This window comes from Canis lupus, chromosome 3 (genome assembly GCF_003254725.2).
Source record: "Canis lupus dingo isolate Sandy chromosome 3, ASM325472v2, whole genome shotgun sequence".
In the NCBI taxonomy this organism is placed as follows: Eukaryota; Metazoa; Chordata; class Mammalia; order Carnivora; family Canidae; genus Canis; species Canis lupus.
Window position 1 is genome coordinate 47046449 of NC_064245.1, and position 288358 is coordinate 47334806.

The 288358-nt window shown below is 44.0% G+C and overlaps 2 protein-coding genes and 2 long non-coding RNA genes across 10 annotated transcripts; 1 reads left to right on the plus strand and 3 right to left on the minus strand.

The window, feature by feature from the left end:
* Window positions 1-5552: 5552 nt before the first annotated feature.
* LOC112653382 (uncharacterized) lies at window positions 5553-15209 on the minus strand. Its single transcript, XR_003132123.1, has 3 exons — window positions 15062-15209; window positions 12698-12989; window positions 5553-9391 (listed from the first exon to the last, which is right to left on the minus strand). It is a non-coding gene; the product is annotated as an uncharacterized LOC112653382 (long non-coding RNA).
* Window positions 15210-53829: 38620 nt separating this feature from the next.
* Window positions 53830-99459, plus strand: RGMA (repulsive guidance molecule BMP co-receptor a). Of its 2 annotated transcripts, none has more exons than XM_025437069.3 (4): window positions 53830-53978; window positions 71446-71561; window positions 88852-89366; window positions 97160-99459. In XM_025437069.3, exons 1-4 carry the CDS (start codon window positions 53965-53967, stop codon window positions 97829-97831), a joined length of 1317 nt encoding a protein of 438 aa, XP_025292854.1. In that variant the 5' UTR covers window positions 53830-53964; the 3' UTR covers window positions 97832-99459. The 2 variants fall into 2 exon arrangements, with proteins under 2 accessions (XP_025292854.1, XP_048964400.1); XM_049108443.1 differs by lacking the exon at window positions 53830-53978 and adding an exon at window positions 69160-70716 and having other exon boundaries at window positions 71450-71561.
* On the minus strand, window positions 54298-59827 carry LOC118354351 (uncharacterized). Its single transcript, XR_004814760.2, has 3 exons — window positions 59528-59827; window positions 57591-57653; window positions 54298-55840 (listed from the first exon to the last, which is right to left on the minus strand). It is a non-coding gene; the product is annotated as an uncharacterized LOC118354351 (long non-coding RNA).
* An 11873-nt stretch (window positions 99460-111332) lies between the features above and the next one.
* CHD2 (chromodomain helicase DNA binding protein 2) lies at window positions 111333-234707 on the minus strand. 6 transcript variants are annotated; one of them, XM_025436936.3, is made up of 39 exons: window positions 231967-234707; window positions 231492-231624; window positions 209031-209262; window positions 204905-204991; window positions 203149-203210; window positions 196293-196400; window positions 194130-194270; window positions 192762-192895; window positions 190512-190737; window positions 188740-188840; window positions 187729-187773; window positions 187186-187364; window positions 185119-185243; window positions 182348-182564; window positions 180383-180472; window positions 179375-179565; window positions 168874-169062; window positions 163538-163700; window positions 163075-163227; window positions 160880-160951; window positions 157364-157513; window positions 156478-156626; window positions 154005-154101; window positions 153490-153582; window positions 150345-150515; window positions 149346-149521; window positions 145980-146021; window positions 144499-144638; window positions 140567-140705; window positions 140221-140371; window positions 138967-139089; window positions 137531-137659; window positions 136457-136597; window positions 134540-134674; window positions 129307-129485; window positions 127325-127424; window positions 124946-125159; window positions 118938-119181; window positions 111333-114950 (listed from the first exon to the last, which is right to left on the minus strand). In XM_025436936.3, the coding sequence occupies exons 2-39, from the start codon at window positions 231551-231553 to the stop codon at window positions 114617-114619; spliced, it is 5484 nt and encodes a 1827-aa protein (XP_025292721.1). In that variant the 5' UTR covers window positions 231554-231624; window positions 231967-234707; the 3' UTR covers window positions 111333-114616. The 6 variants fall into 6 exon arrangements, with proteins under 6 accessions (XP_025292721.1, XP_025292720.1, XP_025292723.1 ...); XM_025436935.3 differs by lacking the exons at window positions 231492-231624; window positions 231967-234707 and adding an exon at window positions 227726-228606; XM_025436938.3 differs by lacking the exons at window positions 196293-196400; window positions 231492-231624; window positions 231967-234707 and adding an exon at window positions 227726-228606.
* Between the last annotated feature and the right edge of the window lie 53651 nt (window positions 234708-288358).

Here is a 288358-nt window from a genome sequence, read left to right on the forward strand (position 1 = left end):
GGGGTCAATAGCTGCTGTTTGCTGAAGTCTACTGTGTAGGGGCTCTGGCCTCCAGATTGGCATGTGGGCAGCAGGCCACCTGAAGAGGTGCAGTATGGTGCTGGTATTCATCTGGCCTGGAACAGGTAGGGGACACTAGGTTAGAGCACTGATGTGATGGCCACACAGGCTGGGGTTCACACCCCGGACATCTGGCCCCAGTCTCTTGCTTCTTCTGTTCAGAGACATTATCTGATGTCATGGAGCAGCTGGGCAGCCAAGCAAAAAGGGCAGTTCCCTGGATAGTGACACTTTTGTGGATGACGAGGAGGGTCAAATAATTTTATTAAAGAAATCTGTGATCTATTTTTTTTTAAAAAAGATTTTATTTATATATTCATGAGAGACACACAGAGAGAAGCAGAGACATAGGCAGAGGGAGAAGTAGGCTCCCTGCAGGGAACCCAATGCAGAACTTAATCCCAGGACCCTGGGATCATTCCCTGAGCTGAAGGCAGATACTCAACCACTGAGCCACTCAGGCGTGTGATCTATTTCTAAGAAGCTTCCAGGAAAAGCTGTTCTTGTCAGGGGACCATGCTTCAGGAAGTGAGGGGACAGGCCAAAGCATGCATTTAACTGTATGGCCCTGGCAAAATTCACTTACCTCTCTGGGCCTTTCTTTCCTTGCTTGTCAGTTGGATGACAGTAATATCCTTGGGAGGGATCATGTTGTAGCTATTCCAAATGAACAGTGGCTCTCTTGTGCCCTAAATCTTTGGTTTTCAACCCTGGCTGCACACTCGGATCCTCTGTGGAAATCCAGAAACTACTGAGGCCTGGATCCCTCCTCCTAAAGACATTCTGATATAACTGTGCAAGGTGGTGTGAGCATGGAGATGGTTGAAGCTCCTTGGCGATTTCTCTCTCTCTCTCTCTCTTTTTAAAGATTTTATTTATTTATTCATGAGAGACACACAGAGAGGCAGAGACACAGGCAGAGGGAGAAGCAGGCTCCATGCAGGGAGCCTGATGTGGGACTCGATCCCGGGACCCCAGGATCACACCCTGAGCCAAAGGCAGATGCTCAATTGCTGAGCCACCCAGGTATCCCTCCTTGGTGATTTCTTTTTTTTATTTTATTTTTATATTTATTTATTTATTTATTTATTTATTTATTTATTTATTTATTTGATTTATTTATTCATGAGAGAGACACACAGAGAGAGGCAGAGACACAGGCAGAGGGAGAAGCAGGCTCCATGCAGGGAGCCTGATGTGGGACTCGAACCTGGGACCCCAGGATCACACCCTGAGCCAAAGGCAGACGCTCAACTGCTGAGCCACCCAGGTATCACTCCTTGGTGATTTCTATGTGCAGTTGAGAACCGCAGTTCCTAAGGCAGGTCTGGGGAAAGACATGGCAAAAATCCTCATCATTTTTGAAGGTTGGTTCTCCTCTAACCATGGCCTATGGATCTGTGCTGCTTGCAAGCTACTTGTAATTGGTTGGCAAGAGAACTGCAGACACTAAGTGTTAGGAGCTCCTGTGGCCTCTCCATACCTCCACGCCATAAATTCTTAGGACTTAGCCCCAGCCTTTTGGAGCCAGAATCATTTGAATAAGATTTCCGGTGACTCATCTGCACATTAATGTTTGAAAAGTGCTGCTCTAAGTCATTTTCCTGACGAATTAATTTAAATGGAGCCACCAGACAAATTATTTATTTATTTTTAAAGATTTATTTATTTATTTATTTATTTATTTATTTATTTATTTATTTTAGAGAGAGAGAGACAGAAGGCAAGGGTGGGGAGGGGCAGAGGGAGAGGGAGAGAGTCCTCAAGCAGATTCCCTGCTGAGTGCAGAAGCTGATGTGGGGCTCAATCCCAGGACCCTGCGATCATGACCTGAGCTGAAATCAAGAGTCAGGTGCTTAACTGACTGAGCCACCTGGGCACCCAGACAGATTTATATTTAAAGACTTCTGTTGACATAGGAATCTATACGTGTCCTACTTTAGGTTAAGGTTGGTGACCCTTCAAAACCTTGCTCAGTTATCTCCCTCTTGTTTGCCCCTCTCCTGATCCTCCCAGATAATCACTCTTTCCTCTTTGCTACTTCATCACAAACAAACTTCTTTTCTTTTTCATCACGTACAAACTTCTAATATTGCCTTATAAGCATCCGCTTACAGGCTAGTCTCCTTGATGGCAGAACTGCGTGGTCACCGTCTTGAACCACCTGCACCTGGTTCTCTGCCTGGTACAGTTAAGTCCTCAGAAAGTTTGTTGAGCTGAACTGATAGGTAGGGGAAAAAAAAACAAGCTTCATTTTTGCTTCTCTCATGGCCACAATGGGAGAAGCATAGAGAACATGTTGGCATGCTTTATTATTTTCAGAAGCTCATAATCTGGGTCCTAGCGTAGCTGAATATTTGTTCATTTGCTGAGAGGGACATTCCTTTTTACCAGTCAGTGCTGGCTTTATACTCTTTCCGAGGGATAGCAGCCAATTCTCCCCACCTGCTTCCGTGCTATGGGAACTCCTCTCCCAGTTATCACACGGAATGTGCATGCCTGTTCTCCCCACTTTTCTGTGCAAAGAACCAGTGGGTACTCTGGGCTGCTCACCCTAGCGTGAAAGCCATCTTGGGGTATACCTAATTCTAATGCAGATGAAAAACAGCTTCAAATTTTCATGGAAAATGTGAGGCAAGAATAAAATTTAGGTATTTCTTTTAACCCTCAAAAATATGTTTTTGTCTTCTTTTTTCTCTCTTGCTGTCTTTCTTTCTTTCTTTCTTTCCTCTGTGGGAGGTGTGCCAGATAGCATCTCTAACATTGACTAGAGTCTCTGCCACATTTGCAGGTTTAGAGGCCACTTCCTGTCGGGCTTTTGGACTAAAGGGTCAAGATTGAGGAGGAGACAGAGCTCTGGAGTAAAGAATATTGTTGTGTCTATGGAAACAACTCATTTTTCTTTCTTTCTCAGATGTTTTCATTCATCAACTATTACGGATTTCTGTGAATATTTATTAAACAATTATTATGTACCTGCTCGAGGGGTCAATTAGAAGGGGCTTCACACAGGGATACCGCAGTGGCGGCTTCAGTCGGGACCACAAGTTCACCAGGTGGAGGACTGGAAGGAAAGAGTTCCCAGCAGGGAGAACAGCTATGCGAAGCCTCAGAGGCATGAAATCCTATGGTTGTTGTACCAGATTTACGTTTAGCTGTCTAAAAGAGAAAACCAAGTAAGTGGCTTCAATTAAATGAAGGCTTACTTCTCTCTCATAAAGAAGCCCCAAAGCAGGCAGTTTAGGGGTGATCTGGAGGCAACTTCTCGATCTCTGCTTTGGCCATCCTTGGCATGTGACTTCTATCCTCAAGGTCACAAGAAGGCTGCTGGAGCTCCAGCCAGGATGTCTATGTTCTAAGTGGAGAGAAAAGGAAGGGGAGAGGGGCAAAACTTATTCCTTCCATCTGAATCAGCCCCTTAGAGAAAGACTTCTCAGTCTCTGCCTAGAATCAAAGGAGGCAGTAGAATATAGTCTTTTCACTGAGCACATTGCAGCCTTGAATAAATCCCAAAGTCTGTTATTACAGAGGAAGAAGCAAATGGGTACTGGGTAGGCTGCCATGGTATGCCTGGAGGGACGTCAAGTTCTTGGTTCTTGATATTGCCAGAGCCTACGGTGCAGAGGGCATGTGGTGAGAGGAACATGGTGCTAGCTTGTCGGGCAGCAGGAGGTCGGGGCAATGGAAGGCACTGGCAAATCCTCATGGCTGAAGTGGGAAGAGAAAGTTCAGGGAAGTGACAGCTCTTGGACTGAGCCTGAAATGTGAACTTGCCTGGCACAGTCCATGGGACTGGAGTGCCCCAGTGTCCTCCCTCCCTCCATTCCCATCCCTGGCTGCCTCCTTTCCTCCCTCCTTCTTTCTCTTCTCTCTGCCATTCCCCACTTCACATTGCCTTCTTTCTTACCCCAGTCATGACTAAGAAGCCGGGTAAGAAGGAGGCCACTGTCTCAGCTGCTGGCACCAGGGCCACCTCACACCCCACTCGGGCTCCCAGGCACCTGCTAGACCCTGGGACCTCTGCTGCGGCTATCATTGAAAGCCCAACACCTCCACGATGAGGAAGAAGCAAGTGCAAACACAGCCCACGCATCATGCTGTCAACCTCTCCTTCCACATCTCATGGGATGCATCCATTAGCCAGAGCCAAGCTGCAAGGAGTCCACGTGAATACAGAGCCTACAGCTCAGCAGCCTCCCAGGAGGGATGCAGGAGTGCTATCTGCAGGAGCTGCCCCACCCCACTTACCACTTATGTATCTAGGAACCCACAGAAAAGCAAACAAGCCAACAAAATATCCAGAAACCATAGCACCACTAAGAGCCTGGAATGCACAGCAGACCTGCTACTAAAATCTTGAAAGAAGTGTGTGTTGGGGGTGTCTTGGGGACCCAATCGGTGGCAGGCAGAGGACTTTGTCCTGCACTAGAAGCAGTTTGTGGATTAAGATAAGGTAAGGAGATCTTTCCTAGGGATCAGAAAACAGAACAACAATCTTGGATTCTGGGGTGCTGTTTTCAAAGATAACCAAAATACTGTGTTTTTACCCCCAAAACCCTCCCTCCGGCCCACCTGCAAATCAACAGCACAAAGTCTAATAGCATAAGCTCTAGAAGAGGCAGACAGCCTGAGTTTAAATTCTGACCTCCCCACTTATAGCTGTGTGACCTTGGACAATTAACCTCTCTGTGCTTCTGTGTCCTTTAAAAACAGGAAAAAAAAAAAAAGGAAGAAAAGAAAGGAAATGCAGAGAAAAGAAAATTGTAACCATCTGCTTAAGTGACTTAATACATATAAAGCTCCAAGAAGCATGGTAAATTGTGAGCTGTTGCTGTGAGAGATTATATACCCATTCAAGACTGAACCTCACAGTCCCAGAAAGGCAGCGACGAGAGTAGGATCAGTATGCAGGGGTGGCAGCAACAATCAAACAACACACACTAGCACCATGTGGTGCAGATATCACATGGGGTTCTTTGAGGGGAATTTAGGAACAGGAGAAGTGGTGGAGCACAGGGGATCCCACAAACTGTCTCCCCAGCCTGGGTCAATCAAGGGAAGACTGCATGTCCCAAGACCACAGCTCCAGGAGGAAAGAAACCCCTCCCACATGCTCCCCATATTCATGGGGCCATGGGCAGCTACAGGTAGGTACTTTGGGAACTATGTGGCAAGAGAAAGCAGACAGTACCCGAAATTCAGAGGCTGGCTCCAGCGCTTCTGCCATTGCTAAAGCAAGCGGGCTATGCAGCCAAAAGGGAAATGAGGAAATGAGTCTCCCGCTGTGCAGACATGTCTCCCTTCTGTCCACTCCTGGGCTTTTGGAGATTTATTAACTACATGCTCCTCCATAGGCTCTGGCTGACACCCGGATTAGTGGCTTCTTTAGTAATGTCAGACGGAGGGTGGACATAGCCATACTCATGAGCAGATGGCATTGAGTCTTTGCCTGGGGCAAAGCCATTTGGGGCAGTGCATATCCATGCCTGGAAAACAAGAATTATTCATAGATCCCCATTAGCCCTTCACACAATTCCCCAGGACAATATGCTCATATCTTTCTAATCAAGTTCTCTCCTCCTTAGCTCAGGGGATGAGCCAGACAGTTTCTCCTTTCTTCCTAGTGATAAAGTCTATAAGGATCCAGGTGCCACCTTTTGTCATAGTAAGTGATCTTAGGGACTGGGGAGGGGACTGCAGAATCACCCAAGGCAAAGTCAGTTTCAAGTTCATGTCTATTCGGATGTCCTGAATCTGAGCAATATGAACCCTCAGATGACATAACATAAATTACCATCTATCTCCTGAGGCCAAAGTAGGTAAAGAAAGTAAAGCGAAAAGGGCATGGTTCTTCTTTAAATGTGTCCTGTTTGAAAGAAAGGGGGTGTATGCAGTTGCCAGAGTCAGTCGGACAAGCAGGCTCTTGGAAGTTGTCACTAGAGATGCTGGCAAAGTTGACATATAAGCCACCTCTGTGGGGAACACTGGCCTCTCCTTCAGCATCCCAGTCCATGATGAGGGCTCTGTTCCCCCAGTGGATTCCAGCATGGATCCAGGGGGCTAGAGTAGAGGCGGTAGTCTCACATGCTGAAGCTCTGGGTACAGTTAGTTGTTTCACATACCTGAGTAACATGTGTAATGTGTACATGAGTAACATAAAGATAAAGTTTGTGATCAGTTCCTTGCATTCATTTCCATAGGCAATTGCCTCCATTGGGTGATGATCGTAATGGTCTAATCCCAGATGTCTGGGTGCCTGGTCATATAGTTAGGTCATTAGCAACAGTCTGTGCAATGGTTAAAGCCAGGCTGGGGCATTAATTGGAAATGCTATTTCCATCTCACAATGGGATTTTCTAGAGAGTGTGCCACCTTCTGAGAATTTAGTTCCACCCAGTATTGCTACAGAATCCGGGACAGTGAAAGTGAAAGTATGCTCCTTGCAGGAGGAGCCAACTGGAGAAGTAGAGGCAGCAGAGGCAGTTCACGTACACCCAAGGCCACCTACCAGGTGCCGCAGTAGCCACCCAAAGCTGGTCATTAAAGTGATGCAGATTCAAGAGTGAGGGCCTGCTGGTAGTCTGGGAAGGGGGAATGGCTTAGCTGAGTCTGGGGAAAATCTACAAGACTGTGCAAGCTTTGCGGCTGAAAGCCAGGGACAATTGAAAGGAACAAGATTGTAGTCAGAATAAAGCCACAGATTTCAATGTTTCCATTAATTAAAATAATACAGAAACTTAACATTCAATTTGAGAACTTCTAAGTCCAAGGAGAGTAGATGAGAGGGTATGATAAAGATAAAGCAGAAATCAAGGAAATTAACAGCCAGCAGAAATGATTAAAAATTCTAAGACCAGCTTTTACAAACATGCATTTCAATAGAGAAATGTCTGAAAACCTTAATACAGATTGAAAAAGAAAGAAAAGAGTGAGAGAGATCATACACAAAACAGGGGACTGGGAAATACGATGTCATAACAGATATGAAGGAAGGTTTTTTTGGCTGTAAGAGAATACAGTGGTACAACTTCGTGCTAATGTATTTGAAAGTCTCTTAAGTAAAATGAATCATTTTCTGAGAAAACACAAATTACTAAATTTGTCTCAAAAAGAAGTTTTAAAAAAATCTGCAATGACCAAAAAGCATGGAAGAAACCAAATCAATTTCAAAGAAACTGCCTCCCCCTAAAAGGCTTTGGGGTCAGACTTTTGTCACAGGGTGTTCTTTCAAATGCTCATGGAACAGATAATTCTCACGTTATGTAAAGGGTTCCAAAGTACAGAAAAAGATGGAAAACAATCCAATTTATTTTATAAGTCTAGCACAGCCTTAAGAACAAAACCTTTAAAAAAAGAAAAGGGATATAGCGGCAAAGTGAATGGATTAATTTCAGTAAGAAATAAAGACACAAAGACTCTAATTAAACCCTAATTCAATATTAGCACGTTGAATTCAACCGTACAACAAAAGACAGTGGCAGCTCCTGGGGAGACACGGTAGGGTGCACACACTCTTCCATTTGCCACAACAAGGACACAGGCACCTCCTGCACCCCGAGAGGGCAGGGGCTCCCCAGGCTCCCCCAGAATAACTCCTCTGTGTGCCCAAGATTCTCATGCCTGCCAGAGAGGGAGCGCTGACAGCCAGGTGGAAAAAGAGACACAGGGACTAAAATGACAGAAGGAAGATTGCTGTCTTCTCTCTGCTCCTCATCCCAATGCACTGAACGAGCTGCCTCGAAATGGAGGGGACACTGGGGGAGAGTAGTAGGTCCAAGAGCCAGAGGTCCCCAGTGGAGTCTGTCCCGAAGAAGGCAAAGCAGCAGGATTTAAACTGAATTTGAAATTAAAGTATGAAACCAGGCTGACTATCGGTAACTCAGAGGGACCTGAAGGCCACTGCGGGTCCAGACAATCCCAGAGTCTGCCTGAAAGAAGTGCCCAACAAACTGGTCCTATTTTTTCTTTTCTTTTTTCTTTTTCTTTTTTTTATTGTCTGTGTTTTCCTAATTTCCGTTATGAGCATACATCACTTTTATAAACAGAACATTTTGAGATGAAAACTGACTCTGCGGTTCGTATAGAAAGGAAACGTTTGCCATTTAAGGAATGTGTGGAGGAAGCTGTGATGTTTCACCCAGGGAAGACTTACTTAGGCCCTTAGCACATATGTACAGAGGTATCCTTCATAACCATCGACTCCATACCAATGTAAGCTATAAATGATAATAGTAATGATGGAAGAAAGGATGGACTTGTTCTGGGATTTCTCAGATGCCACAACAAGAGTCACTGATTTCTAACCTCAGGGAGACAGATTTCAGTTCCATTTGAGAACATTTTCTACCCACTGGGGCAGCCCAGCACAGATCAGCTGTCAGTCCATTGTCTTATACTAAGCCATATTACCTGCTTCCAAAGAATGGATGGCCTCAGTGGTCTGTCCAACACCAGTGTTCCAGGATTCCTGCCTACCAGGCTGGCCTACAGCTGGCTGTTGAATGCTAAATCCAGCTGAGGAGGGCAAGGCCATAGCTGGCATCATCAGCAAATAGTGGGGGCTTCAGATCACCTCAAACTCACATACCTGAGGCGGTGTATTTAAAATATTCACTCTGATATGCTTGTAGGATATGGTATCCCAAAAAAGCTCGCTTGGGGTCACGGGGATAGATGGCGCATGGTGGGGGCAAGGGGAAGGCAGTGGAAGCCTTTGGAAAAGTTTGGGAGGCAAACTTGCCCTCCTCCCCAGAGATGGGCAGCAGGGCCACCCAGTATGCCCATGCCTGGACAGGAGCCCAAACCCAGTGGTGCTGGGAACACTCCTCTGTGAAGTGAAGCTAGGGTCACCATGCCCTGCTGAGTAGCCCCTGGGCCACATCAGAAGCTTGACCCGGAGAGGCCCAGGGGCCCCCTTCCTTTATCAGCACATGGGAAAATAAGAGCCCCAGGCCAGGCCTCAAAGCCTTCAACAAACAACTCTCCACCAGACCCTGGCCACCTTCCAGCACAAAAGGAAGAGACTCTGCTTGGCCCTGAAGACCTCCTCCCCGCAGGCCCCTCAGGCTTCTCCAGGCAGGGTAACATGCGCCCAGGTGACACTCGATTGCAAAGGACCCGAGGAAGATCGGCACAACTTTGTCTCTCTCTGTTCTTCACAGTAGAACGGTGAGATCGTTCAGGAAGCTGAAGCAGCTGGGAGGAAGCTGGACTTTGCGTGTGCCTGGGAAGTGATGGCTCTGGTTAGTGGCCACGGAGCCTGACTTTGCAGGGACACTTCGGTGCACAGGCTGCCATTGGTCCTATGGGTCATCAGCAACTCAGACTTCCCCTAAAGTAATGAAAGGATCATGCCCAGAATTAGGAGGAATCAAGCCACCAGAGTTCCCAAGACAATGGTGATGGTGCCCTGCAGGATCCTTTACAGTCAGAGACTCTGAGCTAGCGCCTGGCTACCCGTCCACTCTCAGCAAGTCCAGCCTCCCTTCCTCCAGCCCCCAGCACCCGGCTTTCTGCAGCAACCCCTCAATCAGCCTTTCGGTCTTTCTGGCCATCTCCTTGCCTGCTCAAGATGCATTTTGTTGCTACCTCCACATTCTCTGCTAGTGACTTGGGCATGCCTCTCTCAAAGCCTTGATGACACTTTGCTCCCACTCCTGTGGGCCCCCAAGGGTAGGACCTCTGTTGTCTCCTCAACTCTGCACCAGGCCTGGCACTCCGCAAGCCAGGCTGACTGATGGAAAAGGAACCACACCTCCCAGCGTAGATGTGTCCCTTTTGTAAATCCATGCAGCCACTGGTATTCTAAAGCCAAAGTGACTGCATTTGGTAATGCTTAAAATCCTGATGGCCCACCATCCCTTCCATAACTCTCTAAAGCACACTCTCTGCCCTGTAAATCAATCTAGGTGGACACAATTATTGTGCACTTTGGTTAATTGCAAACCCAATCAGCTCCCATAAAAAGCTGGCGTTTTACACAGAGCTGAAACGGGCCACTGGTTTTGGAAGTGCAGGTGATGCGGTTTCCTGATGGGCAGAGGAACTTCAGGGAAATATTTATCGTGTTCATGAATGACATTCGAGCTATTGTCCATGTTCCTTTTTATGGCATCGTAAAGATTACTTTTTACGGTCAGGCAGGCTGAGATCTTCATCAAATGCCCTAATGTGGGCACTCACCGAAGGATCGTTTGTACCAATGAGTAATGTTCAGCAACATTCAACAAAGGCTTATTGAGTGCCTGCTATGAGCAGGGCACTGAAGAACGAGATCTGTCTCCCAAGCTTTCAAATCCACTAAAAATATTCTCAATTTCACCAGCAGTGAGGACAAATATATGTATGTGTTTATGTATATAGTCTGCTCCGGTCTCCCTGCTGGAGCTCACTGGTTGAAAATGCACCTAGAGTGGCCTAGGGAAATAAAACCTCTGTTCACGGACCTTCCATGCCTCCTGCAAGGTTTTGTCCCCAGCTGGCTCTGGAGAACTCGGTGTGGCACTCCTTGTGGAAGCCCTGTTTCTAAGCAGTGGAGCAATGCCTCAGCCCCAGGAACTCGCTAGTCCAGTCCCAGAGATGGGGCAGCGGGGACACTGGCCCCTCCTTTTCTCCCCCACCCCTGTCACAGTTCAAAGACACCTTCAAAGCAGAGGGAACCACATGGTTACTTAACCCCTGAGTCCCCAGCCTTACCTCCTGGGAAGGTTATGAAAATTAAACATAATATACTTAAACCACCTAGCATAGTGCGAGGCATCAAGTAGGTACCCATAAAAGGTTCATCTCTTTGCATTTTCTTGGGTCATGCAATGGCTAGACAAGATCCCCCACCAACCCCTCCCCACAGGCCAGCTACCATGCAGAAGTGGTAGAGAAGACACAGAAGAGAGGACCAACCAGGGAGGAACCTGTCAGAAGAAGACTTGGGGACACACCAGGCATGGGAGGGGAGAGGGAGGGTTGACAATCATGCCAAGACTTCTAGCCCAGTGACTGTGTGGATGGTGACACCGTGGACACAGGAAGGGCAGAGCTGCATTTGCTTTGAAAGCTCCTGGCTCTGGCTCTTTTTCACTCATCAAGCTCTGCTCCCCCACCCACCCACTCCTTATAGCTGCAGTGCCACCTCCAGGAAGCCCTCCTTCACACTAGAAAAGGAAACAAATCTCTCTCTCCTTTAGGATTGCGTTTGTCACAGCATCCCAAGATCATTGGTTCCGATCCCTCTGTTAGAGGGGAGTGATGTATCTGGGTGCCTGGGATAAGAAGACAAGTAATCCTGAAAAAAAAATCAGGAATGAACAAACTGCACTTCATCAGCACTTCAGCAGAAAACAGAATCCAACTCGGTAGATCAGATCAAGAGACTACTGAGGGAGGTTTTCAGAGATGCTGCTAGGGTTTAGGGAAGAAACTGGGGATGCTGAGGCACCCAGAGGCAAATACCAATGACAGGCTGAGGGGCGCTCTTATCATCTGTGGGCTGGGGGGGGGGCAGAGGAGGAAGAGAAACTCCCTTTGCCCATTGGGTGCAAGTGCAGAAGGGGAGGAGAGCAGGCTGGGCCCCTCCTGCTCCCTCAGTTCTCAGCCCATGGCTCCTATTGGCTACTGCTGGGGGCTGAGTTGTACCCTACCCCCCTCTCCCACAAAATTTATATGTAAAATCTTAACCCGCACCACCGCAGAATGGACTGTGTCTGGAGATGGGCCAAAAGAGGTAATTAAGGTAACTGGGTTCATTAGGGTGGGCCCTAGTGCAATAGGACTGGCGTCCTGATAGCAAGAGGAGATTTGTACACAGGAATACAAGTGGGGCTGGGGGCGGGGCCATGTGAAGACAAGAGAAGACAGAGGCAGCATCTGTAGGCCAACAAGAGACACTGTGTAGATGCCCACTCAGTGGACACCTGGATCTCAGATCTCCAGCCTCCAGAACTGTGGGAGAAAATCACTCCATGGTCTAAGCCTTCTGGTCTGGGTGGGTCGTTAACAGCGGCCTGAGCAAGCACAAACAGCTACCCAGCTGGAATCCAGTAGGCAAAACGACATGGCTAGATGGTCCTTAGGGGTCAGCCTCCTGGATGCCAGAGCAGAGGAGAAGAGGACAGGGCACAAATAGGGGCTCAGGACAGGGGGAAAAGGAAGATTAGCCACAAATCATCAGTTCATCCTGGATACTGAGTGTGAGGCTCAGAGGAGTCCTTTCTGTGCTCAGAACTCAGCATGAGGGGCACCTGGGTGGCTCAGCAGTTGAGCATCTGCCTTTGGCTCAGGTTGTGATCCTGGGGTCCTGGGATGGAGTGCCACATCAGGCTCCTCTCAGGACGCCTGCTTCTCCCTCTGCCTATGTCTCTGCCTCTCTGTGTGTATGTGTGTGTGTGTGTGTGTGTGTCTCATGAATAATAAAATAAAATCTTAAAAAAAAAAAAAAGGACTCAGCATGACTTTGGAAGTTGGAGCTGTGTCGGAGGGAAAAGCCTCTGCTTATGAGCCAGGTAGTGCCCCAGCAGAGGGGAAACCCAGGGTTCAGAGACCCTCGGCAGACAGGAATACAGAGATCACACTGAATCACACCTGGGGAAGCAACATGCATAAGTGGTTTACCCCGCAAGTCCAGGACACAAATGGTACCTACCGGCAGGTCTACTCCACAGACTCTGTGAGCTGGTGTTTCCAGGAGCCGTGCACACTGCAAGCACCATGACCAGCATGGAGGTGCTGCCATCACGTAGTACCTTCCACACGTCCGACTGCGCGGGCGCTGCATTTCATGCACGTTATCTCATTTCATGATCCCAAGATGTCCGAGCAAGAATTGAGCTCTAATTTGCAGGGAAGGAGACTGAACGATGCTCCAGAGAGAGTCTTGGATGTGCCGAGAGAGAATCTTGACTTTGTTCTTGGCACTGGACCCCAAACCAGTGAACCTAAGAAGCACCAGAGGAGCGCATTCAAAATGCAAATTCCGGGACACCTGGGTGGCTCCGGGGCGAAGTATCTGCTTTGAGCTCAGGGCATGATCCTGGGGTCCTGGGATCGAGTCCCACCTTAGCCTCCAGAGAAGGGCCTACTCCTCCGCCTCTCTCTGTGTCTCTCATGAATAAATAAATAAAAGCTTTTTAAAAAATGCAGATTCCAGGTGCCCTCCTCCTAGATAGACCCGCTCCGCCAGCACTTAGAGCCGCGCGGCCCGCCGACGAGCGACTAGGCCCTGCCCCTAACGTGACCTGCTTTGGTCAATCGCGTGTCAGCAAGCAGCCCCGGAGCCACCTGTCCCACCTGCCTGTGCTGGACTGGCTGGAGGAAGGAAGGGAAGCACGATCCTTCTTTCCTCTTCCCCTTGTCCAGCCTTTCCCTCCTCCTCCGGGTCCTGTCTGGTTGGTGACCCTCCTGGCCAAGGCCTGTTAGGGGAGAAGGGCCTAGTCACGTTGTCTGGGCACTGCTGTCCAGCTGCCATCACTCCTGCACCCCACAATTCCAGGGACGGGACTCAGAACTCAGTCCTCAGTGTCCTCAGATCCAGGGGAGAATGAACTTTCCACCCGTCTCTCTGAGGTCTGCCCTTTCCAGTCAGGCTTGAGACAGGGAGAGCTCCGTCCTCCCATACCTCTTCTTGACCCTCTTCAAGGAGACCCACCTCACAAGCCCTCCCCTTAGGACTCTGCATCTTCCTACATCCTCCAGGAGGTCATGGAGGGGCTCAGGAGTCTGCAAGCATTCCCAAATGCCTGCTTGGAAAAATCAGTGATGCAGCTGAGCACTTCCCTTTGCTATGGAACATCCATGGGAGCTGAAGTCTCTGTAGAGTTGACAATCGTAATACCCTGTTGATCACACTTGAGTGACTTCAATAACACTAACCCTCTGTTTGCTCCTCTGTCTTTTCGGTTTTGAAGGCATTTATTTATTGCACATCCTTCCTGACCATCTCTGGAATCTAGGACCCACTTCCCCCTATTGAAAGACCAGTCTTCATTATCTATCAACCCATGACTTGTCTCTGCTTCCAGGCCAACACTCTCTGCCCAAGTCCCTCCTCCTGCCACCAGACAACCTATTCTCTACCAGTCAGTTCTACTCCTTGGCTTCAAGACCTTCAGTGGCTCCCCACTGTCTGAGAAAGAAAGTGAAGGAAGGACTTCAGGAGGAAGTCCTGACTTGTAAGCATTTTACAAGTGAGCCTCAGCCTCTTCCCTCCAAAGCCTGGCAGAGGGACTCAGGCTCTCTGGTGAGGTTTGCCTCCTGGGGCCTCAGCCATTTTGCACTGCTATTCCCTAAACCCAGGAGGCTCTTTCCTACCCCCATTCCTTCCAGCTAGCCTGAACTCAAATGTGATGCTTTTTGCAAGTCTTCACGTTGTAAGATGGGTTCGCTTGGTAAACTCCCAGGATAGGGTGGTTTTTTAAATGTATTTATTTAAATTCAATTAGCCAACATCTAGTACATCATTGTTTCAGATGTAGTGTTCAGTAATTTATTAATTGCATATGACACCCAGTGCTCATCACATCATATGCCCTCCTTGATGCCCATCACCCAGTTACCCCATTCCCCCACTCACCGCCTCTCCAGCAACCCTCAGTTTTTAAACCCCATCATCACTGTCTTTATCTTACCACACAGCAACTGTTTGTTAACACGTTGGTCTCCCCTCTGGGTGGTGGAGGGTCAGGCTTGGGGGCCCAAATATGTCATCGCTATGTGCCCAAGACCTAGCCTGGTGGTAAACACACTTGAAATGGAGGGGTAGCTGGATGGATAAATGGATATACAAATGGATGGATCGTTTTTCAGAGTCACCTCTGATGTTTTTAAAATAGATAAATAAAGGTAAGATAACAATATAACAACGACAATAATTAAAAAAAAAAAACAGCTATTGGACAAGCATCTTCTGTGCCATGGGGTTGGGGTCCCAATTTCTAACTCCCTCCCTGACCTTCCTGGCTCAAAATCACCATTCTTGTCAAATCCTCTGCAATTAGGAGAGGCCACCTACAGCATTTGTTCTCCAACATGTGTATCCGGGAGCACAGAGGACACCAACACAGGCACACAGCCATGCACCATCACTCCCGCTGCTAGGGACACTCCTTAGATGGCAGCAGCCCCTGTTCATCTCTCAGGCGTCTTACTTCTCAGCTGGTTACTCCTTCAGGAGCTATCCCACAGCCTGAGCCTGTCATTATGACAGTGATATGACACCACTTCTGTGAGGTAGGCAGGCCTGGGTCTGGCGTCTGAGAGGCAGATTTCCTACTACCCTTGTCCAATAGATTTTTCTGAGACTTTTAGGACAACAAAATCCTTTTTTTAAATGAGAGCCTCTCAGGCAGCCCTGGTGGTGCGGCGGTTTAGCGCTGCCTGCAGCCGGGGGGTATGATCCTGGAGAACTGGGATCAAGTCCTGCATGGGGCTCCCTGCATGGAGCCTGCTTCTCCCTCTGCCTGTGTCTCTGTCTCTCTCTCTGTGTCTCTATGAATAAATAAATAAAATCCTTTTCTTTAAAGTATATTCTTTAAAAAAAAATAAAATAAAATAAACGAGAGCCTCTCAGCTGTGTAGGGACCCTCTTCCACTCCCGTGCGCATTGAACGAGGGCTGCTCCTCCTCATCCCCTCGCCCTTCAGCATTTTCATGGATATGAATGTAAGATATGTAAATATATAAACCTGAGGCTTTAACAACTGTAATACAACCTTTTGAATTAGTTACGTGTATAGATAATTAAATTCGTCATATCAAAGTTTAAAAAATAAAAAATAAAAATAAATGAGAGCCTCTTATGAAGCTGGGTACAGTTGCCAGATCCACCCCCCTTCCCACTGAGCAGCCACTCCTACCCTGAGATGTCACCAAGCCAAGCCACAGGGTTCTGTGGCAGCAAGTTTAAAATCCACTGCCTTTGTCCTGAGTCTGGGCTTGAGACTTGACCTCCTCCTACCCACTGAAGGTGCACAGGCATCCTTCGGGCTATCACAGGCTCTTCTAAAACCAGTGTCCTGACTGAACCCCAGGAACCTAGCTGGGCCCCAGAGGCCCCACCTGCCCCAGGCAGTCTCCTCTTCTCATCATACTAGGCCCCTACCATGAATGGAGAGATTGCCCAGAATTATAATGCGACCCAAAACTTCTGTTGCCGAGCTCTACCTCATTGCAAGACTCCTATTGTTTTGTTTTACGGATTCAACTGGTTCAGAATATTTCTTGGAGGAACATTCTCCCCCCATCACCACCACCACCACCATTTCCATTCCCATTCCATATCATTGGGATAGGGCTGTCTCCATCTCTCCCTATCTCAACATGGAGACACCCTACCCAAGCCAGATCAATCAGAGCATCCAGCCCTCTAACCCAAATGAGATTCAGTTCTGGGATGTCAACCAGTACTTTTTTCCAACTGATATTGCTAGGTTGCATGAAAGAAACCACAACTGCTGGTGGCCACTGCATAAGTAAAGCCTGTCCCACAAGGGGGGTCACACAAAGGAAAGAGAAAAGAGATGACGGGAGACATCTCAGTACATTGGAGCATCTGTATCCCATCACGCCTGATGCTGGCCTGCCCCCGGGCTTCTCAGTAATAGGAGCCAATAACGTTACTTTCCTTCCCTTAAACCAGTTTGAGTTGGCAATGAATCCAATCCTCCTAGCAGCTGGACTCTCCCTGACCTTGCTTAGAAGTCATATGCCCCTTAGAGGGGAATAAGTGTCCTTCTTTACCCAAGCAGCTTCCCAGCTCTTTGTCCCCAGCACCTTACCTCCGAGGCTATTGTGGATTGGGGGGATCCTCCAGGGGCTGTTGTCACAAGGTGCCTGGGGCCCTCATCCAGCCACGCTCCTCTTACGATCCACATTGCCACTTCTTCCAGCCCTCCAACTCAGTCTTCCTGGACTCTGATGGCTGACAGGATGAAACAATCACTCAAAAACAAACAGGAACATTTTTTCAATGTGGTTTTTTTTTTTTCCATGACTGCTGCATGCACAGCCCTGTTTGCCCACTACACCTGTCACTCCCAGCAGAGGCATCTGAGGCAGAGTCGATGAGGGACATTTAACTTGTGAGAAAAACTATTGATTGTTGACACACTGCTGGATCCCAGCATATCAATAGCTCATCAGTGCCTCTTCCTGAGTATTGAGGAACTTACCCCCTTCCCTGCTCCAAGAGAACAGGGGCAGTTCCCACCCTGGGAAAGAAACAGGAGTTGGCTACGTGGCACATAAAACAGATTTTCCTTGTTTTAAATGCTTTGTTTCAGGGATGCCTGGGTAGCAAGGTGGTTGAGCATCTCTGCCTTTGCCTCAGGGTGTGATCCCAGGGTCCTGGGATCAAGTCCCACATCACGGTCCCTGCAGGAAGCCTCCTTTTCCCTCTGCCTATGTCTCTGCCTCTCTGTGTGTGTGTCTTTCATGAATTAATAGATAAATAAATAAAATATTTTTTAAATGCTTTGTTTCAAATTATCTGCATCCCACGGGCTCGAGCCACCACAATCTCCCAGCTTAGGTATTCATTGAACCCACAAACAGCCACTCTGATACTAAACACACCAAATTCAGACCCTGAGCCATCTACGCAGAAACCATGGCCCAATTTACACAGGCATCTTACCCCATAGCAAAGTTTCCATGCAAGTCCAGGGGCTGACCCTTACTGACACTGAGACAGCTTCTCTCCCCGGTACAAGGGATGCTGCTGCCTCTTTCAACACCATAAGGGCAATGTGTGTGAGAAATGTTAAATGCAAATGCTATTGTCCAATGAGGCTCCATGTCCATTGATCTGTAACCTCCCTGACAATCTCATCCACCATGGATTCCATTTCTGCTCTGAAGCTCTGTTCCCAGGTCTGAATGTCTCTGATGTAACAATATCTTTGAACCCCAAACTTCAGGTCCCTACCTTCAGAGCATTTTCAGATAACCTGAAGACACCTCAGACTCGGTCTGTGCAAAACCAAACTCAGTATCTTCCCCACAAACCTGATCATCAATCCATGTCTCCTGTTTCAGTCTACTGAACCACACGTGAGCTCAAGGCATATTCATGAAAATCATTCTCAACTCTTCCTTTGACCAACTGCCATCGCCAGAGCCTGTGTGTGCTCGATGCTTGACATCTCTCTGCCACTCACTTTTCTCCATCCCGACAGCTGGGCTAGAACCACAGCCTTCCAACTTATCCCTCATTTCCCCTCCAACCCACCTTTTGCCCTCTAGCCAGTGTGATCTTCTCTAAAATGCAAATCTAGCCCCAGTCTGCCCAGTGCTGACCTGCTAGCATAAACAATACTTCCAAACCTGGTGGTCCAGTCGGATAGATATACCTGCAGTTCCCCAAGACATTTCATGCTTGCAGCCCTCATTCAGGCTGTCTGCTCCTCCAGAAAGCCCTTCTCTGGGCCACCTTCCCTGACACTTGTCCTCACCTTCAGTGTTGGTCACTCCACCCTCTGGGTCCCCCATTACTCAAGCCTTCCTCTAACATGGCATACACTGCTGTGTGCCTTGTGGTCCTTCACTTCTGGGTCACTCTCACTCATTAGGAATGTGAGCTCTGTGCTTTACCCCTGGGTGGATCTCCAGCATCTAAGCAACATTCAGAAAATCCCTTCCAACTAAGGATCAGAAGGAGAGTTTCTGCTTTATCAGTAATGCTGCCCTTCTTAGGATGGCTCTGAAATGGCCTAAAATGCCTCCAGTCTTTAGGTCCCCAGACTTGCATAGACCCTGTGAACAAGAACTCCTGGGGCAATTCAGATTGCCGGGCTGAAGGAAGGTGCCCCAAAAGCTTACAGCAGGGGAGCCTGCCCTTTAGGGGAAGAGAATATGATGCAAGCCCCCAGCAAGCCCAGTATACCCCCCAGAAAACTCCTCCCATCCCCATTCATTCTCTCTGGTCACCTAGAAACCCTGCTCAGTATTTATGAGTGCAGGGAATGCTACTATTAAGGTCTTTTTCCTTCTATTCTATTGTCCAGAAACATGATTTAATGCTTGCTGTTCTTCTCAAATGCAGAAATGTTAATGGCTACTTACCCTGAAGACCTGACTTCATTCCTAGAGGATCACTTCACCTGGAAGTAATCTACAGAATGGCCTGTTCAAGAGCCCCAGCCTGACCTCTGGAAAAGCCACCAGGATGTGGCCTTCAAACCCCAGAAGCCCCAGCTCACAAGACAGCTTCGTCCCCAGATGAAAATGAAGGAAGAGAAGAAGAGCAAGAATCCATGCTTCTCAACAGATTCCAAAACACCAAGTGATACCTCATCCATATCATCCTTTATGATGATAAAGCACACATACTTTTTTTTTTCCTACTTCCCATCTATTGATAATATTCAAAATAACAAAAGTAATAATATTCATGGCTAGAAAATTGACAAACCAGAAAAGAACAACATGATAGAATGCAGTTCTTCCCAAAAAATTATGCTTATTAACATACATTATTTATATAGATTTTTTGTTTGTTTGTTTTAAAAGTTAACACAAGGAGCACCTGGGTGGCTGAGTGGCTGAGTGTCTGCCTTTTGCTCATGTCATGATCCCAAGGTCCCGGGATAGAGTCCCACATCAGGCTCCCTGCAGCAAGCCTGCTTCTCCCTCTGCCTATGTCTCTGCCTCTCTCTTGAATAAATAAATAAAATCTTAAAAAAAAAAAGTTAACATAAAATGAATCATTATTCCACATATTGATTTTTTACTTAGTAGAATGCCTTGATCTTTCTATACAAATATATATAAAGTTATATGTTCTTTTTTGCTTTTTAAAGAAGTCATAATATTCCATAAAATATATCATATATAAGTACCTTTATTATATATGGAATACAGTGTATATAACCACAAGCATTTACATCCTCTAATATGCCTTTAGTATTCCTTTAATGACAATCACTTAGGTTTTTTTCCCTATGTTTTGCTTCTATAAGCATTGCCCACAAAAAAACATCCTTGTCCATATATCCTTGTGTGTTCGTGTGAATATTATTGTTTTATAGATTTCTAGATTTGGGATTCTGACTTAAGGCATATGAGCACTTAAAATTTTGCAGACTACTATTTACCTTCCCTTCCAAAAATCTATACCAGTTTACACTTCTTCCTTTTTTTTTTTTTTTTAACAGAGGGAGAGTGGAGAGGGGCAGAGAGAATTAAGCAGGCTCCACACCCAATGCAGAGCCAGAGGTAGGGCTGAACTAAAGCACACATACTTTAAAATGATATTCTCAAATAAGTGCATTCATTACAGAAGTCACCACATGCCACCAGCCTTTGCTCAAAACACTGGAAACCCAAGGCCTTCAGTGAATTTAGAATCAGATGGTCAGAGAGAGCAGCAGGGAGGCTGAGGCAGGAGTAGAACCAGCCGATCAATCAGTCAACCAATAGCTACTAAGCTCCTACTACATGCAGGCCCTGGAGGCTCAGAGCCTCATGGGTCAAAAGAGTCCCTGCTTTGATTCTACTGAGTGGTGGCAGACAGTGGACAAAACTAGGAGGTGCCTAAAGCCGAGAGGAATATAGATTTCATTCTAGGGGCAACCAGAGGTCATCAGGGGCTCTTAAGCTAGAAAGTGACTTTCTCTGGTTTATACTTTTTTTTTTATTTATTTCATTTACTTATTTGAGAGAGAGAGAGAGAGAGATCACGTGTGGGGAAAGGGGCAGAGGGAGAGGGAGAACCAGACTTCCCCCTAAGCTGGGAGCCCAACTCAGGACCCCATCCCAAGACCTTGAGACCTGACCTGAGCCAAAGGTAGACATTTAACCTGCTGAGCCACCCAGGAGTCCCCTAGTTTATACTTTGAATATGCCACCAGGCAGTTAGGGAAAGAATGGGTTGTTGGAGGACAATAGTAGATGCAAGAGTTACTGTAGATCCAGCAACTAAGGAAGTTAGTCTGGGGGCGGCTCTGGAGATGCACAGCTTGGGAAGGAACTTCAGGTGCACCTTTGGGGAATGCCAGTGAACGCAGTGCGGGATGTGAGAGGAGGACAAGCATCAGGTGCAAGAGGAAGTGTTGTCCAATCGCTATGTTGTACACCTAAAGCTAGGTAATAAGGTAATATTGTATGTCAGCTATACTTCAACAATAAGTTTTTTAAAAGCATCAGAAATGCCTCCTCACTTGAGCAGCAAGGGGAACAGTGGTGCTATGTATAAGATGGACAGAACGAGTGCAGGGAGGAATGGTTTTGGGGAAGGGGTCCATCAGAGTCTTCTGTTAGTCATGTCTGAAGTTTGAGATGTCAGCATAACTGTGTCAAGGAAGCAGTCGGTTCACACGAGCCTGCGGCTTGTGGGCTATGATCTGTGTTGTAGGCAAGGCCACCACGAAGTCCACCAGCGGGGGAGGGTTTAAAAAAATTACCTAGTAAATCCTGATTCCTTAAGCTCAGAGCCTGGCATAAGATCCAAAGGGCTCAATAATCACTCAATGTAAGAGTCTGGTCCCCACAGTGGGGGAGGAGGCAGGAGAGAGGGAAGGGGCGGGATGAAGGGGAGAAGGTGCTGTTGCTAAAACTAATGATAAATATTGATTCTTTCAAAAATAAAATAAATGTATGCATGCGCACGTCTGGAACTGAACTCCAAGTCAACGAGTGACAAGGCGAGGATGAGGGAGTAGCGGAGTAGAACTGGCTGAGATTCGGCCACCACGAGGAATGAAGGCTGATGCCTGCTCCCCCTGCCCCATGGACGTTATGCAAAGCGTAACAAGCAGCTACAGAAGACCAGATACTACATAAGCCCATTTACGTGAAATAATTGAAATGTTACAATAGCTAAATCCACAGAGACAGAAGGTGGATTCGTGGCTACCTGGGGCTGTGGGGGAGAGGGGAATTGGAGGGGGCGGTGGGGAGAATGATGAAAGGGTCCAGGGTGTGCTTTGAGGGGAATGAAAATGTTCTAGAATTGACGGTGGTGATAGCTGCGCAACTTTGGGAATATACTAAAAAAAAAAAAAAAAAAAAAAATCATTGAATTGTCTACTTTAAGGGTAAATAGCATGTTATGTGAATTACATCTCACAAAAGCAGTCATATATTTTTTAAGTGCGCTGAGGCTCTTGTTCTTGTTCTATTGGCAGGGTGGGGATGGGGAGGGGTATAGATCCGGATTAGTTCTAAGTGATTATAGATGAAATGCCAACTATTAATTCAATTACTGAAGAGCCACTCCTCTGTCACAGGAAGGCAGAGGCTAATCAAGAAATATTGCTTTCAAAACCTACTTGCTGAACACATTCTATTCCTAGATTTATCTGGAGGGGGAGAGGAATGTCACAGCTGGTTGTTGGGGAGATGGGATAAAATGAAATCCATGTTTTATAATAAATGTCACTTCTGTCAATTCTGGCAGTTGCAATGTGTGCGAGACCAGAACTCTCCCCACAGGGTGTGAAAGAGACGCCGTGCTCTGTGGGCTGGGGGGCAGAGGCAGGGAGAGGTGGCCTCCCCTGGTGGAGATGGCACTGGACACACAGGGAGCAGGTGCAGGCAAGGCTTGCTGGCTGTAGGAGGAAAAGATGGGTGCCTTGCCACCCATAATTCTGGGGGCCAGGAGAAAGTAGACTTGCTGGCTATTAAAACTGAATTCTACTTACACTTTCTGCTCTTAACACCTAGTTTTCCCCTCATCCAGTGGGTTCTCAAATGTGAGCATGCATCAGAATCATCCAGAGGGTTTATTAGGACACAGCTTCCTGGGCCCCATCCTAGAGTTCCTAACTCAGTACTTCTGGGGTGGGGCCCCAGGATTTACATCTGGCCTCACAAGGGCCAGATGATACTGATGCTAAAATGGAATCAACTGATCTGTGGACCGCACTGAGTAGCATGATGAAAGGAACCTGCCAAATGCATCCCAGTGCTGGACAGGAAGACACTAGGCCTCTTCAACAGGCACTTGGTAAGACCACTTTGGAGATGTTCCAGGAGCAGAAAGGGTTAAGAGAGAGGCGTTGTGTCCCTAGATGACCAGCTGGGGCCCTCATGCAGTTGAGATTGGATTCTAGGCTTCTTGCTTATTGATTGTCATCAATCAAGGTACCCCTGTAACAAATTGCCTTAAATTATTGAAATGGTAATAGGCGCAGCTGGGTAAATAATGCACAGGATGGTGCAAGCCTATATTCATTAAGAGGTTGCCCACACTGCATGGATCCCACTGAGTCTGACTCAAACTGATTTGTTCCCACCAACCTGATATTTCTTGGTGCTTTGCCCATCTGAAAACTTGCCATTTGAGGAGATTGAAATCCCTCGTGGATTTCTTGCCAGTCACTGAACACAGGTTTCAAGGTTTTGATGCATAGATCCGTGCAGCAGTCACACAGACACACATCCCCAGTGTCATCAAGCTGCTTCACAGCATGGATGCTAAGTGTTTACTATCTCCTGATGATAACACCAGCTCACAACCAGAAACAAGTTACTCTCAACTATGGGATGCATTAGAGAGAGGCAAATCAGTGAATTTGAACCCAACAGATCTCTGCTTCCAAAGTACAATTTTTTTTTCCCAGCTTCATGGAGATATAATTGACACATGGAATGATATAAAGTTAAACGTGATGATTTGACACACATTTGGATCGTGAAATGATCACCACAGTAAAGTCAGTTAACACATCCATCACCTCAAATAGTTGGCATCGTGTATACGTATGTGTGTGTGTGTGTGTGTGTGTTGAGAGCATTTAATATCTACTCTCTAAGCAAATTTCAAATATATGTAGTACAAAATTGTTAACTCTAGTTATTATGCAGTACTTTGGGATTTTTGCCCTGGTGGAAGAAGCATTAGGAATTACATTGTTTTCTTAAGGAAACTTTCCCTGTAATGAGATACGGTGGAGACTAGTCTCTATAGGGCTGACGAGATTAAGATAGGCTCCTTAGAAAGCATCATGAGACAGAATGTGCAAATCACCATGGAAACCAAGCCATGTTTTCATTGTATAATAGGTTTGCTAATTATCCTAAAAAGGTAAGAAAGCCCACTGGCCCGGGGGAGATCGGGGTGAGTAGTAAGGAGTACTATGCCCAGCAAAAGGATGAACAGGGCAACTAGAAGTGCCCATCTCTCCCAGACCTGCCAAGCAGGGGTGATATGTGGGGCTGGGCAATAGAGTGTCTCACTGTCCCATTGGAAGCAGGGACAGGGGGCTCAGCTGTGGACTAATGCCCAGTTCCCCCAGCCTCTGAGGCTGGTTGTTGTCTCTGATGTTTCTGGTACCCAGACAGCCCATGGGGGAGCAGACCAGTGGAAGCAGCTCTGTTGCTGCTGTGCGAGCCGGGGAAGTGAGCCTGGCCCCAATGCAGGTGCCCTACAGGTGAGAGGCTGCAGAACACAAAGTCAGAAAAGGAGGGTCCAGAACCACCCTAGGTGCCTGCCCTGGGAACTTTCACCCACCTTAGCTCATTGAATGCTCTCTTAAAGCCTGGTCCAGACAAAACTTATCACTTGCTCAAGACCACTGATATGCCACATTGACCCCTTTACTTTTTAATTTCTGAGCATAAAGGGATATGAAGTAAGACATCAGGCAACCTTCTAGATAGACACAGGCTAGATTTAACATATATAGACTGGTCACATTTAATTCAGACCTCTTTATCTTTTTTTAAGATTTTATTTATTCATTAGAGACACAGAGAGAGGCAGAGACACAGGCAGAGGGAGAAGCGGGCTCCCTGAAGGGAGCCTGATGGCAGGACCCAATCCCAGGACCCTGGGATCACGACCTGAGCCAAAGGCAGATGCTCAACCACTGAGCCCTCCAGGTGCCCCAGACTTTTTATCTTCTAAACACACATCTCTGATATAATTTGGTAACTTCTGAAACACTAACCTATAGTTGGGTAAATCCTTCCATTTCTCCATGCTTTTGCTCTTCTAAATTTCCTTTAAAAAAACAAACACACACACACAAAAAAATAAATAAATAAATAAATAAATAAAAAATAATAAAATAAAAAAACAATACTGTGTTTTAGATTTTACATAACTGGTATCAAGTTGTATTTCTATTCTGTCCCTTCACTTTCTCATTTGACATTGAGTATTCAAGAACTGTGGGTATTGACAGTGTAGATCAATAAGCGAGTTCGGCAACATTGCTGAGTTTATGCCATGAATACAAGGAATACAAGGCTGTTGCAAGGAATACAGTCAGTACAATATGTATTTTTAAGGCTTGAGGTTTTGAGACCTAGAATACCATCAGTCCACGGAAATGTCTCATGTGGGCCCAAGAACATGCATTGTCTCTGTTTATGGAGTCCTGTCTTATGCTTATTAGATGGAGCACGTAAGTGGCATACACTTACTACTGTGTGTCTATTTAATCTAGTTTCTAAGGAAAACTGAAATAATTGAAATCGTATTGTGCTTAATATTATAGTAATTGGACTTGATCTGTGTCAGTTATTTGCTTATCCTAACTCTTTAGAAACATATATGATAGGAGTCTTGGAGATGAAGAAACATGAAGCTCAACGCCGGGAAGTAACAGACTCCGGATTGGAAACTATTTGCTTTCAAAGGCAAGCATTCCTCCAGGAGTTGATGTCCACAACTGAAGAAAAGCTCTAGCCACCTATGCAAAGAGAGGCCACTGGGCCTACATTTAAATCCAGGCCAGTGAGGCCCTGGATTTAAATAACTCTGGACCTCTAAACCATTGTACAAAATCTAGCCAACAAAAGTCTGGCCTCTCTGAACAACATCCTGCTCTTCTGCACTTGGCCTTTTAGTTGACCTTGTTGGCTGACATGGGACTGGTCCCCTTGACTTTCCCCAGTATGGACTACCTCCCGTGGATGTCCCTAGAAGTACTAGACTCTCCAGGCCTCATGCCCACCCTCTCACACCTGTCAGGGCTCCCCTGGACTGACAGTGGGCTAGCAAGGACAGGTTCATAAGTCAATAACCAAAGCCCAATCCCAAGTGTCTTCCAATTATATCTGCATTTCCTCCCTATTAGAATGGAAATTGAAAAGGCAGATTCACCGTGACATTAACATGGTTTAGGCATACGGCCCCTCCCATACAAGGGGCCCCTGTACTTAATTCTGTATTCATAATTAATTTGTTTTCTCAAAAAGAACTCCAAAAATTGTTAGAACTCCAGGCCACCCAAAACCTGGACCCTCCGCTGTAGAAATAACTTCTCTTAGAGATCTCCTAGTCAAGTGGTGAGGCATTCTTGGGGAATTTACAGGTCATAATCTCAGGATTAAAGTTTAGATCAGAGGCACAGGCTGAGGCCTCCCTGTGCCCAGCCTCCTTCCACTTGTGTGTCAGGCTGGGTGCCCTCTCCAAGCCTGCTGGTCACACTGGCCTTGGTCAGCCCTGTGGCCGTCAAGCCAAGAGAAGGCCACAGCTCCCAGTTTAGCAATCCGCCTGGGCCCCGCCCTGCTCCAGCTGTGTCCACTGGGCTCTTGGGGAAGGGCCAGCCCAAACCAGATGATCTGACATGATGAAAAGGGAAATTCTCAGCATTCCTTCTACAGAAGACATTTGCCAAATGCAATGCAGTGAGGAGAAGCAGGCTGGGGTTTTCTTGGGCAGCCAAATGCATCTTCAACCCCAACAGAGTTCAATGTAGCAAAAACTGGGTCACATCTAATTAAGTTGAGTTTCAGGGGGAACTAGTGTCTGCTGTGGACAGAGCAGGGGGCCACGGAAGGGAGGATGCAGGACAAAGCATCGAGATACTCTCCCAATGCACACGGACTTCCAGTGTTGGAAAAATGTCTTCATATTCCCAGAAATGACCCAATGGAACAATCAGATTACATTATTTTCTCCAGCCATCAATGCACAGTGATGGTTCCAGTTGGAAGAGGTCAGAATCCTGTTTTTAACTCTGTCTTGACTCTCATACCAACCAATTGCCTGAAGTTTCTCATAAAGGCACTTTCTCCCAGATGCTCATTTTCCTTTCTCACCAAGAACAAAGGAGGTTTGGTGGGGGAAATGTCAGTCTATCAGTTTGAACCTTCCAAGCCAGCTTCAGCTGGTCAGCTTCTACCAGGATATCTGAGGGGGGTTCTCCAGAAAGTTGACCAGAGCTCTCCTATGCCCACAGCTAGTGGGCAGTCTGTGGCTCTGGAATTGCTTCCTAATCGTCCCTCTTAGAAGCTTGTGCATTGTAGTTATTAGAAGCGTTAGATGACCTGGTCTCATGTTGGCAAAGCCAAATATTCCTTTCAAGATTCAGCTGATCACCTCCTCCATGAAGCCCTATCTGACTGCCTCTCACCTTGAAGCTAAATCATCTCCTCCCCCCACGCCCTGCCATGAACATCTCTATGATAGCAGTTATGATTTTATATGCCTATCTGCCTCAGTCCCACCTTCCTCACCAGCCTAGAGGCACCATATACAGAGGCTTTCTATACCCCCAGCACCCTCTAGAGTTCACAAAGATCTGTCACTTACCACCTGGTTAGTCATGATGATAAGCCTCCACTTTACAAACAAGGAAGCTGAGACTTGGAAAGATGGTATCTGCCCAGTGCTGGTAAGGGTCAACACCTATACACACACCCAGATCTTCGGAGTCTGGTGTCCCTTTCACTGTGCCATGGCTGCAGGTAACAAGGCTTTAAGGAAATGAAGATATTAGGAAGGCAAAAATCTAGAACATAGCTTCCTTGCCCTCAAACAGAAGATTAGATGATAAGTTATGGGCAGAGGTGCCCCAAACTCAACATAGTCACAAATTAAAATGCCTACAGAGGCCAAGCAGGGCCTGTGAGCCACCTAGGAAGGCATGCCCACTTAAAGGGCTCATCCTTCCTTCAGAGCTGACAGATTGCTACTACACAGGAACACAGCCCCAGAATTACTAATTTTATTTTTCTAGTTAGAAATCTCAACTTTAATATAAAATCTCCAGTGTTTTTAATGTTGGCAGCCAATAAACATTTAAATGTTTAAAAAAAACCTGAGGGCCAAATACATCTGGAGGCTGAATGTGGCCAACAGTTCACCAGTTTACCTCTGATCCGGACCCACTCCCCAGACATCAGATCAACCAATGCAAATGAATCTAATTCCATCCCAGCACCATTCACATGGCACCATCTTGCCATGGAGAAAATGGGGTGAAACACAAGGTTTCCTAGCGTGCTGCCTGCATCTCTTGGATGGCTATCTCTCTTGGAGAACCAGAGTTTCTGAGGATTCAAACACACAAATGGGGACCTTTGGCAACCAAGCTCCCTACTTCAACTTATCCTCTTGACCCCCCACAATATCTGTGTCCTCAAGCTCACAGTCGAATAACCTCATGATTGTGATCAACCAGTGGGCCTATAGATCAGTCAGATGGACTGATTTGTCCCAGAAGGAGACTGTTTCCTTAGTTTGAGTCTGATTTGGCATTTCTTTTTTTTTTTTTTTAAGATTTATTTATTTATTTATTTGACAGAGAGAGCACAAGCAGGGGGAGCAGCAGGCAGGCAGGGGAGAGAGAAGCAGGCTCCCCGTAGAGCAGAGAAATGGATGTGGAGCTCATTCCAAGGACCCCGGGATTATGACCTGAGCTGAAGACAAACGCTTAACCAACTGAGCCACCCAGACACCCCAGATTTGGCCTTTCTTTTGCTTCCATCAGTCTACAACTTTTTTATAGAATCCTTTTCAAATGGTTCTTCAAGTGCCCTACAGAACCTCACGCAGTATTTACTCAATGGCAAATACTCCATAAGTGAAATGAAAGAACAAATGGCTTCCCAAACCTTCAGTGCACTCCCTTCTCCTTGCCTCTCTGCAGGGATTTTCATCTTAGGCCAGCTGTAAGTTCAGGTTTCCACAGGCCAATCGGGCTTCTGCTACTCCTACCATCACCAAGCACCTGCCACGCCCTAGGGCCTAATCCTCATAGAATCTTCCCAACAATCCTCTAAGACAGGCCCCAGCCTGTCCTCTCCTATAGATGGGATGAACAAGGCCCAGAGAAGGAGAAAATAAACAGTAAAGCTAAGAGTTGCACCCAAGTCAAAGCAATCCCAGAATCCACCCCCAATGACACCAGTTGTACAATCTCCATGGGTGCTATGATTATCCCCATGTTACAGATGGCAAAAGAGGTCAGAGAGGTTACAGATTTCCTAAACATCACACCCAACCTGCAAAAAAGCAGAGTTCACGATTACATCAGGTCAACAATAAACTCAGACCCAAGGAGCAGTTCTCCATCCACTTCTAAATTTTAACACAGGCTTAGCTGAAATGAAAAAAAAAAAAAGGACTACAATAAACAGAAGAAAAAAGTTTAATGCTGGCTTTGCTCTAATCCCTACTAATCATGCCTTTAATTAAAAAGCTACAAAAAGGTACACATGAGCTTAACATGTTGGCTCTTTCCCTTCATTGGTGAGTCTGATTTCTTCTCTCTTTACAAGTATGCTCTTGCCTCAACGCCTCTTGCTACTCAATGTGTGGTCCATGGACCAGCAATAGCAGCAGCTGGGGGTTTCCCAGGAATGTGGGGTCTTAGGCCTCAGCCAGACTCACTGCATCAGAGTCTGCACGTTAACAAAATTGCCAAGTGATTTCTGTGCACCTGGAAAGTTTGAGAACTGGGCTATATGACCCCAAGAAATGTCAAATGTCAGCTATTTTTGTGAATAATTCTCTTCCATGTATCTAAAGATGACATTGAAGAGGCGCCTGGGTGGCTCAGTTAAGCGCCCAACTCTTGGTTTTGGCTCAAGGCATGATCTCAGGGTGGTGAGATCAACCCCCACATAGAGCTCCACACTCAATGTGGAGTCTGCTTGAGGATTCTCTCCTTCTCCCTCCACTGCCACTCTTTCTGTCTCTCAAATAAATAAAGAAAATCTAAAAAAAAAAAAAAAAAAAAAAGCATTCACTAGTCAATGTCATCCATTTTTTAAAGATTTATTTATCCAGGTTTTAAAAAAGATTTTATTTACTTATTTGAGAGAGAGAGCACAAGCAGGGGGGATAGGGAGAACCAGACTCCCTGCTGAGCAGGGAGCCCGACACACATCTCGATCCCAGGACTCTGGAATCATGACCTGAGCCAAAGGCAGACACTTAACCAACTGAGTCACCCAACTGCCTCAAAAATGCTAGTTTTTAAATACAAAAAAAAAAAAAAAAAAAAATCTACCCACTGACACAGCTCCCAAGCAAGAACAGCCTGAGGACATCACAATGAAATCTCTTAGAAATCTCAGTTTACAGGTGAGTGAGTGCACTTTTGGGGGCCCCAAATTAAACCTGAGCCCTCAATTGCCCTGCACCCAGCCCTTAGCATCATCTCCCACAGCTACTCTGCCTCAAACCTTTACCCAACACACCCAACACACCCATCAAACCTTCGGCAAGTGCTCTGAGTCTGTTTTTCATAGAGCTGCAGGGTGTCATGGCTTTCAGACTCCTTGCTGAACAACTAGAGAAAAACTGATCTTTTGCCACATGGAAAAATGCACCCAAAAATGAAGTAATAGGGGAATATCCATGAACCTTAGGGGCTGTCCATAAAGCAAGCCTAGGATGGGTTTGAGAATGTCCTTATAAAGCCATATGGTGATTCCTTGGTGGCCGAGCTGTGGGTGGTATGGGGCTGAGACCAGAATCATGGAATCCTGGGTTATAGGAAGGTCGGAACTACTTTGGTCACCAGCCAAATCTACAATTAGTCCTTGGGGGAGATGCACGGGGAAGGGACCCTTGGCTAGAAGAAGGACCCAAACCTGGGAAAGCCAGAAACCTTCCCCAGAAGGCAGTGCTCAGCTTTTCCTGGGGCCTGCTGGAATTTCATTATCCTGTTCACACTGTACAGATGGGAATTTAATAATTAATTAGGGAATAACTCACCCCAGAGCCCGGGCAGGGGGATTATACAAATCAACTGAGATGTGGCAAGGGGCTGAATATTTCATAGTGTGTTTAATTTGCAAATACTGCCCACTGAGAAGGCTTAGGCAGGAAACCTATCGACATAATTATTATTACTCCTGCAAAACGACTTGAATTTCCATCAGACCTCCTTCCTTTCGATTGTTTTTTGCCAAAGCTTCTTCCAAGAAATGTAATATTTTTTAAAAGCGGGGGGGGGGGGCGGGGCGGAAATGTAAAAGAACATTTATTAGGAATGAAATGAACCTGTTCAGATAAAATAAAAACTAACCCTAGACCTACTACATCTGCTCAGCCTGCAACTCTAACGTGCAAATAGTTCCATCCCGATCATTTCCTCTCCTCCCCTGTGTATTCTGAGAACCAACTGAGTGAGGGAATTGGACACCAAAAGAAAGCAAGGCATTATTTCTCCTGTGTTCCATGTGACTTTATGTATCAATTAAGCCACCCACCGATTCTGAGCACCCCTGATATCCTTCCTATAAACTCTCCTCCCCTTACCTAAGCCAGAGTAATTCTCTACTGTCTCTGCAACAAGAACCCTAACTGCCCTAGCTCACATTGATAATGGGAGCTAGAGAATCACACATCCATGGGCTTCTAGCTACTTCCATCTGTTCTACCACCACTATCATCACAGGTTGAAAACCCAATCATTTAGCACAGGGTAAGCAAACTTTTCCTATAAAAGGATAAATAATAAATAGTTTAGGCTTTGCAGTCCATATGGTCTCTGTTGGAACTTCTCAACCCTGCTATCTTAGGATAAAGCTGCCACAGGCAGTATGTAAACAAATGAACATGGCTGTGTTTCAATAAAACTTTATTTACAAAAACAGATAACAGGCCAGATTTGACTGCCATCCAAATTTTCTAGTACTTGAGGTTCTTCTATTGCATTTCTTAAGACTTCATCCAATTTTATTCTTTAAAAAAAAGAGAGAGGGAGAGAGAGGCTCTGGGAGAGACTGTAGTGGCCTATGTAGTTTCCATGGGGACTGAAGATGGCACCAGGAGGTGAGTTTCCAGAGGGAAATGGCTGGTGTTCACCCCCACCACTCGAAATCCTGTTCTTTCTGAACAGGTGGTATTATGCTACCCCATTTCTTGCTGGAATTCTTCATATTTCTGTATAAAGCTCTCCTGCTACTATATCCAACGGCCAATATAGTACGAGGTGTGGTGATGCTTCTTTACCTTGGAATTGAAGTATTTCGACTATCTTTTGATACAAAGGGAAATGGCTGCCAATTAAAGATGCCACTTGGTGTTAGCATGGCCTTGACCTTCCCATCGGCCATAATGGCCTCCTATTATCTGCTGCTGCAAACCAAGTGCTCTGCCTGGAAGCCATTCTGAACAGCATCTCGCTCTTCTGTGTTTCAGAGCTGCTGCTTGAGGTGCTCACCCTGACTACTCTTTCCAGTATGGACAGGACTAGAAGTACAAAAATTTCAACCAGTAGCCCTCAGTGGGCTGAGACCACAGATACTTCTGGCCTTTATCCACACCAGAGAGAATTGATGGGTCAAGTTGTCCTGAAAGTTTGCAGCTTTTCCTTAGCACAGACATTTGGGCAACAAACTGAGCATGACACCACCAGGCATCATCTTCTTAACCGGGACCATCAGTCTAAGAGACTGTTCACTCCAGTGTCAGGGAGGAGCAAGGCTGTCCTATCCCGGCCCTTGTCAGAACCAGTTCCCTACGGTCCTCAAGTTCTCTTTGATCCTCAAGGCCAGAGCATCTTGTGTGGACCATGGAGGCTCCCCATATGCTCTGCTCCTGAAGTGACACAAAAGCCTCTCACCTCAGTCCTCAGAGAGCAAGCTCTGAAACCTTTTTGGAGCTCACACTTTTATTGTTCTACTCTTATCATGGAATAAACATTATTTTATAATAAATGTGCATTTACTGTCCAAAAAACCAAACAAACAATGAAGGATTTTCTCTATGACTCTGAGTGTGTGTCTAAGTAGACCAAAGTCTATTCGATTAAACCAGTGGTTCTCGAATTTGACAATGTCTGGAGACCAGGGTTAGCCTCGTGGGTGAATATGTTGCACAGTCGAATGGGGTACCATAAATAGAAGGGCCCCAGCCCCACACTTGACTTAATGCTCTGCTGTCACTATCTTGAAATTCTCAATAGTTTTTATGCAAGAGGCCCCACATTTCTGTTTTGCACCAGGCCCCACAGATTGTGTGGCCAGTCCTGCAGGAGACATAGAAAACATCAAAGATTGTCACACATGGGGAGGTGCGGCCAGCATCCTAGCGAGTCAAGGCCAGGGACGCCACTCAACATCCTAGAACTCATAGGACAACCCCCACGAAATGGTATTGAAATGTCAGCAATGCCAAGATTGAGAAATCCTGGATGTGACCACGTGAAATCACCGATATTCTGCTATCTTTGACCTACAGGTAAAGTCATTTGATATGGTGCAGCATTATGGAACTATGCTTTACGTCTTTGAAACTCTTATTTTATCAAAACATATACAGACCAGGGGGGAAAAAAAAAACCTGTTTAAATCTGCCCCCAATTCGTGTCCTTGTGTGTTTATTTTTCTGTTTCCTGGCTTTTGCAGGAAGTAATAAATGCAAGTGGCACAAATATTTAAGATTCTGAAACATTCTAGGTAAAAGTGTATCTCCTGCCTGTCCTGTCTCCAGTCCCTGCTGCCCTTTTCAGTGCAACCCCGTTTATCATTTTTTCACCTGTCCCCGCAGACATTCTATAAATGGGGCATTCTGCACATGCAGTTCTGCTCCTCTTTTCCTTAGGATGTCCCTTATCGGTGCACCTAAAATGTTCATCAGTGATCCCCTGTGCCTGGTCCCAGCCTGCTTTGTTTCCCATTTTTCTGGGGCCACATACTTCAGTAACAAGGACCCCAAACATTCCAGAGTCTTCTCCAGCCACTCTTCTTCCTGGTACCAGCTTATTAGATTCCCTTACTCCCTCATCTTTTGAAGTCCTGGCTGAATAAAAAAATAACATTCCATCTTCCGTTTCCTAATTTCTCTCCCTCGGTGCTCTTTGTCACAGAATGTATGATTGCTCTATTTAAAGTCTGCTGGGACCCAGCGCCTGTCAACGTTGCTGAACAGAATAAAAAGCTCTTGAGCTTGATTCAGGCCAAACCTATACATAGACTTGACCCTCCTTTCTGTTCCAAGAAGAGCAGGAAAGAGCTGGATGTTGGAGGCTCTAACTTCCCTTGTATTGATTTTGACACGCAGAGTAAAGGGGGGCCTCCTCTCCCTCCGCGTGACAGCATGAGTGTATGTGACCACACGTTCGCTCATAAATTATTAATACCACCTTTGAATCAAAAAGGAAAAAGACAAGCAAAAGCAACCAGAAAAGCAGAAGTAGGCAGAGAACACCAGCTCAAGAGAACTATGAATTATTTAGAGGTATTTAACCACTGTGTTGATGCAAGGGCAACATTTCTAGTTGGGAGAAGTGAGAAGCCTGTAGGACAATGGGGCTGCAGCCCCAACCAGCAGCGTGTGGCTGCTGAGAGGACAGCAAGTCCCTGGGAACCTGTCCTACCTTTTCTTCTCAACCTTCCATCTCTCACGGCCACCATACTTTGTCTCCCAGAAGGAAGGCTGCAAACTCTGGTTTCCTCTGGTCCTCCAAGGAGGTGACAATGGGGCGCCCCAGGAATGGTCATCTCGACTGCCTGATGATGGAGGTGGCAGAGAGAAGGCCGGGCCCCACCTATGCTGATGGGGAAGTGTGGTCTTAGAAACCCAAGCAGGTCTGGCGATCACCTCCCCCAGGCACTACTTGTGATCCTGCCCCAGACAGGATCTGGGGCTCTGGGGCTTGAAGGAGGCCTTCCACCAGCTCTCCTGACTTACCTTTTCCATCTTCCAGCACTTTTTTGTCCTTCTGGGCACCATTGGGTTTGTCCTAGTCATGGCCACATTCCTGTCTAAATGAATGTCTTGAGATGGTGATGTTGGGGAGACAGGTGCAAGGTAAGCTAGGGTGAAAGAATGGAAAGTAAGCTTTTGGGATGGTGAAGTAGTCTCAATGTTAAGTTCCCAGATTCGTTGCCCTAGAAAACGAATTTGGGGAGGGGGTTGGTAATAAAATACATATAACATACAATTTACCATTTTTACCTAATTTATCAACTTTAGCCATTTCAAAGCATACAGTCCAGTGGCATTAAGTGTGTTCACACTGTTGTGCAAACTTCACCACCATCTGTCTCCAGAACTTTCTCATCCTCCCAAACTGCTCCCCACTCTCCCTTCCCCCACCCCCTGGCATCTGGCATCCTTTCTCCCTCTGTTGTATTTGGCTACTCCAGGTACCTCATGCACATGGAATCATACAGTATTTGTCCTTTTGCGACTGGTTGATTTCACTTAGCGTAGTGGCCATCTATGTGTCCATCTATGCTGGGTCAGGATATCATTTTTGGAACATTCTGCTCAACATCTCATCTTCTAACCATGAGGAGCATAGACTCTGGAGTTCCTAGAAAGGGGGACTTTGTCTAACCAAACCTGCAGTATGTCTCCCAGCTTGTATAATACTTATTTCGTTATTGCTTCATGAGATTCTACAGGGCATTTTTAGGGAACCATCCTGTAAGGGTCTGTGATATTTTACAAATCATGCCCAGTGCCCTTCAGAATGCTACATACGTATATTATTACTGCCTAGATGAATCGATGAGTGGATGCGTGCTCCTCATATGTCTTGAGCTGACCTGTTTGAGTGCTGCAATAGTCACGGTCCTCCAGAGAAATGAAACCGGATATATACAAGCAGAGATTTATTTTAAGAAATTGGCTCACATGATTGTGAGGGCTAGCAAAAAATTTTACCAGGCAGGCCAACAGGCTGGAAACTCAAGCAGGGTTTCTCTGTTTCAGTATTGAGGCAAAGCTTCTTATCCCTAAACCATCTTTCCTCTCGATGAAAGGAAAGGAGGTCGGATGAGGTCCACTCACATCACGGAAGACACATTCTTTAAAGTCAACTGAATGCAAATGTTAAGCATATCTAAAAAATACCTTCGCAACAACATCTAGACTAGTGTTCGGCCAAACTGGACACCATAACCTAGCCAAGAGGACACACAAAATTAGCTATCATAAACACATACCTCCCAAATCAAGAAATTTGTAAAAATGCAAGTTACTATGGATACTCCTAAAAGGGAGGGAAATAAGGATATTAAAGACTGACAACTATTAAAAATAAGATTACTATGAACTTGTAATCACAACGTCTGGAGTTGGGATGTTGTTGCTATTTATATCGTGCTCACTTACAGAAAATATTTGAAGAATCAGAGTCAAGAGCAAAAATCCAGAAATTGTCAAGAGAACTAAAATTGAGCTTCACCGAATATTCACTCTAGTGAGTAATAAAATCACATATTATTTTATGTTTACTAACCCACAGGATTTGGGGAGCTAGGAAGATTTGATTTGGAAACCACTCTTTCATATCATCAAAATCCAGGACTAGAGAGAGAAATTTACTGAAGATCATACCATGTGAAGCCATGGGCCTCAGCTGCTCTGCAACCAATCCACACAGTCAAGGCCCCCCGACCTTTACTGAGCACCTACTGCATGCCAGGTTTTCTGCCAAATACCTTGCTAGGTACTGGCAACATGTGCCAGGCTTTTTAAAATCACTACAGTCACAATGCTACTTTCAGGAATGTAACTATTGCCCCTGGTTTCCAGAAGAAAATAGTAAGCTGTAGAACATAGGGGATTTGCCTGAGGTCACAAAGCTATCAGGCCAGCTGTTGGAATTTGAACCCAGGCAGCAAGGGCCTGAGTATATGTTCTTGTCCATCATATGATACTGTTTGTAGTAGGGAAAATAAAAGCACATACAAAGGCTTTCAGGTTGTGCTTTAATAATGTGTTAGGAGGGACAATATGAGACAGGAGTCTTAGAACGTGCCTGGCAGTTATGCAGCTAAGACACATGAGCAGAGAAGTTGGGCGTGGGTAAATTCAGATTTTGTGAGACCTGACACTAATGTAATCTGGGGAGTGTCCTTTAAAATACAAAGTTAGGAACACAAATATAGGTGCCAAAATGAATATTCACTTAGCACAAGAAAACACCACACCGTAAATTTTTAAAAGTTGATCAACTACTACAAACATTACACTATCAAGAAAGAAAGAAAGAAAGAAAGAAAGAAAGAGAGAGAGAGAGAGAGAGAGAGAGAAAGAAAGAAAGAAAGAAAGAAAGAGAAAGAAAGAGAAAGAAAAGAAAGAAAGAAAGAAAGAAAGAAAGAAAGAAAGAAAGAAAGAAAGAAAGAAAGAGAGAAAGAGAGAAAGAAAGAGAGAAAGAAAGAAAGAGAATTACTTCTTTCATAATTTTTCGGATCCACTTCTACAATACTTTTATCCCTATATATTTGTCCTGCCCACTCTTTGGCTGCCTCATCCTATGACAATGCAATTATTTTTATTTTTTTACAGAGAAAATGGATAATGTAGTCCTTCTTCTGACATGGATGATCGAAATTTTATTTTTATTCTTAACAGTTTAGAACAAATTCTTTGCACTTCCCGCTAATTTCTGGTGTGGTCATGTAGATTTCAGGATTTTTGTCAAAACTGAGAAAACCTCTAAAAGTTTATATATGAGCTGTGAGATTTCAGGATATTTCAAGTATTCTTAGGCAGTGACTAATCTTGCAGTCCTCAAATTCTCTGAATTGATGAAAGTTATTAACCAGTTTGTTGTTGATTCCCTCATTACAATGTGTTGTAAGTTTAAATTACATTGTTGATGTCAGTATTTTGAGGCAAATCAGCAAGAAACTTAAATCTTTTCCCAGTGTGTTCAAATGATTAACTCCTCTTATTAACTGGATTATTAAAAAAATCTGAGGATTTAGTCATCACTTCCATTAAAAACAGAATATCTTTCTCTTAATGAATTTCTGCCTTTGACATATCTTTTTTAAAGTTTTACAAATTTTTAATGTCAGGATGATTTCTATTGATTTCATTTTTTTAATCATATTTTGTATATAATCCATTAAGTTTACCTGAATTTGCTCTCAGTTCTTTTTTGGCTTGGTTTTGCATTTTCATTTTTTATTTGTTCATTTGAGTAGAGTTGATACATGATGTTACATTAGTTTCGGGTGTGCAGCATAAGGATCCAGTTTCTCTATACTTTTGTTGCTCCCAGTTCTTTAATAAATATAAAGATGACACAATACATTTACTTTTTTTAACTTTTTTTTAATTTTTATTTATTTATGATAGTCACAGAGAAAGAGAGAGAGAGGCAGAGACATAGGCAGAGGGAGAAGCAGGCTCCATGCACCAGGAGCCCGACGTGGGATTCGATCCCAGGTCTCCAGGATCGCGCCCTGGGCCAAAGGCAGGCGCCAAACCGCTGCGCCACCCAGGGATCCCTACATTTACTTTCATCCAAATTAGTAGAAGTCTGTGATTTCTCACTTTTATTGAAGTGTTCCAAAGCATCTTTCCAAATTCTAAGAAAAATGCATATTGAAGGTTTGTCAATGTTTTGAGAAAGCTTTGTGCCCTTCGTTTATGTTCAATCTCCTTTTCCAAGTCTTCAAAAATATATTTTTAGGGCTCTTGACACATCCTATACTGCAAAGCTCGAACAGCTTCATCGTGGGCAGACATTCTCATGACACTTAAACTCCTGAAAGAGAAACCCAAACTTGGCCAATCCGAAAAGAAGACATGTAACAGAGACATCTGGGTGGCTCAGTGGTTGAGTGTCTGCCTTTGGGTGAGGTCATAATCCCAGGGTCCTGGGATCGAGTCCCGTATCGGGTTTCCCGCAGGGAGCCTGTTTCTCCCTCTATGTCTCTGACTCTTTCTCTGTGACTCTTATGAATAAATAAATAACATCTTTAAAAAAAAAAAAAGAGGAAGAAGAAGAAGACATGTAACAGATTCAACAAAGGAAGTAGTCAACAACTTTAGGCATGTCAAGGGCAGCAGGGAACATGGACAAGAAATGCCCAAGACTCCTGATTGCAGTGAAAAAAAATTATTTTTTGCAAATTTACAAAAATCTATGACTATGTGAACATATTGGTCTCCCCCCGGTCCTTAAAAGGACCCTGAAACAGAATCTGCAAGGTGGAGAGGAGGTATCCCAACAAGGATGGGATGAGGCAAGACAGGGTTCAAAGGACTGTGGACAGATCGAGGACACTGACAAAGCTTGTTCTGTGGGTGATGAGATGCTCAAGAGGGTTTGGTGTTTTTCTCAAATGTATGGCGGAAGGGAGAATGGGAGATGAGTATTTAATAGGCACAGAGTATGAGTTAGGGAAGATGAAAAAACTCTGGAGATTTACAGTGGTGATGGTTACACAACAACATGAAGGTACTCAATGCCCCAGGACTGAACATTTTTGAACTGCTACAGTGATAAGTTTCATGTTATGTATATTTCACCACACCAAAATAAATTTTAATATCAGTACATTTTCAAATTTTAACAATTTTTTAATTGAGATCATTATGGATTCACAGTTATAAGAAATAATATGGAAAATTTTCTGGGGCACCTGGCTGGCTCCAGTCAGTAGAGCATACAACTCTTGATCTCCGTTGTGAGTTCGAGCCCCACATTAGGTGTAGAGATTACTTAAAAATTAAAAAAAAAAAATCTTATACTTTACCAAGTTTCTCCTCTGGTAATTTTTTGCAAGACTCTAGTACAATATCATAGTCAGAATATTAACACTAATAAAATCAACGTACTTGGATTCACCAGTTTTACTTGTGTGTGTGTTTGTGTATGTGTGTATGTGTTCGTCTATGCAATCTTATCACCTATGTAGGTTCTGGTATCCACCCCCGCAGTCAAGCTATGCAACAATCTCAATGCTACAGGGACCCTTCATGCTGCCCTTTTGTGATCATGCCCACACCCCTCCAACCCTGCTCTCCATCCCAAACCCCAGTCCTCCATTTATAAAATGTTATCATTTCAAGAATGGTATGTAAATGGAATTGTTACCTTCATCTCATTCATACACAGCTTCTTGGCTTGGCCTTTTACACTCAGCTAAATTTCCTGGAGATGTGCATCCAATCTGGTAAACGTCTAAGTGGTTGGCTCCTTACTATTCCTGGGTGGTGCTCCATGGCACAGATGTGTCCCAGTTTTTTTAACCACCTTTTGAAGGACACCTGGGCTATGGAAGGACAATTTGGGGCTATTACAAATAAAGCTGTTCTCGACGTTTGTTTATAGGTTTCTGAGTGAACGTGAGTTTTTATTCTTCTAGGGTAAATGCTCAGAAGTGCATTTGCTGGGCTTTCTGGTAAGTGCACGTTTGTTTATTTGTTTACTAAAGATTTTATTTATTTATTTGAGAGAGAGAGAGAGAGAGAGCACAAGCAGAGGGGAGGGGGCCGAAGGATGGGGAGAAGCAGGCTCCCCAGTGAGCCAGGAGCCCAATGCAGGGCTTGATCCCAGGATTCTGGGATCATGACCTGAGCTGAAGGCAGACATTTAACTCACTGAGCCACCCTGGCCCCCCGCCCCCCAGCATGTTTGGTTTGTTAAGAGACTACCCAAATATTTCCCAGAGGGTTTTCCAGAGTGTGTTTTTCAGAACTGGTCCATTCTACATTCCCCAACGCGACGTATGAGCGATCCAGCTTGGCTGCATTCTCACCAGCATTTGGTGATGTCACCATTTTTATGTTACCCATCCTGATAGGTGTGTAGTGGTGTCTTGTGATTCCGATGTGCATTTCCCAAATGACCACGGAGGTTGACCATCTTTTCATGGGGTAGGGTGTTAAGCACAGGAGTAGGGTGGCAAATGGGCACTTCCGAAAGGTTGCTCTTGGAAGGGATTCCAATAGTCCCTGATAATGGCCACTGGGGGCCTGAGCCAGTACATGACAGCCAAAGGACAGAGAAAGGTGGGCATGGGGGATTCCAAAAAGGCTTTCAGAAGTAAAATGGGCCAAACGTACTGACCAGGACAGGGGGAGGTGACTTCCTGTTGAGGAAGAGGAAGAAATCCAGAATAGAATTTGGTCTGGAAATGTTGAGCTTTGCCTCCAAAATATCCATGTAGCTCAGAGCATTTGGATGTAAGTGTTCAAAATCAGGACTGAATCTGGGCTGAAGACAAGGATTTGTAAGCTCCTCGATTTCCATCACTGAACCCAGCAGGGGAGGGGCCTGATGTCTTTGAATTTCGAGTCTACTGGTTGCCCTGGTAGGCAGGCGGTGGGCCCCGGGTATCTGGGGACAGAGGCAGAGGACCCACACACACACACCAAGCATTCCCCAGAGCACATGACACACCTCACACACCTAAGTGCTATTTTTCAGTTATATGTAGATTGGGTTATACTTTCACAAATCATTTTAAGAATTTAATTTTAGAGTTTTTCATTATGACTATTTTTTGGATATTAAAAGCACTCAAACTACAAAAGTGTGCAGAATGTTTAATCAGCTGAAGCGGCCGTGACTTCGGGATAGTTCGTCTTCCCAGACACCGGGGGTCTCCACGGCTCTGAAGCACTCCCATGTCCCCTGGATATTCTTTCACTGAAGGCAATCTTCCACCTGCTTTCCTGGAAGACTCCCTGCCCTTCACCTGCCCCCCAGGCTTTCCTGTTCCTCTGCAGGGAACAGGTGGCTGCAGACCTTCCTGTTGGACTTGAGAATCTCCCTCCCCAGTCTACCCCTTGCAGAACTCCACCTGCCCCAGGGCTGACCCCTCTGAGTTGTGCCTGGACGCCCCTCTGCGAGGCATGCACTGCCAGCCCCCAGCCCTCTGGGAAAGATGCTGCCAGCCACGCATCCCAGGAGCTTTCTGCACTGCTGTGAGGTCTCCTTTGTTACCTTTACGAAGACTGTAACATTACCTTCTGATCTCCAAAATATACCTGCCCCCCACACCTACCTTCACCCCCAGCTCTGTAGTATGAAAACCAGCAAAGCCACCAAGATGGGCAGAAAAGCAAACCATGGGGTCTCCATAGGATTCAGCGCCACGGAGCACCAGGCGGTGCCTATCAATGTATAACACAGAAAACGGGGAAGTTGGCTGAAACACAGTAACTGTGGATTCCAGCCTTGCCTCACGTATCTCCTAAGATTAAATATAATTCCAAAGAAATTGAGGTTATCTTTGAGAGGGAAGGAGGGAGGGAGGGAGGGAGGGAGGGAGGGAGGGAGGGAGGGAGGGAGGGAAGAAAAAATGGGCTTGACCTGTTCTATTACTGAATTGCAATCACTGATCCTTTGTGACACAGAAGCCATAGGTCACATCCAAGATCTTACTGCAGACCCAAGGGGATTGTTCTCCCAGGAATATGAGACCGGCCTCTTATCTCGTAATAACACCCCTAACGTCTCCGCGCTGAGAATTAGCAAGGATGATGACATGGAGAGCGACAAGGGGACCCCTGTCTGCCATCGTTCTGCATCCATTTAACTGGTTCTGCATGTTTTCCAGCTGACTCCGACAGCTCTGTCATGCTTTTCCAACGACGGGAAAAATCGGGAAGATTCGATTTACTTATATTTATTTTTTTGCCTTATTTTCAGCGTTTTCTAAAATTAAAAATCCAATGTCCAGACCCCGGTTATTTAAAAACAGGCCAGTTAACTTCCGCTGCCTAAAATTTCCCTGGAGGCCCTGAGATTCCTAAAATGAAGCCATCTGAGGAAGCTGGGAGGTAGGGAAGGAAAGAAAGAGAAACAGTCATTGAGGAGATTCTGCTCTTACTTTGCGTACTTGGTTTTCCTTCTGGAATCTTCTCAGGCCTGGGATCAGAGAACCTCACACCACCATCCCCCACACCCTGTGCTACCTCCCATAGCTGTGTCAGCCCAGGAGCCAAGAGGAGGCCCACCAGAAGTGGGGAGCACTGCTGCCTCCTCAGAGTGATTCCACAGGAGGCCTCGCTCCCACTGTGGGTGAGGAAAAGACCTTCTTGGCAACTGAAATGAGTTGATGTCATCCTTTTGGGGCTCACTGCAAAAAGTCCCCTGGGCTCCCCATTAAAACAGATCATCATAGGCATGATTACATGGAGAGCCTATCCATGAAATCAGTAGATCCAATGATTTAATTTGGAAGCCCACAGATCTTTTGAGAAAAAAAAAAAAAAAAAGGAAAAATACACATTCACTAACTCTTCATTGTGCCAAGAAAGGATATTTTTGAAACAACTACTTTCTACTAGCACATTTTTAAAGAAAGAGTGCTTTAACTCAGGCACATACGTGCATGCACACACATGGAGAAAGAGAAACCCTCCAGAGTAAAGCACAGCCCGTGAGTTGACAATGAACCTCAAGCTTTCTGAAAAGCCAACCACTGTTCCAGAAGCCTTGGTTTGGGGTAGAAGCTTCGGGTCTCCCCTCCCTTGGCTGTGTGTGGGGACCTAGCCTATCTCTCCATCATCTCTCAGCGAAGATTAGACAGTTTGAGGGTCCCAGTGTTTTCTTGTGAACTTCTCTGGGAAATGTCCATGAGAAGGAATCAACTCCTCTGAAAGCCGTCCCCTCCCTGGAGAAAAAGCAGACAAATGAAAGACTGAGGACCAAAATGTTGTGGCCATTACTCATCCGTTGTTGGGCACCGCTTCAGTGTGGGTTTCCCAGACCGGTGTACGCCTGAAGCTTTAACTTCCATGGGGACAGAGGCCTGGCCATAGCACTGTGGTGTGGCTGGCTCGGGTGTCAGCCGTGGAAGGAAGGCCTCCTGCTTTCATCTTACCATAAGGCCTAAGTTGCTCCAAATGCCCCGCAAAGACCCAGCACGGCATCTCAAGACTTCAACCAGTCTGCAAAACTTCAGTGCTCAATGGATACCCCTCGGATTGCAGTGTAGTTGGCTCGACACAGATCTACAGAATGGAGAAATGGATGCCTTCTTTCTGATGAAGATCCTGATGCTCCAACTCTGTGCTAGGCAGGCGGTGAAGGGCTCTGTCATCCCAAAGCAATTTGTAAGGGATTGGAAGCCTTTGAAAGGGGAACGTGCCTGTGACCAGAGTTGTATCACACTGGCCTCTTAGTCACAGTTGAATTTCTTCACAAATGCACGTTTCTAGCATGGGCCCTGACCAATTTAAATTCTAATGGGAGGAAGGATGAGGCCTCTTGGGAGCCTGGCATGCAAGGCGAGAATCAATTTCCTTCCTTCCTGCCAATATTCTCTCACCTGAATATGTGCCTCTGAGGATGAAAGAGGAAACTGACCACCAAGAAATAACATATGGAGGTGAAGCTCATTTTGAAAAGGGGACAAGGGGGTGGACAGGCCATCAAACAGACAAAAGACATAAATACAAAGGTCCAGCAAATAGATCTAAAATATTTAGCACCGTTGGTAACTTTTTATTTATTTATTTTTAAATTTTATTTATTTATGATAGGCACACAGTGAGAGAGAGAGGCAGAGACATAGGCAGAGGGAGAAGCAGGCTTCATGCACCAGGAGCCTGACGTGGGATTCGATCCTGGGTCTCCAGGATTGCGCCCTGGGCAAAAGGCAGGCGCTAAACCGCTGCGCCACCCAGGGATCCCAGTAACTTTTTAAAAATGTGAATTGACACAGTGAGATTTGGTGAGTGATACAGTGAGTGCACTTTTAGTGCATCCAATTGGCAAAATAATGTTACAATAGATTTTGCTTCCTAAGTTCTGAGGAAACCCACCCCTTAGGAGAAACAGAAACAATGGCTGTTTTTCTGGAAGCCAGTTTTAATTTACAGGGCAAACCTCAGGAACCCGCATATCCTCCAATACTTCACCTGCATAAATGTATTCTAGGAAATAATGAAAAATGTCATATAAAAAAAAGAAAAATGTTCAGAGATATCTTTATGTAAGGATGGTCTCTAAATATCCCAACAGCAGGAGTTGATTAAATCTGCTTTGGTATACCTAAGTGATCGAACAGGGGAAGCTTACATGATATGGTAGCTGTTCATTTGTTGAAAAGGAAAGCAGTTTAAAATATACTGTTAAGTTATAAAAGAGTTTCAAGCATAGGAAGTGTTGGGGCACCTGGGTGGCTCAGTCGTTTGAGCATCCGATTCTTGATTTCAGCTCAGGGTGGTGAGATCAGCCCCGCGTCTGGCTCTATTCTCAGCATGGAATCTATTTGTCCCTCTCCTTCTGCTCCTCCTCCCATTTGTGATCTCTGTCTCATATAAATAATCTTTTAAAGAAAGAATAGTAAATGTACATTCTTTTGTGTTAACTCATCATTTCAATCAATAAATATTACTAAGCAAGAAGAATGCATCAAAGATCAAGATGGATCATTTCCTACTCTTATAAAGATTGCATTTACTCGGATGATGGGGACTGAGGATTGGATAACAATAAATAAGTTGGTGAGACAATTATAATGTGAGAACTGCTATGCAAGGAATTAAAGTAGCTGACATACTAATGATGTTTCCTAATTTTAAACTGAAATCTGAATAAGAGAAGGATAAAGTAGAGTGGTCCAGGCATAGAAAACAGCTCGTGCAAAGGTCCCGAGGCAGGACTAAGCTTTAGATGACATGTTTAGATCTAGCCAGACCATGTAGGTAAAGCTAAGTGAGAGAGAGGCAGAGTGGTCAAAGAGGCCAGAGAGGGGGTAGGGGCTGGATCATGTGGGGTTTAGTAAACCAGAGTAAGGAACTGGGATGTCATTCTAGGTGCTATGGAAAGAAATCCAGGTCTCAAACAGGAAGTATGATTGCATCAATGTTACTAAACTTCACTCTGGCCACTGTGAGAAAGAATAGATTTAAAAGCACAAGAATGGGGGATCCCTGGGTGGTTCAGCAGTTTAGCGCCTGCCTTTGGCCCAGGGCCTGATCCTGGAGACCCGGGATCAAGTCCCACGTCAGGCTCCCTGCATGGAGCCTGCTTCTCCCTCTGCCTGTGTCTCTGCCTCTCTCTCTGTATGTGTGTCTCTCATGAATGAATAAATAAAATCTTTTAAAAAAATAAATAATAAATAAATAAAAGCACAAGAATGGAGGCAGGGAAACCAGTCACTGGGGCAGCTGTAATCATCCACACCAGGCTTAAGAGTGGCTTGGACCAGGATAGCAGATGGCAATGGAGAGAAATGAACACAATTAGAATTTATTCTGGAGTTAGTACCAACAGTATTTGCTAATGGATGGATGATTCTGAAGACTTCACCTTCATTCTTCTGGTTCCCCTCAGATGCCTCCAGCTCCACTTCCAGTCCTTTCCTGCCAAGGTTCATCTGTACCTCCTGCCTCTGGGTTCTGTGGGATGACTGGCACTGTAAACTAAATCTCCTTTCCTCAAACTACCTACCTAGTTTTCATTCCTTGCTAGCTCAACTGAGGCCATCAAGCACCTGCTGTGTTACAATCCTCCCGCAGCCCTTCAGGATGGCACAGCAGTTGAAACAAGCAAAGCTCAGAGGGATGAGGTAGCCCGCCCAGTTCAGAGTGGCAGAGACTCAAGCCCAGGTCTTCGGGGTCCAGAGTCAGTATGCCCTCCTCTCTGCCATGCTGGATTACCAACATATACCCAAATGCTAGTTGAGTAACAAATATGGCTAGGTAAGCCCCGAAATTTCAGCTCCTTTGTAACACAGAAGGAGCACAATGGCTGCCTAACCACATTAATTTCCCAGCTTCCCTTGCAGCTAGGTGTGGACATACAACTTTCTCCAGTGGAACATTAGAAGCAATGATGATGCAAGCAGAAGCCGTGGCTCCTCTGCACTCTTTCCCCTTCCTACAGGCTGCAAGCCAGGCTTGGCAGTAAGCCAGCTTCAATTATGCCGATCACAATAAGGCTTTGGAGAGATTGTGGAACAATGACTCAGAAGGAACCTGAATCTCTGAATGACCACGTGGTGCTAAGTCTGCAAAGCTCACCTGGCCTAGGTATGTGAGAGAGAAAAAATATCAACTTTAATCTTCAAGTCATACTGTTGTCAGGTCCCTTTGTACAGCAGTGCAGCCTTGCTTTAACTAATACATCACCTCAACATGATTCATATATTTTATTTTATTTTTTCTTTTTTTTTTAAATTTTTATTTATTTATGATAGTCAGAGAGAGACGGAGAGAGGCAGAGACATAGGCAGAGGGAGAAGCAGGCTCCATGCACCGGGAGCCCGACGTGGGATTCGATCCCGGGTCTCCAGGATCGCGCCCTGGGCCAAAGGCAGGCGCTAAACCACTGCGCCACCTAGGGATCCCTGATTCATATATTTTAAATACCAGTGGCTTCTTTTGTTAAATAATAATTAAGCCCCTCAAACAGTACCTCCAAACAATACATAGATGCTTGAGTTTCCCCACTCTGTTCCATGGTCGAATTTGTGTAGTCTGTGGACTAGAGTCAATACCTTCAAAACCCAGTTTAGGGGTGCCTGGGTAGCTCAGTCGATTGGGCATCTGATTCTTAACTTTGGCTCAGATCATGATCTCAGGGTCATGAGATCAAGCCCCATGTTGGGCTCCAGGCTCATCAGGGAGTCTGCTTGAGATTCTCTCTGTCCGTCATCCCCATTTGCACACACACTCTCTCTCTCTCTCTAAAATAAATCTTTAAAAAAATTCAAAATTAAGGGAGTATCTGGGTAGCTCAATGGTTGAGCATCTGCCTTTGGCTCAGATTGTGACCCTACGGTCCTGGGATCAAGTCCCACATTGGGCTTCCCACAGGGAGCCTGCTTCTCCCTCTGCCTATGTCTCTACCTCTCTGCCTCTCTCTCTCTCATGAATAAATAAAATATTTTTTAAAAAATTAAAATTAAAAATTAGGGATGCCTGGGTGTCTCGGTGGTTGGGCATCTGCCTTCGGCTCAGGGTGTGATCCCACGGTCCCAGGATCGAGTCCCGCATCGGGTTCCCTGTGTGGAGCCTGCTTCTCCCTCTGCCTATGTCTCTGCCTGCCTCTCTCTCTCTGTGTCTCCCATGAATAAATAAATAAAATCTTTAAAAAAAAATTAAAACTGAGTTTAAGTTGAAAACCAAAATCAACAAGACTGTAACCATGCGTGAAAGATTTTGTTTTACATGCCATTATTTATAAAAATATTTTAAGTTTTATATTCTTTCTTTTAAATGTTTAACAATTGATAGAGCAAAATTTTAAAATCATGCACTCTAATATTAAATCTGCTGGGAAAAGATTTTTTTTTTGGGGGGGGGGAGTTAATTATTGAATTGAGTTTGTTCCAGAGAGGCCAGTCTGTGGGATCTGGCTCTCATATGTTAATGAATCAATTACTTTTTAAATGTGGTGGGTTAGTCAGGGAGCAAGCCAAAAACCCTAGTTGATTACTATTAGAATTTGTTTATATCAGCCTGTGAGCTTACTTCCCAAAAGGTCCAAATTTGGAGACCAATTTTAAGATCCCCAGAAATATGTATGACTCAGTTACTTCATAGTAAGTTCCACTGAATACTGAAATAAGCCCAGGACCTCCCTACACTTCTCCGTGGTTCGCAAAACTGACAAAGCTCTCCAAGTCCACTAGGAGAACAATCTGTGGACACTGGGTGCATTTCGCTGAAGGTGACCATACATTCATACTCCACCAGCTTTGACAGCGCTATAGGTAGTGGAGCACAAGCTTGTTCCCCAGAGTGGCAAGTGTAGGCATTTCTGGCATAAGCCCATCAGGAAAGGTAGGGAAAGGACAGTAAGTAAAAGGGGGCCACTTGTTTAGTGGGAAATGCACTGGGTTTGGGATTCAGATGGATGCGGATTCCAATCCTGACTCTACTATACACTCATCAACTCGCTTAACTTTTTTGAACCTCAGTTCCCTATAAAATATGGATACTTATACCCACCCCATAGAGTGTTATGAGGACTGAGGAAGCACCTAAAACACATAGAGAATGTTCTGGCAGGCTTGGCACTCAGTCAATGACTGCAAAACAAAACCCAGGCCGATCCTGCCTCGAGATAAAGAAGTCAGCAAGCCTGCCCTCTTCACCAAGTCACCATGAAGGAACACAGCATGCCAGCTGGCCTCAAGGTTTCTAAATTGTCAAGGACAGGCTTCTGTGGGTGCTGTTGTGGGGCGGGTAGATATGCTCGCTGACCACATTCCAGCTGTTCTCCTGCAACTGCGGCTGTCTAAACCTTCCAACTATTCTCATGGCTAAAGCAGCCAGCAAAGCACAGTCAAGGCCTCATGGAAAAGTCTGCTTTCCAGTCACCTTCTTCTGTTGTCCAAATTCATAAATGACTGTGAAGGACTACCTTATTTGCTTTTTATTCCTGAGGCTAATAATTCACTTCTTTAACAAAAATTCAAAAATTAAACCAAAAAAAAGCAAAAAACAAAACAAAACAAAAAAAACCTTCATTTGCGTTGATTATGACCATTACCATTAGACAGCAAATGACTGGCCTAGAGGAAAGAAGGCCAGTGAATTAATTAGGCCTTCTTTTTATGATGGGCACAGGCACTGTGTTTTTAGCTTCAACACATGGACATAATATCAAACGGAAAATCAAGTAATGTTTTCATTTTTGAGGCTCCCTCCCATGCTGAGACTATGATGGTTGGTCCAACGTTCATCCACCCCTACTCCTTCCAAGCTTCTCCTCATGACCTCCTGGTCTCTGTAATGAGCACTTACTCCCTCTGACACTTTGATACCCCTCTGTCTCCCAATGAAGCATCTGGGTCTTCCATCAGTCCCTACTTTCCCATATCCCCTTAGCATCTTAAGTTAACACTCTCGATAACATTGTGCCAAGATTATTAGGGTCTTCTGCTGGCCTCACACCTCCTATTTTTCCAAACCATCTTCTATTGACCTACCAAAAGTGCAGCTTTAGCTGAATCATTCTGCATCTGCTCAATAACCTTCGCTGGCTCCCTATTGCTCATTCTGCAACCAAAGTCCTCCACAGTATGGCCCTAAACTCCCTTCTCTATCACGTCTCTTCTCCAGTATCCACATTCCAACTAGATTTAATCACTCCTTATTGAACTTACCCACCTTTTGCCATCTCAATGCCTTTTTCATGTGATTCCTCTGCCTGGAATACTCACCTTCTTTCCCATTCACCCACACATGAAACTCAGATCCATCTATCAGAGACCATCTCAAGGGATACCTCTTCCACAAGGTATTCCTTCCAACTAGCAATCAACCTAACTCCTAAATCTCATGACCTTGTATTTGCACTTACTTTCTTTTTGTTTCTTGTTCCCCTCTACCTTGCAGTGTCGACTCCTACATGTCCATGCTCAGGCACACACAACAACCCCCCTCGCCCATGCCATGCAGCCCTCCCACCGGACTGCAAATGCCTGAAGGGTGGAGGCTATGTTCCTTAAGTAAATGCCTGCTACAGGGTCCAGCACAACACCGGCTGTGGAGGAGCTTCTTGACACCAAGCGTGCCGGATTTGTAAGAGTAGACAATGCCTCTGGGAGCCTTCCAGCCTGAGCAGCTTCTTTCTGTCTGTGCAAAACAAGCAAGTCTCCAGCACCCATTCCCTTGTGGCATCTCACTGAGGCCAAGTGTGGGACATAAGACAGCCCCTCCTTCTTTAACAGGCTACTCTGAGACCTTCTGACCTGCTTCTCCTTTAAGCTGTCTTTTACTTTTGAACCTGCACTTACCCAGGAAAACATAATGGGGTGATCCCCCTCCCCCAATCCAAAGGGACAGCCCCACTGCTAGCCCTAAGTGAAGAGTTCTGCCAATTGGTTTCTCATTGTGCCATCTGCTGGGAGAATTCCTCAAACAGTTCCACCAGGAATCCACCTTCTGAGGGTGCATGCCTGGCCAGCAGGCACCACCCCTCATCTGAAGAAGCCAGAGACAGCAAACTGCCCCATACCCTGGTAGTACCGGCTCCCTCTGCACTGGGTGTGATGCCTCCTCCTACAGCTCGAGCCCAGCAGCCCCACTGACCCTGCGCCCTTCTCTCCAGGCGAAAGCTCGCCCCATAATGTAAGGACTTCCAGAAGGGGTGTGGAGAGGGATCCAGCCACTGCACATATTCCTGACAAAAAAACAGAAACAGAGAGAGAGAGAAAAGGAAAGAGTGGCCAAGACAGGGTGGAAGCCCCAGCTCTCCCATTTTCCTATACAAATGTGAGGCCAGATTGTAACCTTTCCCTTGGCAAGTCTGTGCACAGGACAATAGAGAAACTAATAGGAACATGGCTCTTGCACTGCGTTAGGCATTCGTTCCCTCACCCCTTTTTTCTCAATGGCCTTACTTTTTTTTTACACTTGAACCCAGGTTAGTCTATTTCCTGTTCCTATTTCTTTTTTTTTTTAAGATTTATTTATTTATTTTTATTTATGATAGACACAGAGAAAGAGAGAGAGAAAGAGAAAGAGGCAGAGACACAGGAGGAGGGAGAAGCAGGCTCCATGCCGGGAGCCCGACGTGGGACTCGATCCCAGGACTCCAGGATCGCACGCTGGGCCAAAGGCAGGCGCCAAACCGCTGAGCCACCCAGGGATCCACTCCTGTTCCTATTTGTAAAGAATTCAGGCCCTCTGCAGTAAAGAAAGACAAGCATTCCCCAGAGCTTTATATTAGGAATGCTGCTAGATTGTTGGTTGAAAGCATGTACATTTGTTAATTTGTACCCTAAACACACCCCATGGTCTCATTTACCTCTGAGCACTCATGTGTGTATTGCAACTACCTATGCACGGTTCCAACTTAATCAAATACTTAATGAGCAGCATTAATATTCGTTGTCTTCTCCATAGGAGCCCACGCTCATCAAGGTAAATATTGGCTGCCTCTACTGCCTGTGGTTGAGTTAAGAATTGTCTGTCCTCATCGAGTCAGTGAACTGCTGGTCCCCCAACGTGGGAAAACCCTGCTGGGTGCTCTCCAAAGGCTTCATTTTAAAACAAGATATTTCCACTTAACAGATCTTTTGCCAACACCAAGCAATTTGGAAGAGCAATAAGAAATCCACCATCTGGGTGATAATCAGAGATTCTTGTAGATGCTATTACATGCCAGACGCTGGGGATGCAATGAGGACCTGCCCTCACGGTGCTTATAGTCTGGTGGGAGAGGCCTACACTTATGGAAAGGTCAGCCTAAGGAATACATTACTGAGAAGTGAGATCAGTGTTTGGCAGGAAAAGCATGGGGTGCTGGGAGAGCCATTCCCTAAAGAAGAGATATTGGAGTTGGGCTGAAATATGAATGTGGGGAGAGATTATTCACCCATTTTTAGGTCTAGAGCCCCCCCCCCATACACACACACACACACACACACCAGCTGGGGGTGCCGGCACATGCACACACATACACACTTAGTACAACTCCATTTATTCCTGAAGAACCTAAGGCCCAGCAGAGCTCCATGTCTTGCCCAAGGTCAGGGCTAATTATAGAAACCGGCCATCCCAATATCTAATCCCTTCCTGTTAAATCACATGGATTTTATTTACATCCCCACCATAGATTATTTCAATACATTTGGCCAATAAAACGCAGAATATTCAGTCAAAACCACATCCTTCTAGACCACAAGCATAAATAACGATCGTGTTTTAATGTGGATGATACCTCTTCATTTTGCAAATCCAAGTTCTCATCATATCAAAATCCAAGACAGTTTGTTTTCAGTAAGAACGGGAAGGTCATAACCCTGTCTAAAACGCACTGGCAAATCTCTCTAACCGTGCAATGCCAATTTGGGCGTGAGCTGTGTGTTTAGGCTGACTTCACGCCCCAGCTGGGGTTTCAGATTTGCACATGGCGATTGGGTGGCTTTTTACTGTTGCCCTGCGAGGATCTTTCCCTGGATGCCCGAAGCTTCTGAGGATTTACCGCTGTCCTCGCTGATGCCTGTGCCTGCGCTGCGCGGTGAAACATTCTTCTGAAAAGCCTTGAAAAGCCGGTGAGAATCCACTTGCAGTCTGTGCGCTTGCACGTAAAAGCAAGGACTCGCAAGAACCGCAGAGGATCACAGTCTGACCCAAGGCTACTCCGGGGAGCTGCTGCAATGGGGAGGGGATGTGATACGGTCTTCTTACTCTACACACGCCTGGGTTGTGTAGAATTGTACACAAGGACGTACTGGTGTATGACACATTCAATACACATATATATTTAATGCATATGTGTGCGTGTGTGTTATTTCCAAGAAAAATCATAAACAAAACTAACATCTCAACAGAACAAAGGTGCTTCTCCGCAGAGAGCAGAAGCGTTTGTTTCTTCTGGATGGAACTGTCCATTCCAGAAAGCTCAGAGTAACTCCAGATCGACCAGCCCAGAACTGAAGGTGGAAAACGTGCCCTCCGCAGCATCCCAGCGGGAAATTTGGAAAGTTGGAGGCGCCCCGAGGTCGCCGCGCTCGCGGTCCGCGCCCGCCTTGCCGGTGCATCTCGGCAGGTCCTGACTTTACCGCGCGTGAACCGCCGCCCAACCCGAGCGGGTGCGGGGGGTGCGGCCGCGGCGGGGCGGGGCCCCGAGAGCGCGGCCCCCACCCCCACCCCCGCCCCCGCCCCCGCCCCCCAGCCCCGCCCGCGCTCGCCCCCCGCCCGCGCCCGGGGCGCCCGGCCCGCCCCCTCCCCTCGCGCGCAAACGAAGCTCGCGACGCGCTCGGCGGCGGGCGGGGGCCGGGCGGGGGCCGGGCGGGGGCCGGGCGAGGGAGGGGGCTGGCCCGAGCTGCCCGGCTCCGCAGTTGTCTCCCGAGCGCGGGCTGTGCCGCCCGAGCCTCTGGGCTGCGGAAGCGCGGGCCGTTGGCTCCCGGGCCGGCTCCTCCAGGCGCTCGCAGGCATGCAGCCCGGGAGCAGGCGGCGCGCCCCGGGCCGCTGCTGAGCCGGCCGGGGCGCGGGGAGCGGGGAGCAGCGCCGGCCCAGCCCCTCCCACCTCGCCCCGGGGCCCACGAGCGGCGCCCCCGCACCCCCTCTCCGCGCGCAGCCCCGCCAGCGCCACCCCCCGCGGGCCGCAGGGGCCCATGCAGCCGCCAAGGTAAGCGCGGGCCGGGAGCTGGGCGGACCCGGCTCCGCCGTCCCCGAGGCGCCCCGGCACCCGCGGGGCCACGGCAGTGCTGAGCCGCCAGCCCCGCGCCGCGTCTCGCTCCCGCCTTGCGCCCGCCTTGCCCAGACTCGGAGCTTTGCTGCGCCCCGATCGCTCTAGCTCTTGGCAGCAGTAAAGTTTCTGTGGTTTAATATTTGCTCTTTCTTCCTGCGATGCTCTCCGCGGGCCGCCGGCAGCGCGTGCTTGGGCCGAGCCGGCGAGCGTCTCCTGGGCCGCGTGCGGGCGGGGAGCCCCGGTCCTGCGGCGCGTCTGCTCCTCTCCGCCGCGGGACGGAGCGGGCGGAGGGCCGACCGCCGTGCACCCCCATTGGCCCGGCTGCCCCGGGTCCCCTCCTCCTGCTCCCGCCTGGCTGCCTGCCCCCGCGGCACGGTCGCGAGACGAGCGCCTGCTCCCGGGGCCCTGGGCGCTGCTTGGTCGGGACTCGGGTCCGAGCGGTCCCTAGAACCGGGCGCACCGGAGCGCGGGAGGGTCCGGGACTTGGGTCTGTGCTCGCGGATCGGAGCCCCGAGGGTGTGGCGGGCGGGGCGCGGACACGGTTCCACGCCCGGCTCGCGCCGTGGCTCCCCCAGGGAACCGGCCGAAGCCGGGGTACAGGTGTACTTAGGGGGAGGGCCCACGGGAGGGCAGGGACGCTAGGTTGCAATTCTTGGTTGCATCCCGTTAATGAAATTGCATTAGATTTGCTCGGAGGCACAATCCGTTCCCCCAGATTGAGATTTTTAATAGGAGCCTGCGAGTTGCTATTATGTGGTGTGGCTTCGGAAGGCGTTGAATTGTGTTTATTTAATAAATCGGGTGCCTCGCGGACGGAGCAGGGGAAATCGCGCCATCTAGCGGGGATGGCGAGCCGCGCGTCCCTTTTAGGCAACGAAGTTGTGTGTTCTCAAAGTGAGGAGGCTCCAGCCCCAGGTAGAGAGGCGGGATGCGCGCCTCCTGGGAAGAGTCGTCCTGAGGGTCTCCACAGTCTGGTTGAGCGGGAGCGGCCCGACACCCCCAGCGCAGCGCGCCAAGCTCAAGGGACAGCACTGCAGGTTGTACCGCGGGGCAGGAGATCCATCACCTTCTCCATCTGGCTTTAGGGTCCACTAGCAAAAACATGAAATGTTACCTGCCAGCTAAGTGGATCCCCGTCGTTTGACCATCTATTGTAGAAACAAAACAAAACAAAAAAACAGAAACGATGCATCGACCTCTTTCTCTTCTCCAGTGCATCACAGAGGGGTGATTTTTCAGGCAGATCTTGAGCCATGACCCCTAGGAAAGAGATCTGCGGTGAAGGGCAGCTGAAGGACGAGTTGGGAAAGGACCTCCTGCCAATCTGTGCAGGGACAGGATAGTACACCAAAATGAAAAATTTTAAACACATATAAAGGGTCTCCTGATGTACCACTGCCATAGCAGGTGCCAGGCAAGCCCCCTCTATGAGGGCTGGGGGTCCCCAGTAAAAGATGAGGGGGGATGACTTTGCTGGGTGACAAGCAGAGCGGACAAAGGCTCTGGGTGGGGCACCCACCCATCCAGGCGGACTCCACAGTCTCCATGGCTGGTTTTTGCTGCCACCTTCCAGGCAGGATGATATTAGCAATGAGGGGATTCTCCCAGTACTAAGGGGTACGCTGGTTCCTTGGAGAGCAGCATGGTGGTCCCCTTGTGGTGAAGACCATTGCCCCCTTGCAGTCCTCTTTGCTGTGGTGGTGGTGGTGGTGGTGGTGGTGAGGGAGGTCCCAGATTCCTTTTAACAATAGCCTCACGCCTACCGTTTCCCTCCCAGGTGATAGACAGCTCCTGGGTATCTGTGGATATAGACATGTGGAATGGTGGGTGGCGGATCTGCCTCCCCCGTTGCTGTCTCTACCCCTGCAAGTGTCTATTTAATAACCAGATTTGTAACAAAAAGGGTCTTGCGGTAACCTGGCATCTTATTCAAGGATGACTTATTCTCTGACCTTTGCTTAGAAACCCCTTACAAGGCATGACTGCTTTCCCCCCAGGGTGTGTCATAACACAGAATGGAGCCAGGAACAGCTCCTATTTGATAGGACCCTTTGGCCACCCTGGGATGGGCCAAATACAGGAATTCTTAGATGAGAAGATGCAAAGTAAAATGAATAGGTACTCAACATCCCTAACATTGGGACAGGAAGTTTTTTCAAGCCACTGTCACACTGCTGCTCACCAGAACAGGTGCTGGCATTTCCATTTCTCTAAAGACACTCATGTCCAGAGCAGGATAGCTCAGGTTCTGCAAGTTGAAAGTGCCTTTTCCCCTTTGACCTTGCTACCAAATGAATTAAACTCAAAGCACTTGGGCAGCCCAGGTGGCTCAGCGGTTTAGCGCCGCCTTCAGCCCAGGGCGTGATCCTGGAGTCCCAGGATGAGTCCCACGTCAGGCTCCCTGCATGGAGCCTGCTTCTCCCTCTGCCTGTGTCTCTGCCTCTCTCTCTGTCTCTCTCTGTGTCTCTCATGAATAAATAAATACAATCTTTAATAAATAAAAAATAAACTCAAAGCACTTGTTGTTACCAAGTGTGGCCCCCAAATGTGGTCATGCCTTAGGTGGTAGGATCACCAATCTCTTGAGAAGTCTACCATCCAGGGAAAAGAGACGGGGATGTACCCAAGTGAAACTGAGCATAAACGATCTGGGATCACTGGAAACCAGTGCAGGCTCATTTGAATCTCTTGGTTCTATGAAAACAAGGCACCACTCCATAAAGATCATTGTTCTAGAACCTGACTTATAATATCCCAGAGGTAATTTCAAATAACTTTTAAGCGACTCTGGGTGTTTCTGTGGCTCTTTAAGGAGAATGGTGTTGCCTTTCAAACAACAGCCATTGTTTATTCATTCGAAGGACATAACATAAATTTGCCCCGAAGAAGGGAGGCTCCAGGCTCCCCCACCTGTCTGGTATCCAGCCCTATGCAAAGGACAGACTCCTTTTTGACCAAATGACAGTGTAATTTCAGCCTCCGATCCTTTCATAGCAATAGAGGTAGGAAGGAGCAATGAACAGGACAGTGGAAAAACTAAGGACTGCCTTACTCGATTGTGCATACAAGGTCAGGCCGAAGTCAGTTTCCTTGGTGATGAATAAACGTGTTTTAAAAGGATGCCCAGGGATCCCTGGGTGGCTCAGTGGTTTAGTGCCTGCCTTTGGCCCAGGACGTGATCCTGGAGTCCCAGGATCGAGTCCCACATCGGGCTCCCTGCATGGAGCCTGCTTCTCCCTCTGCCTCTCTCTCTCTCTCATGAATAAATAAAATAAAATAAAATAAAATAAAATAAAATAAAAAGGATGCCCAGTTTCTTAGCTAGGTGTGACCCTATGAGTAGAGCCGAGGGGTCTTGAGGCAAGAATGCCTGCTGACATGTGAAACTTTTTCTAATTCTAAGGGCAGTGAGAAGGCATTTTGAAACTGGGGCAGAAATTAACAAAGCAAATGCAAATACCTTTCATAGCCTCATTTAAAAAATTTAAAGTCACTTTAAATTTTACTTTAAACTACTTTGACGAATATAAAAATGCCCTCTGTACTTACTTGTCTTATAAAATTATTATCACGTCCAGAGTAGGAGGGTGAAGAATTAAAGTGTAGCAAACCCTGTTTATGCAGGAAAAAAAAAAAAAAACACAAAGAGTCCAGTGAGTTTATTTCTTGTTTATCAATTGTCTGTTTAAAGCAGCGCTGCAAGATGAAGAACTTTCTAGAATCGGGATACTAGATTTGCCAGAGTCTGAAAAATCTGGCAAAAACTTGGAAACAAAAGATTCCGTCGCCTGTCGGGTACATCAAGGCCAGTTCCTATAGATTCTGCAGCCTCCACAGGGCAGAGCAGAGATCAGCAGGTAGGAGTAAAAATGCCCTAAAACGTATTGATTTGTATCTGGGAGGCATTGTTTAGGGGTTACCAGCCCCCAGGCCTGCAACTTGGGTTTTATTTTTCCATCCTCGGGAACTCTCCTACTCAAGGTCTTTGCAGCAGCTTGCCTGGCTGATAGCAGCAATTTGTCCTCTTTCCTGATAATGCTCAGCTCTTCTGCCCTCCTGAGCACAGAGATCCTGGCCACATCCTCAAGAAACATCTCAGTACCATTTATTCTTTATTCTCAGCACACCATTCTTCTGAAGATGGGCCCAAACAATTTTTTCACCCTCTTTTGGCACGGTGAGGACTTTTGTCTTGCTTGGTGACTTTTTGAAAGGAGCTCAGGTGGAAGCACACCAGCATACAAAGGCTCACCATTATGGCCCCCTAAACATTCATGTCAGAGGCGGCGTCGGCCACAGGGCAGGCACTCTACTTTTATACATTTGGCTCATCTGTGCCATGGTGTGTCTCTGCCCAGCCAGTTAGCTATTTAAAAACCACGATGCCTCATTGTGCCAGGTGCTTCCACAAAGTTCTATGCTCTCTCTCAAAGTCTAATCCTCTTTTGCGATCACAAGGTGTTGCTGGTTACCTCCTGACGGGATGGATGCCATATTACTTGGCAATCTGGGAGGCTTGCTGGGAAAACACCTGCTGGGCAAAAGGGACTTTGAGATTTGCTGCCAGTGTGCATTTTCAGCTCCTAATGCTGGCATCCTGGAGAAGAGACTGCTCTCACAGGAACGTCTCCCTTGAGCTGCTGAGAGCTTAAGCTACACCATGGTGTTGCTACCTCTGCAGCCTTTTTTGGGGGGCGGATTTTAAATTGATCATAGCCCCTTGGTCAAGTGCATGCCCTAGACAGCGGCCACAGAGTCCCAAGCAAATATAAGTCCTAATGACTTCTACAATGGCCTTTGTGATAAAGCGTCTCCCCTGACTCCCAGGGCTGTCCCTTGATGCACCTCTTAAAAAAGACCCTCATGGGGCTCACCAAAAACCCACTCTTTTGTTTTGAATTGACCAATCTGGCCTTAGCACAGAAACCCTCAAACGCTCTACCCGTGGACCCTAATAAAGGCTTGAGCCCCGGTCCTGCCTCTCTCTGCACTCTCCCTTGACCCCGACTCCATGGGGTCCCTCCAAGTGTGTGCCATGCTCTTCCTTTAGGATCTGTTAATAATAAACTTCTCTATTTCAGTTTCTCCTGTAGTCTACCCTTGAACCATGGCTCACCATCCAGCACCCTGTGCTCTCCTTAACAAGTGATAATTTGACAGAGTCTCATAACAGAAAAACACATGGAAATGCATATCTCTTTCACAGAATCATAAACACTGTAGGGTTTCCTCAAAACAATTGGTACTTTGGAAACAATAAGAATTAATGTTTGTTTGAAAGTGTGGGCATATAATATGCTTTCACTTAAATTTAATTTAATGTCCATTATGGAAAGAGGTAGAGTATAAATATAATTTATTATATTTATTATAATTTATTATATTTATAATAATAATAAATAAATATTACATTTTCTCAGATTGGCTTCCATTTATGCAAGAGAGGCAAAGCAACAAGAAAGGTAGAGTTTAGAGACCAGTCTTACCTGTAGGCACTATGAGGTTCACAATGGCCTCCCCTCAGCGGGTCCGGACCTGCCAGTAACCCCTCACTGTTACGTTTGGCAGGTCATTTTGTTCCAGAACAAGGGATTCCTGGGACATTAATTATTTATGTTGCTTCACATCCTTCAGTGCAGCCAAACAGTTTGATATTCACATTTCAGAATACTGAGTTCAAAATGTGTCTTTAAGTATCTCAAGAGCATATGGTAAGGTAAAGCCAGCTGCCACCCTTTCCTCGGCTGTGAGGGTTTCAGCTTGCTTTTATTTTTCTCTGCTGCGATCTCTAAGCTCCCAAGTGTCTGATTTCTTTATGAGTAAATGGATGCTATTGGCAGAATCTACTTCAGGCCTAGTTAGAAATCTATTACCTTTCCTGAGCCTGGGTCAGGAGTCAACGAGGATAAAGCACACCCAAGCCTTCCCTTTCTGAGGCAATGACCAATCTCTAGGGGCAGAAGCACACTAGTTTTGAATTTGAGACAGGGTTCGAAAGGCTTGTGGTTTGAAAGGACAACAATGAATTAATAACTCCAGATAGTTTTACCTAAACATCTTGTTGTGTAATATTTACTTCATCATTCAGAGGCTATATCCAAGTAAACATTCTATGAAAACTTGACCTAAAAATACCATTTAATACCCCAAAGAAAGAAGAGGAATTCTATAACTATTCCAACTGCCTAAATCTTAAAGGGGCTGGAGGAGATTGTTCAGGGAAGTTGTTCTTTTCTTAAAACATTTTTAAATTTGTGTTTATTTCTGGAAAACAGCTATCTCCAAATACATCCTCATTTCTTGCATTCTTTTTTGGTTTTTGAGGTAGGCCACACTCCAACGTGGGGCTCAACGTCACAGCCGTGAGATCAAGAGTCACATACTGTACCAACTGAGCCAGCAGGTGCACATTCCCCACGCCTATATTCTCATTTCAAACACAAAACCAGCTATTCTACAAGTGGGAAATATTATTTGATTAACAGAAAAAAGTAAACCCCAGATGAAGATGAGAAGCAGCTGTGGTTTGGTGGGGAAAAACACTAAACTCAGCATCATAAGGCCAGGGTGTGAGGCTCTCCCTGCCCTTGGTTTTTTGTTCTTGTTTTTGTTTTTGGTTTTTTTAGTGACCTTGAACAAGTCACTTAATCTCCCAGAGTTTCAATGTCCTCCTTTATGAAATGAAGACAGCTGTTCCCATGACACAATTGAGACAACTCAACAGTTATATGGGAGTCTGCCGCATAGTGGCCACTCAAGAGAACTTGAGTGTCACTGGTAATGCAATTAGAACCCATGCAGGAGTCAGGGGTATCCAGGAGTCCCTGGAGAATTCTGCAGATTTCCCCTCTGTGCCCACACAGACAAAGGCTCCAGCAGAATCTGGTGCACAATAGACACTATGTTCTAATCCAAACACCAATTCTTGCCCGTGATGTAAAACTAATATTGTCAGCTACTTACCAGCACTCACTCTATGCCAAGTATGTGTTCTCAAAAGTGTGGGCATATAATAACTCATCTAATCCTCCTAGTAATACTTGGAGGGAGCTAAAGCATATCACCACTTTACAGATGAGATAACTGAGATTTAAGGAGAGCCGGTGTTCAGACTGCGTGTTCTTAGCCGGCATGCTGTGTTGACTCTCTCGTGTCCAAGTGAAGCCTCTGACAGATTTAAAAGAGAAAACAATGCGGGGGGGGGAAGGATGTCCCATAAAGCGACACATTTGTTCATGTTTCTACACTGGCATTTTTCCCCACCTCCCATCAGCCAGCGATCCTCTTTATTTCAGCTTTGCATTAGCCATTCTAAACAGTTTTGAATTTGATGAATAACTTGGTTATCTGTTTCTATTGCTAAATGTCTATGGTATTTGTGCTTGGCACCAAATTGTTCATTAATCCAAATCCTCCAGCCTTCTGCTGGTTGAGAGAGACAGACTCACTGTCAGTTCAAACAGTTGCCATTTGGTGGATAAATGGTTCCAAGCTGGTTCTTCTCCCCAGTACTTACTGGAATGGGGAGAAGTAAACACTGGGTGGTCTGTTCTCCATTACAGGAACCTGGTGTGTCTTGGTATGGGTACCCAAAAGTTTCTTTAAAACAAGAAGGTACTGGGGCCCCTGGGTGGCTCAGTTGATTAAGCATCCAGCTCTTGATTTCAGCCCAGGTCATATTCTCGGGGTCGTGGGACTGAGTCCCATGTGCGTCTCTGCACTCAGCAGGGAGTCTGCTTGGGATTCTCTCCCTCCGTCCTTCCCCCCACTCTCTCTCTTTCTCTCAAATAAAATAAATATAGAAGAAGAAGAAGAAGAGAAGAAGAAGAAGAAGAAGAAGAAGAAGAAGAAGAAGAAGAAGAAAGAAAGAAAGAAAGAAAGAAAGAAAGAAAGAAAGAAAGAAAGAAAGAAAGAAAGAAAGAAAGAAAGAAAGAAAGAAAGAAAAGGTTATTAAATGTTTTTAAGCCATGGTTTCAGGTGTACAGTGGTACTGCTCGAGGATCCTTGCTGAAGAATTTCATGGTGACACTAAAACATAAAAGTGTCACTCTTCAAATAACATTTCCTACTAGCTTGGCCACATTTTTACCTGGAAAACCCAGAAATGTTCCAGATGAGGCCTCAGAATGGCTCCTTGGAGTCAGGTGTGAGCAAAGCCAGTTAGTGACAGAGCCAACAGGGGTTCCCGGGACCCCGGGGGCAGCTGGGCCATGATTCTGCCACGTGCAGAGCTGAGGGTCCAGAGACAGGACAGAGCATGCAGAGGTGAAGCCGCCCCAAAGCCTGGGCCGCTTGCTTTCTCCAGATCCACCGCAATGTCTCAGAAGTCTCAGTCTGCACACTGACAATTAAGCAATGCACAGATGCTATCATTTTCATACTGGCTTTGTAGGCAGAAGAATTTGTGAGTCGTAGACCAGGTGGTAAGTATGCTCCAGAGTCACAGTCATGAGGCTCACAAGAAAAGTGAGGGGACACTTTAATATATGAAACTTCCAACTATACGCTAGTCTGTAATCCCCAGAGGGAGAGACGTGAGAAGCCTCAAAAGAAAAAAATGTAGGCTGCCTCAAGAGTTTACTGAGAAACTCAGAAGTCAAGAAGGGAGGTGAGACAAGGTGGGAGGGGGTGCTCAGATCCAAACACCATGGAAATGCGACCCCAGAAACTGTTAGCAGGTAAGCAGGAAGGAGGGCTCCAGCCCAGCCTCTGTAGGCAGGGATCACCAAGGGAGTCTGAGCAAGAGGATGAGCACAGGAGGGGAAGTAGGATTAGTTGAGGCAGAGGGAAGACCTGACATCTCTGTGCCTGGGAAGGAGTTGGTGAGCTCATCAGAGGTGGCGTGACCGCCAGGAGTCACCCGTACCCCACTCTGCCACCAAGCCGTCCAGGTGACCTCTGGCGGCTTACCGACCTTCTGTGGTGTAAGTGGGGGTGAACATAAGCGGTCTGACTTCCAAATGAGAGAGGATGGAATAAGCATCTTTCAAGAGGAATGGAAATCCAAGAAGAGGAAAGGATGAAATCTGTCCGTACATCTGTAAATCCCCTTTGTGAGCTCAATTCTCTGACTGCTTAGCTCCCACCATGATGGAAGAGTTCACAGGAATATTTAACAGAGAGGAAAAGTAAAATAGGAAATGCCTACTGGGAGGTTGCTAATCATTTTGGGTGAAATGATAGCTACGGAGGTAGATTGATTGCTTTTTTATATGTGACTATGTGCCCATGGAAATGTCTAGGGAGATGCACATGAAACTCTTAATAGTTATTACCTCCAGGGAGAGTCACCTAATTTCACTTGATGAGAAGTTGACTTTTTTTAACATGTGCATCTATTACTCTTTCCATTTTTAAGAAAGAAATTTGATGCTGGACCGAAGGACATGGAAAGTGCAGAAAATTGTTACTCTGGCATTTCCTTTAAAAAAACAAACAAACCCTTTTATATCTTCCCAGCACAGTGAATGTTTCCATGCCCACCATCAGGGGTGTGTTTCCTAGAGGTTCTGTGGGGGGTACTTCATACCGATGTCCCAAGCCCAGCCAGTTCACCAGGCTCTGAGAGTCAACAGCCTCTGTTCCTGGAAGTGGACTCATGAGCAGGAATGCTTACCCAGGCGGCAGTCTGATGTAGTATCCCGACAGGTGAAATTTTGATGGAAGGTGTTCCAGACAGTGTGAGGTTGACAGAATGTAGTTGTCACCAGTCTTCACCGTCAGTGGTCCCATTTGTCAAAGAAGTTACAGAGACTCCCCACCGCACCCCAACTCTGAGACACTCATCAATTTTGTAGAGTTCCAGGTTGATTTACAGTAACAACGATGGAGAGTAAATGTAGGGTTCCCGAGACACCACATAAACACGTACTGAGCATGTGGTGCGGAAGTCATTTGTCTCTATTGAGACAATAGACTCAATCTACATTGAGGGGTCAATCTACAGCAGACATCTGACTGCTCCCCTGAGCTGCCAGGGGGTGGCAGGTGGTGGAGGGGGGGGAGGACTGTCTGCTACTCATCTGAGAACCCCCCAAACCCCCAAAACCTCTGGAGCTGAGTGCTCCAGAACTCGGTGAGTGCTCGTTGAATGAGTAAAACAGAAATGCAGTAAATAAATGGAAAGAAATCTGTCTTCTGTGGGGCAAAACAATGGATTGATCTGATCACATACATTTAAAGCCATGTCAAGAGTAAATAAAATCAGCTAATGTGTCTTAAATCCATATGAAAGAATTCAAAGAAAAAGTGAGATAGTTCTTCAGTTTCTACAGAGAGCTATAGGAATGCCAGGGAAATCTGTGTTTCAAAACATCATTAAAATATTGGAATAAAATCTCACGTTTCAATTACTAAGAATAAGCATCCCTCACGGAATAGGGTGTACTCAGAGACAAAGGAAACCTTTGGCAAGAGCTAAGAGAACAACATAGGCCAAAAGAGGAGCACGTTAAGGCTTTCTGAAATCTACAGGGAAGGGGTTCTTTGTGCCACACTAAGGACAAGACTCATAAATGCTCTGGAAGAAGAGAAGCAGGGAGAGGCCCTCTCCCTCAATCTCATGGAAACAAACAGGTCAAGAAAACTCTACGGCCCCCTACCACCAGCCATCTGGAGGGAAGGGAGCAGGGGTAATTAGAGATGGCAGCCATGTCCTGGTGGCCAGAATGTGCACTGGCCTTCCACACCGGGCCTGCACCCAAGGGTATACACCCTGGGATCCTCTGCCACAAAGGGAGCCCAGCCATCTAGGAAGGGTTACTCTTCACAGCCCCTCTGTGGAATAGATACTAAAAAGTAATATCATCAAGCACATTCTGAAGTCCCAATTAACTGGACATAGCACAACACACTTTCTGAAAAGAGAACATGAAACCAGAGAAGTCTATTAGCATTCTTTGAGGAGGGAGAAACAGGCCTGGAGACGAGGGAGAAACCCAGGGCTGAATTATGTTTAGACTTTCAAAATTCCTCCTGACAAAGTTCCACCCCAAGGATCATTTGCAACAGTGAGTCGCTCTAGAATGTGCGGGGTAAATTGCCATGGATTGGAACTGTCCTTAGAGACAGGAAACAAAAGATAGCATAAACAGGTACTTTTCTGGATGAAGAATTATAAACAGTGGGGATCCCCAAGGATCACTGGTACTCCCAGACTTAGTTTAAATGTCCGTAGATCATCTGAAGGAGAGAATGCTCAGATGCTTCCAGGCCTGCGGTTGAAATGAAGGGTCTGGAGACAGATGGCAGACCAATGGTGGATAACTGGCAGGATAAGCTGATGAGTTAGCAAGGAAGGGCACACTGAAGCTTTAGCGGGGACAAGTCTCCGTCAGTGCATTTCGGAGAACATCGTGCAACTAGTAACAGAATGGACTCTGTCCAGCGTGTTTACAGCCCGGGACAGGATCTTGGGGTCTTTGCAAAGTGTTTGTTTGCTAACAGCCGTGCACAACCAAGTGTTCGGAAAGTGCTAAAAAGCCTTCAGAAACTGCATTGGAAGCTAAGCTAAAAATAGGATTCTCCCTGGGATCCACCCAAACCTGGCGGTGTTATGACTTGCCCCTAGGAAAATAACACCTTGGTACCATAGAAGGGTAAGTAAAGTAATCAGCCAGGTACAAGACTTTTCCTGGGATGCTGGACTGCTTTGTTCTTTTTATTATTATTATTTTATTTAAATTCAGTTTGCCGACACATAGTAGAACACCCAGTGCTCATCCCATCACTTGCCCTACTTAGTGCCCGTCATGCAGTTACCCCCATCCCCCGACCCCCCTCCCCTTCTGCAACCCTTTGGTTTTTTCCCAGAGTTAGGAGTCTCTCATGGTTTGTCTCCCTCTCTAATTTTTCCCCACCCAGCTTCCCCCCTTCCCTTATGGTCCCTTTCATTATTTCTTACATTCCACATATGAGTGAAACCATATGCTTTGTTCTTTAGAGTGGAAAGATGAAGCCAAAAAGATGATATGGTCAAAGTCTATAAAACCTTGCAAGTTACTATGATGAAGGGGCACCTGGGTGGTGGCTCAGGTGGTTGAGCATCTGCCTTCAGCTCAGGTCATGAGCTCAGGGTCCTCGGATGGGGCTCCTGCATCGGCTCCCTGCTCAGCGGGGAGTGTTCTTCTCCTTCTCCCTCTGCCCCTCCCCTCCCCTCTGCTCATGCTTTCTCTCTCTCTCTCAAATAAAATATATTTTTTTAAAAGTTAGTATGATGAGAAAAACAACTTTAGTTTTTCCAAGTTGCTGCCTGTGCATTTTACAGTGTGAGAACCCTGCTGGCACCCAGTGCCTGGACATTTAGATCAGGACTCAGGTTTAGGGTTCATTCCCTCCAGTAGCTCCTGCTTTTCTTTTCCCAGGATACCTTTTGAATTAACCCTTAGAGTTAAGCCCAAGAAAAGTTAGTGACCTCCACCCCCACTGCCTTACAAGTAGTAGGTGCTTGCTACCCCGCTCTCTGTCTCCTGCTCTTTCTTGACCTGGGATCCTGGGATGGAGGGCTGCCCCTCACCTAGCTCACTTCATGCCCCCCTTCTGAGATCTTTCTGAGATCTGTAAGTAAGAAGGCTTGTGACTCCAGTTCCCTTATGTGGGTTATCGAAACTGCGCCTTCAGTCAAAACCACCCTGTGGGTCTCGCTTGCCCAAAGTAGGAGCTTGGATGCTGAGGGAACCCCCTGCTGACCCCTTGTGGGGGGCTTGTGCCCCCTCATCGCACAGGTCATAATCTGCATATTCCTAATGCAATACACCTGCTCCGGCTTCTCAACACAGTTATGGAGAGAGTGAACAAGGCCTGGTTCATCAAATCTGAGACAGCCAAACCCACGGGAGCCCTTGAAGTTTGAAAGAGGAATTTGAAACTAAGTTTTATTTCGACTAAAGAGGATTGGGTCCCACCCTCAGTTGCAAATTGAAGCAAGTAAGTTCCTCAAAACATGGTACATAGGCAAAAATTTGGGGGTTAAGGTGATGAGAGTAAGTGCAAGCAATTTTACCAGTAAACGACTGATGGATTAGGAGCTGTTGGCAACATACCCCCGCACTCATGAGGTTGGTAAAAGTATTTCTTGGGACCAGTGTTGGACCGTTAGCTCCCTCCTTGTCAGGAGTCTGGGCACACATGTGAGAGAATCCTAAATCAAGCCAGTTTCAACAGAATAAGGAACTTTGTTGGCTCCCACAGCTGGAATGGGTACTCACAGAGCTCGGAGGAGGTGCAGGGAGCCCTGAAAATCTCCACCAGTCCCAGAAAAAGCTCACCAGATAAAATGCAATTTTAGTAAAACCAGTATGACCCTACCAACACAGCTTCCAGGTGCCAACACTCTCCCTCAGGTTGCTACCTGCAGACCTATCCTATGCAGGAACCAGAGACCAGGCCAGCCCCCCACCCCCCCCCCCCGCCCCCTGCAAGTCTCAGGACTTGATTGGTCCACTTGGGTCATGCACCAGTCACGGCTTTATCGGAAGTGCTTATTAAGTTATCTGTCTCACCTTGACTTTTAAGTCCAAGAGGATAAACTGACAGACTCAACCTGAGTCTTCACATGTACCCAGGATTGATGAAGCATGGCAGGACTTCTAAACCTAGCAAATCCCTACCTGTTAGTCACCTGGGAGAGCTAATGAAAAATGCTGATGCCCAGGCCCTACCCAGGGATTCAGATTCGGCCACTCCGGAATGGGTCCTGGGCAGTGTTCCTGCTAAACTTCCTCAGAATGATGTCCCCAAAGACTAAATCCCTCCTGTTCTTGAGATCTCTGGTTGGGCTCCCAGGTGCTAAGAATGGACACCCTAGCAGAGCACTGCTGGCCCTCCATGCACTTTCCCAAACTCCTGCTCTGTCTTCCTGTGGCCTGATCTCCAACAGCCACCCTCCTGCTTTCCCAGCTCCACAGGCAGGCCACACCTTGGGATGTGTTATACTCACTGCGCCTTCTGCCTGGAATCTTTGCCCTGCTCCTCCTCCCCCCTCCCCTGGCTCTCATCTCCCCCCCCCAACTCTTCCACACTGGGAACACTCCCCCTGCCTGTCCTGTGGGGAGTCTGGGCTGAAGGCCCCTGGCGCCTATGTTCTGATGTCTCCACTGTCAGAGTCTGTGTTCTGCTTTATTGAAAGCGATGGTCACCTGTCTAGCCTTGACTTAAAGCCCAGTGCAGACTTCAATCACTGGAATGAGTGGCCCCGGACTGCACATCAGGCATGTGCTTGGTGTGCTCAGCTCCAGTCTTGTCAGCCAGTCATTGGGTGAATCCTTAACTTTACTCAGCCTCAGTTTCGCATCTGTAAAATGGGGATGATCATAGAACCTACCTTAGCTTCAAGTTGTCTAAAAACATACTTAGCTAGCACTTGACATAATGTGAGAGCACATTGTAATATTCGCCATTATTACAGTCACTCTTACTGAAAAATGCATCCTTCAAAAGATCCTCAAGAGACATCCCACCTTTTCGGAAAAGCCTTCCCTGACCTTCCTCTAATCTCTGTTTCTACCGGCAGTTCAAAGCTAGGAGCTGTCTTATTTAGGTCTTTCGTCCTCCCAGAGACTACCATGCAATAGTCCTGATTATACGTTTATTGACTGATGACTCAGGCCCTGGATTTGGGAGCACCCTGTTTGTACCCAGAGGCAAGGAAAGCTAGAGTCTCTGACACCCCTCACCCCCTGGGAGGACTTCAGCCTTATATAGAACCTCGCCTTTCCGAAACCCCCTGCCCCTCTACCACACAGCCCCATTGCCTAAAGGGGGAGGGTCAGGGGGTAGGAGTAGGGGTAGGGGACCAAGGTTCAGTGCTGGGCCCAACAGCCAGGGTTGGGGGGAAGGGAGCTGGAACCATGCGAGAGAAGATCTCTAACCTGAGGCTCAGAGTACAGCCTGGAGGAGAACCCATAAGGGTCATCCTCTATAACGCGAACTGTTTATATGAAGTCAGCTACACCTTGAGTTAAGTGAGTTTCTTTGGCGAATGGACTGCTGAGTTCCATAGCCCAGTGTTCCAAGATTTCTTATTGCAAAGACCTGTGGAGTTGGAATAAGCTGGTTGGTTTGGCCCATATAGACAGATTGCTCAAGGCCAACACAACCCCATACTGCTTTTTTGCAGGGGCTGGATTTCTCTTGATAGTCTAAACTACAGAAAGGCCAAATCTCCACTTTTATGGTGTCCAAATTCAACCTCACACGTCTCTCCTCGTGAGTGAGAAAAAAAAAAAAAAAAAGCCTTCTGCGTCCTTTTCTTAAATCATTTCTTATGTCCTAAGAATTGGATCTCCTCACAAAATGGCACCCTATCCTGTAGCAGGAACTCTGGGGAATTCCCATGGCCCAGTCAATGCCCCTCCCAAATTGTACTGTTGCAGTCTTGCAGTGACAATATTATCAGTCTGCCCTTCCAGATGAAGAAATTGAGGTACAGAGGCTCCAAGTCCTGCTTCCAGAGGTCCACCTCCGGCAAGGACTGCATTGCAAAGGCCTGCTTTCAGGTCTTCAGAAGCCTCCATGGCTTCCCCACTGGGCCGCATTCCCCACTGGAGATGCCACAGCAGTGTCTGTGGTTGATTCATTGTTGGGGGCTGCTGAGGATCCTGATGAATCCCCTCTCTCTCATTAGTGAGAAGCTTCAGAACTAACTATGAAGGGCACAGTCCAGCAAATGGTGTGAATTGACGGATGGACCTCAAAGGTACCACTGTGCAGACTGGCTCCGTGCCTGCCTCAGCGGGCCAGGGCTGTTCTGGAGAATAAACCACTAGGTCTGGCCCAAGGATGGGGCCACGCTCCAGAGAAATACCAGTAGAGCCCTGGGCTAGCATTTTGCAAATCGGGGCTTAAAATGAACCCCAGTTTGGGGGAATGGTAATTACAGCCCATTGCACCCAGACCTAACTCTTTGGGGGAGATGTGGGGGTGCAACTTTACAGGCGAGCAGTTGCCTTCGTGGCATCTTGCCCCAAGGAAACAACAGCTTCCTTTTGCCCCATGGCACAGCTGGCTGAAACAGTGAGCTCCCTTTCTCACCTGTTTTTTTGCAGAAGCCAGATTGAGAAGTACGAGTGCCTGGGTTGTGAATTCACGGGAACTGGGGCTTTCTTCCCCTTGCCCAAAGCTTGCTCCTCCAGAGCAACACTCCCTCCTGGCAGGCGGAGTCCTGAGTGCAGGCACAGCCTCGCAGCCTGTGTGGCCTTTCGGCAAGTGAGGACTGCGATAGTGCTTAAGAGAAACATCAAAATTGGATAAAAATTCAGGTTTTTTTCCCAAAGAACCAGATGAGTCGGCTTGGAGGAGAGGTGAGGGGGGGCCAAGGGAGGAATTGGTTCGACTCAAAACACTTGCTCTGGCCTATTTGTGTTCCATCCAAAAGATGTTTCTTGGGGAAAGTTGCCAGTCTCTTAAATATCCCAACAGCGGCAGAAGAGCCCCAGGTCCTAGGCAACCTTGGGGAGGAGACCTTTTTCTCCTGGAAAAATAAGCGACCAAGTTAGGGGAAGTCACCACCCTGATGCCCTCCCAAGAGCGGCCTTGGTGGCCCTACCGTGGCAGCCCCAGGAGGCCGGCCCCGGCGCACCGAAGAGACCGCTGCGTCCACACCTCCTCCGGGGTGGCAGCCGTCCTGCCGCCTCCGTCAGGCTCACAGGCCGCCAACTCGGGAGTGCAGCCCGGGCAAGTACTGGGGAAGCAGCGAGGCGCTGGAAGGGGGTGCGGGAGGCTCGGAGCCCAGGCGGGGTGGGTGGCCTGGGGTGTCGGGGGAGGGAGCCGCGAGGTGCCTTGGCTGCTGCGATCCAGCGGGCCACCCCGACACCCCCGGGCATCTCCGAAGCGGCTTTTCCAGCCTCCTGCCTGGGGACACGTCCGAGCCAGGGCAGCGAACCCGGGGGCGGGGGTGGCGGCTTCGGGACGGCAGTCGGTGTGGAAAGGGGTCCCGGGGCCGGTCTCCGGGCGCAGTTTCTACTCGGGTTGGATGTTTACAGGTTGGATTCTGGGGGCCTCTGCAGGCCGTCCGGGGGGCGGGGGGCGCTGGGCCCCCTCCGCCTGGGCCGCCGCGGGGACCGGGGAGCCGGGGCGCGCCCTGCGCCCCTCCCCGGGCCCGGGCTCCCGAGTCCCCCGAGGCCCGCGTCGGAACCCCGCCGCCTCGGTCCCCGCCCAGCTGGGCCCCCCCACCCCCCGCGGGCCGCGCTGAAACCCGAGTGCGAGGGGGCGGGCCGCGCAGACATTGGAGGGGCCCCGGGAGGGAGGGGCGCGCGGGGAGGGGCGCGGGGAGGGGGGGCGCGCCGGGCGCCCGCGGCCGAGGGGGACCGAGCCTCCCGGCTCGCTGCTCCCGCCGGCGGAGCGAGGCTGCCCTTCCTCCGCAGCGTGATTTATTTTCCTCTTCTTTTCTTCTAAACTCTTCTTCCAGGGAGAGGCTAGTGGTCACAGGCCGAGCTGGATGGATGGGTATGGGGAGAGGGGCAGGACGTTCAGCCCTGGGATTCTGGCCGACCCTCGCCTTCCTTCTCTGCAGCCTCCCGGCAGGTAAGGCGCTGCCCGCGGCCCGGCCGCAGCCCCCGGCCCCGCGCGCGTCCACCTGGATCCGCCCGGGCCCCGGGCCCCCGGCCCCCGCCGCCCACGCCCACCGGTCTTTGTTTCTCCCGCGCCCCGCGGACGGCGCGACGGATGCCCGCGGGGACCCGGGGGGGGGGCGGGGGGCGAGGGGAAGGAGCCGGGGCGGGGGGCGTCGCAGGGGCCGGGCGCCCGGGGGTCCTGGGGACGCGCCCCTTAGGGGCCCCGAGGGAGGGGGGACTGGGGACGCGCCCGAGGAAGGGGGTCCTGGGGACGCGCCCCTTAGGGGCCCCGAGGGAGGGGGGACTCGCGGCGGGGGGCACTTCCCGGGCTACTCGCCCAGGGCCGTGCGGACCTGGGGTGCCCGGGGGTGGAGCCGCCCCCGCCCCCGCCCCCGCCGCGTCCCGCCCCCGCCCCCGCGGGGAAGCCCACGCACGCGGCTCACGCGAGCTCGGGTGCCTGTTTGATAACATTCCGCGTCGCCCCCTGTTTGTTTTTATTGTGTCAGAAAGGGAGAGAATTTCAGAATTAAAGCTGAAAAAGCCATCTGTTTCCAATGAATCCCCCATAGTTTTTCACAATGTTTTTGGCAGATCGCTGCTTTCAAATTCCTCCGAGCCCGGACCTCTTGTTTTTGTTGGGGGAAGGGAAACCAGCTCCACAGAGAAGCATTTGTTCCTTCCCAAACGCTCCAGTTTCTTTACTTTCCCCCCCTCCCTTTCGGGGGGAGGGGGGAGGCACGAAACTTAAATCCCCGGTCTGTTTTCTTTATAATGTTTCATAAAACTTTATTTTATTTTGGCCATATGCTACTCACAGCCTGGAAAGGCCAGTTAAACCCTTTATACCCATTTTTCTCTTGCTACGAGTACCAATAAAGCCAGTGTCACGGGCCGAACGGTCCCCGTGGCGAGGCGGGACCCGGGCCGGCCCGTGTGCTGCGGGGCGCGGAGGTGCCTCTGCAGAGGCGCGAGCTCCCCGGGCTGCGCGGCGGCGGGACGCGAATCCGCGGCCCCGCGCGCGCCGGCTCTCGGCCAGAAGGGAGCCCGGTCACACCGGGAGGGGGTTGGTTTGTTTTGCTTCGCAGCCAACTGGGTTTCGGGAACTGGCGGAACCGGGCAGCCCGGGGTTGGGCCTGGCCGGGAGCTGGCAGCGGCGGGCGGCCGGGGATCAGTTTCCCTTCTCGCCCCAGCCCCGCTCCCTCGGCAGCTGCGCGCCCTCGGGGCGTCCCGGAGAGCCGCGACCTGCTCCCGGCCCTGGAGTCCATCGGGGAGGCCCCGGCCGAGGGCAAGCCGGGGGTGTCAGCGACCCACCGAGCCCTCGGAGCCCCGTGCGCCCCGCGCCCCCCGCGCCCCCCGCGCCCCCGGCCTGTAATATGAACACCTCTAAACAGTGAGCCCCGCCGCAGGGTGGCCTACGCCTCCCACCACACACACACACACACACACACACACACACACACACACACACACCTTTTAAAAGGCGGTTTCCTCATCTACAGAACGAACGGTCCGCCCGAAAGGCTGATTTGATTCTCTTCCCAAAACTCAACAAAATAAAATGAAAATGTAAAAGACAGCCTTCCTTAAAAGGAAATCCACCTTTTGGAGAAGCAGGACTTTGCTCTGCGTGTGCGTCTCGGTTCGGTCTAGATAAAGATCCGGCCCATTGGAAGTTTTATCAGATGGGTTGATAAATAGCTTTTGTCCCTTGGCTGCCTTGGGGGATGTGATCTCAGCTCTGAGCTGAAATTGAGAAGGGGGGCTTAGAGGCCCTTAAAACAACACCTTCCCGCTCTTAAAGGGGCAGCACTTGTTAACTTCTTGAATTGGGGAGAGGAAAAGGAGGGCTGGCAGAGGGGCGGCTGCCAGCCCCTGGGGTGGTGGTGTTTTCTTTGTTGCTCATTTCATGTCTCCATCTGAAGAACTTTACTTTAAAGTATTCCCCCCGCTGTCCCAGGAAAGCTGGTGGGTTATATAATTCACAGGGCGAATTCCATCACTTTTGTTTCCTAGAAGCCCATTTCGTTTTTTGGCTTCAAGGCTGGTAACTAAAACCTGGCAGAGGGAATGGATAGCCGCCGGACTGTCATGCCAACTGGCTCGGGTTTCTTCTAGTATGAGGCCTTGACAGCTGCATTTAGTCAAAATTGCCCACCTTACTGAAAACTGAGCTTCCAGTCTCCCCAAACCAAATACCTCCAAAAGGGAGGAGCTCCAAAACCCTGCATGCTCAAGAGATCAGGGTCAAAAGACAGTTTCTTAAGGAAGAGATGAAGTGGGTTGTCTTCTTGCCACATAGAGATGGACTGTCCTCTTCTTAGACCCCAGTGGCAGAGAAGCGGCAGGGCTGATGGAGAGTGGGGAGCGCCAGGTGGGTGTTGGAGAAAACGCAGAGCATTGGCCAAGTGCAAGCTGTAGAGACCCCCAGGAGCCCTGCAAGGCCTCAGCCTCTCCCGCTGAAGACAAGTGGAATCTGGCTAGAGCAGCCCAGTGAAAGAATAGGTTTGTTCAGGGCTAGTTAACTTGAGTGGCTGCCAGGAGTAAACCCATAGGAGTGCAAATTAAGTTGGAACTGGTGATGTGAAGAAAGATGCCTTAACCTCTGTAGACTGAGAGGGTTTGTGTTTTTGGAGAGTGTTTACATGTACTCACTCAGTGCATATGGCACCCTGGCACACCTACTGTGTTCCTGACTCCGTGATGGGCATTCGGGGCCTTCCTCCCAGCTCGGCCAGCAGATCCCCAGCCTCTGAATGGGAAACGGCTCTGCAGTGTTCCCCAGACCGCAAGGGTGTGTGCTTGGACGATGCTGTGCCCACAGTGGATGTGGATGGACCAGTGGCCACGTCTAGCTGGTTTTGGGGGGTTGGGGAGGAGGCCTAAAAAGACTTCTTAGAGGAGTCTTCCACAAATAACATCTTGTTCAAAATACAATTAATAGGTACTTCTTCAACTTTGAAAGCATTGTGACTGAATAATAACAGATTGCTAAGAGAAACCCATCAAAGGGTTGTAGATACGCTGGCATGCCTCCCGTTAACATCATATGGATGCTGTGTTCTAGCAGTGGTTCTTAAAGTGTGGCCCCTGGACCCGCAGCGTCAGCCTCCCCTGGGAGCTGGCTAAACATACGTCCTGGGCTGAGGCCAGACCTACTGAAGCCCATGCTCTGGGGTGGGACCTGCAGTCCCTACTCCACGAGGCCCTCTAGGGGGTTCTGATGCATGCTTAGGTGGGAGGACCATTACTGCCTGTCTTTCCCCCCCACTCCTTTCTTTTGCTTTAACTTTGAAACTGCGCCTGTTACAGAAATGTTAGCCCTCAGGAGAGATGCTAAGGCTCGGGGAGACCAAGGCTCTCTGTGGTGTCCAAGCGCATCTGGGTCATTGCAGAGATGAGAAAAAGCTGGTATTTAGAAATGTGCAAGCCAGTTGGTTTGCTCACATTTTTGTCCTCCCCATGGCACTCGGTGTCCTAAAGGGAGAGAATGAAGTGATGTCTGGTCGCAAGAGCCAGGTGACAGCAGAGCCAGCTAGCATGTGGGTCTGCACGTGACACACCAAGGGGTCTGCAGGGCAGGGCCTTAGCTCCCAGGGAGGGCAGCGCATAAAGTCCTATGGACGGCTTGCCCCTTAGCCCGTGAGCAGAGAATAAGGAGAGGATCTCTGGCTTGTGGGTGAAGAAGGGAAACCTGTGTGTAAGGTTTAAGCAATTGCTAGCAGTCACCCCAGAGCTCAAAGGAGAAGTGGAGACAGGTGATCCATGGGCTCAGATGAGGATGCTCCGTGAGATGGGGAAGAGGAAGGGTGGTCCCAGGACCCTTTGGAGGTAAGAGGATGAGGTGGGGGCCAGTTTATATAATGGGGGTCATTCAGTTCCTACGAAAACTCTCTTCAGTGAAATATGCAAGGCCCTGCGCAGAACTGGGCAGAGAACCCCAACTTTATGTTTTCATTGAGTGGTTAGCTACTTTGCCGTTTTCCTGCTTGGCCCAATTCAACCTGCGGAAAACTGAAAGCACTGTTTCTTCTAGGGTGACCAATTCATCCTAGCATACCCCCAACTTTTCTAGTTTTAAAGCTGGAAAGTCTGGTGTCCTTGGAAACCCTCTCAGTCCTGGGCACACCAAGGTTGTTGCTCACCTTAGATTCTCCCCATCCTGGCCCCAGGACTAGGGGCCTGGTTTGAGTCTGTTAGGGACTGCCCAGAACCGTGAAGCCCTGAGCATGAGGCGGGCCTGTCCATTCAATCCAGCTGCTTGGGGCTGGGCTTCTTTCTTACACCCCTTCCTGTCTGTTCCCATTGTCTCCTGGCTACAAACAGTTGACCAGCCCTGGGACCCGCCTCTCAGTCCCCCAACCCCCGTGCACACCCCCAAATGAATTGTCCTAAAAGTCCTGCTCAGGAACCCATGCCTCCTCATAGTCCTCTTTGGAGCATCCAAAAGGGGAGGACCCTCTGACTTCTGCCCCCCACCCACTTTCCCCAGGCTTCTGGCACATGCCCAGGCTCCAAGTCAGTGCTGCCCCACCCCCAACTCTGCCACCACCCCACCACACCTTCCCTGTGGGCCACCTCCAGGCCTTCCTTGCTCGTGCCACTCCCTGGTTTGGAATGGGAATGCCCGCTTGATCAAAGCCTAGGTTCAGAGCCATTTGTGGGAGTCCAGTTCCATCCCTCCAATGACCTAGACACCTGTTCCCTTGGCTGCAGACACCTCTGCTTCCTCCCAGGTTCATTATTTTGTGGGTCTTGGGTTTTTGTCTTCTCCTCAATCACTAGTTCTGCTTATAAGGAAAGAGCCCATTTTCTGTTTCTTCATACCTTTCTCCTTGCTACACACCCTGAACACACCTGGCACAATCTGGAAATTGTAGGGCCCTTGGGCTTTTTGCATTTCTGTTTTGTTTTTTCTCAAGAGACAGGAGACCAAGGGGGTGGGGGGTTTCCCCAGTTGCCCCAATCTTTTTTCTAAACTTGCTTTTGGTTATAAAAGCAATACTCATTTTTTACATCTAAAACCCAAAAAGGATAAATAAGTAAATGAAAATAACTCAAATTCCCACCTCCCGTAGACAGCCATCACTACCTAATATTATGCACATCCTTTGAGACATAATACCTTATATCGTTCTCTCCAAAATCTGATCATTTGAAGGGGAACAATAATTTTGAAAGCTCTTTTCATTTATTGAGCAGACACAGTATACCAGGCGCTCTGCCAAATGCTTTAAATTCAACACCTCATGAGATCACCACACCTTCTTCACGAACATCATCACTCCCACTGCCCTGAAGAGGATACAGAGGGTCAAAGAGGTTCCCTGATGTTACAAAGCTAAGTAGTTACAGAGCCAGGGGGAGAACACAGGACCACCCCCTTTCCCATACACCGGATTTTGAGTAAACATCCTCATTAAGTTTGCTTTGTGGCATATGAGAGTTTGTGCTATGTGGCATATAAGGCTTTAAAGCGGGGAAAAAATAAAAAACAAGGAACAAAATTTGGAGAGATAGGAGATAGCAGAATGAAGAGTGACCACATTTTCTGCAGACAGAGCATGTTTGCCCCCATCCCAAAGGCCCTCTCTGCTCCCTATCCCTCCCTGGCTGAGCATTTCAAAGAAGAAGATGCCACCCAGCCATAGGTCAGGAAAACAAGTTGGCAGGGTTGTCATGGTGCAAATTTTCCCAAGTCAGATTTATGTCTTTTGGGTTTTGCTTATTTATTCATTTCATGCACCATTTCACCCAAGCAGTCGGAATACCGAGACGCCTATTAAAGTGATCCGTCTGCACCCAGGTCCTTGCAGAAAGGAGCCCATTATAGCTCCCCATGCTAAGGAATGTCCCATGAACACAGGCTCACACATGTGTGCGCCAGCCGGGCGTGTGCCCAGCTGGCGTGCGTTTGCCCTCCCACTGCATGAGGCAGGCGGCGAGGGGGGCCGGCCTGCGGATGGCGGTGAGGGAGAAAAAGCCACTTCAAATGAACTTGGACCTGGAGCGGCTGAGCAGATGAGCCCAGGGTTGCTGGAGGCAGAGCCAGGATGGAAAATTATCATTTCTAGAGCCAAGCCCTAGACTCAGGAAAAGGGGTTATGCCTCAAAGCACGGAGAACAAATTGCTCACCTGAAAGCTTTGTTTATATCAAAAAAGTGATGCCTTTGCCCATTACCACCCTCCTCGTGGACCTTGTGGAATCCGGGGTAGCTTAGTTCTGTACCCTAAGGCAAGATGCTCTTGGTATGGAATCTTGCTCCAGGCTCAGCCCTCGGCCGCATGGGTCCCTCTTCACCCACCGGACTGCCAGGCCTGCTAGGGGCCTGGGGCCCGAGGTGAACACAGGTGCCTTGTCAATGTCCTGTTTGCCACTGATTTGGCTCCGCATGGCTCCAGTGTGAGGGAGGGGGGGTGTCCAGTTTGGCAAGCCAAGGTGTGCCCTGTTTCTTGGCACTCGGCGGGGTTTCTTGCAGCAACTTGGCATGTGTGGCCAGGGCAGAGCAGCCCTGGCTGGGTGTGACGAGGGGGGCAGCGCCTCCTGCCTCAGCTCAGTGGGTGGCATCAGGCCACCTCTTTCCTCACTGGACAGTGGGTTCACCCCCCAGCTCCCCAGCCTACCCACCTCCCCTTCCTTGATCAGCTGAGAGTGTCTCTGTAACTTTTTCTTGCCCGGCTCTTTGTCCTGGAGGCTACCTCCTGGAGGAAGCTCCGAGAAAGGTCCCTGTGCCTTCAAGGGAAAGGCAGGCTAGGTGGGTTCCCTGGGATTGATCTTGGGCTGCACAGGGCAGGAGTGCTTTTTAGGAAAGATGATCACCTCTGGCCTCTTGCAGGTTAGGTAAGGTAGAGTCGGCTGCACCTGACCGAATATCCAGTCTCCCACCTGGAAAAGGTTGTGTGTTCCTACAGGCATCTGCTAACCTGGATGTTGACGCCAGGGTGATCTAGTGCAGTTCCTGCAGGACAGGCACAAACAGGCAGTTTCCGGGCAACTCCTAACTCAAGGAGACTCCGGGACCCTGCCCAGGCCAGGGTTTGCCACATACTGGCACCAGATCCATTGGCTGCCCTGTCCTTGATTCCGTGCTAGGGGACGGGGAGGGTGGGGAGTGGCCTGCTGTTCCTGCTGCTGCAGGGACAGGCTGACCCTCCGGCTTGGTGCTGCCTTCCCTACCTCCTTCAGAAGCCCCCCAATAGAGTTTTATGATGACAGGGAAGCCCCAGTGCCCCTGCTGCCCAGAATGGGTGCAGGACGGGAACAGGAGGTCTCAGGGCTTCAGTGGATGGATGCCTTTCCACAGAGACTGGGTAGTGACTGCTCTTTTAAGCCATTCTGCGTGTGCTCTCACTGCTTCCACCCGGACGAAAGCCACCGCCTCCTAAAAATAGGATTCTGCTCCTGCCATGCACTTACTGAAAAATTTTCCGGGGGCTCCCCATGATCAGCCACGTCTAGTCTGAAATCCTTAGGCTGGCACGGCAAGGTCCAGGCAAGAAAGCAAAACTGGCTGGGGTATTTCCACCAAGGGACTTTAATACAGGGGATTGTTGGGCGCTTTGGGGAGCACCGAAAAGTCCACAAGGGACCACAGAGGTACACAAACTGCAGGAAGCCCATTCCACCCTTGGGGCTTGGGGGACAGGGAAGAGGAGCTGGGGGGCGGGCAGGTGTCCGAGGAGGGTAACTTGGGCACCGTGATAGAAACAGCCTGGGGCCAGCGCCCCTTGTGGAGGAATCTAACAGAACTGGGGGACCAGAGGAAAGCCCCCAGGCCCCCCAAACACGCAGCATAGGAAAGCACTTGGGCGCTCCGTGACACTTGCTACCAACCAGCATGTCAGCTCCAGCCAACCTCCCGGTGTGCACCTGCCAAATCGCACTTGCCCTGAGACCCGGCAGAAAGGCTACGTCCCAAATCCCTTCTCTTGCCTCCATGCTTCTTTTTTTTTTAAGATTTTATTTATTCATTCACGAGAGACACAGAAAGAGGCCGAGACTTAGACGGGGTGAAGTAGGCTCGCCGCAGGGAGCCTGATGCAGAACTCGATCCCAGGACCCCGGGATCACGACCTGAGCCAAAGGCAGATGCTCCACCACTGAGCCACCCAGGCGGGCCTCCATGCTTCTATCTCTCTTGGGACTTGGGATTCCAATGAAACATGTTTGTTCTGCCTTCCAGAAGTCTGGTAGGTGACTCCACCTGAGCAGAGAAACCCACGGAGGCTGGTGGCAGAAGCAGCATGATTCCAGAACTTTCAGCAAGGAAATGATTTCAGGCAGTTACCCTGGTAGCCCCAGAGCTGGACCAAACCCACGCAGCCACGGGGGTTGGATTCAAAACGAGCCTTTACCCCTTTAAGAGAAGGCAGGTTTTCCCCTGTCCCGGCTCACCCCACCCCTCCCACACAGCCACTGAAACCCGATCTAATCCCTTTGCACGCGGGTAATTTATTGGTCTATTGGGCTTTTCTTGGTGGCAAATTGCATTGTCTTTATTCCTGGGCTCTGACTGTGGAGCAGCTCGCCGCATTCCTGAGACTCGTTTCTCAGGGCGATCCTTCACACCCCCTCTGCGCGATGTGAAATAAGTTTTATTGGGCTTCTTTGTTATGCAAACAGGGCGGTAATAATCAGGCTATTATTCCGAAAGATTGGGCTTGATTAACAGTTCAAAGGGGGTCCCTGAAAGCAGCTAACGCCGCGCTGGTGCATAAATATTTTCCTCCTGCCCGGGTGGGTACGGCTGATGCTCCGAGCTCCCTGCTCCCGGCTGGCTGTTTCCAAGAGGCACTGGGTTGCTATTGAAAGGAATTAAGTCAGGCAGGTTGTGAGGCTGTGATTTCTCTGGCGGGCACGTCTCAGCCCACAAAAGAGGCACTGCGAGCCCACCTCCCCACAAAAGTGCAATGTTGCATATGTGGGGGGCTGGGGCACCCAAAAGTCCCCAGAGACTTAGCAGAGCACTGGTTGGGGGGGCTTTAAAAAGGCATCAAATCTGCTAAGATGCTTTGAGCGTGGGGTGTGCAAGATGAGGGGCCCCAGCTCTGGGGATTTGCAGGCAGGAGGTGACCCCTCTGCCTGGGCGTCAGTGGAGGTCACAGACCTTTCAGGGAGGCCCACGGCAGCCAGAGGGAGAAGCTGAGGAAGGGGATCCACGGGAGCCGAGGGGTCATCTTCAGTATTTGCAGGGTGGTCACCTGTGAGATCTTTCTGTGTGGCTCTAGAGAAGAACCGATACCCCTGGGATATACCTGGAGCAGCAAGGGCCAGCCCTGCCTTGGCAGACTTCTGGTGGTGGTGGAGGCCGGATGCCCCCCAGTCTGGGATGTTATAGGGAGGTTTTCTGCCTTGGAGGCTAGCTGGAGGTGGAAACTGGTGACCAGTGACCCTTGGCGTCCCTCAGATCCCAAGTTCTAAAACTTGGGCGCGTCTTGAGAAGCCAAGATAGTTTGGTCACAAAGTGATTGTTAGATAAAGTGATCTTGATTAAGTAGATTGCACACAGAGGCCAAGAGTTCCGGCCCCAGTTGCAGGAGTCAGGAGCAGATGGGTCCAGTGTTTCCTGGGGTACCCCCACCTGAGCACCGAGGGCCCACCCCACCACCTAGGCATTGCCTATGTCCCACCCTTAAAGCCATCACCTACTTCATGGGTCATTTCGGTGACAGGGGCTTTCTGTCATGAGTCCCAGCTAGTCACCATCTTCGCCTCTGGATTCCCCTCTGTTTGTCCCCTGCTAGCTAATCCTGAAGTTCTAAGTCTCAGGAGGCCCGGGTCAAAACCAGACATAAATCATGTGCTTCTAAGAAACATAATTCTGTGAGGCACCTTTGCATTTCCCTGGATGTCTGAGGTGGGGCCCCAGGTACTGAGGCTTTCTTTAACAGAGGCTCAGAGCCACCCTGCCCAAGGACACAGTGGCTAGGATGGAAATGGAGCTCAGGAGAACTTACTTCCAATCAGGTTCCTGATCCCCTGGCTCTGGGCATATCCGCCAAAGGGCCGGAAGGGGCCACTTTGCCATCTTCAAGAACGAGGCAGGGAGGGGGCAGCTGTGCCCTTCTGTCACCCCGAAAGCACCAAGGGCAGCTCCCCCTGCATAAGTTGTAGTAAGATTTGTTTCAAACTCTTACCCCTTCCCTCTCCTTGCTTCCTTCCTTGGACGTTCACATCAGAAAAAGTCCAAGGTTTCCTGCCTGGAGTTAAAGTCTCGTGCTTTGCTTTTTTTTCTTTTCTTTTTTTTTTTTTTTTTTTTTAAGATACGGTACATAAAAATCAGCCCCTCTGTGGTTTCTTTGGCAGGTGACACCACAGCCAAGAGCCTTTCCTTTTGATGCTGGGCCAGGTTACATTCAGGTTCCTGACCTGGGGTGGCCTCCAGCCCATGATTTAGTGGAGTAGACATGGGGCGGCAGGATGACTCCAGCAGGGGGGGATCATGGGCCTCTTGGCTCTCCAGCTGTGGGGACTCTCCAGCTCTGGCATGCCCGAAGCCCTTCCTTGTGACCCCCAGGAAATGACAGCTCATGCGTGACCACTTTAGGCAGACAGGCCCAGGAGGTGGTGGGTTTTCCCCTCTCCTGGCTTTCTCTCCAGACTGCCTGGAGAGAAGACAAGGGGGGACGGGAGCCCTCAAGTCTGGTCCCAGCCGGTCACTGGCCTCCACCCCCCACGCACCCTGAGGTCTGGCTCATCCATCTGTGGTGGGAGGGCTTGGAGGGGAACCTTAAACTATCAGAGGATATGAAAGACTCCGGCTCCCTCAGGGGTTTGGGGCAAATCAGGGAGGGGTCATTTTGCAGTAGGACATGGCCCTGGTGGCTCCATGCAGGCCTTTCTGTAGAGAAGGGCTCATGGTCCATTTAGAGGATGGCCACTGCCCTGAGAAGAGAGGGGTGGTGATGGCCCCATGTCAGGACCTGGCATGGCCAGAGAAAACACATCTTGCTTTTGGGAATTTCAGGGCCTGGATCATCCTCAGCTGGTGTCCCAAGAAAGGTATGATACACGCACTTTGAAAGGCATAGAAAGAGCCTCAAAGCCTTGTTGGCTGTGGGAGCCAGACGTGTGTGCCCCTATCAGATGAAGACAAAAATTCTTGCCCACCCATTCAGAGTAGCAGTGAGGATTTGGCATTCAAGTAGTTTGCAGTCCACACAGGAAGTCCAAACGGAAGTAGGAGGTGAACGAGGACGGGTAAGCAGCCTGGAGCCTGAGAGCTGTAGTTTGCCTCCCCCCTCCATCAGAGCACATGGGGGGAGGGGCCTATGTAAGCCCACTAGGCCTCAGTTTGCCTGTCTGTTGAATGGGGGTAACAGATAGTCCCAGGGCTGTCATAGGGTTAATGGGGATACCCGTACAATGTGTTGCACATAGTAAGTGCTCTGCACACATTAGCTGATAGGTACAGCTTAGTCTGTCCCAGGAATCACTATTTAAGCAAACCTTGATAACACAAAATGGGTTTCCACTGAGCTTCCTTCCAATGTTCTCAGGGTTTTTTATTTTTTAAGATTTTTGCTTACTTATTCATGAGAAACACAGAGAGAGGGGCAGAGACATAGACAGAAGGAGAAGCAGGCTTCCTGCGGGGAGCCCGATGCGGGACTCAATCCCAGGATCCTGGGATTACGACCTGAGCCAAAGGCAGACGCTCAACCACTGAGCCACCCGGGTGCCTCTGTTCTCAGGGTTTGCTTGCATCACCTCTGCTGGTCCCTGAAGTACCGATGAAGGTACTGATGTGTCTCCGTGGCACAGAGAGCAACCCTGAGCTCAGAGGGGCCAGTGGATTTGCCCCGTACCCACACAGCTACTGAGCACCAGGGCTGGAATTGGACCTCGATCATCCACCCCCAGAGCACATACCGTTAAACCTTCCCTGTCAGCACTGCCTCCCAAAGTGAAGTCCCCCAGTTCCCGAGAATCTCCAGCATGCCATTGCCCGGTGACACAAAACCTGGCGCCAGCTGCCTTGTTGACACTGAATTCACCTGGTGTTCTCTCTGGGTGGGGAAATTGCAAGTGCTCTCATTTTTCTTTATAGCATGGAACCCAAGCTCTGTTCCTTTATTCGTTAGGAAGAGCAAAGGCGACCTTGTTGAAATTGTGCTTCGGTACCCAAAGTTTCTGATTCTACCATCTTCCCGGAAATGTGGATGGAAGAGGCTTGTGAGGGTGCCTGGGAAAGTAGGGAGGAAGGGGTGGCCGGAGGGAGAGACTGGGTCACACGGGCCGGCGTGTTGGAGGGGCACCGAGTAGGAGATCAGAGCTGGGTTCACCGCCTCCTTGATGCCCTCTCCCCACTCAAGAGCCCTGACAGTCGTCCCAGCCCGAGCCACCCCTCCGTGACCACAGGTCCTTTTAGGGAGAGGGCACAATGAAACAGGTGAAACAGTCCACCCAGTCTTCTGGCCCTTGGCCAAGTGAACCTGCAGTGATCTGGCTTCTGCAGGGGGTTTTGGGAGGGCCTGGGAGGGGGAAAAGAGATGGGGCAAGGCCTTTAGTTCCCGAGGCTGAAAGTGAGGGTGCCAGGATGGTTGGGCTCTGGTGACAGCTCTCTTCCTGGCTTGCACACAGTCGCCTTCTTGCTGTGTCCCCACGTGGCCGAGTGTGAGCCGGCGCTCTGGTGGCTCTTCCTAGAAGGACACTAATCCCATCACAGGGGATCCACCTCATGACCTCATCTGAACCTTATCTCCCAGAGCCTCCCCCACTTCCAAGGACCTTCACGCAAGGGTTGGGGCTTCAACACAGGGATTGTGTTCAGTCCACCAGTGTCCTCCCCGGTGAAAGACGGTGAGTGAGGTGGTGGGTGAGGTTATCCCGGGTGCCCTTGGGAAATGTGGTGCCAAGACAGTCATGGTCCTGGATCGATCCAGGTGCGCTGCAGGAGCGGGTGGTCGGTGCACTGAGGCAGCTGCACACACAGCACATCCCAGTCCAGTGCCCTTCCTGACCCTCCCCTGTCCCTGCCTGTGACTGCTAACCTCTTCTGTCATAGATGAGGGTGTTTATCGCCCTCAGATCTTTGTGAGGGCCCCCATTTGTTGAGCACCCGCTGTGTCCCAGGCAGACCACGTGCATCTTCTCATCCAATCCTTAGCAACTCTCTAAGGCAGGTGCTACGCCCAGTTCATAGATAAGGAAACTGAGGCAGAGCCAAGTTCACACAACTACTGGTAGGGGACAAGAAGGGGACTTTGAATCAGACACTCTCTCTCCAGGGCCCACTGCCTGTCACCCCATCTGACCCATGTCATCCTCACACCTGTCCAGTTCTATCCCTAGTTCTGGGTCATAGCATCAGGAACATTCTCCAGATGGCCAAGAAATGGGATCAGCAGGACTTCAGGGAAGTGAGGAGCTAGAGGAGTGCATCCCTCTCTGGACCCTGCCTGGGTGCAAGGGCAGCCCCAGAATGACCTCACTTGTCCCCTGGGGGTGAGGGACAGAGCTGCCATGTTCACTCTTGGGAGGCTGGGGCGGCGGGGGTGGGGGGGGGGAGCAGCGCAAGTAATGGATTCCCCTCGGAGTTTGAACTGAGAAATGAAAGGCCTAGTTCTCCAAGGGCTGAGGGCTGCTCAGGGTTGCAGCTGTGTCCCTGATGGGTTTGGTCCCTCTACAACCCTCCCACTACAGAGAAAATGCCCCATTCACGTACTCCACACTGGCTGGGCTCCAGCAGGTTCTAATTTGGCCCTTTTGTGACTATTGGAAAGAAAATGGCTCAACTCTACCAAGGCGTGGCTTGTGGAACCAGCAGCGTGGGCCTCCCTTGGGGGCCTAGAAATGCAGAGCCTCAGGCCTGCTGAGGCGGGTGACTCAGCCCAGGGGGTCGGTATGCACAATGACCTTTGAAGGGCCACTCCTGTGCTGGCAGATCCCACTTGATGACCTCAAAGCACGCAAGGGACCCCCTTTTTGGGGCAGCTCTGTAGGATTTTGGTTGTGAAGTCTAGACACACTGGAGAGCTCTGCTGCCAGGACACTGCTCTGAGCCACTTTTAAGGCTGTGAAGACATTAGATGCTTCTCACCACCTGGGGAGTCACCCATGGTTGGGGCTAGAGCCAAAAACGGGGGTCAGGAGCAAAACACCCTGCATACCCTCCACTGTCTGTGTGCAGGCTGGCCCTGCCCTAGGCCCCTTTCGTGACCCCTGCCTACCCTGAAAAGCAGCCCCTGGGCGCTGGTCTGCTGGGGGCCAGGCCCCGGAGAGCCCGGGGACCACAGGCCTCCCAGCTGGTGGGGAACTCTTGCAGCCAGGGTCCTCAGGGAGAGGCTGCAGGTCACTCAGTGGAGGTGAGGTGTGCCCTTGGACTTTTTTTCTTTTGAGAAGTTCCATGTTTACTTAAATGTGTATTCAGGAAAATAAAGCAAATTTGATATCAGAGTTACAGACTTCTCATTGTAATAGCTTTAAGTTGAAGAAGCGTGCTGACGTAAGCAGATGTGGTTAATCATAGGTAGTAATTGCCACAAAGAGAAACCCAGGGTGAATGTGGGAAGAGCACCAGGTGAGACCCCCGCAGGGTCTCCGTCCCACAGAGGCAGCCTCAGCAGCTGGCAGAAGCAATCGTGAATGTGCTCATTGTATAATGACGTGGAGCTGCCCACGGCGTGGACTCTTAGGTCTGACAGGCCAGGTGCAAATCCTGCTTCGGGTTCTTCACCAGACTTTGGGGAAGAAAAGCAGCCACGCCGAGCCTGGCTGTGCCCCGCAGGGAGTGGGAAGGCCAGTGGTGCCTGGCCCTGGGGCTGGCTCAACTGAGGCACCAGCCCGAGACGGAGCAAGGAGCTGGGACTTCGCTTTCTGCTGTCCCAGGTCAGCTTTGGCAGAGCCCAGGCCAGCACAGCTCCTGCGAGGGTGGCAGCGGTCTAGCTGTAAAGGGCCAGGTGGTGGCCTTTCGCCCCTTTGGGTACACCGAGCCTGGCTGCAGGCAGGGCTCCCGAGGCTGGTGGGCAGAGCCCAGGTAGCTGCCACTCCACCCAGGCCCGTGTCTGCACACCTTGCACCTGGAATTAGTGAGGCCGCCCAAGCGGCCTGGGGGCAGCGGCCTGGGGGCGGTGGGGGGGGGGCGGCAACCGACCAGAGAGGGGGAGTTGGTAGTCCCTGCCCCTCCCAGCCAGTGCCTTTGTACCTTGTTCCTCTGCACAGCACCCCGTCCACGCACACCTACCCTCTCACCTCACTTCACCTCACCCTGAGGGACTCCTCCTCCTTCTCCCACACGGGTCACATTAGCATTTTGCAACCCACAGGAGGGTTGGGCCTTGGGTGTCTTCTGTCGGTTGGTGAAATATGAACACAGAAGGGCCAGAGCATCTTTTAGTTGCTTTTCCAGGGACACCTGCCCCTAGAAGCACGCTTCTGTGGGAGGGAGACCATGCGGGCAGGGGGAGCGTCTCACCTAGTGCTCTTCCCACGTTCACCCCAGGTTTCTCTTTGTGGCAATTATCACCGATGACTAACCAGATCTGCTTATGTCAACACGCTTCTTCAACTTAAAATAAAGCTATTAAAATGGGAAGTCTGTAACTCTTCTATCAAATTTGCCTTATTTTTCCTAATACACATTTAAGCAAATACGTAATGTCTCAAAAGAAAAAAATGTCCACCCAGATTCCACCTGAAACAACCTGGTTTGCCAGCAGTGTGACAAATACAGGTGAAGTTAGGGGAGGAGCGTGAATTTTTGGACAAGTGCTGGCTCTCCCCCGTGCCCAGGTGTGTGACCTGGCAGGTCAGCTTCAGGTCCAGGCAGGTGTCTGTCGAGGAGGCAGATCTCTAAGAGACAGGCCATCCAGGTGTCCAGGCTCAGGGCAGCTGCTCCGATGTTTCTTCCCTCTGCCTGCCCTTTCTGTCCCTGGCTTTATTGGCAACTTGATTTTGTAAAACTCAAGGTAAAGGAGGCAGCACCAGAGAAGCAAACTGACTTTTCCAAGGGTTTGTGAGCCAGGCTGGCGGCCCAATCAGGAGTGCCTAGAGCAATAGCCCCATCCTCCTGTTGATGATTCCAGCATTGGGCTATGACCCCAGAGGCCAGGCCTCCCAGCTGGTTGGCCAGCCAGCCCCTTTGCTCCTGGAACCTGTGTAGAACCTTCCTTCCTGTTGCCCATCTGCATGCCTGGCCACTGAAGTCACTAGGAACGGTGCAAAAGAATCTAGGGAGCCAGGAAGGGGTAGGTTCCACGTGTCCAGGTACAAGATACAGGTGTGTCAGAGCCACAGTTTTCAGGCATGGTCATTTGTAGCTAATTGTCACTAATGTCTCAAAGCTTGTGAGTGACTTTAAAAAAAAAAAAAAAAACACGAATTAAGGCAGATCCAAGGTTATGGCTCTCAGTTGCTTCCCAGCATCCTCCCCTGAGCAGGACAGAGGAGGGATGGAGTGATGGTGACCAAAGGGGAAGCTGCCCTTGCTCTGCAGACAAGGAGACCAGAACCAGGCCTTCTGTGACCAAAGCTCATAGAGTAATCACACTAACCTGTGTGCACTGACCTTGTTCTCTACACCAGTACCATTCTTACTCCTTTATTTAAACACTTTGACCAACCTCATAAGGCCCATACTACTATTAGCCATTTTTTTTCTAAGATTTTATTTTTATTTATTCATGAGAAACAGAGAGAGAGAGAGAGGCAGAGATACAGGCAGAGGGAAAAGCAGGCTCCATGCAGGGAGCCCGATGTGAGACTCAATCCGGGGACCCCAAGATCATGCCGTGGACCGAAGGCAGGTGCTAAACCGCTGAGCCATTCAGGCGTCCCTATTACCCATTTTTTGAGGTAAATCTAATGAGGCACAGAGAAGTCTGGTGACTTGTACAAGGTCACCCAGTAGTGAGGCTTAACTCCCAGGCTGCTGCCTGTTGCTTTTGCCAAAACACTTGGGGAGAGCCGTCAAAGTGTCAGCAGATGTCAAAGACCCAAGGGTGGCTCCCCAGCTCCCAGAGTCCTGCTGCCCAGAAACACTGACCAGTCCTCTTTACAGGCTGGGAACTGTGGGCTGGGCCTCCCCTGGCCCTTGCAGCAGGTGGCTCTGCGTGCCCGACGCCGACTGGGGGGTCACCCTGAGCAGAAGGCTGGGAAGGGCAGGTGCAGCCCAGCCCTCCCACCTGCGGGGATTACGGGCCATCAGGGTGTGAATGTGCCACTCGGGGAGCTCCGCAGCGTGGGCCGAGATGTCCCCCGGGGGCAGGAGGCCTTGGGCTGCTGGCTGCCCTTGACAGCGTGTGTCCCTTCCTCTCCCCACAGCCACGTCCCCGTGCAAGATCCTCAAGTGCAACTCTGAGTTCTGGAGCGCCACAGCGGGCAGCCACTCCCCGGCCTCGGACGACGCCCCCGAGTTCTGCGCCGCTCTGCGCACCTACGCCCTGTGCACGCGGCGCACGGCCCGCACCTGCCGGGGCGACCTGGCCTACCACTCGGCCGTCCATGGCATAGAGGACCTCATGAGCCAGTACAACTGCTCCAAGGATGGCCCCACGTCGCAGCCGCGCCTGCGCACCCTCCCGCCGCCCAGCGACAGCCAGGAGCGCTCCGACAGCCCCGAGATCTGCCACTACGAGAAAAGCTTCCACAAGCACTCGGCGGCCCCCAACTACACGCACTGCGGCCTCTTCGGGGACCCGCACCTCAGGACTTTCACAGACCGCTTCCAGACCTGCAAGGTGCAGGGCGCCTGGCCGCTCATCGACAATAATTACCTGAACGTGCAGGTCACCAACACACCTGTGCTGCCTGGCTCGGCCGCCACCGCCACCAGCAAGGTAAGGGTGAGTTTGGGTTGTGTGCATGCGCGTATGTGTGCTTGCATCGCTGTGCGAATGCTGGGGCCAGGTGTAAAGTGGATTTCTTACTGGGACTATTGTCCGCAAATTTTAGAAACATTTGCCAGAGCACTCAGTTTCAAGCTTTTGGAATATTCTTTTCTTGCCTCCAAACTGTGTTTGGTAGAACTCCAGTATTAAAACTTGATAAAGGAGAAGCCTCTCTACAGGTACGCCTCCATCGTTCCCTCAGGGAGGGCGAACCCCATCCGCTGTGGACAAGTGGACTCGACAGCCCCTGCAGGGGACGGTCCTATCCAGGGGTTCTCACGTGGCTGTACGTTTACAAACTAAACAGATTTTATTTTTCTTTTTTAAAAGATTGTATTGATTTATTGAACAGAGAGAGCGAGCACGAGCAGGGGAAGTGGAGGCAGAAGGAGGAGAAGCAGGCTCCCTGCTGAGCAGGGAGCCCAATGTGGGGCTTGATCCCAGGGCCCCAGGATCATGACCTGAGCTGAAGGCAGATGCTTAACCATCTGAGCCACCCACACACCCCAAACTGAATAGATTTTAGAGGATAGTGATTCTGGGCCTCCCTACAGGCTGGTATAACACCAGGTCTCTGGGTGGGGTCAGCATGTGTTGATTTTTTTTTTTTTTTAAAGTTCCCAGTGATTCTGGCACATGGAGGGGTTAGGGACACCAGCTTAGATGCCAGGGCTGTAGGATGTTGAAGGGGCCAGCAAGGCTGCAGGGTACCATCCTGCCCTCTCTTTGCCTATACTGACAGGCTGCATGCAGCCCAAGGCAGGCGGGCTGTGGTGTCTGGGGGCAGAAGGAGATGGAGCAAGTGAGGATAGAGAAGCAGCTTACTGAGCCTCCGAGGGGCCACCCATGCAGCTTTTCCCTCCTTCCTTGGGCCAGCCCTGCTTGGCTGGGGCAGCTCCCTTTGACACATCCCAAAAGTGAGCTGTGCCTCTCCACCCAAAGTGCAGTGGGCTGGGAATGCTGAGCTAGCATTTGACCTGGGCTGGGTGGCTGTGGAGACGGGCATGTTCTCATTTGCCTTCTGGAGCCCCAGGGGCCACTGAGAGCCGGTCATCTTCTGACCCCAGAAGGCCTCAGTCTCTGGGTGGCAGGACTCAAATCCTGCTCGTGGGGCTATAGCCAGAGGCAGCCACGGATGTGGCCTGTGGCCCAGGCTCTTGGACATCCCCATCTTCCCCTCACCATCACTTACTTCCAGGAGGGTCTCCCTTGACCTCATACTCAGACTCAGCCAGAGGGTGCAGCCTCAAGCCCTGGAGGCCAGTGGGTTCTCAGGGTGCAGAGGATGGGGACGCATGGACCTCCTCGGGGTCTGGCCCACCAGATCCCCTGGGTTTCCGGGTTGGCAGTGCATCTGTTTTCCTAGGAAAAGCACGTTGCAAGGCAGCACATTGGGCAGCGCCACACTGGTCCACAAGGCTGTTTCTGTTCCTTCCTATCCCTCCACACCCCAGAGCAGGACAGTGAGGTGACCTGGCAGCCAGGAAAACCCCGCCATCTCCCTCTGCCCTGGTGGCCCTGCATGCCTCCAGAGGGTCTCTTTCTGGGCCCCACTGCAGGATAGGAAACAAATGGGTCTTGGCCCCATGGACGCCCTTACAGGCCCTTGGCACCAGGCCATGAAGCCTAGTGGGCAGCAGAATCATGGCCAGCACGCTCTCCACCCTGTCCGCCCTCCCAGCCCTCCGCAGAATGAGGGGGGCCCACGTCAAAGACCCAGCCGCCTTCCCTGGGGCCCTTAGCCTACCCGCCTCCCTCCTTCCCTAGAGCCAAGATAAATGAATGCCGGGAGCCTGAGGCTGCAGCTTCTAAATCCAGCAGCAAACATACTGCGGGAGGGGACCCCGCCTCCCTGTCCACCCTGGCAGGGGCACACAGACAAGTCTGAGGGTATGAGAGTGACATGGACTCTAGAAGCCCTGCCCCCTCTTCACCCAGGGTGCTGTGAGCAGCAGATGTGATAACAGAGCAGAGCACAGACTTGAGAGGTAGTGTGGCTTGTGACCAGCGGGGCTGGGCTGCTGCCCCCACTGACCAGGGGGAGAAGAGTACAGGGGTGATAGGGGGATCGAGCCTTTAGGCCCCATCCCATCTGGTCCTGCAGGCTGGGGCAACGTGCCTGGGCTTAGAACCCCTGGATACCAACCTCAGCTCTTCACTGGCATGCACTGGGACCCTGAGCCCAGCGACACTGTCCCAAAACCAAATGGGTTAATGATCCAGTCACTTGTCTGTGTTCTTCAAATGTCCACTCTGCTCCAGGCTCGCTGCTGGGCCACAGCCAGCAGAAGTGCCCACACAGGGATGAGAGCCCCTCTCATCCCATCCCAGCCTGGAGGTTCCAGAAAGCATGGGGCTCTGCTGCAGAGTTTGACCCACCCAGCCCCTTCCTGCCCAGCGGCCTTCGTTTACACCCCCATTGGCCAGGAGGCAGCACGGGGCTTGGACCCCGGAGACCCAGCAGCGACAGGGTGGGTCTGTCGCCAAGTCAGTCTCCGGCCTCAGGGCAGCCTGGGTTCCCCGGGTGAGAACCGCCAGTGGCTGGTTTCCAGAGCCCTTGGCCTGCCCACACCTGTTCTTTTAGGCCTCTGCTGCGCAGGTGTGTTGGTTTTGTTCATTCATTGATTCAACAAACATTTACGAAACACCTCTTTTGTGCCAGCCTCTGCGCTGGGTGCTTCCGCCCTCCTGGCAGCTCCCAGGCTGATAATGGGGAACGAAGGCAGGCAGAGGGGTGTGCTTGTGGTGGGTGCAGGATGCTCTGCCCAGAGCACTGGGGAGGGCTTCCTCCCAAGTCCTTGGGAGCAGAAGACCAGGGGAGAGACAGCAGAGCCAGGCCAGGCGTGGGGGGGCCGCCTGGAGCCTCGGGGGAAGCACGAGAAGCCAGGAGGCTGTTACCTCTGAGGGGCTTTCGTGCCTCCCCGCCAGAGCCCTCTGCCAGCCCCTTCTGGCCACTTGAACCCACTGCCCTGTGTACCCCCCTCCTCACCCGAGGGGGCCTCAGCTCCTTTTCCATGAAACCGGCATCATCCAGCCCAGCCCAGCCCTCTGTCCTCATAGATGAGCAAGATGTCGTGTTTTCCAGCCCAAGGTGAAACATTAGCCAGCTCCCCGCCGCCGTGGGCCTTCCTTCTTGCTCAGCCCCCACTCCACCACCCTCCTTCCAGCTGTACTGGGAGCACCCCATTGTACAGATCAGAAGACCGAGGCTCAGGGAGGAGAGGAATTCGTGTGTCTGCCGTCCCCTCCTCCACCTCCTTGCTGGTTCCGCCTAGAAATTACCACCCATCTGTTCACACCGCCTGACTCATCTCTTTGGTCTGTCACCCCCACTCCCGGAGTGTGAGCTCCTTGAGGACAAGGGTCTTGGACTCTGGCCCCCTTGTGTAGATACAGCCCCTGGTGCTGGGCCTCAGGCCGCTCTGGGCGGGGGGCGGGGGGCGGGGGGCGGCAAAGGCAGGAGTGGCAGCCGCACCCGTGGCCGTGCTGGCAGCCAGCCGCCCGGCTTTCGACAGGCCCCTTCATGCTGTTACTTGTGGTTGAGTCCCTGGCACTGGTGCCAAGAAGAGTCTAGCAGGCTGTCAGCCTTCCAGGAGCCTGTCTCCACGAGAGATGACGGTTAGAGGGAAACCAGCCTTTCCTGTTCCAGGAGACTGATGCACTTGGAAGGCAGTACCCCCCACCCCCAGCCCCGCTCCCCAGCTCGCCAGGCAGGGACACCAGAGCCCCTCGTCGCTCGCCCCCTCCCCAGTGGCAGGACCACCCACTGCCCAGACCACCCTGGCTGCACCCCCCCCCGCCCCCCGCAGGCAGCCTCCACATCAGGGCGGGAGCTGTGGGATGGAGAGAAGGGAGCAGCAGGAGGTGGAACTAATAAGTGGCCATTTCTGTAGGCCAGGGATGGCAGCGTCGCGGCAGGATGGAGGGGCTGCGGCCACCTGTGACATCCCACAGCAAACCAGAAGGGCCCGGCCGCCCGGGACCAGGCGGTGGCCCCAGAGGGAAGGATGGGGAAATGGAGTCCAGTGCCCAGGCTGCCCTGTGCAGCCCGGGCCTCCCGTGTAGCACCCCCAGGCTCCTGGCAGGATCCCCGGCTTCCAGCTTGGGAGCACCAGCTCCTCGTGTCCGGTGCGGACAGCAGAATGTGCCCCCGTCCATCCTGACCATTCACGCGGCCCCACGGGCACAGCACCAGGGACCCCAAGACTTCCAGGGAACCACGAAAAGACCTTAATTTGTTTTAAAGTCAGAAGGAAAAAATCAGCGTAATCCAACCTCGACTGTATTAGTCTTCGCACCAAAGCAATCAGCAAAATGTAGTTTTAATATTTTTGATGGAGAAAGGGGCCTGCAAAGGCCGAAGAGCCTGGAGTCCCCAAAAACCCAGCTGCAGCCTGTCTCTCATCCTCAGCTTTTTGAGTATCAGGGTGAGAAGGGGGAGTTTCTCCCTGAAGGTCCAGTCCCCTCATGCACCCCAACACTTTACCAGCATGGAGGGACCCGAGATCAGTGACGAGACAGCCCTGGACACCTGCAGCCAGGCCCTCGCTGACCTGTTGGTTTGCTCAGCCTAGAACTTCAGCTCCACGGTTGAGGCTCCAGGCTGAGGCTTCTTCCTGCCTGCTACCCCCTCGTCCTCCTGTCTGTGCCCCTGGCCACCCCTGCAGCCCCCTGAATTGCAGCTACACTGCCTGGCCTGTGGCCTGGCCATGCACCCCACCCTGGGCCCCAGCCTTTCTGGACCCTGGGCCTGAGCTGAGGTCCCTCACGGCTCTCCGGGCTCCCTTTGCCTGCAGGACCCACTTGCAGTCTCCAGCAGGCCTGGGCCTTGCCTTTGTCTTACCCTGTGCCTTTTGGCCAGAAACTCCTTTAGTGCTTGGTGGCACCGCCAGTCCTCTCTACCCCGAGGACTGTCCCAGGCCTTCATTGTACTGCTCCAACTGCCACATCACCCAGGGTGCCCAGGCACAAAATCCAGCCACAGCCAGGACATCTGGGACCTGCCTCAGGCTGCAGACTCTCTGAGGACGTGGGGTACCCTTCAGGGGTCCCATTAGACAGCTGGCTAGGCCTCTCCCCTCCTGGGGGCAGGGAGAAGTTCTAGGAATGGTGGCCCAGGGGGTGGGGGCAGTGCCAGGGAACCCAAAGGGCCTGGGCACCACTTGCCCCATGAGACAGCCTCCCTCCCTGGCTTTGGGCTGGAGTTCAGGTCCCAGCTGCCCTTGGCTCAGGGGGCAGGGACCTTAAAGCCACCAGTGGTAAAAAGCTGGTACCTGGGAAGAGGAATGAAGGAGGGTATTGTTTCTCTCCCAAATGTGACTCCTGTCTCCAGCCCATGCAGTCTTCCTAGTTATGATGATGGGGGGAGAAAGCAGCCTGGCACTTCACCCAGGATAACAAGGGGAAGCATGCTTACTCCCCAGGCTATTTGTCTCCCATCCTTCTCCCAGGCCTCCCACTCTGTGGGCTTGTGGCCAAGAAGCGCCCCGGGGCTGGAAACCAGGAGAATGAAACCCAGCTCTACCTCTTGCTGGCTGTGTGACCTTGGGCAAGTCACTTGGCCTCTCTGAGCCTAAATTTTCTCCACTCTAAATGGGAGGTAATGTCATCCTCCCCTGCCGCACCACACAGAACTAGAAGATGCAGGAACCGTGCCTGTGTCTGTGGTTCACAGGAGGATGGTTACTAGTGGAGCCGCCCAGCCATTTGCTTCTCCTCAAGCAGCTCACCCAGGCCCTCACCCCCGGCTGCAGCCACCAGCAGAAATAGGCCTCCCTGTTCCTGCCCTGGCCAGGGCTGCGTGCTCAGCCTGGAGCCCCCGCCATCTCCATCCCCTGTCTTCCTTTCTCTGACTGGTGCCTTTCTCCTCTCCTCCCCCCTGCGTCCCTCCAGGGCCTGGCCGGGTGACTCCTCAGGGCAGCCCTGCCACAGTGGCCTCTGCCTGCTTGTTCTTTCCTGGGGCACGAAATCTCCTCTTCCACCTGCTGTTACCTTTAGCCAATGGCTTACAGTCCTTTTGAAGGCATTTAGCTGTAAGTCCCATGTTAGATGGCTGTGGACCGGGATCCCTGGGTGGCGCAGCGGTTTGGCGTCTGCCTTTGGCCCAGGGCGTGATCCTGGAGACCTGGGATCGAATCCCACGTCGGCCTCCTGGTGCATGGAGCCTGCTTCTCCCTCTGCCTATGTCTCTGCCTCTCTCTCTCTCTCTCTGTGTGACTATCATAAATAAATAAAATTAAAAAAAAAAAAAAAGATGGCTGTGGACCGTATTAGTTTCCTGTTGCTCCTGTAACAAATACCACGAAGTCAGTGTTTCAAACAAGCAGAAATGTCTTCTCTTGTAGCTCTGGAGGTGAGAAATCTAAACTGTGTCTTTCAGGGCTAACATGAAGGTGTTAACAGGGTCAGTGCTTTTGGCTTCCAGGAGAGTATGTTCAGGGCTCTTCCAGCCTCTGGTGGTTGCCAGCATCCCTGGGCTATGGTCATACCCCTCCAGGCTCTGCCTCCATGGAAAGAGCCTTCCGTCTTTGATGGTCCAACCTCTCTCTGGCTCCATCTTAGGAGGACATGTGTGCTTGTATGCAGGGCCCACCCAAATAATCCAGGATAACTTCTCCATCTCAGTATCCTGAACCTAAACACATCTGCAGAGTCTCTTTTGCTTATAAGGTAACCTTCACAGGTTCCTGGCATTAGGGCCTGATATCTTGAAGGCCATTACTCAGCCTACTACAATAGATAATGAAGTTTTATTTTTAATTAGCTGTGCTTTTCTTTTTATGGTTCACCTCTATATATAGTAAATGAGCTGGTTTTCTATTTAGGGTAGTGATCTAAAGTTCCCCTCCTAAGTCAGTTTTCTCTTTTTTTTAAAAACAAGTTGGTTTTGTTTTAACTAAGTTTTTTAATTCCAGTATCGTTCCAACACGGTGTAATTTTTTTTAAACGATTTATTTATTTATTTATTTATTTATTTATTTATTTATTTATTTATTCATTCATTCATGAGAGACCCAGAGAGAGGGTCAGAGACATAGGCAGAGCGAGAAGCAGGCTCCCCACGGAGAGAAGGATGTGGGACTTGATCTTGGGATGCAGGATCACACCTGGAGCCAAAGGCAGATGCTCAACCCACTGAGCCACCCAGGCGCCCCCAACACGGTGTAATTTTAATCTCAGACGTGCAATACAGTGATTCGACAACTTTATACCACACTCGGTGCCCATCACAAGTATGATCTTCATCCCCTCCCCGTGTCCCCCCCATTCCCGCACCCCACTCCCGTCTGGTCGTCGTCAGTCTGCTCTCCGTAGTTCAGAGTCTGTTTCTTGGTCTGTTCTTCTCTCCTTTAACCCCCTTTGTCCTCTAGTAAAACACGTTGCTTTATTTATTTATTTTTTTTTTTATGATAGTCACAGAGAGAGAGAGAGAGAGAGAGAGGCAGAGGGAGAAGCAGGCTCCATGCACCGGGAGCCCGATGTGGGATTCGATCCCGGGTCTCCAGGATCGCGCCTTGGGCCAAAGGCAGGCGCTAAACCGCTGCGCCACCCAGGGATCCCAACACGTTGCTTTAAAGAAGGATGTTAAGTGCTTCATAATGCCGGTGGCACCAAAAGGTGACCGGGTCGGGCCGGCGGCTTGGGCTTGGGGCACGGCGGGGGCTCCTCGGTCCGGCGCCCCCGCACGCGCCCTGCGGCACCACTAACCCCGTCTCCGCCCCCCCCCCCCCCCCCCCCCCCAGCTCACCATCATCTTCAAGAACTTCCAGGAGTGTGTGGACCAGAAGGTGTACCAGGCCGAGATGGACGAGCTCCCGGCCGCCTTCGCCGACGGCTCCAAGAACGGCGGGGACAAGCACGGGGCCAACAGTCTGAAGATCACCGAGAAGGTGTCGGGCCAGCACGTGGAGATCCAGGCCAAGTACATCGGCACCACCATCGTGGTGCGCCAGGTGGGCCGCTACCTGACGTTCGCGGTGCGCATGCCCGAGGAGGTGGTGCACGCCGTGGAGGACCGCGACGGCCAGGGCCTCTACCTCTGCCTGCGGGGCTGCCCCCTCAACCAGCAGATCGACTTCCCGGGCCCCGGCGCCCGCAGCCCCGCGCCCGCCGCCGCGGACACCTTCCCCTACGAGGCGGCGGCGGCCAAGTGCAAGGAGAAGCTGCCGGTGGAGGACCTCTACTACCAGGCCTGCGTCTTCGACCTGCTCACCACCGGCGACGTCAACTTCACGCTGGCCGCCTACTACGCGCTGGAGGACGTCAAGATGCTGCACTCCGACAAGGACAGGCTGCACCTGTACGAGAGGACGCGGGAGCCGCCGGGCCGGGCCGCCGCGCCCCGGCCGCGCCTGGGCAGCCTCGCGCTCCTAGCCCTGCTCCCCGCCTTGCTGCGGGCCGTGGCCTCCGCCTAGGCCCGAGGGCGCGCTCCTGGCCCCAGCCCGGGGCGGCTGCGGGGGGCGGGGGGGGGGGGGGCGGCCGCAGGGGGCGGGGGCCGGGGGCGCCCTGCACGTCTGCGGAGCTCAGAGGCCGAGGGAGCCGCCGGCCGGCGGGCCGCGGAGCTGGGAGCTGGGAGCTGTGGACGGGGTGACCTCCCCAGCCCCCGCTCCCACCCCCTGCCTGGTGGGGGCCCCGGTGCGGTGCCGTCCGTGACAGTTGAGCTGTGCGAGGGGGGAGCCGCTCCCCTCCACCCGCCCCCAGTGTGAATGTGCAAAACAGCCCCTCAGGCCCGAGCCCCCCACGCCCGCCCCACCCCCGGAGACACTGGGAGACCCTGGGACCGATCAGAGTCGAGCTCCCCCCCACCCCAGCGATGCACTGAATCAGGCCCAGCTGACTGCTGCCCGCGCCCGCCACACGCACACACACACTCACACGAGCACACTCGCACACACTAGGCCGAGGTGCCCAGGCCTCCGCGAGGCTGGACCGCCCCCCCCCCCAACCCAGGCAGGGCCTCCTTTCCCCTCGGGCTTTGGGACGACTCCGGGAGTCGGGGCGGCGGCTGCTCGGCGCCTCCAGCGGGCTGTAACCCCTTTGACCAGCAGGTGGCGCCCGCCGGGGCCCGGAGAGCGGCCGCGCGCAGCCCGGCGGCCTGTGTCCGCGCGCGGGTCCCCGCTTAGGGCCCGGGCCGCAGGCTCCCCAGGGGCAGCGGTGCTGTCAGCACGAGGTCTGAGCGACGCCACTCGTGGCCCCGGACGGGCCTCCCCGGCCCCCCGTTGTCCACTGTGCTCGGGAGCTCACGTCCTCGTTTCTAGCCCTTGATCCCTGTTCCCTTCTCTCCAGCAGGTGGCAAGAGCCCTTGGGCAGGGAGCTGGGCCCGCAGGGCGCGGGCGGGAGACGCGGCGGACAGGGCCAGCTGGCCTGCCCTGATCCTCGCCCCTCCCCACCTGCCCGCCAAGCCCCGCCCCCCGCCCGGCCACCCACGTCCGCGCTGGGGAGGCGGAGGAGCAGGGTCTGCGAGCTTCTCCACCTTGAGCATCCCTGGAGGGTCCCGTCCCCCTAGTCCCCGCCCTCCAGCCCGTGGCCACACAGCCCGGAGACGCTTGCCACCCAGAGCCCTGGCCCCCATCCGAGGAGCCCTGAACCAGGCCCTGCCTCTGCTGCTGTTCCAGAGAGCCCAGGGGCCAAGGCCGGCTCGGGCTCCACTCCCAAAGGTCCAGGAGGGCGGTTCCCACAGCCCCACACCGACCTGGCCCCCCAGCCTGGCAGCCCTCCTGCTGTTCCCCAGGGACCTCTCATACACTGGCCCAGGAGGCTCCCTGCCTCCCCTCCAAGAGGTCCCCTCTCTGCCCCAGCAGGGGCCGGCAGGTGGGAGGCGCGGCCCCGCCCGCCCTGCTGGTTTTTAGATGGTCCCTATGTTGGAAGTAAAAAGTGAAGCACTTTATTTTGGTTGTGTTTGATCGCGTTCTGCTTGGAAGTGGGGACTCCTCACTGCGTCCTTGTGTCTGCGACCTGTGTCGAGTGTCACCGCATGTACATATTGTAAATTATTTATTAACGGCTAAATGCAAGTAAAGTTTGGGGTTTTTTTGTTTTGTTATTTTCTTTTGGAGTGCGTGTTGGAATTTGCTTTCTGATTAGACTGGCCCCTTTGGAAAGGTGGAGAATAGGCTTCGGTCGTGGGAGTCCACCTACAGTGTGTGCACCTGGATGCAACTCACGCACGCGTGCTCACGTGCCCGTGAAAAGGGGCGTCGCAGATGCTTGTGGAGGGTGAAGCCATTGAACACAAGCTTCCTACTTCTCCAGAACAGCTTTTTCTCCTTATGGGGCTTGAGGCCTCCCAAGTTTTCTTGCCTTGACTAAGCCGGAACAGTTTCAGGAACAGATGGCCATGTGGCAGAGGGACATGAACAGGGGTGTGGGGTGAGAGGTTGGGTGGACTGGACTCAGATCCAGGATGCTGCCATGTGGCTGCCCACCCTCCATGCAGGCCCCTTGCTCACACAGCCCAGGGCCACACTGATGGCTCTGCAAAGAGGACCAAGACTTGCGTGGCGCCAGGTTCACTGCTAGCTGTCCTCACATTTCATCGTTTAAAACCACCCAATGAGAGAGGAACAAATTCATGCCCATTTTACAGGCAAACAGACGCTTGGCGTGATGATCTGATTTGCCTAGGGTCCTTAGCAGGGCGGGGCTTAGCCGTACACCTGGGTGTGTTTCACCCTGTCTGTGCCTGTTCTTAACACCAGATGTCATGAAGCAGAACAGCAGCACCATTAATTAAGTCAGGCCGCATCCCGGGGGTCTCCCCTTCTCTAGCCCGGTGACCGTGGGCAGGTCACTTAATGTCTCTGAGCCTCTGATTCCTCCTCTATAAGGTGGGGAGTGCCTATCACATAGGATTGTTTGGAGATTCCATGAGTTTGTCTTATAAAGGGCTTGGAAAGGGGCCTGGCACACAGGGAGTGTCCGGGGCTGGTAGCCCTGTTTTCCCAGACCAGAAGGGGTTGAGTGAGCCAGTGGGCGGGATGAGGGGGGAGAGGGTCACACAGACTCTGGGAGCTTGGGAGGGAGGTAAGCGGAAAGGCCAGCCAGCGGAGGAATCCAGAGGGTGAGCATGTAACCAGTCTAAGCCAAAGGAGAAGGTTAAAGGCAGGAAGAGAGAACTTTCTAGAACCCAGCTCTTACACAGGCTCCCAGAGAGAGCATGGCATTGTGGGCATGGGGAGGAAGAACCAGACTGGAGGGGATGAAAGGAGTCAGAACATATGTACACATCTTATCCCATTTCCCAAACTGTCAGGATCGAGAGGCACCTCTCACTCTTGCTCTCATTCTCGCTCTCTTGCTCTCTCTCTCTGTAGCAGCCAGGATGGAATAACTCACAGGGGAGGCGCCATGGAGGCAGCACAGCCACTGGCACTTGGCCCTCGCAGAAGAACCGATTATTGAGAAGCCAGGGCGCACAGGATTGAAAATAAAAAAAATCCCATTTGCCATCAGATGAAAATGCTATGGCACTTGCCAAAAAATATTCTTGGTTTGGAATTTGTTCAGGACCCTAAATTTAACCAGCTGGAACTCTTTCCCAGTACCATGCTACTGGTTGCCCATGAACATGGAAATTTGCATTTCATCATGAATATGGAACACAGAGTCTTTAGCTAAAATGATCCCCAAGAAGTGGCTTCATCTTGCACCGCGGGCTGGGTTTGGAGCGGCCTCCTCTGCCAGCGAGATGGAGGCCAGGCGGCCCGGAGGTTAATGCACTAGCAGACGGGGGTGCGTCCCTCCTCACTGCACCCCTGCACACTGTGTGGCAAGAACTCTTGGAGATTTAGTGTGGAGAACCAAAATTCATAAGAGAGGAAGGGCAACCAGAAACAAATCAGGGAGGGTCATTTATAACGAAGGAGGCAAATTCTGGGGTGAAAACATCATGGGGACCTCTGGGAAGAGATGCCATCAAGCCAGGCATGACCGGGTCTCAGAGTGATGCCTGGGAGCCGCATAGAGCAGGATGGTGGCACTTGGTCTCGGGCCACAGGCCCGCTTGGCGTCCAACCTGGCTGGCTCTGCTTGTCACTAGTTGTGTGGTCTCCCTTGGATATTTGGAGGCTTAGATTTCTTTTTTGTAAAACAGAATTATGAGTACCTACCTCCCGAGGTCATTACAGAACTCCAATGAGCTAATGCTCATAAATGGCCTCGCACGGGGGCCCCCGAGCAGACAGGGAGGCCGCCAACAAGGATGAGTCCCCTCCCCTTGCAGTGGCGTGTCCTCACGTGTTCATTCGATAATTCTTTCGTGATCACTTGCGCTGGAGGCAGACAGCAGAGTCCTCAGACTGACCAGTCCATAGGCAGTGACACAATTGGATATCCCCTGGTGGCAAGCGCCACAGAGGAAAGGGAAGCAGATTCATCTGAGAGAGACCCACCTGAATGGGAGGCGGGTGGGGAGGAGCTTTCACAGGGGGCAGGGAGCAAGGGAGACCTCTGACCAGATCACCTGCATGGATTTGGGGGACGAGCTAGGCAAAGAGCTGGGGAGAGCCTTCTGTGCAGAGAGGGCAGTGAGCGCAAAGAGCCTGGCCCAACGGCAGCCCAGCTGGCGAGGCAGCAGAAAATCATGGGACAGGCCGCACTGGGTGGACCGCCCAGGGTCCAGGTGAGGCTGCAGAATGGCCGGAGGGAGCACTGCAGGCCCTCAACTAGGTGTGTAAGGCGAGACTTGCTGCTTTATTCTAGCTGCCAGAGGGAGCCATTTGCAGCTTTGACCAGGTGCAGAAAGTGTCCAGCTTGGGTTTTAAAGGCATTGTTCCAGGGCACCTGGGGGGCTCAGTGGTTGAGCATCTGCCTTCGGCTCAGGGTGTGATCCCAGGGTCCTGGGATCCAGTCCCACATCCGGCTCCCTGCAGGGAACCTGCTTCTCCCTCTGCCTGTGTCTCTGCTCCTTCCTGTGTGTCTCTCAAGAATAAATAGATAAAATATTTTTATAAATAAATAAATAAATAAATAAATAAATAAATAAATAAATAAAGGCATTGTTCCAGGCTTGGTGAGGTGAGGGAGAAAGGGAGTTGGGGGCTCCGCACGAAGCTAGTCAGACGTGGGGTGGTGGGGGCGGTGCTGGAGGTGCCATGAATGTCCCCCTTGGGGGTATAACACGAGGGGACTGCAGGCAGGGCTTGGCAAGCAGGAGACCTGGGTGTGAGTGCTCTGAGTGCTTTAGTGTATGTAAACAGTTTTCGATATGTATTGTCTAAATGCATTTAAATCTCTTTTACTCAAAAGCTACAGCAAAAATATTGGTATGTGACCACATAAGACTGTCAATGCCAACAAAGACAACACTAATCAGCATATCCTACAGTGGATTGCAGTGCTCTCCAAATTATTTGAAAAATGCATTACAGACAACTTGCCTGACTTTTAAATGAGCATAAAAGGCCCTCTAACCTATGCAGGTTTCCTCATTATGCAATTAGAAAATGCTAGTGTGTTTTTGCTCACTTCATATGTAACAGGTGCCCTTATGTTGTGCTGTATCCTGTGCTTTTTCTGTGGGACCATTCCCTTCAAGAACAGAGTACCATGATTCCAATATGTGTGTATTTACTAACCCTTACTGTGGCACCACTTAGCCACTGTTGGGGGGGCAGGTTTGGGACACCAAAATGAACATTTTACTTTGGGCCCCACTAGAAAACACATGCAGCTGAACTTTCATTTTTCTCTTAGGATTTCATTTATTTATTTCGAGGGTAGGGAGAGGCAGAGGCTGAGGCAGAGATGGAATCTCAGGAAGGCTCCCTGCAAAGAGCTAAGCCAGGAACCTGATGCAGAGCTTGAGCCCATGGCCCTGAGGTCACGACCTGAACCTAAACCAAAAGCTGCGTGCCCTTCAGACTGAGGCACCCAGGAGTCCCTGGATTGTCTTTAATTTTTAAATTAAATGATGTACACTTTCAAGGAGCGAATGTTTACAGAGCACAGTGCTCATAAAAGGAACTTCCAGAACAAAGGGAAGGTGTTCCCATTGAACAAGCTGGTCCCAATGCCGTGGTTGGTAAGATTGGCAGAAAATCTAGGGGCCGTCACTTGGTGGCTAGTCCCAAGGCCATGCTCCAGCACGGACTCTCAGGAGCCCCACAGGTCAGGGGCGGGGCAGGCCATAGGCTTAGGAAAAGACAGCTGGGCTTCCAGGATAGGACTTTACCACAAATACCAAAGTTCTGATCCTGATGATGAAAAGGGTGTTAAAACTGTAAAACAGAAAATTCAAAGAATAGCAAGGAACCCCGGCACAGCTACTAGTTGCAAGGAGGCCCAGCTCACTCCTGGACCTGCCACTTGCTGGCTGTGTGACTGGGAACTTCAGAATCCTTGTCCTTGTCCGTGCAGTGAAGGCGACAGCCCTCCTGCAGGGATGCCTGGGAAGACCGGGGCAAGAAATAGGGAGCATGCCCCTAGCAGGCCTGCACCCCAGCAAGCATCCACTCCCTTGTCCCTTCTCATCCGCCCCGGGTCACACCGCCTTTGTGGGCTCACTGCCTGGTCCAGCATCCGGGGGGAACCCCAGCACACCAGGCAGGCCGCTGCCCCTGCTTGCTCCCAGGCGGACTGAGATCTGGGGAGTCCCACCCGCTAGTCTCCCACACCTGTGTCTCCCATGACACCAAGGGTGGGGACCTGATTTTGTTCCATGTGTTCATCTCTTAGGTATGCTCCAGAAATCACATCTCTTGGGTCTGATGGGCCTTACTTGTCAAAATCTTGAAATAATTGAAGAGCTTGGGCTGGAGAAGCTTGGTGTCCTGGCCAGGGGTCAGTGGGAACCCCGCACACCCTCACCAGCCATCTAAGGACCTCTAATGCCATGGAGGCACCCGCTGTCCCCAAGGAACTGCCACCCCCTGAATCTGTGGGGCCACAATCCCAGACAGCCTAGATCCCAAGGCCAGGATCACCTGCCCAGAAGATCACTGGGATGGCTCACAGATTTTTCCACATTCGAACACATTCCTGCTCAGCTCATTCCTCCCTCCCCTGGGAACCAGAGCCCATGGCAGGCCTCATGTGTCTGCTTTGTCTAAAGTGGTGCTCAGACCTCCTGACCGCATGGCAGGGGTGAGATGCGGCCTCATTCTCAGCCCCAGCCACCTCAACCAGGAGGGAACAATGATACCACCTCCCCCACACCATCCTCCTGCAGAGCACCCACGTACACCAAACCTGACTTTGAGTCTCACAGATGCTTTGACAATTTCTGTGACACTTCTGAAAGTAGATGCTGTTGCTCATTTCAAGATGAACATCCACACCCATGTCACCTGCTTGTGCAGGTGGGGCTCTGTGGAGGCCATCAGGAGTTCTGGTCCTGGGTGAGCAGGGAGTGGAGCCAGACCCCTGCTGAGATGCTAGGTGGGCAGATGGACTTCACACCTGGACCCCAAAGAGAAGAAGGATGGGAGAGATCTGAAGTCGGAGAGGCTTAGGGCTTCAGAAGGAGATGACACCAGGGTGCCAGTGGGTTCTTGGCAGGCTCACCATGGTCTGGGGGTGGTCATCAGCTTCCCCAGGTGGGAGACAAGCCTTCTCAGCAATCCCAGACATGACCCAGCTGCTGCTACAGACTCCACTCCCATTTACATGGAGGCTGGAGTCACCCTAGCATGACAGCTACATTTTTTGGCCACCTGCCATGTGTCCGGCACCCTGCCAAGTATTTGATCCCCTTGCTGATTTATCATGGTGGTGCCCCCTTCCAATTCCTCCCTCCTGGAATTCAGGTTGCTTAAAGCCCAGGCCCCATCCACAAAAGAGCTCCTGGGTGGCCTTCAGGTCAAGGCTGCAGACCTGGACCACCAGATACCAAATGCCAAAGTAAGGGCCAGGACCCCTGTCCCCTGGGCATCACAGGACAACCACGGCATCCACCATGTTGACTTAACACACCTTTTTGTTCCTGCTAATGACGGGGGATGAATCCCTAAGGCCAGTGCCCACGGCCTCCTCCCTCTGGGTGTCCACTCTGATGGTCTAACACAGCAGCGAAGTCTTTCCTCCTTTCCTTTCTCCCCTCCCTTCCTTGCACAAACATTTTTAGGAGCATCCCCTATGTGTCCCACCACAGTCTGGGTTTGGGGAATCCGTTTATTTATTCTAGAGACCCTGGGAGGAGTCAGGCACTGACTCATTGTTGGGGAGAAAGCGGTGACCCCAGGAGATGACCGTGCCTGCCTCCCTGGGACCAACTTCTTGGAGTGAGAGGCAGACAGCGCCCAGGTTAGTTTGCTGTGAGCAGAGCAGGGGAAGGGAGGCAGAAGGACCTGGGGGATGGCATGCTGGCCGTCCCCACTTGCTGGTTCTCGGTCCTTGAGCCAGTCACACGCGGCTTCTGAGCCTGTTCATCCACAATGAGGGGAAGGATGAGAGTTTGTGGGAATAAGATGACTCTACTTGGGTGACAGCAGAGGAGCCATGGAAGGAGGCAGTGACAAGCTGGCCTTGAGAGGTGGGAGGAGCTGGGGTGGAGTGTGAGTCGCTCCACTCCCTAGATATGTGATCTCGGCTCGGCTCGTTACCTAAAGTATCGAGGCCTCACGATCCTCAACCGAGAAAGGGGATATATCCTACCTCCTGGCATTTTCATGAGGAGGAGATTATTACAATACAGTAAAGGCCCGGGCCCAGAGCCTGACACCCAGTAGCCGTCTGCACATGGTGGCCTCTGCTCACAGGCGCATCCCATGGGCGGCTTCATTTACTCTCAGGTCTCGGCCACAAATAGCTCAGAGTATCCAAACATACCTGACATACAGACCCCTCCCAGGGGCCAATATTTCTCCAGGCCCTCCCTCCATGGCTGGAGTTCTTATAATTCATGAGGCTAGGTATAAATTCTCAATTGTAATAAGTTGTAATTATAGCTCCTTTCAACTATGAAACCCAGACATGGTTACTAATTAAGGCCAAACAAAAACCACAAAACTGAGGGCACCTGGGTTGCTCAGTGGTTAAACATCTGCCTTCGGTTCAGGGCATGATCCTGGGGTCCTGGGATCGAATCCTGCATCAGGCTCCCCAAAGGGAGCCTGCTTCTCCCTCTGCCTGTGTCTCTGTGTCTCTCATAATTTTTTTTTTAATTAAAAAAAAAAAAAACCACAAAACTGTGTGATGAAAGGGGTTGTCCAGGCTCCTGTCACTGGTGCCAGGGAGTGATCCCGGTCCCCTTTACTTTTCACTCTTTGGACTCTGTGAAACCTGTCACCATGTGCCCCCCTGTCCACCTGGGTAAGAAGCACTGACCCCTTGGCACCTAGTAGACGACCTGAAAGCCCTGGGTTCTTTTCACCTTCTCACCATTCCAAATGATCCAGGATTTGCATAGGTTACTTCTTTAAAGTGTTCATAAAAATGAAAACAGAAAAATTTTAAATTCTTCCAGATATCTCTAAGACTTCTCCTCCCCATCATACATCTGTCGGCCTCAAGTTTGGGAAACATTGAGTGGTTTCCAGGGCACAGTCGAGTGGGAATTAGCTAATCTGATGACTATGTGCGCCCGCTGTCACAGCAGGCGTCAGAGAGGACGTGAGGGAAGCACCGAGCACTCTAGGGCTGTGAGGACATGGTGACATGTGGGATGGGGTTCAGAGGAGGCAAATGGGCCCTGTGGTGGGTGATGGAGCAGCATTCCACAACGTGGGAAGAGGTGGCCCCAGAAGGAGCCAAGGAGGCCCACAGAGGCTTCATCTCCAGGTTCTCCAGGGCAGGGAGGGTCAGGGTGGGGGCTTGACCTCAGCACAGGTCACCAGGCTTTGGCCTGGCCACAGCGAGGCCCAGTAGCCTTGAGCGGGCAGCCGCAGTACAGATGGCTCACCTGGCCTCATCGTTAGCATGTGCCCGGCCCTGCTCCCCCATTAGGTATGGGGGGGACTCTTTCCCTTCCGGAGGTTAACAAGTGGCCAGGTCCCAGCAGTCGGGGATGCACCCTGACTTGAAGGCAGACGGTCTTTCCAGAGCCCACGATCTCGGCCCAGCTGCTGTGAGAGCCCCGCGGCTCCTGCTGGGACTGAGGTCCCTCCTGCGTGAGCCCACTCGGCTCTATACCTGCCGCCACTGCCTCCACCCGTTCCTGCCTCCTCACCCTTGGGCCTGGTACAGGGAGTCCTGGGCCAGGGCCTGGGCTGAGGCAGCTGGGGCCGTGAAGCCAGCCACCGGCCCCGGCTCGGCTCCCCCAGACACCACCACCCTGGATAGTACCACAGGGGCTTGTGAGCTGCCTCTGCAGACCACCGTTCTTCCAGTCAGCTCCCCGCAGGCCCCTGGAGCTTCCCTGGATCCGGCCAACAAACGGTTATCATCTGGCATGCCAGGGAGCATTTGGGAAGCTGTTGGAGAGAGAATCGGCCTCTAAGGGCTTGAAACATCCCCCTGGGCAGGAAGCCCTGCCTGTTGTGACGTGAACTCTGGTCTCAGCCCCCAGGGCCCCTTCTCTGGGCATCTCACAGGACAGGGCTCTGAGCCCAGCACCCATATGCCCCAGGCTGTGGCCAGACTCATGGGAGGAGACAGCTGTGACAGCGTGGAGGCACCAGAGCACGCCTGGGCTCTCTCTGATGGCTACTGTGGGCACAGGGAAGGGACAGACGGGAATGGAAATGGGAACAGCAGAGGCCAAGAAGGCTACTCAGAGGAAACCAAGCTTGAATTGAATCTGGAAGATGAATGAGATCCATCGGGCAGCTGTAGGTGATGGAGGGGGTAGAGGGACAGCAGCCCGGAGGCCAGGCTCTGCCTCGACTATCTGCAAGAGGCTACGAGAGCAGTTTGGCTGGCTGCGGTTACAGAGGTCCAGAGACGGGGACGGTCCGAGTGGCCAGCAAGGGCAGGTCGTAGGGTGCTTCGGACCCAAACCAGGGAGGTTAGAGCAAAGGAGGGTGTCAGGGGGAGCAGCAGTGATCCCTGGGCCTTGTGACTCAGGAGAGGCGAGGGACGACAGGCTGCACCCGGGAGTGGGAGCCTGTGCCTCCCCGAAGGGCTGCTGGACGTGTCTGTGATGCAGGGGCTGCCTGTGTGGAGAGAGAGAGCCACCCAGCTGGCTAAGGCTCCTAAGAGGGCTGGGCCTCCCGGGCCTCGGCCTCCCGGGCCTCCTGCTAGTGGAGCAGGTGAGGCTGGCTTCTTCCTGCAGCCTCTCCTCTTCCCGATCCTGTCACACTTCCTGCAGGGATGAGGTGGCTCCTGATCTCTGGCTCCAGTGTGGACTCTGCAGCCAAGGAAGCCAGGGCAGAGGAAGGACTGAGAGCTTCCCAGGGGGGTTCTGTAAATTTAGGTGGTGGCGGCAAGGCAGGCCGTTTGTGGAAATCTGCTGCCCCCTGCAGGAAGATTCTAGAAGCACATTCACTCAGGATCCTCAAGTCAGGGAATGCATGGGATCTTGCTCCCTTTTCCAAGCACAAGGGCAGGCCCCAGCTCTGGTGACAGGGGTGGTCTCCAATGAGCCTTAGCGGGTCTTGACATGGCCCTCGGAGAGTGATGACAAGTGCCGAGCCCATCTCAGCCACCCTCAGTGACCTTACTCACTCCACCACAGCCGGGCAAACTCTCATTATCCCTCTTCTGCAATTGAGACTCAGAGGAGAGAATAGGCCTGAGGAGGCCAGCTGCTTCAAACCCAGCTCTGTCCACTTCCTAGACCCACACCTTCCCTGAACCCCACCCCCAGGGCTCGCCTACCAGCACCCCTGCTCCCCCCCATCACCTGGCTCTTTCCTCCCTGGCACTCAAGTGACATTTTGTCCTCTTGTGGTTGGTCCCCATGTGCCTTGCCAACCCTTGGCTCAGAGGGTGGGGGCCTGGTCACCTTGTGTGTTCACCTTGTGTGCAAGCCCAGCTTCTAGAACAGGGCCTGGCTCACAGGAAGTGCTCAAGATCTTGGTCAAGGGAAAAACTCTCCTGTGACTGTCTAGTCCCCATGGGACCGTGAGCTCCCTGCTGGGCCTTCCTACTGGGCTCTAATCTCTCCCTAGAGAGAGACCTCTTCCTGGGCCCCTCCAGTGAGCTGGGCCCCAAAGAGCAGCAGCCCTGCTGGTCAAGCAAGGTTCTGGGCTGAAGGCTGCTGTGGCAGAATGTTCGGCCAGCCGGCCCTCTAGCCTGGGCAAATGCCCTCCTTGGTGCTGTCCCCACCCCCACTCCCAGCAAGGACTGGTGAAGTCTCCCTCTGGGTAGGCTTTCAGGGTTTACAAACCTTTACTTCTCACTGGGCTCTCGCTATTTGAAACCTAGAGCTGCCTCCTCCGTGTGCAAATGAAGACGCCCTAGGCCCCCTGACACGCAGGGTGGAGCCAAATGGAGACAAGGCCCCGCCCCCCGGGGGCACCATGGGGCACATGGTCAGCAAGGACCGGGCTGTAGCAATGACAATCCCCTTGTGGGTCACGAAACATATTTAAAGAAAAGATACCAAGTGCGAACTGTCCAGGGGCCAGCTGGCCAGAGTAGATAATCTGCCTGTTTTGGAGGTATGGACTCACAGGGCCACAGAACTGACCTGGAGGCACGACACCCAGGCCCCAAGCCGAGGATAGGGACCCCCAGCACCACAAGGGGCCAGATTTCTTCAGGACGAAGAGTGATCTCCTTCCCAAGGCCGGGAACAGAACGCAGCACAGGCCGCTGGGCCCGGCCTCCAAGCGGGTGCAGGCAGGGCCCAGGGGAAGACGGGCCTCTACGGCAAACCGTCCTGCTCCTTTAAGAGCCACAGGTTGGAATCCGGAGCGCAGACGGGTCTGGCAAACCACGGGGCCTTGTTTCAATAAGTGACCTTTCTGTTGGTGCTAATTGAGGAGGACTTGCCTTGATTCCAGACATGCGAGGCCCTGCCAGGGAGCAGGGAGGGGGGGCCTGGGGCCTGCTCCTTCCAGTAAAAGGCAGGCTTCTTGGCAGCAGTCGGTTTAGAAGCCGCGTTGCTATTGTAAATCATAAGCTGATTATTGCAGCGCTTTAAAGTTTCCCAAAGAGGTTCCAGCCGAGCTGTGAGTTGCAACATGATTGTGAGTTGTTTATCGGCAGGAAGAACCCTCCACTAGAAGTCTTTGACTCAAGAGTTCTTCGCGCTAAAAATCCCAGCCTCTCCTTCCGGGGGGGCCCCCCCTGCAGCCAAGCCTCCTGGGTTGACAGCCATGGGAGTTAACTGAGCCAACATATGGGTTTATTTGGTATCAAGAATTAAGAGCTTCACGGAGATTGGAGGTGGATTTTGCAGTCCCCTAAGTATTAGCAAAACCCCTTGGGTCTGGCAAACTTCTCTAACTCCTACTCAGACGGATCTCCACCCGCAGGCTGTGCCACCCTTCCTCTGTCTGGGCCTCGCGAGCGCTGGGCCGGCCCCTGTGCCAAATTGCTAGAGTTAACATTTGTGTCAGTGTTTCCATTATAAAATGCCTTTTTCCCCCTTCATGAATATATAACCCAACTGTTAAATTACCCTCAAGGCTGTGGGCTGGCAGACAGTGTGTTTTCGCTTCCTCTGGATGGAGGGGGGGAGGTGCAGGATCCCCATCTGGACGACACAGGTCTCTCCACACGCACCTTCCTTGGCACGACCAGTGTGGGGAACTAGGCATAGCTCCGCTCAACCGGTGGTGGCAGCCCCTCCAGGTCACCCTGTCTGGCGCAGGGACAAGGGCTAAGGACTGCAGTGGCTCGGCCCGGGGCTGTTACCCTCACCAGTGGCTGCTCAAGGACAATCTCAGAAACCTGTGGTGGTTAAGGTTCTGGACCCAACACCACAACCGGTGCCGGTAGGAAAAACAGTGCAACTTTAAAAGGCTCCATTTCACAAGCACACAAGCGAGCGATCTGAACAACCCAGCCAGCAAGGGAAGGGAGGGAACCGGAGGTGTATCCAGTCAGAGTTCACGCCAACGCAACGTAACTGTGTTCAACCAATTCTAAAAATCCTTAGTGACACTTTTTAATATACAAGAATCAAAAGTACAGCAGTTTTACAATGTAGGAAAATTTAATACATACTATATAAACAACAGTATTTACATCAGAAATCACTAGGACAGTGGCATTTTTCACAAATATAAATTAATTACTGTTTAGTCAACAGGTTTTTAAAAGTCCACAATTTTACAATAAAGAAAAACCATCTGTCCCCAAACGCATGGGGTACGGATGGACTACAGCAGCCTGGACCCTTGGCCTGGCTCTCCTCGCCCCACACGGCAGCCCTCAGACAAGCCAGAAAACCACTGGTGCTCCGCCCAGGGCCACCGCTCCTGCTGACGAGTGGATTTTGGTCTGTAGGATTCCAGTGTCCCTGTGTGAATTTGTAACTGAATTGCATGTGCACCGCACATCCTGATGCAGCTCTCAGGCATCAGGCTAAAATGTCTGCGGCACGATGTGAGAAGTGTTCTGGTTTCCCGTGGAAGGGCTAAAGAAAGGAATGACTAGAAGGAGAGAGAGGGGGCCCAGGGGCCACCAGCTCGGGCTCTGCAGAGGGCCTGGCTTTTTCTCTCCAGCTGTCTCTGGAAAGACCGCAGGGCTGGACCTGGGCTTTCAGGCATCCTTTTCCAGGGCTGTGGTGTACCACGTTAATCCTTGTTTATATCCAGAGCTCAGGTGATGCTAACTCCCCTCTTCCTCAACCCTGCTGTTTCTACCCAATTATGAAATCCTTCAAAGCTAGGCTCCATGGAATACCACCCTTGCAGATTCCCGGGGCAGCTTATCCCATCCCCATGGGGAGAGAATACCTACCTGTGCAAATCCGTTTTTGACAAAAGCATACAGTATTTATACTGATTTAGGTCAATGAGGAAATGCCTCCTTTTCCCAACTCACTCTTCAAACATACTTCAACACTAAAATAGACGCTTTTATGGGGATACTGTAATTTTATAATCAATTTAACACTGATCTGGCTAATATTGCCTTTTGCTACATCATATGGCACTAAAAGTCCTGAATGTAAACAAAAGGAAGTTCCTTTTTCTTCATGATGAGACATCTTTGGGAATAACTCACACCTCCTATCAACTTCAGAGAAAACCACCCTGGCTGAGAACTGAAATTCAGGGCCTCCTGCCATGCCTCCCAGAAGACACGGCCTGACTTCCCACAGGGAGAGACATGCTATGCTGGGGGCACCTGCTTCCCTCTTCCCTCCCCTCCCAACCCAAAGGACAAGCAAATCAACCTAGCCTTCCTCTTTGGCCTGGGCAACAGAAACACAGGGTAGTCTCAGTACTGTCATCAAGAAGCTACTGGTGGTGGCCAAAGCAAATACACTCTTCTCTCACAGAACAGTCCCAATGGGATGACTGTGGCCACGGGATCCTATGCATTTCTTTGGGCTATGCTCCAGGGCATGCTGACCAGGTACGTACAAGCCCACGCTGAACTACCCAGTACCATGAGGAGATAGATCAGGAGGGGGCAGGCCCACTGAACTCCCAACACAAGCTGTGAGGACCCAGCCCCTCTAGAATGCACACCTGGCCGGCCCCAGGATACTGGGGACAGCAAGATGCAACGAACCACCAAAGCCACATCTGCTTCACTAGGGTGACAGGACTTGAGAATTCCTTAGTAAAGGCATTAATGGTGCTGCCCAGGGTCCTGGCAAGTAAGTGATGATCATTTTATGAAGTCCTCATGGGTTAGTTCAGAGAGCTGACCCTGGGCATGCCCAATGGGAAGGTTTTCACCTGCTCTGAGCCTGGACACATGAAGGCATGCTGTAGGTTCAAGTCCATTATCCCACCTAGAAAGGCCTTTGGATACTCAAACAATACTGGCAAGCTATATTTAAAATGAGTAAAATGGAAGGCCCAGGATCCGCAGAATGAAAGGAGCCTGATTAATTGGTATAACCAATCTGCCTTCCCACCACTGACTCGTTCAACCCCAGGACTCTTCCTGTTTGCAGCTCAATCCCCTGTCCTTGGAGGCATCCTAGTTTGGAAAAACTTTAACTTAGGTTTATACTTTGATCTCATCCTAAAAAAAAAATAATAATAATAATAAGCAGTTCAATTCTAATGTGTGGGTTCCCCATAGGTAATGGAGTTTCCACCTGTCCACCCGCCACACGGGGTCAGGAGATGTGTGCTGTGCGTCATCTACTTATTCACACTGTGCAAAGGGAACTAGAATTAACTACAAGGCAGCTGCAAACGCTGACCTGGCACAACACGAAAGCCCCCATTCCCTGGCACTCCTGAAGCCCCACCCCAGGAAACCTGCTTAACACCTGCACCCCCACCTGGGCCCCTGCCAGCAGCAAGCTTCTCCCTCCTTCCCAGGCTCTGAATTTAATACTTCCTATCACAGGATCAGAAATGCACCGAGGGACTCTGAGTCCCTGGCCACACTGCCCCTGCCCCTCTTTCAGCCCATGCCCAACAAAGGCAGACCCATGCCAACTCCAATGCTGCCTAGCTCACAGTGCTCAGAAGTCAGCCAGATGGACCCTACTCTCCCTGGCACCAGGGCAAAGGAGGCCCACTCAGAAGACCAAGCCTTTGAAATGTACAGATAGTGTGGGAAAAATTAGTGTTGGTCGGGAAGGGGCCACTGTGGAAGCTGTTTTCCTCTGTCTAGCCCCCCTGCACCACAGGTGTCATGCTGAGGCCCCAGCACGGTTTCTCCCAAGAACACATCCGAGGAGTGTACTGCTCCCCTTCAAGTCCCACGGGGCGAGACCCACGCCCCGCTCCCTGTCAGCAGCATCTGTCACGTCACAGTGAAGCAAATCGTGTGCCGTCCAGCAGGTCCTGGCTGCCTACGCGCGCACGCACGCACGCGCACACACACGCACGCACGCACACACACACACACACACGCTCCTACCCAGCCCACTGCACCCAGGCTCAGGGCAACAAAATACTCATGACTCTAAGATCCCTTCTTCCTTCTCTGGGGACACACAGCTCACAAAGCTGGTACACAGAAGTCACCTCTTCCTCCTAGCACCCATCGCAGTGACAGGCCAGAACCAGGCTGGAATGGGATGGGGTGTCAAAGTGTAGGAGTGGTGACCCAAACCCAAGCTGGACCGAGTGAAAGGCCCTCCACTCCTCGAGGTGCTCCTTCCACCGGCGAGCTGACAACAGCAGCATGTCCAGAAACTCCACTTATTGGTCTAGATAACTGGCTCCTACTGGATCAGACCAAAAATATCCAGGTGCTTAATGACTCTTGCTCTGCCCTTCTTTCCCAGTCGTCCTTTATGTTTTCCGAACATTCCAGTTATAATCTGGATTGTTTTTCTGTTCTAATGATCTCTCCAAAGGAGACCTGTGATCCAGGGGTGACTTGGAATCGTGGGGAGACTTCTGAGAAGGGGGTGAGCGAGGGTCTGAGACTGCAGGGTGCAGAGGGGGCAGGGGCTGTTTATACTCCCCCAATTTGTCTGTGTGGAAAGAGCGGTAATGGTCTGAGGGTCCTTGGCCATGATAGCCCATCGGGGGGCGGTGGTCAGACATTCGTCGGAAATCCTGCTGGTGGTAATTTTGAGGCCGAAACTCATCAGATCTCCTCCGCTTAGAGTCATGATGGTGCCTGAAATGGAAATGCAAAGATTAGCCAAGAGAGACCAAACCCATCCCCTTCTTTGTCATGTACTGGCTCTTCCTAATGCATTCACATTCAAGGACACTTCCAAAGGACTCAGAGTTTGCAAATGATTACCAGGAATTGGGGGAAGGTACCCCACAAAAGTAGTAACAAAGGGCTATTTTATACCTATTGGCAAAACACATCCTATGAAATGACATAAGCCTCAAGTCTGCAATGAAACAAGTACACATTTGAATCACTGGTGGCTTTGTAAAGCCTTACTCCCTTCAGGAAAACTGGCAAGATCTACAAACAATTTCATATTCTCTGACCTGGCCCAGGAGAAAAAGAGCCACAAAAATTATTTGAGAAGCTATTAGTAACAGCAAAAGCCACAGTCAACCCAAATAGGCAACAATAAGTGAAGGGTTAATTAAACTTTTAAAAAATTGACTCAATGTGAAGAATATTAAATTTTTTTAATTAGCACCACAGTAAACTTCTTGTTATCCTATTAGAAGAAAATTGGTACAAGTCAACAACAAAAAGAAACAATCCAATTCAAAAATGGGCAAAGGATGCAGACAAACATTTCTCCAAAGAAAATCTACAAATGGCCAGTAAGCACATGATAAGATGTTCAACATCTTTAATAAACATTAATCATCGGGGAAATGCAAATCAAAACCATAATGAGCTACCCCTGATTCACCCCCCACTAGGATGGTCATGTTTAAACACACACAGAAGGTTAAGTGTTGGCAAAGATGAGGGAAAATAGGAATTCTCATACATTGTAGTAGGAATGTAAAATGTTTCAGCCACTGCGGAAAACAGTTAGGTGGTTTCTAAGAAGTCAAATAGAACTCCCCCAATTCCCTCCCAGGTATATACCCAAAATAATTGAAAACAGATATTCAAACGATATTCAAACAAATACTTTTACACTCATGTTCATAGCAGCACTATTTACAAGATCCAAAGGTAAAAACAATTCAAATGTCTTCCCAAGAAATAAATGGATAAACAAAATGTGGCACACAGGTACAGTGGAATATTAGTCAGCCTCGAAAAGAAACAAGTACTGGTACCTGGTACAATGTGGATGAGATTCAAACATTATGCTACATGTTCAAAGAAGCCAGTCACAAAAGGCCAGATCTTGTATGATTCCATTTATACAAAATATCCAACAGTAGCAAATCCATAAAAACAAAATACAGATTGGGGATTATCAGGAGCAGGGAGCAGAATTCAGTGACTACTTAATGATGATGGGGTTTTCTACGGGGTGATGAAAGGGTTTGGAACTGGAATAGTGATGGTTGCATAACATTGTGAATGTATTAAATTGTCACTGAATTGTTCACTTTTAAAATAGTTAATCTGTATTGTGTGAATTTCCCCTCATTAAATGAGAGAGAGAGAGAGAGAGAAAGAGAGAGAGAAGGTGACTTCAACTTCCAGTCAAGGTGGAGTCCCGGCAACTGGACTCACCCTGCTACTTGAACAAGCAAAGAAGGGACAAAATGTATAGAATCAGGCTTCTCAAGACACCAGATGTCAGTAACAAAGAACAGTGATTTCCCGAGGGATGGAAGGGGAATGAGATGAAGTTCATCATAACCCCCCCGCCCCCCGCCACCTTCAGACAGTTCCCAGACCTCAGCACAGGGAAGGGGAGACGTCTTTCCAGAGTTGAGAGGACGTCTTTCCAGAGTTGAGAGGACGGGGCAGAACCGAGGCAGCTGGAGTTCAAATGATGGGACACAAGATTACTCTGCACACACAAAGAAGTTCAAAGACCTACAAAGGGGGATTCAGTGATCCAGGGCGTGCCCGTGAAGAAACCACACAGGACCAGGAAATCACCACCCAGAAGATTAGAGGTGTGAGTGCCCTGCACTCACCAGCTGTACCAAAAAACCTCAGGCTTCAAGGGACAGCAGTCGAGTACCATGCAGCGCTCCTGCCTCCGTGCTGGAACAATCAGCCCTTGCCAGAGCACTGTTCCTGTTCCGCCCAAAGAATTTTAACAGCAACACCTGGAAGAATCCAACTGTTTGCAAGTAACCTGTGTCTCACAGCAGAGCTCTGGAATACTAACAGGAACACAGAACATCCAGCACTCTGCGCACCCCATGAGGCATCTAATCAAAAATTACCAGGCCTGGAGAAAACCAGGAAACTAAGACCGTAGTGAGGAAATAAGCTAATCAACTGAAACAAACCCAAATGGTAGAATTAGCCAACAAGGATGTATACTTACAGGCTGTATTCCAGATTTCAAAAGGTTAGAGAAAGATTTAAATTGGAAAAAAGGGGGGGAGGGGTACAGCTTCTAGAAATAAAACCAATGTATGAAACACAAAATATATTAAATGGGCCTCAAGGCAGGTTAGATATTGAAAAAATAACCTCAGTGAACTTGTAGACACAGCAATAGAAAACTATCCAACAAAGAGAGAAAAAACGAAATTAAAGAAAACAGAGCATCAGTGAGCTGGGAGACCAAGGCAAACAGCCTAATTACAGGTGTAATTAGAAATGCCAAGAGAGGGAAAACAGAAGAAATACTGGTTAAAAAAAAAATCCTAATTTGATAAGATAAACTCACAGATCCAAGAAGCTCAACAGTTCTAAGCAAAACAAACAGGAGGAAAAATACAGCAAGATGCACTGTAATTAAACTGCTAAAATCTAGTAATATAGGAAAAAACACACATTATATAAAGAGAAAGAAAAAGACGACACTTTTCATTAGAGACAGTTCAAGTAGAAGAAAAGGAACATCCTTAAAGTACTGAAAGCATTCACCTAGGATTTAAACCCAGCACAGATATCTTCCACACATGAAGGCAAACTAAAGACTTTCTCAGACACAGATATGCAGAAAGGATTTATCACCAGCAGACCCATCCTATAAAATGAAAAGTCCTTCAGGCAGGGAAAAAAAAAAAAGTCACGTTGAATGGAAATACAGATCGAGACAAAGAAATGCTGGGCAAATGCCCACTGAAGCCAGACAAGACAATACAGAAGGGTGGGCAATGAGGCGGACACAGATCCCTCTAAAGGAGACAGATGCTACTTGGCAAGACCCTCTGTCCTAATGTGTTACCAAATCTTCCCCAAAAAAGAAGATATTTATACAAAATTTTCCAGATTTAAATTCAAGTCCAAACAAAGCATGTTGTTAGCCTAAGGAAAACCAAAGCTACCATGAGGTTAAAATACAGTCAAGTCCTAAAATTAGGAAGAATAAATAAAACCTCTTCAGGCATTCCTGTACTTGAATAAATAAAACCTCTTCAGGCATTCCTGTACTTGGTAACTCTCACAGGTTACTATCTTGGCTCATAATGGTACTAAACTGTTTACTTGCAGATAGAGTAGGACTTCAAAAGCCCTTAACCCCTGAACTGTGGGCTGGTGGCAGACAAGGACTAGAGGCTGGGACCCCTCTCAGGATCCTGCCACCTAGTGTTCTGAGTGCCTCTCACAAAGCTTAATAATTTCGTTGTAGACTCTAAGATTTTAAGGCTATAACTTCTCTACATTTCCTCAGAGGAAGGAAGAAAATTCTTTTCCTGTACAAGTGGAAAAATGCAACTGCAAATAGCTCCCTCTGACCCAAAGAACACAACTTAAGACCTGTAACTTGGCATTCAACCCCTTTCTAGCCATTGTGTTCATCGGTTGGCTTGGGCCTATGATAGCTACTCCCATTTCTCCACTTAGCAGACTCTACAAGCCCAAAGCAAGAATCAGGAACCTCTCCTCTTCCTCAGCCCCCAGGAAAAACTCAAAAACCTCTACTTTCAACCATCCACTCAGTACAGTGTCAGCTGTCTATACTGGGATTCTTCCCCCACTTCCCAGGATGCCCTGAGGGCAAAAAACATGACCAGGGACCATGCACTCTTCTCCCCCTCGAAGAGTAAAACTCTTGGCAGAGGTCAAACTAGTGCCTCAGGACCTTCGGCCTACCTGTCATAATAATCTCTGTGTCCCCTGTGGTCTCGATCACTGCTGTACTGTTCATAAGGTCTCTTTCTGGACAGGTTGTTGGGTCTATAGCTCCCAGAACGGTGGGCGTCCATGTGTCGCCGGTCCCCATAATGGTGGTCCTTATACCAGTGCTGCTCATACTGATGGTGTCTGTCACTACCCCACGGAGGATTGTTGCCACCACCATAGTTAAACTTTCTTTCCCTCTGCCAGTCTCCTCGATCTGCAGGAAAAGAAAGAACAGTTTCACAACTGCAACAAATGGCTGAGTTTCACATCCACTGAAGTTTTAAACTCAGAGGCTGGCACGTGTTAGAGAAATAGACATTGAATTTCCTCCTTCATAGCCTTTCTGCTGCTGATAAACATTCCAATAATGAGTCCCCACGTTCTCTCCCTCAAATTTTAAGCAAAAAAAAATTCACTGCCTTTCTCTTAGGAAATCCTAAGAACTATGGCCTTTTATTTTCTAAGCCTCTCTACCTTCCAATGAGATTTCACTCAAAAAAAAAAAAAAAATCATTAATTCAGAAAACAGCACTTGCTGAGTTTCATAGTCACAAGGTATCTTCTGTTTACACGTTGAAAGTTTATTTGCCTGCTGGTACCATAAGCTGTGCCTGGTCTCTGAAAATATTTCCAAACTATAGATACTGATTCTATTACTCTTTTCCAGCCCACACCAAAGAGATAAACCTCCCTCCAGTAAAAAGGAATTCCTTTAACTCTGGATTTGGATCAGTGTGCTAACTCTCAAGGACAGGGCCAAACTGAAATGGTTTCACTTCTTTAGTCTCTCTTTTCCCCTGCCAGGAGAAGAATCACACTTAACTTGAATTAGAAAAGGTAGCGAGCACACAAAAGTCCAGGAATGGAGGTTACAGTGGGTTCAAGTGTGACCCCAAAATGTATGTCCACTGAACCTGTTAAGTGTGACTTTACTGAGAGATAGGGTCTTTGCAGATATACTTAAGGATTTTGAGAGGAGATCATCTTGGATTTAGATTGGGCCCTAGATCCAAAGACAGATATTCTTCTAAGAGAAACGCAGAGGGAGGGATGAGATAAAGAGACACAGGGAGGAAGGCCACACAGAGATGAAGGCAGAGACGGGGATGATGCAGCCTGCAGCCACAAGTCTGGGAACACCAAAGACTGCTGGTAGCCCTATACACCAGGAGAAAGGCTGGGAACAGATTCTCCCTCTCATCTCCCAGAAAGAACGTGAATGCTATCCTAATTTCAGACTTCTGGCCTCCATAAGTGTGAGAGAATACACTGCTGTTGTTTTAAGCCACCCGGAATGTGGCACTTTGTTACAGGTAGCCCCAGGAAACTGGGACAGGGGCTTAACCAGAGAGAACTACGTGGCCTCAAGGGAAATCCGTCTTCTTCATCTACAACTACACTAACAAAAACAGGCCTCCAGGTAAATGTCTCTCTACTCAATTTGCTGGTCGTCGTCTTTTTTTTTTTAAGATGTTATTTATTTATTCATGAGACACACACACACAGAGAGGCAAAGACAGAGGCAGAGGAAGAGCAAAGGCAGAGCCTGCTAGAAGCAGGCTCCCTGTGGGGAAGCCCAATGTGGGACTAGATTCTAGGACCCAGGAATCATGACCAAAGGCAGACGCTTAACTACGGAGCCATGCAAGCGCCCCTTAATTTGCTGGTCTTCTAAGCATTTTTGTATTAATGATACCATGATGGAAGCCGTGCAGCTTCAAATCTGACACCCTCGAAGCAAAACACAGTCGACCAGCAACTGAGAGTCATTGCCAATCCAGAGTGGGTCAGGCCAAAGGACCAACAAGTAGAAAAGTTTTACTCTTTAAGCCTAATAACTTCATAGACAACAAAAAGAAACACCTTCACAACATGAAAACAAAACACTTGCAGATGGCTTCATACCAAATGGAAAGTAATATTTCAAACAGGGTGTCAGTGTTTGCGGTATAGTGCAGATGCTTACAACTTTAGCCAAGCCATTTACTTCCAGAGAAACCAAACAGTGCTTTTCTTTCTTCTTGAACCCTCCATGAGGTAGGTCGCTGGTGAGGAAGTGCTAAGCTATTAAGGAGATGGATGAAGAATCCAAGATTTAAATAAAAGACTACAGTGAGCTAAGAAGCATTCTTTCAAAAGATCAGAATATAAAATCAGTGACGTCACACAAATAACACAAAACCAGTCTGATCCCAGGAAAAAGTCAGGACAAATAATACAATTAGATCTATGAACATGGAAACTCCACCCAATCATCTTGTATAGTAATTACCTTTCTCCCCCTCAATCAAATGGTGATCAATGAAATCTGAACTACTTAGATTTTTAAGATTAGAAGACCTGGAACTTCTGCTTCTGGGTAGTATAGAGCAGCTTGCTGCAGAAGCTATACTTCACCAAGAACAGTAAGAAAGGCCATGTAAACAAAAATTACCTGTCTGAAGACATCAAAGAGCAGCCAGAGCCACCAAGACTAGAAGGAGTAAGACTCCAAAGAGCAGAAAAGCTCAGAAAGGTAAGAGGTGATTGCCGTATCCACTGGGCGGGGAGGGGGTGCTGTGATTCTGAGCACAGGTGAGAGGCTGAATATCTGAGCTCCTCCCAGCACAGGACCAAAGACACCAGCAGAGCCTTCGGAGGTCCTTTTAGGCTAGAGGGACACAGCAGAGCTGAGGAGCTCAAATGCACAACCAGTCTTCCCTTAAGACATGTGCTGAATCTGCAGGGAGCGAAAAGGCTTAAAAACCTAAACGGGAACCCTCAAAACAGCAGAGCAGTCTGGGGCAGTTTTGCAGTGCTGAGAAAACCCAGACTGGAGTTTAAGGCCTGTTGGAGGGGAGGATCAGAGAATGCTAGTACAGGCCACCAGATGAGCACTTGGAAGAGCTGAGCCCCATAACAGGGGGACCAGAGGCAGACTAGATTAGAATGATCGCCTCACATTTTGTGTGCCCAGGAAGGGAAAGAATGAATGCTCCCTTGGGAAAGCAACATACCTGGAGTTTCCATAATTTCTAAAACATAGGTTCCCCATTTATTTTATTTTTAAAGATTTTATTTATTCATTTGAGAGGGCAAAACACAGTGCAAGAGAGCACAAATGATAGGGGGCAGGGAAGGGCAGAGAGAGAATCAGACTCCGCTGAGCAAGGAGCCCAACACAGGGTTGAATCCCAGGACCCTGAGATCATGACCTGAGCTGAAGGCAGATGCTTCACTGACTGAGCCACCCAGGTGCCCCACAGGGTCCCCCATTTCATAAAAAATAACTAGGTATGCCAAAAGACAGGACTTTAGACTGAAACCAAGAGATATACAACAATAGAAAAGGACACACAATAATTCAGATACTGAAGTTAGCAGGTAAAGATTTTTAAATAACTATAATTCATCTGTTCAAAAAAAGAGGATGATGGGGAAAATCAAGTTTTCTAAAAGTTGAGAATTTTACAAGACTGACATGTATTCTTCAAAAGAATCAAATGGAGGGTGCCTGAGTGGCTCAGTTGGTTGAGCATCTGCCTTTAGCTTGGGTCATGATTCCAGGGGTCCTGGGACTGAGACCCACTTCAGGCTCCCTGCTCAGCAGAGTTGGCTTCTGCTTCTCCCTCTGCCTCTGCCCCTCCCCCTGCTCATGCTTGCTCTGTCTGTTCTCTCAAATAAATGAATAAAATCAAAAAAAAAAAAAAAAAGAATCAAATGAAAATCCTAAAACTGAAGTTTAGAAAGAAATATATACTTCACTCTGATTATTTTTTTTTTTTTTTTTTTAATTTTTTCTTATTTATTTATGATAGTCACACAGAGAGATAGAGAGAGACAGAGAAACAGGCAGAGAGAGAAGCAGGCTCCATGCACTGGGAGCCATGCACTGGGAGCCTGACGTGGGATCCGATCCCGGGTCCCCAGGATCGCGCCCTGGGCCAAATGCAGGCGCCAAACCGCTGCGCCACCCAGGGATCCCTTCACTCTGATTATTATGGAATGCCTGATCCTTTGTAAAATCCTATACCTATGACTTCTATAGATAGTATATACTTTTAGCTTTGATTCTATACACTTTTTTCCCTTTCTTCTTACTTGTATCTTTAAAATTCATGCTCACTGTAATCAGTGAAGCAAGAGAAGATGGAGAAATTAACTTTCTACAATCACCCTTCCATCCCCAGCATCCTGAGATCACTGGTACTGTGCATGTCTTCACATCTTTCTGGATGCTTATTCAAACATATAATATGGAAAACGGTTTGGTGGTTCCTCAAAATATTAGAGTTACCATATAATCCAGCAATTCCACTGCCAGATATATACATATACCCAAGAGTTGAAAACAAGTACTCAAAAACTTACACACAGATTGTTCACAGCAGTACTATTCACAATAGCCAAAACATAGAAACAACCCAAATGGCCATCAATCAAAGAATAAACAGACTGTGTCCTGTGTCCATATAATTCAGTCACAAAAAGGAAAGAAGTCCTAATACACGTTATAATATAGATAAACCTTGAAAATACTGTGCCAAGTGAAAGAAATCAGACACATATAGTATGATTCCATTAAGAGGCAGTGTCCCAAACACATGAACCCAGATAGACAGAATACACACTGGGGGCTATAGGCAGGGACTGGGGTGAAACTGCCTCACAGGTGTGGGATTTCCATTTGAGTTGATGGAAATGTTCTGTGATTAAGAGAAATGGTTACATCACACTGTGAATGTACTAAATGCCACCAAACTGGGTATTTAAAATGGCAAAGTTTGAGGCACCTAGGTGGCTCTGTTGGTTAAGCCTCTGCCTTCCACCCAGATCATGATCTTGGGGTCCTGGGATCAAGTCACACAGCAGGGCTCCCTACTCAGCAGGAAGTCTGCTTTTCTACCTCTCACTCTGACCCTCCCTCTCGCCTACTCCTGCTTGCTTTGCTCTCTCATGCTTTCTCTCTCACAAATAAATAAAATCTTAAAAAAAAATACAATTAAAAAAATAAAATGGTAAAGTTTATGTTATGTGAATGTCATCTCAATAAATCTAAACAGGGATGCCTGGGTGGCTCCAGTGGTTGAGCATCTGCCTTCGGCTCGGGGCATGACCCTGGGGTCCTAGGATCGAGTCGCACATCAAGCTCCCTGGAGGAAGCCTGCTTCTCCCTATGCCTGTCTCTGCCTCTCTGTGTCTCTCTTGAATAAATCTTAAAAAAAAAAAAAAAAAAAAAAATCTCAACAGACATATACAGGTTTTGTTGTTGGTTTCTCTTTATTTTTTTAATCTCTAAAGCCAACTCATTCTTTTTAATAACTGATGATAATACATAGACTAACAATGTCCTACTATTTATCTCATGATTCTCCTGTTGATGGATATCCAAGTTATTTCCAGTTTTTTTGCCACTGTAAGACTGGAATGGCATCCTGATACATCCTCATACACACAGAAAAAAAAGCTTATGTATTTAGATATTTCAGATTAATTTCTGGAAACTGTAGCAATTCAATCTCTTAGCTATTTTTGTGTATTCCACTCTTTTAATTTTTGTTGATCTGCATGGGCAAAAAAAAACGGTTAGCTTGCTGTGGCCTTAATTTACAATTTCCCTAAAAGCAGTGCTGGTCACCTTGTCATGCTGGCCATTTGAGTTTTCTCTTCTGTATGAATTCTCTTTTGCTAACCTCTGCCCACTTTTCTGTTTGGTTATCCTGTTATTGTCAATTTACAAGGGCCCTTTCAGTATTAGCAGTTTTAACCATTTCACTGTGCTATATAATGTAAATTGCTCCTCTCTCAGCTGTTTGTTTATGGTGGCCAAGTTCTTCAAGCTAGAGTAACAGCCTTTTAGATCTTTACTGCATGGTCTGTCTGAGACAGGAGACAATAAAGTCCTAAAGGAGAAAAAAGCACAAACGTTTAGCTGCTACCTTTGGAAAATAAAATGATTCTTTTGGAATCTCTTTTTAAAACTCCACTTAATGACCTACCTGCATTACTAAAGTGTCTCTTGTTAGGGTGATTATAGTTATCTCGTGGGTGTCCATGCATCTGTGGGCCGTGGGAGGCAGGCAAGTGAGGCTTCTGAGGGTGAAGGTTGTGTGGAGTGTGGGACTGAGATATCAGGGAGTCCCGGCTGGAGCCTGAGGCCTCTGGTCGAAATGGCTTCTTACCACCAATTACATCATCTTTCTTCTTTTGCTCCTGAGAATAAAAAGAAACCAAAGACTCTTAAGCCCCCAGGCTGACTTCACAAAAACAGTACAGAGATCATCACCTTTAAGTATTCCCCTCCTGCCCGTCTTGGCATCCCACCTGCCACCTACTACATTTTTAACAAAACATGTTTGTAAATTCCCCCGAGCTCCCACAGCATGCCAGCTTCCTAGAGTAGCACCTTTGCTGACAGGTCCTTGTGAGCATGTGCACATGAATTGCTGGCTGCCCCTGCATAGGGCATGCATGAACAGGTGCCCAGGCTGTCTTTGTTCTCACTCAGAGACTTAGCTTGGACCATGTAAAACTAGGACCATCACCTTTCCTAGAACCAACAAGCTCCGACTAGCCCAGTGGGAACTAGTTCCTATGCCAAAGTCATCAAGCTAAACATGTAAATGTTTACTTCTTTACCACACAAGTAAAATGTGACATAAAAATTAAAAAAAAAAAAATACAGTAAGAAAAAAATAAAAGTAAAGTGACCTAAAATCTCACCACCAAGGGAATTACTGTCTGTAGTTTGGTCCATGTCCTTTTAAGCTTGTATTTTTTCAACAAGGAAAATATTATTTGGTATTCTTCCTTCACTTAATGTACTGTGAAATTTTTCTCATGTAAACACTTATTTGCACCATTTTATTATGGCTGAATAATACTCTCTAACATGGATATATCATCACCTATTTAATCTATTCCTTATTGTTTGACATTTAAGTCATTTCTACTATAAATGTGCTTATTTTATTTTTAAGATTTTATTTATTTATTTGAGAGAGAGTGAGAGCCAGAGATCAGATAGAGGGAGGGAGTGGGGAGAAGCAGACTCGCCACTGAGCAGGGAGCCTGATGCGGGGCTCAATCCTAGGATCCCAAGGCCATGACCTGAGCCAAAGGCAGATGCTCAACTGACTGAGCCACCCAGGTGCCCCTATAAACATGTTTACATCCTTAATTGACAAATCTGACTGAACTGTCCTTCAGAAAGGCTGTGACAGTGTGTACCCCCCGAAGTAGGACCACTACTTTCACTCAATGATGCTAACTTCTGATACTTAGACTAATGTGGCACTTTACCATCATGTTTCTAACTTTATCCTGTATAACTTCCACTCCCCACTAGAGGGTCTTTCCCTCCTGGAGCTTTTCCTGACTATTCTCTCAGACTTTTATAACACTTAAAATTTGCATTAACATTCAGTGACATTAATATGTTATTTCTGTATGTTACTGCTAGATCATACTCTTCCATATAAAATTAAATTATAAAGTAGTTAAAAGTACTTACTACTCTATAGTCCTGGACAATGCTAAGCACAGTGTAAGTTCAAGCAACAAATACTTCTGAGTACTGCCCCATGTCTGATACCATTTCAGGCATGGAGAACAAAGCAGAGGGATTAAAGACATAACATCTCCACCTTCACAACAAAGCTGACATGTTAGTGGAGGAGGTGTTAAATGTTCACAGACTGGCCTTAAATGGCTGATTTGGGAAGGGCCTACATGGCACAAGTCAGCAGATCTGAAAGTGGGCATGCCAGCATAAGGAACACTGCACTGCCCCTGCAGAATCAGCAAAGTCACTCAAGTGCCCATCCTCCCTATGCCAAAGAAGGGCACTTCTGGGCACCTTCTCATATTTGCTCCTTGACGTGAGCAGTTGGGCTGCTACATACAACAGCTAGAAGGACACCAAGTATACGTGGCCCAGAAAAGAAAAGAAAAAGTATTTTCTGCTCACAACCCTGTTGTTTATCAGGAGCCACGTTTATAAGCTAAAACAAGACTGTGAATCAATGATTCTGGGACATAAGAACACAGGGTCACAAGTCCTTGTCAGAATGCGAACACGCTTTGGTTCTAATACGTTGGCTATTTTACCTGTCAAATCTTACTGTTACTTTCATACTACAGTGGCATGCCAAGAGAGCACAGAGCTAATATCGCTGAAGAGCACACTGTGCCAGCAGGAAGGGCTATGGTGGGCACCTCCCCACTGCTAGACCTACATCTTCTTCTGTAACCAATGACCCTTCTAGCACTAACAATATCATCCCATGATCATCTCCCCAAGAAAAAATAGTAATTAAGGAATTTTTCTATGGAATCAGTTTTTATCTGCATATATTAAGATTAAATTTGTATTTTACCTCCTCTTCTTGAGACCTTTTCTTATGAGCCATCTTGTATAACTTATGCAATTTTCGAGCATCAAATTCTGTAAACTTGGAAACAAAAATCCATAGGTTCCTAAAATAAAAAAATATATATAGTTCTAATAAATTACAGAATTTTTTTTTTTAAAGATTTTATTTACTCATTCATGAGAGACACAGAGAGAGAGAGAGGCAGAGACACAGGCAGCAAGAGCAGGCTCTAAGCAGGGAGCCCGACATGGGACTCGATCCCGGGTCTCCAGGATCACATCCGGGGCCAAAGGCAGTGCTAAACCGCTGAGCCACCCGGGCTGCCCAAAGTACAAAATTTTTTAAATGACTTTTTGTTCTATTGATGGCAAGCTACTGAATTCTGCTATGGATATTCTCCCAAGTGTAAAAGTTAAATGACAGAAACATTCCTTCAGGTCTGTGCTTCGTTAACATAACACATCTTTAGATGCCAGAGTCAACAGCATCTGACCGAGGAGTCTCCTAGCTAAAATCCCTTGCTTTACACCAGCACCCAGGAAAAGTCCTAGAGTCTTCCTGCACATTTCACACCTCCTGGACTCTGCCACGCAAACCATCATTACCAACATCTTCCAGGCTGGGACCTACATACATTCAGGTATCCTCATGTTGCTGACCCTCCTTCCTTCCCAGTTGTTGCCACCAAGGCCTATCACTTCTTAAAACTCCCAGAAGTGCCTCCACTGCGATACCACTGCACTCATCCTAGCAAGGCATTACCGTTAACGGGCATCTTGAACAAGGAGGCAGTAACTCACGGTGAGCTGGAAAAGGAGTCTCATCTCCTTCCACACTTCGTAGAAAACAGTATTGCCACATCATGCCACCCACAGAAACCGTACTGGCTCCTGAAGTCGTAAACCTGCTGCATCGTGTGCAAAGCCACTTCCCTTTCTTTGTAAGATCTTCTATAATGGACCTGGGTCTTCACAAACCCTACAAACCTATGAAACCCTACAAACCTCTCACAGTTCACTGCCCTACTTTTAAGCCTTTGCCAAAGCCTGAAAACTCATCTGAGCCCTACTCTTCCACACCCAGCTCAAGGACACCTGCCCACCTTTCCTAAGAGTGTCCTCCCTGCCTGTTCTTCTGCAGGAGGAAGTTGTTAACAGTATACGGGGAACGAAAGTAACATTTTGAAGCTTAATTTTTTTTATGGGTGTGAAGCATGTGGTGGATAGCATCATAAAGAAGCTTTCTTAACTGCCACTTTTCATTTAAAACCAATCCACTGGGATTGGGCCTCTTATACCAAGATAATTACATAAACTACAAAGTTTAGGAGTTCAAAATAACTTTGGATTACAGAAAGAGACTTAATGTTACAGTGATCTTTAAGAAAGAAATTTCAGTTGTATTTTCTTAAAATATCAAAAGTAAATACATAAATGAATATATGAGCCATGCAAATTAAAGTTCTGGATTAAACTGGATTAACTCAAATTAACTACCAGAGTTCTTCAGTTCTGAATTAACTCAAATTACTACCAGAGTTCTTCAGTTATCTGAGAGAACGGAGAAATGACAGTTCTGGTGACTTTAGTCTTTATTTCATGTCATGTGTTAGGAGAGAACTATTTAAATAGTTATCACATTGTATCTATCAACCTGAGGCAGGTAAAGTCATAAGACTAGATCCAGGTTTACAGATCAAGTGTGTGTTCTGACAATAGGCCAGTGAATCTGGTACTCCTGCTGTTCTCTTATGAAATAATGACATCCACCTACCTATTCAAAAGACTGGTCTCAGTGGAATGGCCTATTACAGGAAAAATGGAATTGAAGCCTGCATATTACTAATAGATGGGTTTTTATTGGGGGAAAATTTTTTTTTCATTAGGTGACTCTGAACCTTTTATAAAACAAAAACAGAACATACTCCCTCCCTCCCCCAACACACACCCACAGTTTCCTGGCCATCTGAGGCCAAGGTTACTGACCTCCTCCACAGTTTGATATGCTCCTGGTCTGAGTAGGCTTTAAGGCACTCGGCTATCCGGTCTCCAATTTTCAGGAGGCAGTTTCGGGTGTGCTCCAGCTGTTCCTGCACATTGAGCCCCTTGTCAGGTTTGTCTAACTGTTTCAGTGCCTTTTTCACAGGCCTCATCCTCTCTTTGCACTGCAACAGGACAACAGAGAAGAGACATGACACACATGCAGCAGAAACATCTTGTCTTTCTGTGCCCTAAATTCCCAGAGAAAACCCAGCTCACCCTCATGCCATGTTACTGCTAGAGGAGGGATGGGTTAAGGCTCTGGGAACAAGTACAAATGTACGTCAGGAAAACCTGAAGTGCAGGTCCAAAAGAAGCCCTTAGAGCAATGACTCCTATACCTTCATTATAGCTCAAAATGGTGTTTCCTCATCTGCAGGAGGGGCATGATAATGCCTCAGGAGGTCATTGTGAAGATAAAATGAGAAGATTATGGAACTAACCTAGAAACACCAGATAAACTATCTAAAACTACAGAATAAAATATTCACAAGTCCTTTGGACTTGTAAGATGCTAACTTCCAGATAAAGATGGTGAGCTGTAAACAAGAGCTGTTTTCTCCCCCTGACCAACTCCACTGAACAACAGTAAAGGGAGTGTCTTACAGAGATGGGCCCTCAAACCAAGGGAAAATGCAGAGAAAACAAGAGTAACAAAATACTGGCAGCAAAGGAAATGACTTAAGAGACCAGAGATGAGAACCAACCTGGTTTATACTGTAACATCCCCCACAGAGGTGAGTATCTCTGAAGCAGGAGAGAGTTAAAACTAAGGACTGGTTTTTTCAACAATACTTAGAAGTAACAAATACCCAGATTCACAAGAGACACCCAAACTTCCAACTCTGCTCAGCAAAAGGTACAGAGGTTATTATCTAAGGAGGATGAAGGAGAGGTCTCTGAACTGCGCAACACAGGCACAGGGGAGAGGCAGGGGTGCCACACTGAAACAGGAGTAATGACCATGCATATACCAGAGGAGTCAGCACCTGGCCTTCTGCCTCCCAGACTCCAGAATGAAGAAAGCCAGGCCTTCACCCTTCACTCAGGAGACTGGAGGGTCCTTGTCCACAAAATCTGACCATCTAAGAGGAGGAACTACCCCCTGCCAGCCAGTCTCCCAATGAACCAACCCAGCCACATCACCGAACAGTGATCACACGAAGTCAACCAAGCTCCACTAACATGCTCAGAGCTTTGGTTGGATGGTTAGTCCCCTACTCCCAAATGTGTGTGCAGACAACCAACAATTCTAAATCACCATCACCTGAAAAAGCATCTAACATGAATGATGGAAAACAAGTAAAAAAGAAATACAAAAAAACATTCAGAGAACCACAGACAGGAGAGAAATCTTACAAATGAAACAAGAGAAATAAAAAGCTTAAAAGAAATAATGTGAGATAAAGTGGAGGGGATCTCCTAGACAGCAGAATTTAAAAAGCACAAATGAAAAAAAAGGTAATATTGGGAACCACTCCCAGAGTCCAATATCCAAAAACAAAAACTTCTATAAAGCTAAAACTAAGAATTAGGAGGAAATCACCATACAATAATTCAAGAAAACTTCTCAGACCCATAGGGCATGGCTGTCAACCATAAGGCTTCTGGTACAACAAACTAAAGATGACCATGAAGCTTCACAAGAAAATCCTGAAGCTTCTATCTGTGGTAATTCCATTTACTTTCCAGAGTTATACTTCAATTTTCAAAAGTGACACAAAATTAAAAGATGTATCACAACCTGGAAGGAGTCTCTAAGGACTATAATGGGTAAGAGATTAGTATCATGAACGTATAAAGGATTTCTATAGAAAAGCTAAGAACAAAAAAAAAATTTTTTTTAATAAAAATAAATAAAAAAGAAAAGCTAAGAACAAATTACCAAAATAGGTGAAGTATACAAACAGGCAATCTGCTGGAAACATGAATGCCTAACAGATACAAAAACAAATGTTCAACTATGCCACTGATCAATTTCATACCCCTCAGATTAGCAAAAATTAATAAATCAGAAATGACCAAGTGTTTCTGAGACTGGGAAGCAATCAGAACTCAAATTCCCTGCTAGGAATGTATAAATCTCCACAAATAGCTTAGAAGGGATAATTTAATAGTACCTAGTAAAGTGGTGGACATGCGTGCCCAAGGAAAGACCCACAGCTCTGTGCAAGCTATACACCTTAGAAAACCGCTCATACATGTATAACTAAGAATATTTACAAGAATTTTGCTGTCATCTACTTTTAGTAATAAACATTTGGAAAACCCTAAGGTTATCTATAGGAGAAACCATCAATTGTGGAAGTCATGATACAGAATAATATAAACTTTTTAAAAAAAATTTTTTTAAGTAAGCTCTATGCCCAGGGTGAAGCTTGAGTTCACAACCCTGAGATCAAGAGTGGTATGCTCTCCCAAATAAGCCAGCCAGGAGCCCCTGAAACAGTTTAAATTACCAACATGGGTAAACCTCAAAAATAGAGATGCTGTAGGAGGAAAATCAAGCTACAGGATACACACAGTGTAGCATTTATATAAAATTTTTAAACATGAAAAGCAATACTGTGTGCTGTGTATGGACACATGGGAGGCTGTGCACTAGAACAGTTAAGAACCCAGGTGCTCATGCCACACAATCTGGGTCAAACCTTTGCCTACATCTTTACTGTGTTAACACATAACTTATGTAACTCTCTTCATTTTTTAAGATTTTATTTTCATTTATTTATTTTTTTTTAGAAAGAGAGTGAGTGAGAACATGAGCAGGGAGCGGGAAGAGAGGCACAGGGAGAAACAGAACTTTATCCGGCTCCCTGCTGAACATGGAGCCCAACTCGGGGCTTGAGACCACAACCCTGAGATCATGATCTGAGCTGAAACCAAAAGTTGGGATGTTTCACCAACTGAGCCAGCCACCCAAGTGACCCTAAAGATTTTACTTTTAAGTAATCTCCACACCCAATGTGAGGCTCAAACTCACAACCTCAAGATGAAAAGTCCTGCTCTTGGTAAGCCAGCCAGGTGCCCTTCTTCATCTTTATTTTTTTAGTAAGTAAAATGGAGAGAATTACCTATCTCATAGGATTGTTGTGGAGAAAGAAAAACAAAAATGCACAAACAGTGCCTGGCTATTTATGTGAGTCATTATTGTCTTTACAGACCAACAGAAGTGATAAAATGCTAAAACCAAACATGAACAGTACATGAACAGTAACTGAATCTGAAACCAGCCTTACTTCTGAGAGGTAAGAAAGGAAAAAGTGTGGGTTTAGAGTGAGAAACAGTAAGGCCTTCAACTTTACTCTGAGTCTTAAAATTCACATATGACAAGGTTTTGTGGTACCTGTATCACTATTATATTCCTTAAATTTTTCTATAGTTTTTAAAGATTTCATAATACTAAAACATAATAAAAGCCAATAGGTGAAAACATTTTTAAAAATAAATGGTTACTATTAGAAATACTGTGTTAGGATTTTCTCTTATAAATATTGGACTAAGGAAAAATCAGGAAAAGGTCAGCAGATCAGATGCTGTTGTACAATGAATTTATTCATTCAGTTAGTTTACACATTCATTGATATACCCTTTTCATTAAAAATATTTCTTTAGACATACTTCTAATACCTAAACATACTTTACATAAGAATCACTACTTGCCGTCAGCTCAGGACAGAACACTTCAGAGAATTAAGAATAGTTAGGTAAGTATAAAGAAAAAGAATATATATATACATATGTTTATAGATTTTTGAGAATAAGGAGAAAGGAGCAATGAGAAAGGAGACTACCTTACAGGATGAGATCAATATCCTATCCTTTGCTGCCACACAGCAGGAGTATCTTGATCTGGAAGATCAGGTTCTCTTTGAGACTGAAGTAATGGTCAGTTAGCTGTGATTTACACACCTCTGGGGAGAGGAGGTGGGAGGAATCACAGAGCACAGCACATGTGGACCATGGAGCCCTGGTGAAGGGTTAGGGTCCCTGAGGGCATGCTAGCCTATTTCCATTCCCACTTGAGACCTGGTCCATGCACTCCCTTTCCCTATCACATTATCATCTCACAGGAGGAAAGAGACAGTGTCCTAGGCCACAACTTGGCCACGACTTAGCCCCCAGCACTGAGGTGTGGGAGTAAGAAAGATACACCATGCTCACGCACACCATTGCTCTAGCTCACTAAGCCAGGACTCTGGCCTCGTCTCATGTCGTGCTGTTCCCTGGTTCTCACCACACCAGCCAGAGTGGCCTTCTGTGACCTCCTTGCTGCACTACAGGCAGTCCCTGCCACACAGCCTTTGCACATGCCATTGCCTGACCTTGACATGTTCTTCCCTCCCCTCATCTCTTGTGACCTTTCCCTCTTCCTTCAGAACCCAAGTCAACATCATCTCCTTAAAGCTGCCTTCCCGACAGCCCTTGCCTGGGTCAGATCCCCTTCTCACAGAATCTTCAGAGCATCTGCTATCCCTCTCCCAAAGCCCATCCCAGTAGCACAAGCTCCATCTGTATGGCTATCCAACTATCTCCCCTACTCAAGTGTGAAGTCTGCAGTGACAGCAGTTCTCTTCGCAACATCATAGGTAACTCTGGGGTCAGCACACAGAGCGTATTCAATAAAAGTTAGCTCAATGAACATGTCTGCTTCCCAAATGCCTCTAAGGGCCCCTGCAGCCTTTCTCTTTTTAAAAGTTTTTCTTTTTTTTTATGTATGTATGTATTCATTTATTCATTTATTTGGGAGGGGGCATACACAGGGTGGAGGGAGAGGGAGAGAAAAAAGCAGAGAATCTCAAGCAGACTCTGCACTCAGTATAGAGCCTGACACAGGGCTCAATCCCACAACCCTGAGAGTATGACCTAAGCTGAAACCCAGAGTCTGACACTTAACCAACTGAGCCACCCAGTCTCCCACCTCCCCTGCAGCTTTTCTGACTGGGAGCACAAGACAAGAAATCGAGTCCCCAGACTTCTTTCTCACTAGAACATAAGGAAATCTCTTCCTGCCTATCTTTCTAGAGCAAAAGGTCTTTAGATAGTAGAAGCAATGTATTCCAAAGTAACATACTAATGCTCAATCAAGCCAGCTAAGGCTGTAGGCTGGGCCCGAGAAAGGCAGAGCCACAGCAAGCACTATGGCCACACACCAGCACCCCTCCATTTCAAGACTTACTATGCTGAATGTCTCCTGGTCCAGATCATCATCCTCATCCTCTCCAATGGGGACAGGTTCACTTCCTGCTGTAATATGGACAGGACCCTGAGATCGCTTTGATTTACTTGAAGATTTGGCATCACCACCTTTAGGCTTTTAAAAAAGAGTTACAAGGAATCATTGTCATTTGTGCAATCCTGCCTTGTAAGCTGGACATCTTATCTATGTCACATCACTCCAGAGAGTAAATGTGACAGGCTCAGTTCACACAAATGGTAAAATCAAGTCATCTAAAACATCCACAGGTGAAGACTGTAAATTGGCAGAGCTCTTGAACAGTATCGTGTATCATGTTTTATTAAGAGCTTTATAATCATACAGTTTCATCTAGGAGTCTGTATTAACTACAGTGCTGTAAATGATTGATGTGTACATGAAGCCACATGGATAAATCTCATTTATCCATGAAAGGATGGAGATACATATATATATAATAACTTCAGGTATAAACATTTAAAAAAATAATACTATGCTTTGTTTACAATTGTATATAACATATAGTAAAGGTATAAAAAACATGGGCAGGAAGGTTTCAAACCAGGAGAGGAGAAAAGAGGGAGGCAGAATAATGAAATTGGGAAAGAGGAAATGGAGAGGGGCTTCAACAGTATTTGTAATGTGCACGAAACACAAAATATATCAGCTCAACAAAAGGCACTGCAAGTAAACGTGAAAAAATGCTGGCCACAGTTCTATCTGGGTGGTGGATGAGTGGATGTATGGGAAATGGCTCCCTGTACGTTTATATTTTGGAAATATTTCACTTAAAAAAAGAATTTGGAGTACAAATGCAAATGTATCTGGCACAGCAAGCTTCCTAACATAAAAAAATCTGAAAGTGATTTCAGCATGGTAAGTGTACACTGCTTCCAAGGTGTTATAAACAGAATCTTCTTTATTTATTCAAAGTGATTTTAATACTTATTCAGTTGGAAAAGTTGTTTCTGATATACTGCTTCTGTGGGGAGAAAAGGCTGCCCAAGGAATCTGATTTGATCATTTTGTACTTACATATATAAGAATAGTTCTAAAGATCAAAAAGTCTACTAGAGATTATCAATAGAGGGTGGAATAAAAGCAGGATTAAGGGTTAACTGCAAAATAATTTTTTTTTAATATTTTATTTATTTATTCATGAGAGACAGAGAGAGAGAGAGAGAGAGAGAGAGGCCAAGACACAGGCAGAGGGAGAAGCAGGCCCCATGTAGGGAGCCAGACGTGGGACTCGATCCCAGGTGTCCAGGATTAGGCCCTGGGCTGAAGGCGGTGCTAAACCGCTGAGCCACCAGGGCTGCCCCCCCCCCTTTTTAAAATATTTTATTTATTTATTCATGAGAGACACAGATGCAAAATAATTTCATCAGAAGCCAGAAAACATACATGCAACACTCTACCAGAATCCTGTGGTTTGGGATTCACCTCACAGAAGTACCAAAGGGAAGATTATAGAATAGCTGGGCTTTTCATCCATTTCTACTCCAAAAGTTTCTCTTGGTATATTTGGGCTGACTCCTAAACTTTTCAAATATTCAAATTCATCTATGGATTGTACTCTTGTACCGTGAAAATGAGAACAGATTTCAGGTCATTACCTGTAAGTGCAACATTTCTCACCTGTCCTATCCATTCAAAATTCCCCTCTGAAATCAGTAGTAAGAGATCAACTAAAGGCCTTCTGTATTATAAATACCCCACAGTTGCACGTTTCCTCTCTGTAAGAAGAGGGGCAGGTGTCCCTCTGACAGCCCAGGCCTTCCTTCTTGGATGTGCCCACAAAGACGATTACTTCAGGGCGCTCCAGGCCCATTCTGTCTAGGTCCTAGCAGAAATCTCCGAGGCTATGGGAATCTCAGTAAAGCACAAGGACGCTGATACCTTCTCTTTCTTATCTTTTGACTTCTTCCTTTCCTTGTCCCCTTCTTTGTCTTTCCTAGAACTCATTTGTTTCTCCTTGTTCTCCTTGTTCTCTTTCTTCTTCTGTTTCTTTTTCATTGGACTTTTTTCTAAGCCATCATCCTAGAAAACAAACAGGGCTGTGAGCTTTTGCCACAAACTTTATATCTACTGGTCTACTTTCTAGAGACAGGAGCACTGTCCGCAGTGGTTCATCACTGCATCCACACTAAGCTTGTTTTCAAGCACACAGCCCTAATGCAGGCGCTCACACAATTCTAAGCTCTCCAGTAATCACCAGGTAAGCCTGTAGCAACAGATGCTCTGCAACTCATATCCTCTCTTAAATTCTCATAGCAACCCTTCAACCATAAGCATTATCATTGCCCTTTCACAGATAGAAAAAAACTGAGGACCAGAGATATGATATACCTGTCACCAAGTAATTGTCACGGTTGCTACAACTTTTTGAATTCATTTGTGCATGACAATTTCATGCCAGTTTCTGTACCCACTGCTGATCCTCTTGGAGCTAATCTCAAAGTACAATCACACTCAAAGGGCAACAACATAAAATCCCATAAGGCTGTCACTCACTGAAACAACACACTGAATGCTACCACTTTTTAAACTTTGCTTAAACCAGAGGTCACAAACTGGCAGGCCCTGGGCCAAACCTGACCCACAGATGTGTCTTATTGGCCCACGATAAACTAAACTGCAGAGCACCTGCCCCCCTGCCTCAAGCATGAAGCTCCTGGTGAGCTGCAGTCCCCACCACTACTCCATCTTCTTCAACCACAAGACTGGGTGTCACGGGCCACTGATCATTACACCTTGCATGGTTCGCTTCATTTACTTCCATTACCCATGAATCTGTGATGGCTGGCTTAAATGAACAAATTGCTCTCTCACTGGGTAAGCAGAGACATATATATTCTATTTTCACTTTATTGACTCTGCATATAAACCAAACACATTTTGAATGGTTTTATACCAGTTGGCACAATAAATATAGCCTAAAAGGCAACCCTCAACTGAAATCCAGCCGCATACCTTTACTTCTCCCTCTTCTGATGGATTGTCTGAGTGTCTAGGAGATGAAAACTCAACCCCATGCTCATCTTTCAGCCTGGGTTCTTTGTTTTCCTTCTTTACTCGAGGCTTCCGCTTCTTTAATTTGGCCTGGAAAGGAGAGAAAATGATGATAAAACCACAAACCTGAAAAAGGATGACCAAATAACGTTAGGACTCTTTAGAGCAGTAGCAGCCACTAACTCAAGTGAGAAAATTCAGAGTTATTTCAAAAGGCTGTCATCAATTTTACCTGGGGGTGGGTGGTGGGGTGGGGAGAGGAAAACAGTAATGTAAGCCCTACACATGTCCCTACACCACATAAAAGCACCCATATCCTTGACTGTATTAATTCCAGTGCTCAGAATTTATGCTAAAGATAGAATTCAAAAGAAGGAAAAGCACATTTATGCACAAAGACACAAATAAACACATGAGACTTAGCAGTAACATTAAAAAATCTAGACATATGCTCTATCTAAAAATTAAGGGAAAGGTTAAAATACTGTTGATCCCCTCAAATAGGATACAGACATATAAAGCAAGTATAAACAGGACCTAATCTGTCCCTCCAGAACCCAACATATAGTTCATACTCAACATGTTATCTGGAGAATGGCACTACTTTTAACACTATTACATGAAAAAAAAACAAAAAAACAAAAACAAGGATCACGTGGGATCATGGTGATTTTCTTTCCCTAAAATTCATTTTGTTTATAATATATGGAAATATATGCAAAGGGCAGAGCTCAGAGCATGGAGAACACACACCCAACAAGGACCGCTAGTACCAGATATAACATCTCACTGTGATTGCCAGCTTTCTAGGCCTGAATTTGAAGTGAAAATTTGGGAAAATAAAAGGAGATAAGGTTCAAATGAGATCATAAGCAACTTCATTGGTATTCTGTACTGAGTAAGTAAGGCAGTCAGAACTGAAAACCAGCTTCTGCATTCACTGTGGATTCTATCCATTGTACCTCTGGGACCAACTGTTACAAGTAGCCCAGGGTCAGTTATACAAGTTAAATCTGGTGGTATTCATACAGTAACAAGAACTGTGGTCCAAAATTGAGGAAGCAGCCCCAAAATTGAAAAAACAGCAACATATATGTCTGGATCAGTGGCTCTGGGAGAGGTGAGGACTATTCTGAGGCAGAACTGGAGGAGAATGAGCTTGTAAGAAAGTTGTCAAGATGTTCAGGCCAATTACTGAATGAACATTCCTATTATTTATTACCAACCAAACCATCATTACTGGAACTTCAAAAGCAACACCTAACTATGGGATGATTGCATTGTGTGCTGTGCCCAGAGAAGGCAGGCATTCCTTCTCCTACTTAACTGTGCGGGGGGGTGGGGGGGGGTGGTAGCCTCAGCCCTCTGAAGGATACTCTGCTGGCAGCTGCACTCACCTCCTCCCCGCCCGTCACAGCCCCCTTCTTCTCCAGACTCTTCCTGAGCAGCTTCAGCAAGTAGTCCGCTCGGGTCTGCAGTTGCTTCCCCTGAGGCTTTTTATCTGTCTCCACAGGCAGAATCTTCAACAGGAAAGGAAGAGAAGCACCCGCCACCACCCATGTCCCGGTTAGTGGATCAGGATACATACAGTCAACAAAGAACTAAGCAGTCCTTTCCCTCCCCAACCACCCAAAATACAGATAAAGCCTCAGATCCTATCTCATGTCCATGGCTCCCAGTCACTGAAAATCCCTTATGAGCCGTTCTCATTTTACAAAATGGGATGGAGAAATCCAGCTCTCCCACTGGCTCCTACCTGTGCTGTTAACAGGGTAGAACAACTCAGGTAGGAGGGGCTTGTTGGCTTCATCTGCTAGAGCATCCCAGCCGTCGTGGATTTCCTCCTTCCAGGAGCAGGGAATCCCTGGAGCTAGGTTAAAGCTTCGTTTTAGATTGAAAATGCTTCTTAGAGCATTGCCGGAGAGCACTGAGCTATGCCAGGACATGATCCGTCCCTGCTACCACAGCTGGACCTCTCAGGCCAGGCTGGATTTGGTCTCAGTGCTTATGGCAGGGTGCTGTCACCCTCTTAGAGCATCACACATGGGATGAGCATTGTTTGACGTGCCAGGAAAAGCCCTGCCAGGAGCACAACATGGAGCGCATCCTACTAAAATTTGAGCCAGTCAGCTTTCCCTGCTTATAGCTCTGAGTACGGCCTTACTACTTGGTAGCCTGATTTACAACAGATAGGGTGGGAGGCTCGATTTTGTGGGAGAAGTACAGCCAATATTTAATTCCATTACAAAAAATACCAAGGTGTAGCTCATTCTTTGGAGAACTGAAACACAATTGCTTCAAATATTGTTTTAAACAAGAGGGCCAATGATTGAGGCCAAGGAATCCTTGTATTCTTAATAATCTTACCCTGGTATTTGTTGCAATAAGATTTGATGTATAATAAGAATTAGAATTTTAAGATTTCTCCTGTGATTTCCCCAAAATTTTACCTGGCTATTATCTTCATCTAACAGTACCACAGTCCACTAAAGATGGTAATATTCCCCAAAACAAAAGAAATCCCAGGAATTTATTACTGTACTAATTTCCAATGTGATCCGCCAACCCCAGAGAATAGTTAAAAATAAGTTATCAATATAAAAATATTATGTAACAAATCTGGAAATCTCCAGCATCACAGATTTACTTACTTTGTCAGTTAGCTTAAGCTCTGGATCCGTCTTAATTAACTCCCAGTTTCCATAGCCATGTTCATAAATTCCCAGCAGTAGTCTTGAATCATCCTCCACCCCCCACTCCACATCAAAATGTGCAGCTTTCACTCGACAGGTTAAGCAGTATCTAAAGGGATTTCAAAAACAGGAGGACATGAGGAGGGGCCTTTAGAATTTGGAAAGGAACAAAAATGAACATGGACAAAGCATTGTGATGTGTTAAACACAAGACCATGAAAACCCTACATAACACACAACTCTTAACTTGGAATCGCCTTTCTGACAGCACAACCACTCATGCATATGCACAGAATAGACTCACTTTTTTTTTTCTTCAGGGTCCACAGGGATAGATTTATGCAGCATCTCAAACTCTTCCTCATGTTGTATAATGGATTTCACGTTAACCTGAACCCCCGATATTTTGATTGTTGGGCCTCTTTTTTTCCCTGGTCCTTTCCCTAAAGGATACCAATTTCACATCAGTTAAGTGAGAATTTGCTGCAGTTCTACAGAAAACATTATCAGCACACCCTGAATGTTTATTCACACTTGATATGTATCTCTGGTTTATTGTTAGTTTTAAGATAACCTAAAGTCAAAAAAGCTTTCCAATTAACAGGCATAAAATAACCTCTAAACAATTCAGTTTTTTAAGATTGAGGATTTTTTAATCCACTAGTATTTATTTCTATTTTAATCTTCCTATCTTTTATACTTTGGTTCTAAAATTAAAAGTAAAAAAGATCCTAAAGGATTAATAGTAATACTGAAGTTTTTTCTTTTGTTTTCTAACTACCTTATTAACAGAGTTAAGAAAACTCAAGGTCTTAAAGATGATTTTCTCTACTGTAAAAATAGGGGATCAAGTTAATACCATTTGAAATGAACAAAAGGTGTCCTGGAAAGATTTCCTTAGCCCTAGTGCCAAATGAAAATAATCCTAGAATTAAAAATGAAACCCAGGGGTACCTGAGTGGCTCAGTAGTTGAGCATCTGCCTTTGGCTCAGGTTGTGATCCCAGGGTCCTGGGATCGAGCACCCATCAGGTTCCCCACAGGGAGCCTACTTCTCCCTCTGCCTGTGTCTCTGCCTTTCTGTGTCTCTCATGAATAAATTTAAAAATAAATAAATAAATAAAAATGATGATGAAACTCCGTCAACTTAGCCAGATATTGGGAAGATGATGGCACAAGATAATGACACTTGTCTGTGAGAGGAGAGGGCTCAGAGCCTAAGAAACGGTTTCTTTTTTTAACATTCAAGTTGATGAAATGGTGCTATGATCATAAATAGTTATTTAGATATTCTTCTGTAATCCTCTAGAATTCATTTGCAAATGCTATTCCCAGCAATTCTGAAGAGAGCTGGAACAGAATGTGTGAAAATGGGAAAGGCACTTCTCAAAATCAGAAATCTGGGATTTATTCCCAAATTTGCACAAAGTATCCTTGTTCCCTTCCCTTTTCCCCTCTCACTTCTAGTTGTTGACCTCTCTGGGTCTCAGTCTCCTCATCTGTAAAATAAAAAGACTGCAACAGAAATATGGGCAAAGGATAAAGAGACAATTCAGAGAAGGAAAAACAAATGATTCCTCAACATTTGAAAAATACTTGACCTCACTCATAATCAGAGAAATGCAAATTAAATATATATACATACCATTTCTAACATTTCTATCATGTTGAAAAATTCAAAAATTTGAAAACATTATGTTGATGAGACCAAGAGGAAACAGCCACGCTTATTCAATGCTTAGTGGGAGAGTATAGTGCAAAATGGTGTGCATACAAAATTATCTACCACAATACTGTAAAGCAAGATCATATAGCTGAATGTCCTTTAACATATAGCATATCCATAATAGATTATGCAAGTCTTTAAAACAAAAATCAGACAGCTGGATAAAACTAACCACTTTCAATGGCACTGAAACATATAATAACCATACAGAAAAATAAAACTGGATACACCAGGAGAAACTCCAAGTGGATCAAAGATATAAAAGTAAATGAAATCACACAAGTATAAGAGGAAGAAAAGTCACAGCGAATTCCTGTTTATACTGGGAGTAGAGGAAATGTATTTAACGGACTCAAAATCTAAATACAGTAAGGTAAAAGACATACATTTAATTATATAAAATATTTAAGTTTTCTTAAAGTGCCATGAGTAAAAAGACAAGTCACAAACTACAGGTGAGAAACAGCAACTTTCATCAGAAAAACACTCACAATCTTACTCATTAAAAGAAAAACAAGATACCATTTCTCACCTATCAGTTTGGCAAAAACCCAACCATCTGACAATATCCTTTGTTTGTGAGACTTGTAACCAGTACCAATATCCACTGCTGGTGGCACTATAAATTATGGTATGACTGCTGGAGAATTTGGCAAAATCCAATCAAGTCATGCTTCTCCAGGATCCAGCAGTCCCACTTCCAGAAACCCATCCAGGAGACATGCTTGTAGAGATACAACACAGCATCTCCCTTAGACTATGAATTCATTACAGCTGTCTTTGTAATAGTCAAAGACTAAAAACAACCCAAATATTCATCGCTCAGAAACAGTAAAGTCTGGGATCCCTGGGTGGCGCAGCGGTTTGGCACCTGCCTTTGGCCCAGGGCGCGATCCTGGAGACCCAGGATCGAATCCCACATCAGGCTCCCGGTGCATGGAGCCTGCTTCTCCCTCTGCCTGTGTCTCTGCCTCTCTCTTTCTCTCTCTGTGACTATCATAAATAAATAAATTTAAAAAAAAAAAAAAAGAAAGAAACAGTAAAGTCTGAATCCACATCTACCGAACATAGTGGAACACTGCAATTGCAAAAGGAAAGAAAGAGATTTCTACAACATGCGGCATGATCTCCACACGTGAAAATATGTTGATACAGAACACAATACGCACTATGCTATCTTCTGTATAAGAGGGGCACGCACACTGAAATTCTTACATAGAAACAGTGGAAAGAGAAATCTGAAATTAATAGAAACAGTGACCTATGAGAGATGGAAAAAGCAAGGTGCAGAACAGTGTGCTTGCTGCATTTGTGGTATTAGGAGAAAAAACATGATTTATTCATTTTCCATAGTACATATTTTCTCATTTCTAGAAAGATACAAGAAAGAGGGATACCAGTTTTCAATTTGGAACCATGTGAATGTAAAATTTATTCACAACAATTACAATGAAAAATGAAAACATGGTAAACTTAGAGTTGACTCTTGGGTGTTTTCTGAGTGCCATACATATAAAAGCATGTACTTGGATCACTGTCCTAACCATATCAATGTCTTTTACAAAATAGGAAAATACAGCTAAATAAATTTTTGACTATACTTAAGATACTTTAAAATTATACTACCTTCAATAATATCTTTAAAAAGAAAATCTATAGCACAAATACTTCTTTCCTGGTATCAGCGAATGGGGCAAGCCAGATACCACACTATGCATTTCCCATGAACAGACTGAGCCAGGAGTCACCCTCAGCCTCTGAGGCAGGCACTGTTACTCCCCTCTGCAAATGAGACCATTGTGAGGGAAGAACTTGTTGAGCTCAATTAAAAGAAATTCTAGCACCATGAAAATCGCATAGTAACAAAAATGTTTATAATATTCATCCAAAATTTTATATATTCCAATTAATTCTCTAAATTCTTTAAGTTTGCCATATTACAATCCATATTTGTATATCCAAGATGACTAGTGATGCTTGTGGTCTATAATGTCCTCACCTCCAGCCAAAATATAGATGTATCCACTAGGCTTTGCCCACTCAGGTCTTTACATCATTCAAACCAGTCTAAGGTTTCTATAACAACATCAGAAGAAACCATTCATGGGGCACCTGGGTGGCTCAGTCAGTTAAGTGTCTGCCTTTGGCTCAGGTCATGATCCCAGGGTCCTGGAATCCAGCCCCATGATAGTCTGTCTCGCTGCTCAGTGGGGAGCCTGCTTCTCCCTCTGCCCCTCCCCCACTCGTGCATGCACGCTCTGACTCTCAAATAAAATCTTTATTTAAAAAAAAAGATGAAATCATTCATGTTGCTCATTACTCTCCACCTGCTGCAAATCAACTTTGTGGAGTAGATATCTGGGTTCTTACAACACTGAGCTCACATAAAGGCAGGTCAGAATACACACGTCAAAGGATGAGGGATGCCTGGGATAGGAGTCTGTTCCTCAAAAACAAAACCCCCTGGCAGCAGTATTCTCAATCCACAATACTGGGTTTGGGAGAACTTACCCTCACTGGCATTTTCTTTCAGCTGTTCTTCATACTCCTGCATTGCTGACACACAGCTGTTGTGAATCAGTTCCCCCAGTCGTTTCAGATCTGCTACAGACTTATCCACCAGCTCAGCATCCCGTGCTATGCACTCCAGCCTGAGGAAGGACAAATACGGAGACTCGTCAAGGCCCTATGCCCATTTTTCTAATGTCACATGAGATACTATTTGGCCTCATAGAAACTTGCTCCTGCAAAGACATTTTCCTCAATTTTATTGATCATTCCAAGGCTCCAACAAGAAGCCTCCAATAATGACTGAGAGGTAACTCATTTTCCATCATAAAGAACTGCTCTTTGGAATAATCCACAAGGTAATTTCAAAGAACAGAGGGAAAGGAGTCGGCTTTTTTTTTTCTTTTTTTTTTTAGGAGTCGGCTTTTCTTACTAGTTTTTTATTACTAACTAGACGGCTGCCTGACAATGGTGGCAGGTGAGGTGCCAACGACTGTCTGCACTCCTCTGATCCTCTGTGCTCACCTCTCTTCCTCCAGCTTACTTTCATTCATCACATTATTCCTAGAAGCAAAGTACAGTTACTTCTACAATGTTTCAGTGATCTCATATGGAGCATGCAAACATACTTAACGTCTAAAAATCAGTGTGCCAGAAGCAGCCAGATGCACTCTTCCTCACCCTGCTGGTTTTTATGATCACCGGCTCACAGATACACATTTTATCCTGGGTGGCCAGCAACAACCTCCAAAAGGTGCACCTGACTTTCTAGGTTTCACCATCACTAATGCTACACATCACTGCTTCCTCTCTAAATGGAGAGGACAGAACAAAACATACAGACTATAATTTTCTTCCACTCCAGAAGTTTACTAGGAAGAACAGTAAGGCATCTGCTATTTCTATTAAGTCAGTACTATTATTCATAGGACATACTGCTGATTCTGGACAAAGCAAAATACTGAACTAGTTCAGATTCAGATAGTCTTTTCTTAAAATCCAATTTCTGAGTTCATTTCCTGAATGCCTGTAAAAGAGTAACAACAGCCAACCCTTTGGTAAGTTGCTGCTGGCAAGGTGTTATTTGCATTTAATCTTCATGATACTCTACTAAAAAAGTAAGAGGCTACAAAAATCACAAATTGTTATTACTAAATAAGAACTAGGATGCAAATAGTAAATAGGTGCATTCTTTCAAATTGAATTATCTGAACATCTCCTCTGGAAATTCTCTCTGTATTGTAGTTTTGCATGTACTTGCTTCATTTTCCACTCAAGTAAAATCTCTGTACAGATGGTCATCTTTGTCATCCCTCCCCAAAAACATATGTACAATTGCACAATATATAAATATTTGTAAAAGAACGTTTCCAGGACAAAAAAAAAATGTTCCCAGCATTAGTACTAAGTGGAAAATAATACAAGGGAAAAAAAGAAAGCATGCTATGTAATAAAAATGAAAAAAAGGTGGATAAGAAGCTTACCGTTCAAGAGGGAGACCAAACTTCTTATATGCCTTGATGAACCTGCGAACATGATCATAAAAACACATTAAAAAACAGAGGTTTTGGCTCAGTGGTAAAACATGCCATGCACACTGTCAAAATAGACTGAGCCCAAACCATGGAATTGACACTAAGTCAAAGAATGCTGAGTCTTTGAAACTGGTCCACTTAAAATAGTGAGTATTAGAGATGCAGTCAAATTTATTCTCAGATACTAATCAAGAAACCATTAAGGAATGTAACCGCAAAGTGACCTAACTCTAATATTACCCTTTTTAGAAGGTGCAAGTTCATGGAGTTCAATACATGATAAATGATTTAACCACCATTTAACTCCTGTGATAAGACCGCAAAACGGTCAGCCACTCTACTCAGTTACTGTTACTATCGATTCTAAACAGTAATATTTATTATTTTCTGGTCAATTACACAGCTGTAAAATTTTTAAGACTGTCTCAAATACTTCTGGGAATAAAGCAAAGTAAAGTAAGTATGTGATTTAAAACTTCTTAGATAAATCTATTTTGGAAAGTCTGCTGACTATGCCTACCAGACCCTGTCTTCAAACAAATATCCAACCAATCCTTTCACAAGTCTCTACCCTATACTATTATTCCTTCCTTACAACTAACCACTACCATTGTCACTAAGTAGCAAGATGTTACGATATATCATAGTCATCACTGTCATCGACCACATTACTAAAATCATCTCGTTAGGTAACAGTGTAAGGTGAGACACTACGGAGGGATAAATGGAAACAGAGAACACAGCAATTAAAGAAAAAGGGGGAGAGAATGAATAGGCCTGTTGCTGAGAAATGATACTACATGAACAGCATGAACACAAGGACTAGGAAAGCATTATGGGGAAAGTGAATGTGAAGCTTATTCTTCGACTCTACCTTTCTTCCATTCATATATACTGAAATATTTTATGTATAAAAGAATATGACGTTTGGGAATTACTTTGAAATAACACTAGGAGAGGGAAGCATTTCTGGAATGGTCAAGAAAAGGACTTCTGAAAATCTGTTGTTCCTCCATAAAAGCAAGAAGAACACCAGCAATATAGTCAAGATCGACTTTGTTAGAACTCTGGAAATTAACCAAATGCTTGCAACTATCACAGGAGCGTTTACTCAAGCAGATGGCTGGATGTCAGTAAAAACTGAAAGCGCTCTGGCATTTTAACTTGTTCTATTCCCATGCTCCTCTCTGCATGCTCCATGAGTCTTGAAAAATCAACATCTTTGTAACTACAGTAGTTGTCCAAAGCAGCATCACAGCAGCCACTAAACAGGCAGAATTAAGAGCCTCACAAAGAGTAACTGAATAGGGGCACCTAGGTGGCTCAGTCGGTTAAGTGTCTGCCTTCAGCTCAGGTCAGAATCCCAGGGTCCTGGGATGGAGCAAGCCCTGCATCGGGCTCCCTGCCCAGTGGGGAGTCTGTTTTGGCCCCTCTCTGTCCCTCCCTCCCCCTATTTGTGCTCACTCTGTCTCTGTCAAATAAATACATAAAATCTTTATTTAAAAAAAGGTAAATATATAAAGACAGCATAAATGTACTTTTGTAACTCTTTAGATTTTTTAAAAAGCAGTAATTACAAAACTGTGTTGACAGGCATATAAAGTGTAAAGATATAACTTCTGCAACAATAAGAACACAGAAAAGGGGAGAGGAATGAAGTTATATTAGAGTACAATTTATTTTACCATTGGAATTAAGTTGATGATAATCTAAATTAAACTGTTCCAAGTTAAGGTACTAATTATAACCTCCAAGGCAACTACTAAGAAAATAACTTTGAAATAGTAAAAAACTATATGGGAAAATAATGAGAAACACAAAAAAACAAAAACAAAGGTATTAAAATGCTATATTAAAAAATACCTACATAACAAAAATAACAGTAGTAATGGGAGAATAAAGGAACAAAAAAGACACAAGACATAAAACAAATAGCAAAATGCAGATAAGAATTCTAACTTATCAGTAATTACATGAAATACAAATGTGATTAAAGACTCCAACCAAAAGAGACTGACAATAAATTTTTAAAAAACTGATAGAACAATATGCTGTCTATAAGAGACACAAGCTAGACTCAAAGACAGGCATACTGAAGTAAAAAAGATAGAAAAAGATAATGTGCATACAGTACCCAAAAGAGAGCTGAAGTGGCTACACTAATAACAGATTTTTAAAAATTAAAGCAGAAGATGAGTAAGGAAATGGAAGACTCAGACAATCCAGAGTCAGAGAGGCCTCACAAACATCTGTAGACCACTGTGTTACCTACAGGAGAATACACATTCTTTTCAAAATAATACTGAGGGTAGGAGGTGAGAGGATGTAGCATGTACACAGAAGACTGACTACAAATTCAAAATGGTTAAGATGATAACATGATAAGTACTGGAGGGTATATATCAATGTTTATATATATTTATACTTTTCCATAATAAATTAAAGAGAAGAAAAAAAGAATAGTTATAACATTTAGGGAAAAATAAAGACTTGGTTTAAAATATACTAACCTACAAGAGTTAGTGTAACTATATGTGACATAATTATTATAATATGGATTGGACCATAAAGCTACTGTAAGTAAATACTATAAATAATATTTTCTTCAGCCTAAAACAAAAAATACATGCAAAGTGAGGAAATATCACTTAGAAGCAACAATTTTAGATTTCTTTTATTGGATGGCAGATGTATGAATTAAATACCAACAAATGTACAATAAGTACAGACATAGAAAGATAGCTAAAATCAATTACAGGTGAAAAAAAAAAAAGCTGCAGAAGACTATGTTGGGTGTATTACTAACAAACCAAACCACCACACCACCAAACTGGTATCAGTACTAATACTGTCAGGAAGTGAACTGGGGAGACAAGGGATATGAGGGCAGCGTTATCTGTACCATTTTAACTTTTTATATTTATACTATCTCTTTTATATGCATAGACCTGTGTGTGTGTCTATGTATGTTTGCACATGTATTCCTATTCTTAAAATAAAAAACGCTCAGTCCCAGTTTGCCTCCAACCGTTTTTGTCTTGGCTGGACTTTCTTTGTGAAAATGCTCAGAGTAACCAGAGAACAGGAAGAAAACAAGAGCTGAGCAACCAACAAAAGACCTCAAGTGAGGAAAACCCTGGAGGGCAGAATCTTCTGAGGCAGGACTCCATCTGTGGGGTATGACTCTGTCCCCCGCCTTCCTTGCACACTGCAGCCTCTGCCTACCTCGTCTTCAATGTCAGGAATACCATCAGCCCACAGCTCATAGCATGCCCTCCACACAGACTCCAGAGAGAGAGCAAAGCCTCCACTAACCTTCGTATCTCTGCATCAGTAAATCCCTCGACAAGGTCCTTCCGCACGCTTCTGGGGCGCCCTCTGCGCTTTGGTTTCTTGTCATCATCAGAGTCATCTGTCTCACTCTCAGAAGCAGAGGATCTCTGGGCCTGCCTCTTGGACTCAGTGTCAGAATCACTGTCATTTGTCTGAGCCTGAAAAGGCAAAGTCTCATTGTAGCAAGTGCCAGGCACAAGAAGTCAAGACTAAAACCAGCCCATCTCAATTCTTTAGTACTCAAACTTTTCATCATATTCAACAAGCCCTTTTTCCTTTAAGAAAATAAGGAGGAAGGTGTCACATAAAGGAAGAAGATCTGCTTGGGAAATAGTCACATTTCCAGAGACATAATGCAATGTAACGACAAATGAACTAGAATAAAAATACGTGAATTGTAGGTTCTTATTTACTTGCTTAGGTAAGTTTTTTACCACTCTGTGTCTTGGCTTTCCATTTGTAAAATGATGATAAATATCTATTTATTTGGGTTTTCACGAACACTAAATGAGTCGATAGATATAACAACACAACTATGCCTGGCACACAATTAGTGCTCAATCAATGGTAGCTATTACTATTAGCTAATACTTACTGATTTGCTACAATCTTGGATAAATCTATGTCCAATAAACTGGGTAATAATAAAACTTATTCTACCTACTTCAATGATGTTGCAAAAATCATATTAGATCATGCTTGTAATGGTGCTATAAGATGTGAAGTACGTGTATGTTGTTTACAGTTATATAATCTCTTACTAAGTATTTACACTGGTGCCACAAAAAGCCAATTTACAAAGATCAAATGTCTCACAAGTGAACCCAGGGGTACTCCATAGTTTTCCTCTGCTAGGTTCACTATAAAATAACTGCCTCCACGTCAAGACAATAATGCAAAGCCTCTTCCTTGAATAATTAGCACTTCCTTAGCCTTTACAATAGAAGAAGTCCTTTCTTATCTTTCACCTAACTCAATCACCTTTTTCGTGGAACTCCGAATTCGGGGCAGCATGTAAATTTCTTCTAGCTCCTTCTGACGCTCTTCCTCTTCTACTTTTTTCCTTTGCTCCTCCGGAATGATCTCATCCCAGTCCTTGTGAGGACGCTCTTCCAGCTCTTCTTCATCTTCCATTGTTGCAAAGTTGGCAACCTTAAGACACATGAATAACTCATTGTCTGACATTTCCCTCTTTCCCAAACACCATCATTTTTAATCTCACCTAGCATTTTTAATCTAAATATGATGCTATGAGTAATATCAGAACTCCTGTGATCTTACATAATCAGGCCATCAATTTTCTGCTAATCTCTCCCTTATCATCCGTAAATCACCTTGCCAAACCCTCAAGTTCATCAGAAACATTACTGAGAAACAGGGAAACATAAAGATATAAATTGTCTTATAAGTTTTATGGAAAGATATAAATTGTGATATAAGTTTTATGAAAAGTCTATCACATTTTCTAATAAATATGATACTAATTAGAAATTTTTTATTTACTTAGATGATCAAATGCTGAATACAGAAACTAAAGGTATGTAATGATCTCATACACTCAAAAGTGCACTCTACTCTTAGAACATAAATGAAATGAAAATGAGAACATAAAATGCAAAAAATTCAAACAAATCTAGAATATTCCATATCTGGCATTCAAAATATCTATGCAATTCAAAGTCGCAGCCTGTGGCTACACACAGACATATCTATCAGCTCTGGCCAGGCTATGGGCAGTGGTGGGAAGGCCCCAGGCATGGGCTCCACATCCTTTTTATTCCTTCTCACCTAGTCTTTTAAAGCTATAATCAAGTACAGAAGAGCTTTTTGGGTTTTTTGTTTGTTTTTGTTTTTAAAGATTTTTATTTATTTATTCATGAGAGACACAGAGAGAGAGAGAGAGAGAGAGAGAGAGGGGCAGAGACACAGGCAGAGGGAGAAGCAGGCTCCATGCAGGGAGCCCGATGTGGGACTCGATCCCAGGATTCCAGGATCATGCCCTGGGCTGAAGGCAGACGCCCAACTGCTGAGCCACCCAGGCGTCCCTAGATCTGACTTTTAAAACAGCCAGATGAAAATGGCAAATAAATACATTAGTGGTTCACACAGTTGGGAAATGAACTTTTCCCAGGGCACATTACGGCTAAGGGCCACATGCTATATATAGGCCAGACCACCTGCCTAGGACGTAATCACAACTCCACATATCTGTGACCTTAGGAATCTACTTGGCATGCCTGTGCCTCAGTTTCCTTATCTATAAATGAAGAAAATAATATCTGATTCATTCTAAGGTTCTAAAGGGCTTGACATACACAGTAAGAGTTATACAAGTACCAGTTATGATTACTAAAGAAAAGTATAATCTTAAATTATCTCAAAAAAAGCTTTGCTATGTTTCCAACATGTTAAATTAGGGTTTAATAGAGAAAGGGGGAGAGAAAGAGAAAGAGAAGATTAGTGGGAAAAACAAAGTCAATTCAGTTGAAGCATTCCAGAAATAAAAAAGCCCCCAGGTAGACAGACTCCTACTGTTAATTACATCACTTGATCAGGTGCTAAAACATAACAGCCAAAAGAGCTTATTTAAGCAAGGCAAAAGTCACCAGCCAACCACTTTTGATTAACCTGTTAATATGCAGAAATTTTTATATCTAAATCATCATATACTATTCTGACCAAAACATTGTCATGAAGATTGCTTCTCTTTAAAAGAGAGCAGCAGTGCAAGAAGTGTAGTCCAGCTGAAACGGTAATAATTCACCTTCAACTGCAAACACACTTACTCTGATTCTAGAGCTCTTTCGTCTAGTCAGCTCCTTTTGTGTTCTTTCGCTGAGACAACTTCTACCTGTGGCCAACTGTGGACCTCATTACACAATACTACTTCCTTCTAAACACTTTGCCCATATCTCCCTCAATCCCACAAGATGTACTGTACTTAACCATCACTGGAACCTTCAAGTCGCCACTGCTTCTCTAACCTGTAGGGCACAAACCCAAAGCCAATTCCTTTACCCATGTTCTCACCTGGAATTGCGAAACCTTTGCAACTGTGACTTAGTCTCCCAAGCCTACCTCCCACTTTAGGACAACAAATTGATCCAGTCCCTCTGACCTCAAGTACTGCTGGAGAAAATCCTAAGACTCTGTTGACCAGCTCTAATGTGAAGTCTTACCTTCCAAATTCAGTTCACTCACTATCAAGTTCCTCCTTCCTGGCCCCACCTGTGGCTGTCCCAAATTATTTCTATTTTACTTACTTATTGGTAATTACCATCACAAAGAAAGGTATCCCACCTCTTCTCTCCTCCCCATTCCCTGAAGTCTCCTTTTTCTTTTGAAGGCAACTGCACCACCAGTGTTTTTGATTACATCCATTCTAAGTCTCTTCTAAGGCAGTGTGCTAACAAATTTTCCTTCTTTCCTTAGAGCCTTCCATCTCTCCCTACTCTCAAGCTCTTCCTTCAACCAGGAGACATTAGAATATCTTTCAAAACCCTTGCCTTGCTAGACTCTTCTATCCTCATAAATCACCTTCACTGTACTCATTATAAGCTTTAAAATTAACTCCACTCAATGCTGCCACCTCCTATTCACCTGGTGCCCAGCTTTTGCACTTAGTCCTGATCTCATTTAATTTTCTGTTCTATCAGATACCACCCATAATCATCACCCTTAAAAAAAAAAAAAACAAAGCCCAGGTGGTCTAATATTTTTACCAAGTCATCAAGGGCTTTCTAACTGTTACCTTCTGCTTTATACCTTTGGCCTCTCCTCATCCTCTGATTCTATCAATGTCTCTCCCACAATGCCCTCCACACCTCCGGGAGCTCCACATTATCCCGTTCTCCACCCATCCCACTGACACAGATTCTGCCCTCTTTGCTGGCTTTTCCTCTATCCACGGACTCTGGGCAGGAGAGACCACATCAGTGATTATCTCTATGCAGAAGACTAAACCTACACTCATATCGGGACCTGGAACTCAGGAGCAGAAAGAAAGGAGTCAAGTTAGGTAAAGGAGAAAGCAAATCGCCTTGCACAATGGAAGTACTCACAGACATTGGTTATTATTAGATAATGTATCAGTGCTGAGGACTCTCTCCCACAATAATTTTCATACCTTAAACTGTGACAGAAGTTCATCTGTTGCACTTGTTGACACTTCATTCTCTCTAGTTTCAGCCAAGCGCAAAATTTCATCTATGTCCATTTCCTTAGGGACACCAACAATATGATAACGGTAAACAGGCAACAGTGATCAGTACAAACTGAAAACACTTGGTGTGAATAAACCAAATCTCTTTCCTCAGATCCCATTTACCTTTACAGTACTTGGGTTTATATCCTTTACCTCTAATGTCTCAAACTATTATTTATACAAACGACAAGGTGAACTTCAAAAATTACACAAAATAAAACCAGAATTAAAAGGACCTAAGATAAAATCCTCAAATATTTTTCTCATTCTTTCCTATTCTATTTAGTAAGAGCTTTGAGCTCTATAATTTAAAAAGCTAGATCTTTCAATTACTATTCTTTATAAAAGCTTCTAACACAGACTAAAAATCTACTTCCAGAAAAATTTAGACTCTTACAAATACTCGTCAAAAAAGTTTTTTCCTTATTGTTAATTACCTGAGGCTCTGACTCCTCCCCTTCAAGTTCTTTGAAGAGATCCTCTGCTCCAAATTTCAAAATAGCTGTCAGCTCTTCTTTATTAAAAGGATTTGAGCTGTAGAAGTAAAATGTAGTTGTAATCCCTTAGGAATGTCAAGTAACCGCCATGAAGTTCTACTATAAAATAGCTACCCTTCATAAAGGGGTGAAATTACTTTTGAAAATATAAATTCTGCCCCAGGAAAAATGATCTCTCAAAGATTTCATTTTTTTATCCCTAGGATGAGTCTGTGATGATAAATCTAACTTAGCAAAAGACTAGAAAATGAATTATTTTCCTGATGGCTTATCTATTACATGATTAAGCAAGAAACTTAATTAGCAACAGTGAAGAAGACAGTTCTTTGCTCTTTGTCTTTTGACTCAGGCAGTTATCATTCACCAAGAATTTTCTTTTTTTATTTATTTATCCCCCACCCCCCAACAATTTTCAACCTTCTCATCTCCAGTCTAAAATAAAAGAACTAAGCCTTTTCCATTTAGGTTCTTCTTGAATGGAAGATTATCTGAAAATATTCTATTTAGGGAAGGGCTCATTTGATTTCCACCTGTGAGGGGAGGAGCAAGATGGCGGAGGAGTAGGGTCTCCAAATCACCTGTCTCCACCAAACTACCTAGAAAACCTTCAAATTATCCTGAAAATCTATGAATTCGGCCTGAGAATTAAAGAGAGAACACCTGGAATGCAACAGTGAGAAGAGTTCGTGCTTCTATCAAGGTAGGAAGACGGGGGAAAAAGAAATAAAGGAACAAAGGCCTCCAAGGGGGAGGGGCCCCGCGAGGAGCCGGGCTGAGGCCGGGGCGAGTGTCCCCAGGACAGGAGAGCCCCGTCCCGGAGACGCAGGAGCTGCACCGACCTTCCCGGGCGGAAAGGGGCTCGTGGGGAGGTGGAGCAGGACCAGGAGGGCGAGGAGGCCCTCGGGCTCCCGGGGACAGTAACAGAGCAACTGCGCGCCCAGGAGAGTGCGCCGAGCTCCCTAAGGGCTGCAGCGCGCACGGCGGGACCCGGCGGGACCCGGAGCAGCTGAAGGGGCTCGGGGGCGGCTCCGCGGAGGGGGCTGCGCGGCCCCGGGAGCAGCTCGGAGGGGCTCGGGCGGAGGAAGAGGCTCCGCGGAGGGGGCTGCGCGGTTCCAGGAGCAGCTCGGAGGGGCTCGGGCGGCAGCTCCGCGGAGGGGGCTGCGCGGCCGGGGAGCGCGAATCCACCAGCGCAGGCTCCGGAGCACAGGGCGCCGGGACACAGCCCAGGATCCGGCCTCCCCCGGGACAGGCAGAGGCCGGGAGGGCCCAGGACAGCAAGGACGCTCCTGCCCCAGCTGAGCACATCAGCGGCCCCGCCCCGGAGCCTCCAGGCCCTGCAGAAGGAGTTCCTGCCGGAGCTGACTCCAGGTTTCCAGAGCTGCCCCGCCACTGGGGCTGTTCCTCCTGCGGCCTCACGGGGTAAACAACCCCCACCGAGCCCTGCACCAGGCAGGGGCAGAGCAGCTCCCCCAACTGCTCACACCTGAAAATCAGCACAACAGGCCCCTCCCCCAGAACACCAGCTAGACTGACAACTTCCAGGAGAAGCCAAGGGACTTAAAGAACACAGAATCAGAAGATACTCCCCGGTGGTTCTTTTTTTGTTTGTTTGTTTTTGTTTTTGTTTTTGTTTTTGTTTTGTTTTGCTTTTTGATTTGTTTCCTTCCCCCACCCCCCTTTTTTTCTCCTTTCTTTTTCTTTCTCTTTTTCTTCTTTTTTTTTTTTTCTTTTTTTTTCGTTTTTTTTTCTTTTTCCTCCCCCTTTTTTTTTCTCTTTCTCTTTTCTTTCCTTCTTTCTCTCCTCTCTTTTTCTCTTTTTCCCAATACAACTTGCTTTTGATTTCCACCTGTGACACAAACTGCACAATTGCCACAGAAGACACTGAACAATTTGGCCAAAATATAAACTCAGAGAAATAGCTGTGTTTCTAAAAAAGTCAATTGAAACTTGACTGTTTTCCTTCTACATCTTTCTGTTTTCAATAGGAAAAGTAACAATCTCCATACAAATATTTTTTACCAATAATAAGAAAACAGCTGCCAACTCCATCTGGCAGATTCTTACTACTAATATGTTCAAGGCAACTTTATGTTGGGATGAAAGCCTGAGGGACACAGCTGCCACTGCTGCAGTCATATGTCACAAAAAGCCAAAAAAGAGCCAAAAGCTAAAGGCAAGAGAGGGAATAAGAAAGAGAGGGCACATGAGCACAGGGTTGAGAGGTAAAAAAAGAAAACAGGGAAAACAAGAGAAAATGAAAATGACACCTTCTCGTGGTTTTGGCTTGACCTTTTCTAGGTAATTAATAGGTAACGTCAATTATAGAAAATCCTACTAGAAGGATAAATTCTATCAAATGTTGATGTAAAATCAGTTTGGTTCTGATCACCTCCTCCACCTTTCTAGAACTTACTTGGACCTTCCCGAGTTGTTTTCCAGAACTGTCCGACCAGTAGTATCCATGCGCTGAATCACCAGATGGTCCAATACCATCTTCTTTTTGGCCCGTTCAATGATCTCCTCCTCCACAGTCCCCTTTGTAACCAAGCGATAAATATTTACCTATAGAAAAACAAAATGTTATGTTTATACTTGATCAGCAAAAAAAAAGTTACCTGTCTAAAACCAAAAGATAAGTAAAAAAGACTTATTCTCTTCTCCTAAAAATGACTATAAGCAATTCATACAAACAGGCAGCTTAAGTAGATGCAATATTTTTACTCTAACATATTGTAATCTTAAATAAAACTTCCTCTAAAAATTATTACAGCCTAGTCTAATGATAAAAATCTTGCTAAAAAATAGTTTCACTGATGGAAAGTTTCACCAAACTGAACTGTTGGCCGAGTACGAAACTTAAGAGTTACCCAATGCTAGAGCAGAGTTTGAGATTCTCACATGAAAAAAACAAGCATGTATTTTCCCAATGTAGCTCAGAGCTAACAATCATGTATAATAAAAGTAGACCATCCTGAAAAATGTTGGACTATTTAACAATTTAACCACATTCAAATAGAAAAACATTCCAGTTCTTAATCTATTCATCATATCTCTTTCTTAGGGTAAACCTGAAACTTACAGGTGACATAATTTTCAAACAGCACAAGAAAATATTTCCCTAAGAAGTTCATCTGAGCCCCAAAGACACCTCTGTACTAGTTAACAGACAGGCATCTACCCTTGGGGAAAAGAGAGCATAACAGGAAAAAAGCATTTTACAAATGTCCTGAAAGGGCTAAACAACACCCCTCTCTTTCCCACCTCACCCAAACCACATCCAGATGTCTCACTCCACTGACCTGCTTCTTCTGACCAATTCTATGGGCTCGGGCTTGTGCCTGCAAGTCGTTCTGGGGGTTCCAGTCAGAGTCAAAGATGACAACTGTGTCCGCCGAAGCCAGATTGATTCCCAGGCCACCAGCCCTTGTCGAGAGCAGGAAACAGAAGTCCTGTACACAATGCAATATACTACTTTATGCAGTGGCCTTCTCAGAAACAGTTTCACAGTCCAATAAGCCCTTATACCTGGAAACCCCTGCAGGTGTGAAGAAAAGTGAGATATGATGGACAAACTTTATGGAAGCTACAAGAAGGCCAGGGACTTGATGGTAGAGTGAATTTTCGTTTCATTAAGCAGGAAGAATCAGTGCAGAGAACTAAGGAGTAAAGCTGATTCTGGTAAGTCAACTGGAACAAAAGAATTAGTGTTCTCTCTTTGCTAAAACTAGCATTACAAGCAATTAACAAAACCCAGAAAAACTTAATTAGCAAGGGGATCATTCCAGCAAGTTGCCCACACACTCATTTTCAGGTAAAGGTGGATTATACCACATAAGGTAGTCGGTATAAGCAAAGGTACTTTATTGTGAAGTGGCTGAATAGAACAACACTGCATCAACAGATCAGGTGCCAGCACTGCTCAGAAGCACAGGGTCCTCGATCAGCACAGCATACACAAAAAGAAAACCAAAGCACATGTCGCTGAAGAGCCACGTGTGGGAAAGATACAGGCTCTGGCATATTCTACACAGCAATAATAAGAGATTGAGCAGGCATGGTATACCTGCCTGCATCTGAGAGCACAGAAAATATGGAGCAGGAGGCAAAAATTAAATTATATGAGCCAGAAGAAAAGAAAGCCACAGAGATTTCTGTCTTTAGGGCATTTGATCATGTATGTCAAAGGCTGACACCTTTTTGGCACACAAGTGGTGCTCAAAAGCTGATAGTTCTGAGTTGTATTTGATCAATGGGTGTATTTACTATACACAGAAACAATGAAAGGCTCTCCACACTCTAACTAAATCCCACTCACCAGCATCCTGCCACAGAAATGAAAATGGAGAGAATGATCTCAGAACTTTAAACAAATCCTGAGGCACATATGCTCTGTGATCCACAGAAATACCAAGTGACATCACACTCTCTAATTTACAGAAGCCTGCAAGTAAATGCTGGAGACTTGAGAATGAGATACCTAAACCACATAAAATCTGGGATCTGAATAATCATAAATAGTTTTCACTGTCGCTACTTTCTTTTAAAGATCTATTTATTTGGGGGGGGGGGGGGCGAGGAGGCAGAGAGAGGTGGAGAATCCTTTTACAGACTCCCCACTGAGCACAAGAGCCCAACATGGGGTTCGATCCCAGGACCGTGAGATCATGACCTGAGCCAAAACCAAGAGTTGGACACTCAACCAACTGAGCCACCCAAGCACTCTTTACCATAGATAATGTGAATTAGAAGATGTTATTTGTGTCTATTATCAGACTGAAAAAAACAAACATGATGACATGCAATGCTAATGCTGCTCAAGGTGAGATAGAAATATGCATACACAAATAGTAATGATATAAACTGCTTTGGGAAATTTAACAAAGTATGTGAAAAACCTTTCTTAAAATGCTCGTATGCTTTCAACACCCCAAAACAACAAAATAAGTGATTAAGTTTAATCACTGGGTTAAATAATAATGGTACAACTATGAGAAAACTTTAGAAACTAAATTTTTTTTAATCCTTAATGACATGGGAAAAATGATCACAGAATTCTAAATGAAAGTGACAAAACTATATGCAGAATGATCCCAAATTAGGTGAACATACAGATAATCGGTTTTATCTTGTATGAATGGAAATACATCCAAATGATAAGAATAGCAAGTTGTTTCTGGGATGGGGGTAGGGTATGCGATTTTTCTTCTTTATACTATCTTTTAAATTTTCTAAAGGTGCATATATTTCCACCCAATGATAAAGTATTTAATTTTTCTTAACCAAAAAGGCTCAGATGTGCAGAATAATGGTAGAGAACCTGTATTCTATATACAGTCATGAGATGAAGAATTGAGAATTATAAAGGCAGCTTTAATAGTGTTTCTCTAAGAAAGGGTAATATGAAACATTCATACCATTTTTTAAACTAAGAATAGGGAACACAAAACTAGTTTCAATAAATACCAAATCATACACTAGCCTAGCATTTACTGAGTGCTCACTATGCCCCAGGCAGTAAATGCAAGCCTACTGCTTGCATTTAATCCCCAGAGCAGGTATTGAAATTATCATGATTTTACTCGAGGAAACAGAAAAAGAAGGAATGGGAATTAATGGGTGAGCGGTATTCAGTAATCCAATTCCTCTTCTCCTGAACCATTTCAGAGCCTCAGTTCTGTCCAGATTCACGCCCAAAGCTCCTCAAGTACAGCTAACATTTTAGGGTAAAGAAGCCAGAATGCTATAGTCTAACTGGGACCACATCCATTTCTAGAGGCAGAAGGCATACCATTTTGGAGTAACAGACTGTACAGAGTTTTTAAAGCCCCTCAGAAAGCAGAACATGAAGTCTGTTTCATCTATATGAAGTAGTGGCCCAGGCTTCAGAAGCACTAGCGTTCTCTCCAAAACACTAGTTACTTCTGGCTCTCTCCACTGCTGCCTTCACCCACACATGGTGCTGCAGAGTTACCTCTGCTGAACCTCTTCTCCCCCACTTCTCTCAAATCCCACAGCACTTCACAGCTTGATATGCACGAACTACAATCTTACCATAGTTTCTCACTTCTCTTTAAGCACCCCTTCTATATATGCCTTAAAATCACTTTAGAATGCAAATCCAAGCTGGACAATAGACCATAAGTTATATTGATCATACCAGTAATCCAACACATTTGAGATACAGTAAATGTACTTTACATGCCTCAGTCACCAAAAAAGTACAGATCAGAACCTTCTGATGTAACATACATGTCAAAATTAATTCTACTGGCCAGCTTTCTTGACTCTTGCCTTACTGTTTGTTCTCCTAGGTCCAGAAATCTGATGTCTGGAAGCCACTATGGAATACGCAGTTGCTATTAGAACTGCTCTGTCACTAATCCAGACCAGGGCAGATAAACAAGCATGCAAATGCTTTTCTGGAATAACAAACAAAATTAAGGGATCCCTGGGTGGCGCAGGGGTTTGGCGCCTGCCTTTGGCCCAGGGCGCGATCCTGGAGACTCGGGATCGAATCCCACATCGGGCTCCCGGTGCATGGAGCCTGCTTCTCCCTCTGCCTATGTCTCTGCCTCTCTCTCTCTCTGTGTGACTATTATAAATAAAAAATTTAAAAAAAAAATAAAAAATAAAAAAAAAATAAAAACAAACAAAATTAAGAGGCATCTTTTATATTAGTGATTTCTCATTTCCTTCCCAAAGCAGGATAACTTTGCTGTGAACTGTTTCTGAAATGAAATACATTAAAGCCAGAAAGGCTTTCTCCTGGATACAGAGCCCACGCTGCCCAAAAAGCAAAGCCATATATGGTGTACCTCAGACCCATCTGCATTGAAGTGGTCCAGGGCCTGTTTTCGGATTTCTCCCTTGATGGAACCATCCAGACGCTGTAAAAATAAACCACAAGGAAATCATAAGGTAGGCAGATCAGCTATTCTCAGAACACCAGACTTGCAACCTTTATCACTCCAACACCCACTTAGTAAAAATAACCGGAATGCACTGGCAACATGCTGGCAAGGGACATTGCTTAAGCAGCATATTCTACTTGCCCAAGCTCTCTGGTTACAAACCCAAGGTCAAAAGCTTCTGACTCAAAGAACTAGGTCTACCTAGGTCTACCCAAGGATCAGAACGACTGCTAGAACCTCTAATGAGAATGATGGCAACCCAAGCTATGCTTGGAAGCTATGTTTGCTTCTACATCTGTAGATCCTGAAGAGATTAGGTCATCAGACCACTGGTCATTTTAGCTTGTGCAGAAAATGATCCTTTTTAAATAATGTGACCACAAGTCCCACAGTTATTAAGTGCTACACAAACCAAAAATTCATTTGCACAATTTTGTTTGTAAACATTCTGCCATAACATTGAAAGTGTTAAAATTAAGTTGGTCATATATTCCAGCTTTTCCAAAAATTACATTCTGAAATCAGAGCAAAGTGTTTAAGTAGCCAAAGAGCGTATTTAAGAAAGCCTCTGGAATTCAGTTCTAGGTTCCAAATATCACCAGGGAAAACCACATGTCAAATAGACACTTGAGAATCACTACCTGTATGCTGTACATGTAAAATGTTTATTTCTTACCCTTTAAAGACATTTTCACATCTTCCCCTTACAGTCAGATCTTGAGATGAACAAAATACCTCATTTTACAGAAGGCAAAACTGACCTGAGAGATGAGGTCAGCTGCCCAGTGATGGAGACACCGGCTGTAGAAGAACCTATATCTCCCCAGCTCAGAGCTCTGCTGACCAGACCCAGAGCTACCAAAACACAAGTCAATCACACCTGGGAACGCCCTCCCTTCTTTCTGACTACCAACTCTACTCAGAGCCTTCACCCAAAGATATGTTTACATGGCAGATTCATAGCCTATATTTGATATCAGAAAACCCAAATGCCTTCTTTTTAATATCCCCATTAATAGAAGACAGTAGACATGACAGACTCTAGTGGATCCCAGCCAAATATTCCCTACAGAGAAAACCAATGCATTCTTATTTTATGTGGTATCGAATGATTAGCTTGACCTGAAAGTTCACAGAGATCAGATGCATTGAGACACAATAATCTTTTTGAGTGTGCTGGGCTTTTATTAGTCCATTTTTAAATAACCACAGTATCAAACCATATTCTAAGATAGCTGCGGAAAGACCACACAAAGATATTATGATAGAGCAGTGTCTTTCAGGGCATTTTTGAAAGACAATATTAGTGAGTTGAAAGCTTGGCCATCTCCAGGTACAATCACTAACCTCGCTTTCTTCAATACCAGACAATTACAGAAGTAGGTTCATAAGTCCAGCCACTCAAAGAAAAAATATTAAGCCAATCTTAAAAGTCAAAGCACTATAAAAATGTTATGCCAAAAGTCAAGAAAAATAGCAGATACGTCCATAAACAGATCAGAAAAAAAAAGTTTCACACACTCTAACACCCAGAAAAATACTGTGTTGAAGAAACTCATTTCCCCCTTATCTTGTAGGAGACAACTGAGTGAAGATGAAAAGCCACAGTAACAATCCCACAGAGATGAGGGGACCATCACTACCCCCTTCAGGGCCCAGCAAGCTCTCACATGCACCACTCTGCTGAGTTCCCAGCCTCACAGCCAGGGTCAGCTTTCTCCAGGGTGACCGCACAGAACTACTGCCTTTCTCTTCCTAGGATTTGGGCTTCTGGAATTAGGCCCGCACCTCCTTCCTCTATAGTGTTAACCAAGATTTTGGAGCTGGAAGATACCATCTCACAGCCTTTACTCTTGTTTGCTTTTCCTCTATCACCCACCTCCGTACCACCCCCTGAAAACCTGAAGGACCTCACATGACCACTTTTATTATAGGCTACTGAAAGGTATGGAAGTAAACACAAAGACCCTCGTGGAACCTTCATCTCAATTTGTTTCTAGCTGAAAAACTTGTTTCCTAACATTAGGATGATTCTGTAAGCAAAGAATACAACTGCAGGGAGGGAGCCAAGAGGGATTCCAATCACTGAGCATCCTTACCTGGAAAGGGTAGTGCTTGATCGTCAGGTACTCAGCCAGGATGTCCAACATTCTGACCATCTGGGAGAAGATTAGGACTCTGTTGCCCCTTTCTCGAAGCCTTGTCAACAGTTTATCTAAGAGAATCAGCTTCCCACTGCTCCTGATCAGGGACTGCAGATTGAAAAGACATTCTGATCATTACACTCAAACCCATACTTCAATCTGCCCTTAAAACTGCTAAGAGTTCCTACTTTGACAATCATCTTTCAGCTTGGTGAAGCCCCCTGCCATCTGGCTGACAATACCCAAAATGCTCTTTACCTGGCATCATTCTTTCCATGTTTTTCCTAGTGAACTTTCCTCACATCTTTTCAAAGCTTCTTTTGACACTCCTTGAAGAGTCATCAAAGGAGGAAAGAAAAGAGCATCTATAGAAACCACAGTGTTTGAGAATTTAATTACAAATACAGAGGCCACACACCAGAAGAACCTCCTGCCCGTTCTCTCGCTCATTCTCCTCGGGGGGCTTGATCAGGTAGCAGTGGTTACAGCACTTTTTCAACTCCATCACAATATTCAGGAAACCAGATGTGCTGCCTCTTGTCCCTTTGGCAAGAGCCTTATAGTTTCTGGTCAGGATCCACCTATAAATCAAAATAATGATGTCATTCAATTTGAAGAAACAGAGAATCAGAGGCATCAGAAGATTGTGAGAGAGAGCTGTGTTACTGGAAACAGAAAAACCAAAGCAGAAAATACCTAAGACCGTTAAAAAGGCACAGAGGGATATGGTATTTTGCATCTCCCACCACCTACCTAGGACCACTCACATCTTTGGTCTGATTCAGAATGTTAGCCTCTGGGAAAACACTGCTCTACTGGGCACTGTAATCTGAACACAGGAAACTAACAAGAGTGAAATAAATACACACACACACACGCACAAACGTGTCAAACAAGGACAGTCACTGAAGCATTCTTTATCACAACATACAAATGGAAGTAAGCTAATAAGGGATTAATTACATTAAGATTACCATCAGATGGAAGCTATGTACCCGTTTACAAACTGCTATAAAAGGACATTTTACACTATAAAATGCTCACAGTAACTATGTTTTATCTCCAAAAGGGAAGGAGAAATGTATGTGTATTCACATATATCCACACGTAAGTTTTAACCACTCTAAAATATTAGAAGTGCTTTTTTTCCTGAACAATGGAATTTCTTTACACTGTTAGCAATTCCAATTTTAGGACTCTCTCAAAGTAGAATGTTCAAGGATTTTAAGTGCTATTTCTAAGAGTAAAGTATTTGAAACACTAAATGTCCACCACCAGGAGGCTAGTTGAATAAACTATGATACAGATCCACAATGAAATACTATACATATGTAAAAAGGAAACAAGAATATCTTTATAAACAATGAGAGTGTTCTTCAGCCCACATCATTAAGTATAAAATGTAAGGTAAAGAAAAACATGTATAGTATGTTGTCTATATAGGAGGAGGAAACAGCAAAAAAGTTAAAATGTATTTGCTTGTATTTTAAAAACTAAAAAATAAAGGAAAAGTAAGCATTTAAATTGATAATTATTATTACCTAAGGGAAAGATGGACTAGAATGAGATGACAAGGAAAGAATAGCAGGCTTTGTAGCTTTGCCTTTGGAACTCTACAAATATTGCAAAATATTAGGAAGCAAAATTAAGCAAAGCCAACTTTTAAAAAAATAAAACTAAAATGAAATAAATAAACCATTGTATCTAGCTGGTAACGTAACCACAAGTAAAGAAAAGAAAAACTATCTCGAGGGCACCTGGGTGGCTCAGTTGGTTAAGTGTATGCCTTCAGCTCAGGTCATGATCCCAGACTCCTGGGATTGAGTCCCACACCAGGCTTCAGACTCCTCTGAGCAGGGAGTCTATTTCTCCCTCTACTCCTCCCTCACTTGTTCTCTCTCTCTCAAATAAATAAAATATTGAAAAAAAAGGAAAACTATCTCAAAGTACTTTAAGATTCTTATCCATTTCTAGTGGAATATACCTTTAAAACAAACCAAAAATATCATTTTACCCTTAACCTGTTTTCATTATTCACACTGCTGATGGTAATCCTGGCACTATTATTCATTACTAAGACCATATGTGCAATGTTAATTAAGTTGGTGGAGTTGAGATGTGGAATTTTTGGTATGGGGATAAGACCATTAAGGTCAAATAAAATATCTATGTTTCACTGTTTCACTGAAAAAAAAAAAAAAAAAAAAAAGATGTATTATCTTTAAAAGCAGATTTCCTAAAACAAATAAAAATAAAAACAATTTCCAAATTCTGTCCACTGAAAAAGACTGGCAGTGATATCCAGTGTGGCTGCAAGTCACAGCTCCAGTACCCAGCCTGAGGCCTCCAAATTTCACTTTCCAATAAAACAGTACAGAGCTTGTTGGATATATGGCTGACTCCTGCTATGGGGCACAAATGTACTACAAGATGAATGTGAACAATTTGTTCCAGAAAGCAAAAAGCTCTGAGCTTCAAGTAGGATTATGTCAAAAGGGCTCAAAACGGACTTGAATGAGCTCCTCCAGGTTAAAAAAGGAGCTATCAAGAATAACGGTAAAAAAAAAAAAAAAAAAAAGAATAACGGTCGCAGAATATAAAAAGAATAACAATCACAGAATGAAACACGAATATGCTTATCAATGAATTCATAATCATACCAAAACAAATCTTACTGGTCGAAACCTTTGAAGAAGGGTAGATATAACCTATTGTTTCTTTTAAAGATGTCAAAACTCCAACATGAATGGACTTGAGCATATTATGCTAAGTGAGATAAGTCAGAATGAGAAAGACAAGTACTATATGATGTCACGTATATGTGGAATCTGAAAAAGCCAAACTCAGAAAAAAAGAATGTAAAATAGTGGTTACCTGGAAATGGGGGAATGGGACAGATATTAAGGGTATGAACCTACAATCTGTAAATAATCCCTAGAGATCTAATGCACAGTATAGTGAATACAGACAATATTGTATTATCATCATCAACCTTGCTCAGACACTAGAACTTAAAGATTCCAACCATTAAAAAGAAAGGGTCATTATGTAATGTGATGTGATAGAGGTGCTTAATTATCACTACAATGGCAATCATCTTCTTACATATGAAAGTATCATATATGAGCAACATGTTGTACACATTACATTTTCACATTATATGTCAAATACATCTCAATTTAAAAAACAAGTGAGGTGGGGCACCTGAGTGGCTCATTCAGTTAAGCATCTGCCTTCACTCACATCATGATCCTAGAGTCTGGGATCAGACCCCACATCAGCCTCCCTGCTAAGCATGGAGGCTGCTTCTCCCTCTCCTCCCTGCTTGTGTTCCCTCTTGCTATTTCTCTCTCTCAAATAAATAAATCCAATCTTTAGAAAAAAATTAAAAATTAAAAACCACAGAGGCACCTGGCTGGCTTAGTTGGTAAAGCATGCAACTCTTGATCTTGGGGCTGTAGGTTCAAGCACCACGCTGAGTGCAAAAATTACTTAAGAATAAAATCTTTAAAAAAAAAATAATTATAAAATAATAGATTTTTGGGATCCCTGGGTGGTGCAGCAGTTTAGCGCCTGCCTTTGGCCCAGGGCGCGATCCTGGAGACCCGGAATCGAGTCCCACGTCGGGCTCCCGGTGCATGGAGCCTGCTTTGTCTCTGCCTCTCTCTCTCTCTCACTGTGTGCCTATCATAAATAAATAAAAATTTAAAAAATAATAATAATAATAATAGATTTTTAAATGCCAAAAATCAAGAAGAATCATGCATTTATTCTGTCTTTCCTAAATGAACTGTTCCTCACCTGATACGGTAAAGTTTCTTTTTGTAGTATTCCAGCTAATAAACAGAGAGTAATAAAATTTAAATATCACCCGTTTGTAATCCCTAATGAATTAATGATCTAGGCAATGCATACTATTACTTGCTAATATCAAAAAAAGACAATAATCTATTGTGAAAGAATGTACCTTTGCATTCTATGAAATACTCATATTGAATCTGAGTCTAATCAAGCCTCTACATTTATCTGTAAATATGAAGGGTTCAGAGAAAAATGTTAAATAATGCCATGAAGCTGGAATCAGCTAAGTCCAGGCTGTAAAAAATATCCACAGAACACAGACTCGGGGGACACCTGCATGGCTCAGCAGTTGAGCATACGCCTTTGGCTCAGGGCGTGATCCTGGGGTCCATCAGGCTCCTTGCATGAAGCCCACTTCTCCCTCTGCCTATGTCTCTGCCCCCTCTCTCTCGGTGTCTCTCATGAATAAATAAATAAAATCTTAAAAAAAAAAAAAAGATCTACTCTCTCAACAACTTTCAAATATGCAACAGTATTATCATCATAGCCTCCGTGCTGCATGTTAAATCCTCATGACTCATTTATAACTGGAAGTCTATACCTTTTGACCCCCTTCACTCATTTCTCTCACCCCCACCCTCACCTCAGCCTCTGGCAACCATTTTTCTGTTCTCTGTACCTATTATCTCAGTTTTGTTGTTACCACTGTTAACTCATAAAACAGTGTTCATCTTTTAGAGATATACAGAAATATTTGATTGATAAGTACCTGAAACAGGCTTTAAATGATCTAAGGGTGGACATGAGGATGCAAAAGAAGACAAGGTGAACTGAGACTGGCCATGAGTCAATAACTGAAGCTGGACTATGGGTATGTAACTACTTCTTATTCCATTTTTGTACATATCTTAGATTTCCCCTAAGAAAAAGATTTTTAAAAGTCAATATAGTGTTAGGCAAAAGGGTCAGACAGTAATTTTTGAAAATTACAATCTTGTTTTTATTCAGTTGCATTTAGAACAAACAGGGAATATTAGAAAGGCTACCACATTTTAACAGTAAAAGACTGTAATGTTCACAACATGTAATTATTTCCAATCATTCCAGATTCAACTTTAAATCATCAAAACTAAAGCACATTATTTACCACTCCCTGTCCTAAACCCAATATTTTGCCCATCATAACCTAAACCAAGTCCACAACCTGCCTGGGCCACTTGGGAGTGCCAGAAAGGAGAGCATCTTCCCCTTCCAGCACATAATGGAGAACTTTTCCTTCTGAACTTTCACAGAGCCCTGCATATGCCTCGGTTATTAAACAACACTGTTTTAAATCCTTGTCTCTATTCTGTCTTTCCTCTTAAGCAATACTTCTGGCAGAAACACATTCCACTCATCTTCATACTCTCAGTATCTAGCAGAATGCCTGACACATTGCAGAATCTTGGTAAATGACTGAAAGAATAGTGGAGAAGAAATGGATTAGTGAGTGAAATATGCCTGCCTGTTGGAGGGGATTAGCACTAAGATTTACCATATACTTCAGACCATCCTACAGAATGGAAAGTGCTGCGTGCAAATTCTCATCCAAATAAAAAAGCAAAAACAAAACTTCTTTCTAACCATGAATATATTGCTATTCACATCTGTTAGGCATCACTGAAAAAAAGCAGCTTGTCAACTGTCTATCTCATGGCCCCTTTCTTTTTGTTTTAAGATTTATTTATTTATTTATGATAGACATAGAGAGAGATAGAGAGAGAGAGAGAGAGGGGCAGAAAGAGAAGCAGGCTCCATGCCAGGAGCCTGACGCGGGACTCAATCCCGGGTCTCCAGGATCAGGCCCTGGGCTCAAGGCAGGTGCTAAACCGCTGAGTCACCCAGGGATCCCCCCTCATGGCCCCTTTGAATGGGTATTAATCCTACTGCAGGGTGACCCAGCCCACAGCTTACTTGTAATACTGCTTCTGCAGAGCCGACATCTCCACCCTGAGGATCTGTTCCACTTTGGCAGGAAGGGATTTCTCCACATCCTTTTTGACTCTCCGGAGGAGGAAGGGCTCCAGCACCTTATGGAGACTCTGGTAGCCATTCTCCCTCCCTTTCCCATGGTCCTCTTCAAAATCTTCCCAGAATTCAAACCTGGAAATAAAACAGGACAGCAATTGTTACAGAAGCAACCAGGAAGGGGAAAAAATAATTTTTTTTTCAAACTATAATTTTAATTAACTAAATGGGAAAAAAATCCGTAAAAAAAAATTTTTTTTTAAAAGACTCTTTCCTATAAGGAAATATAAATTTTACCAGTCACTAACTCGTGAACACAAGAGAAGGGAAAACACAAAGGAAAGGGACCACCTGAATCAATTCCATCTGTCTGTATTGGGTAACATTAAGTTTCCAATTCTCAGACTGGGTCTAGAAGTCACAAGATATTGCAGTGGAACATGCAATGTATATGTAAGTATAGACAAGTTATTGTCATGTAACATTCTGCAGAAAAATTTGTAAGCTATCTGTAAAGCTGCAATTTCTTGGGAAAACAAATTCAGAGGTAAGAGAATTAGTGGCAATATTACAGCTGTCACTACTCAAAGGTGAAAGTTTATTACATAATTTTCATCAATAATCTTCACAGTTCATAGATGAAAAAAATTAATGAATTATAATAACAGTAAACAAGACCATGGCCCCCAAACAAGAATAGCAATATGAGTGATGCCACTTTAATAGCATTAGAACTTAGGGACAGAAGTTTTACTAATAAATTTTAAAACCTGTCACCATAGTAATTCTGCCTCAACTCAATAGACAAAGGTTTCTCTTGTTTAAATCTTAATTCAATCATCTCTGATTTACTAAAAGACCTATGGCAGAAGTCCAGAATAGGACACTGTGAACAGATTTCTTTCAAAAACAAAACAAAATAAAACAGAAAGAAAGAGAAAGAAAGAAAGAAAGAAAGAAAGAAAGAAAGAAAGAAAGAAAGAAAGAAAGAAAGGAAAGAAACTTCTTTCATGAGGACTGAAAAAAAAATGTGCATTGTTCTGCCACTAGAAAGCCAGGGAGGCACTTGGAAGAACCAGCTGGGTCCTATGTGCATAAGGATGGATGCTCCACAGGGGAGAGCAGGCCATGGAAGAAATGGAAGAAGGCGGGATCCCTGGGTGGCGCAGCGGGTTGGCGCCTGCCTTTGGCCTAGGGCACGATCCTGGAGACCCGGGATCGATTCCCACATCGGGCTCCCGGTACATGGAGCCTGCTTCTCTCTGCCTGTGTCTCTGCCTCTCTTTCTCTCTCTGTGACTATCATAAATAAATAAAAATTAAAAAAAATATTTTAAAAAAAAAAAAAAAAAAAAAAAAAAGAAATGGAAGAAGGCTAGAACTGAACGCTCAGTCACTGCTTCCCAGTCTGCCTTCTGACACCAGGTGGCCCTCCTCTGCTGAGGTCAATCACACCCCAGAAGACAGAATAGCTCAACATTATCTAGAGCTCTGGAGGACTCAATAAGCATCTGCCCTCTGAGGAGATGGAAAGTCAGAGCACAGATGCCAGTGCAGCCAGAGACTACAATGGCATCAACAGAGTCTGCTGCCATTTCTGAACGGATAAATGGCCTTGCATTATATCAGGTACTAGGAGGTAGGTCTACACCAGCCTCAGTAACGCCTGGTAACACGGAAAATAGCCACCCTTAAGGAAGTGGACAAAAACTTTTAGGGTAGGAATCTAAAAACGTCAAAGCTTACAGCCTGATAAAGTTAATGTAAGTTGTATTTTGTCACACTGCTATGCAAATACTCCAGGAACAAAACTAAGTGAGGAATTAAAAATAGTAAGAGGATTAAAAGGAACAATGCCAACTGAACTATCTCAATGCTAGGGTTGGCAGGTCACCCACAAAATGTATGAAATGACTGGAAAACAGGGACTATCACTATATCAAGCTATTCTCTGAAAAGCTGGGAGACAGTTTCAAGAAAATGTTTCAATTTACTTAACACTCATTATCATGAATTACTATTATATTAGTCTAAAAACTTAAATACAAACCTTATTTACAAGATTTACTTCCCCTACTGTTTCAGGCAACAAATACTTTCACCTGCCTAGTGTATTCTTACTAAACTTAAAGTTAATATGACACACTATTTCTTTATATACATGCTGAATGGTTTATGAATGGTCTATGGCTGCTTTCTCTCTAAACAGCAGAGATGAGTAGCTGTAACTGAGACCATAATGCCTACAAGCTGGAAATCTTTCTTATCAGGTCCCTTATGAAAAAGTTTACTGTTCCCTGCAATAGAACTGTCAACTTAAAATACTACATACATAAAAGATATAGAGCTACAGCAGTGAACTTAATAATGGCATCATGCCATGACCTATAGATTATTTTAGATATATCCTTGTTGTTAACTTGCGTACATAGGTCTCTCACGAAAGTAGGGGCAATTTTGGTTACTTCAATTTTCTAGACTTTGGGGTTTTAGAAAATAGAAGTTCACTCTACTGAGGAATAACAAAGAAGAAAATTAAATCAGAGCAGTGAAAATTGCATGTTAGAATTCATGTGATAAATATGTGAAGGGAAAGGTACAAAAAAAAAAAAAAATCAGACTGGCCTAGACAGCAGAAACAAAAGCAAAGCAAAGCAAAACAAAAACCATTTCTTACATGAAACGGTCACATCTCTAAAATATGCTCTATCAAGTTATTTTGTGGAATGGGTATGCAGTACACTTTGCAAGTGATTAGAAACTCAATTTTTCGGGCTTGCCTTATCTTTTTCTACCTTTATTACCAAGCCCTGTGCTTTGCCAAATAGTACATACAAACTAATTGATTGGCATATATTTACAATAAGGGTAGTGGTCAGATTTATAAAAATGGTGGTAGTCTGGTCAAAGCCACCATGCAGGAAAGGAAATAGCATTTCAGTTGGCTAAAATGAGAACTAACTTCTGAATTTAAAAAATGATGGCCTGTTATAATCAAGGAGGTGAAGGTTCAAAAGTTATCTGACCAAACTTAATTCCTTTCTATCCACTAAAACTTCTTCAATGGATCATTTCTTTGAAAGGACTAAGTGGTCCCACAAAACCATCTGGAACCTAAGAAACTACTGGTAAGGATTGGGAAAATATTGCACCGGATTTGGTCACCCGCCCAGCAAAGCTCAAGCAGAAACAAAGGTTAAATCTTAACTCAACTAATGGAGTCATATGCACATTTGTGGAAAACAATCTTTTAAAAAATGTTTGAAAATGACAGTATTTTAAAAACAAAGTTTTCAAGAGAAAAAGCTCTCTTACACACACACACACACACACACATTTGCATTTTTTTTTTTTTTAAGATTTATTTATTTATTGAGAGAGAGAGAGAGAGGCAGAGACACAGGCAGAGGAAGAAGCAGGCTCCATGCAGGAAGCCCAACGCGGAACCCGATCCCAGGTCTCCAGATCACACCCCAGGCTGCAGGCAGTGCTATAAACCACTGGTACTTCCATATATATGGTACTTCCGGTGTACCAAAAAGATCTAATATGAAAAATTTAAATACACATGAAAATTCTTCATTTCAGAAAACAAAGATTAATAACAAATAATTGAAAACCAGGTAGCCCAGGTGGCTTAGCAGTTTAGCACTACCTTCAGCCTAGGGTATGATCCTGGCAACCCCGGATCGAGTCCCATGTCGGGCTCCCTGCATGGAGCCTGCTTTCTCCTTCTGCCTGTATCTGTGCTTCTCTCTCTCTCTCTGTCTCTCGTGAATAAATAAACTCTTAAAAAAAATGTAACAAATAATTGAAAATCTTGACTAGTTCTGAACTTTTATACATTATCTGTTTTACAACACTTGTACCTTTGAAAAGCACACTTTATAAAAACACAGCCTTCTACTAATACATGATGAATAGGTTACTCATTACAGAATGTACAGCAGAATGTTTAAAAAAAAGAAGAGGGCCTGGCAGGTGGGGAGGATGGGGTAATTGGATGATGAGCATTAAATTAAGGAGAGCACTTGAAGTAATGAGCACTGAGTGTTGTATGCAACTAATGAATCACTAAATTCTACCTCTGAAACTAAAAATCAGATTAGAAAAAAAGAAGGCAACTGCCTCCATCCTTAGGCCAGTATCCACTCACAGAGCTCTGAAGAAAGGACAGAAGACCCAGGTGAGCAACAACAGGACAGACAAGACAGCAGCAATGAGACGGGGATGGGTGAAACATCACAGGAAAAGGAATCTCCTATAGAACGGTGTTTCTTGACTGGTGATGAATCTGCCTTCCTGTGGGACACTGGGAAGGCCTGGAGACATTTTTGGTTACTGAAACTGAGAAAGGGGGCAGCTACTGGCATGTGAAGTAGTGGCCAGGGATGCTGCTAAACACCTTCTAATACAAAGGACAGCCCCTGACAAAAAAGAATTATCCAGCTCAAAATGTTAATAGTGCTGAGGATGAGAAATGAGAAACGCTGCTCTGAGAGAAGGCAGAGGAAGGAGGGGTGTCCAGGGGGCCCCCCACTCCCAGAAGCACACCCCCATCAACAGGATGCCTGCAAACACAGGAAATAGTTTAAGCCTATTCTACTAACAGCTGTAGTGAGGCCAGCACAGTCAGAGTGGTCAAGTTTTTCTACCCATCTTCTGAAGAGTCTTAAACTATCCTTGAAAAATAAAAGTGAAAGAAGGACAGTCACAAACAAATGAAAACACAGAATTTGTTGCTAGTTGGTCTGCCTTACAAGAAATACTAAAGAAGTCGTTTAGGTTAAAAAGAAATAATACCTAACGGCAAGCTGAATCCACAAGAAGAAATAAAGATCACTGGAAATAATAAAATAAATGTGCAATATGAAAGACTATGTAAGTACATTTTTCTCTTTTCTTAATTTCCTTAAAAGACAAGCCTGAATAAAGCAATAAATTTATCACTGTATTCTTGAGTTTACACTTCATGAAGCCATACTGGAGAAAAGCTCTATTTTACCAGAAGTAGGTCAGCATTAATCTGAAGACTGTGATGAGATGCACACTAAAAAAGCCCCAGCAACCAGTAAGAAAATACTTTAAAAAAAAATCAATTACCAGCATAATTAAAATGACACACTAAAAATAATCGTTGAAACAAAAAAGACAGTAAAGGAGAAGCAGAAACAAAAAAGATACAAGACATATGGGGGGGGGGGGGCAAAATACCAGACATAAATTCAATCATTGCAATAATTACATTAAATGTGAATGAACTAAACCCTTTAATCAAAAGACAGAGATTATCAAACTATATTTAAAAAGGAAGATCCAACTATATTCTGTCTATAAGAGACATATTTTAGACTCATTAAAAGTAGTTGAAAGTAAAGTGATGGAAAACAGTATATCATGCAAACAGTTACCAAAAGAGAACTAAAGAGCTGTCATATCACACAAAATAGATCTAAGGAACAAGAAATATTACTAGAGATAAAGAGACATTTCCTGAAAAAAGATTAATACATCAAGAACATAGAACAATTCCAAATGTGCACAAACCTAACACACAAACCCCTCAAAATACATGAAAGAAAATCTCACAGAACCGAAAGTAGATCACTCAACAACTATAATTATATATCTAAACGTTTAACTGTCAATATTAGAGAGAACTAGACATGAAGTCAGCAAAGGCATGTAAAAAATAAATTTTAAAAAAAGGCATGTAAGACTTGAGTAAAACTATTTATTAACGAAGTTAATATAACAAATTCTACCCTAGGAAAGCAAAATATTCTTCTTTTCAAGTGCACAAAGAACATTCTCCAAAATGCAAACATACCAGACAATATAACAAGTAACAGTAAATTCATTTAAAACATGTTCAATAAGACAAAATTAAATTATGAATCATTTGGGAAGTATCTAAATATTTCTAATTAACCAACACACTTAAAACAAACCCATGCACCAAAGAAGTAATCACAAGAGAAAATAGATGAAAACTGAATGAAAGCCAAAAACACATGTATCAACATTCGCAGAATGCTGCTAACGCAGCACAGAGAAGGTAACCTACACCATTAAACACCTATATTAGGAAAAAAGAAAAAAAGCCTTACATCAATAATCTAAGTTTCCACCTAAAGAAAAAAGAAAATGAGAACATTAAATAAAAGACAATAATAAGGATGAGAACAGAAATTTGTGAAATAGAAAACAAAACAAAAAAAAAGTCAAAAGTTGGTTTCTTTGAAATATCCTTCTTCAGACTGTTAAACCCTTACCTGAAATGACCAAGAAAAAAAGGCAAGACACAAATTACCACAACCAAAACTTACTGAGATCACAATATATCCTTCAAAAGTAAAAGGATCATGAAGAAACACTATGACATTATGCCAATAAATCAGACAACTTAGACAAAATGGACAAATTCTTAGAGAGACACAGATTAACAAAACTAAATGAAGAAACAGAAAACCTGAATAGATCTGTAACTAGAAACTGAATTAGTCAGTTTTCCCACAAAGAAAAGATAGGGCCCACAAGGCTACACTGGTGAATCCTATCAAATATTTTAAGAAGTAATACGAATCCTAATGAATTCTTTCAGAAAATAAAGGAAGAATGAACATTTTCCAATTCATTCTATTATCCTGATACCAAAGCCAGGCAGACATCACACAGACAGGCATAGAACTAGAGACTAATATCCATCAAAAAACACAGATGCTTGTCTTTAAGTGGTCAATAAAGTATTAAACACACACACAGACTGTTAAACAGTCTTTAACAAAACAGTAGCAAAATGAATCTAGAAACACATTAAAAGGATACAACACCATGACTAAGTCAGATATATCACAGGAATGAAAGGTTGTCTTAAAATCTATAAAGTAACTAATATAATATACCATATAGGCAGAAGAAAGAACAAAAACCATAGTCATTTTAATAGACCCAGGAAAAAAAAATAGCATGTGACTAAATCCAACACTTTTTCATTATAAAAACTCTCAAAACCTTGGAAGAAAATGTCCTCAGCCCAAAAAGGTATTTACAAAAATTCTACAGCTAACATCCTGTTCCCAACTGTATTCAACATGGATGTTACAGAGAATAAATACCACAGGCCAGGAAATAAGAAGCATCCATCCACATTGTAAAAGAAGCATAACTTCTTTCAAATACAGTTGAATTTTGCAAGTTCATAGGATCTAAGATAGCTAATAAACACTCAGGTACTTGGGATGCCTGGGTGGCTCAGCAGTTGAGCGTCTGCCTTGGCTCAGGAGCGCAATCCCAGAGTCCCAGGATTGAATCCCACATTGGGCTCCCTTCATGGAGCCTGCTTCTCCCTCTGCCTATGTCTCTGCCTCTCTCTGTCTCTCATGAATAAATAAAATATTTTTTAAAAAAGACAAAACTCAGTTACTCTATTACAATCTGAACATTAGATTAAAAAAACAATTCCACTTAAAATCAAAATAAGTAGGAATAAATTTAACAAAAGAAGTATATAAGACTTATACACTGAAAACTATTAGACACTATTGAGAAAAATTACAAAAGATCTAAATAAACAGGAAACTTTCTGTGATGATAGCTTAGAAGGCTCAATACTGTTAAGATGATAATTCTCTCTAAATCAGTATCTATATTCAACACAATGCCTACCAAATTCTAGCAGAACTTTTTTCCTTTCAGAAATTAACAAGCTGATCCTAAAATGCCTTTGGGAATACAAAGGATCTAGAATAGCCAAAATAATTTTGGTAAAGAGGAACAAAATTGAATTTATATTTCACCATTTAAAAAAACAGTATACAGCCACAGTAATCAAGACAGTGAGGCATCAGCATTAAGGGCAGAAATACATATCAGTAGATCAAAACTGATAAACCACAAATAGAACCTTACATTCATGACCTCAACTGATTTTCAACAATATCAAGGCAATTCAATAAAGAAAGGTTATTTTCAACAAATGGCACTAGGACAACTTCCAAAATCCCACTGCAAAAAAATGACCTTAAGTCCTCATACTTTACCCTATCAACAAAAAATAATGCTAAAACAGAACAGAGACCTAAACATAAGAATTAAAATTCCTATAAGAAAATAAAGAATAAAGTCTTTGTGACTGTAGGTTGAACAAATATATCTTATTTTATAGGACATTAAGCAGAATCCATTTAAAAAATTGGTAAGATTATACTTTATCAAATTAACAGACTTTTTGCTCTTTAAAAGACAACCTTAAGAAAACAGACAAGCCAGACTGGAACAAAATACTTGCAAATCATAAAGTACTGAATCTGGAATACAAGGAAGGAAGGACCTCTTCGACTCATGAAACAACATAATTTAATTACACAGACATTTCACCAAAGATACACAAATGGCTAATGAATACATGAAAAAATGTTCAACATTATTAGTCATTGTAAAAATGCAATTCTAAGCCACAATGAGGTATCACTACACTCCTACCAGAATCACCAAAATCCAAAAGACTGAGAATACACCAAGTTTTGGTGATAATACGGAGAAACTAAAAATTCAGACATTTATGGTGGGAATGGCAACAGGAAAACAGCCTACCCTGGTAGCTTAAGTTAAACACATACTTTCCAAACAACCGGCAATTTCAGTAAGTTCTAATGAAGATAAATAAAAACATATGTCCACACACAGACACAACAGGCCCAAACTAAAGCAACCAAAATGTCCATCAACTGGTGACTGGACAAACATATGATGGAATAGTACTCAATTTTAAGAGACTAACTCCTGATAAATTCTGTGACACAGGTAAATCTCAAAAATATTATGCTAAATGAAACAAGCCAAAAACAAAAGACTACGTATTAGGACTCCATTTATATGAAATTTCTAGAAAAGTTAAATCTCTAGAGATGAAAGTCAATTAGTGATTGCCTAAGGCTAGAGGTAGAAGCAGAAATTAACTACAGACAAGAGGGAACTATTCTGGGTGAAGAAAGTATTCTAAAACTAGATAATGATGGGTGCACAACTCCAGAAATTTACTAAGAAATACTGAATTGTATACTCACAGTCATGTATCTTATGGTATGTAAACTGTATCTCAACAGTGTTTACAAAACGCTAACAACACATGGGGGAAGGGGCCTCCTTTATGGTTTTAATTACACTATCCAAAATGCCTTGCTCAGTTTATGGCACATAGTACGCACTCAAGTCTTTTCTGAGTTAAAATTAAAAAATTGTGGAGCATTTCCCTGTCAATTGGACAACCCTTGACCGTTTACTGCATACCAGAAACTACTCCAGGCCACATAGACCATCAATGAATTACGTAAACAAGATCCCTGCTGCTTCTGATACGTAAAAAAATTTTTTTTAAGATTTTGTTTATTTATTCATGAGAGATACAGAGAGAGAAAGAGAGGCAGAGACACAGGCAGAGGGAGAAGCAGGCTCCATGCAGGAAGCCTGACGTGGGACTGGATCCTGGGACTCCAGGATCACGCCCTGGGCTGAAGGCGGCGCTAAACCGCTGAGCCACCAGAGCTGTCCCCTGATATGTAAATTAAATGACATGAGGTGAACGAGGAAGAAATGAGGAAAGGGAGGTGCTGTGAAGAAAATAAACAGGGTAGGGTGACATGCCTGTCCCACAAGCAGCTTCAGTTAGATGGTCTGAGGAGACATCTAAAAGGAGGTGGTCATACAGGCTGAGGCAAAAATATTAAGACAAGACAGCCATGTGAAGATGAGGAGGAGGGAGAACATTGCAGACAGAGAGTGGCAGGGCCGTGGCACGCTACAGGTACAGAGAGAGGACAGACTGGCTGAAGCAGAAGGAGTGGTGAACAAAGTGGGATGGGATGGGTCAGAGTACTATGAAGGACCACATGGGGCAGGGTCTTCCAAGTTAAGGTAACAAATTTAGAATTCATTCCAAGGATCACTGAATACCATTGGGTAAGTTTTAAGAAACGTGCATATCATCTCTCCCATAAAAATCTTCTCAATAAAAGACATTCCATGATTCCTTAATAAGTTAAAGATCTGAATAACACCCAATGCTGATGGCTTCTGTTATCAAAGCTTTGGGTTTAAGATATTAATGCTATCAGACTGTGTATCTTATATACTTCATTTCAATTACTGATTACCTTATAAGAATAGGGAGAAGGTCTGAGGTTACCTATTTACCAATTATTTCCCCAAAGCATTAAGTGATTGATTTAAACATCTGCTAGGTAACAGGCTTTCCTCCTTGACATGCTCAATTCTGTGCCTACCATTTATTATGGAACATTTTACTAATTTTGTTCCTGCACCAGTTTAATGTTTTGCTGTCCCCAAATCATGCCATCTGTTTTCCCTAAGGTCTATTTTTAAAAAGTTAAGAAGCATTGGCATTTCAGACATTCTGCATCTTTCGAAATACACAGGAAGGAGCTTACTTCTCCGGCATAATAAAGTGCAGCAAGGACCAGAGCTCTTTGAGGGAATTCTGAAGAGGGGTCCCCGTAATCAGGAGCCTATGGTGGGACTTGAAATCAATCAGAGTTTTATACAATAAAGAGTCATCATTCTTCAACCGATGGGCTTCATCCACTCCCAGAAAGGCCCAGTTAATACTGCCCAGCACAGTCTAAAGTAAAAACAAAACAGAACGAGCCACCAGGTCAGAAGGGAACCCAAAAGTACTTTCAACTGTTAATTATCTCTGTACAAATACCATCACAAAGGTATACATAGAAACATTTATTCTTCACGGACTTAAATTATATTAGGACTGCTCTGTTTATTCTGTTTTTGGCCAGATTGGTGTCTACTCAGAAGAGCATATCACCACCATCACTTTTGAGTTATTGAGGGGGAAAAGGGAGTCTTTTATGCCAAGTGTTGCTGCATGCCCCACAGGAAGAACACAAAAATTGGTATGCTGGGCAAAAACAATACAAAAAAAAAAAAAAAAAAAACCATGATTTTGCAGTCTCTCCTTAAATAAGATTCTTCTCTGCCTATTCTCCACCCCAACCCTGAAGCACAGAAACACTAAGAGCCACCAAATTGAACTCATTTACACTTATTGTCACCAATGGAACCACCTGCCACATACATTTCTTAGTAACTGTAGAAAGGAGATGGTGTAAAAACCTTCATTTTTCTGTCCTCCTCACAGAGACCATTCACATCATCTATTGTGGAAAAATTGCTTGACAAGGATATGATGGGAAATGCCCAGGATGACGCTCAGGTAAGTTACTGGCCTCAATACCATTTCATCCTGTTAGATGTGATCTAAAGTCCCCTTCAACTGTAAGGTTCTGATTTTTATTTACAACCTTAATATTCTTTGCAGATTGCTTGTTCACGGTTTGCTTTTTTAAATAAATAAAAGTAACATGGCAAGCGGGAAGCACAGGCCCCACCATTTACACAAGTCACACTACAAAATTACACACCTTATCTTTTAAGAGGATCTCGTATGTTGTTATAAGTGCATTGAACTTCAGCCTTTTAGTCTGAGAATGAATCCATTCATATTCCCGTATCTAGAAGAGAAACCAGTAATTAAGATACAATTTCTACTTTTACCTTTCTAGATCACCAGCAGTCTTGTGACAGATGCATCAGAAACATGCCAAATAAAAAATAAACCTGACTAGAATTTAATGAATATTTTATACATTCTAAATTGACCTAGGCAACCAAAATATTAAGCAGTAGAGAATAAAAAGATCACTCACTGAGCAGCAAAAACTTTACTGTGAGAATTCAAATAAACTGTCATCAACCCCTACCCCTGCCCCAACATGTTTGACCAAAAAACCGCACTGCAACTACAACTAAACCCTGGTGACTTGAACTTATCTAGTGATCTACCTGAATGTTAATTTTCTTAAGGATAGTTTATTATTCTTTGCTCTTTGGTAAGGCAATACTTTTATTAACAAGTAGAACAAATGCCAACCTCTGGCTCAGTCAGAAATGTCATTAATCTAGAGCAGAAAGATGTGGCCTCCAAGAAAAAGGGAAAGAGGGGTATAGGATGAAAATGCAATTTAATAAAAAAATAAAAATAAAAAAAATAAAAAAAATGCAATTTAATGAGTGAAAATAAGGTCAATGTAAAGGAACACAAAACTAACACATTCATACTGCAGTGTAATGAGCTCCAGCAAGCACGATGGCCCAAGAAAAAGCTCCCGTAGTTTGTATGGACTGGAGAACAGGATAAGGAGTGTGTGCAGGTGATCACTACCAAGTGGGCAGAAAGAACAAAGAAAAGGAGGATTGGAGTCCACATAGGAAACTACCCTGACTCTACAAATTTTCAGAGTTCACTTTGTCTTCACCTATGAATGCAGTGCTTGAAGCCATTTTGCATAATCTGAGGTTTTTTTTCCTTTTGTAAAGGCTAACAGATGGATTAGCAGAGCTAAGAACTGCAATTTTTTTAGAAACTCAAAATTAGAGCAGTGAAATCTGCCAAGGTTTAGGTTAGACAATTTGAATGAAAATATTTAATAAAAAATAAATTTCAACAAGCATAATATATAACATCTCTTTTAAAGGTCTGAGGATTCCTGATTGTTTGCTCTTGTGATAAGCAGTCTACTAGAAACAGTTTACTCTAACTTCACACAGAACAAAAGAGCAAAGGTCTGGGACCAGACACTTCTCTGTCCAGACCTCAGCTCTGCCACATCCTAGATGGCGGGGACAAGTGTTAAACTCTCGGAGTCCTTTTTCTTCATCAATTGGTTAGAAAGCACCATCTACTTGGAGGAAAATCACGAGGGTTACAGCTAATATACACAAAGCACGCAGCACAGGCCCTCGCATATTAACAGGTGCTTTTGAATAAGTCAGTCATTATGAAGAAATGATTTGCTAAACAGAGATCAACTCAAGCCTCCATGTTCTAAGTTCCTGATGCTCATGTTAAGGTTGAAAATAGACAAATAATTCTCATTTTTATAGCCCTAGCATGGCTCATTCTCCTTTCTCTTTATTCTTTCAAGTTCTACAACCTCACTATTTTAAAAGGCTGGGAAATCAACTATAAGAACTTGGTTTTAGTAGTAGGTCTCTGCTCAAACAGCAAAAATATCAACCTTCCACAAATACATTATATTATTTATTTATAAATAAAGTGTTCTTAGAAATACAAAAGACAGAAGAAAAAACTACAGCAATCCAACTAAAAGAGATTCCCATTTATGTACTGCCGTAGCTTTCCTTTAAAGCAGTCAGCATGTTAAAGAACATCTGAGTTGCACTTTTGTGATACATAAATCTCCCAACATTGGGGACATAGCACAGTGTCAGAATCATAATGTTACTGAAGACTATAACGATTTTAGGTCAATTTCCAAAATACATTTATAACACAGATTCTATCCCAATTCTTTTTGTTTACACACCGTATTTCTGCTCATCAGGTCACCTATGTAAACCACTACGTTAATCTCTGGTGCCCAGATTTCAAACTCCCTCTGCCATGAGGTGAGGGTGGATAAAGGGACGACTATAAGAAAGGGGCCATACAGCTGGTGTTGGTGGAACAGGTAGGAGAGGAATGATATGGTCTGGATGGTCTTTCCTAGGCCCATTTCATCAGCAAGGATTACACTGTTACTTCTGCAAAAAGAGAAAAAAACAAAACAAAACAAAATCATTAGTTCACACACACACACAGCAAAGAAGCCAATGCCTCACAATTCACCAATCAAGGCACCGATTCCATCCAAGCCTCAAATTTATTTCCTCTCCTGCGTAAGAAGAAAGCAGAAGCTATACAACAGGAAAAGTAACAAGTGATCAGAGTATAATCAAATTTGGATTACTATGAGACCTTATTCAGACTATATTCTTTACCTTGCATTTTGGTCTTTCTTTCCTTATAACAGAGCAGGCAGGTTTTTATTATATTGGGGTGTCCAGGAACAGGACCTTGGGTTTCAGCATTACAGAAAGCAGAGACAAACTGGCTATTCACCACTGCTGGTGAACCCTACAGCCTGACAGTCCTGTGTCTCTGCCCAAATCATCCACCCATTCCACTACATGCCACTGGACTGTTTAATGCTACATACGCCACTCCCTAGGCACATGTGCTGCAGGGCATGGAGCTTGTTTTAGATACAGAACAGTCTACAGGAAAGGTAGGCTACAGATCAGATTTCTGAATCCACTTACACCTACCAAAGAAAATATCTGGGAAAGGGCTCAGGGATCTGTACTTTTACAGATACTTCTGGATATTCTGATGCAGATGTATTCCTTGGACTGCATTTTGAGAAACTCTGCTCTAGGAGACAGTCTAGATTTCAACTGGATACTAACAGGAGAGGATTTTCCAGATAGAAGAAAAACACTCAAGCAATGGCCAGAGTAGGAAGTATGTTCAGGAAACAGAAAACAACCCATTTGGCATGGAATTAGGAATAGATATATGGCAAAAGGCTACAAACATTAAGAGATTGTTGAAAATCAGGCTATGAAGGTTTACAAATACTAACAAGTGCTTAATCAATGAACCAGAAAGAACTGAAAGTAATATGCAAGTTAAAGAGAACTGATTAGAAAAACAAGACATTCTATTTACCAAGAAGAGATTAAATTTTTAAAAATACATTGTATGTTCCACAGAATGGCTAATTTTAGAGGGAAAGAACAAAGTCAAAAATATACTGGGGGAAGGGAAAAGGAGGAGCCATACCTTTCTATAATCAGGTTGACCTAATTTTATATGCACTATTCAGACATAGTATGTCCCTTTGAGTAATCTCCCTCCTCTTTCTCTCACCTTTCTGGCGGGGAGCAACTAACCTCATATCCTCCAACATTTCCTCTCTCTAGCAAGCTACCACTGTTTATATATACATATTATAAGAGATTTGAAATGATCTGCCCATTTTTCTAAAACTAAGCTAATACAGCATACTATTTAGCATAAAGTTCCTATGACCAGGGCCCAACGACTTCTTGGGCCTGTTCAGCCGACTCTGAATTGTTCAGATGGAAGTAGAGAAAGCTAGCCAAGGACTCCACAGAAACAAGTGGAACTATGAATCAGGTACATGACATCTTCGTTCCTAGGAGCCTTCATAAGAGGGTCAGGAGACATAGCTTGAGGTTCCACCTAGCCTTATAACTATCCTAAAGGAAGAGAAGGTCTCACTATTCTCTGAAACCAAACCCGTTTTCAAACAATTTAGAATAGTTCTAGGAGATACACATTCTTAGTCATGCAAACAGAATCTCAAGAGCTCTCATGTTCCTGTCAGATACTGCATGCATTAGGTTTTACAGGACACAGAGGTGGTTGGATTGGGAAGCAGACACTGTATATTTATCCCTAACTAGAAACCACTTTTCTGGCATCGAGAAAAGCTGCTCACACGTTTTTATTTTCAGGCTGCAGTTTAACTCTCAAACAAGAATTTCTGCTTTACTATAAAACACTGAAGAAATTAAGAGCTGCATGTAGGTGAATGAGTTTGTAGGCAGGCATTCACATTGTATATACCCTGTGAGGGCAGGGAAATGAAATGAAAACACCTCTGGGACCCCTCAGACACAGTAATCAGAGACTACGAATTGCAACTGAACTGATGAATGAAATTCATGAGTACTATCTCAAAGTACCTTTAAACTTCTAACACTATCATCACAGCTTTTTTTTTTTTAAGATTAAGTTGGTTTTGTTAAAAGAAGAAAGATTAATTTTATAGATTCAACCAGAGACTTTTCCCTAAAAGGGACAGCATGTACAGCAATATCAGGAAGGCAAATTTCACACTATTCTTCAGCATGGCCATAGGACATTAAGTCAAAGGTTTCCCTGGCCTAGAAGGAAAATGAGTGGAAAACAGACATTTTCTTCATTCTCCTTCTACACCAAAGATCTGGGCAAACTATCTTGCTATCTATACCCATGAATAACATGTTATGATGTAGGTCTCTGGCTATGACAAATTAGCCAATTTGTTAACTAACTAATTAACCAAGTACTATTTATTTCAGATTAAAATGGTATTACATACTTATATAAACTCCTAGAAAAGCTTTCCCTCAATCACATACTTTTTGTTTCTGTAATACACAAAGAAAGAAAGAAGTAATTATTTGTACTTAACAATAAAGAAGTTAGAAACTGTAAAGAAAATGTCAAACGTCTTTTTCTACCTACTTGCACCAGGAATGAGCAAGCCAGTTGAGACCTTCTAGCTGATAATCACGGAGCTCCAGATTCTCCCCTCCTAAATATGTCGGCTGTTTCTTTAAAGCCACAAATCGTGGTCTCTGCTTCAAGGCCTGAAAAACAAAAATTAACAAAGTCCAGGTCTGAAGAAGACTTTCTTGCTATTCCTATATAAAATGCTAGCTGTGATTTATGTGCTCTGAACCATAGCACAAAAGTTTAAATTTCATATCTGCATCACCAATCACCCAACCCAGCCTACCCCACCTCCTTCCATTGTGGTCTGTATTCCCAAAGCCAGATGCATCCCAAATAGTTTTTGGTTCACATGCTCCTGGTCCTGAAATCAGTCCATGAAAATAATTACACAGCACTCATTTTATATCATCTCTATCATACAACAAGGAACGCTATACTATCACTTTCACATTATCTCCTTCTAAACCGTACAAAACACCACCTCTGGTAAAGTCTCTATATGCTAAACCCAGCAGAACTGTACCATAATAGCATTTGCAAATCCTGAAAAGCAGCCTCCACCTAGTTGGAACCCCCAGTGTGCAAGTTTGGTTTTTCTAATGAAAAGGACATGAAGAACCATGTAGTCTCTAGTAAGGCCACGTCTCTATGGTTTGTACAAAATATGGATTCTGTGGCTAAATCCATGTGGGAAACAATGTAATAAAAGTTACACAGATTTCATTACTTGTGCCTTTCCCATGTCTAAAATGCTTGTGCATATTGTGAATTTACAGGAAAATTTCATTTAGGAATGCTTCCCAAAATTCTTTGGCCATGAAGTCTTTCTTCAGGGAGTATTTCCCTGAAGAGTAGGGCTCTGTGGAATCTGCATGCTATTACATGGAGTGTCATCCTAGCAGTTTGATAAGGTGATTACTCATCATCACAGCTCTCCTCTGTGACACCAGGCAGCAAATGGAATCTGACTCCTCGTGCTCAGGCCACTGAACACTGTATCCACTTCTGCCAAGTCTCCCCCATCATGCTTCTCCCATCTGATCCTTTCATCCCATGGCACTTCCCTTATCCTTACACTATTCCTCCATAATGGGAGGACTTCTACGGCATCTTCTTGGCTGGACCTTCTGGCTTTTCTAAGAGCCTCCTCCAGAGTTTCCTGCACACTCCTGTGAGATGGAGCTTTCTAACTCGTTTTTTATGCAGCTGCTCTTCTCACATCAATGCCCACAGGATAAAGCCCAAATTACTTTTCAAGTTACTCAAGACATACACACTCGGGACTTAAATGCACTCGTCAACATCACCTTCCTCCCTTCCCACCCAAAGTGTATCCTTCTCCTGCATCCTTCATGGGAGGGTAATAACCTGGGCCCCCTTTTGTCTGTCTGTCCAGCACTCACCATTCCTCAAGGACCAGGAAAGTTCAAGTACCACAACCTCCTCTTTAGCTCTTTAAAACCTCCTCAAGGACTACTGGAGCTCAGTGACTCTGCCTCTCTACTTCTCTGACACCAATTATTTATTACACTCACTGCCCCCTTATTTACACACAGCAGTTCACAGATGGAGGTTCGGTGCCATGAACTGGATGCCAACTTCTCAGAGACAGAGCCCATGTCTTAATAGACTTTTACTATGGAGGCACATTTCTTAATATGTGGAATGGATTCCAATGAAGGGAAAGCATACGTACGATCAATCTAAATAAATAAATCTAAATAAAGGACCATATCTATTTAGGCTCTGAGAATTTAAAGCCTCTCCTCATTCCTGTCCCTTCTATTTAAAGTGCTTAATCTTTTTCAAATATCCTGCACATGATTTCCAATTAGACATACCTGGATGTGTGGATTTTAAGAATAAAGAAGTCAGCAAAGCCATTATACAACTCATGCTCTCCCTGTTTTAATATTTTACTGTGATGTTGAGGTTAATTCAACTTCTTTCACTTCAAAATGGAAACTATCATTTAGGTTTGTACTATTTTCTCTTCCCAATATAATATCTATGTGACCAACCCTTTCTATTAACACCTCTTTCCCCTGGAAAATCAAAAGCCAGCAATCACCACACCTTGCATTCTCTTGTTGGGATGGTTTTTGAGTTGTTCCGACTATGGAAGCTGTCAATGCAGCTCTGGAACTTCTTGCCAATCAAGGCTTCATCTTCCCAGCTGCACTCTGAATATGGCAGTCCCATCCATTTGCATAGATACTCAGGTTCATTTGAAGGCGCCGGCTTCCGACTGTGAGCTATTTCATATACAAAAATTGGTAAATTACCAACTGTCATTATTTTTTTTTAAAGATTTGTTTATTTATTCATTAGAGACACACAGAGAGAGGCAGAGACACAGGAAGAGGGAGAAGCAGGCTCCACGCAGGGAGCGTGATGTGGGACTCGATCCTGGGACTTCAGGATCACACCCTGAGCTGAAGGCGGCGCCAAACCGCTGAGCCACCAGGGCTGCCCCCAACTGTCATTAAAGGAGGGGGAGTGACATTCTGTTTTACATATAACCATTGAAAAGCCACCTGGCAAAACTGTAAATATTCTGCAAAACATGAACTGCTCTTAAATGCTCAATAACATTTATTAACCAGACCTCTTGCTCACCTGGAAAATCTGTCTGACCCAGTGTAGATTTGCTTGTCTTCACAGCTAAAGAAATGGAAAATAAGATAAAAAAATTATCACTATAACAAAGAGTGACATTTTAGATCCTACGAGTAAGAACACAAATATACAATATTGCATTAAAAAAAAAACAAAAAAAAACACAGTCCTCCCACAGCTCTGTGTCACAATTACCCCATTCCTCTGTTCCCCTTTACCTCAAAACTCCCCAGGAGACTTATTTCTACTCACTGTACCCCCTCATTCTCTCTTAAAGCCCTCCCAGTCAGGCCTGCATCATCCCTACCATTCCACAGTTCCACTTCACCAGCACCACACCTGGGGCCAAATTCAAGGATCAACTCTTAGCCCTCCTGGCATTTGGCTAGCAGCAGTTCCTCCTTCCCAAACCCATGAATCACTTGGCTTCCAGGATATACTCCCCCAACCCCACTCCAATCTCACTGGCTATTGTCTCCTGGGGCTTCCCCCTGTCTTCCAAAACCTGTAATGTTCTCAGACTTCCTATTCTCACTATGTATACTATTTCTGATATTCTCAGTAAATCTTAGGCTTTACATACTATTTATACACGGATAAATTCCCAAATTTAAATCCCCAGCACAGACTAAGAGATTGAAACTCCAGGCTCACATATGCTACAGCCTTCACTATATTCCCACTTAGACAACTAAGAAGTAAAGCAGACTTACAAATATCAAACCAAGCTCTTGATTTCCACTCCAAAAATCAGCTCTTCTCTTAATCTTTCCATTTCAGTAAATATTTGTTCTCCTATTTGCTTGGGTCAAAAATCTTGGTATCACCCTAACATCCATCCCTCATCCCCCAAATCATAATTTACCAGCAAATCTTGTTAACTTCTCCTTCAAAATATCTAGTCTCAAAGAGTAAGCCCGCAAAATGCATTTTGTCATTTACATTACCCAAAACCAAAAGCCATTATTCATGGAGATCAAACACTGCTCAAGTAAGTTTCCATGTGCTCACCAATTACTCTTTCGACTATCTGATACTGTTTGTTCAACTCTGAGGCCAGCTCTTGTTGGCAGTTAAAATATTCCACATCTTCAGGAGAGACTTTTCCTAACCTACACAGAAGAAAAAAAAATGCATACCAGTTAGATTTGGAAAATCTATATATATCTATCAAAGTCAAGGCAAAAAGAGAAAAGGAAATGGAGTCTTTACTTCCATCTGTCCCTTTGGAAATCCTTTACTACTAGTAAGGCAAGATATTTTACAAAAAAATACACTTTCAAAAACTCTTAAGACTCATAGGACACACCATTGCTCTTTCTTTATAGAGAAACCTAAAAATAACTACTTTGTATGATAAATTCATATATCTAAACAGAATAGGACAATAAGTGCAGCCCCAGTGGCGCAGCAGTTTAGCGCCGCCTGCAGTCCAGGGTGTGATCCTGAAGACCCAGGCTCGAGTCCCACATCAGGCTCCCTGCATGGAGCCTGCTTCTCCCTCTGTGTCTCTGCCTCTCTCTCTCTCTTTCTCTCTCTCTCTCTCCCTCTCACTCCTCTCTCTGTGTCACTCATGAATAAATAAAATCTTTAAAAAAAAAAAAAGAATAGGACAATAAAACAATCTTTTTTTTTTTTTTCTTTTTTTTTTTTTTATGATAGAGAGAGAGGCAGAGACACAGGCAGAGGGAGAAGCAGGCTCCATGCACCGGGAGCCCGATGTGGGATTCGATCCCGGGTCTCCAGGATCGCGCCCTGGGCCAAAGGCAGGCGCCAAACCGCTGCACCACCCAGGGATCCTTAAAACAATCTTCTATATTTAAAAGGAAACGTGCCTTTTTTCATATAGATATGAGCTTTAGGAGTGATTCAATGTAGCTTTTATGAAAAACCAGTTATTCCTGGCATCAAAATTCTATAGAAGGATAACAGCAGTAACCAGAAATGAAATGCTACTGTACCTCTTAGGATTTTAAATTTCTAACCACTTTCCAACCTACACCATCTTCAGGACACTCAAAGGAAAAATAAAGGAATTACTGAAGGACCATACTGTGGGTAATAGTGAAAGGGGACCTAGAACCCATCTGGCCCTACTTCTAACACAAAAAAAAACCTGATCACATTACACTAACAGGTATGTCTTCAGGATTGAACTTGATTATTAGTTTAGGTTTGTGGGTACTACAGCCCCCACATATTTCTCATATGCAACTCAATCACATTCAAAGTTATAAGAAAACTAAAAACACAACAGTCTAACACAGCTTCAGGAGTTCTGTTTTTGTCACACCATTTCTGCAAATGGTGTAAAACTAAGAATAGTGTTAAGTACACCAGAACCCAGATAGTTCTAGAATATTAGCTCCTGACATCTAAGCAACCCCAACATACATGAGAAATATCAAAGTGTTTAGGAGCTCTGGCTACCAGAGTTCCAAACCTGGGTCCCCCCAGAAAAGCTGCTCTGTGCCTCACTCCTTCACCTACAAAATGTATACAACAAGGAGAATCTCATGGGCTTATTGTGAGGATTAAAAACATCACATGCACAAAATGCTCCATAAACTACTTATTATTATTCAACTCTACAAACTTGGTGACCATATATGGAAATATATACTGTCTTCAGGTCACAACTTTATAAAATGGAATTTTGGATGGCTCTGTGCTCAATAATCAAGGCAAAATTTGAGTTCCTAGACAGCTGTGCATTCCCCACATTATTTAAAAACCTTCCCTTCCCTGAAGGCTGCAAATATCCCATGACTTTAAAAATGTACCATTGCTTGATTTCATCCTCTTTCTTCTTGAAGTTCTCTAATTTTTTGAGTCCTTTCACTTTCTGCTGCTGTAAGGATTCTTCGCTCTCCCATGTGCTGTGGATATAAGACCAACCCTTCCACTTGATAAGGTACTGGACTTCGCTTTCATCCTTTTCAGTGTCAAAGTCACCACTAGGGTCTCCATTAGCTTCAATCGCATACACAGTAGTAGAAGCTCCGGTGGCTGCAAAACAATTCAGATAAACTTTGAAAAGTGTATTAAACCAGACTCTGAAAAAGCTTCTCAAGTATGGATTCATCTGAAGAGTCTCTTTTTGGATGAAGCACAAAATACTCTGACTTAAAAATATGCACAAATTCACAAACAATACAGGATGAACAAGATCTGTAATTTCAAATATTTTCAAAGTGCAAACCCATTTTCTAAACTTTAAAATGTTTTCCAAAATTTGCTGATGAAATCAAAGAAATCCTTGTATCCAAACAAAATAAAGGTGGAAGAGAAATATCCTTTTGATTTGGTCCCTATTAACTCAGAAAACAAGTCTGTCTCTCCCAGAAATTTAAGAAAACAAAAATCCCCACCATCACCCTGTCCAATTACCCATCCACCCAAAGTACTCTGTTAACTCTAAAACTCCAATGAGGCTGGATGAAAAAAAAGACAAAGAAAAAAGAATTAGGCAATATTTCATATTTTCTACATGGAAGCTTACTTTAAAGAAACGGAGTTAGGAGACACCTCAAGTTAGATATTTAAAAAAAAAATCTTGGGATGCCTGAGTGGCTCAGCAGTTGAGCGCCTGCCTTCATTTTTTTTTTTTTTCTGTAAGAATTCATTTATTTATTCATGAGACACACACACACACACACAGAGGGGGTGGGGGGGCAGAGACACACAGAGGCAGAGGGAGAAGCAGGCTCCATTCAGGGAGCCCAACGTGGGACTCGATCCTGGGCCTCCAGGACCACACCCTGGGCTGAAGGCAGCACTAAACCGTTGAGCCACCTGAGCTGCCTTTTTTTTTTTTTTTTTTTAAATAAAGATTTCATTTATTTGTGAGCGCCTGCCTTCAGCCCAGGGCATGATTCTGGAGTCCTGAGATCGACTCCCACATCGGGCTCCCTGCATGAAGTCTACTTCCCTCTCTGCCTATGTCTCTGCCTCTCTCTCTTTCCGTGTCTCTCATGAATAAATAAACAAAACTTACGAAATAAATAAAAATAAAAATCTTCACTGTCATCCACATATGTATTTAGCCAGTTTGACACACTTCACAAGGAGATTCAGAAACCCCTAATTAAAGGTAAATTTGTTTAATGTTTGTGAGCAAGAATCTCTGCTACATCACTGCTTTTTAAGAGATTAACATATCTTTACTATCTTAATTTTCAAGTCTCAAAGACATACAGCACATATATCCCTACATCCTCAGCAATGAAACATGAGACTGGGTCAGAAAAACTTCCATTTTCATGCAAACTGGTGCAGCCACTCTGGAAAACAATACAGAAGTTCCTCAGAAAGTTAAAAACAGAGCTACCCTACAATCCAGCAACTGCACTACAAGGTATTGACCCAAAGGATACAAAAATATGGATTTGAAGGCACACATGTACATCGATGTTTACAGCAGCATTATCAACAACAGCCAAATTATGGAAGGAGTCCAAATATCCACTGACAGATGAATGGACAGAAAAGATATGGTACATATACACAATGGAATATTACTCAGCCATAAAAAAGAATGAAATTTTGCCATTTGCAACAACATCGATGGATCCGGAGAGTATTACGCTCAGTGAAGTAAGTCAGAGAGGGACAAGTACCATATAACTTCACTTATGTGGAGTTTAAGAAACAAAACAGATGAAAGGGGAGGGAGGGAGATGCAAATAAAAAAACAGACTCTTGACTATAGAGAAAAGCTGATGGTTAGTTGCCAAAATGGAGGCAGGTAGGCGGGGATGGGTCAAACAGGTAAGGAGAATGAAGGAGTGCACTTCTGATGAGCATGAGATGATCCATGGAAGTGCTGAATCACTATATGGTATACCTGACACTAATATTACACTGTATGTTAACTAATTAAAATTTAAATTAAGATGTGATAAAGAAAAAAAAATCCACATTTCACAACCAATGTAAGCATGGACTGAAATTCATCTCAGAGCTGAAAATACACAAGATTTGGACCTCGCTGAGCAGATATAAGAAGTAATTTGCTTCCCAAAGACACATACCTCCTTTCTTTCCCAGCCTTGAATCTAAGACCTTTTCAATAGTTTCACTGTTATCCTGCTGCTCATCGGCTCCTTCTCCAGTCATCTCAATGAGGTCATCAGAGTCGGTCTCAAAGTCATCATCTTCCTTGTAACTGCATGAGGAAAAATGCCAAATAAATGAGAAGCTACTGCTTCAGACTTAAACAACATTAAATATATCACCATTAAAGAACTATACCCTTTTGGCTCCATGTTGTCTTAAGATCAGCCACAGTTAAAGTGGGCTCAGAGTTCCTTTTTTCCTACTTAAGTAGTTATGCATGTCCACAAAGAACTGCAGGAAGGCTCACTCACAGTTCAAAATAAAACCAGACTACATTTTGTAGTGATTTGTGTAAGTAAGATACACACAACTCCAAGGACACGGCTATGCTTTCTTTTTGTGATAGGAGATCATGACCACAGAAACGAGGGAACAACTACGAAGAAAATGCATGATTAAATGAAAAAAAGTTACTCTTTTATTAAGCACAAAGGAAGCAGTTACTTCTAAGACTGAATGTTTGAACCCTGTATTTTACCAGTGAACAGAATATGAAATTTAGGTATTCTCAAAGTGTTGAAAACTACAACTAACATACTTCCTGGTAATAAAATATTAAAATGTAACCTCCTACAATAAATAGGCAACAAACGGTTTGGGAGTTACATGTGAGAAAAACACTCCTGAATGTACAACAAGTGCAGGAGGAAGAAGGGCTAACTATATGTCAGCATACTCCGCACCTAATCCCTAGCTGTGGCATCATACCTGGACACATGGACAGGTTAGGATCTCCAGGACTTAGCTTCACCATCTCTAAGTAGACCAGAAGAAACCTGTGTATCTTCTAGAAGAAAATAAAATGCCCTTCGACTCCTATAAAGTAAAATCTTGATGCCTGCATGTGTCCCTTCCAGTGTTTTATTTCCTACTAATGTTTCATACCCTATTAGAAAACTTAATAAAACTATGGCACCCAAGTATGTAAGGTGACCCTCAGGAGAATCTGATTAAAGGAGCAATTTAGAAGTGAGAATACAATCCAAGCATCTTTCCTGAGAAAGGATGATATGAAATGAAGACAGCATCACTAAGTCATCTCAACAGAACATAACCTGAAGCAGTTTTCTTTCCACAAATGAAGGTCTGAAATAAGTCACTGCTATTCCTTCCACATTCCCACTGGTCCACACCATTCCTTCTGCAAGAACTCTGATCAGATTTCTGAGCACAACCTCCAGATACAGGTCATTACTTTTGCCTTTCAAATGCAACATCCTGGACTTACCAGGACCAAGCTCTAACCAACTACACTATCACCCTCACATGAAGCCATCACCCACCTAACATTTTTAGCTGCTCTGCGCCGAGTCTGCCTCTTAGGAGCTTCATCGTCTTCATCATCATCATCAGAAGAATCCTGTCTTTTTCTCTTGCCACGCTGAGTCTTAGGCTGCTTTTTAACTCGAGGTTTGGGCACTGTTCTAAAATCAGAAAAGAAAAATGGCAAAGTTTTCACTCTATCCCTTGGTGTCTATTTCACATCTTTATAATTTCCCAGAGTAGCAGTACACAAATAAGATTAACCTGTGGAATGTCAGAAATATGTATTTCTGGGTCCCACTTGCTGAGATTCTAACTGACTAGAAAATCTGCATTTTCAACACAAAAGTGATTCTAATGCTGAGAATCCCCAATCATATACAGAAGATGCAGTGGATTCTCAGGCAATGGTTCTCAACTATTCCTCAGTGCTATCAGATATAAAAATACATACGCAACATGTTGCTGATGGTATCTCTTTGGTGGGCAATTTGAAAGTATCAAACTCACAAATGTTAACAATTTTACTTCTGAGAATTGATCTTACAGATACAGGCATAATAAGGTATTCACTGTAGTACTGTTTGCAATAACAAAAGATTAGAAAAACGCTAAGTCTTCATCAACTGGGAATCAGTTCACTGAACAGAATACTAGGTAGCCACAAAAAAAAAAAAAAAAAAAAAAAAAAAATTCCAAAAACTGATATGAAATGATTTCCAAGAGAACAAAAGAAAAATGCAGAACAAGATGCATGAAATTCTATCTATATAAAAGGAGCAAAAGATAAGAAATCACTACACATGTATTTGTGTTACATGTGTACAAAATATACCTAAAAGACAACCTGAGAGTGCGTGCCCTTCCACAGACCAGAACAGGCTGAGGAGATGCTCCACAGGTGACTCCCACTTACAATCAGGATTGGAGGCCACAGCCCAGATACTCTCAGAAGGAAATTCCCAAATATTCTACCCATGGTAGAAAGGTGAAAGGAGGTAGAGGGAGATGGAAACTCAAAACCCTGTTTCTCTTGTACCTTCCACAAACAACACTACAGAGACAGATGATCAACTACTCAATAAATGACAGGTAAACTCTAAAAGAGAAAGCTAAAGTAGCTTCCTAGTCCTGTGAGCTTAAATTTGGACCAAAAGAGACCAAACTCAGATGACAAATTTCCCTGCTGGGGTGGGACTGGTGTACAATATCCTAAGTCAGAAGTAGGCAAATGTTTTGCCACAAATGGCTAGCACATAATAAACATTTTTGGCTTTCCCAGACAAGAGGCAAAACTGAGGCCACTACACAGGTACTTACATAACAAGGGAAAGTAAGTTTTCATACAATGTTTATTAACAAAACTCAATTATCACTCAGTACACATACTGTGATACACAGCTAATAAGAACAGAATTCTTTTTGAATTAATTTCACTTAACTGAGGTTCAAATTTAGTGTTCCCTATCATCAAACTATAAATGTTTATTTACAAAATCTATACTTAACTTGCAAGCCCTACAGAAATAGGTGGTGAGTAGGATCTGGCTATCAACCCCATCCTAAAGCAATACTGAAAAAAAAAAAAAAAAAAAAAAAAAAAAAAAAATAAAGCAATACTGAGAGGTAAATTTCCCTGCTATTTTTCTCTGCCTCCCACCTTCCTTTTCCCAACAGCAGTACCTCTCTCTGCTACTGACATCTGACCAAAAATTACCAGTCTCTTGCCACCTCGGCCTACTTCTTTCTCTGCACAATCAGATTCTCTGCTTAATGCTAGATTCTAAGAACAAGGTTAATAGTGAAGAATGTGTTCAACCAGCCAGTGTTTTAAACTTAGGAATGTCTTCTCCCCAAAAGAGCCTGCACGCTACACAAATACACAGGGAGGTTTTTTAAAAGCAGAAGATATATCCACCCCTAATAACCAGTATGCCATGGGTAAGAAACAGAAGCTTTGCCCTGCACAACATACCATGCAAATACCCAGTCAAGTGTAACATCCCCATCATCTAATCACTTGCTAACGAGGTAGCCCAGCAAGAAGTGAACCAGACTTCCAAAGCCCAGAATCGTAACATGTATCCCATCCATTAAGGCTGTCGTTCTAAGCACTGCATCATCCTCCATCTAACGCAAATTAAGCGCCACCAGAAGCAGAGATCTTCAAGTAAACACTGCACCTTCTGGGGACAGGTCTTCTGGCTTTCACTTTTTTTTGCTCTGCTTCGCTCTCTGCACTGGTGCCTTGCTCCTGTTCATCTTCTGAGGGCTCCCGTTTCCATTTTTCTCTGTGATCAAAAGCAAAGCAAAATGATTTTTTTTCTAAAAGAACTCCTGAAGATAATATAGTTTGAAGAACCTGACAAAATTAATTTCAACTGTACTCTCCAAAAGGCAGAACATGTATGTTTTAGTATTATAGCTAAAGTTTATTCTAGCTCCACTTAAATTCTGGCTGTTATTATCTTTTCCTATTTTTTTCTCTGGTAACAAAAATAAATGAAAATGGAAACTGAAGAAGTATTTTTTAAACTATTCTGGGTGGGGGGGAAGCAGTTAAATTTCTCATATTCTACTTTTATTTACTATTATTTTTATTTACTACTATTCTTGAACAGATTGAAGCTGTAATATAAATTAGACCAATAGTTCTCAAATTAAGATGATCAGAACCACCTAAAGGACTTACTAAACAAATTTCTGGACCACAGCCACAGTTTCTGATTTAGTACGTCATTAATAAGTGGCTTAAAAATTTGAATCTTAACAAATTCAAAGCTGATGCTAATACTGGTTATAGACTCATTCTAGAACTACTATGCTACATATTTTAACATCTTTAAAATATATTTGATTAAACAGTCTCTAAAAGTATTTTTCACTAGTAAACCTACTACCTACTAAATAATCTGTTCAGCTAAAAATGCAGTTTTTAGTAATTATTAGATACAGCAGGTGTTCCTTTGCTCCTTGAGATCTCAGAGGACATTCAAGAGCCATCCATACCTTATAGGTCTTTCCTACCACCCCAGTTTTTGAGGTTTACTTAAAGACCAAATGTGGGACTTAGCTCATTTCTAGAGAAGAAGGAACATATAATCGCCACTGGGCATGAAATACCCAAAAGAAAAACGACACTGAAACTCAAAGCCAAATACCTGAGATTTTGTTTTGTTTGTTTCTTTTGTTTATTTGTTTTTTAAAAGATTTTATTTATTTATTCATGAGAGACACACAGCGAGAGAGAGAGAGGCAGAGACACAGGCAGAGGGAAAAGCAGGCTCCATGCAGGGAGCCCGATGTGGGACTCGATCCCAGGAATCCAGGATCACACCCTGGGCTGAAGGCAGGCGATAAAGTACCTGCCGGGCTTCCCAGTACCTGAGATTTTCCAAAACAATTACCTCTGTGCCTCTGGGTCCATGACTAGGAAATAAGCTTATACTAAAGACAACTATTAGAGAATCACAAAGTCATTCTTCACAGGAGAATAGGTCAAAGGAATAATGGAAGTTTATTGCCAGAAGGTGGCTTATGTACCAACTCCTGAGCCACCCTACACCTAAGTGAATGGAGACTCTAGGATGAGTGAGAAGGCAGCAGAGCAGGTCTATGTACAGCACTCAAGTTCAACTGGCATGTTTGTTTAATACCCATTGCCCTGGGAGTAGGGGACTGCTTCTGGGCAAGCCCACTTCTGCTCATCTTTGTACCAGAGCTTACCACAAAGGCAAACAAATGGAGGGAGATACTCCTTTGTTAAGTAAAGAAATAATTTAAAAATAAACCCTATCAGTCTAACAGACAGGTAGGTACTTTGGAAGCAGACTGCTAAGACACTGAGGCATATTAATGTTGCCTAATATCCTTCCATCTCTCTTAAAAACAAACACCTCCTTCTGTCTAACTACTCTCTGGGCACCTGTCTTAGTCTCCTTTCTAGAACTTAGTACAATAAATGTTTGCTGAGGAATCAAAGGAATAGAAGGGGATGGTTAGGAAGGAAGGAGGGAAGATGTCTCCAGGTGCTGGGGGATTGGTACATGCAGCTACAATCTTCCTTAGACCAAGTCCAGAACAGTTAACCTCTTGGAAGGGGCTCACATAGCCTAAGTAGAGATGTGACTTCACAGGAAAGAACCTGGAGAGAACATAAACAACTAAGATGTAAGGGAGAGCGGGTCAGATGGGAAAGATCCACAGTCAAATATTAACTGTAATTTACATAACTCCACAGGAACTGAGAATCTAAATCTGGGCAGCTAAGGAGGTCCACTTCTACAACTTTAAGAGACTAAAATGGCAGTCAACTTGACAGAATCCATGCTAAGGCTAGAGTTTTCTACTTAAAATTGCAGGTTTATATACTTATGGACAATCAGGAAGACTCAGAATCTTCCAGTATGAGAAATGTACAAAAACTGAGCAAATAAACTGGCCCAAAGGCTTCCTCTTAAAGAAGGAAACCAAAGCCCAGTGAAAACAAGGTGTTTGTCATAACATGTCAAACCTCCAGCCATCCTTCTCTCCATCATAACCCACTGAAGACCACAGAAATCAGGAAACACCAGGCTTGCACATTCTGGGAGGATCTGAACTCAAAGGCTTAAAAGGCCTAATTGGGTTAGTTTGCACATATATTTGAAATTGGCTGGATTGTTTTAAATTTTCTATTAACTTTCAAGAACAGGAGGAAAAGTAAGTTACGTAAGTCACTTTGTATAAAGAGATGAGAAAAGTGATCAGTTACAAAACGATTTACTTCTCAACCTTGTAGATGTCAAGGGCTCTCCTAGATCACTGGTTTCTTATACATAATACAAATTTTATGGGGATCCCTGGGTGGCTCAGAGGTTTAGCACCTGCCTTCAGCCCATGATTCTGGAGTCCCGGGATTGAGTCCTACATCAGGATCCCTGCGTGGAGCCTGCTTCTCCCTCTGTCTGTGTCTCTGCCTCTCTCTCTCTCTGTCTCTCATGAATAAATAAATAAAATTTATGAGGATGACTCCTTGACTATGCCATACACTACAAGTCAGAGTACAATGAGGAGTTATCCAAAATACAATATTGTAATTAAAATTTTTTTTGTATTTCAAAGGAGACTTGAATTGCCAGACCCAGCTCTAAGAGAGCATCATGAGATTCCCTAAGATTCCCTAAAGGGGAATCACTGTAATTTTTTCTTTACCAAAATTGTCAGAATTGGGGAGAAAAATATTAAGATTTAGCCACTGAGGCCCCAAGACAATGTAAATAGACATAAAAAAGTGAGAATCCAAGCTAACTAGGAATAGTTTTCTTCCTTTATTGGAAAAAAGGTGTTCAGCAGAACACAGACCCTAAGACACAAATCAAATCTAAACAGATGTGCGGGCAGCCCCGGTGGCACAGCGGTTTAGCGCCGCCTGCAGCCAGGGGCGTGATCCTGGAGACCCGGGATCGTGTCCCACATCGGGCTCCCTACATGGTGCATGCTTCTCCCTCTGCCTGTGTCTCTGCCTCTCTCTCTGTGTCTCTATGAATAAATTAATTTAAAAAAAATAAACAGTTGTGAAAGAGGGAATGAACAAAATTCCTTTGTAAATAAAACAGGCCTAAACTCTGGCCAATAATTAATGATACTTTTCTTAGTAACTATCTGTAAGAGCCCAAAGAAGGCGATTCCTTTCTCCTCTACATTAGAAGGCAGATCAGGAAAAGAAAAAAAGAACTGCTTAAATTTCAGTTATTTTCAGTACATTTTCCCAGAGAGAACCCCATTCAGGAGCAAGTTCCAATGAAAAATGATAATCTGGGGCTAACAGATTCTCCTCCACTGTGTCATGCGTTTGTCAGAGTTCCAATTCAAAGCACTAGAAAGGAAAAAATAACTCTTTCCTCCAGGAGAAAAACTTCAAGTGATTTATAGCTAACACATTTTTTTCTTATTCCAGTTGGAGAGAAGATTCTAGAACAATTCTAGAGAGTAGTTTGAAGCACTGAAGGGACCATAATGAGTCAGCAAAAATCCTATACAACACTTCACAAACTTGGACAACATTAATAAGTACTGCATGGAAGGGGATCCCTGGGTAGCTCAGCGGTTTCGCGCCTGCCTTTGGCCCAGGGAGCGATCCTGGAGTCCCAGGATCGAGTCCCGCATCAGGCTCCAGGCATGGAGCCTACTTCTCCCTCTGCCTGTGTCTCTGCCTCTCTCTCTCTCTATGTCTATCATAAATAAGTAAAAATAAATATTAAAAAAAAAAGTACTGCATGGAAGAGAGTTCAGTGATCAAAACAGCAGGAGTAGGTTAAATAAAATTTAAAAATTTATTGGTTTATATGACTAGGTCAGGGGTTATAATCTCAAATACCCACTGAGGCCAGGTAAGGACTCTAAATGGGGTCAAATGGAGAACCCCCAAGTCCATCAGAAGGTTACAAAGACTACTGTTACGGGGGCCATCACTAACAGATTTTCTAAGAAGCACCTAGAAATCTGGATTCTTAAGCATCATTTCTCAAATTTTTAACATTGCCAACTAATTTTAAAAATGTTCCCAATATTGTACAGAAGCATTATACTGCTTTACTTCTACATTTTTAAAATGCGAATTCACATTATGACTCTGGGGAGTTAATCCCTATGACTCTATTCTTCAAAAATGTCAAGGTCATAAAAGCAAAGTGTGAAAGCACTGTGAAAGTGCTCTAAGGAAACATGACCAATAATACACCACATCTAACCCCAGACAAGACGCTGCAGTGGCAGCCTGAAAAGTTATAAAAAGACATTATTGGTTCAATTAACAAAATGTGAATATGAACTACACAAAGAATTTTAGCAAAGTTAAATCTATATTAAAACTATTCTGTGCTTATGAAAGAGAATATTCTTCTTAGGGAGTCCACACTTCAGTATTTAAAGATAAAAGGCCATAATGTATGTCAATTTTAGTCTTACATGGTTCAGAAAAAAATATTATGTGCATGCATACATGTATATATATACATATAATATATACACACACACAAAGAAAGCACCAACAATAAAGCAAATGGGGCAAAAATGTTAACCAGTGTAATTCTACGCAAAGTACACAGGCATTTCTTATACTATTTTTATTCTTAGAACTTTCATAAAGTTACAATTTCAAAAAAACAAAAACGTTAACAAAAATAGCTCCTTTTAAAAAGCTTCAAAATCTGTGTGAGTAGTTTGCAGGGTTTCAGAAAAGCATTTCCCTGTGCTAATATTTCAGAATCTCCGCTCCCTTGGAGTCTCTCAATTCTGAAATCCGTTGTGCCCACACACTAGGTTCTGTTAAGCTTGCTCAGGTAATAGAGGGCCCCTTGTAGTGCTATGCCTTGAAACTATAGCACCTCCTCTAATTCTACGAATTAAACGGACTCAGAAGAGCTCCCCATAAGCCCCAGTTCCCAACCTGCCGCCCAGATGATGGCAAGAAGGGAGGCTAGCCCAGTGCCCCAACAAATATGCCTGATAGGAACTCCTCAGCTCCCACTAAGTTCCTAAGGCCCGGGGTGGGGAAGCAGCCTTACAGAACATACACTTCCCTAGGAGGAACTAAGGTTCTACTCAGGGGAAAGAAGGTCTCTGAGGGCCATCAACTTTAGAAAACTCTTAGGATTGACAAAAGGAAAAGAAGTACAGGGGCCAGTGGGCTTTCTGTACACCCAGAGAAGGCCATTAAAGCAGGATGTGGAGGTTTTCAAGCACAGCACCACTTAGATCCCTGCCAAGAGACCAGTAGAATATAGCCAGATGGTGGAGGAAAGAGCATATGCATGGACTTCCCAAAAGGCCCCAAAAGGCCATTAGACCAAAATAAGTCCCCCAAGCAGGCCATGAGATTGGAGTAGAACAAAAGCCTTCTAAGATGCCAAGAAATACAGGCTTGCCTACAGTTTTTCCTCCAAATCGAACTAAATACTTAAAACACAAATGAAAATTGCAGGTGTTCTGGGGATGGCAAAACTACTTGACTTTTCTTAGCATAGTTTCCAGCAACCCTGTTAGGTTGGCAGAACAAGTATTACTCTATTTTAGAAATGAGAAAAAGAGTTTAAAAAATTCAAACTCCTTTGCCTTAGGCCAAATACTTATTATGCAGAACTAATATTTTAGTCCTAATATTTAGGACTCTATTTTAAGATGCCACAATTATTTACCACAAGAGACCCCTGAATTTATCTGCCAGGTGGTGTTTGGTCTTTGTTTTAAGATTTTATTTATTTATTCATGAGAAACACACAGAGGAAGAGAGAGAGGCAGAGACACAGGCAGAGGGAGAAGCAGGCTCCATGTAGAGAGCCTGACGTGGGACTCGATCCCGGGTCTTCAGGATCACACCCTGGGCTGAAGGCGGCATTAAACCGCTGAGTCACCAGGGCTGCCCTATCTGCCAGGTTTTTAATATCTACATTTTCAAGTGCAGTCCCTGAGGAGACAGGCTGTAGAATTCAAACTTTCAGAGATCCATACCCGCTCCAAATAGGACTTTTAAATTCCCCCTCCCCCCCAAAAAGGGCAAATTATTTTTCACCTTAAGTAGAATTTATAAAATTTAAAAATTATATATAATCTAGGTCCTAAAGGAATTTCACATAAGCCCAAGAATTAAAATTTTCTAGCTTGTGAACTGCAGTATTAAAATCATATGGTAATAAGATGAAATTTCACACTACATTGGGTGTCTTTGCCCAATCAATATAAATTTGCCACACCCACAAAAAGAACAAATGAAAAACAGCAAATCTAAATTTGTTCCTTGCTCAACCAGAAGAGAATCTGTGCTCATTTAAAGAAAAACAACCAGGTTAACGGGGTACCCAGGTGGCACACACACGAGACAGGGAATCTGAGCTTCAGAGACTGCCAAGGCAGCAGGTCACAGGGACAAGAGCCCATGACAGCAAGAGGAGCAGGGGGCTCTGGGACCCAGGGTGGACTACAACACAGCAATAACAGCCACAGAGAAGTGGACATTCTCGAAACTCCTGGGTGAAATAAGTGCCCCATGAAAAAACTTACTGTTTCTTCAGCTGCCTCTGGCCTCTTCTTTTTGGGCTCCCACTCTCAGACCCGCTACTTGCCTTCAGTGTGTGAGGGGGGGGAAAAATGATCACAGACTTTAATTCACAGTTCTTAGGGACAACACAACCCCCTGGTTCAACAATTTACTCAATAATAACATTATTCAGTATGAGCTTCTCAGACAAAAGAAATCTGTGTTTGGTGGTTCTCACTCTTATTTTCCTTTGAAAATTAGTTACAATGTGGTTACCTCTAACACCAGGAAATATTTCTCTCCGCTTACTTCTACAAGGCACAGTCTGATAAAATTCTCTGTGATAATGGAAATGTTCTTTCTGTCTCTGCAGGGTTCAATCTAGTGACCAGCAGCCACTTGTGACTGCTGAGCCCCTGAATGTGTCTAGTGCGACTAAGGAAAGGTATCTTTCCTTTTACTGGACTTTAATTAATACAAATTTTAAAAGCCACATGTTAGTGGCAACCATACTGGATATTGCAGATCTAGAATATCATGTGAAAATGCCACATCTAGTGTACCATTAAAGGTGGTGACCTACTGATCTACTCTATTTCAGACTCACTGAAGAGCATGTTCAATCGTCAGCCAACAGTGCTCTGATGACAGCACTAAGCCAAGGAAAGTTCATTAGTCAGAAACATCTCAAAGCTCTTTTCCCCCCAAGTTGGGCAAACTGGCAAATATTCCTATTGCTGTTAGTCTTGTGCCCTAGCGGGAACCTGTTAATTTACACAAAAAAAGGGAAAAAAGACTGACACAACCATGCGACTGGTTGTTAAACATAGGGTCAGGAATCTAATCCTAGACACTATGGAAAAAGAAAGCTGAGGCAAACCAGCTCACAGGTCATCAAAAATAAAACACCTTGAATGCAATGTGGATGTTAACAGTCCAGTTGATCTGTAAAGTACATTTACCAAAACCCACCTCCACTCACTAACCTCTGGATATTAATATTTAACTTTCATCAGAAAGATGTTACAAAGTTAAGAATAGCAAAGTCCTCCTAAGAATGCAGGAAGGGGGTATTTCACTGAGACATAAAAGAGCATCTCTTCAGACTGGTCTATAAAATATAGAGGTAAAAATTGATAAAAAATACCACACAAATTGAGAAAGATGAGGAAAGTCTGATGCTATAGAAACCACAGAACCCAATACATAATACCAATTTTTTTAAAATCATCAATCTATTTAATCTCTCTCAATTATATCCGAGTAAATATGTGTGAAATATAGTACACACTAAAAACGGAAAGTAAACTTAAATAATTAGTTAAAACACATTACTTAAGTTAAACAAACTCTCCTTCCCTTCTCAGAAATAGATCTGAAAGTATGTCCATTATCACATTTACCACGCAAGTGACTCTTTAACAAAATATAGATTTAGAAACTAGGTATTTTAAAGGTAAACCTGTTGAGATAGTCAATTTCACTTGAAATCCATAAACATTAAAAAAAAATGAAAATACAAATGTGAAACCAATACTGTAGAATACTCTAACACTCTCCTAAAATATTATGACAATATAATCTTTCTGGGAAAGTTCTTTCTTTAAAAGCCACCTGTGGTTTTCCTCGCAGTTCTAGGTTGAAAAACCTCACATAAGAGTCACTTAACTGAGGTATAATGTTCAGTCATGTTAATGATAACATACACAACCAGAGTTGAAAACGGTAAGTAAGATAAGGAATTTAAATGCATCCCCTTAAAACATTTATTTTTCTTACCTCCTCCTTAATATTAAATCGTGATGGTTCTTGTCTGCTTCGGTTTGACCGCCTAACCCCATAAACATCAGGATATTCTTCCCACATCTGTAAAATTAATAGACCATGTGTGAATCCTTTTTTCTTGATCCCCATTAACTATTTTCATCACTAGAACATGTATTTCCATCTAAGAAAATTCAAATAGCTAAGTATCAAAAGGCTTGTTTCTTACTAGCTTTGTTTAAAGATAATAAAGTACCATCTGTATTATCCTGGAACACAGTAAAGTTTAACAATGTCTCTTCGTTACTGAATGAAGTTCGTTCGAACTTAAACTACATGGCACACTGCTTACTCGTCATTAAAATATAAACAGTTAAACAATACAGAATCTTTACTGATGAATTTTAACTCCCTAATGCCTTCCAGTTTCAGCTCTTGACTGTGTATTGATCCATCTGAGAATTCAAAAAACCACCAGGGCCCCAACATGTCTAATTTTAAGTAAAACTCAGGACATTTGTGTATTTCTTTAAAATCCTCAGGATACATAACATGCCAGAAGCATGAGTAATAGTCATTTCTGACACTTAGCTACTAAGTCCTCAGAATAAGCACCACTACCCCTCATTCTCTGGAACACTCTGTTTTACTCTTCAACAGTAATTACCCTTTGCCTTCAGGATTTGATTTTCAATAACAATCCTCACTAGCAATCCAAAAAAAAAAAAAAGTAGGGACCCCTGGCTGACTCAGTCACATGCAACTCTTAATCTCAGGGTTCTGAGTTCAAGCCCCTTGTTGTATGCATGCAAAAGTTACTTAAATAAAATAAAACCTTAAAATAAAAAGATAAAGCTGAAAGGAGAGATTAGTTGGAGAAAAAGTTTTTTTTTCTTCACAATATACCAAATCATTGTATAAAAAGACTCAACAAATCTATAGAAAAAATGTAAAAAAGACCTCTAACAATGAGAGTCTATAACCCCAAATATCACTCTCCTTCCCACAGATAACTACTACCAAGTGTATCATATATTCTCTTAATGAAATCAGTCACAAGGAGCCAAAATGAATTTGGATGGGCTGTGGAACACTGAAATGAAGATGTTAAAAAAATGTGGAAGAAATGCCTGATAGCTAAGATTAGAAATGGGAGTTTGTTGTCAAAATACAGGTGACAGCTAATATATCATTATAATATTTACAAAGTGAGGCCAGAGGAGAAACCACTGGTTGAGACTCATGCAGTATGTGCAAAAATGGACCCCAAAAAAGACAAAATTGATGAAAGACAACCCAGAAAAACAGAATGTCACTCAGGCAAGGGAGGATATTGCCAAAGTACCTTTAAAAAAAAAAAAAAAAAAGCCAAGTAAGCTGAAGAAAACCAAGGCCTTCAAAGAAAACAAGAAAGATGTTCCAGGAAAAGTCATTTTAGAAAAAGAATCCAATTTAATTATGTAATCCAGTGTTCTCAGTTTATAAAAGTGACAAATCCATAATTGCCTTAAAATAATCTGAGAGTGGAGAGGACAAAAGGTCCAACCAGAAAGAGTTAGGAATAATCAAGTGGCAGAAAATGTAGGCGACAGAGGCAGAACACTGAACAAATCTAGAAGAGAAAGGAAGAGGACAAAAAAGTTTACTGTAGCCATGCCAACCCCAACCTCGACCCCTTTTCAGACTTTTGCTAGAGCTATGAAATTACTTTACTCAGCACAGGTATTTTAAGCTTTTATAAACTGGGACAGCTATATCACTTTAAAAACCCTACATTTATTAGTTTTATCGTTTTAGATATTAGGCATTCAGGTTCAATTGCTGGGACTGTATTATAGGAGATACTATAATATACACACACTAAAATCATCCTGAGTTCATCTCTGTCCTTTTGAGGGCTACAATATCTAATCCAACCCTTCAATTAGAGAGCTACCATGTAAAAGGACATGTATATAGGAAACAGAGAGCCTTCCTCAGAAATTCTCATTTTAGAATAGTATCATTAAAGTCACAATCCAATCCTTCTAACTGGTTAGTACATCCATCCATTTGTTAATCTTACTACTAACTTTTTGGAATTGATCACTTTAATTTTGAAAGTTTATCTGAAAGTTTCTGCCTGAAGCCATACTTCTATTTTGAAATCGATCTTAGCAATGATTTCCCTTCTTTTTTAGTTATCTTTTATTTTTTTATATAAAGTTATATAAGGTCTTAAAACTTAACAGCTGTGAATCCTGGTGGTCAACACAGTTTCAGTGAAGTTTTAAGCACTATGTTAAGTAATGGCGTCTGTTTTCCTTTAATCTCTGCAAGTTAAGAACGCTCCACTGCACAGATGGAAGTTATATTCAGATTTTTTCCTTCCTTTACCATTCCTTCAAAAGTGTATTGTGGTGTTCTGAAAAGAGCACTTGATCTAGATGCAGAGAAAACCAGGCTCCAACATGACACATGACACACTGAAGATCAAGATCACACAAGCAATGCCTTCTGCTACAAGCCTGCGTAATAAGTCTCTGAGGTTAGTGATACTCAGAGCAAAATCTCTAAGTGGTGCTTCTACATGCAGGGTCTTTTTGAATTCTCTCTGTGAAAGGTCCACCCACACTGAGCAGACAACACGGTGCAATAACTTTAGTATCTGAAAGTCACTCCTCTGTTGAGTGAAGCAACAAGGATAGCTCTCATTTCCCTACCCGTCACAGCACATCTGTTGAAGCTATTCTACAGAACCTGCAGGTAATTTAAAATTGTCTGTACAACTACAAAAATCTGAGACCTCAGAAGACTTCTATCTTAGAAGAATAAAAACTGATGTAGCATAATAGCTTTTAATTTCATTAGGCCATTTTATTTTTAAATTCCTAAAAGAATATTCTTTTGTATTTTCAGTGATTCAAATGCAATGGTCTCAACAAAATTTTAAAAGATCAGCTGTATTCTTGTGATTAATTAGGTCAAGTCATTCATTTTTCACCAAAAGGAATGCACTCCAAAGTTTGTGCATCAATGAGAGCACACTCTGCATTTCAATTTTGTCTCTTTGCATTCTTTGCTAGAAGACTCTTCTGTTGGGATGCCTGGGTGGCTCAGTGGTTGTGCATCTGCCTTCAGCTCAGGGCATGGTCCCAGGGTCCTGGGATCGAGTCCCACCTCGGGCTCCCCTCGAGGAGCCTGCTTCTCCCTCTGCCTCTGTGTCTCTCATGAATAAATAAATAAAATCTTAAAAAAAAAAGAGAGAGAGAGAGAGAGAACTCTTTTGTTAAGTGAACAATACCTACATTGCCTAAATGCAGATAACTTTTTTCCTATGAGAAATATTTTTCTTCCATCCTTCAGATAAGAAAAACTGCCCTTATTCTTTTTTTTTTTAATTTTTATTTATTTATGATAGTCACAGAGAGAGAGAGAGAGAGAGAGAGAGGCAGAGACACAGGCAGAGGGAGAAGCAGGCTCCATGCACCGGGAGCCCGAAGTGGGATTCGATCCTGGGTCTCCAGGATCGTGCCCTGGGCCAAAGGCAGGCGCTAAACCTCTGCGCCACCCAGGGATCCCAACTGCCCTTATTCTTAAATTATCATCCATCACTAAGCTTTACAACTGCATTGCATAATCATCTGTCAGTGATTCTCTCTGGTATTCTTCAGTATTGACTATTACCTTTTTTAAATGTTAAAAACCAAACTATAGGGGCACCTGGGTGGCACAGTCCATTAAGTGTCCAACTCTTGATTTCAGCTCAGGTCATGATCTCAGGGTCATGAGATCAAGCTCCATGTCCAGCTCCATGCTGGGTATGGAGCCTGCTTAAGATTTTCTTTCTCTCTCTTTCTCTCCCTCTCTTTCTGCCCCTCCCCCTACCACTCACTCTAAAAAGACAAAAAACAAAATTATAAAAATTTGTCCTTTTGCCTTGTAATTTGACAGATCATGTAATTTTCCTTATGGCCTTGTGTCTACTATATCAAATAGCAGGAGAGAATGCAATCTCTGTTTATACCCACAGACAGTATATTATTACAAAAGGTGACTATAGTTTTCATTATCCAGATCCACTGAGTTTTCCATGGGAAACAAAGGTCTGCTAACTGGTCCTAGCTAGCAGCACATTTTTAATGTACAGCAAAGTAGATACCTTCTTCACATCAGCTATCCGTTCCTTCTTAGAGGCAGGCTTCTCTTTGGCTTCTGGAAGGACTGGCTGGGATTTAGAACCCGCCGACTCGCTTTCAGATTCCGATTGGCTCTCTGAAGACTCAGAACTGCTATTTGACTCACTGCCATGTCCGCTTCCTGGATCGCTGCCCTGCTCACTCTCCGACTGGCTGCCTGAGTCTGAACCGGAAGCTTCTTCAGATGCTGAGTGACTTAAGTTAAAAAAAAAAAAAAAAAAAAAAAAGACTTAAGATCCACCATATAAATCTGTTTTTAAAAAATTCCACATAAATCTATTTTTAAAAAGCAGTAAAATGACAGCAAAGAATAATTCTGGTAACACAAAATCAAAATCTTCAAATTCAGATTTATATTCTTAATATTGCAAATAATGTTACCATCATCATTCCCAACATCCCTAGTAGCTACCATTTCCTGAGTGGTTAGATGATGGTATATACCATTTAATTTATATAGATTAAATCTTTTACAAAACTCAAAATGAAGCTCAGATATAATTAAGCAAGTCTCCCAAAATGTCATAGGCAGGATTTGAAACCAGATCAGTCTGGATCCACTAAGTCTTATTTGTTCTGTATCAGTCTCTTCCTCCTCAAGACAACTCTACCCCCACACACAAAGGAAAAAACCAACATAGAACAAAACCAAGGCAAAGTTACCCAAAGAGTAAGAATGCAATCTGGTTGCAATTATCCAATCGGATTCAGGTTCAATTATCTGATTTGAACCTGTTCTCAACAACAGGTTCAAATCAGACTCATCTGGGGAGCAGTATGAAAACACACACATTAACCCCAACCAGAGGTCCTGCCTTGCAATCTCTGGCAACGGAGTTCCAGGCCTGGTAGACTTAACAGAAAAAAATAAACACAAAGAGCATTCGGAGTCTGATGTGAATCCAATAAAGACCCACTATGGACTAGCATACATCCCACCCCTTCCTCATTCCAAATACCCCTCAAGAAAGAGCAACCTAAGGAGGCACATGATAGCAAAAGCCACAAAACAGAAATATCAGAAGGGGATGGAAGATGGGAGTATCAACCCTGGGAGCCAAGTAGGCAATATACCCTCCCCATAAAGTAAAAAAGCAATTCAGGGGCACACTGGTAATAGTGAAGTTACTTTAAAGGGAAAGACCTAAACTGGGTAGACTCCACAAGAAGACCTGGGCAGTTCACAGAACTCTTCTGCTTAGAGTCAGAGCACACAAAGGGAGGCAAGTAGCAACCCAGAACCCAGGGTTAATAGCCACTTAACAGAAGGGGCCTGGTGTTTAGGAAGCAGGAGAGAAAAGACATGTGGCATGAAGCCCAAGGGGGTAAAGAAGGGAAGCTTTGAATTTACCACCACTGTACCTTCCCAACTAGAAATGAGGGCCTATCACTTGACAAACATGTCCACAAAACGGGTAAGACAGTACACTGGGGACTGGGATTGACTCCCCAAATGCCATGTGACACACAGTACGCACATTAGAGCACAGCAGCCTTTTAGTAAAGATAAGGAAGTAATTAATCAGCGACATTGAAGAGGGGGTAAGGGTGTTGGAGGCGGAGGGGTGCGGGGAAGAAGGGTAAAACCACATATTAATTACCTAATCATCTAACAGGTACCCAGCATTATTCGAAGGACTTTATATGTATTATTTTGCTTATTACCCAGAACAACCCTATTAGGAATCAGTATCCCCATGCAAAGGACGAGAGAAATGAGACAGCAGGGCTGGGATTCCCCCCCACCCCCCGCCCGCCCCCAGCTTGGCTCTAATGCCCATATCCTTTATTTTACCACAGGAGTTCAAAACTTTAGCGACTCAGAAAATAAAACTTTCCCCTGTTATACTATGTCCAAAACCAGTCAGGCACCCCAGTAATAAGTGACTCAACACTGCTAAGGTCTCATTAGACTCCCTGGCCCTCCGGACAGTAAAAGCCAACTAATCCAGCTGACTATGGCATCATAAATCACTTATTCTCTGTGACCAAGCATAAGGTGGTCACTTGGCAAATAATAAAAAGACGAAGGCTGGACAGTATAGCAACAAGTGCAGGCTTCAGCATCGACGGCTCAGGTCTTAGTCCTAGATCTCTCCCCCATGGCACTTTGTAAACCGTGCCATCCTGGCAAGGTTATGATATGAGAGCACTAGAGGGCAGACAGGACACCAGGACCCTATAAATGACAAGACCTTACCAAACATTAGGATTTCCAGACTTTCACTTCCCAGCTCTTCTAACACAAAGTTCTCCCCAGCTAGCACTCATTAGTGAATCAGTACCACACAATTTATGGCACTAGTTGGAATTTATTACCTTTGCCTCCATTATTTGCTCAGTTTTAAAGGTACAGAGGCAGCTCCAGCATTTCTGCACCAGAAGAATTTAGAAAGAAACTCCTTTCCACTTAAAAAAGTGTTAGGAATGTACCTGGAGGCTGCATTTACATAGCCAAAGGGGCTGAGTGATTAGAGAGGCCTGGAGGAGGAAGAGCTGGCTGCCCACCTCCCCGGGCCTGGTCCCTGGGAACATCCAGTCTCAGCATGTCCCAGGAAACCTGGCCTCCCTAAGTTCTCAAGATCTAGAATTCACCCTTCCTTCCCCCCTCACCCCCACCACTCCAGCCTTACTGAACCACTTGTACAGCACACAACACAGTCAGCCTGAGTACTGTTCACCTTCAATCTTTGCTGGTGAGGCACCTCTCCAATTCTTGAAGCCTCAGGCATTACCTTCTCTAGGAAAATTCTCCGTGGCCTCTTCAATCCTAAACTCAGCGCCTATTAAGTACTTCCATGATACTCTGCCACAGCAGTTACTGTCACTGGGAACTGAAACAGGCAGGCTCATTTTGGTCTGAGTTTCAACCACCACGCTCCACTGGCTCTCACTTTTAGCAATGACACATCTCAACCTTGAGGACAGGCGCCAAAGCCCCAGTTGCTAAACATCTAGGCTTCCTTTGCCTCTCATGTATCCCATCCTATACAAGTAACTTGGTCGTGTGTCCACCTCCTGAGAGCTAAACTGTCTTCTTTGATGTTCCCTGGGCCTGGAATGTTGGAGAAGAGGACAGGGGGAAATCACTGACTTTGCTAAAATATGCATTCATTCTGCAACCTTTTTGGAATGAATGGTTTAGTTTTCTAATTACTATACTGCTTCACTATCTCCAGACAAGAGATTAAGGCAAGAATCCCATTTTGGCAATCATCACCAGCTAAAACTGTCTCAAGACCATAGGATGTTCCATGAAATACAGAACACTCCAGCAACAAGACAGAAAATATTCAACTCTTGGGCAGCTCCGGTGGTGCAGCGGTTTAGCACTGCCTGCAGCCTGGGGTGTGATCCTGGAGACAAGGGATCCAGTCCCACATCGGGCTCCCTGCATGGAGCCTGCTTCTCCCTCTGCCTGTGTCTCTGCCTCTCTCTCTCTCTCTCTCTGAATAAATAAATAAATCTTTAAAAAAAAAAAAAAAAACCTCTCTCTCTCTCTGAATAAATAAATCTATCTTTAAAAAAAAAAAAAGAAAATATTCAACTCTCAAACAGAAAATCACAAATAGCATTAATCTGCTGAAGATACCAGGACAGTCCAGTTAGCTGGAAATCCTGGGAGCGTTTTGTGCTGAGATGTGATGGAAACATCCCCTGCCAGCACCCACAATAAGGGTACGTGTATACATAGGATGCCTCACTCCCTTTGACAGCCTCTATAATGATAATATGGATGCTCTATATTTTATTTAATCCGTCCCCTATTCATGAGACATTTAGGCTATTCTTAAACCATTATCTTAACCAATAAGCTACAAATATCCTTGATATACTTCCATATTTATCTCTGTCTAGAATATTTAGTTTTCCAAATTGCTCACTGTAACAGACCATAAATATCCTTGTATAAGGCTTCTTGTGCAGCTGTATATTTGTGTTTGTGTAGGAAAGTGACTCTAGAAATCTAACAGTGCACACAATAGCTTTTAAGGAAAAAAAAACACAACCATGTTTCTATCAACACCTAATCTATATACACAGATACATTTTAATCACCAAACTGTTAACAGTGGTTTACTCTGTTTGATGAGTTATTTGAAGTATACTAACAGATACAATGAACTACTTGTGTAATTTCAAAAATGTATATAGATATATTAGTATGAAAATCAAACCTCTAAAAAAATAAACACCAAATTCACAATTGTACTTACCTCTAGGGTTGAGGGAGCAGATGTGATCAAAGAATGATATTGGACTGAAGCGGAGTGGCGAGTTCAGTTGTTCATTATGTAAGTATTAGTCTTTTTAACATTTAAAATGGTTCATAATAAATCCAGACAAAAGAATCAAATGCAAAGCAAGGGAAATTACCCCCAATCCAACACAAGATGAGCTAAAGATGTGAATGAAAGTAAGACTAGGTGTTTTTTAATTATTTTTGAAACCAGCAAGTCATATTTAATAAAGTAATATTCAGGAGGAAAAAAAAGGTGCTTAAGAAAAAAAAAAGGGAAGAAAAAGGATTCCCACTGCTAATGTCATACTCAGTAGTGAAAAGGCTGAAAGCTTTTCCCATCAGATCAGGCACAAGTATGCCCACTCCCAGCTCTCAGATTCAACACAGTACTCTAAGTCCTAGCTAGAGCACAATCAGGCAAGAAAAGGAAATACAATGTAACTGAAAAAGAAGTAACTTGTCTCTATTTGCAGATGACATGATTTTATAAGGAGAAAATCCTAAAAATTCAACCAAAACACTGTTAGATCTAATCAATGAATTTAGGAAAGTTGCAAGATACAAAATTAACACGCAAAAATCAGTAGTATTTCTATACACTAAAAATAAATTTTCAGAAAAAAAAAAAGAAAGAAATTGATCCCATTTACAATAGCAGTACCAACCATAAAATACTTAGGACCACATTTATTAACTGAAGAGGTGAAAGATCTCTCACTCTGAAAACTATAAGACATTAATGAAAAAAATAAAAGATGACACAAACGGGGAAATGCCTGGCAGGTTCAGTCAGTGGAACCTGTGACTATCTCAGGGTTTTAAGTTCAAGCCCCACATTAGATGCAGATTATTATTTTTAAGATTACTTAAAAGTAAAAACTTAAAAAAAAAAACAACACAAATGGAAAAGTATCCTGTGTTCATAAGTTGGAAGAATAATGTTAAAATATCACTATTACCAAAAGCTAACTTTAGATTCAATACAATCCATATCAATATTTCAATGGTATTTTTTACAGAAGGAGAAAAAGCAATCCTAAAATTTATATGAAACTGCCAAAGACCCCAAGCGCCAAAATCTTGAGAAAAAAAAGAAGAGGTATCACACTTCCTAATTTCAAGCTATACTATAAAGCTACAGGCATCAAAACAGGATGGTAGTGGCATTAAAACAGAAAAATAAATCAGGGGAACAGAATCAAGAGCCCAGAAATAAACCCAGCCATACACAATCAACTAATATATACTTTTTAAAGATTTTATTTATTTATTCATGAGAGACACAGAGAGAGGCAGAGACAGGCAGAAGGAGAAGCAAAGCAGGCTCCCCATGAACTCTGGGTTCATGACCTGAGCCAAAGGCAGACGCTCAACGACTGAGCCACCCAGGTGTCTCCAATCAACAAATATTTGACAAGAAATCCAAGAAAGGGCAGACCGGGTGGCTCAGCGGTTTAGAGTCGCCTTCAGCCCAGGATGTGATCCTGGAGACCTGGCATCAAGTCCCAGGTCAGGTTCCCTGCATGGAGCCTGCTTCTCCCTCTGCCTGTGTCTCTGCATCTCTCTCTGTGTCTCTCATGAATAAATAAATAAAATCTTAAAAAAAAAAAAAAATCCAAGAAAATTCAACCGAGAAAAGACTGTCTCTTCAATAAATGGTGCTGTAATAGCTGGAATAAATCCACATGTAAAAGAATCAAAATGGACCCATATCCTACTCACTCACTCACAAAAATTAATGCAAAATGGATTAAAAACTTGAATGTAAGTCCTGACCATGAAACTCCCAAACAAAAATACAGAAATAAAGCTCTTTGAGAGCAGTCTTGGTAATGATTGTGTGGATATGATATCTGAAGAACAACAAAATCAAAAATTGAAAATCAAAAACTCAACTGGGACCACATCAAACTAAAAAGCTTCCGCACAGCAAAAGAAACCACAAACAAAATGAAAAGACAACCTACAGAATGGAAAAACATCTGCAAACTATAGATCTGATTAAGTAGTTAATATCTAAAATATAGAAAGGACTCCTAACAACTCAATACCAAAAAGCAAATACATTGAAAATTAACAAGCTAATGGGGCACCTGGGTGACTCAGTCTGGCTTTGGCTCAGGTCATAATCCCAGGTTCCTGGGACCAAGCCCCACATCAGGCTCTGCTCAGTGGGAAGCCTGCTTCTCCCTTTCCCTCTGCTCCCTCTTCATGCACATGCACTCTCTTTCTCTCGAATAAATATTTTTTTAAAAATTAATAAATTAAAAAATGAGCAAAGTACCTCAAAAGACATTTCTCCAAAGATATACAAAAAAATCAACAGGTATATGAGAAGATGCTCAACATCACTAGTCAGTAGGGAAATGCAAATTAAAGCCACAATGAGATATTACCTCACACCTATTTAGAATGGCCATATCAAACAGACAAGAGATTAAACAAGTTAGCAAGGATGTGGAGAAAAGGAAACTCTTGTCCACTGCGAGTGAATTGGTATAGTCACCATGGAAAACAGTATGGAGGATACTCAAAAAATTAAAACTAGAACTATCCAGTAATCCCACTTCTGGGAATATACCCAAAACAACAAAAACACTAATTCAAAAAGATACCTAACTCCATGTTCACATGTTCAGGGCAGCATTACTTACATAGCCAAGACATGGAAACAAACTAAGACAAATACTAAATACTGTATGGTCCTACTTAGATGTGGAATCTAAAAAAACAAATAAATAAAACAGTAACTTTTTAAAAAACTCATAGAAAAAAAGATCAAACTGAAGAGTTACTGGATACAGATGGTGGTGGGAGAGAAAACTGGAGAAAGGTATTTACAAGAGGTACAAACTTTCAGTTATAAAATAGGTAAGTACTAGGGATGTAACATACAACATGATGACTACAGCCAACACTGCTGTAGGAGATATGGGAAAGTTAAGAAAGTAAATCCCATGCGTTCTCACTAAAAGAAAAGAATTCTTCTTCTTTACGTTACTGTATAGATGGATGGATGCTACTGTAGCAATCATTTTTTAGTATATGTAAATTAATGTATGCCTTGAATTTATACAGCGTTTTATGCCAATTATTTCCTCAGTAAAACTGAAAGAATATACTTTCTTTGTAAGAAAAAAAAGTCTTAATAAAGGTATAACAATTAATTTGCATACTTCTCTCTTAGGAGGGCAAGATTCTAAGTGTTAAAATAGAAAAGAAATATCTACAAACCAAAACACTATATTTCCACACTTAAAGCGCTGACAATCTATTTCAAAAGACAAGATTAACTATTATGCTGACTTGCTATTAATGCCTAGTTATAATAATACTAAATCATTATCAATATTTAATTGTAGCTTGTAATGCCAATTTAGACCCAGAGATGTGGAAAATCCACAAGACTTGACTAAATGGGTCAAATGGAGTTGGGGGAGAGGGGGGAGTCCTTTAAATAAGCTCTCACCTAAACAAAGTCATAACATTACCTGACTTCCGACATTAATGGTGAAGCAATTAAAAATGGGATATTCAGGAATCTGTCACACAGAATCCTTATGAAAAATAAGTGTATCCTAAAATCACTCAAAATCTAATTTGCAAACAAGACTTGTAATTTGGGTCTGAAAAATCACTACACAGGAAATACAATGCAAAAAAATAAATGAAAGGGACTCATCAAAACCAGATTTCTGGATTCCAATTGAAAATAAATGTTTATGAAAAAAAGTTTAACATCTCTTTTCACTTGTCGGTAGAAAAGGATTTGGTATCTCTTCAAAATCCTTTGTGAAGTTGGCAAAAATCGGGGATCCCTGGGTGGCTCAGTGGTTTGGCGCCTGCCTTAGGCTCAGGGCGTGATGCTGGGGTCCTGGAATCAAGTCCCACATTGGGCTCCCTGCATGGAGCCTGCTTCTCCCTCTGCCTGCGTCTCTGCCTCTCTCTTCGTGTGTGTCTCTCATGAATGAATAAATAAAATATTTTTTAAAACTGAAGTTGGCAAAAATGGAGTGATGAAGTATATTTTACAACTGGGCTTTGAAAGCAAGCAGCCTTGTAAGAGCTATTGTTCCCATTTTTTTTTTTTTTTTAACTTATGATAGTCACACAGAGAGAGAGAGAGAGGCAGCGACATAGGCAGAGGGAGAAGCAGGCTCCATGCACCGGGAGCCCGACGGGGGATTCAATCCCGGGTCTCCAGGATCGCACGCCCTGGGCCAAAGGCAGGCGCCAAACCGCTGCGCCACCCAGAGACCCCCGTTTCAATTCTTTATCGCTGTTTCCCGAATGGCCACAAGAGGGCAGCACAGCAACACTTCAATGAGAGAAAAGTAAGCCTGTGGGTGCTCTGCCCAGGAGCTGCCATTTCAGCACTTGGGTGTTTATTTTTTCTGAAATTTACAAAATGGCTGAACTGTTTGGCAGAGGATGCTTTTTTTTGTCGGTGAAAGCAAAATCTGTTAACACAAAGCAACCTACACTAAAATTCTTTTTTTAAAACTTGTTTTCAGACTAAATTCTATCGATGATTCAGTAGCTAATATTTATGAAGCGCTTAGGTGTCAAGCATATGCAAAAATTTTCCTCTAAACCTTTACAAAAACCGTCTAAGACAAATTACCCTCATTATAGAAGAGGCTTAGCCCAAGTGCATATACATGATGTCACCCCTCCCAGCCCCACAGCATGAACTATGGGACTCACAGTGCTGTCCCCGCCATGCAGACATTCTTCGGTAAAACAGCATTAGGGCAGCCTGGGTGGCTCAGCGGTTTGGTGCCGCCTTCAGCCCAGGGCCTGATCCTGGAGACCTGGGACTGCCTCTGGTTCAAGTCCTACCATTATGAGGAATACACCACATTATAAACAAGGTTAAAAGACGACCAATTGAGAAGAGAAATTTCAATAACATAAGAATTACAGATCAAAGAAAAATCCACAGATAACTAGGGGAAGGACAGGGATTATCAACCACAGAAAAGAAACTGGCCAAGAAACTTATGAAAAGGAAATTAAACCTCAGGAGTAATTTGAGAAATGTATTATTACAACAGGTTATTCTACATCCATCTGCTTTGTAGAAATTAAAATGTATGATAATACTAAGTGATGTGGAGAAAATAGGCAAGATAGTAATAATACACCATTACTGAAAAAGCAATTGGCAGAGGCATTGCAAAGCAACTTGCCATTTTCCAGTAAACCTCCAAATATGCATATGAATCATGCAATTTGATCTATGGGTATATAAAAGCACACACATTATTAAATTTGTGCAAGAGGGATCCCTGGGTGGCGCAGCGGCTTGGCGCCTGCCTTTGGCCCAGGGCGCGATCCTGGAGACCCGGGATCGAATCCCACGTCGGGCTCCCGGTGCATGGAGCCTGCTTCTCCCTCTGCCTATGTCTCTGCCTCTCTCTCTCACTGTGTGCCTATCATAAATAAATTAAATTAAAAAAAATAAAAAAATAAAATAAATTTGTGCAAGAAGTGGAAGTATAAAAATTCACAGCTCTGCTCATAAAGACCATTAATTCCCTAATAAAGGAATTAATCTAATCTAGATTCATACTCTGCAATTAACAAATTAGACTAGGAATGGATTAGATCTATAAACATCAACACAACAATTGCAAAACTATTAGATCTTTAAAACACAAAACCCATTATGCAAACCAGGTACATTTTTAAAATGCCAAGTTTTTTATATGTCAAGTTCATGACCGTTAACTAAAGAGAAGGCATAGTAAACAGGACATTAGCCATATCTAATTTGTTTAGAACTTTAAACTGTACTCTTTGAATTTTTCTGAGCTTTTCTGAATTTCTCAAAAAAGACTTGCAGAATTGATCACTATTCAGAAGCAGATCTTCCTGGGGTCTGACAGTGCTGGAAGTTACTTTTTTTTTTTTTTTTAGATTTCATTTATTTATTCATGATAGAGAGAGAGAGAGAGTCAGAGGCACAGGCAGAGGAAGAAGCAGGCTCCATGGAAGGAGCGTGATGTGAGACTCGATCCCAGGACTCCAGGATCAGGCCCTGGGCCGAAGGCAGGCGCTAAACCACTGAGCCACCCAGGGATCCCTGGAAGTTACTTCAAACACTTCTAAAACCATGGCTCTTCTTTCCAGAAAAAAAAAAAAAAAAAGGCACACAAAAAGCTACTTCCAGTTTCAGGGGGTAAAAAGCAAAGTCTCTCAGATTCAGAAATTCAGTGCTAACAAGGGAAAAACATCCATCTGTAATAAGCATGCTCCTAACATCTTCAACTGGTGCCAGAAGTCACCTTGTCTTCATCATGCTACCTCTGCTCCCCCATAACCAATTAATACTGAGTAGTCCTAAATAGCTCCAGAAGCATCAAATAAACAGTTCAGGAAGCATCCATGGACATATACCACCAGGAAAAAGTGAATTAGAGCAAGGAGCCTGGATGAGGTAAAAACCAGATAACCACTTTATGAACATCTACCCAATTCAGATCTGCTAATGCACTAAGGATCATATAAGAACAGGACAAGTAGTTAAAGCGGGGTGAAAGAAAGCTCTTCCTATAACCCACCATCTCAGGTGGTATATTTTAGAGCCCTGAGGACAGATGAACTAGTCTGACCACAAATTCCTTGCAGCCCTTTGAGTCTCATCTTTCCTTACTTCTAGGCTATAAATCTCTAGACTTCCATAAGGTAGCAACTCCAACGTTCAAAGGGGGCTTAAAAAGCCAGAATGCTAACCTCAATAGCAAATTACTTCTACCCAAAGTCATAGGACCTAAGTGGGGTCCCTGAATCAAGCCACAGAAAAAGCAATACTAATGGTGAGGACTCCCTCAACTTTCTTAGTAACAATCAATATTCACTGTGGCAAGCATTTTGCCAAATGTTTTAGACCACAGTTTCTGAAGCATGGCATTACTAACATTTGGGGCCAGATAATTCATTTTCTGTTGTGGGAGGCTGTCCTTACATGTTGTAAGACATTTACGCAGCATCCCTAGCCTCTTCCAAGCAGATACCAGGTGCACCCCAGCCCCAACCAAAAATATCTCCAGACACTGCCAAAAGTCAGGAAGGGGGGATGTCCCAAGTAGGAAACTACTGTTTTATTTCATTCTAAACTTCCCTAAGAGACACACACATAGTCTACCCTTTCTCCTTTTCTAAAGGATAAAGAAACAAGTTCAGAGGTTCCCGCCCAAGATCTTACAGCTAAAAGGCAGAACAGAGACCCAAATTTCTGTCCTAATTAGCCCTTGTTTCCCAAACCAGCCTCAAGCCTCCGCACAAGAAACAACCGTGGTTGGTGTTCAACATACAGGTTCCTGGGATGGGACCTCCCGGACCTGACTGAATTCAAACTTCCAGGCAAAAGGCTGGGAATATGTTTAACTATCACTCAAGTGACTCTTAACAAGTAAATGAGGACTTACATGCCTTTATAAAGCTAACTTCAAAAGGAGCAATTTTTTATTTTTATTGGTAAATCAAGCAAGGGAAATGGAGAATTTGACCTATCACTCACCTTCCTCAAAATTACAGCTTATCAGCCAGACACTATTTGAATGTCTCTATTTGAATGTCAAATAACCTCTACTGAAACTGAAGACACTAGAGCTACTTCCTTTCACGGCATGTCTAGAGAACAATGGTTTCCATCCCTGACTACCTAATACACCCACCTGGAAAGCCATGACAATGCCCATGATCGCCCCTGCCCTACTACATATAGAACCCCTAAAATCCAATCAGGTATGGGGCCTGTTTTATTTTTTAAGACTTTATTTATTCATGAGAGACAGAGAGAGAGAGGCAGAGACATAAGCAGAGGGAGAAGCAGGCTCCCTGCAGGGAGCCCGAAAAGGGACTCAGGAGTTCAGGACCCCAAGATCACGCCCTGAGCCAAAGGCAGATGCTCAACCACTGAGCCCCGCAGGTGCCCCTGGGGCCTGTTAAAAAAAAAAAAAAATTCCCAAATGATTCTGATGCAAAGGGTATTTGGAAGTTAAGTAGGAGTTAGTTTAGAACAAGACAACAAATTAGAAACCCAGTCTTCATAATCCGTTGCCAAATCCAAAGGGTGTGGGGGGCAATGGGAGTCAGGACTGCAAAAAGATCTTCTGAGATTTCCAGTACCTCCCCCTCCCATCCACCCTTCTTTTATCGAGTCCCCAACCACCCCCATGGGAATCACTTAAAGCAGCCACATTTTTTTTTTTTTAGGTTTTCGTTTTATTAATTACCAGCAGCCACATTTTAACTAGAAATTCTTTATCCAAAACAATGACTTTTGAGCAGCACTAAGTTTCTGGTGCCCATTAACCCTACAATGCATTGAGATTTTGAGTTTTCGGTTTCTTTAAAACACAGTTTTTATGAGAAAAGAGCATACAGAATAATTCGATTTTTACATTTTCCCTTAATATACAGTTTCCTCTTAGCCATCTTATTTGATGGTAATTTTCGACAAAATGCTTAAGTGACCCCTGGAACCAAACTACCAGTGTTTGAATCCAATTCTACCATTTACTCCTTTCCCCTAATGCCTGAGTTTTCTATCGGCGAAATAAGGAGGGTAATCACAACTACCTCATAGGCTTGTGAAGATTACCCAAATTAACACATATAAAGGACTTGTTCTAACAAATTCCAGGCTCGTAGTAGGCACTATAAATGACAGTTACTGTGTTTTTCCAAAACAAACTTAGTTTTCACTGAAATCTCTCTATTACCTCATCCACTAGTTTAAGCTTACTGAAATGCAAAATTACCTGCAAAACCAGCATAAACAAATTTGAGAGGAATCTGCAAATCCTTTTTTATGTATATGACTCAAATGAAGGAACACAATGGGATGGGAATGAAAGAGCTCAGCAGGATGCCGGACCACCCACAGGCCTTCAAAGGGAAAGTGCTCTGGGACAGTTAATTTGGGGAACTGGCTAACCAGTGGCAGGTCAGTAGCATTTCTGCTACACTAACCGCCACATTAAATAAAATGCACATCAAAAAAAAAAAAAAAAAAAAACCTTAAAATAGTGACTGACAGGAGGGATCCCTGGGTGGCTCAGTGGTTTAGCGCTTGCCTTCGACCCAGGGCGTGATCCTGGAGTCCCGGGATGATGGAGTCCCATATCGGGCTCCCCTCATGGAGCCTGCTTTTCCCTCTGCCTGTGTCTCTGTGTCTCTCATGAATAAAAGAATAAAATCTTAAAAAAAAAAAAAAAGTGCCTGACACAAGAGCAAGTAGTCAAAAAAGCATAAATCTACTCCAGTATTTTCCCATAAAATTCTTACTACATACTGCTTTTCCCTATGATAAAATCCAAATGAAAGATTACCAACATTATGGATACTGCTGAACTTAGAAATAAGCCTAACCCTAACACATGCCATTCCATAAGGTTTATTATCATATTATATTCTATTTTATTTTTTAATGCTGGTGACAATTCACAACCCACCAATGTGTAACAAACCCTATTCCAAACAGCAGAGCCCACATACACTGCATTAGACAGTTACTTGTATCAGCTTGAGGGAAAGGGAATTATGAATGGAATGTCACTGCATTCAAAGTTAATTCTGGAATCCAAACTTTTAGAAGGATCATAGGGCATAAGTGGAGAATTATAGTAAGGAAGTGACAGCACTAGAATTTAAAGCAATTAGGACAAGAATTCAAAAACCTTGGGGGTGAAAAATTCTATCAGCATACACTACTGCTGGATTTGGCATAACATTTAGTGCAGAAAATGTCCCTCTTCCATCAAGACACAACCACCCTTACACCAGCACCCCACCCACTTTTCCCTTCCAGACCTCCAAACGCAAGCTACTGGTAAAATTGCCCTAAAGGGACAAGGAGAAAAAAATGAGAGAGGCAACAGGAACACCAAGGGTTAGAAAGGAATCCAACAAGAGGTTCTCTGTCAAAAGAATCAAAACACATGCAAACCTATGGAAATACATGCACTTTTAAACCGCATGGAGAGCTTTGGAAAATTAACTCAATCCTAGAGAACTGGGCTAGACTTGAGTCTTTTTAGATGCCCTCTCCAGGGTCTACTATAGGAACAAATAATAGAACTCAACCCACAAACCATAAGGAATGGGAAATGAATAACATTAAGAAGACCAACAATACAGAAATCTTAAACCTAGACTACAGCTAAAGCAGAATAATATTGGACTTTAGGCATTATGTTAAGTCAGATATATGGTGCTATGATGAAGGTGGATTAGGAAGAGCAAGCCACCGCCAACTGGGTATTAGTTTTAAGTATTATTGCAGTTACATCTGTATCCAAACAGCATTGCTCCTTGGCATTCATTATTCACTCCTGCACAGCTTGAGAGGGTAAACCAGGGCAATAACCACTTGCTCCAGAAGGAAGGTAAGGTATCTACTCAGAGTGACTACCCACAGTTGCGCTGTGACTCACAAGCACAGAACAAGAAGCTGTTCTGGTCCAGAAAGCATCAAACACTCCCTTCAAAAGGCTGGCTGTCTCAGAAGAAAATTCTAAGAGAGGATTAACTACAAAAAAAACCTAAGGTTTCAGCTAACTAAAAGAGGACTTGCCTTCTAAAATCATTTTAGAATGATTTAGACAGATACCTGTATCAGCAGGAGGGGAAAGGGGCCTAGATTAGGCCTAATGGATCTCTTATGGGAGGCCAGGACACCAACCTCTACTCTCAGGAACAGCATGACTCTTAACAAGGGAATAAGTGCAGAGGGAGGGGTAAGAAAGTAAGATAAAGCATTAGAAGTAAAATAGTACTCATTGCTTACATTTAAAGAGCACTTTCAATGTAACAGGTTATTTGCTAACAAGCACTTTATAGGCTTTATGTTACTTGACTTCATAACCCCAAGAAGATTATCATTATCCACATTTTTTAAGTGAGAATTCTGCAAGTCCAACAGTAGACATCATGGGCCTAAATTGGGAAAAAAATTTTCAGTATTCAAGTAAACGTCACACTGGTGTGTATTAGGTACACAGCACTTGCCAGGCACAGAAGTTAACAATTAAACCCACCACAAACAACAAAATAACTCATTATATTGAATCCAAAGCATAAAATCAGGACCTTAGCCAAGGCTCCTCGGCAGCATTTCCCCAAACTATGGGAACTCTTCAGTAAAGGGAATTTACAGTTCTTTTCAGTATGGAATATAATCCTGATAAGGTCACTGAATTAACCAAAAAAGGTAACCCTAACCAAGTATCTTAACACTAAAATACTACATAGGAACTGTTTCAAAATGTACCATGAAAGGCTTCCATACACCTAGGTTCTCCATGATTTATTTCGCAAAGCAAAAAGCTCGTTCCTCACCTCATAAACTGCACTCGAGCTTTTTAGAAAGTCTGTCCCCAGACTTGCCCTGTCAATTAAACTTTAAACACTTAAGTCGAAAGGTCATAGCAGACATATAAACAATGTGTTGTTCTCACACTGTATTACGTTACTGATTACAAAATAAACATTGGATAGACCCTAAGTCTATTTGATGGTATTTGGTTTGATGGGTATTTGATGACTTAGTCAACTTCTATTGTTCTGGCCTTACACTAACACTAAAGTTCCAAAACAGCAGCAATTAGCAATTTTGCTAAGGTATAAATTTGAATTCAATGCCCGGGGGCAGGCTAGAAGGCAGGAGACAACAACAGCTAGGATAACAAGCACTCAGCATAAATTGGCCAACATGGGGCTGGGGCGTCTGGGTGGCTCAGTCACTTAAGTTGTCTGCCTTTGGCTCAAATCATGATCCCAGGGTCCTGGGATTGAGCCCTGCAAGAGCTCAGTAGAGAGCCTGCTTCTCCCTCTCCTTCTGCTGTTCCTCTGTTTCTGCTGTCAAATAAATAAAACTTTATTTTCTTTTAAAGATTTCATTTATTTGTTCATGATGGAGAGAGAGAGCGCGCGTGCGCGCGCGGGAGAGAGAAGCGGAGGGAGAAGCAGGCTCCATGCCAGGAGCCTGACGCGGGACTCGATCCGGGGACTCCAGGATCACACCCTGTGCCAAAGGCAGGCGCTGAACTGCTGAGCCACCCAGGGATCCCCAAATAAATAAGACTTTTTTTTAAAAAAGTAAATAAATAATATGTTTGTGACCCCCACCTCCACCTCTCAAGAAAGCCAACTGAGTTCTTGAGTTCTAAGATTTGCAGGAAGAACCTAAAGGGCCTTAAAATTTTCTTTGTTTTTTAAAAGGTCATAACCAGAAAAAATTTACTAGGTATGACACAGAACACTCAATTTTTGTCAGGAAGAAGTTTACCCTACCACATTTTATGGGAGAAAGGATAGGAGTTTGGAAATCCCAGAGGCCTCAAAAAGTATCTCACAATCATTAGGAATTTGCCATATGAGAGAAAGGAGAGGAGTAAAATAATTATAAAATCTGTGAGAGATGGGACAACTGGGTGGCTCAGGTTGTAATCCCAGGGTCCTGGGATAGAGTTCCACATCAGGCTCCCTACAGGGAGCCTGCTTCTCCCTCTGCTTATGTCTCTGCCTCTCTGTCAGAATAAATAGATAAAATCTTTTAAAAAATAAAATCTGAGAGGTGCCCAGGTGGCCCAGTCAGTTGAGTGTCAGACTCATGATCTCAGAGTAATGAGACAGTCCCAAGTTGGGATCCTAGCTGAGCATGGAGCCTGCTTAAGATTCTCTTTCCTCTCCCCCTGTCCACACTGTCTGTGGAAAAAAATAAAATAAAATCTGTGTCAGATACTGTCAGAAAAAAATTCAACTTCCAGATTCACCTCTCAAACCAGAACTTGCTAAAACTTTCACAAAATTCATCAAATACTGTTTAACCATGTTCCTGTGAGGACTTAATCTTTACAGATTTTAATTTTCAAGGTGCCATGTAGGTTTTAAAAGAAGCCACAGAGGGACCCCTGCATGGCTCGGTCAGTGGTTGAGCATCTGCCTTTGCCTCAGGCAATGATCCGGGTCATGGGATCCGGTCCTACACATCTGGCTCCCAGTGAGGAGCCTGCTTCTCCCTCTGCCTGTGTCTCAGCCTCTCTCTGCACATCACTCATGAATAAATAAAGAAAATCTTTTTTAAAAAATAAATAAGCCACAGAAAAGAGATTAAATCAACATTTTTCTTGCCATTTTTTGCCATTCTCTGCACAGAAGGAAAAACGCTCAGAAGTCTTAATGAACAGACCTAATTACTCTGGTTCTTTAAAAAGTTCACTGGCTCCAAGTGGCATGCAAACAGTTTGTAAATAAATTGCTGTTATCATAATATAAATTTTAACTCACGTATTAATATCATCATTTTGGGTTAAAACATCTTCAACAAAGTAGTTTATATCTTCAAACATGACTGCAATACTACTTCTCTTCCAGTTTTTAGGAATTTAAAGACATTCAGCAAATAGTAAAAAATTTATACAACTAACCAGAACTCAACCTCAATACACAAGAAGAATCTTCTTTCTTGTTGCTTCAAACGCACTTCTGAGGTTTGAAGCTCCAGTTAAATGGTCAAGTTCTACAAGTATTCACCTCTAAAGCTAATTCTTGTATACGTACTTTATACCTGAGAACATAATTTAAGAATCTCTTATTAAACTTGATGGGCACAAGTCTATAGAACCAAAATTCCAGTTTCACCTAAAGTTTCTATAAGCTATTCAAAAGATTCTTCCAAAAGCTTCAAAATTGTGTGAACCTACAAAGCCAACTACTATGGCAAATTTTAACTTTTTAAAACTTCATTCGGAAACGTGAAAGATGCTCAGGTAAACCTGTCTACCTACAATCCACATCTCTCTGGAGACAGCATCTCTCACTCAGTAAGGAACTTCTGAAATAGGCCCAGTACCTGACGACCCCCTCCCGTGACTGCTAACAGCACTCCAATAGCAGAGGGGGGAAAACAAAACCTTTTCGTCAGGGCACAGTAGGAAAACAGTACAGCCTTCTCTTCGTGCTTAAATTCATTACGTGCGACTCAATCATGAAATAATCGTTGCTAAACTAGGGTTTTTTGTTTGGTTTTTTTTTTTTTTTTTAGAGCCAGAAATCCTTGCCAAAGCTTTCCCAACCAGACCGAACACAACCAAAGCGTTTTATTAACAATTACCAGGACCGAGTTAGAATACCCAAGAACCGGGGGCTTGAGAGGTTTCCAAGGCCTTCCAAGTGCTTCGTTCCATCAACTGAGTTTCGGGGCGTCGCGGCTCCTTGGCACACTGCTACCAACACCTGGAAGGAGCGGTTTTCTTCCTAACACTTGTGCGCACACTAACGGGTGCCTCACATGCTGTTTTCTGTCATTTTTGAAGTTAACGTCGTCGTGCTAAGTGGAAACTCCTAACACTGGTTTCTACGTATCCCGTAGTCTTAAAAATAAATCACTTTGCACATACTGACCTGAGTTTTCCTCCATCAAATGCCAACTGAGAAAATGCGTGGCACCAAGTAAAAATGCACGGGGACAGGTTCACATAACCGTCCCTTTGTTTATGAGCCATGATTAGACACCAGCTCTAACACCCGCTGGGACGTCACACTTTCAACAAAAATATTTCCTGACAGAGAAACGGTTTTGGTCAGTGATGAGAAGATTAAGCTCACTAATCTCTTCACTGAACGGGAAAAGGAAAAAAAAAATCCGCTAGGATAGGAGAAAGGAAAGCGGAAAAAAAAAAAAGTCAAACCCCACAGGTTTTTCGATCAGCGGCTTTTACTTCGTCCCAAAGTAGAAGCCGCTCCTAAGAAAGGAGCGCCCTTCCGAGGGACGGGCCGAGGAACACACGCCGCAGGGTGCGGACGGCTAGAGGGGAGGGCGCAGAGGACCGCCGAAGCGAACCGGCCGGGAGGCGGCCCCCCCACCCCCACCCCCCGAAAGCCCCGGCCGCAGCTCGGCCCCTTCCCTTCCGACCCTCCGCCCCAAGGCCGCGGGCTCGCAGGACCGACAGGAAGCACCCCGGCGGCGCACGCAGCCCAACGTCACTGCGTTCGCCCCTCCCAGGGGCGAGACGACGCGCCTGACGTCGCGGGGCGGGGCCTGCCGGGGGCCGCCGCTGTTGACCCGCTGTTACCAGGCGTGCGCACAGCCAATCAGCAGCCGGCGCCGGCGCCGGCCGGCCTTTGAACTCGGCACGGCAACTTCCTGCTGTTTGGCGAGTACACAGTGCAATGCAGTATGTCTGTCAGCGCTGCGGCACAAAGGAACAGCCATTTTGTGACTGAGCTGGACCTGCACCAAGATGCCAGGGGCTCACAGAGCTGCTGCCCGCGCGGACTACCAAGTTGCCCTTTATTTTAGCACCACAGAACCAAAAAAACGGAAGGCTGACGGGGGGGAAGGAGTTTTGGTATTTCAAGTTTACATTCGATTTTGAGTCTTCTCAAAAATCCCGATTCTTAAGAATTATCAGCATCATAAAATGGCTGCCACTTAAAAACTGCCTGTTCAGTCCCGAGCAACTGCATTATGCCATTTCTAATTAGCCCCAGTCTTTCGGCATAACTGCTAAAAGGATTAAAAAGCAGAAGGTTTTTGCCGCACCGCAGGTTGTCAAAATAAATCTGGTTCAAAGGCAGACGATTCAGAGATAAATTTAATAAACTGTCTCAGTTCTTTAGATAAAACTGCAAACGCAGCGTCCTAGAACACACAGAACCTTTGTGTGCACACAGGTCCATTCACATTCCCTGGTCTCCTGCTTCCCAAGCTTCAAGATTACTCGTTACCCCACTGACAATTATTTAGGAAAGAAGTGTGTGGTACATGGTTTCTCTGTATGTCCATCACTAAAACTTTTTTTTAATATTTAGAAACTTTACAGATAGATCAAGTATTTTTGAAATCATATTTTTGAAATTAACTTTTTAATCTTCAGAAATCAGGATATACAACATATAACATAGTTAAAAGCATTAACAAAAGAATACAGTAATAACAAACTTTATATAGAAACTATAAAGTCACTGCATTATTTCCAAACAAAAACAGTGAAGTATCAGGTTTACCTAAACTTGCACTCAATCCTTTCAGATCCTAAACTAATTCTCAGAACAGAGTTTACTTGACCTGCAAACTCCTCCCTTCCTCTCTAGTGGCTCAGGCTGTAAAAGTGATTTTTGTAGAATTCCCTGAACACTAGACTTTGTGCCATGGAAACTAGGTCCTTGCAAGAAATTGTGATAGATTAAGGAACCAAGTACTAGTACCTGAACAGTCTCCTTAACTTGAGCTTCCTAAAATTAACATTCATCTACCACAATAAACACCACTAGCATCCCATTAAGCTTTACAATTTTAAAAGGAAGTGATGTCATAATTATGTACATGTATTAAGGTATGCAATTTCAGATAACTATTTTAAAACTCCAAGGAGTCTCTCAGATATTTTTGAACATTCATCAGGTATGTGAATCAAACTACCTGACAAAATCAATTCAAAGAGCAGTACATCATGCTTCCTTGTTAAGCTGTAATCTCCCACTGCCAACAGGCAGATGCATGACAACTTCCAAATAGTTTTCTAGGTAAGTAAATTATTAAAAGAAAGAAGAGCAACACTGCTTAATTTTTTAAATTAGAAGGCAGTCTCATCAATGATGTTAACCACAAACCCTACATAAGCCAAAACCTATGTGAGACTATGCAAATCAGACATACTCAAGGGAGCAACAATTTTAGGTACTGAATCTTTAATAATTTGTCAAATACACCTGGGGATTCCTAGTTCTTCAAATTACCGTTACTTTTCAGAAAAAAAATCAGTTTAGGATTAGTAGAGAAGTTGTCTGTCCTAAATCAAATCTAGGTAATTACAAGAGCAAATTCACTTCAAAAGACAGCAATCCAAATTGTGTGACAACTTAATTTGCAAAAGAATTTGGAAAAGTATTTTTAAAAGAAAGGGTCAAAATATTTTAAGTATAATAAAGTATAAATAAAATTCAACATTTGTAATAAACCAGTTCAACAAAACTTTCAAATTCACTAACCTAATATTACTTCTATAAAATTATAAAAGTAAAAGCAAAATTGAGGGAAAAAATCATATAATTAATCACATCCTTAACTGTAGGATTTAAAATTCATAACATGACAATTTATAAGAACACACGTCAAAGAAACTCATTCATATGTACTTTTAAAAAATTAATATACAGATCGTAACAACAAAACATCTGAGAGGCTTTATTACTTAGTCACTAATAAGATTCCAACAAATGTGAAACATATCGTGATTTGAACAAACAGTATATTTGTAAGCTTCAGAAGATAAAGCATTCCAGGCGACTCTGTCAAAATAAATCAATAAATTTAAAGCAGCTACAACTAAAATGCAAAAATAAGACACTACACATCTACCAACCAAAAAGCACTGTCTGAATATAAGTATATAAATGCAAACCTTAAAATATTTTAAATGCAAAATGATACAAGTATAATCAGTAACAAACACAAAAGAGAAGTATATTAAGAGTATTCCAGGATTTCTGTGATCACAGGTTTGATTTCATAAATGCAGGAACTGTAACCATGGAGTAAAGGTTTTGATAAATCTTACCAAAATTTCCTAAAATGTCAAGAGTATCAAAAGAAATACAGAGTCAAATAAAAATATAAACTGAGAGGCATCAGTCAAAGGGTCCTTTTTGCAATTTCATTTTAAAATGTACATTTTTTCATTCATATAACTTTCTCAAACGTCTATTTACTATAATTTACTACCACAAGGCTCCTCTATGGCCTTCAGTTACAAGTTTGGGTATCCTAGATTCTTCAAAGAAAAAATTTGCCTTGTATGTAAAATGGTGCAATGCAGCAATGGCTAAACCGACAAGGTCATTTTTCTACAGCACAAAAACCTAAAACCTGAAATTTATTGACAGAAAAACTGTAGTTTGCAGGAAAGGCCCCCTTGAATAAAGGTACCTTACCTTTTGACTGCTGTAAGAGGCCTTAAGTCACAACTCAACTTTCATAAATTGCTACCAAAAAATTAGGGTGTGGCATATTAGCAATCTCAAGGTCACGCTTTAAAAAACGAATTCAAATTAGTAAAATACTAAAATAAAATAGACAGCTCTCCCTGTCTGTCAAGGTAAACAATGTAAGCTGAGGTTCCCCCCCCCCAAAAAAAAAGAAAAAAGGAAGAAAGTTGATAGCTCATACCTCGATGCATTGCTGTGTAGCGAACTGTCCTCCTCTTGGCTTTTGTCCTTATTTCTCATCATCTTTTAATTCTTAAATATTAAGGGGGAGGGGGAATCTGTGTTTGCTTTGAAGTCCTGTGCCCAGGTATTTACTGTCAAAAGTTGAAAGAAAGGTAAGGTCCCAGCTTCTATCGATGGTTTTTATTATCAGGAACAAAGTCCTGACGATGTAACGATATTGTTATAATACAACAGCGGTAAGCACCAAAAAACAAAACATTTCTATTTTTTCCTTAAAAAAAAACAAAAACGGATAAACCGAACAGAGGAAATCATCACTATCAATAAGGAAAGTTTCTCAAAGTAACACACTGGATACAAATAACAATCTCTGTATCTTATTGCGTCATCCAGGAATTTCTCATATTTACAGAAAATAAAGCAAACTTATACATATAAATCTTTAAAATTATCACTAACGATCATGGACTTACCTGATCCATGTAGTAGGTCCAGAGCAAGAGTCCTATCTAGTAGTAGAAAAATAGCAGATCCCAAATAATTAAAAATAAAAACAAAATCCTCCGTTACAAAAACGAAAAATAAATACAATAATCCTCCAATATGTTAACTGGTCAAAAAAATAAAGCAATAATTAATACTAAAACGGGTCCGGAAGAAAAAAAAACCTCATTAGGAGAGCGCACAAAAATGGAGGTGCGCCATGGCTTCTAAGCTGGAAAAAACAACGACCTGGGCTCTCAGTACGGCTGCTTCTTTCCAACAAGGCACGAAAAGAAAGCTCCTAAAAGCTGCTTTTCTCCCTTAAAAAGGTTCAAATCGACCCCAGTAAGTCACTAGGAGAGGCAGGGGGCTGCGGGGGCCCCCTGAGGCTGCCCGAAAGTTAGGGAAAGTTGCGTAAAGTGAGGCGAAGGCAGGGAGCAGAGCGCGCTCTCTCTAAGGCACAGCCGCCATCTAGAGCCTCCTTCCCAGCTCTGAGAGCTCTGCCTTTGATTGACACTCTCTACATTTACCCCACAACTCAGGTGATGTACCATAGACCCACCCCTTCATCTCCACCAAAAAAAAAAAAAAAAAAGATCCTCCATCCCAGGGAGCCTGAGGACCCCTACCCCCACACCTCCCTGCCCCTCCAGACCACCCCATCAAGGGGAGGAGGGAGGGTTTCTTAACCCCCTCTGGCTCAAGCACCCTTTTTAAGCCAGAGAGAAATGTAATTTGTTCCTTTTGTCTAAAGATCTGCTAAATATTTCAGTCCTTGAGCTAAAATAACTTCCTCTCTGGACAGGAAGTGGTGTTTTATCAAGCCATTTTGAAAGAGGGATAATTCTTAGAGAATATAAAGCTTAGCTTAAGTATTAATCTTTTAAAAAATTAACCCCCCAGGGGTAAAATGGTTTCTGAATAAAAGCAAAACCTCTATTTCATAAATTAAATTCAAGTCTTGCCTTCTTTGTGAAGCCAAAAATTATCTAAAGACAAAGTTAAAGGGGGAATCTTCCATCCCAACTGGAAAACGGGGGTACAACTCAACAGCGCCTCCCTAGTGTTCAGTTGCATTAGAGCAAAAATTATGGCAACTAGCTTTTATCTAAGAATCTCAATTTTCCTTTAATAAAATTCTTTAACCCATTATATATAACCTTGCAAACTTCACCAAAGCTCTCATAATCACCATATATTTACTTCACACAGAGTCGGACAAAACAAAGTTCTTAAATTCAAGAGCGTGAAACTACTATGGGCACCCTTAGGAAACAAACCCAAGAAACTCCATCTCCAAGCCAACAGAACACATATATCCCAGCCATTCCCTTGTATTTCAAATCAAATTCTAAGTATATACCCTCATTTCGACAATGGCAAATTAATAACAATTAGTCCTATCTGATAGCAAGTTATCAAAGTAATGTCACAGGGTGAATTCTCCTAAATACCAACACCATTTGATCTACGGAAACAAAATGACGAAGGCCAAGAACAAATTATTTAATACTTTTCTCTCAACAAGCACCCCAAGAAAACATTCATGAATCCAAAAAGAAATAAGCCTTCCTCACATAACATTAGACTATGCCAGAACAATATCCTCCCCTCCCTGAAAAAAACTATTTTGGGTTTATACCTAACAAAGGTAACAATGTTGCCTCTAGGTAGTAAAATCCATAATCGAAACCTAGTTTCAATTCTGTACTTTCCACAGAACATAAATTTTCTACCAAAATCAAAATTCAAAATTCCACTTTTGATTTAGACGACCAACCACCTCAAATCAGTCAATGAGAATACTGCACATGTATTGAGCAGAGATGTGTGCATTATGGTATTTGACACTGATCGCAAGAAATGATTCTCACCAAAAGAAAAAAAAAATTCAAACTCAACTAGTCCTTGTTATCTGTATAATGGGAAAACAGAATCAACAAGACATTTGGGGTATCAAAATGAAGTCTACCCCATCTTCATAATAGTTGCTAAAACTGGTATTTATTCAATTATCAATAAATGGAACAGCAGCATTTACCTAGAACTCAAACAGTAATCCATGACATGTATGATTTATTCCAAATTCCTAAACAGAGTAAGAAAAATACTAGATAGATTATAAGCCCTATTTCATATTTATATAAAATGTACCACTGACATTATTGCCACCAAAATTTTAAGTCCTTTATGAATACCCTAAGGACACTTTCATATAAATCCAACATCTCTTCCCCTAATTAATATTAACTATTAAAACAGGAGGCATATGTTTAAATGTTCAGATGAATATTCTAAGATATTTATAATATTAAAAAGCATAGGTAAAAGAGACCCTTTCCATCAACACAAAATAACTTATAAAAATATTTTATCACTCATTCTGAATTTTGAGGCAAAAGGCATTTTGTTTTATAAGCTAATTACAATCTCATGGCAAATTAAAGCTCCTATTATTACCCCTTGGTAAGTTATTTTCCAAGATGTTTCATGAAAGCACAAAATAGCTTTTCAACCAAACGACCATTTCTTAATGCTGAAATAAATTTCCACAATTTTGTGAAAAAAAAAAGACCAATCTTAATGAACCCAGTAAAACATCTTCCATCACACCATTTCCATTTTACCAGCTTTATTCAGTACACGTTACCCCTGGGGAACTCTAAAGGTCAAAGTGTTAAGCCAGTAAGTGAACATTTAACGAAATTTCAGCTTAAAAAAAAAAAAAAAAAAAAAAAAAAAAAAGCCCAAACTGAGAAATTTTAAAGTGTTAGAAATTTTATTAAAGTTAACATTCCACAAAGTCATACTCATACAAATCAAACTGCAAAAATTTCCAGGCATACAAACTAACATCTGTGTTAATGTGCCATCTTTCTTCTCCAAATGTCAAAAATTTACTTGTTTTAATGATACAAAAAGTCTTTGGAAAGTCAAATCCACTGTCCATTTGTGCTGGGTAAGAAACCTATGTCTTCATTCATTTCATGAAATCCATGTTAAAAGAACCCTGTCTTGGTTGTATATTATCACAGCACTCTGGTATTAATCCATTTTCCTCAATTCCCCATAGTGGACTGCCATCTTGTTTTCTCAGTGGTAGGATCCATTTGAGACTCTTCAAGCTGACTGGGTGCTTGATGAAAACATTAAAAGAAAAAAATGCTGTTGGAATACCAATGATCTTATTCCTTCAAACAGAGAACATCCACCCACCTTGAAGATACTCTTACCATACACAAAGGTTTAATTCTGTAACAGCTTTAAACTATGAAACTGTATTAAAGTCTAAAGTTGTATGTACTACACACTTCTCAGAGAATCATGGCAAGACTGCAAACAAGTAACAAAGTTCTACTGTCACAGATACATGTGTAACTATAAAAAAGTGGCAGTGAATACTCAAATTTTACATACGTAATGTTGTTACACTGTCAATATGAGAAGTAAAAACAAAAATTCAAATTCAAAATCCTGGAAAGCTAAATTACAGCAACACTATGGATTTTAAATTTCAGTGCAGAAAACTTTCCAAGCTTCTTCAAATAAAACTAATTATGGAAATGAATTTTGAGATTAAAAAAAGAAAAAACCAAAGCAGTGGATAACAGCATAGTTTTCCAGTCCAACAGATGTTAATTAATTTTGCTTAGATAACACAAATGGCCAACAGAGATGGTAGCATCTTCAGCTACTTATTTGAGAATACAGGAAAGAAGTAGCAACCAGGGTAAAAAATTATCAAAAATGCAAAATATCTACCTGGCCTATTTAATATTTGCCATGAACTGCTAGCATATTTCAAATTAAATACAAGTAAAATACTCCTATTGCCAAAATATCAAATGTTCCTCATACACAAACATATCCATTACTTAAATAATTTTAACTAAGGGGATTAAGTGGGAAGCCAGGATATTCTACTATTAATGATCCTGGATCCATCATTAGCAAACATAATTGCAAAAATAAGTTTTAACTCTGTCTTCTCCATCAATTTTGCAACTCTCAAACTAAATTTGTAGAGATAAAGTCTGGGTGACTAGGAGATTTAAGTATAAGGCAGTTTTGCTCTTTAGGTAGTTAAATCTTAACTCCTAAACTGCTGTCTACATACACAATATAAGTATCTACTTGGTCAACTACTTGACAACCAAGAGACACTGCCACTCATATCAAAAAACGACTAAAAAGGAGTGTCACATCATCAGGAATAAACATGAAATACAAGATGTTTCTCCTCAACATACTTTCCTGATTTCCCCCCGCCCTAAAATAAGAACTACATAACTCATTCATTCTTCCTATCAATAAAGTACCTTCCATTTGAACTATTCATTACTTAAAACTAAGGGACAAAAGTATAAAGATAATACCATCATTTTTCTTGCACTGTTAAATTATAAAACAATTCCAACCCCAATCTATATTGTTACAATGTAAGATCAAGCTCTAAAGGAAGAGGAGGATGTAAACAATATTATGGATCAACAACACTAATGTATTGTTAACACATTATAATTACTTAAATGGCTATAGGTACAATTTATTGAGTTTATTAGTACATTAAATGATAAACTCAATGCTTTGTATTATTTTGTCACAGGACAAGAGGTAAAATTTATCCAGGACATCAAATTTTCCCTTTAAAATCATTATTTTAAAAATTTTCAGAAGAAAACCTGATGACATTAAAATCATTCTAAAATTACTCAATAAAATGCACTAGTTGGTGTGACAACAGAAATTAGAAAATACTAGCAATCTGATCATTCTATCATATTATATTTAAGATAGCTTTAAGGGGCACCTACGTGGGTCAGTGGTTCAGCATTTGCCTTTGGCTCAGGTCATGACTGTGCCTTGGGCTCCCCGCAGGGAGGCTGCTTCTCCCTCTGCCTATGTCTCTGTCTCTCTACATCTCTCATGAATAAATAAAATTTTTAAAATATATATATATAAAGATGGCTTTAAAAATAGAAAGCAAGTAAATGCTACCAAGAGCATTAAAAATGTCATGGTCAGTCTGCACTTCTACAAAGGCAATGAAAGCCAAAAGTGAGAATTTTGTTAACAGGCAAAAGCGCTCAAAACTTATCAAGAATTCTAAAAACACCAATGAGGGATTTATAAGTAAGCCATTTATTTTCATGGAATTCCTAATTTTTGCAAAAACTAAATCTGCAAATATGCAATTTGTTACAAAATAAAAAAGAAAGTAGGTATGAGTTCTGTGAGCCTGAGTATTTTTTCAGTAACAAAATCCACAGTTCTTCATGTGTAAAATAGAAATATAGTACCTACCTCATGTGGCAGTACTGAGAATTAAATTAGTACATTTATAGCTTTTACATTATCTGGCATGTAGAAAGACCTCAATAAATGTTATTTAGCTACTATTCCTATATACCACACTGATCAAAGTACATGAAGATCTACAAACTAACCTTACTAATCAAAGTAGTTTATATTCCAATAGCAACAAGATCTCTGAAAAATCCATTGGATAAATGAGGTCAATTATTTAAAACATTTTCTGCTCTAAAAAGATAATTTAATCTTGCATTAAAATAAGGTCAGTACAGAAAACTGAGTAGGGTTCAGATATCAAAGCCCTACTACTCCACATCTTTCCAATAACTTGTGAATTACTGTAGACATACTGAAAAGATGGTCTGATCTAGAATTCCATCATCAAATAGACCTAGATCTTTTGTGTTTTTATATACAGGCTTCAAGATCATTCTATGAACAGGTAAAATTTTTCCACTCTGATGTTTATAGTTTAGATCTCCTTTTTAAGGAAAATTGTTTGTTCTAAGAAAATTCTCAAAAGCAAAAGTAAGTTTCTATGGTAAGAATAAGAAGGTACTAACAGCTATCTCTTAAAATCCCTAAATATTGTACATCCAGAAATTTAAGAATAGAAAATTGAGCAAGGAAATCTCTCAAAATTCTAATTCAGTAAGTTTGTTCCAAAATCACTGGACATTGTAAAATTAAGTTAGCTGAAAAGTAAGCAATCAGTTGAAATGCAATTCAGCAATCCAATTACTAAATTGGGTTTACGAGGGGGTCCCCTAAAGTAAGCATAAGCAATCTCCTTACCTCTACTTCCCAGCAAACTCCCATTTTTTAATAGCAAAAAAAATGTGGGGGACAGGGAGGAAGGATTACAAGGAATAAGAAATGATTAATGATTCTTTTATTTTTTTTTTGATTCTTAATTTTAAAGCAGGTGTCTCTAATAATGCCACAAAACATTAACGTTAATTTACATCACTTCAAAACTCAAATACTTACTGCAAAACCAAAAGGACAAATATAAAGTAATGATAAGGAGTAGAAATTGATTCTTCCCATCACGTAATTAAGATTCTTGGTGCTTATGACTGGATTTTAGTCTTCCTTGTTCTGGTCTTTAAATTTGGAAATATTTAATCGTGAACTTACATAGATTGTCTTACTACCAAAAGTAGCTTGAATCCTCAACAGGATTACAATGCATTAATAAGTTTGGGTCCTAAATAAAAACTACAAAATTGTTTGATCTCTAAGAGAATAAGATCAATTATGGTAACTAAGAAAAAGAATCATCTAAGGCTTTACAATCCAACAAATCTTCCTCACTGTCACTGTATTAGTTTATAGTCTGACAAAATGTACGTGTTGAGACAGAAAGTTGTAGTTTCTTATCCCTTTTAATCTTTACTGAGTCACAGTTTTAGTTTTCAGACATAGTTAATGCATTAAAATATAAATTTTAATAATAAATTTAACTTTGTTTTCCAATTAGACCTAAACCACTAGTTGATAAATAATGTTTAACAAATGATATACCAAAAATCAAGTTTATTTACTGAGCATCCACTATGTGCCAGGCAATTAATCTCTTTAAAATATGAGGCATGAGATCAGTAATTGTACATTAGGAAAGTTTTCATCTCTGCCCTTACCATTCCCATCAAAATGTAACGAAACCCCAGAACTTCACCCTTATGCAGGATCTAGTAGCCATTTATATAATGTAAGTTGAAGTACTAATTAGAAGCCATATTATCATTTAGAATTTACATTCTCAAATGTGATTCAAAAGTATTTATGAAACAGCCGGTATGTAATTATCATACCTCAAAAGTTGTCATAATAAATAAATCCTTTAGAGGATTCAGCCAAATTCATTTCTATAGTTTTTTCTCATGTTGTAGGTTAGAATAACTATTTCACAGTAGTAGTAACCAAGTCTTCTAATACCAAAAGATAACTCCAGTGTGAAAAGAACTTTTTGTTGGGCTTTCAAGTTTAAGCAAAGTTCAGAACTACTTTATTTACTATAATTTTTACATTGAAATTCATGAAAAATTATGTTCTGTTACCAAAAGAAAACCCAAGGGCTTCTTTTTGAAGTTCTACATAGAAAGGATTAAGTTGACACAAGAAATGGGTCTAGGACATGGACAGGTAAGCTTTCTTTACAGAACAAGATAGCATAAACCTTTCAGGGTTTGTGACCATTAGCTACAATTATTCTCAACTCTGCAGCTATTGTGGCAAAGGAAACAATGTATAAATAAAAGAGTGTAGCTGTGTTCTAATAAAACTTTATTTACAAACACAGGAGAGTTTATCAATACCCAGATCTAGAATGAAATGTTAGAAACATTACTTTGCATTCTATCAAAGTTTAAGAAAAAAAAAACAAAAAAACGGACTAAACCAATAAGCAAAATTTTAATCAACTTCACACACATCTAACCATAGATTTTATTTTTTGTAGTACTGCTTTGAGCTTCACTAAATCCCTTTATATTTCTCCAACTGACTCAATTATTCAAATTTCCAAAGTCATTGAAAACTTAAGAAACAGAAACATGAAAATTAAATAAAACTTACTAAATGCTTCCACCAACATCTATTACGTTGTACAGGCCCTTTAGAGAATTCAGTCTCTGGATTCACATTTCTGCAGAAAACAAAAATAACCTAATTTTATGCATAGAAAAAGATAAAAAGACTACTAAAATGCCATGATTTTTTCCCAAACTTCAACCTAAGGATCATTCATCAGAAAACCAAGACATTTATGTATTGTTGAACAGTATAGTCCAAGCATAAGGTAAATTCTAATCCCGAGGATTTTAAATCTGGATGTACAGGAGGCTTACCTGCAGAGTAAGTTACTCTAAAAACCATGGGTAAGTCTCAGTCCCCAAGAACTCCAACAGAGTAGATAAAATCTGGTCTCCCTAGACTTAATGAGCAATCAGGGTGGAGAACTAGTTGTTTAAAAGAGCCCAACAACACTTCTTAACAGTACAGAACCACGCTATTTCTGGTTGTTCATCTAATCCACTTTTAAGACTTTTTCTTTTTTTCTTTTTTTTAGATTGTTTGAGAGAGAGAGACAATGAGAAAGAGTACAAACAAGCAGGAAGGGGAGAAAGAAGCAGACTCCCTACTGAGTAGGAAGCCCAACACTGGCCAATCTCAGGATCCCAGAATCATGACCTGAGCCAAAAGCAGCCCCTTAAGGAACTGAGCTACCCAGGGACCCCACCCTCCCCACTTTCAAGACTTCTGAAAGAAAATTTCCATTATCCACCTACAGGGTCATGTTTCTCACTCATTATCATCCTCCTATTATTTTACATCATCAAATACTTTAATCCAACTATTTTAAGGTAAAGAGAAAGGAAACTTTAGACAAAATTTCAAACAACTTTTATTACCAACTGTATTGACCTACTCAAGCAACACTCTTTTTAAGATATCTAACTGAGGGGAGGCACCTGAGTGACTCAGCTGGTTAATGTTGCCTTAAGCTCAGGTCATAATCTCAGGGTCCTGGGATAGGATGAGGCTCCCCACTCAGCGGGCAGTCTGTTTTTCCCTCTCCTTCTGCCCCTCCCCCAGCCCATGTGCTCTTTGTCCCCAAATAAAATCTGTAATTGATAACAAAAGTCTCGTATCCATGCTGTTCACTAGATGGAAATGCCCCATAAACTAAACATGGAAAATAATGTTTGTTTCAAATGCCCTCTGAATTAAGATATGTATTTTTTTAGTCACTCTGCTCTTAAGTATGATTATAAAAATCATAACATGTAACGATATCAAAAAAGCTCCAAGTTCAATATTAAAGTGTAGTAATTTGGGGCGCCTGGGTAACTCAGTGATTAAGCGTCTGCCTTCTGCTCAGGTCATGATCCTGGAGCCCCAGGTCAGGATCCCTGGGCCCAGGTTGGGTTCCCTGATCAATAAGAAGGGAGTTTGCTTCTCCCTCCTGCCACCCCAGGCTGCTTGTGCATGTGCACTGTAATAAAATCTTAAAAAAAAAAAAAAGTAATTTAAGGACTTTTAGAATGCACAATAGATTAGGATTTAAATTAAAACCTACTTAAATGTTGTTACAGGACTAGGATTTCAAATTTTCAAATTATAAGAAAAGTTCCTGATTATACTACCAAATCTAAATCCCTTAAGTCATTTTGACTAATCATAATAAATAAAGATCTACTTAAAAATTATCTCTAAGACTTTAGATGCTAAATAAAATATCCTCCCCCACCAAGTTAACAAATCAAGTAGTTTACAAGAAACAGCATTATTTACCTTTAAGCTTCCAAATTTAATCTGACTTTAATAAGGAATAGTTTGTGAACAAAGACAAATATTAAATCAAGTGAACTAAACTGATTTAACTCCTAAGAGAAAGGTGGCATTGACTTTCATTGGTAAAAGAATATGAGGGAAATCCTTCACACTGGTCTGAAGATAAAAAAGCTACTATGAGTAAGAGTATGTGCCTCACTCCACCAGAAGCAAAAAAAAGGACTTGGATCTCACTTTGCATCACTTCAAAAATTACTGACACCAATGTAATCTACCATACTATCTCCTTCCCTAAAACTAAGAAAGTAGTACTCTGCCTTCCTTTAAAAAGGGCAGGGAGGAGCCAAGCTTGGCTTAAGCAATCTACAAAAGTTGGTAATTTTGCTATTATTCCTCCCTACCTTTAATATCTTGCAATATTATAGATTCTCATTTAATATAAAATTATAGGTGCAATGTACATTTTGACTCCTGATCCTTTTTTTATTTTAATTTTTATTTATTTATGATAGTCACACAGAGAGAGAGAGAGGCAGAGACACAGGCAGAGGGAGAAGCAGGCTCCATGCACCGGGAGCCCGACGTGGGATTCGATCCCAGGTCTCCAGGATCGCGCCCTGGGCCAAAGGCAGGCGCCAAACCGCTGCGCCACCCAGGGATCCCCTGATCCTTTTTAAAGGCAGACTCCTATCTTTATTACCCCACTTGTGCTTTTCTTAAAAAATTTTGTCACCTTTTAATCTTTGAAAGTCCCTAGAACAATTTTTACATTTCAAGTACGAATACCTGAGTCTCTCTGTCACGAATAAATAAAATCTTTAAAAAAAAAATACCTGAGTACTGTAAAATATATGAAATCTTCCACAAAAATAATGTAGCAGTAAAGTCATTAACATTCATAAGTCAGCTCAGAAACCATTTAAGTTAAGCAAACTATCTTGATCATCTAAATCAAAATGATTATGATCATTTTAATTCACTATGTAGTATACATTAAGGGTATAATTCGTTGTTTGGGAAATATTCATTATCAAATAAATAAAGCTTAATTTCAAAAAGCAAAGGATTGTTTTCCAAAACACAGATCTAGCTTTGTACAGTGTACAAATCAAAATTTCATCTGATTGTAGGAAACATGCCACTTGAATGTTATGAAATCAAGTCCTACAGTTTCTATTTATAAACTTCAGAACATCCTTGAATTTAAATTGTAAAGGTTAATTACATTCAGAAATAACAGCCAATTTGAAAATTAGAAGTTTGTATTGAGCCGCTCAGCCCGGAAGGTCAAAGTAGTTGGTAAAATGAGGATATTTAGCTTTGAAGCATAAAAATTTCTTAAAGGAAATTAATTATGTCAAACATATAAATGATGAATTCTCATAAAGAACTGTGATAGCCAGCTACAAATGTTACATTAAATACACTAAAATTTCAAGTGTATCTAATAATTAGGGGGAAAAAAAAATCCAACAAATTTGTTATTGCAGCATTCTAAATCTCAATCGTTTAAATACAATTTCACACCGTAACTATTTTTTAAAGTCAACCTTCTGCATTTATATTGTTAATATTTTAGAATGTCTACCATGAAGAGTCAGGTACACTATATATCACGTTATTCACATCATTTCTTCACAGAAACAGCATTTCTAATGCAAAAATTACAAATTATTCCCTGTATATAGGAATAAGATACTCTTTAATATTTTTATCACATAATTAAGGACTAAAAGTATTTTAGGAGATTAGAAACTCCAAATACTTTCTGTAGATTAGGAGACTAAGGTCCAGAGTCAATGTCAAGATTACAGGGCTAATCTACACTTAGAAGCTCCCCTCCAGATTGCTGAATCACAGCTGTATTTTCCACTCTATCACACACACCACTCATTAATGAAGATGAAGATGTCCTCTTATTATTTATTCCCCCTTACATCTCTCAACAAAAAATCTTGGAGGACAGAAAGTAAATTAATTGGTTGTCCAGTCCAAATTTTTAAGCAATCAAAAAACTACAAATAACAGAGAATTCAACTTGGAAGAAAATTTATATTCAAAGTTACCTGTATCATATAATGTAGCCTCTAAGTAGCACACCATAGTTCATGAAAACGTTGTAATTAACTATGAGCATGGCTGCTTTCATTTCTGTGGAATTTCAGGTACTTTTTTAAATAGTACCATAGTGACAAATGCAATAAAACATTGTCACCAATTCAATCAAGTGATTTTTATGATTTAATAGTTCAAAATGCCAAAATAAAAATGCGTCACCTTAGTTCTTAGGCAAAATACAGTTAGTAAAGTAAATGTTACTTTTTAAATGAAATTTGTCCATTACTTTGGTCTATCAAACATACTGCCCATTTTACAAGCATGATTCAAGCAGCAAATATCAGACCACTGAATATAAGCATCATCATGAAGGTCAAAATACATGTTAAGACCTTTTTAGAATGTGATTTGCTATAATCCTTTATCTTGTTGGTGATAAAAGGGAAGTTGTATTCCACTAGATTCGGGGGTTAATTTAGAAGTTACTAAACCATTTAGATTTTTTTTAATATTTATTGATACTGGAATAAAAAAACAAAACAAAAATAAAAATCATCATTTAACATTTCTAACCTTGACCATTCATTTTTTATTTTAATGGGTCAAACTGTATCTTCGGTAGCCATCAATTTATTGCTGATTTGTACTTAAAATTACATTATACTTCACATACACTTGTGATTAAGAGGACAATTCTCAGTTTTTATAAGAGTGCCCAATTCTCAGTTTTTACAATAGTACACAACCACAGCTGAATACTAATCTAATATCCTATCATTTGCATACAAGAAACCCTAACCTTGGCATTTGTGTTAAAGGTTAAAATGAAAAGCGTTTGTATGTTAGATCTTTAAAAACACTATAGTTAAAAGTCTAACATTTAGTTTTCTTTTGCACACTAAAATATACACAAATTTGATCAAATCGCAAAATGACTGAAAAGCAAAAATTAAGCTAGAACAAACGCAACAAAAATATTACCTTTATCACCTATTTCAATGAATACAATAAGCCAACATCAAGATATAAAAGATTTCAAGGGTAAAGATAAATTTGCCTTCATATTACTTATTTGGCTATTCTTAAAATATCCTAAGATATCTTTTTTACTATATATACATATTTCTCTGCTAAATCCCTAACATCAGCTTGACAGTAATTTCCATGTTCAGTGTTAACTCAAAAAGAACATTTCTTGAAAAATATTAGCAGATGTATTTTTTTCATTCACATATCTAGTTTTAAGGTATCAAACTATCCCATACATGTTGAAAATTATTTTCCTTTTATGTTTTAAAAATAATTTTACTAAGCTATAAATTACAAGTCTCTTTAGATGTATTATTCTAATTTCCTATAAGATAACTCATTTTAGTACCTGTTTGAAAACAAAATCATAAAGACAAGTAAAATATATTAAATCCATTAATAAGAACTGAAATGTGAAAGTGTCTTCAATTTTAAAAATATACTTCTTTTAAGAACTGTAAGATCAGCAAAGGGAAAATTCTAGGCCCTTTCAAAAACATGATCTAGATCGTCAAAAAAAAAAAAAAAAAAGGCTTAAGAATTTCAGATTATAAAGCCATATGATGCTGATAATTCAACTACTGATTTAACCATAATCCTGATGCAATATAATACTGAAAAGTACTGAATGTCTTATTGCTGATATAAACTACATACATCAACTGTTTAATAGAATACAAAAGTGCTTTGATGTAAGGTAAAGGAATTTGATGGGCTTTTTCCTCATCTCCTTTTTGAGATAAACAGTCTACATTTTATGTTTCATTGACAAACTTCAGTGATATTTTCCTTCTCAAATGTTGGTAGCTATTAAATTTCAGATGTTGAATAAAACATTTACTTACTTGCTATATAAAATAAAGATTTTAGCAAATATTTCCTTTTATATACTCAAGGATAAAACTCCATGGATCTCAGTCTTCAAAATGGCATACCTTTTGGAGGAGAAAAGAAAAACACACACACCAATATTCTAAACAATTTATTGATGGAACAACAAATAGCAAGTAGGAGTAAGTGTTTTAAAACTTTTATTATATAATTGAGAACAAAAACTAAAATCCATGCTCACAAAACTTGATTTTTAAAATGTTCTTCCCTAAAATGAACTACTATGAATACTGACTAGCTCAAATTTTCCAAAAATTTCATCTTTAAATACTTAAAAAATTAGTTTGCACAGTACACTAGAGAATTAGAAAGAAAAAAAATGTATCTTTGGTTCAGTTTTTCTCAAAATATAATCAGTCTTTTCTTGTTCCCAAAATTAAACAAAGGCTTAAGAGACCTTCAGGATTTTAAACTATTCAAAAGGCACATTAAGTTACAACGGCTAAGCACATATACTTTTCATTCGATAGACAGGTTTAAAGGTTTGGCAAAATTATTTCAGCTATTTAGTATATTCATACTTATCATCACTATTTACTAGAAATATAAATTACTAAAGAGCAAAATAAAAACCAAATAGGCTTATTTTTAAGTGAAAGTAATAAAAATTTATGGTCTTACCTCAAATAAAAGGGCTGTATTTGTTCAGAACCATCATCAACCAATTTAATTTTAATCTTGTTAGGTTACCTTAAAAAAAAAAAAAAAAAAAGATGATATCAACGTTTTGATTTTTATACATTTCCTGGCCAAAGTTTCAGTGTGATAAAACAATGAGAAAATATTCCAAATACACGATCTATGAACAAATTTGGGGACAGCTTAAGACACCACCTTTACATTTAATGTTGCAGTTATTTCTTAGTAACACATCAGTCTTTGTTGTCCTCATCTTTTAGTGGCATGGACAAACACTAGATATTAAAGCACTGAGATTCAATAAACTACAGAAAATTCACATCTTCAGACAGATTTAGGATTATAACCTTTTTTTTTATTTTTTCTTTTGATGCCAGGCAATACACAAAAGTTTGCCATTTAAGAATCGAAATCATCTTAAAATTTCCATTACCATCTAGAAAATACCTTTTACAATTATAAGCAATTAAAAATTAACTCCTCCAGGAGAAATTGGTCAAGTTAAAATGGCTACTGGTTACTTTAAATTTTTAAACCACAAGTTATTTGATCTCACCAAGTGGGATATGAGCTTTGTCTTTTAAGCAAGTCTAAAACATGTAGTATCTATGACCTTTATTCAATTTCAAACCAGGGTCTTGAACATTTTTTCAGTCTCTCCCTTCCCCCATTTCTCCCGTAAAAAGATCTTATGAGGTTAAAATGCTAACAATTATTTTGCATTTCACCATTCAAAAAAAGGAGCCCGAAAAAAAGATTCCGAATATACATTTAAAACTACTTTCAGTGTTCACAAATTTCAAAATTGTTGTTTTGAAGAACCAACATGAGCACCTAAGATTCTGTAAAATCAAGATATGCGCAACTGATGTAACATGTAGGACTATATGAATGCTATTCAGAACATAAAACAATTTCACTGACAAAATTACCATCAGAAATACAGTGGATTACACCAGTAACTCTGATTTTCTAGGTACTACGTAAATCTGCCCGACACTATTTTTACGCAGATCTGCACCTTTACAACACAACAGCTACCGCAGAATGAAGACAAATAATATTCTAAAATACACAAAGGTTTGTGCATTTGCGGTCTGTTCTTCAAACCATTAAACTTAAATCCCCCCTCGATTTTCTTTTAGACTCAGAACTACAGAGGACTCTGCAAATTTTTGAGAAAGCAGGATTTATTATTAAACTACTGTTCCGTTTTGAGCATATCTAGATTTTTATGCATGCAACAAATGCAACAAATATGGCTCCTCTTCATCGCCCATTACCGAGAACAGTCCTACTTTAATATTTACACTACGAGAAAGTAACTTCACAAAGAGATTTGGGCGTCAGAATATTCCTTTGTAAAAGTTTTGTCGACCGTGGCTTGTGCCAACGTACATTATTTCTTAAAAACAATAAAATGGTGCTAACTTCAACTTTTAGGAGTCCAGGAACGGATCCAAGTACGTTCTAACATTCAGGTGTGATTAAGTTACAGATAACGGCTCCTGACGACCTTTTAAAAAGTACCGAACAGTCTATTTAATCGTTATTCAAGCATCAAGAATGTCACCTAATCTTGGCATAACTAATCGATAACACAAACTATCTTAGTCAAACGTCATCGTCTAGCACTGAAATTAAAACCGATTTCCACCAAACAGCCTTGACGGCCCAGTAAACTTATCTTCGTAATTTCTGAAATGCCAGCGGCACTTCTCCCACTTGCGTTTTTAAAAAGACAACCTTCACGTCATAAGGGTTTTTAATAAGCAGCAAGTACCTTCCCAGCCCTAACACCGCAGCCGTTTTCAAAATCGGCTTGCAAAGAGTTAAAAGCCAACACCCAAAAGGGGGGGGGAAAAAAAAAAAACAAGTTTTATTTTTGTTCGAACGTAGTCAGGCTTCCATTGTTCTTTTAAAATTCCACCATGAAGAGGAGCTTCCACCTCGCCGGAAGGGGGTTAAAAAGCTCCCCGGCTGGAGAACCTGAAAGGAATTCTTGCCCCTCACCCTCCACAGCGACATAACTCACCCGGACAGAAAGGGGCCGTGTGGCGCGGTCCCCGTCGGGCTCCCGCCTGCGCCGCCGCCGCCGCCCCTCTCCCGGCCGGGCTGCGGCGGCCAGGCCGGCGAGGCGCCCCCCGTGGGGTCTGCGGCGGGCCCCGCGCGCCCCCGGCCCGACCCCGGCCCCCGGCCCCGGCGCCTCCCGCGGGGAGAGCCAGCAGGGGCCGCCCGGGGAGAGCCGGCCGCCGAGGCCCGGCCCGCCGCCCCCTCCTGCTCGCGCGCTCAAGGACATTTTGCTTTTCCTCCCAAGGACAAAGGACAATAAAAGGAGCCGGGGAGCCACTCACCGGGTCCGAGGCGGCTGTCGGCACCTCCCGGGCGCCCGCACCCGCGTCCCGCGCGGGGCCGCCCGCCCGAGCCTCCCGCCCGCGCCGGGTCGAGCCGCCGGGGCCCCGGGGAGCCTCCGCGGCCGCTGCCGCAGCGCCGCTCTCGGCGTCGTGGGCCCGGCCGCCAGGCGCCTCGGGCGCGGGCTCCGACGCCGGCGCGCGGCCCGCCTCGCCCCAGCCGCCGCCGCTTGGCTCCCGCGGGCCTGCGCACCGCCCGGGCGCAGCTCCCCGCCGGCCGGCGACCCTGCGGCCGCGGCGGAGCGCCTGACAGCTCGCGGTGCTGCTGCCTCTCCGGCCATCTTGTGCCGTGTGTGTGTGGTGTCTCTCTCCCGTCTCCTCTCTCGGCTTTACTCCCTCCTCCTCCTTCCCCCCCGCCCCACACACCACACAACATGGCCTCTTCGCTGCGGCGGCGGCTGCGGCGGCGGCAGCAGCTCCGCCGCGCTCCAGCCCGCTCCCCTCCCCCACTCCCCGCCTCCCGCCCGCAGCCCCGGGGCCCAGCGCGCACGCGCGCCGCCGCCCGCCCGCCTCGGCCATTGGCCGCGCGAGCTTCCTGCCACCCCTTCCCGGGAGCGGCCCCACGCACGCTCGCAGGCGTCTTCCTCCCTCCTGACAACAACCACCTCGATTCTATTGGCTGGTTGTGCTCCCACCCCCTCGGCTGCAGGCGCTCGGATAGGCGGACATTACTGCCACTCACCCCCCGTCGGTGTTTCTGCTCTTCTTGAGGGGCACCAGCCCGCGATTGGCTGATGATGGAACCTCTGGGTTGGGAGCTGGGCTGTTGCCTTGCGCCCCGCAGTGCGGACCCCTCCGGCCTGGCTGGGCAAGGGGAGCGGTCGGGGGCCGGTTCCTGGCGCCGCGTAGGCCAGGGTAGAGCCATTAGTACGGAGACCTCGAGGGGAGGGCTGCACTTCTGGGAAAAGCTCGGAATCCGGTGTGTCTGAGCTCAGATTTGGGCTTCTTTTTTTTAGAAAAAGGAAAATGACTGACAGGTCGACGAGCAAACAAGCCGCATCTTGAGCTGTAGAACTCAAGATTTTTCTTCCCACCAACCGGTCGTTGCCTAAGGCTCACCAAGTCAGGACCAGTGGTTTTACAGCCTAGCGGCTCCCCCTAGCCCGTCATCCACATGTAGTCGCCGTGTGTTTGAGGGCCAGTGACCTTCGTGTGGTTGCCCACTTACATGAGACAGCCTGTTCCCAGGCCCAGTGTCCTTAGAACTTCGTGAATCAGTGTTTTATAATCCCGGTGGGACCCCATACCACTTCTGGGCACTTATTTGTTTAAAGGCGTAGTTTTAACCTGAGCAATCACAGTCTACCCGTCCAGCCTTCTCCCAGAGAATTCAGCGAAACAAACTTCATTTTCTTTAGGGAAATCTCACTTTTTTTTTCCCCCCCACTAGGTCTTCCTACTGTGATCTGGAAGCAATCTCGGCACTCAACGGAATAACCGAAAAACCTAAACTTTCCTGAAATGGATGAGAAAAGAAAAAGTGGCTCTCTCCGGCTGCCAGCATTTTAGAAGTCTTGCTTCTTTTGGCAAGGGACCTTGGGAAAAGAAAAGGAACACCGGAGGCTCTTAGTTTTAACAGATTTCTTTGAGAGGCTGGTTCTTGGGGGCAACTCTTAAATTCTCTTGAGACTCAGCCCCTGAGTTACACTCAGTAGGTTAAATATTCAGTCAGGCCTAGGAACAATCTCTGGCCATTCTTTTAAAAATGGCACAGCTGTTTATTGACCTGGGCATCAGCTACGGAGGGCGGAGCTTAGAATCTAAGTCTCTTGACTTAAAGATCTTAGGGTTCCTTCTATGCAACTTGGCCACCCTTCTTAGCAGTTTAACTTGAGCACTAAGTGGGCACACAGAGAGAGTACTTCTTTAACTGAAATTAAATTTTCTCCATTTAATTTCCAAGAGACATTCCCTTATAGTCTAGCTTTGAGCCCTGTAGGCCTGCAACAAGACTTTTCCTCTGAAATAGTCCCACCCTGAACCCTTTTTCTTCATTCTTCTTGTGTGTGCTTGCTATGCTATCATTCACTCCCTTTCCCTTCCTACCACTACCTGAAATCCATCTATGATTCTGCTTTTCCATATTCTTCACCAAGTACTCTGTGCCGGCGATGCAGGCCTGAACAGGCCTTGATTAAAAATAGTAAGGGCCAAAAAGCATTGAGTTAGCTATGTGCCAGGCATTGTTCTAAGTCCTCATTGTAGGTTAACTTGGCACCCCTGATGAGAGACTATTATTACTCCCCTGTATTTTCTTTATTAGGAAGCTGAGACACAAGAAGTTTAACTTGCCCAGGCTCACACTGCTGAGGCACACCAGAAGCAGGCTTGAGCCCAGGTGCTCTGGCTCTAGACCCATTCCCTCTGCATCTCCCAGTTTCTTTTTGAATACTGCCCCTCTGCCAGATAGGTTCAGTTGGATCTTCCATCTTTCGGTGCTGATTTGCCAGCTGCCCCATCTTCTACTTTGTTGAAATGTTTCACCTTCCAGATTGGGCTTCCCTCCAATTTGGGAGATGTCAGGTCCATTCTATCTGAATTTCCACACGTGGGCCCCACCCTAGTACTGTCAATCTCCTGGCCTGCCACCCCGGAACCATCCACCTCTTGTTTTATTCCATCTTTGACTGTAGACCCCCCACAGCTCAACTGTGGGGTGACTCCCCTTTATGAAGATACAGCTTGGGTGGCTTACAAAAAACAGCTTTCTTCTGAGCTTCCATCCCACACAACATATTCAGAGAGGCCCTCATTTGCCATGTTGAAACTTTATTCCCTGCCACACACATCAGCCATGATTTCTTTTGCCATATCTTTACCATGTCTTTAACCATCCCTTGTTAAAGCTAGACTAGCTCTGTCCTAAGTTAAAAGCACCTGACACCTGGAGGACCTCATCCTGTCCCCTTCCCTGTCCCTTTTCATGCAAAGTGATCTGCCAATGAACAGAGAGGAGATCCCTTCCTCCCTCCCCCAGTCACACTGGCTTCTATTACTGCTGTTTCTTTACAGGTGAAAATGAAGAGCCCTTACCCTGGGCTCACTTAACAGAAAGACCTCTATGTACGCTCTGAGTAGTTCTGGTCCTATGTAACTGTGACCAAATGAAAACATGGATGGGCAGAGAATATTTCTGTAAGGATACAAGGACCTGTTTGCACCAGTTGCCTCCAGGGAGACCTCAGAAGCAGAGAATGGGGTGGGAACGTCACTTTTCCCTTTAGACCCTTGGTGACTTTTGAAATTTGAACCATGTGAAAGTACTACCTTTTTAAAGAAGAAAGAAAAGGAAAAAAATGAAATTCAAACAATCTAAAATTCAAGCTAAAAACTAACACTGTAAGGAAGATAACTTTTTGTGACATCTGCATTTATTACAATAAACACCTTTATTATTTTTTTTAATTTTTATTTATTTATGATAGTCACACAGAGAGAGAGGCAGAGACATAGGCAGAGGGAGAAGCAGGCTCCATGCACCGGGAGCCCGACGTGGGATTCGATCCCGGGTCTCCAGGATAGCACCCTGGGCCAAAGGCAGGCGCTAAACCCCTGCGCCACCCAGGGATCCCCCTTTATTATTTTTTTTAATGGAATAAAGGTCACACCACACTCAGTATCTCCAGGGATGTGAACATCACCTAAAATGTCCCCAGTTGATAATAAGGATTCCTGGTACATAAAAATGGGGGCAGCAACTTTCATTCCCAATATAGCATGGCCTCACACACTGCAGAACAGGACTTCCCACCATGCCCCCTACTTCCCGGAAGCTCTCCAGGTCTGTTGCCCTGTTTCTACCCTCCTGTCTTCCTGTGGCAATTAAAGAAGTAGAGACACCAGGAAAGTCAGCTTCTCTCTGTTTTCCATCCTCTGAGGCCACGTTGGCCTGGGATGTCTCCCTTCAATGACCAGCCCAGCTCATGAAGGAGACTCAACAGAAATTAAGGATGTCCTTGACTCTAGTCAGAGACACCGTTTTCAAATACAGACCTTTCCAGATTCCTGTAGTTCTGCTCCTGCTGTCAGCAGTTTCTCTTGCCACTCATATTCTGCATAATTTACATGCAAACTCTGTCTTGCTTCTGTACACACGCCCCTCCCTCTTCCCATGTGGCAGTCTTTCTTTCTTTTTCCCAGGGTACCTCACACATAGGATTGACATTCATTTGATAGTCAAAACATCCTTTCCAAACACAATTATAATAACGTGCTCAATAATGAACTTCTTCTGTGTTTGTTGTACCGTTTTGCAAGCTAGGGATGCCAGAGTACCTGTTCTCATGGAGTTTATATTCTAATGGACAGAAGTCCATAAATTAGAAAATACCAGGTAGTGATAAGTGCTATAGGGGACCTAACTACAGTTGAGTGGTCGAGAAAGGCCTTTCGGAAGAGGTGATATTTAAATTGAAGCAGGAAGTACACAAAGGAAGCAGTGTTGTGTATAACTGCATGTAAGTTTCAGGCTAAGATGGCAGATGGTATGCATGCAACTAATTTTGCTCCAACCCAAAACTGCTCTAAACAGATTTTCTTCTTTTTTTTAATCTTTCTTCCTTTCTTCCTTTCTTTCTTTCTTTCTTTCTTTCTTTCTTTCTTTCTTTCTTTCTTCTCTTTTTTATATTTAAGTTATAAACTCATAAGGAAAGGAGAACAGAAGAGGAAAGAACAACACAATTTCAGAAGCTGAAAAATAGATGAATGAGTGGTTAACTGATTTAGGAGACCTGAGAAAATGGAGCTGCAACCCAACTTATACTGGAAATACCTAAAAAGGCTCAGAAACTCACAGAATCAGGGATCTTTGGGCCTGAGGGTAGAGGCGTAGGCTAGAAGAAGGACAACTGAATGAAAGCAATTTGAAAAGCTGCATTCCTGCAGGGGTGGGATTCCACACCCCATCCCTGATCCTAGCAGAAAATTGGAGGTTTATCCTGCAGGAAAAGTCCCTGGTCTAGAGGATGCCAGGCACACTGAAGGTGTAGGAACTACAGTAGAAATGGGGGAATCCAGAGGCCAGATATACACCAAATGCAGAGACTCCAACTATCTTGACCCATTTGGCTCTCAGAATGCTGACAACGTGATCTTCACCTACTAGATAAAAGACTGGAAAACTCTAATCTATGAGGAAAGCCCCATGGAGTGTGACACTGGGGGATCCCCCAACCAGTCTGACCTGGTCACCCTTCCTTCAGGGAAGCTCAGGGTCAGAGTGCCAGACCTCTTGTGTGCACCACATCTAATCCTCTTGATCTCACTTCTTACTCAGCCCACAGTGACAGCCACTATCCCATCAAGTTCCATACAGCTTCCCAGAGCAAATGCAATGGCTAATTTTAGGTGTCGACCTGACCAGGCTGCAAAATGCCCAGATATTAATCTTTATTTCTAAGTGAGTCTGTGGGGATATTGCTGATGAGATTAGCATTCAAATTGGTAGGCTGAGTAAAGCAGATTCATTGATGTTGGTGGGCCTCACCCCAAATGTTGAAAGCCTAAATAGAACAAAAAAGTTGAAGGAAGGGAAAATTTGATCACTCTCTCCCTCCCTGCCTCATTGTTTTTGAGCTGGGGCATTGGTCTTCTGCACTCAGACTAGAATTTACGCCATTGGCTATGTTGGGTCCCAGGCCTTTGGACTTGGAATAGAACTACACCATTGGCTCTTCTGCATCCCCAGTTTGCAGATGGGAAATCATGGGACTTCGCAGCATAATCAGATGAGCCAAATCATTACATCTATATCTATCTCCTATTTTTTCTGTTTTTCTGGAGAACCTTCACTAATACAGCAAGGAAAATCTCATTTCAGACCTGATCTTGCTCTGTGTCCTAAAGCTTCGTTATCCATGTGGGTCTGCAGAAGCATTCAGCATCTACATTCAGGCAAGTGCAACCCAGAAATTCAAGGAAGATAATATCTGTGGAGCTACCTTCAAGGATAAATATTGCCTTTTTTCATCTCCTGAGTGGACAGTCTTATTCCATAAGACTCAGAATATCCCAGGGAATGGAGCACCAGTTACTACAGCAATGGCCAGCTGGATAACACATTTAACACTTAGATTGGCTTTCTCTCTCTTTTTTCCCTCCCACTATCCCTTATTCCTGCTTCTTTGGATTGCTTAACAAATGTACTACCTCCATGTAAGTCTTGGGCTCTGCTTTGGGGGAAACCTTGAGTAAGATACACAGCAAGGTCTAATCCCACACTCAGAACTTCCAAACAGTCTTTGAAACTGTACTCTTAATCATGAGCAAACAGCTAATGCCAAACAGCTAAAGAAAGCTTCTCACATGAGAGATAAGGACTAAAACCAGCAGGGCAAGAAAAAGTAACTTGTTAAAACAGACCATGCAGGGAAGACACCAAAAAATTAATTTAGAAAGTTATCATCAGTATTTTCAAAAGGAAAAGAGATGATGTTGCATCCATGAAAAAAGGAAAAGATGCCATATAAAGAAATAATTCAAAGAACAAAAAAGAATTCTTGGAAATCTAGAACATTATCCCAGAAATAGAAAACTCGGTAGAAAGAATGACGAAATTGGAGAAAATTCACAGAAAATAAAACCAAAAGACAGAGATGGACAATAGGGGAGAAAATTACAGGACAAGTCATATAGGTTAAACTGTGAATAATAGAAACTCCAGAAAAAGGGGAAAAAACACAATGAACCCAAAAGAATCATTTTTTTAAAGATTTATTTATTTATTCAGAGAGAGCGAAAGAGAGGCAGAGACAGAGGCAGAGAGAGAAGCAGGCTCCATGCAGGGAGCCCGACGTGGGACTCGATCCAGGGTCTCCAGGATCACACCCCGGGCTACAGGCGGCGCTAAACCGCTGCGCCACCAGGGCTGCCCCCAAAAGAATCATTAATTAAATAATTCAAGAAAACTCTCCAGATGAACAACTTCCAGATGGAAGAGGTTGATCAAGAAATAAGACCAACAGATGAATATAAACACACACCAAGGGGCACCTGGGAGGCTCAGTAGGTTGAGCGTCTGATGCTTGATTTCGGCTCAGGTCATGATCTCAGGATCCTGAGATAGAGCCCTACATTGGGCTCCGTGCTGGGCATGGAGCCTGCTTGAGATTCTTTCTCCCTCTTCCTCTGCCCCTCCCCCTCCCTGTGCACAAGCTCTTTCTCTTTCTAAAACACATGCACGCACACACACACACACACATCAAAGCTCATCACTGTGAAATTCCAAAACACAGGAGATGAAGAAAAGATTCTACAAGCTTCGAGAGAAAAGAAAAGTCATGTATAAAGGATTGGAAATCAACAGTTTTGGGGTTCTCAACAGTATGGCTGGAATCAAGAAGATAGTAAAGTAACATCTTCAAAATGGTATGGAAAAATTATTTCTGACTTAAAATCCTATACCTAGCCAAATCATTTAGTAAATATGAGGAGAGAATGAATGCAATTTTCATGCAAAATCTCAAAAAATGTTACCTCCCGTGCATGCTGTTTCAAGGAGCTGCTAGGGAATGGATTCCACAAGACACTTAACAAAAAAAAAAAAAAAAATGAGGAAGTCAGAGGACAGAGGATGGAGGAGATCTATTGTAGAAAGCAAGCAAACAGTCCCTAGATGGATGGTGCAGAGAGATTCCAGGATGTCGACTGTGCTCCAGATGGCTACCAGTCAGATATAACCCAAGAGACAGACATGTTGAGGATGGCTTTCATCCAAGTGCTGCCACCCATTGCTCCCTCCTTTTTATCTGAGGACCAAATACACAGGTGGACCTGACCCAGATTGTAGTCCATCCATGATCTATCTGATGCAATCTATCCATGTATCTATTTGATACAAGCTTTTCTCTATCCTCCTTGAGCCTGGCCACTCTAGATCAGCTAAGGACTCACGTCTTCCCTCATGGAATTGATTTGCTTTGATCTACTGCTTGGCCATGATGAGCATAAAAACAGATTAAAAACAGAGTGGCGAACTCCCCTGCCCACATAACTGCCAGGCATCTAACACCTTCCTCCTACTCTTGCTCTACTACCAATGCCCTGACTATGCTGTACTCTGTTTCCCCCACTCACAACATTGCCTAGGAGACATTCTGGTAAAATCCCAGAGAAGCTAAAGTCAGACTGTAACCTAGGGACCATTCTAGGAGCTTGTGTAGTTGATTTTTTTTTCAACTGTCAATAAAAGCAAGAGAAAATTAATTCTAATTAACTCAAAACTCAGAAATATGGGTAGCCTCTGATGGTGGAGGGGCATGATCATGAAGGGGTACCCAGGAGGTTGCAAATGTACTGTTCACAGTTTATTTCTTAAGCTGAGTTGTGGGTACAGGATCTGCCTTTGGTTATTATTTACCTGTGTGTGTACGCTTTATATACTCTTCAGTATGTAAGAACATTTCATAAGATAATTTGATTAGAATTCAATTACATTAATGATAATTTTAAAAACAATGATCCAGGAAATCAAAGCCACTGAAAAGTCCCTAAGGCAAGAACAAACTTGCTTTGTACCGAAATAGTTAATGTCTGAGGAAGGCCCACTGTGTGAGATGGGTGAGCTAGGAATTGTCACAAGTGTCAAGCCCAAGGTCACGTTCTGTCCAGTGTCTTCTGTTACCACTGCATTAGCCCAAATCGGTTGGCTGTAGAATGTTAAGGAACAACAGAGAAGTCACAGGAATAGGTCAGAGGACCAAGAAGGAGAGAATATCAAGCGAAATAAAGGACTCAGTCTATTTATAGTAAGCTTTCATGGTAGTTACTATGAAGAGAAAGATCCCAAGTTCTCATCCCATCCCCAGAGACTCCTCATTAAAAAAACATAAAACAGGTATTAACCATCAGTTTTTCTGGGCACCTGGGTGGCTCAGTTGGTTAAGTGTCTGCCTTTGGCTCAGGTCCTGATCCCAGGGTCCTGGGCAGGAGCCTTGTATCCAGCTCCCTGCTCAGCGGGGAGCCTGCTTCTCCCTCTCCCTCTGCCCCCAACCCCTGCTTGTGCTCTCTCGCTCTCTCTCCCTGTCAAGATAATCTTTTTTTTAAATAATCATTTTTTCTATTACAAATGATAGAAACTCCACTATTATCTATATTGTGTTAAAAAATCACCACAAGGGGCAGCCCTGGTGGCTCAGCGGTTTAATGCTGCATTCGGCCCAGGGCCTGATCCTGGAGACCCAGAATTGAGTCCCACATAGGGCTCCCTGCATGGGGCCTGCTTCTCCCTCTGCCTGTGTCTCTGCCTCTGTGTGTGTGTGTGTGTGTGTGTGTGTGTGTGTGTGTGTGTCTCATGAATAAATAAATAAAATATTTTTAAAAATCACCACAAAACTTGGTGGCTTAAAGAATTTGCATTTATTATCTCACACAGTTTCTGTAGTCAATGATTTCAGGAGCAACTGAGCTACATGGTTCTGTCTCTGGGTCTCCTGTGAGGTTGTAGACAAGATGTCAGCTACAGCAGCAGTCATCTGAAGGCTTGAGTGGGGCTGGAGGATCCAAGATGGTTCACTCACAAGGCTTTTGCATGGATCTCACACAGGGTTGCTTGAGTGTCTCCACCACAAAGTAGCTAGCTTCCCTAAGAGTGACTTATTCATGAAAGAGCAAAGGCAGAAGCAGGCAGCTGTAATGTCTATTATGATTCAGCCCAGGAAGCCACACCTCATCATCTCCTCAGTATTCTGCTGATTACACAGGTCAGCCTGATTCAGTGTGAAAGAGGACCATAAAAGAGCAGGAATGCCAGAGCAGGAGACTATCACTGGGGCCATCTTGAAGGCTGGCTACCACACCAGGTGGACTTCATAAAAAATAAAAAGTCTCTTCTTCAAAACTACTAAGAAAATGAAAAAGCAAGAAACAGATTGGGACAAGATATTAACAAGTCATATATGTGATGGTCTTGTATTCAGAATATATAAAGAGCTATCAATATTCAATAATCATAACATGATTTTTTAAACCAGCAAAGTATTTGAAGAGACAGTTCCCCAGGAAGATCTACAGATGGCTGATAAACATTGTATACACCCTCAGTAACTTTAGTTATTAAGGAAATCCAAACTAAAACCAAAATGAGGGGCATCTGGGTGGCTCAGTCAGTTAAGTGTCTGCCTTTGGCTCAGGTCATGATATCAGGGTCCTGGGATCCAGCCCCACATCAGGCTCCCTGCTAAGCAGGGAGTCTGCTTCTCCCTCTCCCTCTGCCCCTTGCCTTGCTTGTGTTCTCTCTCTCAAATAAATAAAATATCTTTAAAAAATTTTTTTAATTAAATGAGATACCACTATGCATGTAATAGAAAGTTGAGAATTAAAAACTCCCTGCCAGGTGGTAAGAATGTGGAGCAACTGGAATGCTCATTCACATTTTGTTGGTGAAAATGCAAAATTGTATAGCCACTTCAAAAGAGTTTCTTTTAAAGTTTAATATACTTAGCATATGATCCTACTCCTAGGTATTTACTCAAATGGCATATCTATGACATGAAATACTACTCAATAACTTTTAATGAATGAGCTATTGATAAACGCAATGTGGATAAATCTCGAAAATAATGTTGCTTGGGGCATCTGGCTGGCTCAGTCGGTAAAGCATGTGACTCTTGATCTTGGGGTTGTGAGTTCAAGCCCCACATTAGGTATGGAGGTTACTTAATAATAAAATATTTTAAATAATAAGTTTGCTTGAGTTGAAGCCCAACAAAAAAAAAGTACATACTATATAATTCCATTTATATAAACAGTGAGAAAATGCAAACCAATAGAAAGCATGCTTTGGTGGCCTGGGGGTAGGAGACAAGGATGGGGAGAGGTGGGAGGTACAGATTTCAATGGACATGAGTAAACTTTCAAAGGTAGTGAATATATTCATCATCTTTATTATACTGATGGTTCACAGATGGAAATGCATGTTGAAACTTATCAAATTGTGCAATTTAAATACGTGCAGGTTACCATGAGTCAACTATATATCAAGAAGGCTATTCCTTTAAAAATGCAGAACGGTTTGTTTGTTTGCTTATTTTTTGATAGAACATCCTATGAAGATTGTACTCTTAAAACTTTTCTATTTCATTCCTTTTTTTATTTTTTTAATTTATTTTTTAAAGATTTTTATTTATTTATTCATGAGAGACACAGAGAGAGAGAGAGGAACAGAACAGGCAGAGAGAGAAGCAGGCTCCATGCTCGATCCCGGGTCTCCAGGATCACACCCTGGGCTGAAGGCGGCACTAAACTGCTGAGCCACCTGGGCTGCCCCATTCCTTTTTTTTTTTTTTTTTTAGCATCGTGTTCTAGTCTTTGATTTTTTTCACTTATAGTTTTTTTTTTTATTTAAATTCAGTTAGCCAACATATAATATAACACCCAGGGCTTATCTCATCATTTGCCCTGCTTAAGGCCCAATTTTTAGTTTTTTAATTAGTTAACATCTGGTTTGAAGTTCAAAGAGTACATAAGGGTATACAATGAAAAGTCCCCCATCTCTGTTCCCATCCACCCAGTACCCCTTGGGGAAAGCAGTTCATGCAACTAGTTTCCTAAGTATCCTTCCAAGGACATTCCAGATTTTATTATAGAGAACAGACTACTAAAATGAATTAGATTGTATTAGATTGTATTTTACCTGTTGGCTCAAAGCTTTTGGCCTTAGGGTCATCTTCTTAGGAACCTCCACACCATGAGAACCAAGTGCAGGAAGAAGCAAATGTGCAGGTGAAGTGAAAAAGAACAGAAGACAAGGCCGAGGTCCAAGTGAACCACTAGCTTACGTACCCATGGGAGCCCCGGGAGTAGAAACCAGGAAAGCCAGAGTTGAGGGATGCTAGTGCCAACTGTTGGACACATGCCTCTGTCCAGAATCTAACAGGTCTAGAACATCCATTGCCACCTGATCACAGCCACCATCTTTGAGGGATCCACCTTGCTAAGACCAAAACAGTCCCTTTTGGTCCTTTGCCCTGAACCTGCGACATTCTGGACTAGTTCTATTCTCAGCTGTGGGTGAATGTTACATGTACATAGTAAATCATCTCTTCTGCTGCCTTAGTTGAAGAAACAAAAGAAAAGCTTGCAGGGTCAAGGGCATGTTCAGCATCACACAGACCAGTACAGTCCTTGAGAAGCCATGCCATCATGAAACCCCTTCCCTAAAAATATGACCATTGGTCTCAGATGTTTCTCTCCCTGCCCTCTCTGCTTCACCTCACACTGACCATTGGTGTAGCTCTTGGGATTGGAATCTAGCTCTTTCTGACTCTGGATGCTTCTTGCTTCCTTCTGACTACATCAACCATTTCTTTCTCAATCATCTTCCCGGTTGCCATCCTGCTCTTCTTGGAGACTCCTCATGAAGACAGCCCCAGGAGCTGTTCTTGATGGGCTCCCTGGAACATCTCATCTGTTTACGACTCTCTGAACTAAGGCCACTTTGAGGTTGCAGATTGGTGCTTTGCCAGCTTAATATAGCTGCTACCCAGGGGGACCGATGTGTCTCTCTCCTGTGATCCTGGCTGGCACCTGAAGGCCCCCTACCTTTGCACAGCCCTCCCTACATCCCTCAAATATATGCTGTACACATTTCCACCTACGTGCCCACCCTGTAGAATCAGTTCATGCAAACAGTTCTCTCTCTTCAATATAAATAAATAAATAAAAAGTGATTGCTTTGGCCTCCTTGGAATTTCTATGGGTTAATGGCTATGCTAGTCAGTAGTCAGGTGGCACTTATCATGAGTTAATATTTGTCTATTTGGATATATGGATCATATCTCTCTAAGTAGACTCTGTGTGGCTTTACTAAAGGTAGAGACCTTGACTTAGACTTTATTTTGTTTACCACCACACAATTGTAGATGCTCAAATAACAGCTGATTGAAGATTTGCCACATTAAAATTACCCAACAGATTGGCAAAATACCCACCTGTTACAAACCAAATTCCATTTCATAGATTAGGAGCACTTGATATTGAATGGGCTTCAGCATGATTTAGCCAAAGTAAATCATCACAACTTAATGTACTTTTAATGTAAATATAGGTTTCCATTTATTAGAGCTCCTTAAAAGTAGGACACACCCTGTATTGTGGGTGGTGAAAAATAGATCTTGCCCCTGGCACTCCGATAGAATCTCTGGAATTGCTGGCATGTTATGCAATAGCCCCTGACCAGCCAACCAGAAGTATCTCCATGCCAAACACTCCTTGGGACTTAACTTGGGCTCTTATGATTTTCAGTGTGCAGTAGAGTGATTCCTTTACAGGTGTTTTCTCCCTGCTAGGTATAAAAGCACTAGGAAGACAGAGGGGGTAGAGACAGCACAGCAGCAAACAAAGCTCTCTGACGCCATGAACACTGGGATCCAACCTGAACTTGACCATTTTCTGGTTATCTGACCCTAGCTGGGTTCTGAACCTCCTCTATAATAAAAAATCATGATTCTATAGACAACCCTGCTTCACCCACTCTGTCTGCACACCATTGGCCACCCTCATAACCCTCACCTGGCAAGGAGGAGATGGCCATGTGGGTCTGGGAACCTGAGACAGATGGGAAACAACTGCTCCCATTGCACAATAATGCAGGGTCATAAAATAAGCAAACAGCTGGTCTTTGTTTACCAGTTTGATATTTTTGTTCATCGGGGATATTTTATTTATTTGTTTGCTTATAAGATTTTATTTATTTATTCATGAGAGACACACAGAGAGAGGCAGAGACATAGGCAGAGGGAGAAGCAGGCTCCTTGCAGGGAGCCTGATGCAGAACTTGATCTCAGAACCCCAGGATCACGACCTGAGCCAAAGGCAGATGCTCAACCACTGAGCCACCCAGGCACCCCATCGGGGATATTTTAACATTAATTTTAACTCTAAAATATATTATCGTAAAACATTGTCTTAGGGCAGCCTTGGTGGCTCAGCGGTTTAGCACCACCTTCAGCCCAAGGCATGATCCTGGAGACTCGGGATCCAGTGCCTTGTTGGGATCCCTGTATGGAGTCTGCTTCTCCCTCTGCCTGTGTCTCTGCCTCTGTATGTGTATGTGTGTGTCTCATGAATAAATAAATAAAATCTTAAAAAATATATATTTGTCTTGATTTGGCGCCTCTTAAATTTTGTGCCCCAGGCAAGTGCCTCACTTGGCTCATCCTAATCCCAGCCTTCCTGGGATTATCAATTTGGAGAAAGGGCTCTGGTAACCAATAAGCTCTGTTTCTGACCTCAACTCTGCCATTTATGAGCTTCAAGATCTGGGCTGCCTGGGCCTCGCCCTCACAACTTCATCTGTCATACGATATAGATGATTAGACCTGCTCCGTTTTTTTTGCAGAGCAGTTAACTATGACGATCTGATGAGACAATGCAGGGAAAGAACCCTTGTTAAAGAGCATTGGGCTCACACACAGAAAGGGATAATAATTAGCAAGAGCTTTATCCTCAGGCTTGTTCTTGGAGCAGGGATTAGCAAATACCGCTTGATCTGTGAGCTCCCCAGGCTCGGCATAGAGAGTCCAGCAAACTAAAAAACATCTTTCCCCAACATTTACCTAGATGCATGAGGAAGGGGTATCTGTGACACCCTAAAATTCATATATGTTCATATATGCTTTGCATGAAATTACATGTGCTTACTAAAAATTGTGGTAAAGTATATATAAGATTGACCACCTTAATCATTTTTAAACATACAGTTCAATAACAAACACGTTCATGTTGTTGTATCTGCTTTTTAAGAGTTCCCGAAGCACTTCAGGATTTTGTGGCTCGATTAGTCACTGTTGAGAACATTAATCAAGACTATTCAGGAGACTTAGAAATGCCTATAAAGAGAGGGTTTCAGCTAGCAGAGGACAGGTTTTGATTCTCTAGTGCTCCTGTTTTTCTCTGGGTGTGGTAGGGCCATGAGGGCCTGATTGTGTGGAACCCAGGGTATGTCATTCTAAGAGGCAGTGTCATACAGGAGCTGAGAGCATGGGTCTGGAGACTGCAGGGCTTTGCATTGAGGCTATGCCACTTATTAGCTGTAAGACCTTGAGAGGCTGCTTAACCCTGTGCTTCTATTGTCTCTTGGGTAATAACACCCACCTCATTGGGTTGCTTTGAGGTTTAGTCAAGTAAATACATCAAGTCCTAAGAACAGCACCTGGTGTGTCTGCCATGCTGTGAGATTCAGCTATCGTTCCTGGGGGAGGAGAGAGAGGGTAGACGGGATATGGGCGGTGGAACAGAGGTGATGTTTCTGCAGTTTAGCCTTAAAAGAAATGGAGCCATGTCAATACAAGAGGGTAGAGACAAAATAAAACAAAACAAACTCAAGTAGATGTGATTTCTGTCTATGATACAGGCACTGTTTGTGAAGTGGGGTCTGAGCCAAGTTGAGAGCCTTTCCTCTTTGCTGATTTTGTTCTGTACAATATTTTGATGTAGTAAACCATAGCTGTGAATACAACTATATTCTGGGTTCTGTGAATCCTCCTAGCAAATTTTTTAAGCTGGGGAAGGTCTTGGGGACCCACAATACAAGGAAATCGTAAGATAATGCCATTTTAACCTTGCAGGCTGACTTGTGTTTGGGCACAGTACTAGGACAGTGGTGAGAAACCTAGTCAGTCATTCCGTGTTGCCTGCTACCATCTTTTATATATTTTTTCCTTTATTTCTTCAGTTTCCTAACTTTCCGGAGCATGTTGGATGCTTTTGAAAACTAACACATGTTTTTCAATGGCCATCTCTTTTCAGGCATGTAACATACACAAATTTGGTGGCATTTTTCCCATCATCCAAATATTTTCAGGTTAGCAGTCACCTTTAGTGACAACAACCAAGATGATCTTGATTCTATGAAGAAAATATTTGCAACAGAAGTTACTTTTTTAAAAATAATGCCCTAAAACCACATGTAGTTTATCTAATTAGATAATAATTTTAAAAGATATGCATTAGCTTTGAAATATTCTACCAATATTTTTCCTCCTGTTCTTTCTGTGAGATTATCAATAATGGTACTCCATTTTCAGATGAAAAAGTAAATAACCAAACAGACATTCCATCTCTGGTCCCTAAACAGTGCTCAAATCAAAATTCCTTCCTTGGATTTTACAGGACAACAGAAAAAGCTGAAACTTCCAAATGGCCTTGAATGATTCCGATTACCTTTGGTTTACACATTATAACTGTGATTGACTACGTTTGACCTTTTGCTGTTTCAAAAGCAAAAACAAACAAAACAAACAAATCAACCTAAAAAACAAAGAGTTCCAAAACAGGACTCTGTCTTTGATACTTTAACTTTTCCATCAACATACTTCACCAAGAAACACAGAAGTAAAAGGACTTCTGTGTTTATATCTCTATCAGATTTATATCTTCTATATTATTCTGTGGAGTGAGGGAAAATTTTAAAAGTCTCTCTCTCTCTCCAGAGATCTAGTGGAAAAAAGCTCCTCTTGGATAGCTGCTGCTGCTGAATCTATGAAAAGACAATTTATTATTCTTCCAATCTGTTAAATTCCATCACGTTTAGAAAAAACAAGTAAAATGAACATTCCCACAAATCAAAACCACAATGAGATAGCACCTCACACAGAGGTGGATAGTCTGAAAAAAGCAGAAAATAACAAATGTTGGTAAGGATGTGGAGGAAAACGAACCTCTGTGCACTGCTGGAGGGAATGTAAATCACTGCAGCCACTGTGGAAAACAGTATGGTTCCTCAAAAGTTACAAATAGAACCAGCATATGATCCAGCAATCCCTCTTGTGGGTATTTACCCAAAGAAAATGAAAACACTACTTTGAAAAGATATGGACACCCCCATGTTCCTTGAAACATCATTATTATTATTACATATTATTTCTAAGTCATCTCTACACCCCACATGGGGCTTGCACCCACAACTCTGAGATCAAGAGTCACATACTCCACCAACAGAGCTGACCAGGGCAGCATTATTTACAGTAGTCAAGGTGTGGAAACAACTTAAATATCCATCCATGAATGAATGGATAAAGATGTGGTATATTTACACAATAGAACATTAATTATAAAAAAAGAATGAAAATTTGCCATTTGTGACAATATGGGTAGATCTAGAGTGAAGTAAGTCAGGTGAAGAAAGACAAATACCATCTGGTTTCACTTGTATGTGGAGTCTAAAAACCAAAACAGAAATAGTTTGGCCCCATTGGTTAAGTGTCCAACTCTTGATTTCAGCTCAAGATCTCATGATCTCAGGGTTGTGGGATCGAGCCCCACATCTGGCTCTGCATGCAGTGCTGAGTCTGCTTAAGATTCTGTCCCTCTACCCCTCCCCCCTCTTCATTTTCAATCTCTCTCTCTCTTTCAAAAAAAAAAAAAAACAGAAACAGAAATAGACTCGCAAATGCAGAAAACAATACGGTGGTTGCCAGAGGGGAGAGGGATTTGTGGGACTGGCAATATAAAAATAAGTGATTAAAAGGTACACAGTTACTATTATAAAATAAATAAGACACAAGGATACAATATACAGCATAGAGTGATATAGTCAATAGTATGTAATAAGTTGGTATAATAACAGATGGTAGCTAGATTTATTGTGGTAATTACTTCATGTATATAAATGTTGAATCACTATGTTGTATATCTGAAACCAATATATATATATTTTTATAAATTTATTTTTTTAAGATTTTATTTATTTATTCACGAGAAACACAAAGAGAGAGAGAGAGAGAGGCAGAGACACAGGCAGAGGGAGAAGCAGGCTCCATGCAGGAAGCCCAATGTGGGTCCCCATCCTGGGTCTTCAGGATCACGCCCTGGGCTGAAGGAGGCGCTAAACCGCTGAGCCACCTGGGCTGCCCCCTGAAACCAATACAATATTCCATGTCAACTATGCTTCGATAAAAAAAAAAAAAAAAAAAAACTCAGCTTGCTTCAGTATGGTTTGTTTTTTTTTTTCTTTTATGATAGTCATCAGAGAGAGAGAGAGAGAGAGAGGCAGAGACATAGGCAGAGGGAGAAGCAGGCTCCATGCACCAGGAGCCTGACATGGGATTCGATCCTGGGTCTCCAGAATCACGCCCTGGGCCAAAGGCAGGCGCTAAACGGCTGCGCCACCCAGGGATCCCCAGTTTAAGTTTTAAATTAGCTGTTATTGAAAAAAATGCTCATGAAAATAAAAATCAAACAAATATATTTTGGTCTGAGGGTGGATTGTGCAGAAAGGTGAATGTTGGGTTACTACTTCCCTTATAGAGAAAGTCTCTGAGACTTCAGAATAATCCTGGATTGTGATTCTGGCTCAGTGATTCTCAAAGTTTCTGCGGGCATTCTAAATGTCTTCACATAGTCAATGGGTTAATGGAAAATAATGTACACCTTCAAATTATCTTATTGAGAAATCTTTTGGGTTTTTTTTTTTTTTTACAGGATATATACTCAGCATCCAAATTTTCATGCCACCATTTTTGTTAAATTATAAGAACTTCTGTTTATGTGTTTGCTAAGCAAAAACTGTTCTCACTTAAAATAAGAAATTGAGCTCAGTGGTTGAGCTCTGCCTTTGGCTCAGGGTGTGATCCCCGGGTCTGAGATCAAGTCCCACATTGGGCTCCTTTCAGGGAACCTGGTTCTCCCTTTGCCTGTGTCCCTGCCTCTCTCGGTGTGTCTTTCATGAATATATAAATAAAATCTTAAAAAAAAAAAGAAATTGAATCGGTTTCTGAGATTTTTTTTTCATTAAAAACAAACAAAAAAGTAATATATGCTTTCATGTTGTATTAGTTTCCTCAGACTGCTATAACAAACTACCACCAACTGAATGACTTCACAACAGAAATTTATTCTGTCTCAGTTTTGAATTTCATGATCAAGATGTTTGTGGGGTTGGCTCTTTCTAAGGATTGCTAGAAAAATCTGTTCCATGCCTTACCCCGAGATTCTGGCAGTTGCTGGCAATCTTTGCTGTTTCTTGGCTTACGGAAGCATCGTCCCAATTTCTGCATCATCTTCACGTGGTGTTCTCCTTGCATGTAATGTCTGTGTCTAAATTTTCCCTTGTTATAAGGATACCAGTCATATTGGATTAGTGGCCCACCCTACTCTGTAGGACCTCCTCTTAACTAATGACATCTGTAATGACCCTATTTCCAAAGAAGTCTTCATTCTAAGATACCAGAGGTTAAGATTTTGACACATGAAGTTAGGGGGGGATGGACATAGTTCAACCAAAAACACATATGAATACATTTATCTTAACAGATAACCACATGGCGTTGTACAAGAGATCTACCTACTCTGAACCTCAGAGTCTTCATTCCTTAGGAGGGTTATTGTGACTATTCTCATTCCCAAGACTGTGTCTCCAGGAGACCAGGGACTGTCCTGTCCTATTGAATAGCCTGAGAGAGAAGCAGGCCGAGCTTTGCTTCTTCTGCTCATACAAGTACCTGTAACCAGGATCCCCCTATCCTACCACCAGTGCTGGTGGTAGAGTCTTTTGTTTCATTCAAATGCAATCCTTGTACATAAACTACTCTTCATTACCAGCCTGGCAGCAACTATGCACATAGTTCCACTCCCATTACCAGGATGGCATAACTCCCACTTCTCACCCTCCTGGTACCTGAGTGGTCACGATTGCAACCTATCACATCCAGCTCCATACTCTTCCCCTGAATTAGTGGTACACTAGCCAACTAATGCCTCCAGTCTCCTTGCCCCAGGTCTTGCCTTGTTCTCTCAAGACTATCAAGGTGCAGAGCGGGGTGCCTGGGTGGCTCAGTGGTTGAGTGTCTGCCTTTGGCTCAGGTCATAATCCCGGGGTCCTGGGATCAAGTCCTCCATCAGTCTTCCCGTGGGGAGTCTGCTTCTTCCTTTGCCTATGTATCTGCCTCTCTCTCTGTGTCTCTCATGAATAAATAAGTAAAATCTTAAAAAAAAAAAAAGGTTCAGAGCTGATGTTTTAGCCCAAGCCTCCATACCCACCCTAAACAATACATAACCACACATTCAGCGGTTCCTCTTATCACATGTCCTATTAGACCTGAAACTCTCCAATAACCATATTGTCAAAATTATACATAGTGTATTCCTAATTCCTAGAATGGGATTCAATTCAATCCAACTTTTGGAGCAGTACATTTGTATAGCCTGTGAACCAGCTATAAAAACATTCTGGCAATGATTGTATTCATAAGTGAATGCTATCAAAATCTTACAATATGCTTAATAAAACCTAGTAGACTACACACTCACAAACAAGCCTATAGGGTCATAAAAGCATGGGCTGAGAAAGAAATCAATGGGAAAATCAGTCTGAAAGTTAATTTCATATGTCAGCTTGGCTAGGTTGTGGTGCCTAATTGTTTGGTCAAACACTAGTCCAGATGTTACCGTGAAGGAGTTTTGTAGATGTAATTAACATAATCAGTAGACTTTAAGTAACAAAGATTACTCTCCAATAATGCCTCCTGAAATCATCTGAAGCTCTTAAGAGCAAAAAACTGAGGTTTTCCAAAGAAGGAATTCTGCTTCAAGACTGTAGTATGGGAATCGTGCCTGGATTTCAGACTTGCTAACTACCCTCAACCAGTCATGGGAGTCAACTCCTTAAGTTGAGCCTCTCTAGATAGATGGTGGTGGTGATGATGGTGATGATAATGATGATAAAGCATGTGTGTCCTATTGGTTCTATTTCTCTGAAGAAGTGATTGATAAATTCAGACTTATTTTAATGGTGGCCAAGAAAACAGGAAGAATTGTTTGAATAAAGGATGTAAGATGAACTCATTGGCTACAGACTGGAAACCAAATCATTACCAATTTTCCACTCTGGGTCGTAGAGAAAGAGAGAAGAAAGATAATGGCACTTCACAACTCCAAATGATTAGCTTCCCACCTGGAAGTTGCACCAATAAGGCAAAATCCTTCCAAAAAGGATGTCTAAGATGTTTTCTTAAATCCGAATACATCAGACCCAAAGAGAGAATGAATGTTCAACCTGCCTCTACAGATGAATGCTTAGAAAACTCCCCTGCTGACAGGCTCTTAGCATAAGGTGGACTCTCCTTCCGTCTCTACACAGTTCTTGAAAGGATGCAATAAGTAGGTTATTCTAGCCTCAAAGGTAATAAAATGAATTATGAATGACTCAGTGGATAGCAGTGAACAGATAAAAATGTACATCATATTTAATTAGCCAAAAATAAGCTAATTAAATCAAAACTCAAAAGGCAAACACTAGATGAGGGGAACTATTTATTAATAATGAGGAAGAGAATTAATAGTTTTAATATTTAAAGAGCCCATGCCATTCAGGAATAAAAACCCTAAGAGTTAAACATGCAAAGGATTCTACCAGAAAATTCTCAAACAGGTTATATCAATGACTGGCCAATATCTGGAAAAATGTCCAACCTCATTGATTCAAAGAAATGCAATCTGAAACAACAGTGAGATTGCATTATCCATATACCAAATTAGCAAAGATGGAAAAAAAAAATGAAACGATCTCTGATGGTGCTGACAGGAGTAAATAGCTATTGGAACACAGTTTGGTAATACCTAAAAGATTTGACCTAGTAATTTACCTTCTGAAAATCTACCTAAAGAAAGGTTGGATCACAAAAATGTTTCACACAGCATTATTTCAAATAGTAAGAAATTGAAATGTCCTACCAAAGAGGAATGTTTTTTCATTTAACCATCCAAATAATTATTGAGTACCTACCATGTGATCATTCCCTAAGATTGCCAAACAATGGCTAGTTGTTCTAGATTAATCTTTTATTTTTTTATTTTTAAGGGTTTTTAAAGTTTTTTTTAAGATTTTATTATTTTATTTTATTTTATTTATTTTATTTTATTTTATTTTATTTATTAATGAGACACACACACAGAGGCACAGAGACACAGCAGAGGGAGAAGCAGGCCCCATGCAGGGAGCCCGACATGGGTCTTGATCCCGGGTGTCCAGGATCAGGCCCTGGGCTGACGGCGGCGCTATACCGCTGAGGCCACCTGGGCTGCCTAATCTTCTTTTAAAATGTGGGTAGAGGGAATCCCTGGGTGGCTCAGAGGTTTGGCGCCTGCCTTTGGCCCAGGGTGTGATCCTGAAGTCATAGGATTGAATCCCGCGTAGGGCTCCCTGCATGGAGCCTGCTTCTCCCTCTTCCTGTGTCTCTGCCTCTCTCTCTCTGTGTCCATCATAAATAAATAAATAAATCTTTAAATAAATAAATAATAATAAAAATAAAATGTGGGTAGAAATTTGTGTAGATAAATTAGTGATGCATGTGATTATACATAAGCTTGTATCTGCTTGTATCGTCACTGGAAGTCTACACAAGGAACTCATAACAGGCTGGGTGAGAGGGGAAAGGGAGAATTGCTTTTCACTGTGCTCTTATACCATCCCGAATTTTTAAAACATGTTCATAGATTTTGTTAACGTTTTGAAAGGGCATGATACATAAACAATCTTATTTCTCATAAAGAAGTCTTTATTGTTTTCAAGTCATTTCATATGTGTCTTGTCTTCTTGAATGTAGAATGCTCTTCATGGGAAGAAACTGTTTTCTATTTCTTTGTATTATCCCATAGTTTGTATGTAATTCTGGCACATAATGGGTGCTCAAAAATATTTATTGAATAGAAAAAAATGTAATTTGGTGCTCAGAAGTTAGTTAAAATAGATGTTAAAATCAATAGCTCTGGGGATCCCTGGGTGGCGCAGCGGTTTAGCGCCTGTCTTTGGCCCAGGGCGTGATCCTGGAGACCCGGGATCGAATCCCACATCGGGCTCTTGGTGCATGGAGCCTGCTCCTCCCTCTGCCTGTGTCTCTGCCTCTCTCTCTCTCTCTCTCTCTGTGTGACTATCGTAAATAAATAAAAAATTAAAAAAAAAAATCAATAGCTCTGCATATTGCTTTCATGTTGACTTGTGTATTTAAAAGCATATCTCTTACTGTTTAGATCATAGTTTGCTAATCTAGAATAAGGAAAAAACAAGATAGTTGATGGAATTCTTTGATGAAACCATATAGAGAAAAGCAAAATGACCTTTTAGTTCCTCTGCATCTACTTGTAATCTTAATAGATTTAAAGACCCCTCAACATCGAGTAAGGAGGGATCTCTGGGTGGCGCAGCGGTTTAGCGCCTGCCTTTGGCCCAGGGCGCGACCCTGGAGACCCGGGATCAAATCCCACGTCGGGCTCCCGGTGCATGGAGCCTGCTTCTCCCTCTGCCTGTGTCTCTGCCTCTCTCTCTCTCTCTCTGTGTGTGACTATCATAAATAAATAAAAATTAAAAAAATATATCGAGTAAGGAAACATACAGATAATCTCAAGATTTTAACTATCACAAAATTTGAAATTTTTAATATAAGGTCTGTTTTGTGCATCTGTAAGAGATTAGATTTGTTTTAATATACCTTGTAAGATATTTGTGATCTACAGTAATTCCTCTATCACCAAAGAGGTGTTGTTGTTGTTTTTATTCTCCTCTATATGAGAAACAGGGAACAAAGTTGTTAAAAGTAATACATTGCATTCACCAGTAAATTTATCTCTTTTCTACAGTTTCATGAATGAATGGACAACATCACTTAAAAGTGGCACCTGATTTGGTTTATTGGTTCCCTTCACTGACTTCCTCCTTCCCCCCATAGTCATTTACTTTCAAAATATCATTGCCTGCTGAAGAAATTAGCTGGCATCCTACCAAAGGGAAGTATATTGAACTAAATGAAGTTCCTGAAACGCAGCTTTTGTTTTTTGTTTCTTTCTGCTCCGCCAGCAACTCCAGATTATGAGAAAGTGCTTTCTCTGCATTGTATAGCATAAGACAGTCCAAAACTATTCCAGAAGGTACAGCTGCTATTTGGTACAACGTACAAAGCAGGGGGAAAGCCTGAGGAGGAGAATGAAGGAACTTTTGAACAAAGGATCTGTTTTGTTTCTGAAACGAAGGAAACAGTTTGATGTTAAGTGAAGTACTAAGCACTACTGGTGAAAAGCTAACAGGAAAGGCTGGGCCAATGTGAAAACAGCATTGGAGGCGGAGCTGTAAATAAGGCCTCTTAACGAGGGAGCAAAAAAGAGGAAGCTCAGTGAAAACCAGAGTGAGGCAAAATTCTCCCAGCCGGGTGAAGGGACTTTGCTGCAAAATTCCCTAATGAAGGAAACACACAGATTTGCTGGGATGCAGTTAGGTTAGATGATAGGAAATTGGAAAATTTTATTAAACTCGCAAAGAAAGATTGAGATGCTTGTGACAATGTATGCAGATCTCAGGGCATCAACTGACAAATGACCAATTGCCAATTACCAGCCTGCAACCAGAAATCAGGAATGGTGGCCCAGAAAAAAGAAATAATAATAATAATAAATAAAACAAATGCGTTGTCATTGAGGGGGAGGGGACGGTGAGTGTGCTCTATTTATTGTGGTCTCTGCAGTGTTTCCCTTGATAAGAGTAAGAAAGACAAGGAGAAAGAGGAAAAAATAAAAGAAACAGAGCGTGGAGAAATTCTGATTTCAAAGAGAATGAAGAAGGACAGAAGGGGGAAAGCACCAGAAAGAGGTAGGGAGCCGACATTTAAAGATGTCACCTCATTTCCTCTTCTCTAGAATTCCAGAGCCTGCTTTTATTTCCATCGTACAGGTGAAGGAGGCTGGAGGCTGTGCAGCTATGGACAGATGGAGCCAGGCTAGGACCTGACAACAGTGATTCCCCTCCTCTCCATGCTCTACAGGACCATCGTCCACAGTCGGAGACAAGGACATCTGTGAGCTGGGGTTCCGTCCATCCATCAGCGTAAATGCTTGAAGGAGAGATCAGCACGTGGGACATTACCTGCAGAACTGTTGTTGTAACATTAAGTTACATTTCACCTCTGGGAAAGAGGTAATGAAGGGCATGGGAAAGCTTTTAACTCCTTTACATCAATCTTGAACCCACAGGAATGGAAATTACAACCGGTCATAATGACATGCTGAAAGGCTTGGCCTTTGGGGAAACAAAACAAAACAAAACAAAATGGGATGAGTTTATACTGGGAATGAAAAGCTGAAAAGAGATGTAGTGTTCGGTGATACAAAACGGAGACTGTAGGGGCCTGCTGATATTTTAAATCATCATCACACAGAGAGGAGGAGGAGGAAGAGGAATGGTAACACAGTTGAGTGTTTACACGTACAGAGGCGAATTGTAAACACTTAACTTGGGATTTTCTGCTCTCTCCCAAAACACCACATATCCCTTGAAATTGAGGGATTGGCTTAATGTGGTCTTGTCTAAAAGCAAAGGTTTATGGGCTGAGTTATTTCTTTGTTGGTGCTGATGATTCATTGGAATTAGAAGGAGCCAGGATATAGGCTCCCACATGGTATCAGGCTTTTAGGTTCACAGAGGTAGCACTGTGGTCCCAAATCTTCCTGGGCACCCTCTGTTATGTGAACTCCCTTCAATCCTAAGACTCCTCAGTGGGGCATCATTCACTTAGTCCCCAAAACTACTGTGTCTGCTGACTCCAAGGAAGAGCCATCAGGGAGCCCTTGGAACCATCTTTGGAGTCCAGGTGAGTCTAAGGGCCTAACCTCCAGCTTCACGCCCTGTACTGTGTCCTTGTCATGGTGTGCCTCTGTCCTAGCTCTGGTCTCTGGATCTTATTAAAAGTGAAAAATAGGGCAGCCCCAGTGGCTTAGCGGTTTAGCGCCGTCTTTGGCCTGGGGCGTGATCCTGGAGACCCTGGATCAAGTCCCACATCAGGCTCCCTGCATGGAGCCTGCTTCTCCCTCTGCCTGAGTCTCTGTGTCTCTGCCTCTCTCTTTCTCTGTGTGTCTCTCATGAATAAATAAAATCTTTTAAAAAAATAAAAATAAAAAAATAAAAGTGAAAAATACAGTGTCCTCTACCTGGCTAAGGGGAACATGAGACAAAACCAATGTCATAAAGCAAGTCAACCTATTTTTAATTAGTTCATTATTCTCAACAGTAGAAAAATATGCCTCACATAAAGTTCACCATCTTAACCACGTTTAAAGGTACACTGCGGTGCGCCCATCACCATCACCCATCTCCAGAACGTCTTGCAAAACCGAAGCCCGGTACCCATTGAAACAGTAAGTCTATTCCTCCTTGGCCCCTGGCAACCATCATATTACCCTCTGAATCCACTGACTTGACTACTCTGGTACCTCATGTAAGGGGAGTCATACAGTATTGGTCCTTTGGAAACTTACTTGTTTCACTTAGCATAACATCCTCAGAATCCACCTCGGTTGTGGCACACAGCAGAATTTCCTTCCCTTTCAAGGCTGAATAATATTCCATTGTCTGTACATACCCCATTTTGTTTATCCCTTCACCTGCTGATAGACACTTGGGTTGCTTTCAACCTTTTGGCTCTTAAGCCGGTTTTTTATTTTTTTATTTTTTTTTAAATTTTTATTTATTTATGATAGTCACATACAGAGAGAGAGAGGCAGAGACACAGGCAGAGGGAGAAGCAGGCTCCATGCACCGGAAGCCTGACGTGGGATTCGATCCCGGGTCTCCAGGATCGCGCCCTGTGCTAAAGGCAGGCGCTAAACCACTGTGCCACCCAGGGATCCCTAAGCCGGTTTTTTAAATCTTGCATTTATACAGAAACTTTAAAGAAAGTTTGAAAGTACTTTTCTATATGTGGCCTTGCTTTATTCTATGTATCTTCTTTGTCGCATTTAGAGATAAATTCATAGGATTATTAGTTTACAAGTTTTGAAAGGGAAGTATATCACAGCAGGTGGAAAACAGCCACAGCAACCAGTCTGTGGAGAGGCCTTAATCAAAGGCAAGGAAAGTGAAGAGGCTCCCAGCCCTGTGCTCCCGGGACAGCTCTGCGTGTTGGATTACTTTTGGCACATTAGAGCAGCCCAGTACCAACTTGGAACAGGCAGGAGAGGAAAGGCTTGCCCTAGATCCTGACATTTATCATCTGCTTCTCTGTTGTATGAGCACAGGCAAAAAATATAATAGGTTTGGGATGCCTGGATGGCTCAGTGGTTGAGCATCTGCATTCACTTCAGGTTGTGATCCCGGGGTTCTGGGATCGAGCCCCATATCAGGCTCCCCATGGGGAGCCTGCTTCTCCACCTATGTCTCTACCTCTCTGTCTCTCTTGAGTAAATGAATAAAAAAATAAAAATAAAAGTAAGTTCAATGTTGCTGTAATATGAGGTCAGAACACAAAGAAAATCAACTGCCTTGTAATTTGTTTGTTAAACCTGACATTTGTATAATACAGGATGAGGGAGATTGCCCCCTACCCCCGCCATGGTTATCCCTATCAGAGGGAAGCTTCTATGGAATTAACAATTAGCGAAAACAGCTGAAGAACATAACAAGTATTTGGTGAGCTCACCAACATTTGTTAGTCGTTCAGCAAACGCTTTTAAAGACCTGGTAGGTTTTAGCACTTTCATATGAGCTGTCCCACCTTGACCATGCAAGAACCCAACATTGGCAAGCCTGTTTAGTCACACTGTGCAGGGTTGGTAGCAGGCACAGCGCCCAGAGCAGCACAGCAATTGGGGGCCTGGCCCGCCTCCACCATTCCCAGCTGCACCACCTGCAGAAGTGACTTCACCACCCCACATCTCCATTCCCACATTTCTAAAATGAGGCCCATAATAACGTCCAGCTCCTAGAGCCATCACAAGGATGGAGTGAGAGACAGCACGCAAGCCTGTGAGCTTGATGTCGGGCAGGCAGCTGGCACTCTGTGTACTTGGGCCTTCATTACTACAGTGTACCTGCCCACCCACCTACCCCTGGAGGCATCTGTGCCTAATAGGCCCATTTCCCGGAAGAGAATACAGGAGAGAAGAGAGGTTGAATACCCGAGGGCTGGGGTTTTGGTGGTCATGACAGGACTGGGGTTCAAAGCTGGTGTCTGGTTCTCCAGATCTGGGCTCTGCTCTGTTTTATAGCTGTCTGAGGAGCTGGAGACCCTGGGCCAGAAAGTCTGTGAGGAAAGATGACAGTGGTGGGCTCCATGGTCCTGGCACACCAGCCCGTGGTTGTCCCCACTGCAGCAGGGAGAGGCCAGCAGCATCCCTAATAGTAGCAGCTGCCCACTGGGTGCCAAACCTCTGCACCCAAACTTGCGATGAGCCGTGCCATTGACCAGGCCAAGCTCATGGGCGACCCCAGACCTCTCCTGCATCTTCATGCCTGCAGCCCCTGGTCCCCTCTTTTCGTCTCTCTCACTCCTTCTTTGCCTTCCCTTCTCACTTCTTTGCCTTCCCTTCTCACTTTCCTCTCACGTCCTCTCTGTCTTCCTTCCACACAGCCTGTTTTAGGATGGAACTAAATTATCCTGTGTTCTTTAAACAAGGTGTTAAGTTTCCTGTTCTGAAGTTTTAGAAGCAAATGAATGGAATTTTTAGGCCAGGCTTTAAAAAAAAAAAAAAAAAAAAAAACCACCTCAAGCATTGGTGGCTTACAGAGATGGAAGAAGGATATTTTCTTTCTCTTTTTAAAAAAGATTTTATTTATTTATTCATGAGAGACACAGAGAGAGAGGAAGAGACATAGGCAGAGGGAGAAGCAGGCTCCCTGCAGGGAGCCCGATGTGGGACTCGGTCCCAGAACCCCAGGATCGCTCCCTCAGCCAGAGGTTACACGCTCAACCACTGAGCCACCCAGGCATCCCTGGAAGAATGATTTCTAAAGGAAAGCAAATCTAGCAAAATGTTCATCGTAGAATCTACAGGGAAAATAGATGGGAGTTCCCTGCAAAATTCTCTAAGTTTTCTGTATGTTTCAGAGTTTTCATGATAAAATGTGGTGATGGCACAGGAGGAATCGATGGCTTTTTGTCACTTTGAACTAATTCTGGTTGTGAGGAGGACTGGGACAGTGGCCTCAGTATAAGAAAAGGTTTCTTGTCTTCCTGGTGGAGTGTATTTGGAAGGGGGCGAGCTCCCCAGTGTTGGTGTCTCTTTCAGAAAGGAAATCATGCAGGGGCCTGCCCAGGACTGACAGTCACCAGGCATCCTCGAACAAAGCTGAGCAGAGGTAGACATTCAGCTGTTGGCTTTGCAAGGAGCCTCCCCAAAAGCTTTCACCTCAGGCAAGAGAATATGAGAACGGTTGCTCAGGTCCCTTCCTAAGAGAAATAGCCATAGGCTGGATCGCCTTCGGAGAACCCCGTCTTGTTCACTCCCTCACTATCTGTTGGCCACATCACCCCAAATTATAGGCAGTGCCTCCAGCCACATGAGTCAGAGAACCAGCCCCATCCCTGGGACTGGAGGTCCTGCTGCAATAGATGACAGTGGCATATTTGGCCAGGCATGTTCGGGAAAGCTTACAGTGTTGTATTTGCTGCTGCTGCTGCTGCTGCTGCTGCTGCTGCTGCTGCTACCAAATTTCAGTGCTCAGTTGAGCTGCCGTCTGGATGCTTTCTCTGAGCTGTACCTCCTCAGACGAATTGTCCTCTGATGACAGTCCTATGGAGCCAACTCCCGCAGTAATCTATGCCTTGGGGGAGGGCAAGCCATAAACTCTGCTCCCTTCCTCTTTGACACATGTGACATACGAGATCTCAGAGGGGCCTGCGCGGCAATACAACACAGCACACACACTACAGATTCACGAGGCTGACTTGTCAGAGCTTCCGATCACAAACAGCCTCAGCAAGCATTAGAGCAGACGGATGGCCCTACCATGGGAATCTTCACGGCATCTTTTTAAAAAGGGAGAGAGAGTATTTAGGTATTGACAAGCAATAATCTCCAAGCTATATTGATTGCTAAAGAGGAAGAAATAGGGAGATGCAGAGCGGTGTGTATCACAGGTGCCCATTTGTGTGGTCAGAAATCTATGCCCACGTGGTCACGTGTGCAGGAATCCCTTTGGCTGGATGTATAAGAAACGTTGTCTCCGAAGGTGAGGGCAGAGGCTGGCAAGGGTAGGATGAAGAATCCTATTCACTAGATACTATATGCTTTTTGTGATATTTGATTTTTTTATTATGTGCATATTTTCTATTTAAAAAGATATACTTGGGGCACCTGGCTGCTCAGTTGGAGGAGTGTGTGACTCTTGATCTCAGGGTTATGAGTTCCAGCCCCACATTGGGTATAGAGATTACTCAAAAATAAAATCCTTCCAGGGGCTTGCACCTGGATGGCTCAGGTCATGATCACAGGGTCCTGGGATTGAGCCCCACATGGGGTTCCTGCTCCACAGAGTCTGCTTCTCCGTCTGCAGCTGCCATCGTGCTCTCTCTCTTGTGCTCTTAAATAAATAAATAAATATCTTAAAAAAATAAAATCCTAAAAAAAAAAAAGATATACTCACATCAAATAAGTAAAAACAAAACCAGATTGTCAAAACCACAGCCTCCAGACTGTGGTTTTTGAGCCGCTCAAGCTCACCCATGTACCTGCACAGGAGTCCCAGGTAATTAATCCAACACTGTGCCTGGAGGAATGAACTCCAGTTTATAGCAGTGAGGACCAGCTAAGGAGAGCCCTTCCCCCATAGCCAGCAGCAGGGTCTGTTCTGGAAGCCACACCACCACTGCCACCACCAATGTCCCCAGGGCAGTGTCCCTTAGGCATTTGCAGTTCTAATTTCTAATTTCCAGGCAACTGGTTTTGTAAAATAGGAGGAAAAGAGAGGAGAAAAATGCAGCCAGGTTGGGGTTGAGAGAGGAAGGTGTAGCCATGTCGGTCAGTAAGGGGGTTTCCAAGTAGGCCTTTGGCAAGATTCCCTGGGGCTTACGAGGCTGCGGTCTCTCACATTCTGACTTGTGGGGACATTTAGACCTTGACTTTGATGACTGGGCTTCCTTCCCATCCTAGTTCTACCCGTGACTCGCTGTAGGACTGGGGACAACAAATTTTCTAAATTTCAGTTTTCATTCAAAAGGTAGGAGGGGGCACTTGAATGGCTCAGTCTGTTGAGCACCCGACTCTTGATTTCAGCTCAGGTCCTGGTCTCAGGGTTGTGAGATTGAGCCCAATGTCAGGCTCTGCGCTGGGCATGAAGCCTCTTTGGGATTCTCTCTCTCCCTCTGCCCTCCTCCTTGTCCTCACTCCCCCACCCCCCAAAAAAAAAAAAGAAAAGAAAAAGAAAGGAAGAAAGGAAGAAAAGAAAGAAAGAAAGAAAGAAAGAAAGAAAGAAAGGAAGGAAGGAAGGAAGGAAGGAAGGAAGGAAGGAAGGAAGGAAGGAAAGAAAGAAAGAAAGAAAGAAAGAAAGAAAGAAAGAAAGAAAGAAAGAAAGAAAGAAAGAAAGAAAGAAGAAAGAAAGAAGAAAGAAAAAGAATGAAAGAAAAGTAGGAGGGAATGTGGGGTGAGGGGATAATAATGCTGCTAAAGATGTCATAAGGTAGTTGGGGCACCTGGGTGTTGAGCGTCTGCCTTTGACTCAGGTCCTGATCCTGGTGTCCTGGGATGGAGTCCCACATCAGGCTCCTCCCAGGATGCCTGCTTCTCCCTCTGCCTATGTCTCTGCCACTCCCTGTGTCTCTCATGAATGAATAAATAAAATCTTAAAAAAAAAAATGTCATAAGGTGGTTGTTGAAAATGAGCTTTCAATGAACGTTACCTAGTTTAGTAAGAGCATAGACTCTAAAGCCAGACTGGGTTGAAATCACATGTACTGGTTTTGTGAATTTGGAAAAAGTAATTTAATGTCTGTGCCTCAGTTCATTCACCTGTAAAATGGGCACAATAATAGTACCAGTGTGATAGGGCTTTTAGGAGATATAAATAAGTTAACACTTGTAAAATGCTTAGCCTAGTGCCTGGTCTATATTGAGTTTTGAGCTGGATAAGCTCAACCTTTTTATTTTTCGTAATGAGGAACTGTGGTCCAGAGAGGGACTTATCCAAAAGTAGACTGTTTATTAGTGACAGAGCCAGGAGTAAAACCCAGTCTCTCAACTTCTAGTCTGGAATATTTTCCACTATTTACTTTAGGCCAGAATGTTTTCTTACATCCCAGCATAAAATTAGAAGGAAGTGAGGAAAAAACCTGTTTTGGACCAAATAAAACAACATCAGGTTCAAATTCAGTGTGTGGCCACAGCCAAGTTTCTTGACCTCCCTAAACCTACTCTTCTTTGGGAATAAGATGAGGATAAAAATCATGAACCTTGTTGTGGTAAGTGTAAGATGCCTGGCACAGAGCATTTCTCAATCAATGGTAATAATATCAATAGTGATTAACAACAGGTGATGGTGTAGTCAGGCTCAGGAGTCGCACATCTGTGGGTAGACTGTTCTTACTCCTCATTCTTCCAGGGGCTTGCAAACTCACATGAGAAATCCCAATGTGGATAATTATTAATGACACAGCCTCATTTTGGTAGCAATTATTTTTAAAACAAATTGGAAAAAAAATAAAAAAAAAAACAAATTGGAAATGCAAGAATAAGCTAATATTGAGGGTAGGGAGGAGTTGGTTTTATGGCACATAGCTAGGAAGTATCGTGGCAAATAAGGTTGGTTTCTAAGTTGGGTAATAATATTTCCGATCCAAAGTAAGTATGGTATCATCAGGAACATGCAAATCAACACCATGGTGAGAACTCCACGTCCATTCAAAGGGCTAAAATTTGGAACACTTGCTAATGATCAATTGCTAGTAAGGATGGAGCATCTGGGACCCTCATCCACTGCTGGCAGGATTGCAGAATGATAAAGCCACTTGGCTTTGGTACCTTCTTATAAAGTTGACCATAATCTTACTATATTAGTTATCTATTGCTGTCTAGCAAATTACTCCCAAATTTCATGGCTTAAAAAAAAGTGTTTTTTGTTTTGTTTTTTTTGTTTTGTTTTTAAGAAGTCTCTCAGAGTTTCTGTGGGTCAGAAATTGGAGCAGGGCACAATTTGGTCCACCATGTCAGGGTATGGCTGGAAGATAAAGCTGAGGATGAGAGCACTGGAGGGCTGGGCTACCCACGTGTTTATAGATGAGGCTGGTGTTGTCTGGGAGCTGCTGTCTAGAATATCCTCACATGGCTTCACTATGTCTGGGTTGATTCCCCATGTAAGCCTCCCAAGAGAGGAGAGAAGGGAGGGAGAGAGGGAGAAGGAGAGAGAGATGTAGAGAGATAGGAAGAGAGAGAGAGAGAGAGAGAATACCTGAAAGTAGTTATCAAAAGAGTTATCAAGAGGCACCTGTGGCTCAGTGGTTGAGCGTCTGCCTTAGGCTCAGGTCATGATCTCAGGGTCCTGGGATCAAGTTCTGCATCGGACTCCCTGCAAGGAGCATGCTTCTCCCTCTGCCTATATCTCTGCCCCTCTCTCTGTGTCTCTCATGAATAAATAAATAAAATATTTTTTAAAAAGAGTTCTCAAGAGTTATCATATCTTACCCATTTCTAAACCCTCACAGTGGCTTCAACCTGGTAAATAAGCTTGTAATTAAGCAAGTGAATTTTTCAAAATGGGTGTTTTAACCTGTGAGATAGTTGATTTTATCTATTACCTTCGCTGGGCCACAGTGCCCAGAGATGTGGTCATTATTCTAGATGTTTGTGTGAGGGTATTTTTGGATGAACTTAACATTTAAGTCAAGGAACTTGAATTAAAGCAGCTTGCCCTCCACCGTGTGGGTGGGCCTCATCCAATCAGTTAAAGAACTGAAGAGCCAAACCTGACCAGCAAGAGGCAATTCTGGCAGCAGTTTTCAGACTTGAACTACAACACTGACTCTTCCTGGATCTCTAGCCTGTCCATTCACCCAGCAGATTTTGGACCTGAAATCCTATATCACCATGTGAGCTAATTTCTTGAAACAAATCTCATTCATTCGTTCTCTCACTCCCTCTCTCCATATGGAGAGAATATATACTCTTGGTTCTGCTTATCTAGAGGTGCCTAAGACTCGTACAAGCTAGTTTCCCAGGTATCACCAAAACCATGGGCTTCCTGTTTAGGAGTTTTTGCCCTTGGTTCAGAACTGAACTGGGATTTTCATTTAAAATATTTCCTGCACACCTTCTTCATGGTAGACAATGTACCCCTTTTATATAGCATTTCCACAGTGGCTGTAAAGCCTCATGGCAAGGTGGCAGTTCTCAGTGGTTGGTTTCTCCGAGGAGAACGGGAACAGGAGCCATTACATGGCTCATCAGTAATCTGTTGCAAAGAAGCTGTGCTCATTGGCGCAGAAGTAAATCTTTCATTACTGGAAAATGTGAATCAACTCAAGTGAAACAGGGTTCTGTCAGCTTATAAAACTTAATTATGTTTCTAACTCCATAAATTCACCCAAGTAAAGACGTTTGAGAATACCTAAATGCCAGTTTGAACTGACAGAAAATTAATTGTGAGGATGCAGATGTATACAACATGTGAAGAAATGTCTGAATTTCTTAAGTGTGTCTGTCTTCCAGCAAGAGTGTGTGCTTCCTATTTCTGTGTCAGCTCAGCCTCAGAATGGCTCGGTGCCTTCTGCTACAACAAACCACGGAAAATTCTCAACTTTTGGAATAAGAGCATCCCCTGAAGAGGAGCACATGGAAGGGGAGAAGAAGAAATCAGTAGGTGGTGGCTGAAGTCCCCCCCACCACCCGCCTCCTTGTGGAGTTAAGAAAAAAACTTGAGCATGAGGACAAAAGCTCCCTTGTTTTAAGCGCTTCCCCAGCTGCACTTCAACTAAATATATCCTGGGCAGAGTGTTTTCATTTCTCCACCCTTCTCCTGGAGCCAATCACAGGGTGACAAACAGCTCCGAGGCCCCTGGGACTGGCACTGCAGAGGTACTGCCTTGGTTACAGGCTTTACCTTCCCTTCCAGCCCTAGGCCTGCTCCGTGGTTCCCCCAGAGGCTGCTGGGAGCCCAAGGCAGGCTGCCTGAGCCCTCTCTCTGCTCTAGGAGGAGGCCTGCATGGGTTAACTCCGCTGCCTCTGTCAGGAATTCATGCACCACCTGGGCTGACAGCATGAATGACTCATTGTTTCCCCTCCTAACAACGACTGAGGAGTGCTTCTTCTGAGGTGTCAATAACCCAGGCAAAGTAAGATTGTTTTTTTCCCTTTCGACACAACCAATTTTCTAAAACTGAATATAGAACTGGAAATCTGGAGAGTGTGTTTCTTCTGCAGCCACCGTAGCCAAGGTTACTGCTTTGAGTTGGTCTGCAGGGACAAGGGATTTAAATTTACTGTCTCCAAACAGAAAGAGGCCTAAAGCCAGAGGTCCTTTTATTTATAGCTTGTGTGACAGTCCTATGACACAAAGCAAACTTGGTTTAAACCTCCCATCTGTCTAAACCGGTGGTCGGACTGGATTCAGTACTCGACTTTATATTACTCACGCTTGGTATAAATGGAAATTTTGACTGATTGTTTCCCATGGCCAAATTGAAGACACACATGCATCGAAGCCCATAGATGAGTCTTCCACACCCCCAATTCTAAAGCAGGGTATTAATGATCATGCCCTACCTCACATTTCCCTGTATGGTGCCCTTCTTCAATGTCAGCAAGTTTTATGCTTCTTGGGAAACTGGACTGGTAGATTTTCCTGGACTGTGGGATATTTTGCCTTCCATAAGTACATCTCGGCCTCAAAGCTTGAGAGCCAGACTGTGCAGACATTGTACTACCTTTCTGCAAGGGTGTCACGTGCAACGCATTTTGAACTCTTGTTTCACGGCCTCTTCCATCTACTTACCTACAGTTTAGGGATTTCTAGGAAAATATTCAAAAGGACGATGTAGAAAATGGAATAAATAGAAAGGCAAGGAAAAAAGTCCTGCAGATTCAGATATAGGTTCTCACTCAAATCTGGGAGGTTAGCACTCAGCAGAGTGTTTTCCTCATCAAGTTAAGTAACAGCCCTGAAGAGAGTCCAAGTCAGTTTGACTTAGAACAAAGACAAGGACAGATGGTATTGAAGAAAATATGCATAAGATATGAAGATTACATAGGATGATTAATAAAATGGCAGTAGATGCCCTCACTGTAATTGACATCAATCAGTTCACGTATTCTTCAAATTTCTGCAGTAATAGGAGACCGGTTTGCTTTGGGCTGGTTTCCTGTGATACACAGGGCTACTCCATGCCATGGATGGAAACTCATGCAGATCCCGAATGACAAAGAATCCAAATAACAAAAAATATTTCCCTCTCTTTCAAACGAACACTATAATTTAGCAAATTGAGGGTCTCTTCTTTGATTGTCAGTATCCTTAAAATAAAGTGAGGTATCAATATTTGCAATTACCCTTGTTGAAGCTAACAAAAACCTGCAAAGAGTAAATATTTCTCTGTTTTTGTAGACAGGACACAATTATTTCAGCATGCCTCGAGAAACAGCAATAATCAGAGCTTCAGCTTCTCACATCTAACCACAAGTAAATGTGTAGTTCTCTGAATGAGCCTGTTTTACATCACATACAAGAAATCTATTTGCCAACGAGCTTCCTTAGCTACTAAAGATTTTGTGGTCCTTGTGCCAACCACATAATCGAGCACGGCTGTTAAAATATCTGAAGGACTGTGATGAGATGTGGAGAATAAACAAACCCTACTACGTGCAATATGGTTTGGGTTTTCTAACAGAGAAGGGAATTTAAATTTCTGGGCAGCTTCTAGGTGCTGAAAGAGGCAATTTATTTCCATTTCTCAGCAGTATAGCCACTTTCCACTCATCCTTACAGTCTTTTCAACAAAACACGGGTCTCAGGATGCCAGCTTTGCTTTAGGTCCCTTCTAGTAGGTGGAGGGTTCATTCAGCTTTTCTCAAGTCCAAAAGAAATGCAATTTGCATGGCCCATTGTTGTTTCTCCAAATGCATAGAACTCTTTCACAAATGTAATAAATAGTCTCTGATGTACCCTTCCCCTGTAGAATCCGTGTTGTATACCCTTCACTTGTTTTTAAATAGGCCTGAAAGGAAAACTGGGAGTTTTAAAGGGCAGGATATCACCAGAATCCACTGTGAAGCTTTTCCTAACTGATCCTACCACCAACTACCGCCCCAGCAGCTCTACACATTTGAAAAGGACAGATATGGCCAGACAAAACAATAATTTAGTGGCTTTTAAATCCCAGGCAAGGAAAAGGAGACAGAGGACTTGAGGTTTTCTGTATGATGTCACAGCATGTTCGGTGGCTCCGTTTTATCACTTCATACTCAGTAACACCATTAAAAGACAGCAAACATCAAGGTGCTCAGAAAGATTCTCTACCCCATTAAGCCGTTCATTTACATTGTCAAACAATGTAAATCTAAGCTATGACAATTTAGGAGGAAATGCTAATTAAAAATCCTTCCTTGAAAACAAAAGCTCTATTAAACAATGTTTGTGACTTCTTTATATGGTTTTGTTATCTTGATCAGTTTTATGTGAGACAGAATATCAATATCCTCCTACTTTGTGACTCTTACCTCACTGGTGTTTAGAGAGAAAAGATAGTATTTGTTTGGATGCTCGTTGTGATATGTAAACACTGATTGCAACAGGACTGACAATTTTCTCTTAATAAGTTTTACAAAATAGCTCTCAGTTCTATCCAAACATTATCTCTCTTAAAGTGCTGTGAATAATCTTTTGAAAACGAATTACCTGCATGAAGTGAACATTTTTTTGTTGTGTGCATTCTATGCCCGTGGAGTCATCAAGAACAGAGCATATGCACAAATTTACCTCCCTGGTTTTTGCTAAGGTAATTGCTATAGGAATCTGAGTATCATGCACACACCCAACCCAACTGCAGCAAACAGCAGAAGAGATGCTCAGGGTGAAACTAGACGACTGGCTAAAGGTGCTAAATTGGAAAGTCTGTTTAAGTAGCTGGGTTAAAAAATCTGGAATCTTATCCATTTGCTAAACTTTTTCTTCTTTCTTCCCTCGTCTCTTCAAACAGCTTAGGAGTATCTACCCTACTGGTCAAAAACCCAAATATCTACAGTGGCCAGGAAGATAACATAAATAAACACAGATGTATTTAAGAAAAATAGAGACAGACTGTGCTTTATATGCCTAATCAACCCAGAGCCAACTCTTCTCTCCCACCACGAAACAGTTTCTCTCCCACTATCCTTGAAAGGTACATTAGTCTTGCTTCCTCTCTTTCGGTATTGAGAAGTATTTTACTCCAAGAAAAACATCAGTGTGTATTCTCTATAAATGATGCCTCATGCTTAGATTCAGTGGGAAAGCAATAGGGAGTGGCAAAGTCTGGGGCAAAGTGGGAAGCTCCTGTCCCAGCTACAGTGGCTGATCTCTGTACCAGGTACCTGCTCATGTGGAAACAGACCCAGGACGGCCACATGTTATTTTTAAAGAGAAGTCAAAGACCCTGATTCGTATGTAAATCCAGATTTTAAATTGTGACCTGGAATTCACAAAAAAATGTTTAAGAGTCAAACAAAATAGTTTGGTGGGCTGAATGAAGCCTACGACTGAGGTCCCAGATCTGCTCATCTACATACCCTGCTGTGAGGTGTTGGGGATTTAAGGTTTTTTTTGTTAACAGATCTTCAATCTCAAGAAGTTTACAAACTAATATGTTACACAGGTGCGTGCCATACTGGGGGAAGTTACCGAGTCGTCCGGAGCCCAGGGGAGACCAAGTCAGATAGATGCAGGCTAGTGAGCAGGGAGGCTGGTCAGGGAAGGATTCCAGTAGGAAGGTATGGCCGAGCTGCCTTGCTAATTGAGCAAGGCAAGCAGAAACCTAGAGGAAGGTGGTCCAGTGTCAGGTATCACCACAAACTAAGTAAAGCACCAATACCTTGGCTGAGCAACCTGAGCCTTTTTGTTAGTGGAGGTTTAAGAAAGGGGGGGGAGGGGGAGGGGAGGCCTTCCTGTCAGACGTCTCCAAGACTGCGTGTGTAATGAAGAGGGAAGACAGAAGAGTTAAGTCTGAACTCAAGAGTACAAGAGAGCCAGTTGTCTGTTTGGCAGTTCTTGGACACATTTATTTTCATGGTCTGGTGCTGCACGGAAATTCACTCAGCATCTGCTAGAAATTAGATGTAATTTCAAGGAAACCAGGAAGTAAGAATTCAAACCAAAATAGAAAACCTAGGTCTCGGCATTAGGTAATGCTGCTCCTGCCTTCCTACGATTTGACTCATTATTGTGTCTGTGGAAATAGTGGGCTAGTGAGGTGAAAATCTGAACCCAAGCCGACTCTGATTGGAAGAGCTGACCTGAGTTGTCTCTGTAGCTTATGTCAGGGTAAAAGTAAGACTAAATAAATTTCCCTCACAGTAAGGGAAAGAGACCCTCTCCCTCCTTTCTTTCAGCCTTGACTTTAGAAAATTTATGATTGCAAATTGTCTGCCCCTTTGAGAAGTATGTAATCCTTTTTAAAAGCTAAATCAGCCTTTGCCAGCTTTACAACTCAGGAATGTCTTTCTCAAAATCCTGGGAGCCATTTCTTTGAAATGGATCACCAAAAGGAAGATAGAATCCCTATTTCCCAGTTTCTGTGGGAGGGTGGGAGTTTAACTCAGGTTCCTTGTTCTAACTTGCAAATCTACCTCCTGTCATAAAGATGTTTACTTTTTCCTTTGAATAATGCTAATTAGCTGATACAGAGTACCAGCTACTCACTGCCAAGGTGAGTTTAAGACGAACTAGGTGTGACAACTGGTGCTGTCAAGTCCTCTTACTTGAAAACTAGTTGTTTATTTTGAAAACAGGTACATAACAGGTGTATCTGCTTAGCTGTGCAAAAAGGTGGAATTTCTTCCTATCCTTCCCATCTCGCAACAGATTGTCGGTGAT

What these genes read in the sequence shown, in the direction of transcription:
- RGMA (XM_049108443.1), top strand. Translation starts at nt 70,552, where the DNA reads ATGCCCTCCCAAGAGCGGCCTTGGTGGCCCTACCGTGGCAGCCCCAGG. An exon ending in CGGGAGTGCAGCCCGGGCAA is followed by an intron (nt 70,717 to 71,449) that starts GTACTGGGGAAG and finishes TCTTCCAGGGAG; the next exon opens with AGGCTAGTGGTCACAGGCCG. An exon ending in CCGCCACCGCCACCAGCAAG is followed by an intron (nt 89,367 to 97,159) that starts GTAAGGGTGAGT and finishes CCCCCCCCCCAG; the next exon opens with CTCACCATCATCTTCAAGAA.
- CHD2 (XM_025436935.3), bottom strand. Translation starts at nt 227,826, where the DNA reads ATGGCTCATAAACAAAGGGACGGTTATGTGAACCTGTCCCCGTGCATT. An exon ending in TCAAGCACTACCCTTTCCAG is followed by an intron (nt 160,952 to 163,074) that starts GTAAGGATGCTC and finishes TTATTTTTACAG; the next exon opens with CGTCTGGATGGTTCCATCAA. An exon ending in GACCCTGAAGAAAAAAAAAA is followed by an intron (nt 140,372 to 140,566) that starts GTGAGTCTATTC and finishes AAATCCCTTTAG; the next exon opens with ATACTGCTTAACCTGTCGAG.